The sequence below is a fragment of the Drosophila obscura genome, unplaced genomic scaffold, assembly GCF_018151105.1.
Source record: "Drosophila obscura isolate BZ-5 IFL unplaced genomic scaffold, ASM1815110v1 contig_1, whole genome shotgun sequence".
Taxonomy (NCBI): domain Eukaryota; kingdom Metazoa; phylum Arthropoda; class Insecta; order Diptera; family Drosophilidae; genus Drosophila; species Drosophila obscura.
This window is the reverse complement of record NW_024542679.1, coordinates 561,339-849,696: the sequence shown is the minus strand read 5'-3', so window position 1 is coordinate 849,696 and position 288,358 is coordinate 561,339. Positions and strand designations below refer to the sequence as shown.

Genomic DNA, 288,358 nt, shown 5'->3' with positions numbered 1-288,358 from the left:
TGCACTGCGCTCCTGTCGACCAAAAGTCCTGTCTGCCCGCTGCATCGCGTTAAGATATAAACTAAAGTTGTCACGTAAGCAAAGTTTATGACCAAAAGGAAAAACGACGCAGACTGAGCACAAAAAGAAGTTGCAGCAGGAGAGAGAGAGGGGGGAAAAGCAAGTCAGTTGCCGACGATTTTCCAGCTGCTTTTGGCAAATGACAGCATTTCGTTGGACACGCGCCATGCCACCAAATCATCTGCAGACTGCTGCCCGATCCACTCCCAGTTCCCACTTCCCAGTTCCCCCAGTCCCTGTGCCCAGTCCTATTTCCGATCCCGCCAAGACGTTTTGAGCAATTGCGTTTAACATTTAGCTGCCTCGCTGAACTGCAGTTGCATGGCAGAGGGGGGAGGGGGTTAGAGGGAGGCGTGGCCATGCCACTGATTGACCAAATGATAGACAGACGACACAAGACATGGACTTGCCTTGCCTTGCCCTGCCCGGGCTCCCTCGCCCTAGTCAGGCCATTACTTACATCTTGCAGTTTTGCCTTTGATTGCAAGTTTCTTTTTGCCCATCTAGCACGTCCTGGCATTCCGTCGATTCTTGTTCGCACTCGCTCTCCGCTCCCCACTCCCCGCTCGTCCTACTTCAGGCTGTTAAATATTTCAACGACGCCTGGCAATTGCGCAATTTGTATCTTTTCTAGCAGTTGGCACTTTTGCCTTTGCTTTTTCCAATGCGGAAAAACACCAAGGAAAACTAGGTCGCTTGGTCGCTGGTTCGGTCTGTTCTGCTCTGTCCCAGGCTGGCTCTGGCGCTCTGTTAATAATTCTGTAATTGTTCATTAATATTAAATGGTGGAAGCGGCCAGCGGAAATCTTTTCTCAGAATTGTTTGGCCAAAGATTTTCACTTGAAGCTGCTGCTGCTGCTGCTGTAGATTCCATCGATTGGCAAGATCTTCGCTCCATCAGCATCTGTGTAGAGCTATTCAAGTCGTTAGGATGCCCGCAACTATGCCAGGAGCAATGCCTAATTGGATTTTTGACAAGTGGTGCGGCATTTGCGACAGCTTCGACATCAAGTGGGCGCGCGCGCCCCCCCCAATCGGCATTTTGGCATTTCTGCATTTCGGCATTTATGCCACACACCGCATTCCGCGTGCCGCTTGCCGCGTGCCGCCTGCTGGGCGGTTTCTGCATTTTGAATTTATGAATGCGAATGTGCAATTTGGCAAATTAATTGCGAAATTAGCGCAAAATTTGTGCCGAAACATGAAATTAGGCAAAGTAAGTTTTACTAATTAAACGGCATTTCAATTAAGACTGATTGGCAGAGCCCTCATCCGTGCCTCGTGCTCTGTGCTCTGTGCCCCCCAGGGGCGGCAAAGGGCCTCCAAGCAAGGGTCCAAATGTCTTTTGGCAGTTCATTAAAGTGACGGGGCAAAGTGTCCCAAAAGGTTTCCCCCCTAATTGAAGGCCACCGCAAAATGTTTGAAATTCGAAGGGACACCAACGCTTTGTCCGAATCAATTATTAAGAACGCAATTGATGGGAGAATACCGCCCATGCCCGCCCACACCCCCTTCGGCGTAGGCAAGTGCAGCGCACAGATTGGGAAAATATTTGCCCATAAACACGTGGCCGTGGAAAAACAAAAACCTCCAGAGCCAGGCCAGTGCCAGAGCCAATGCCAGTGTCAGTGCTGAGCCTGATTATATTTGCTCAGGCCAGACCAGGAGTATGAGGCACGTGTGTGCGGATCTCAAGTCCCCCCAGCAAAGGGTGCAGCTGTTTGGGTATCAGTTCTCCCTTTCATGGCCAGAAAACTTAAGCGCCCGCCCCCTGCCAGGTAAGCGAAACAACTTGTTACGCAATCAAACAGACATTTCTGACTGACACGAGGACCATGCGGAAAGATCTGCAGGATCTGAAGGCTAGGGCTACATTTTTTATGATTAAAATCCAATTTGTGCTAATTTAACGCGTTTGTCTCGCATTACGCCACCAGCCACGCCCACTCCTAGGCCACCCAACACCTTGACAATTATTGCTGCTGAAAGTGAATTCATTTGTAGAAAATAAACACCGAAGCTGGGAAACCCTTTCAAGTTTGTGAGCTACTTACCAAGGCCAAAAATCTCCTTTGCCGATCGTCATAAAAAGATCATGTTTTTGGCCAGATCGAAACTAGTTGTAGTTCTGATCAGGAATAAATTAAATATATACTTAATACGATTGTAGATGCGTCCGTCAGTGTGACAAGTACCTTGAAAGGGTATACAAGAGCTGGAGAAAGAGACGACGCCTTATAACTGTAACTAATTACGGGCCTAAAGAAAGAACATTCGAATCGCAGATGAAAATAAAGACAGGCAGACAGAGAGAGAGAGAGAGAGAGAGAGATGGAGAAAGTGGGAGGTAGCGAGTGCTGGAGAAAGTTGCGACTATGAAAATTAATTGAAACGCTTAGACAAAAGTTAGGTGCGACAAGCACTTAATGCATTTAATACAACTCTGAAAGGGGGCAGAGGATAGACAGAGATGGCAGCATGTGAAGGTGGCAAAAGAAAGAGAAAGAACGAGAGTGAGAGAGAGAGACAGCTTGGGGAAGTAGCGAGAAGCAATTTAAATCTTACTAATTACTTGGGCGACAAATTACGCAGGGCGACAGGATACGACACACGACTGGAGACGGGTGGGCGACGCAACACGAGGATTGAGAGCCTGCCCAGGAGACAGGCAGAGCCCAGATCCCCAGACTCCCAGACCTCCAGACTCCCAGACTCCCCACAGCCCAAGGATTCTGTCTGGCATCCAAGGAACAGGTGTTGGGCCTCTGTCGTCGACGACGACTATTTTGAAAAATTAAGTGTCATTTGGTTGTCTCATGGGTTCATTGTTTTCAACGTGTCTCCCGTCTAGGCAGACGCTCCTTGGGCTGCTTTTCCTCTCTCCCTCTCCCACTCCCACTCCCACTCCCTTACCTACTTACTTACTGTTCTTTTCTGTACTGTTCTGTTCTGTTCTGTTCAGTTCTTTTCATTTATTTTCCTTTCCTATGGGGCTTGGCTTGGGGTTGGGCTACATTTCCTTATCCTTGGGTGCCGCATGTTTAATTCAGAGTCCTTGATTCGGCTGCAGCTCAGCTCCAGCTTCAGCTCTGTCTCCGGCTCTGGCTTCTGCTACTGACAATGACGATAGTTAAGCGTAATTACCAAGGCGGCAAAATGAACGAATGAGCGAAGTGGAGGAGCGAGTGGAGGAGCGAGTGGTTGAGTGAGTGGATGAACGAGTGCCTCTATACCGCCATCCCGGGCATTAAATATTAATTTTCCTCCCTTTTCATTACCAGCCCACATTGGCGGACAAATTGAGTTGCGACCTTCGCCTTTTGTGAATCGAAATGGGATTATGAATCCATCAGAAGAGGCGCGGCGCTCCTTGGAGCAGGGCAGGGAGTTCTATGCCCGTGGGATTTGCTCTAGCTGAAGTCTCTGGATCCCGTGATCTCGTGCCACTTGTATGGGTCATGTTCGGTCTATAAATTCTTTGCCCAACTATGTCAGTGTGGGGTCTGTTTTCTGGGCAGTTTGGCAATAAATTTCTAGTTTGTCGCAACAAAAGTTCATTATTTCTGCAGTTTTCGGGGCAAGTTTTCGTTTTGGCTCTAGAAAATAAACAGCAGCCGTTGCCCAGACCGTCTCCGTCTGCGTCTCCCCGGAGAACAATTGAAAATCTTTTTAAGTAATTTCCACACGTAATCCAACATTATTGCAGTTTTTCCCAGTCGTTTCTGAGCCATGGGCCAGGGCTATGGCCAGGGGAAGGCGCAACTGAACCCGAAAAAATATGGCAAGCGGCGGCAAGAATGGCGAATGCAATGTCCTTACTCCTTACTCCTTGCTCTTTCTTTCTTCACTTCTCCTGCGCCTTTCTGTGTGCCTTTCTGTGGTCCTGCCTGCCTGCCCGCGCTCCCATTCCCGTTCTCATCCTTGTCTTTGGTTGTCGTAACAAATTGCAGATGGCGCATGTTTTTAATTCATTTCAACAGTTACTCGAGAGGATTCCATTCCATTCCATTTTGTTGTTGTTTGTTATTCATTCTTCTGCCTCTCTCTCTCTCTCTCTCTCGCTTGATTTTTCTTCTCGATTTTCTTCATTTTTCCAGTAAAACAATAAATGCTGTGGGTGGACTGGGCTGGCCTGGGCTGGGCCGGGATAAGCCGGTTATTCATATTGAGTAATGTGTGTGCTTATATGAATGAATGCCGAGAATTGCATAATTGGAATCGCTTGAAATGCTGGGTGTGGGGGGCGGGTGGATCGATCGAAGGAGGAATGGAATGAAATCCCTGCCAGGCAATGCCTGTCTTTCCACGGAATCAGATTGGGAGTCGCCTGTCCGGCGACGACTGAAATCAATTGGAAACATTTAGTTGCCTTTGAATAAATGATTGGGCAAATAAGCCTCGTCGCCGATTGGCAACAATTTCCACAAACAATTACGTGTGCAAAGTGAGCGGCAAAATATTCGCAAAAGGGTCCTCCGGTCCGTTCGCGACGTCTTCGTCAATAATTGATGAAAAAATAATTTTGATATTTTGCCCGTATTTCCCCCCACCCCGTTGAGTGCTGCTGCTGCAAATTAAATTCATTCGGGGCCAGAACATTTTGGCAGCATTCATTCCGCTGGAATTATTGGGTTGGAAAACCGAATTTAGCCGCCTCATTATGAGCTGCTTATTGCATCCCATAAATATCCAAAAGCCTGGCAATAACTCGGCCCCACTCCACCACCTGTCTGCCCTGGAGCAACAGTTTTTCTTCCATCGTTTTCTTTTTTTATATATTTTTTTTTAATTATGCGCTAAAATCCGCGAAAATTAAAACATAAATCCCGTGCGCTCACAGAGCAAAAAACTCCTGAGCACCAAATGGCGATGAAAATTATGCCAAACGCATGCCAGAGCGGGAATAGTGGTGCTGGGTGGGGGGGGAGAAAAACTGCAAACAACAGCAAAATGTGTTGGATGCTGGGGCTGGTGCGGTGAGGCTAAGAGGGTGCGCCCAGCCAGCTCATTTTAGCCAAGTTAAGCTGCATTCATTAAATTCTAAACTATGGTTTATTTGCTCAACTTTTTGCCAGATGCAGAGCTCTGCTCCTGCATCATCTCTGGTCCTCCTCCCGCAGCACTCATCCTGCAGTTCGAGGTTGTACAACATTTATTGATGCTTGGCTTGGCATTATAGTCGGAACAGAACAGAACAGAACAGAAGAGTACAGCGGGCTGCAATGGTGGGGGATTTGCACTCGGGATTAATAAGCGACGATGCAGCATTTCCAGAGAATAAAGTCAAGTCGAGCGTAGAGTCGAGCCCCAGAACGATCCGAATCCGGATCACCAGAACCAGTACCATAGCCATAACCAGAGCCGGAGCCGCTGAGCCAGAGCCAGAGCCAGACGATGACGACCACTTGCAACTTTATTAACTGCGCTTTATACCTTTTATAATGCTGCAGGGGGGCAGAAGCTGGATGGGGGGGGGGAGCAGACCACTCCATGGGCTTATTAGTTTTGTCCTCTGTATTGCCTCCGAAGTTGCTGCTCTGCTTTAAAATGCAGTCAGCGCTCGTTCGACTGCATTGCCAAGTGGCTCAAGAACAGCTCAAGGACCCCGCTCCACGCAGAGCCTCCTCTATCCCCCTCCCCCACACTACCCCTTTGCCAGTGCAAAGCACCGAAAAAGTGAAGTGGAAAAAAAGGGAAAACTTTTGCCGCTTGTTTGTTTGCCCGCTCGCTGTTTGTCGTTTATTATTATTATTTCGGTTTTCTTTCCCTAGTTTTCCCCGTGGCCGAGCGGCAGCGGTGGCGGTGGCGGTGGCGGCTGCGGCAGCGGCGCTTTATTTAACTTTGGGCAGTTTGATGGCAGGAAATAGAATTTTAATGGATTTTGTAATATCCTCCGCGACGACAGGGAAAACTTTACTTTTGCGTCTTCTTCCCCTTCATAGTTTTTCGCATATTTTCTGGCATTTGCCTCGTCGCAAGTCGCGAGTTTTGTGCTATTGACATTTTCACAGAAGAAAAACCGGAAGAAAAGCGAAGAAAAGTGGGCGGATTAATTAAGTTGTGGGGCAAAATGTTATGCATTTGGTGTTTGTCTGCATTTGGCAGAGTTAGCTAAGTAGTTGTCGAGTTGCTCAGGCAACGGAGAGAGACAGACAGAGAGAGAGAGAGAGAGAGACAGACAGAGAGAGAGAGAGAGAGAGAGACACACAAAAAAAGAGATTGTCCATTGCCATATTGGGCCAGAAAGTCGATTATCCCCGTCACTTATCGGAGCCACACACATCCTTTAGCACAGTCTCTCTCTCTCCCCCACTCGTTTTGGGACTTGGTCGGCAATTTAACGTTTCATTAAATTGTTGTCCGAGCAGATTCGTTTCCACTTGTCGCTGTCCATCCATCGAGTGTGAAAGGGGGGAATCCTCCACCCACATTGATTGTGTCGGTAAGAAAAAGGAAGACAGGACTTAAATTTTATTAGCGCAATTTCTCAACTTTTTACGAAGCAAAGTGCAGGAACCGGAAGACGAAACTGTTCTATTGACAGGCCCTGAGCGAGCGACGAAGGACGAAGCGGAGGAAGGTGGAGTCAGCCAACTGTCAATGAACAGTTAATATTTTTGTGATGACGCGCAATATGTCAATGACAGACGGAGTCATGCCCCTCCTATGGAAGGACGCCTCCTTGGGGGAAGACGCAATTTAGTTTATAAATTACACGGACGCACTCATGTCAAAGGTCGCCGTCGCCGTCGCCGTCGTCGCCGCCTGACACGGCACTTTCCGTGAAAGTCCGCCCACTAATCGTCTCAATTAGGCATGGATCTCTCTCACTCTCCCTCCTCTCTCTCTCTCTCTCTCTCTGGATGTCTTAAAAAATTATCAATAAATGTGAAGCGGGCAAATCAAAGCTGGAGCTGGAACTGGAGCTATAGCTGTAGCTGGGGGGAACTGCGAATGTGGGGAGTAGATAAAATTGGCAAAAGACCCGCAGCAATTTTCCGGTTTCAATGTCGGCATTGACATTGTCATCGTCTCTCATCGTCCCATCGTAGCGTTTCGTTTATGTCCCCCGTCCGTCCGTCCGTCATTCGTCAAGGTGGGGAATGGGTGTGGCAGCACCCTGCCCCCTACCCATACAACATGGTGGAGTTGCCCGCAGCTTGTGGGCTGCCTTTGATCGTTCAGTTCAGTGTTTTTTTTTTTTTTGTAGCTCATATTTTGTTCTCCGCCCATTGTCAGCGCGGCTCCACCTCCTCAGCATTCTGCAGCTCCCCTAAAAAACATTTTTTGCTACTGTTTTTTTTTCTATACAAATGCCACTGTGGGGAAACAGAAAAGCGAGGGTGTGTGTGTGTGTGGGGCTGACGTTGATGATTTTTCATTGCTTGAGTTTTAATTTTACACTTGAGTTGCGTCCGACGCCAGACCTACACCGCCTTCGCCTCCGCCTCCTTCTCCACATCCTTGATGGAGAGCAAAAGTTAAATGCATGAAAGTCCTCCCCAGATACAGGAATCAGTAAATTAAAGTGTAATCGAATCGATATGCAGAGGAATCCTTTTGAAGGTTGCTTTAAAGTCCCTTCCAGGGCTGGCAGTTTCGGGTTCGGTGAACCTTAAAGTGGAACCTTTAAAGCTTCCTCGCTCCTGCCATGGCCGCCGGACTGGCAGCTGGTGATTTATGGCCTCGTCGCGAGCTGCTCTGACACCGTCCGACATTTGACAAAAGCTCTGCGAGGACCAGGCCCAGTACCAGGCACAGTCCCAGGCCCAGTCCCAGACCCAGAACGAGGCCCAGACCCACTCGGATCCACTCGGCGGCCGACGCGACGCTCGAGCAAAGTTATGTAAATGGCTCAAAGGCTGTGCTGTGTGCTGTCCTGTCCCGTTTTTGCCTCGCTTGTTTAGCAGGTTGCAGATAATTCATCGCTGACATTGCGTACCAATTTAAGGGTTGAATGATTCGCCCAGCAGAGAGCCACAGCCACAGCCAGAGCCAGAGCCAGAGCCAGTCAAGGGGTGGAGCAGTCTGGGGCTGGGGCTGGGTCTGGGGCTGGGGCTGGGGCTGGGCGCTGTCTAACTAGGAGCGGCGTCTGTGTCTGCTGGCCCTTCCAGCCAAGGGCACGGACAGTGGCCCTGAGAGCCCGAGAGCCCTGGCTTTGTGGCTAGTGATTTAGAAAAAAAAGGTCATCCGGCAAAAGTTGTCCTGCGAGCTTCACATGTGACATGTGCCACCTTTTGACCCTTCCCTGGGCTGCTTAATTAGACACGTGAATGGGGTGGTGGAGGTGTCGCTGTCTCTCTCTCGCTCTCTCTCTGTCTCGCAGTTAAACTTTTTAAAGCATATTTATGGGCGCCATCCACTCATGTGGGTTGTTCTTAATTGCAGCAATTGAAATTAAGTGTTTGTCCTTTTTGGCCAGCAGTGGAAAGGGTTGGAGGGGCCGACTCGGGCTTTAGGGCTTTATTAGTTGGGAGACAATCGCCGGAAACGTTTATTACCTCGTTTCGAGCTGTCAGAGGTTGCACAGAAGGAGCACAGCACTCGTCAGTGCTGAACGGCGGACGGATTACAAGAGTTTTGGCAAGTCAACTGCTTTGAATGCTAATGAGGCCCTCTTGCCAGATTCTAGCAGTTAAATATTCAATGGATTATGGGGGGGATTAGAGCACGGCAACGGGACATTCATTCTGCAGAGATGGCATCAACTTTCCTCCACTTCCAACATTACTTTCAATTCTCAACTTTCTGTGGGCACTTTCTTGGGCCTCCTTCAAAACTTTTCGCAGCATACCAGCTGCATCCATTTCCGGGCACTGTAAACCAGGCCAGGTGTAATCACCCGCCCTCCTCGGCGAGACCCAAGGGCAGTCGGGAGGAGCCGAGCATTATGTTAGTTTATTCAACTGCCGGCCATTGTGTGCAGGAAGCTCGCTGAGAGCCAAGTCAAATGCGCTCCGACAGGCCAACCAGCCAAGCAGCAGCCACCCCCCGACATTCCTAGGAAGCCAAAGCCTAACAAGGGGGCTGACGGGGAGGGCCCATTAAAGATTGACACGTGACCGTGCAATGATTTCCAGTTTAACGTTGTCACATGCGCCGCCCCGAGAAGTTGCTCTGCTCTGTTCTGTTCTGCTGTGTGTGTGTGTGTGTGTGTGACATAACCGAAGCTCTCAGCCGAGAATGGTCAGTCCTGCCTTGTCCTCTTCTCTCCCTCACCCCTAGCCTGACAGCGCGTGTGCGTGTGTATTTGGTTTCAGCAGACGTGCAAAGCTGCCGTTGATCCTTTTTTGCTCCTTAACATTTTCTTTATTTTTCCTTGGGGTTGCCCCATTCCCACCCCATACCCGTCTCTGACTCCACCATCTCCATATCCATCCGCATCCTCGGCTGCTGTGGCATTTGTTGTGTGGCTCGGATTACGCGCTTCACTTAAGTGTGCTCAGTGCTTCCGTTTCCTTTTGTCTCCGGCTATAGATGAGGGCTCTGAGTCGTGAGTCCTACCGTGTGTACCATCCCGCACCCTCCCCCCCTGCCGTTTTGTTGTGCATTCTTGGGTTTCGTCGCCATCCTGAATGCGTATGGATTTCCAGGCAAAAAGAGAGAGCATCGGGAATGTCTTCATTAATGAGGGGTTCGCTTCGCTGCCTCGCTGCGTCGCTGCGTCTCGTATATGACAATTTAAATTGCTGCTCCACCTTGATTGAAGCTGACGCACAATTCAAGATCGTTCCGGGATTGATTCCCGTTTCCCCCTCGTGCATGTTTGTCTGCAAATCCCCCGACGTATGCCTCTAATCACTGGCATCACGATGCCACACGCCTTGTTAATGCGTCTTCTTACCCAACATCTGCTCCACCCCACCATGGCAGCTAACGAAGCTCTTCAAATGTTTAACAAGGCCAGCGGCCACTGGACGTCGTTTCTCTCTCTCTCTTTCCCTCCCTCTCTCTCTTTGCTCTGCCATGGTCTAGGTCTGGTTTGCTGCTCGTCCATCCGTTTGGACATGTGCGACTCATTAAAATGGCGCTGGCAAGCACAACAACAACAACAACAAAAAATAGAAAATGTTGTGCGAAACTGGCAATTGCAGAGCTGGCCATGCCACCGGAGTGGTGCAGCAGCAGCAGCAACAAATTCCGGGGTTGCAGCGTAATTTTGTGTCGAGAGAAAGAAAACTAATTTCAGCGCAAATTAGTTTCGCACCTCATAGAACGACGACGACACGACAAAGCAATTGAATGGCCGGCCCCCCACACCCCAACCCGCCAAAAACGGATTGATGGCTGGAATGGGTATGGGTATGGTTTAGGGATGTGCTCTGGATATATTCTGGATGTGTGCCTGGTGCCACGGAGGCGCTGGCCACGCTGTATGCGTGTGTGCACTTAATAACCTGATCGAATCGCCAACACACAAAAACCCATTGAAATGCCAAAATCAACAAGGCACTGTACTCCACTACACGCCACGCCATGCCATGCCACGCCACGCCACTCGACTCTTCTCTGCTCTGCTCTGCTCTCTACTCGAGAGTAGAGTCCAGTCCAGTCGAGTCCACTCCAGTGCAGTCGACTCCGTCGGATTTGGGTGCGAGGCGAGCGGCAGCGGCAGCGGCAACGACTGGGGAAAGCGCAAAATCAGTGAATCACAATAATGCCTCAATTTCCGTTGGTCCGAAGCGACGAGTGCGATAGGCGATGGCGATGCCGAGGCAGGGTTGTCGAGTTCGTTCAATGATGGAGGCGGTTTTGCGCGGCGATTGCCAATGCTGTGGGTGGCGCTGAGCGTTGGGCATCGGCGTAATGAAATCGCATTCAATTAAACATAACACAAGGGGCACAGGAGAGGAGACGTAGAGAACTGGCTAGAGGCAGCGCGACTTGGGACCTGACTTGGAAGACCTTTTAGCCATGTACCAGCATCTTCTCCCCTTCTCACTCGAATCATGTACCTCTATGCATCTCTCTCTTTCGTGTTGCATTTGTGGAACGTGAAGCGGCCTTTTGCCCAGTGCCTTTTGGGGGCATGTAGGACTGTGGGGCAGGAGAATGAGCTTTTATTTTCGTACGTTTACTTTCAATCTGTTTTTATCAATGGGCAGCGACTTGATGGCTGCCAGTCCACAAAGAAAACCAGCCGAAAAGGAAGAGAAAAGATGAAAAAAAAAAACGATAGGCCACATAGGCTGGGCGGCAGGCAGATAGGTTTGGTTTGGTTTGGTTTTTTTTTTTGCACTTAAACTTTCTCGGCTTCAGGTGGCTGATGGCAGAGGGGAGCGGGTTGAGATTGTCTTATATTGCTCTGCGGGGGTAGGGTACGGTTGAATTGAAGGCAGCGATTGACAGTCTTAAATGGTTGTGGGTCAGAAAGGGACAGACAGCGGCACAGCCGGATGATTGATCCGTTGTAGGAGCTTCTAAAATCGAAAATTCTCCAGCAACTGCTTTTAAATTGTCTCCTCTCCGCTTCTTCTTGGGTGAGAATTTTAGTTAAAGTCCGCCTTCTTTAGGGGGGTGTAGAAAATCCGTCTTGGGGCGGAAAATTCTGGTGATTTCATTCGCGAGCGCGAAAAACTCATAAATATTAAAATGGGAAATTTTACGTTTTATTAATTTAACGGTGGCAACGGTGTAACCGGCAGCCAGGCCAGTCACCCAAAAAGCTAACTGTGCAAGGTGTAACGGTAGTTTGGCCGTCAGCCATCTTATGCTGCCTCAGCCTGAGGTGCCGCATCCGCAGCCGTTTGCGAGTCTGCCGTTCCGTCATTCTGTTAGGTGCAAATTATGCATAAAAACAATGACACAAAATGGCGTCGCCTGCCACCACTTCCACTTCCCCATGCAGCGCGCTCAAGGCCGAAGGCAACTGTACCCTCCACTGGTTGGGAGTGGCAGGAGGCGGGGCAGTAGCCGTCGCAGTCGCAGTCATCTCGTCGTGTCCATGTTCTATGCGGATGTTGCTTAGTTTTTGGCCAAGGATTTGCATAAATTTGCATTTGTGCCGCCTTAATTGAAAAACAGTTGCGCCGTTCCCTCGACTTGTGACACTTTAAAGAGAATCGCATAAATTATGCAGACATGTTGCAGGAGGGGCTGTGGCAGGGGGCTGGGATCGGCTCGGATCGGATCGCTCTGCCTGGCTTATGATTTACTCGACGCCTGACTGCAACTAAATCATTGGCAAATCTGTTGCATGGACGACAAGCGACCCTAAGCGACAATCGAAGGGGGGAATGCTCCGCCTGCCACGGCCGCCTGCTGGGCATGCCACACCAAGATGTCGTTGCTGTTGCACTTGCACAAGCAGTTGCAGTTCCCTCCCCTCGGAATGTAATTTTAGTTTGGCAGCAGGAGCAGAAGCAGGAGCAGCGACGTCCCATCCCGCCCTCTGATGTCTGAGAAATTGCAGTTTTCACACGTGCTTCCCATTAAATGAAACGATTACAGCGGCGATCCCCAGTCATAAGTGAAATTTATTTGCAACGCACTTGCAACGCGCCACATGCCCCTTGCCCCCTGCCCCTTGCCAGTCGACATTGCCTCATACGTTTTATGTGGCAAGTTTCGCCCCGGCCTCAGTGCTACGCGTAGCTATTTGTGGCAATGGCAGCGACTCCAATCTGTGGCACTTCACATAAAGAAGTTTGACATAAATTATGGATACTAATGAGCTCTGTGTGCAGTCATAAAGCATCTTCTGCTCTCTGTGATTTCTATAAGCTCAGCTAGCCGCCGTTTCCCGTGGCATGCGGCAAGATATGACGCTGGAAAAGTACTGCGGCAGCTAAGGGAACAATTTTAATTGGCTGTGGCGGCTGTCGTTGCAATTGGAGTGGATATTTATGGCCGGGAAATCAAACTGTTCCAAACTGCTATTCAGATCGGTTCTGGCCTGCCTTTGACACGGGGCGCCTCCACTCGTGTTCGGCTGGCCTTGTGCCAACGAGCACTTGGCTTTGTTTCGGTTGGCCATAGTTGGGGATCCAGTTGCTGGCTAATTAACAGTTAACAGCTATCGAGAGTGGCAGGCCAACCCCCCTCGCTTTCTCTCTCTCTCTCTCTGGCTGGGGTTCAAATAGTTCAAAGTGAGAATCGGGCTGCAGTCGGGGGGGCCAAAGACAAACACTGGACGGAGCCCCGAAAACAGAGAGAAAGCCAAATTAATTATGCATTTATGTCGTTGCAATATGTTCCCCACACACGCACACACACATGCGTCACACACATACGTCCCACACATACAGAAATTACAACAATGAGGCCCTTCGTCCTGGCCGCAGGACCAAAAGACAATGGACAGCCTGGACAGTCCTGCCTCGGCACATTTGACAACAAAACAATAAATGCTTGCAACTAAATGCACTTTGGGGGTTCGCTCTGTGTGTGCACGACGAACACACACACACTCACACACAGACAGAATTAACCCCACTGCCCCATGCCCCATGCCCCATGCCCCATGCTCAGTGCTGCACCACCTCCCTTGGCTACTCGACTCGAGACATCAGCCCAACCAAAACGTGTCATGAGTGATGTTGTTTCAATTGCTGATTTAATGCGGCGCCCCCAACGAAGGGGGGTTGTGTGGGGGGAGGGGAATTGATAATGTGGGCATGAGAAGGAGTAGTGGACAGGTTGGGGCTGAGACTGAAGCTGGAGGCCTGCACTTTTGGCAAGACAAGCAACATGCATCTTCTTGACAATGCGACAAACGATGACGACGACGACAGGGACAAGTAACATGGAATACTCCTCGTACGTACCACCAGGGGGCAGAGAGTGAGAGGAAGCGGGAGAGGGAGAGGGAGACAAACAAACAAGCAAGCCCAGCGACATATATCAACGGGAAGCCCCTGCCCTCCTTGCCACCAGCAGCAGCAGCAGCATCGATGCATCCCACAGCCAAGGCAAAGTCAAGCAGCAGCCCATCGTACATCAGACCATTTGCTCGTCTGTCATTCTTGACTGCACTTGTTGTGGCCCCACGGGCAGGGCGCTGGTGGTGGCAGGCAGCGCCGACCAGTGGTACAGTGGGCTCCAAAGTTGAATATTGTGTTTAATTTCCTCGATCTTTGGATGAAGCCAGTTCTTGAACCAGTTCTTGGACGCTCAGTGCATTGGCAATCTCAACCACTGTACTTGGGGCTTTGTTTTAAGTTAACGATAATGCAGCGACGTCGGAAAGGGTTAACCTGATGTTTATGTTTTAGTTGTAGTTGTAGTTGTTGCTGCTGTTGCTTGGCTGCTGACTGTAGAGGATGTTGGGATGCCCTGTCTTTTGTTTAAAGATGATTAATAGCCAATGTCGCTGTCTGCAGAGCTCGATGCATTTCCATTATCATCATCATCGTCATCAGTGGGAGGGGAGCAGCACCACTCTACCACTCTACCATCATCATTATCTTGGTCTTCAGTTTTCGGGTAAATTACTCAACACTCCACTAAAAACTCTCTCGCAAGGGGAGCAACTAGCAGTAGGAGGCATGGCAGGGCAGGCAGGGCAGACAGCCTGCAGTTGGTAGCCAAGTCAAAGTCGTTTGCTATTCATTAATACCCTTAGTTTTTGCCAGCCCTTCTGCTGGCTGGGGTATGAGGGTATGGGGGGCATGGACTGTTTGCTCTGGCCAGAGAGTTCGTCGAGTTCTTCTTGTTGCCTGATAATTAGCTGCACTGTCTGTTGTTTCTCTCTCTTGTTTGGACCCATCTTTTTCAGGGGTTCGTTCTGGCAGCCAGCGTTCTTTTGCTTCAACTTTTACTTCTACTTTTCAGCCACTGCTTCTGGGTCTTGTTGCAGCTTGTTTTATGTATTTTGTGGCTGCATTACTTCCGTTGATGTTTATTCTTAGAGCTGTTTGCATTTGACAAATGACATTTTTGGCATTGTGCAACGGCAACGCCGACTTGCCACAATCTTTTTTTCCACCCCAACCCCCTCGCCATGCTCTCTGGGAACTTGTATGGGGAAATCTAAATTATTTTTTGAGTTATTGCAGTTTGCTGGGGAAACTTTTTTGCCGGCCCTAGCCCTAGCCCTAGCCCTCCCCCCTGCAACCCCAACCAACCAACCAATGACAGATCTTGATGTCTGTCTCTGGAGCTGTAGCTGGCAATTTGTTGTATCCTGACAGAGGACACGTGTAATAATTAATTTCACAATTTCCAAAGCGAACTCAGATCTGCCTGCTACTGCGGAATATATATGCGGAAATGTTCCAGAGATTGCCTAACGAACATCCACAGAGTATCTGTAATTATTTCGAGTGTATCTTTGGTCGGAAAAGTACCGGAGCGGAGAGCGGGGAGCGGTGAGCGGTGAGGCATCCGCAATAATTATTTATAAAGCCATCCAAGTAGAGTCGAAAAGTTTTCGCCTTGTGCGTCTACTTGGAAAACTTAACTCATAATTTGCTGTTATTTAAAACCATTCATTTCCGCTCATTTTACTATGACTTCCGCCAGAGTCGCAGGGACGCCCTCCCCCCTTGCCACAGCCTCTCTGCTCACCCTCACAAATTGGTGTCTATTTTTTGACGCGTTTTGCAGCACTCGCAGTATCGAACGGGTGGGGTGGTTCCGTCTGCCCGCTGCCACTGCCACTGCCACCGCCACTGCCGGGTCCTGCTGAATTCCATTAAAAGTTTTACACGAAAAATAGTTGCACACTAAAAAGCTATAACTGTAAAATTACAGTGCCCCAGCAAAGTTCGCTCTTCCCCTCTCTCTCGAGCTGCAGCAGCAGCAGCAGCAGCAAATAGCAACTGCAATAAACTATCAAATGGGCGACGGAGTCCTTGGTGCTCTTGCGCTGCTGCTGGTCGCTGGACGCTTGTCGCTGGCTTATTAATAATTTTTAATTTCCTTGATGACTTCCAAGTTATTAACAACTGCAGGACGAACCGGAATGGAAACGGAGAGTTCCAAGTTTCAGCTACTAACTTGCACTGGGCTACAGTTGTGCCCGCTGACAGAGCAAGTTCGTCACTGGATGATGACTTTTGTGCGCATTTTTGCTTATTTCTATAATTATTGCATCGACACAAACGGGAAGCAGCAATCGGAGCTGCCCTCTGGCCTTGTTTTAATTGTCCTTTCGATCTTCCGCTCTTTCGTTTCTCGTTTGTTTGTTTGTTTGTTTTGGCTTCGTCCTGTCTCTGTTGTGTCCACACCCACCAGCCACTGTTGCTGTTGTGTTTTAATGACAGCTGTCAGCATTTTGCGCTGAAGTTGCCGTGCAATAATTGCGCGTAATTTGATTGATTGGCACGGGCTCCAGTTCCAGCCCCATCCCCTGCTCCTATATTTGAAACCGACGACAGGCTAATATGCATAAATGCCCCGCCAGTTGCGGGTGCTGCCAGCTGCCAGCGGGAGGTTCCTCGAGGACAGCCCACAGTTGCATAGGTGGGAGTAACAAGCTTGGATAGCTGCCTGCCTGCCTGAAGTTTGATTCGCACTGATAGCGAATGATTGATACTCCGCCCGATGGCCGGGGCGAAACCACCCTCGTGGCACCCCACCTGGCCAGCAAACCCAACTGGAGAACAGGCGAAACCAACCCACAGCCCGCGGCCGAAGTGAAGAGATGAATAAAATGCAGTTAATAAATAAACAAATAAATTTAAAATACATAAACGGCCGCATGGTCCCCCCCTCAGTCAGGCAGGGTTTGCCAAATGACCCGGCTGTTGCCCAAAAAAAAAAAAAAAAGGAGAGCAAAAAAAAACTGTAGCAGAACGGGGCGGGCACAGGCAAAGGGACAGGGACAGAAATCTGCAGGGAGAGAGAGAGGTAGAGCTGTTTATACACACAGTCGGTCCATAGCTTGAGGCAATGTTTATTTTTGCAAAATATGTTGGGCACATATTTACACAGAATACATATGTAAGGTCCCCCCACCCACCGCCCATCCGTATACGAGTATAGAGCCATCATATGTTGCCTGCCTCTTTCCCTGTGTCTTCTGGTACCGCCCTGTCTCCCACTGTTGCCCTGCCTCCTTTCTCTGTGTGGAGTAAATTCGTTTTGGCATTTTGGCCTCGGCTTTAAATTGCTTTGGCACTTAAGTGGTTTGTGCTCTGTCGCATCCCTTGGCTTGGCATGGCTTGGCATGGCTTGGCCCTGCCCAGCCCTGCCCTGGCCGGTCCTGTGTGTGGATCACCCTGTGGACCACGTGTCGTCGTTTTGCCGTTAAACGAAAATTACAAAATGTTTGTTTAATTAGAACTTGTGCGTGTGTGCTACATCCATCCATCCATCCATCCCCTGACCTGACCTGCGCACAGCTCCAGCTCCAGTGATTATTTTAAGCTATTGAAAATATGAGCAAGCTATCCGACCCGTGCACTCGTTATACACACACCTCAGTCCTCAATCCGCAATCACAGATACACACAGAGAGCAGTGTGGGGCTGCAGTGGTAGCTGCTGAAGAGCTCGTACCGGCAAACCCCATTAAATACGGTCAACTTAACCGAAGAGTGGCCTCTTGTGCGGTTTTTCCACGTGCATATTTCACCCAGAGCAGAGCTCTCTCGTTGCTCGGATTTCGTTGCTATACACGTATATATTTGTTTAATTCAATTCGTGTTTTAATTTAGTCCGATCGAAATATGCTGGGAGGGGGCCTCTGCTTCTGCCTGTATGGAGTGTGGTCCAGCGGTCGTGGCTTGGCTTGGCCAGAAGTGTTGTGTGGCTTTTTGAGTGCTGTGAATAAAGCTGAGAACGTAGCGGAAAGGGTCGCTCCGCAGGGGCTTTAGGTGAGGCTCGATGGCACTCGAGAACATTGAAGTACGAGTATTTCGCTTGCTACCAGAAAACTCCACCTGCAAAAATTTGCATTGATTAATTAATCGTTTTAAAGTGCCTGGGCCTGAATTAGATGCGGTCTGTTTTAGCTTCTCCTCGTCGGTTTGCCACCACTTCAATCGCCCATCCACCGCTGGTCTCCTTCACGTCTTTAGTGTTGCTAATGTGGCGTTAAAAAACTGACTTTCCGATTAAAGTCGGCCAGTGTCAACAGTAGGGGGGAGTCGTTCCAGATCCCCTGATCCTACTCTGCCCTGCCCCGTCCGTCCATCCGCGCGTTGCAGGAAACTTTTCGAACAGAGTGCACAAACATTGAACAAGTTTTGATATACTTCCCAGAACCCAGAACAGCAGCAGGTTCCGCACTGTATTTTTTTGTTGGCTCCTAGCACTAAAAAAAAGTTGAGCGACTTTTCTGGTTTCTGGTTTCACGGGGTTTTCAGTCCGCACTCCGAACGCAGTTTGTTTGCTTGCTTTGTTAATTTGTCTGCAGAGCTCTGAATAATTGTGGATTATCTTACTAATGATTATCTGTATTATCTCTCGTTGCAGGTGAGTTCAACCAATAAAAATACGTTCGATTGGGTGTATCCATAAGGGTAATGTATGAGGATGCCAACTACCACAGAAATTAGTGCACACTTTGCATGTCCCTTTCTTGTAGGATACCCTAAACTATTTTTTGCACATTTCTTTTTTATTCACTGCTTTGATTTACCCGCAATAATAAGCCCCCCCTAATGCTGTGCCTATAAGTGTACAAATACAAAGTGCCTCCACGAACCACGAATACCGATCCCTACAAAAAAAAAACCCTACAGAGTATATACTGTCCACAATGGCCCTTAGTTTTCGACGTGTTTTGGTGTGCTGGGGAGTTCTATTCCGATTGAAACCGTCCAAAACTGAGGCCAACTGTGAGGCGTGAGCATCTAACAAAAAAAAAACAGCAAGAAAAAATAAATATGAATAAAAACGAAACGCGTTCGCTCTCATTTGATTAATTTATAATTAAATATTGTTTTGATTTTGCAAGCGTGGATTTGGATGAGAAGTGGAGAGGAGAGCGGTATCCAAGTGCTTATTTTCCATTTGATATTTGTTTGATTCATTCACGCAGTCCAAAGTTTTTTTTATACAACAATATTTCCACCACAAGCACAACAAGTATACAAATGAAACATGGCACAAAACAAAACAAAACGAATATTAATACGAATACGAAAACAATCAACAATTATACCACAGAGATTCAAAAGAAAACAGAAAACAGAAAACTGCGAACAGCAACAGCAACAGCACAAGCAAAAAGAAATGCTAATTTAATTTCGAAAATAGAAAACAACACTGCAAGCAAATACCCGATATTTGTTTCCTTCTTTTTCTTTTATTATCGGAACTACTATATTCTCGTTTTTGTTTTATGATTTATTAACGGCTCCATTCCAGCGCCGAACCATTTACTTTGTTTGCCAGCGCTTAAATTAGCGTGTCAACAGTGCCCGGATCCGTACTCCCCACCCTTACCCTTGCCCTTACCTTACCCGTAAAAAAGACCCCACGTAAAACTGACAGCAAAAAGTGTTTCGAGTGTTACGAGTGTTTTGTGCAAAGTGATGATAAATTGGTAGTTGCAAAAGTGTAGAGTGTGTACAGTGAGGTGTAGTATGTACAGTACAGTGGGTTCACGCATGAACCGATGCGGCCAAACGAGTAATAAAAGACAAACCCATTAACGCTCTGATTTATGCATTTTACAAGCTATTTACTTTAATTTATATGCATTCGATTTATCAAAATGTTTCGGTTTTCCTTTTCATATTGTATTGCCGTGCATTCTTTTATGGGTTTTTTCTTGCATGATTTCTGTGTGTTTTGTCCCCCGCCCACCCCCGTTATGGTTTTGCAGTGTGTTCGTCGAAATCCTTTGCATCTCCTGCAGCGGCATCGGCATCGGCATCAGCATCGATGATTGAAACTGCGGCAAACAAGGCTTCGGGATAAACAGAACCAACAAAAAAAAAAACTATGATTTTTGTCTTTAGTGCTGTGCTTTCATTTGTCTACTGGTTTGATCTGTGTCTGTTTTCCTGCTACCATAAGTATTTCCATCTATCACTTCTTATATATGTATCCATCCTTCCTTTTTTTTTATATTTTTAGAAGCTTTCTATTCGTTTCTTAACCATTTCGGCATGCACAAAAACTCGTTCCATCGAGCCATAATATCCATAGTAATAATCATAATAACTATGATGATCGTAAATAAAAAAGTGCATTCATCGGTAATTGCGTGGAAATAGCAATTGTAAATTTACGATTTTCTTTCAATAGTTTTTGCCCAACCAATGAGTCATGGCATTTTTTCTTCAATTGAATGTGATTTTAATAGACAGTTATTTCGGCATGGAATTGGTGGAATGGGTGGAGGAGCTATTCGAGTTTTGCCACTGCAATCGATTCGAATTGGTCAACTCCTTGTAAGCCCGTAAACTCTGACCGCTGGCTGAAAAGAGTTTGAAATTATGGCACAAAGGAAAATGTAAATGCATTTTTCTTTTGCAAAATTTATTACCCAAATAAATTATCGTAATAATATCAAATAAAAAATGTGGAAAGTGAGGCAGGAAGCGAAACAGGGAGAGAAATGTACAGACAGAGAGAGATGGCACGCACAGGAGCCAAAGCTAACGGTTATTAACATATGCACGAGCCAAAAGACAGCCCCAACCGAAGAAGCAGTGAAAAAGTAAGAGGGTGGATGAGCAAGTGAGGAATTTGCAGGCGGCTAAGTGGCATAGAAGGAGTGGGGAGCAAAGGATGAGAGGCGGAACTTGGGAGTTGCCGTTCTGGAACAAAAATCCTCTGCATGCACAATTTAAGCAGGATTTATGGCTGGCAATATTGCGAAAAGGAAGATTTTTCCCCAAGCGTTACTCTCGCTCTCTCTCTCTCTGTGTATGTGTGTGCGTGGGGTAAGTGGGTGTGGGACGCACTGGAGCGAGCCGTTCGTCGATTGTGCGTGCGAGAAATTAAATTGCCAAATGGCCATTACCTTGGCTCACAAGGGTTAAGGCTGCTTTTGAGGTTATGAAAATGGCTAAATTATGTTAATCCCCCCAGCATCCTTTATTTGTGGGTGTGAATATTGAAAAATTGTTTTGGGCCTTTCAATTCCGCAACTTGAATGCATATTTTACCACCAACACCACCACCACCTGACACCATCCCATCCACACCTCCCACCCGGCCATTATCATTATGTCGGTTGTCCTCAAAGTTGATTGAAGAATTGCCATACGGGTCAGAGTGTGTGCTCGTGTCGGTAGTGTGTGTGTGTGAGTGGCAGTGAGAGTGTCGCCAGCCTAAAAGCCAAGAAAGAATAAAGCCCGAATTTTTCTTCTCTATTTTATTTTTGTTTTGTGGAGGCAAACCAACCTGTCCCGCCCCATTGCTCTTTGTTCGGTGACCCCTTTCTGTCGGGGCTCCACAGAAAAGTTATTGCATTAGACACAACAATGGCAACCCTGGCAGAGACAACGCCATATGAGTGCTGCGAGTATTGTGTGCTGTGCTGTGCTGTGTGTCCTGTCTCTAAATATTTAATATATATCGTTGCCATTGGCACTTGCCCGGTTCTGGGACGGGGAGACGGGGGACTGGCACTCCAGGCCAGGTTGTGCCTGATTCAATTTTCTTTTGCCCTGCTTTGGCATAGATTTATCGCTTATTAGAAAGCATGCTCGTACACAGAGACACAGAGAGAAGAGAGGGAAGAGAAAGAGAATGGCGCAGGGAAGAGAAAGAATCGAGGATAGAGCAGCTTATGGCATGGAGCATGAGATGATTATGGATGGGGGCATACTGATCCCCTGTTGATATGCTAAATTAAACCTCTTTAACAATCAAAGTGGGTAATAATGATGGCAACTTTCCTGCCGCCATTCGCTGTCATTTCAAAGTCAAAGCCAAGAGCTCTATTAGTAATACAATCATAAACTTCTGAGCCGGCAGACAGCAGCAACTTCCTCTTACAATATCCTTTGAGGCGGGGCCATACAAACCTGACAGCAGTCCATCCTCATGGCTCTTGGTCCAAGCCATGTCTGGCTATTATTATCATAAACATAAAGGAGGGAGTCTGAACTTGCTTGGCCCTCTTCCCATTCCCATTCCCATTCCCAGCCCCATTTTACCATTTTCCATTGCCCAAGTTCTGTTCGCCGCCTGTCGTTTAGGCTATTGAAAAGTTAAGTCGCGTAATCGATTGATTTGCCTGGGCGGTGATTCCATTTTCCATTTTCAAGGTGCGTTCGAGGGCTATAAACTTTTTGCCCTTCCTTTGCCGTTCACCTCTTTCCACCCCCTTTCCGCCCACGCCCAAGCCTCGTCCTGCTCTTGGCCTTTGTGTTTGAAATTGAGATTTATTGCAGAATTTGAATTATAATGCAATTTATAATATAAAATGGCAGCCGCCTCTGAGATATTGAGCATGATAATGATGATGAAGCTGTGCAAGAAGGGTTTGAGCTTGGATTGGAGGATTTCTCTTTTCTCTGTTCTCTGTTCTCTGTTCTGTTCTGTTGAGTTCGGTTCGGTTCTCCTCGGATGAGTTGAGGTGGTCTTTTGTTGCTAATATTGTTGATTCAATTTGACTTTTGCTGCAAGGATGAATCTCCGTTGCTGCTTTTGCTTTTGCTTATGCCTTTGCCCAGCATCATCATCATCATCTAGCACACAAAAGCCGTTGGAAAATCGCTGGGATTTTGAGGACGTATTAAAATGACAAGCACTTGGAATTAATTTTGCATTGTCGAGCGTAGACGGAGACGCCTCCGATTTAGAACTTTGACTCCGGCTTATTTTTGAGGCTATTTGCATGATTATTTGCAGCCCAGGGTGGGAGGGAGTTGAGTGAGCTTATGAATCGGCTTTTGGGGATAACACACAGCATTACAAGTTTGAAGAGACCGCTTAAAGAGGCATTAAACTCGAAAATGTGAGCATAGTTTCGCATTGGCCCGGCCACTGGCAACTACTCTGGCAACCCCAGCCTTCGCTGGCGACACAAAACGACCAACAAATTTAACTGTAAACACTAATTTCCTGTAGTTAATTGCAAATTTTCTAAACATTTTCCAACCCCTCCCCCGCCCAATCGAAAAACAAAACTTTTCCAACAGCAACAATAACAGTGTGGAAGGGGGAAGCTAGCGTGAATATCCTTGAATACACCTTTGAATACTCTCGCCCATATGAGTGTACTTTCCTTTCACGATGTGGCAAACATCTGATACGAAATGGCATACCCCATAGAGGAGAGGGTAGAAACAACAGGAGTGGCTCTTGAGGCTGAAAGTTTGCTGTTCAGTGCGGTGCTGTGCTGTGTGCGCTCTCGTTTTGAGTTTTTCGGTTAGCTGCTGAGAATTCAATATGTAATTTTGATTGAAATATGCCTGTTTACGGAGCACACACTCAGGAAAACACAAACAGGGAGGACGATGCCAATGCCGAACCAGGGAAAGGGCTTGGCTTGGCTTGGGTTAGGCTGGGTTGGGACACAGGCAAGACAAGTGCTTGTGTTTAGAGAATGAATAACTTTTTAGTTGTTCCCCCCCAAACTGCACTGCGAGAATGCTGTGTGGAGTGTGGCCACATCTGGCGCCTGCAGTCTGGCGTTTCGTTTCTCTCAGTGCATGGCTGGCTGTGTAATGAAGTGTATGCGTATGGCAGACAGGCTCTGCTCTTCCACCATCCCCCCCCCCCTGCAGAGCCAGCCTATGTTGCGTATTTGCCAAGTCCTGCTGCTGCTCAGCCCAGAACCTCCTTCTTCATTCTGGCTCTGAGCTGGTGTCTGTGTGGCTCTGCCTTTGCCTCTGTAGCTGTAGCTGTAGCTGTGTCTGTGTTTGTGTCTTTTTGCTTGTAAAGCAATATTTCAATCAAAACAAGAAATAAATTACAGGCTTCACTAGCAGTAGAGACAGAGACAGTAAGAGAGAGAGAGAGAGAGGAGTGTAGAAACTACCGTAAAGTAAAATCCGTAGAGACAGCCCACTAAGAGGGGCATGTGGCATGGCACTGGTGGCATGGGCATGGGGCATCGGGCAGGACATGGCAGCAGGCAAAGCGTTTCGTTGCAGTCAAAAACAATGCAGGCAAAAAAGTTGCGGCAACATTTTTGTGCCCCTCTGGCTGCAAAACGACGAAAAAAAAAAAGGGGGAAGAAGTTGGAGAAAAAGTAGAAGAAAGCCAACTGAAAAGTTCAAGTAGAAGTAAGTACAAAACTATTTTGTAAGCACGCACACAAACACACACACATACCACGTGTAGGAGGGGGTGCATGCAACACTCGAAAGTTGCAAAATGAAGTGCAGCATAGGTAAGGCACAGGGACGAGCCGCAACGAGACGAGACACGACAGAGAGAGAGAGAGAGTCCTGTTGTAACTGGAACCCTTGAGCCTGCCTGACAGCAGGCGGCACTCGCAGGCAATTCAAAACGTCAGCCTGTCGGTTGGCCCAGCAATGAAGTAGATGAGGAGAGGAGGAGGAGTACTGAAGGGTACTACTTACACTTAAAAGTAGGGGGGAAATGGGATAAAAAGTTGTTGGGATAACAGCAGGCTTCAGCAGGCTTCAACGAATACTAAATACTCTATATGGTCGAGCTGAGACTCTGCTTTCAGTTCCAGAGACAGATTCCATCTGGAGACAGATTTGTCACGACTCCCCGGAAATACACTTCGGAAAAGACTGTTATACAGTATAATGACCACTCCCAGGACTCGACGACAGCAGCAGGAGAGGGAGCAGGAGAATGAGCAGTAGCAGTAGCTAGAGCCATTGCGTGGCCTGCTCCAAGCACGCACCGTAGGAAGAGCTCCCAGGACACACACGAACACACACTCGGCGTGTCCCTGCTGCTTGCACGCACACCGAAGGCTGTATAGAAAGGGAAGGATTGGCTTGGGTTGGTTTGGGCTGGGTGCAAGCACCTGCAACAAGGCAGCAAATAATTTAAATAAGCTAAGCAGGCTAACTGCCTGCCCAAGAATGCCCAAGAAGTTGTGTGTGCCTCAAGGCGCTTTGTCTGTTAATGACTCGAGAAAACACCCGCCAACCAGGCCACAATTTCAGATACGAAATCTTAAAAATCTGACTGGTAGTAGTCCCTGCCTGGCCTGGCCCTTAAATGGATCGGAGGCAATTTCTTAAAAGCTTTAAAGCCATCTGCAGGACTCAAGCGATGACTTTCGCTCGGTGCGCGTCCGCAGCCGGCGAAATAAATATCAATTTGTACCTGCAGCCCCCCAAAATCGAATAAAAGGCAAACACACGAGTTACATAAATGTCTGCACTCGAGGGTGGGCGAGATGAATGGCTGGATGGGCGTGGCAAGGGGATTTTCTGTATGCCCTCGCTACAAAGGGCACATAAAATGCCATAAATCGGTAAAGTAAAAAAAATAAATCCATTTTAAATATTATTATGCGTTTCAGACAGACGATTCGTGTGTTTTTTTTATACGATTTCTACTCTATCAAAGGGCATAGGAGATATGAGATGCAGCATACACCAAGCGAATGACTATTCTGTGAGCTGTCGTAGCTGGCCTAGGGATACAATTTCTGTTCATATATTTTCAGCTTAAAGTTCACCTCTTTGAATGGGTCACACCTTTATAGCTGTTCTTCCTTCCTGTATAAACCCCTGATAGGGTATTACTATACTTCGACTGAGGGTAGCTAGACACATCCGTTTCTTGTTTTACATGCAACTGAGATTTTCCTTTTATTCGCTTTATGCCGCTTTTTTTTTGGTTTTTTTTCTTGTGGCTGGTAAATGTAAATGGATAGGAGTAGTTAAGGAAGGGCCGGTAAGCACATCTGGATAATTTAATATTTGCGCAGTCAGAGAGGAGTCTAGAGCCGGCAGTGAATCCTTAAGTTCAGATTCGACCACTAGCATGGCTTCGATATCCACTTTGAGTAGGCCTCGCCGGGATCGACTCCGGAGTCGAGTCGGGAAATTTTATTATAATTCATAAAGCGTGTAGATGAGACACAAAAGAGCGTCTGACAACTGACAGAGCCAAAGGATGCATGCCCGGACGGGCAGGGACAGGGACAGGGACAGTGGCAGTGGCAGGCGAAAACCCTGAAAGCTGAAAAGGGAACAAAAAAAAAAAAAATGGGGAGAAAATAGTAAACTTTTTATCAAGTCAATTTTGTACGTTGACTGGAAACCACAACGGCAAAGATTTACAGACAGGCCAATGACACGGCTAAGGAAACTGCACGAAACTTTTGCTGCCATGTTTTCTTGTCCCCCAGTCCCCTGTCTCCTGTCCATGTCCCTCCCTGTCCATGTCCCTGTCCGTGCCATCCCGAGCAGACCAGACGGCGACTCTAACCTTTACTGGCCATATTTTTGCTTCTTTGACTCGCCTCGCCTCGCCTTGCCTCACAATTTTTATTCAATTTCTGCTGTCGCTGTTCGATTGTGGCTCAATAAGCCGGAGTCAAGCCGAACGGATTAGAGCCCTGGGAGTACGCCTGGGCCTGGTCCTGGTCCTGGCCCTGGGAATTGGGAAGCCCTTGCATCAAATTATTATTCATTGCAGTGAGAGTTTACATAAATTATGCAACGTTCCGTTCCCGGCCCCAAAAGTGTTGGCTAAAGTGATTTTCCCTTTAAACTATTTTGCCATAAACTCTGAAACGACTCGAGCTGTGTGCATCTGACATCTCAGTTAGCAGTTCTCCATTGCCCGAATGCCTGTCAGTTATTCAGTTAGCAGGAAGCTACCAGTAGCCAGTTACCAGCTACCAGCTACCAGTGAGCAGTTAGCAGTCAACAGTCTACAATCCACAGTCGGCATTTGGCTACAGCGCTCAGCAGGTGCCGAGGTGCTGTCAACTCTGGTCAACAGCTTGCTACACCTTTTAGCTGGCAGCAGACGGAAAGTGTTGTGTCTGACAATGGCCGCCAGGTGACTTTTTCACTTTGCCGAGAAGCTACAAATATTTCACATTATGCCAAGCTGAAAGTGGTCAAGGGATCCATCCACGATATATGTACAGATACATAGCACAGCTCTCAACGATCCCCCAGGATCTGCACAGCATTAATTTGCTGAAAAGTGGTTTAAATAAAATCCGCAAAGTGTGTCAACGAGAGGGGTATCAGCGCCAACCCCTCCAGCCCACTCACTTTCTCTCCATCCGTTTGGGGGTTGTCTCTCTGCGGGTCGGTTGACAACTTGTTTGACATAATTCAACACGCAGTTGGCGGTGCGATGCGAACCTTTCTGACCGCAATTAAAAACGCATTTCCATCGCAATGCGATACCCGAAAGGAGTCTGTTCAGCTCCGGTCTGTCTGCCTGTCTGCCTGTCTGTCTGGGCTGCTCATTTGAGCTGCTCAGCGCTGCTCCCTAAAGGGCTTAAAGTATATAATTTACTCTAGAGCAGAGGCATTCGATTCGCACTGCACTCCTTTTGTTAATGCTTAAAACAAATAATTGCAAATAAATGCTGTTCATTGGAGAGAACAATGAGATATATTGACACTGAGTGCGCCCTGTCAGAGTCATACATACACCCCGTATATATATATACATATATATATATATATACGTATGTACGTATCGTCGCATCATCGTTCTGGATCTGCTCTTAAATATGAAAATTAAAATTACAAAATGCACAAATTGCATCGAAGCGAAAGCGAAGTGAAGTGAAATGAAACGAAGTGAAGTGCAGCGAAAATCATATTAATAAAAATAATGAGTTTGCTGCTTCCGCCAGCATCCTGGCTCTGGCTGGAAAAAAAAAAAAATGAAAAGGGAAAGCGGCTCGAAAAACCCGATTAAAAATTGAGCAGCGAGCAAGGATATTAAGTAGAAATGTCAATATGACAGCTGACAGATGGACGAGGGAGCAAACGAACTGTTGATGACTTCAACTCAATGTCAGCGATGCACATTTGATTTTCTGATGATGATGATGATGATTTCCATTTCCAATCGAGGACTCGAACTTTGTTTGCTAATACTGCAATATCCCTGTGAGAAAGAAGGGTCCACGACTGCCAAATGAATTATGGGCTAGGGGGAAAAGGCATTAGCGAGTTTTCAATTTGGGATGAGCTCTGCTTAAGCCATAGCCCTGACCTAACCCTTCTGACTGTCTCTCTCCCTCAATTGCTTGCACTCATTAGTAGTGCTTTCCCTTTGTCCAAGCTGATTGGCATTTGATGGTTTTCCCTGCACCAGCCACAGCCACAGCCACAGGCACAGCCACAGCTGCTCATCCACATATGCTGCTGCTGTCTCTCACTCTCTCCTCTGTGTGTGATAGATGCGGTTGGATTATTATTGTGGGAATTGTGAACCACCAGCCACCAGCTAGCCAAGTTAGCCATTGTTTAGATTCCCATTTCACTTTGACTTATTGAGCGGAAAATTTGCAATTACAACAGTTTTGCCGCCTTAATAGAAGTTAAAATGGATCCGGCAGCAGGAGGCAGGAGGCAGGGGGCAGGGTTAATGGAAAGCATTAATGGACAGATAACTTGTGGAAATCGTAAAACTCTTAACGTTTTCTGTTGCTGCGCGCCGCGGACACTCCCCTCGGGCACGCCCACCGTGGCCAATTTATGGAAGCCAATAAATTACCAGCGACAAAAGCAAATTATTTTCTAATTTCTGCTTACCACGCGTTCGTTACCCGCGCGAGTCGTGGCCCGTGGCCCGGGGGCCGGGTGCCAAGGCGTTGCTCTAAATCGCCTCCGTTCGAGGCGGCTTCTGGACTGGCTTCTGTATCTTATCTATCTATGAGCACAATCAAAAGGACATTTGACATTGATTAGTTTTCGTGGAATTTTTAATACATATTTTTTGTCGAGGTGGCAATCAGACGAGGGCCCTGCACGTCAGTCCATTAGGCGGGCGGGGCCATCTCTCTGGAGTTGCCTCACTTGCCGCTTGCCGGTTGCCGGTTGCCACGCTTCATTTACTCATTTCGTGCAATTTCCCAATATCAATTTTCTTTTGATTTTCGGTCGCCGACTTGGCAGACACGCAATCCGCTGCTGTCCTGCGGAATCCCTCACTCGCACACTCGCACACACGCACACACACACGACTCCCCGGCCGGCGAAGCGAGTGTCCTGACAGGGAATAATTTGCCGTCGTTTATATCGGTGGGTCGGTCCCTCACTTCGTCTGGCTGCCGGCTTGGCTTTTCCTTCATTGTTGCGGCAGTGACAGTGTGGCACGTGGAAGCGTCGAAGGTGCGCCTGGCTTCGTGACGTCTCATTGGAAGGACAAACTAAAACTAAATTATAAGCAGATTTCACGGTGGATGCAATATATCATTATGAGTCTCTTTGGGTGTCTCCCCTTGAAGGAGTTTCCAACATGTCTCATAGTTGGACAACTCCAACTCCAATGGAGGCGAAATATGTTCATCCAGAATATACATGACTCCCAGCTAGCATTCTCCTTGTTCTTTATTAATTTAAATGCTGGTTTGCTCTGCCAAAGCAATCTTTATGCCACCGACCACTGGAGACATGCCCTTGGGTAGTTATTATTGCTTAGTTGCAGGATTTTATAGAGCATTACTCGTATCTGGTATCAAGAGTCTGCACTGCTGGCTACCAGTTTCAATGTTTCCTTTACTTTGATTGAAGATGGACTCAGAGTTGGAACAGATTAAGTTACAAGTTAATTATGAACCTTGGAGCACACCTAACCAGAATCAAACTCTCTCCCCCGAGAGAGAGTCCATTTTGACCCATTATTTATGCGGAAAAGCCCGCATTCAGCTTTGCCTGAACTACGAGTATTTGCATTGAACAACATCTGAAAGCGGCACTCAAACTGCGAGCAATATCAAATAAGGCAATATCAAATATTTGGAGGCCTCCGCATCCGCACGCACTTAAGTGCCACAGAAACGACACTCACACAGACAGCCAGGGCTCTGCTGTGCATCGAGTAGTTGCGGCCCGTAGATGGCCGTAGATCCCCGGACTGAGGCATCTTAATACAATTAAAAATCCACCAATTTTGCCCCAAACTATAGTCCTCGTTGACGTTGCTTGAGTGCTGCCTGAGGTTACGTGGGCGTCGGGTCGGGTCGGGCCGGGTCGGTCTCGAGGCTCTTGTTGATGTTGTGGCTGCTGCTGGCAGGAGTCCAGAGGAGGAACACCACCACCACCACCACCACCTGATGCCCTGATGCCATTAGGCGTAAGTGGCATTTTCCTTTTGATTTTGGTGGCATTTGACTTTATTAACCGAAACTACTCTGATGTTGATGCTGATGCTGAGGTCTAGGCTTCTCTGGACACCTGTCCGCCATCTCCAGTGCGACGGTAGTGGGTAGTGGGAGTGCGAGTACGATGGGTATTGTCTGTCTGGTGGCATCGAAATGGGTCAATATGTGTGCGCGGGTGGTCGGGTGGTGGGCTCATGTAATATGTATTCGTCCAGACCGTGCGCCCTTGGGCCCTCCAGCCGCAGTCGAGTGACATCTTCGGAGACCTCAGAGCTTGTGTATATGTTTGCATTTGGTTTATGCACGCGACGCCTTCATCTGGAGCCCCCGCTAACCTTTGTACGGGCTTCAACGGCTCCACTGCTGGCCCTGACACAGGAGGACACAGGCCGTAGCTGGGAGCACTTGAAGTCTCCATTTAATTCTCCCGGCGCTGCTCAATCATTCATTTCGCCTTTGTTTATTTATTTTGCTAATGGAATTATTTCCTACAGCACTTGTCTTCTTCCATCCTCGGTTCTTGGGGGCTTGGCTTTGGATTGTCTGGAGTGCAGAGTCCAGAGTCCAGAGTCCGGAGTCCTGATTCGCTCCACTTCACCAGTCGCTCGTCATCTGCAGCAGGTCTCTGTTCTGTTCTGTTCTGTTCCGTGCTGTGTTGTTTGTGTCATCTTTTCATATTTGTTCAACGTGTGCTCCCTGTCTCTGCCCCTGTCCCTGTCCCAGTCGCTGTCCCTGTCCCTGTACCTGGACACATTTCTTTCGCTTATTGGACGTGTCCTTTGTTCTCCATAAGTTTTATTTGTCGATTCTCACGAATACAGTTCCAATTTGTAGCGTTCGTTGCTTTTTGTCTAATTGATTCTGCTGGTAATTGGCGTTTTTTTTTGTTTGGTTCCTGCTTGTATTAGCAAACACTTCTTGATTGGCTTGATTGTTGGGTAAGGAAGGGGAAGGATAGCGAGAGAGAGAGAGACACCTCAATACACGTATGATGGCGCAGCTGCTGCTGCCCGCCAGCTTTGACAATGCTCCATCAGCGGGCACATCATTTGCAAGCTGCGATTGTCGCCTTTTCAATGTGTCAGGATCAGGCAGGCAGTAGGGAAAGCCAAAACCATCATCACCTGCCTTCACTGCCAGAGCACTGCCGTGCCCGTGGCATTGTCAGCTGTAAATCATGTGACACATATTAAAATTACAATGAAGCCAGCACAAAGGCCCCCTTCGATCGTGTGTGTTTGTGTGCGTGTGGAGGCGTTGCCAGCGGCAAGTATTGAGCATGCTGGCAGCTTGGGGAACTATTGACAGAAGAGAGGTGTGGGTAGACCCAGGACCCAGAGAACCTTGGGAGATGGAATTGTAATTTTGGCTTTGAATGTGCGCCAGAAGGGGTTTCATTCACCGCCTGGTTTGGCATTCCTTCGACTTAATTCGGTTCCTTTCTTTTCCCTTGGCTTTCATTCATACACGAGTATACCAGTCAACTACACCTGCGTCCTGCGTGCTGTGTCCTGTATCCTGGCACGCCTTATGCCATGTACTGGCACTGCCTCTCGGACCGCTTCACTGCGCAAATACACTTAATACAATTTATTATTGTAACATAATAAAAGCACAGAGAAAGCTGAAGGACCAAGGGCCAGGGCCCCAGTCAGCATCGGCATCAGAGCGAGAGCCAGGGACCTGTCCCGGGCCTTGGAAATCTCATAAAAAGGAGTTAAATCAGAGGAATTGTCATTGAAGCGAAATTGAAAGTAAATTCGTTCGCATACGTCCTTCATCTTTTATTTTATTTGTCCGCCTCCTTGTGCTTTATTGCTGCACTGCGATGTGCCGGTGCCGATGCCGTTGCCGTTGTCGGGCTCCTTGCCTGCCCCTCCATCCACAAGTATGTAAATCAATTTAACGTGGAATTTTCTTTTCAACTTTCGCCCGACTTCGTTCTCGATTGGAGGGCTCACTCGTGGCACGTACTTGCTGCAGTTGCTGAGGCCTGTGCTGAGATGGACTTGATATTGATTAACATGTAACGGGTTACCCTGTGGATTAGGTCTCCCATGAGCGAGCAGTCATTCAGATAAATTCATTGACACTATTGAAGAATTACAAAAAAAATTTGAATAATTTTAGATGCTTTTAAAAATTCTGCTGCTGCTACTCCTCGTTGGGGCAAATCATGGTCTTTGGACGCCGAACTACAACGATGGCGACTGCACGACAATTGAAAAAATCCGTCTGATGCGCACCTGCAAGGCGACCGTCTCGAAGAGAATTGCCAATCTTTATGGGGACGTGAGAGCGCCATCGGGCACTCCATATAGCCTGTGGATCGTGCCAAATTCGACTGACATGATCCTTGCCTCCTTCCACAATTCGCCAATGCACACACGCAAATACATCGAGATCGTTAAATATCAAATCGATGTCGATTTGAAACACTCGGATATGCACTGCTTGGCCAATCCAAACTCCTACAACAGCCACCTATTGGCCCATTGCAAGCGACAGAAGTTCTACGTGGAGGATATTTGCCTCAAGCCAGTACTCCACTACACCAGGCAGGGCCCGGACAGGGAAGATGCAGATTCAGCATTCCGTTTCCGTGGAGATTTGCTGACGCCGCTGCTGCTAACGCTTCTGCTTCTCATCCGAGTGTGGCATTAACAATTGATGCGTCAGATATGTGGCAGGGAGTCTGTCTCCATCAATGGTTGAGCAGTTTATTGGATTATCAAAATTACTACGATGTTTGTGCAAAATTCTCTGTTCTTTTCCCAAGATTTCTCTTCGAGGGAGGCTTCGGACAGCCCGTGTATCCCCCACAGTTACAGTGTTGACAAATGGGAGAGGGGACTGCCGCTGATCAGTCCCAGTCGAGTGTCGAGTGGATGGGGCTCCATCTAAAAGTATTTGCTGTAAACGATTCAGATTGATTAAAAATTTCAAATTGATGAGTAATGAACGAAACGAAACGAAACGAGTGAAACGGAAACTTTTGCGGTCTATCGGTTTTATTCATTAGCCGAGCTGGCTTATTCCATTTGTCTTTGCACGTCCAATTGGGACGTGAAAGTAATCAAAGTCGGGGAGGTCCAGCTGCGGTCTGGAGCATCCCCTCGCTGGCATCGCTTAACACGGCGTATACGTAACATTACATTTGAAAGAGATTAAATGCTTGAAATGCTCTCCCCCCTCCCCGTCCCCTTCACCCCCCTACCCACGCCCTCGGCTTTTCTTTGTGCGTATGTGCTTGGAAAATGGAATTCATTGGAAAACCTTGCAAGAATTTTTAATTACTTTGATTAATTTGAAACAAGTTTTCCCGTCGTCGTAGTCCTCGCTAGCTGGCAAAAGTTTCACCGAAAACTTGCGCCAAAAGTTTCCTCTGGTCGGGTCGGGTCGGGCCGGGCGGAGTCAAAAAGGGACAAAACTCATTCACCCGTTTGGTTTATTTGTTGAATATTGATTTGTATGAATGCTGATGAAAACGAAAACTTTGCCCTGGGGCAATCGCCCGCCCCCTCAGATGTTTTTCCATCATTTGTGATCCGCCTCTGATCGATGGGACTGGCCTTGAAGATGCTGTCAGGCAGAGTTGTTGTTGTTGTTGTGTGTTAATTCCGTATCCTACTTCCCATTCAGTGTCTGTGGCTATGCTGCTCCAGTCGTTGGTGCCGCTGGGACTGCTATATGTGATGTTAAGTTTGTCCCCTGCTCATGGAGCGGCTCCGGCCAAGCCGAACGCACGCAACACTGGCAACTGCCACTACGCCAATCACGCCGAGCTGGAGCTCCGTTGCACTGGCGTTGTGCGGTTCGATACATTTTTGCGGTGGCGGGACTTTCCGAGCGCCCGACGGTACGCCCTTTGGCATTTGGACGGATCATAAAGTTTACCTCGTATCGTTTTACAAATCGGACTTGTTTAAATATAACAAAATCAAGATGTCGGGCATGGGCACATTTTTGGCCACGAATAAGGAGGGCAAGACCATTGCACTGATCTTCCCCTATGGCACTGTGCACTGCTTCAAGTTCGGACTCCGCTACTTGAGCGACTTGCGGAGCACTTGCGACGGAGGGCGCTATAATCCGAATGATATAACCGACTTTCCGGTCATCCACTACGCCTACGACGCATACAAAAAGCAGTCGCTATTGTCAACAGCACGGATTCGTCCCGCAGAGCTGATGATTGTGCTGCTGGCGATGCTTCAGCTATTGGGTATACTCTAAAATTGAATTGGCTGCCGGCCTCCGCCGTATTACCCCCTACTACACACACGCACGATTAAAGGCATACAGCGACAGCGTGTGTGCAGCGATTTTTCACTCAATTTGTTTGGCGTTTTTTTTTTTTTGTTTTGTATCGCTCGACCGAATTGGTGTCAGTGTCAGATAGTCAGTGTCCAACAGATATGTCATGGGACATCTTCTGGTGTGTCTGCTCCTCGTGCTTGCTGGCATTCATGTGTGCTGTCCGGCAGTCGAGCGCGGGCTTTGCCCAGTGCGAGTCCCTGCTCGAGTACGGGCATATTCCCTTCAAGCTGTCGTGCGAGGCGAGGTACAGCAAGAGGCTGAAGCTTTACTATCGCGACAAGAGGATCAAAGCGGACACGCCCTTTCGCGTGTGGATCAGACGCGATGCCCGAGAACGTGTCGACCTACTGATCACACTCCACAAGTCGCCGCTGTGGAATTGCGGCAGCGTTAGCTGCACCCTCAACTGGCTGCACTGCCAGCACGCGCACGCCTCTGGCATTTTCATCGAGCCCGACAATCTCTTCTGCTACAAATTCAACTTCTCGTATGTGGCAGAGCTGCAGAAGGAGTGTGGCATGGAGCCGCTTAGGCTTGATTTTGTGGCCATTCACTATGGGGTGAGTTATCGGGACGAGAGGCGGATCTCGTCATGCGCGTCTGGTCGTCTCAAATGGGCCTTGTGGAGTGCCTGGAGCTGGTGCTGGAGCTAGAGCTTGGAGCCTGGGTGCTGGATTCGGATTCGGATTCACTTACTTTGCTTTTCGTGTTTCTAGTGTCAGAAAAAATTCTCCGAAAATGATCATCGCATCATTTTGCCAATAGGCAATGCCAGTGCGCTCACAATGCGCACAAAGATTGTATTTAAAGTGGATAGATTGCTCGAGGTTGCACCTTCTGCTGGTGCTGCTGCTGGTGCTGCTTGTCGGCAGGCCGATAATACCACCCGTCCGAGCCGCCAACGAGAACTGCACCTTCATCGACGGCTACATACTGCAATATCTGTGCCAGGGCACATACAATCGAGACATGCGTCTGATGTACAAGGACCGCATCCCCGCCATGGACACGCTCTACACCATCTGGCAGCGTTCCGACACCATTGATCCCGTCTATTTGCTGATCGCCTTCTACGACTCGCCCATCTCCAGCTGCTTCACCCTCGTCATGGAGAAGGGCAAGTTCTACTGCGATGGACAGAATTACGTTTTGAACCTAATGGGCTCAGCGGAGGTGCACTGCCTCGACTTTCCCTTCGATTACGCCGAGATGCTCTACGAGAGTTGCATGAAGGCGGAGTATCCGCCAAATACGAACTCCATTTCCGTGGCCATAATCTATATGAAGAACAACATTGTCAAGACCATCGATTCGGTGCCAGATCTGCGGGCCTCTGCATTCCTTGTGCTTTTTTCGGTGTTGTATTGTTGCTGGACCACTACATTTTGGTACTTTTAGATGAATTAAATGGAATAGACACGCCAGCCCTAGCAGGTCCTCTCTTTTTGTGCGTGTCCCCAACCCCAACCTCTCCAGCTGCCTATTGATTGCAGGGCATTATTGTCTATCCCTGACGCTGCTTATTATGTTTGGATAAACAAAATGTTGGCTCGCAGTTTGCCAGCAGAGTTCATTGTAGTTTCGGCCTGAAACTTTAGACATGCCAACACAATGGCAGACAAATGCAGTTCTGGACAGCAACACACATCTAAATCTACTGCCAGACACACACACACACACACACCACGCAGAGTGGGGGGAGAAGGCGTCGCATTTCATTGTCATCATTGTCATTGTCATTGGCGTTGGCGTTGGCGTTGGCGTAATTTATGTTCTCATATGGACTGGTGGCTCAGCCGCCTTATTGGCCTGTGGTCAACCCCACAACATTCAACCTCGAACATTGACTGCTGTCAAGTGTGTGCTGCCATCGGCCCAGCAGTGGACAGGGGCAAGGCTTTAAGTGGGCAATATTAAAGAGAGTTTCCCAGAAGTGATCTACATGTATTCTTAGTTATACACAGCCAGCTACAGATACAGATGCGAATTGGGTCAAGTGGTCTTCACTTGGGCAACAGTTTGATAAGGTGACGGCACAGCTCTTGGTTTTGTCTGCCATACGAGAGGGGCAGGGAGGGGCCACAGGATGTTGCCATCGGCATCGTTCCGCCCGGGAGCAGGTCTCCGTCTTGTTCCCTGTCCAATTGCCTCACTATATGCACAAGCAAGAACATGGAACAGAAAGGCATTTTTAGGCAACTTAAATTTCGAACTTTATGTGTAGGGATGACAAGCAAATCAATTCAGGAGTCGATCCAGTGTCAGGCAGAGCAGCAACGCCAGGAGGCAGCCAGTTGCACGATGGGCAGCCGCACCCGAATGCAGGCCCAGGCCGAACTCCAGCTCGTTCTGATTACTCCAGTGCGATATGGCAGCATAGTGCACGGCTGTCCAGCCGTCTGTAGTGGGAAAGTTGTTGATTCTCGGGCTGGTGCATTCGTGCAGCAGATCGTCTATGTAGCTCATCTGGTATATTTGGCAGTAGATCAGCGAGCCGGGCAGCTGCAGAGGGCTGCGGCTGCCTCCGCAGTAGATGTCCAGTCTTTCGTCCATCAAAATTGAGCTGTTGCACCACTGCAGCGGCGAGTCGTTGAAGGTTACCAGCAGGAAGTAGCCATCTCCCTGGTTGTGGTAAAATATCTTGTATTGGCCATTTATGGCGGCCAATCTGTCCTGGTAGCGCAGAAACAGATCGGTGGTGTAGGTGCCCTTGCAGAGCAGCTTCATGGGTGTGTTCTGGAACGGCAGGCAGCTGGTGTCGTGGGGAATCACCTCAAGGCCATCCGATGTTCGCGAGCACAGGCCCAGGATCACGAGAAATATTCCAAAAAATCCCGTTAGCAGCATTCTTAAACTTTTAACTATACTTTCTCGTGAATTTGAAAATATTTACAAAGCATCTATTCCACGTTCGAATGGGTGGGGGGGGGGGGGGTGCTGTGTAAAGTGTGAATCGGAATTGACAGCCAAATTCTGAATGCTTATCGAAACATTCACACTCAAATGCCGATGAACATTGGGGCATACTCCTCTGTGGGATACCTGGCCAACTGCTCCTACACGGCTCTGGATTATCATCATTAGTTGGGGCAGGCTGAGCGCGAACAAAGCCCCCCTTCTCTTACGCTCATGTCCTGATTTTTACGCATGGCTGATAATGCAGGGAGGGGGCAAACAGGGACCCAGAAAGGACACACACACAAAGCAAAGTGCGCATTTGCGTGCGACTTTTTGTGGCATCGTTTATTGGGGCCCCCCCAAAAAAAAAAAAAAAAATTTTAAAGAGAAAAAAAAAAAGGGGGGGGGAAGAGCGGGGGGGGGGGGGGGGGGGGGGGGGTTGGGTGGTTTGTGTGTTTTTCGAGAAGGGCCCCCAAATCAAAAAATTTAAAGAGCTAGGGCAACCAAAGCCGGGGGGGCTTTTTTATTTTTATTATTTGGCTGAAGCAGCCAGCAGCAGCCTTTCACTTTTCAGAGCGCACACATAAATGCGCTGCTGAGCTGAAATAAAATATATACTCGTGGAAATGGGCACAAGTGTGCGCTAAATGTGCCCAGCAAGGACGCGCTCTGTATGGGCCACACACAGCAAGAAGGGCCCCGCATTGGGGCATAGAAAGCCAAACTAGGAAATGACATTTAGGCAGCTTGAAAGAGCCATCAGCTCAACAGCTCAACAGCCCAACAGAATGGATACACGGAATACTGTGTAGCCCGGCAATATCTAAGCGTCACATTTGCATGTTCTGGTCTTTTATTTCCCAACGAGAATCCCATATCCCCCCATAGATGGAGTCTATCTTTGATGTTTAACTTGAAAAAAGCAAATCTGTCAAAGCAAAAAACAGATGCATTTGATTCGTTTCCACAGCGAAATGGAAGAACTCAATGAGGTTTTTTTTTTTGCTTTAATTTGATTAAACTTTGATTGAATTAAAATTCATAAAATGGGAACGCTCCTCCCCATAACGGACGTAAATTTAGTTTTGCCCTGCACTGCTCTCTCTCTCTCTCTTTCAGTGCTGTCGCGTGTCCCTTGTCGACGCTTTTGGAGCAATTAAAATTTCTCTGTGCTCTTCTGTGTGCCATTTTTGTTATTGCTGTGTGGCTCTGAATGCATTTTTCAGCACTGAATGTTTTTCTCTTCTTCGCCTTTTGCTGCTTTTATTTTCGCTGTAGTTTTTCCTTCTTTTTTTTTTACGTTTTTTGTTCGCTTTTGCTTGTAAAATAAAAATTACGTATACGCCAACAACTTCAAATGGCGCAACATGGCGTATGCGTGATGTCGTTTTTGCTGTTGCTGTTGCTGCTGTTGCTGCCATATTTCGCTGCACACCGGCTGCCATTTCCGCACCAAACAAAAGCAAACAGACCGAATGGCAGATACAACAAATGCCTTCCCCCCCTCCACCAACACCCTTGCCACTTGCCACTGACCGACGCCACCCCCCGCGCTCCTGCTGCCCTTACTCTTGAAAGGGCCGCCGCACATACGAGTATCTATAAAATACGCAATTACAACATGTTGCCGCAGTCGCCGTTGCCGTTGCCGTTGCCATTGCCGTTGCCGTTGCCCTTTCTGCTCTCGCTTGCTGTGGCTCGCTTTATGAATTTATACATAACCCGCCGCAGCTGCAACCAGCCCCCAGCCACCCACCACCCACCACTCACCATATTCCCCGTTGAGCGCACACGCTTTGTTGCATCCACTCAGCAGTTGCCATTAGCGGAATGGAGAGTGCTGCGACTGCGACTGCCGCCCAGAGTGTGCCACGGAAGCAGATATCTTTGATATGGTAATGTCTAGATGCTCTAAAAAGCGATGCGGAATAGATCAGCGCTCGCTATCCATTCCCCACCCCCGAATCGAAACCAATTCAAGCCGAGATCTGCTCCCTAGAGAGATCTGCTCGCTGCTCTCGTTTCTCTCCCCATTTGAATGCCATATGCCTGGCACAGAGAAAGAGTAGAAGCAATTCCTGGCACAGCACCTGCAGAGCTACCTGCCTGCCTGCTCGTTAGGCATTGGTTTGTGCTGCCGCCGCTGCTGCTGTTGTGCAGCACCTCTAGGGCTCCTCTTTTTATTGTCACTCGTTTTGTTTTTGTGCAGTCAGCTCCAACGCATGGCAAGTGCCGCATGGGGCATGTGGTAGGTGAAGGTGGGGCACACGGCACACCAAGGCACTGCACTCATGAGTTATGCCCTGCGATATGCGCCAACTAAGTTAGTTTTGTATATTTTATGTGCAGTTAAGCGTTTTGCATTCCGCATTCCGCATTCCGCGTCCTGGAAACAGGTGTCGAGAGGGGGGGCTCTGCATAAAATATCTCTGCGTGGCGGCAAGGGCTCGAGCTTCTGCTTGGCAGCATGTGATTGTGAGTGCTTAATTGGTATCAAGTTGTTTGGCCCAGGGGCTGGGCGCGGTAGCCGCCCTCCAGTTGTTGGCAATAGTTGCATGCATGGCGGGGCGCTCAAGGATGGCGGCCAGGATATGTGAGGCCAGTGAATGGGCGGGTTCCGCGAATGCAAAACAAAAAATATGAAGCCTTCACCTCTTGATCAGGCCAATACTCGTATTTCGCGGCAAGAAATCAGCGAAAAGTCTGCGAACCAAATACGATTAATGAAAACAGTCGAGGGAATGAGAGCGGCAAACCGGGCAAGAGAAATATTAAATCTACTCGAGTGCCACATGCAGTGGCACCACCCCTGTGTCTGTGGCAGCGAGCGAAGCCGAGTAGTACATGAAGTAATTGGAGCAATAAAACCAGAAAACCGTGTGAATAAAAATAAAGAAAAGCTTCGACGATGCCGACGTGGAGGAGGAGCGTGGAGTGGCTGCTGGAGGATTCTGGGGCCAGGTACCTGCATCCTGCTGCATCCTGGCAGGTAGTAAAGTAACAGGAATCAAAATAATAAATCAAAATTGTATGTGTGTGTGTGTGGGGGGCTGGCTGTATGTTGCAACAGCAGCCAACAGTTGGCAGGCAGCATCGACTTCCTCCCGTGCCAAGTGTTGCAGCTACACGGCGTAGCACAGAGATGCGAGCGTGACTCACGATGTTGCCACACAACCTACGGGCAGCGTTAGCTTCGTGATCGAATCTCTGGTCCACGCGTCCATCTCCAGGTTGCTCCCATGCCTCGCTGGCTGCCTGCCTGACGCTTCCCCGCACAACTTTCAAGTTGTTAAAAATTGCAAATAAAATAAGCGGGCGGGTGGGGTGTCAGAAGAGGAGTGTGGTGCAGGCGGAGGAGTGCGCCACTGCCACAGCAGAATGTGGCATTTGATTTACGTTTGCAATTGCTCGAAGCTGTTAAATAGCGCCGCTCCACCTCCACTGGCAGCCCGGCATCGTAGGAGGATGCCTTGCTCTAGCTGCCACTCCCTCCGTCGCTGCTCGCGGTTCGCTCTGTTAATGATCAAGTGGCGTCCTGACTTGCTTGTGCCACGGCGTGGCAATGGGCGGCGACAGCGGCAGCTGCGGTGGCTGGCTGGCTGGCTGGCTGGCTGGCTGGCAGTTTAAAGTTGTCGGTTAGTTGCCACAGACCTTCCCCAAATGTACGAGCAGCTAATGGCGTGTGGAAATCAATGAGAGTCGACGCGGAATTTTATAATTTATGATGGCTGCAAAATTATGGGTTATTTTTTCAATGGAAATTAAGGGATTTTCATGTTCTGAAATTACACAAGAAAAAAAACGAACCATCTGATCCGAGAGCTTTGCACGTTTCACTTTCAATCTCTACCACTCTCTGTCTCTCTCTCTCTCTCTCTCTCTCTCTGTGTCTCTGTGTCCCTCTCGAAATATTTGTTAATAATTCCACAGGCATATCATTTTGATTAACCATGCGACGAGTGCATCGCAGCGAAGTCCCCTTGGGGCTTGGGTTTCAATGGCAGTCCTCGATGCCTCTCATGTTGCACGTACGACAGGTTCGGCCTTTGGCTTGTTGTCGGTTGTTGCATGTTTAATTACTCGCTCGCTGGCCCGCTCGGCTGCCAAAGTGGGTCAGGAGCAGGAGCAGAGCAGGGTGGCGGTGGTATGCCTGCACCTGCCGCAATCGTAATGCAGAGTGTTGCATAGTTGCATAGCGTGGCGTAGCGTGGCATTATGCCTGACAGGCCATAGCATTCGCAGCACTTAAAACGCCATAAAGTATGCAACAGAATGCTGACAAAGAGCGAACATCGCAACTGTCGCGCTCTTTTCCATAATAATTCAAATGAGATTTAAAGTCTTGCTCCTCCCCGCTCTGCATCACACACTCTGCCCCACACTCTCACACTCTATGGGCTGAGGGGCACACGGTGGCGGCGCCGCAATGTATGCAACGATTTATTTAAATAACAACCAACGTCTTTCTGTTGCTGCTGCTGCTGCAGCTGCAGTGCCTGTGCCGCAAAGTACTTCTCTGCTTCTGCTTCTGCTCCTCCTCCTGCATCGAGCACAAAGATAAGCAACACAATGCGCCATTTGGAGGATTTTCTTCGCCTGGCACCCAGAGATGCAGATGCAGAGGTAGAGAGGCAGCAAACAAATACCTGGCACAACAGCGCGACACTTGGAGGCGGTGGCAAAGGTGCTGCTCGAAGAATTCCCTTAATGATGTTGCCAAAACCGACACCGAAACCGAAACGATCCTCGTCGGGTTGCAGTTGAAGTGTGCTCAAGCGGGATTATGAAATGGTTAACAAAAAGGGAAAGGGGAAGCCAATGGGCAGAATCTCTGGTGCTATTCCATGTGAATAAATCCCAACTTTGTACCGAAACTATTTATATAAAGTCCACAACGAAATTGAAATCACATTCCCATTTGATGGCCACGTCATTATCCATTGGACCGCACCCATAAAGCGGGGCGGGGCGGGGAGGGGCGCGCAACAGAGCCATAAAACAACATTTCAAACTTAACTTAATTAACAATTTTTATAACCAGCAAGCGAGCCAAATTTTTACTGCCGAATAGCAGAAAATGAAAACGAAAACAGAACCAGAAACAGAACAAGAAAAGGCAACCAGAAAAAGGGCAACCAATTTAAGCGGCTTACCGCTTACGGTCAATGCGGGGAGTGAGAATGCCAGCCCATCGCCATTCGAATCCAGGTCCAAGCTTGCCACGATTTGGTGCAGGACGGGGCACGGCATGAAATGCGGGAATAAAAATCGCGCCAGCGGCGTATACCGCAATAAATACCGCACAATAAAAGCAAATCTATATAAAATAAAATCAAAGTGACAGGCTGGACAGCCAGCATAGCCTGCAAGCAACCCTGCACTGCCTGTACTTTCTGTCACATGCTCCCGATCGAAGCGAACAAACTCCTCTCGGGGGCAGGGTGATCAGAAGCGAGGAGTTCCCACACGCAAAGCAAATCCTGATTTGGCCCAAAAGTTTTTCAATCGATTTTCGCTCTGCTTTTTTTCTTCCTCCTTTTTTGCATACTTCACACCATTGACGAGCCTGCGGGCCCTGCCCAGCCCTACCCCAACCCCTGACCCCTCGATGTTGCCCGCAATCAGAGGCAAACCAAATGGAAAGCGAGCGGAAATCCCCGACACTTTATTTTATTACATTTTAGTGGCATGGAGCATGTAGCATGCAGCATGGGCCTGCCCCCGAAATACAACGCTCATAAGGGGGCGCGACAGTGCCGAGATCCTTGTTGGCCTGAAATTGGGTATTCATTAGTTTGTTTGTTTGGTGATGCCACGAATGGAGCTGAGAGGGATCCGATACACCAGACTTCCCCATGGCAGTGGCAGTGGCAGTGGCAGGTCTGCACGTTGCTAGTCATCGATTTAAAACTAATTAGCAATAAGTTGCATTCTTATGGCCAAAAGGCAGACATAGACACAGACCCAGACACAGACGCAGACACAGACACAGACTGGCACAGTGGTTCGGATTCTGGTGGAAGTTTGTGTTGCTTGAGTGCCATTGCAACGTCTGGCACTCAATGGTCCCACTGTGGCACTCAACTAGTTTCCGTTATAATTGCAGCAGACACATAAATAGTAAACTGCAATAAAATGCGAGCGCAGGGCAGTAAGGGGGCCCATAAAAAGCGCGAGGAGTACACATGGCCAGGGGGCACGGGGCACGGTGTGTGGTCAGAGGGTCTGAGAGGTGGCTATCAAAAAAGTTGCAGCGCTTTTGGCATAAAATAAAAGCAAAATGTTGTAAAACGATTGCAAAGTGAGATTGGAAATTACCGACACATAAACACAGGTACACACACATACTAGTAGAGTGCCTCCTGCTACACACACACACACACACACACACCACTCGTAGATGAACGTGCAAAAATTACATCAGCCTGACATGCAAACAACGTGGCAGGCCGAAGGGGGACTTAGATGAGGCTGCTGCTGCTGCTGCTGTTGCTGCTACTGTTGCTGCTGCTGCTGCTGCTGCTGCCTCTTTGGGTGGCAGACACTTTGCACATTACAATGCAATTATTTCGGGCTGCTTGAACTGGAAGCAACCACCAGTCCATGACGTGCACTGATTGCCAGAGCTGTGGAGTAGCAAACGTTCACCCCCCAAAGGCCAGGCCAGGCCAGAGTCAGAGCCGGAGCCAGTGTCAGAGACCCAGAACCAGAACCAGACCCATACCCATACCCAGTCCTCGTCAAAGACACCCTCACACGAAGGGTTAACGATCGACGGGAAATAAAAGCGAAACTGAACGAAGCGAAAATGTAGTGGGCGGTGCAGGGGTGCCAGTGCCGTGCCCCACCCTGCGCTCCTGTCGCGTTCAAAAACTACCAACGGGCCACTGTGCTGCACTTTGAACTTGACTGACGTGCCGTGAAGAGCGGCCAGACTCGATTTGACTCGAGAAGAAGCGAGAGACGACGACGACGACGACTAGCTGGTTGGTTGGCCGTATCGCGTGCTCGAAATAATTTTCGCAAAAATGCCTCGTTAATGTTTCTATTAACGGATTAGAGAGCGCAGCGAACGTTGGCCACGTCAATCAGGCACGAGTAGCAGGGCAGGGCAGGGCAGGCCAGGCCAGAGCAGAGTAACAGTGCCACACACAGCGATCCAGGGGCACCCTTGTTGACTTGCCACGTACGTCAGTCAGTCAGTCAGTCAGTCAGTCAGTCCGTCACCGCGTGTTGAGGATTTGGATTATTTTGTGCTTGCTGGTGTTTTTCTTTTTTTTGTTTTTTTTTGTTGTTGTGATTCTGAAGTTTTAGTTTTAGTCACACGTTAGTCCGTGGCTCGTTTGTTTTTGTTGTTAGCACATTGACACGTTTTGCATAAATTTGCATTCAAATATGTCATGCCGCATAAATTGTGGCAAGAGGTTTCATTCTTCGTGTCTGATTGAAGGCCGTTCCGTTGCGAGTGAAAAAGCTGAAATAATAATCATTTTCAAGTTTTTGGCATGTTGCATGTGTGGGCGGGGCGGCATTAGTGGAAACAACCGATAGAAAACGTTGCCTTGGGCCTGATCTGATGAATGCTGAGATCTGAGATCTCCGCTGTAATCCATTTCCATAATCTCTGGGGAAAACTCAGGCGAAACCTCGCTAATTAGCACAAAATACTTAAAACAGGGCAACACAAATGTAAAAACATTAAAAGGAGAACCCATTTAATGACATTTTTACTGCATACTTTGGGGCTTTCGGGCCAGGTGGCCTGGCGTTGGCTCCGGGCAAGGGTCAACTGCCAGGGGCAAGAGGGTTTTCTTTTTTTTTTTTTTGGGTTGGGGGGGCAGAGAGCGAAACGAGAAAACATTTGCATACTTTTTGGCAGTTTTAAATTATTCAAAGAGTGCACACAAAAGCCGAGCGGAATGTGGGCGTCAAGTGGGATGGGTTTGAGGCAGAGGCGGTCGCAGCGGCAGCGGCGGAAAGGCTTCAAAAAGCCGGCAGTGGCAGTGGCACGCTCGAGCCGCCCACCGTACCGGTTGGCAGTGACAATTAAGCTGCACTCAAGGGCCGGCTGCTCCTCTCGGTGTTTTCTTGAGCACTTTTCGCGCGTCCTTTGTCCCGGGCACCACTCTTGGAGCCCATTGTCCCATCTTGGTCCTCGTCATTGTCGCTCGCGTGTGTCGTCTCCTTCGTCGTTTCCTTCGTCGTCGTTTGCTCCTTGCGCTGCTCGTGAAGTGGCACTCATCCGCACTCTTAAGCCCTACTGAATTCCTTTTATCCCTAAAATAAATATCTTCATCCACAGCACGCTGCTCAGCCGCCGTGCATCTTTGTTGCTGCTCCTCCTGGGGGGTTTTTCCCCCAGCCCCAGCGGGGGTAGCCCGAAACGCTGCCATTGTCTGTCTTGTGTCTTGTGTCTTCTGTGCTCTGTGTTCTGTTGCCTGCCTTGCAGTCTCCACTTCATCATCTGCTTTATACTTGAGCGCTCTAAAAGATTTTTAATAGAGTTCTAAGGCGACACTTTCGATTGTCTTTGTGTGCAGCTTGTGTGGAAATTAAGCCTGACGAGAGAGCTGACTTAAAGACGAGCAGGAACTGATTTATCTGGACCCTGGGGGGGACACACACAGTCGTTCCTCGTACTCGTACTCGTATTAGCATCTTCTGTCAGTTTGTCTGTTGCATTCCAAACCGCTTCATTTGTGTTGGACAGAGAAAGGATACTGCTGCTGGTGCTGGTGCTGCTGCTGCTGCTACCCAATCCTCACCAATTGATGTAATGCTTAACCCTCTCTTTCTCTTTATGTTCCTCTTCCACTCTTTCACATACCAATGACATTATAATGATGACAATTGGAAAGGAAGGGTTCGTTCGGACTGGACCCAGAAGGGATTCGATTCTGTCTGTTTGGGAAATCAGAAAAGCACAAAATGCCAATGAAGAGACAAAGCGAGTGGGAAGCAAATCAAATGTACCGCAAAACTGAATGGAGTCAACAGAGGATGCCGATGCCGTTGCCAGCTCTGGCATCGGACTAATGGACTGAGAGGGAAGAGGGAGAGCACACACACACACACAGGAGGACATGAGACAGGCGATATAGCCAGCGTCTGCCCCGAGGGTCGAGTGAGAGTGACAAATAAATTGGCGATTCCCATGGGTACAGCTACAGGGAACGGGGATTGTGATTGAGAATGGGAATGGGAATGGGAATGGGAATGGGGGGTACTGCAGCACTTTTCATTGTTCTTGTATTTGGGTGTCGCCGGGTACGAGAGATTGTTAAGCACATAAGTTGAAATATTCCAATTGAGTAACTTTCATTATTGCAACAGCAACAACAACGACAACAAAGTGCACATTTTGTATAAATAAAACAATGACAACGATTTCAACTCATTTAAATTCTGTGCTGTAATAAATTTGCCTGCATAATTTCTATAGATACGAAAAGTTCTATTCTCTCACTCTCCCACTCTTGCTCACTCTCTCTATCTCTCTCTCTCTCTCTCTTTGTCGGCCAGGACATTGTTTAGTTTTTTTTTTTTAGATGTAGACTCTAAAGTGCCGGACTGAATTTTCAATATATTTTCTGCATTTTAAATGATTTTCATGTCACAAATTCATTCGCATTTATTCATTCATGCCGGACAAGAAAGTGCTAGGGGAAAGGTAAAACAATTTAAATTAAAGAGACAGTTTTGGGCTGAGCTCTTTAAGTGCCCAGACACAGGACACAGGACACGGGACACGGGACATGGGACACGGGACACAGACTCTTCCTGGACCATAAGTCAACGATTACAAATTACTAGCTGCCCGCCTGGGCTACTCCATTTTCCATTTTGCAAGAAGGAGTCAGAGTCGGGCGTAGGGAGTCGGACTCGGAAGCGGGCATCATCGGTATCGGTCTGGGTGCCAACTAATTAAAAGGCTGCAAACGCGCTTGGCATTGGGCACTGAGCGAAGCGGAAGACAAGGACAACTAAACAGGGAGGAGCACCAGGCTGTGATTTAATTAATTTCAATGCATAACGTCAACTGTGAAACCGGAACCCAAACTCAGAACCCAAAACCCGTAGAGCCCCGTACCCGTGCCCAGGCCAGAGCCATAGCCATAGTCATAGTCATAGCCACATAGCAGAAGCCGGAGCCAGTCAAACTTGACACCAAAAACCGAACCCGAGCAAGAGATAGAAGAGCCGGCACAGCAGAGCACAACAGCCTCGATTGCACGGACGAACGGATGGACGGTGGGAAGGACAATTCCGAAGGCAGCGACCAGACAACAACTGAACTGGAAAATTAAATCGAGTATAATTTTTTCGGGTGACATTTTGCTTTAAATTTGAATGCCACTAACAAAAACAACACACCAACTCTTATGGCAATAAAATCTTTAAAGTTTTTCTTGTATTCCTCCATGACCCTAACCCTGCATCAGAGCCCTGCTTCTGCCCCTAACCCTGTCCATGGCTTTTCCCCAGGGCTGTAAACATTTTTCCGCAACATTGCGTTCTGACTTTAATTAGCATTTTTGCATGACCAGAAACAGAGAAACATGGGAAGGGCTGCTGCTGGTTGCGTTCCCGACTACTGAGCAGGAGGGCTCTTCAAGTTTCCCTTCCACGAGCAGCAGTGAGATATCGTGCCGAGCAGAAATTTACATTTTCCATTATGCCAGAACTTGTGTTGGTCTTTATTTAAAGGAAAACACGCCGGACTAGGGTCCTGGGCCTAGCACAAGGCATTTCAAAGTGACAAAGGATGTAGAAACGAGTAGGGGAATTAGCTGAGAACACGTGGAGCACTGCTTGTGCAGTTAAAGAAGGACCAATGTGAAGAAAGTGTATAAGTAAATGGAAATAAAAATCAAGAAATTCGAGCACATACTTTTTATACAAATTAAAAGACGATAATCCAAGCCAGTCATTTCCCTACGTTTCTATATCACTTAAATATATATTAATATATATTTATATATTCTATATTATATATTATAATATATATATTATTATATATTCTATAAACTATTCTATTCTTCTGTTAGCCATTTATTCAACTGTTTTTTTTATCTTCCAAACAAAAATAAATCATAATTTTATTTACTTTTCAGGTAAGTGACGATCTCCATTCCAAACTGTTTTCGTAGTAAGTAATTAATTCAATTGAATATTATTAAATACTGACACTGTTTTTTTCCACTGGTTGCCTGCAAATTCAGCATTTAAAATTATAGAACAAATTATAAAATCTGGCAATTTTCAGGCAAACATTTTTGGCCAAGTCAGCGTAACTAAATGCCTCAAGTGGGCGGTTGATTTTTGAGTGGGTATGGGGGGACGTGTCCCGTGACTGTTGACACCAAGTGCGTGGGGAGGAAATCCAACACTAATAATACCTAATGGGACTTTCCCTACCCGCCCCGTTCATCCCACCACTTGCCATGTAATTTATTTTAGGCAATGCAAAAAAAAAAAAAAAAAACAAAAACAAATTTCATGTAAATTAATTTTTTCTCGTCTTTTCCTCTTAGTGTAATTTTTGTTTTTTATTATCTTTTGCGGCGAATTTGAGCTGCGGCCTTGGTTTTATGGGCCTCCATCTATAGCCCGCATCCAATCTTTGTCCTTCTCTCTCTCTCTCTCTCCCTCCCTGCCTCCCTTTGAGTATTTTAAAGTACATTTTGTTGAGGATTTTTGACTTTGGTGTCATTTATGTGCGAAATTTATCACCTAAGTATTTCTTTTATCATCTCGGGATGTGGTCTGGATGTCGGCCCTGTTCTGGGCCACTGATTGCATTACTGGAGGAGGCTGCTGGAGAGGCCTCAGACAGGGTCCAAACGATTAAAGGAAAATTGCTGGACTTTTGGGTCATTAGCAGAGGCTCGAATCCCGTTTTCCCTTTGCCCGCTTTGCTTATCTTCAATTTTGCTTTGAGTTGCCGCCTCGCAGGGAAAGCGAGTGAAAGTGTTTTCGACGCCTCGAGGCCATTCTGGCACTTGAGAGTGTGAATAAAAAAAAATGAGAGCGGGTAAGGATAATCCCTGCTAACAAGCCGCCAACTCCTTTGGCCTCGCTCTATCCCCGTTTCCAATTAAAACTACAGGGCATACACACACACACATCCATAAGATACAAATTAAGAAAACCTGTCGCAATAATTCTCTGCGCGAGCAAACGCGAGTGTAAGGATCTCCAACCCCCGCCAGGACACGCGACTGCCGGGATGTCTTTCGAAATTCGACAAAAGCCAAAACCGTAACAAATCGCATTTAAATTTACCTGCCAGGGGGGGGCTGGGGCGGGTTCGGTTCTGCTGACACAGCTAGAGAAGCGGTACGGAAAGACCAACCACCAAAAAGGATGCGATAATTTATAGCGTTTCATTTGCTTGTTCGCTCGCTTCCCCGACTCCCGATTTTGCTGTAAATTCTAATTTAAATTTTTCGCAGCGTGCCAGCAGCAAGCAGAACGGGATCCGAGAATGGGAACGAGAATCGCAGCGACAGCCTGCAAAACAATAAAAAAAAAAAAAAAAAAAATACTTTTATTTATGTGGCTTAATTTGTAGAGCGTGCAGAACAACAACAGCAGCAGCAGCAGTCCATAGTTGAGCTCTGCCATGGCGCTGCTCATTTCACATTCATTTCCATATCCTTGCACTCCTGGCCGAAGGCGAGAACAACTAAAAAGCGCCACAGCGGAGATTCGAACTATCAGATACCCGCTAGCAGGGTACTAGCTCTGTACAGCAGGGACACCTGGCATACACCTTCGGCTCTGCACGAGTGCAGGGTATCAAAAGAACAAAGGTGCAATTGCCATTGCCCCTTGCAAGGATTTCTCAAATGTTTTACACACAAAAATGTTCATTCCCTGCTCTTTGTTGCGTACAATTAGTTTGACAACAACAACAACAGCAGCAATAGGGATCGCAGTGGGTTAGGGGGGTGGGGGGAGGGGAAGGGTATTCGTAGTCCCCACTGCAGTCGCATAAAACAAAAGCGAATGACAATTGGAAAAGGACAACGGAAGGGACGGAAAGGACGCAAAACGAGAAAACGAGTCCCTCCGCCAAAGGTGACTTTTAATGCCTTTTGTGTGGCTGTTGTTGCCGTTGCTGTTGCTGTTGCTGTTGTGATTGCTGCTGGTTTGTCACACACACACACACACACACAACAAACACGTGTAAGGGTTAAGGGGGTGACAAGTTGGGTGCTTCAACCAACCCAACCACCCAATCACCCTGCAGCTGTGCTGCAGTGGCACTGCTTTGTCATGGCCTCGATTCCGCTTTTGTTTTCGTTTTTCATTTTAATTGTTAAAATTATTGCATGCAACAAGGCAGAAGAGTGCAAAACTGTAACAAGCTTTGGTAGATTGCACATCAAGTGCCTGCCCCTTCAGGTGGCATGTGGCACGTGACGACTGTAATAAAAGTTTTTCCCACAGCCTTGCACAGGAATTGTGGATCGCAAAAAGGCAACCATTTCACTCTTCGATATGTTTTAAAATGCGCAAAGTTCACGCAAATGCAACACCAGAATTTCTCATTCCCGAAATAGAAGCGGCCACCCTGATGGTCACCCAGAGCGACGCCTTCTCCTCTGGACAGTACCTGTGACATACTGAAACAATAGAAAAACTGCTGTAATAACAGAACTTTTCTAATCAACCTGCTGAACCTGCTTTGGTGTGCTTTGCTCTCCGGCTGATGCCATGTAAGTTTATTAAAATGATGTCCTGCAGCTACATATATGCAGACACTCGTTGGGCGAAACGGACGGCACGGGACAGAAGGAACCGAATGAATTGGATGGGTATCAAATGAAACGAACGTTGTGTCGACTAATATCGGAGCTGACAATCGAAGCGGAGAGCATTAAAAGACTAAGCCGTGCCCAAGCAAAACTGTCAAGGCAAACAAAATGGAAATTTGAATAGGAATTGGTATAGAAATAGGAATAGGAATATGGGGTTAGGTGAGAGTTCGATTCTATTCGATTCGATTCGATTCGATTCGATTGGAGCTGAGTGGAGACCGGAGACCGGAGACCAGAGACGAGGGCGTCAAGCTGACAAATCAAGCAAAGTGAAGAGCCAGCCCAGCCAGTGTTCCTCCCCGTGTAACTTTCTGTTCCCTGGCTCTCTGTTTTTATACCCGTACTCAAAAAAGAGTTAAGGGGTATATTAGATTTGTGGTAAAAGTGGATGTGTGTAACGCAGAGAAGGAAACGTTTCCGACCCCATAAAGTATATATATTCTTGATCAGCATCAATAGCCGAGTCGATATAGCCATGTCTGTCTGTCCGTCTGTCCGTCTGTCTGTCTGTCTGTCTGTCTGTCTTGTTGAGCGCCTAGATCTCAGAGACTATAAGAGCTAGGGCAACCAAATTTGGTTTCCAGACTCATGTGATATCACACTGCTACAAGTGTATTTCAAAATTTCGCCCCGCCTCCTTCCGCCCCCACAAAAGACGAAAATCTGTGGCAGGCACAATTTTAAAGAAACGATAAAACTAAAAACGAATCAGATCGGATCATAATTATAGCCAGAATGAAGAAATTAATTTTCTGTTGCTTCCCCGTGCCCCTCCCGTCCACGACAACACAACTCATTTTCCTTCTCGCTCGCACACTCTGCCGCGTTCAGTGCGCGAGCAACCCCTAGCGGAGGAGATGTAGAATATGAATGGAACATGTACAATCTACATGTTAGATGTATAATAGACATTTTATATGTAGATGTAGATAGCATATGTAGCAAAAAAATGTAAAATGTAAAATTTTTTTTTTTTTTCTAAAATTCTAAAAAATCGTAAGCTCAAAAGTGTATGTATATACTGACTGAGTACGGGTATAAGTAGAGTCGTGTCCCCAGAAACGACTCACACGTTCCTTCTCGTTTTTTTTCCACTTTCCCTACTCAAATGAAAATGCATTTATTTATAAAGCAAACGACAAAAGTGCCAAGTGGAAGGGACAGGGACAGGGCTAGGGCAGGAGCAACAGGATGTACGGGTGTACGAGTATCTGTGTCTGTATCTGTATCGGTAAATGTATCTCGTGTCTCGTATCCGTATCTCGTACATGGCACAAATGCAAAACTGCATTTGCTAGTTACCTATGGGCAGGACACACCCATCGAGTGGTCCTCCGGCGCCCCTCCGCTTGTGGGGCTGTTGGCAATTTTATTGACAACCCTAACATTTGTGGGTGGAGTTGGTAACCCTTTAGTTTTCACTGCTACTCCAGCTGATGCTGCTCCTCTGGTCGCTGTAAATGTGGCAGGGTGGGGCGGTTGCATTTTGTGACAATGTTTATTTAGATTTTGCTGCTGCCAATTGCTGACATTGCAATTTCTATTCCACACACACAAACACACACACACACACACAGAAAATCAAACGCACACAGATGCGATATGCTGCGTGTGCAATGTGCAGCGTTGCATTTCATTATACACTGCCAGAAAACATTGCTAGAGAGACATGATTAGCGATGGAGAAATATTCCTTATCCTTATTCCTTGTCCTCAATATTCAACTTAAACGAGTAGCATTGAAAGCAGTTCATTTTATGCGAGTTTATTCAAGTATCTTTACATCTGCAAGTGCATCCGTATCCGTATCTGCATCTGCATTCGTATCTGTGTATCTGTGTCTGACGTCCTTTGGCTCGTTTCGTTGCTGCGGTTGTGTGCGTGTGGTGTACTTTTTGGCATTTTAATTTCAAATTGTCAATTGGATTTAAGTACACTCGACAGCAACAACAACACCAGCAGCAGTAGCTGTAGCAGCAGCAGCAAGGGGCATACATATGTATGTATGTAAGTACATATGTATACTCTGATTGTCTTCATCGCTCCCTCAACGCAAATTTTGTGAAATTGTTTGCCTATTATCAGACCAGAGAAACCAAAGTCAGCTACAGTCTCGGCCGCTGCTCGAGTTGGCCATAAAATTTGATTTTAAAATGTGTCAAAAGTGCTTTAAATGTGACAAAATTTGATTATGGCCTTTTGTTGTTCTGAGTTCTGGCATCTGGCATATGGCATTTTGATTGTTATGTGCCACTGAGAGACATTCGGAGACTTGGCTCTGCCACTGAATGGGAATTATTTGGGCATTAAGAGCAACACCCAGTCACAGGTACACACACACACACACACAAAGGTATCTCCAATTAAGCTAATATTATTTTCCACGTTGATCCATTGAAGCAGCACTATGGATATTTTGTGATGGCCTGCCAACGGAATTTCCAATCAGCGAATTCCAAAATGGAATCATAATCCAAACAAGGTTAGCAGCCAGACCCCAAATGAAATTGATCGACCAATCCGAATGGGGCGTTTACAATTTACAATTCATCTGGCAGTCTCCACAGCTGGAGCTGGAGCTGCATCTGGAAACTGGAAACTGGCCACTGGCCACTGACGATTCTGTTGCAATTACTCGCACCAAATGTTGCCGCCAGCTCTTCGCTGGGGTGTCCATTCATTTTGTTGTTCATGGCGGCCCGGCACCCGATGATAATCAGGCAGCCCCAAAGCCAGCAGCTTTGTGCCCCACAGCCTCCGCAGTGTTGTTGCCAGGGAAGTAGTTGCAATTAGTGTCAATTAGCCGGAGGTTTTTAGTTATGGCGCAAAACGTTTTTGTGCAGTTGGTAAACACACAATGGATGGATGGATGAATGAATAAATGCATTCACAGTCTCTCTGGGCTGGGCTGGCCTGGCCTGAAGTGGAGTGGGTGTACGGCTCCACTTTCTATTCCCATCACATGCGAGCGGTGTGCCCATGTGTGGGCTTACAGAGTTATTTGTGCTATTTTATGATCTATTCGGCAAAAAATTAATATACCAAGCCCATAGACAGCAGGGATTAGTCCCCTTTCCCCCAAGTGCACTCATTATATATGCCAGGAGCATGCTGAACAGCTGACGCATTGCTGTCGAGAGGGAGATCAGACCGAAAATCGCATTATAAAGGTATTCTTCTTTCAGCGTTTGCCGAACCCTTCGAAACAGAACTGAACAGAACAGAACTGTGCAAAATATGCGCTGCAGGACGAGTCCCATGCCCTAACGTAGCCTACCCCATGCCACATTTGCCATTTGCCACGCAATTTGAAAACTTGCCAAAAGGCAGACGAGCGAACCCAGAGCAACCTAAGACCAGGCCAAGGATCAGGACAACAGCGAAGGATATTTTGCAAACAAATAATAAAAATCCAATTTTACATTTAATCACGCGCTTAGTCAAACAAAAAAAAAAAACAAAAAAAACAAAAAAAGGGAAATGAAAAAGGGCAGAAATAAACTTTCGACAACGGCTGCCGTGTTGTCGCCCAAAGGACATGCTGCTCAAGCATCAAGCACCCCTCCACCCAACCCACCTAGTCGTACCATTCCATCCCCTTCCAACCATCCATTCATTCATTCATTCTGCCCCTTTGCTCGAGGGCTCAAGGATCAGGCGCTCAAGGCTCAAGGTGACTCAAGTATTTTGCTTAATTTATTGCATTTTCTACGCTAAAATGCGCAAAAACTTTTGCCCGGGCCCGATCCCGAGCCCCTTGGAAATTAGGCTGCTCAACGGCTCCGAAATGCCCGACTCCTGTGTGCTTCCTGTGTGTGTTGCCTCCTGTGCATCCTGTGCGTCATTATAAATTTAAAAAGCGTGTTAAAAGGGGTGCAAAATGCCAGCCTCCGCCTACCGCTGCCGCTGCCGCTGCCACGACCCTGACCCCAACCCTGACACACAATAAATTTCATTTTTCATCATTGCAATTTTTGCGCGTAATTTTTCGTACATGTCGCACATAATTCATTCCCCAGGCAGTGCGGTGCGGTGGGGTGTCGCCTGCGACATATGGATTAAGTGCCGTGAATGGCTCTCCTTTTGCTTCTCCGTTGAAAAATTAACACTCGCCCTTGGAGGGCTTCCCAGCATTCATCTGCGTTTCAATGGGAACGTGGCACTTGTTTTGCATTAGCTGCAGATATCCGATTGGTTTTCCCGTTCCGTGTATCATTGTCGCCAGCTTAGCCTTCATTTGGGAGTAACTTTATGTTCTTCCCCTGGAAAATCTATTCAAATTCAGATGGGTTTTCCCCCAGCCAAAACACCGAATCGGATGCCTCGATTCCACCATGATGCAAATGTCATCACAGTCTGTTGAGTGAATGAGGGACTGAATGGCTGACAGACTGCTTTGTCTGACGTCACCGAACGAAATCATGACGCATATGATAATGACAATGATTGCACTCTCCTGCCGCCCCTCTCCTAGATGGCTCCCTGCTTCGGTGGGGCAGTCAGGCGAGAGCTGGAGAGCTAGAGAGGGGGCGTCATGTGTGATGACTATGAATGGAGATGGACAGACTGAGCAGCGAACTATGCGAAGGAGGAGTCGGGCGGTGGCGTGGTGGGGTGGGCAAGTCAAAGCCAAACGAGACATGGATGTTACTTTTTACTGTCAGCCCCAGCAGCAGCAGACCCAGCAGCAGCAGACCCAGCAGCAGCAACAGCAGCAGTCGCAGTGGATCCCAGGGAAGGACTTCCCTGTGACAGTTGTACAAGAAATACAAATTTGCAAAATAAGCAAGGACCAGGGCCCAGGACCATTGTGAGATAAATGACGACATGCTAAGGGAAGTGTCAACTGATTGCGCTGAGCTAGGCAGGCGTAAAAAACACAACTACAAGGGGGCGGTGAGGGAAACAAAGAGGACGAGGATGAGCACGAGGACGACGACTCCTGCACGTGACGTATACGCCTCGTTGTGCGTGTGATGAACGCACAGAAGCCGCTAAAAAGGGAGCCGGGAGAACAGCAGCAGCAGCAGCACTCCGACACAATAAAACACAATAAAAAGAAATTATGAATAAATAATACGCAAAGTAGCAATAGCTACAACACAACAACCGAAAAAAACAGCGTCGGGAATTCAATGCAAAGCGGGCGGCGTCATCTGTTTATGATTTATATATTTTTTAATATTTGACTGAGCGACAGGCAGGCCAGAAAGACAGACAGACGGACGGACGGACGGAAGGAAAGACGAACGAATAGACAGCCTGGCGACGCTGTTTCCTTTTTGGTTTGGTTCAGAGGGAAGCCCCCCCGACATCTGTTATTCATGGGGACGAAAAATCAACGCCAAACAAAATCAGCCACCATTAGACAAGCATTTGTTTGGCAATTTCAGATTTAGCTTATCTGGCTGCTGTCCTCCTGGTCTGCAGCCTCCATTCATTCACCTTCTCGACTTCCTTTCCAAGTATTTTCAGTTTCTTTTGCTAAATTTAATTAATTTTCACGCCATTTCCGCTGTCCGAGTCTGAGTCTGAGACGGGGCACTGCCTTGAAAGGATTCTTTCTCGCGCAAGGCCAGAAATTTCTCATTAGCAGAAGAAAAAGCGCACGAAATTTTCACTAATGAAATGTTTGCTCGCCACTCGTGTCACTCGCGCATCCGTTTGGGTCCAAGCTGCTGCTGCTGCTGCTGCAGGCGGTTCGGGTTCGGGTTGGGGTTGGGGGTAGTGCTGCCGGAAGTGCCGCTGAATGGAACGCAGCGGCGCCACTTCCGGCCAAACTCTGCGCCTTGATTAGTCTTAATTAGATTCCACCTGAACGGCAAGCAAAAGAGTTTTTTGCCCCACTCCCCCCAAAAATCCGCCAGAAAAAGGCTGCTTCCAGCTCACGTCTAATGATCCTTTAATTCGAGTCTTGTGTCTCACACATCGTCCCGAATGAGGGATCGTATCCATGGGATGTATTCTGTGAGTCGCGTGTAGACCAGCAGCCGATTTTGCCGGCAGTCCAGCTGGCTGGCAAAGGAGGCCACGCCAACGATCACCTGTAGGTCGCGCAGCACCAGCGGACTGCCGGAGTCCAGCAGACAGCTGTTGTCCGCCTCAGCCAAGCTGGTGCACATCATCGAGTCCATTATGATCTGGCCGAAACCAGTCTTCCGGCAATAGTGATTTGACTTCGCCTCCACCTGAATGAGGCGCAGCTGGTTGGTGCTCATCAGGGCGACGTGGTGCCGGCCCCAGCCCGCCGAGTAGGTCCACTCGTCGATGTAGGGCAGCCGGATCTTCTGGGAGGGCAGTGATATGGCGCGCACTCGGTCCGTGAAATTCACATAGCTGGTGCGGATGAGGGACAAGTCGTGCTTGAACTCCTTGTTCATGGGATTGTTGTGGATGGCCTTGCCGGTGACGTGCCGCGTAAAGAGGGACTTGTCGCGCTGGTAGGCGCCGTAGCTGATGGCCACATGGGCCGCGTGCTTGGTGCAAGACGCCACAGTGACGATCCAGCAATGGCCCAGTATGGCACCCGCGCAGAACCAACTGCCCTTGCGTCCCCTAAAGTCCAAAGCCACGACGAAGGGCAAATCGGTGTCGATTACCTCGAAGCCCGCCTCGAACTCCTTCTCCTTAATATCGAGCAGCGGTATAAATCGTATGGGCACGGGCTTCAGCATTTTTGACTCCTCCTCACCAGCCACCGGAGTGAACCAGAGATTCATCACGGCAAAGAGCAGCAGCACGGCGGTCTTTTCCATGATTGATCGATCGACGAGCTGGGCCAGCCAAAGACCGCCACTTGGTTTTTATAGCCAGCCAGCCAGACTACTCCCACCTCAAAAGCAGGCCAGCCAACTGTCGATAGTCAGTTTTCAGAAGTCGTTCGGAAATTTTATGCCGCTGCTTGCAACCAGCTCCGATTTCGCATTTGTTCAGTTCTGCAGCTAGACGGATATTCATTTGCACTTGAGGTTTCTGGGAACTATTTGCTGACATCAACTGCGGCGACAAACAAACACAGCGATTGGGTTGAGGAGTACAGAGGGGCGCACTCGTATGCGGAGAGCGGAGAGCATGAACGTTCACTGAATCTAACACTGTGGATCAACAAAGAATATCGCATTCGAGCCAGCACCTCTGGGGTATTTTTTGTTGTAAATTATAGCAGACCCCCTCCTGCATTCCTAGCAGCAAACCCATGGCATGATGGGTGGCCCCAAAGCGTTTCTCACGCGTCACCAGAAGTCACTTTGGGGTCGATGGAGCGATTGAAACTCGCGACTCTCAGCTCGCGACTTCCTGCCGTCTTTGTCTTGGTACAAAAAAAAAATGTAATAAACAGATCCCTGTGAATCTGCTGCAGCTGTTCCCTGACAGCGTTAACCCAAAAATTATGGGCTTCAAATTAAATTTTCCATCTCCCATTGCTTGCCTGTCTGGAGTCTGGTGTCTGCTGCTGGCGCTGCTGCTGCTGGTCTCGTGTTGTTTTTATGGTTTATGAAGTGTTGCGAAAGTATCTACAGATATAACTGAAATAAAACAGAGTCAAGATACACACACACACACACACACACACACACGCACACAGAGGGAGCACATCGCACTCGCTGCATCAGCAGAATGGACGGAATACGGAATCGTACGGATTTGGGGCTGAATGGAAATCAGGGTGTGTGAGGGGACAGGGGATGGTTTGGCCACTTGTGAAACAACATGCAAAAGGATTTTCGTCGATTTTCAAGTGCTGTTACTCTCTCGTATCTGTCCGCTTGCCACATGTGCTACGCGAACTGTTTTCCCGCCTCACCGCCTCACCAGCTACCCCTCCTCTTGTCTGTTGTTTTTCCTGGCTACTTGCGACTTTTTCCGCATTTTCATCTGCTTTCTCCGCTGCTGCGCCGCTGGCGCCGCTGACTGGCCATTTGGCACTTCTGTTATTTTGTATTTTCCTTAGCACATTTCCCTGCAATCCCCAGCACTCCACACTCCACCCTCCTCCGCTCCGCTCCACTCCACTCTCTTCTGTTCTGTTGTAGTGCTCAGCGGCATTTATTGTTTTTGGCGTCAGTTGTTGCACTTTTTTTTGCACTGCCACTTCGTTTTCCTCCTTTGGCTGGGGCACATCGCGCGTTCTCAGCATTTTTAGCAGTTTATTTGGCCAAGGCATGAAACGAACCAGCAGCAGCAGCAGCCCCAGCCCCAGCCCACTGGTTCTACTCCTAGTCCTGTGGCAACAGAGAAGGATAGCTCCAGGAATACTGTTGGTGGAAAGGCTAACAGAAAGAGAGAGAGTTCTCAAAACTCTTTCGATGCAGAGTCATAAATTAAACAACTGACAAATCAAACTGCCATCAAATGCTTCGTTTCAAGGGCTAAAACAACACAGCGAACACACAGCCGGAGAGCAACAATAAATCCGTACGGAATGCTCAAACAATTACACGGCCACGAAGGGAATACTCGTATGTGTGGGAAGGATCAGGACTCGGCGGCAGGAGATTCGACAGAGCCGAACTGCAAGCGCAGCAATGCAAACAGCAAGGAATCGCCTAGCACGGAATCGTTGCACAATTAACAAAATGAAAGCAAGTGAACGGGGCGGATAAGGGGGGGGAACATTTTATGAGATTTTGATATGCCGCTTAGCAGGGTAGCGAGCCAGCAGCCACAGCCAAAGCCACAGGCAGGCCAAAGGTATGCTCACATGCTGCAGAAGGGGGCTGAAAACCGCTTAAAGTATGCAACAATAATTTGCGGCTCTCACGCGGCTCTCCTGTATCTGTGCTGCCCAGCAGGCAGGCAACTGACCAGCCCTTCAGGGCTTGGCAATTTTTCCACTCCTTCACACACACACACACACACACACACACACACACTAGGCATAATTTTCGGCCCTTTTGGCAACTATCTCTGAACGGTCCACTGGCCCATCCTCTTCAGGCTTTCAGCCTTTTCGCCCTTTTTTTCTTTTCTTTTTTTTTTTTCTTTTTTGACTGCTGCGGCAAATATTTTATATGCGTTGCATTGCTCAGTGAATCCTTGGGGCTGCCTTTGGCCAGTTTTATTGCCATTGCAGATGATGGACATTTGGCGTTGGCGATTGGGTTCTCTCCCTTTCACGGACTCCCCTCTCCACTGCCCTCCGCTCGACCACAGCAGCCGCAGCTCTTTGCTGTCTGGGGCCCGTTTTATGTGCTGCCTGACGAACTTGATTGGAAGTCAGCGAATTCCTCTCTGTTTCCCGTTCCCCTCTTTCTTTGCTTTTCACTCGGTTTTTTCCGTGTCCAGTCAACGGGCACTTCACTAACAGCTTTGAGTGTCCACACAAGCCGCACACACACACAGAGAGAGAGTGAGAAGTGGTGTGCTCTGCGCAGGAAGAGCGTGTTTGGCATCTTCAACTGGATGTTGCCACTGCTGATGCAGCACTTGGCGGAGGAGCATACCCATCGAAGTTGTTTTTAAACCTGAATATCTTTGTGCCGCAATAAAACAATTTGACCGAATTATTTTGCGGTCATCGTTAGCCAAGATCCCTGCAAATGTGCAACATAAATTATTGAAAATATGTGTGCAGCATGTCCGCGATACGCGACAAACTTGCAGCAACCGGCGGCAACCGAAAATGACATTTCAAAGGCAAACCGAAAACATATTTCGACTACAACATTTTCGCGTATTTTAATGAGCATTTTCGTTGCCGCCACCACTGTGGGGGCATCTGGCTGGGTAGGTTGGGTATTGTTGGGTAGGCTGAGGGAGGTGATGCAAATTATGCATGCGGCCGCGACGACACACGGGTCGTATGTGTGATAAAAACCCCCAGAGCATTTCGAGTGCGGTTATGCCTGCCAACTGCCTCTCACCAGGCTGGCCGGCGCAAGACCGAGCCGAACTCGGGGTCGCTCTCTGTGTGCCCCACATCAACATCATCTCATTAACAATCAGGCGAAGCGAGAAGAGAACGAGAACGAGCAGCAGATGAATTGGGCACAGGACATTCCGTTCGCCGTGTCCCCGTACGTGTCGGGCTCAAATTTCAAATCAGTTTTCGGTGCATCGTTTGGCCTGGCCCTCTTTTTGGAGGGTTTCCCCCTTTCAAAGCGACCATTATTTAAATTCAAAAAAGCGATAACGACCGGGTAATGATGAAGTGCAGTAGCAGCAGCAGCAGCATCCAGCCACTGCAGAAAGCCAGCTATCGACTGCAACACAGGACACACAACACCGCACTGAACGTTGCAGGCGCTGGCCAAAATTGGTTACGCGTTTGGGTCAACAGATGCCCAAGTCCTGGGGCCATAAAGTGTGCAGCAGGGGGAGAGAGCGCGAGAGAGAGAGAGAGAGGCTGCTGCTGCAATGGTTTGGTTTTGTGACAGGGTCAACATATTGGCAGTAGTCCATGATGAACGAGGGGCCGCGTTTCCGGCCTTTGCCCGGGACAGAAGCGTGTGAAAATGAGTGACAAAATGGAGTCGTTGAGGCGGCCGCTTAGTGGGTGGATGGGGGTGTGTTTCTAGGGTTACCAGACCATGGCGAAAAGCTCTTTAATATTTCTTAACCTGCGGCACACTCTCGCCCATCAGCTGCTGTAAATCTACCTTGTCTGGTGGTCGCATTTAAATATCTAAAATATGCTCGACAAACGCATCGTTTGTACACCACCACCACCAGACCAGCCAATGGCCCGCTGATGTCATATAAATAACAGATTTAGTGGCCTCAGCCCTGGGTCTCGTTCGTATTTTGTTTGTTTTTAGTCCTGAGCCTTTCGACCAACAGCCAAGCAGCCAGCAGCCAGCAGCCAAGAGCCAGACGGCTGATAACGGAGTTGGCTTTGTGGCCCTAGACTAGGCGTAGTCATGGTCCTGCTGCTGCTGCTGCTCCTGAACCAGTTGCTTTTTATGTGTCATAACCCTGGCGACCATGGACCATGGGCCATGGACGTGAATGCGAGCCTAGACACAAACAGACGCGTGGATATGGACGAGAATGTGGCTGTGGACATGGGCTGAGGACGTGGCTGTGGCCTGTGGACAGTCGACAACGTTGGCGGCTTTTAATGGCTGACCAAACTGGCGCAAAAAGCAAAACAGGAGGGCAAACAATGGCCGCGCCATCATTGACTGCGTTAATTGCTGTCATTCATTTGAAAAGTCATACGCGCGATTTTTGGACCCCACAGACCGAGACCAAACCAGACCAACCCGACCAACCCGACCATGGGCGACCTTCCGTACGTCCTTCCTGCCGTTAAAAGTGATGATTATGCGTTCACTCTTTCCTCTTACCTCTCTCCTCATTCGCTTTCGCTGCGGCGATTGCAGCTTTGGGTTCGCGTCTCTCAGGTCTTCCATAACATTTAACGGGGGTTTTGGCTCGGATCGGCTCGGTTTGGTTTTATGCTCTCCCTTTTGGGCATCCTGCCACCCGCTCCATCATTGCTGTCATCATCGATGGGCGCTGCTTTGGTACGCTGCAGATCTTAATCCCCCACTGGGAACGGGGGCCAAAAACAATCTGCGCTTTACTCTTACTTTTATGAAAGCCCTCCCCTCCCCACCCCCCTACAAACAATACCCCATTCCCTTTCAGCCATGTCATATTATCTGCTTACTTAGACCCGAACCCATAGCCAAACCCGTACCCATTGGTACTTCGTATCGACCCGTGACTATTCCTTTTCCCCCGATCCCCAAGCCGAACCTATCCCTGGGCAAATCCAATTTGGCTTCTAAGCCCCCCCGACATTTTTGTTCACGTTTATTGATTTTGGCCCCTGCCGAATGGGCAAACACCGATGAAAGGGTTAAGGACAGTGCCCACGTACTGTGGCTGTGACTGTGGCTCTGTGGTTGTCATTATCCGCAGAGAACGTTCTATGGCCGTTTAATAAGCATTTTAAAAACGTTTTTCATTTTTTGTTTGAGTGCTTTCTAGATTTGCAGATACGAGTGAAACACACGCCCCCTGGAGTCCGTGGCGTGTGCCGCTCCTGGAGCAGAATCAAGTGGAGCGGAGTGCTGGCTTTAACCCGGGTACGCATATTGAAATTTTAATGCAACCGCCTGACTCGGCCGGAACAGAGTACGGGATGCTGCTCTGGTTACTCGTACATAAATTCCGCTCGTGTGGTTTCCAAAATGCATTACGGCCAACAGCTTCCTCCTGCTGCGCTGCTGCGCTGCTGCCCTTCTGCTCTTTGGCCCCGGCTAAGCTAATCAAGGGCTGAGCCAACAATTTACTTAGCCCGGCACTCACGACCCTTCCACCCACATCAGGGGGTCTGTTGCCATTTCCCGCCGGTGTTTCCATCATATCAGCCGCCTCGGTCTCGCTGGTGTGAGGGGGGTTGTTGCTCCGTTTTAGAGTGAAGCGCCTTCACATCCTTTCCTTTCCTTTCGTTTCGTTTCGTTTGGTTTTTGGTTGCGTCTGTCCGACGCCTCATGCATAAACCAATTTGCTTTGCATAAGCCCAAGCCCAGAAAGAGAGGGAGCACAGGGGTGGAGGTGCTGCACGCCCCAAGTGAGACCTCTGCTGCAATTGCTGCAATTTTCCCGACTTCACTTTATGCATTTATGCGCCTTTGTCTGCGGCTTCTCTTCTCGTTTTTATGTGCGCGTATGTTGTGTGTGTGCCGCTGCTGCTGCTGCTGCTCATCGTCTGTGGCGCTGGGTCATTAATTTGGAAGCAGCGAACACCTCTTGAACCCAGGGCGCCCCCCCTCAGACCTGGCCAATCAGTCGGACTGCAGGGCCTGGACCTGGACCTGGGCATTGGTCGAGTGGTTGGTCAGTCAGCGCCAGACCGCCCCCCCGTCTAGGTTCTTAACGGCATTTCCCCAGTGAGAAATTAGGAAATTGCATTTTCTGGCAAAACGAATGGACGGCAACGTCGTAACGGAATTTACGCGATGCACTCCAACAGCGGCACGAACACACGGACACAGACACAGCACGGATACGGATACGAATTCGGAGTCCGTTGAAGATTTGCTATCGGCGACTGCAGCCAGAACTAATGGGTGGGCAGGCAGTGGCGGCAGCGCAGAGCTTCGACAGCTGGAAATTGCCAAAATGTAAATTTTCATATGCCCAAAGCAATGGCGGAATGGCTGGATGGCGGGCGGGGGACGGGGGTTGGTTCTATGAGGCATATAAATTTATTGCCCGCGTACGCGAGACCCAATCCAGCATCGTGATGATGATGATCATTGCTGTGGCAGTGGCAGTGGCAATGTCTGCTCTTAAAATATTCATAATCAACGCGGCATTAGCAATGGCTGCGTTTTCATTTCGTTTTTCCTGCAAGCGAGAGAGAGAGAGGGAGTGGGAGTGGGAGTGCCTCATCAATGAATCAGCATCGGAGCTTGTGGCATAATTGGGGCTATGTTTTAGTTATGAGCTGTGCCTCCTTTTGTAGGTGGCACGCATTCACGATGATTGAAATAGTTGCTAATTTATGGTAGCGCATTGCCAAGGAAAAAACACACACAATTCCATAAGCGTCTGCTGTGCTCTGTGTGTGATTTTAAATCAATACGGACCTATACAATACGTTCTGTCTTGTCTTGTCTTGTCCTGTCTTGTCTTGTCCTGTCTTGTCCTGCCTGGTGTCCTGCGCTGTCAGATGCCAACGGTCGGTGGACCGGGGAGCACAATAACAGCCATTAAGTGTGGCCAACACGTAACCGGGCAATAAACAAGCGTGACAAATGATGCTGCTAAATGAAAGTTGATTGCCAGTTGACGGCCACACCTGTTTCGACTGCCATCCTGGACCCACTGCAGTGGCAGGAGCAGCAGCAGCAGCAGCAGCAGCAGACCAGGACATCCTCCATTCAGCCGGGGCCAACAATCAAAATTGTCAGAGCCATCGAAAAAAGAAAGCCGGCCATGGCAGAGTCGCGAAAAAATCACAGCACGAATGCCACGCAACGGAAGTTAGCATCGCTCGTCCTGGTCGTGGTCGTGGTCCTGTTTCTGGTCCTGATGCTGGTCCTGGTCCTGGTTCTGGCCCTGGTCCTGTGCCAGCCATATTAATAATGATGGCGGCGACAAAACGCAAAATGGCCGCCGCACAGTCGTCCCCGTCCCCGTCCCAGTGCTGGTGCCCCTGTCCCTGTCCCTGTCCCAGTCCCAGTCCCATCCCTTAGCTGTCACGTGTCGAGGCTGCGTGTGATTTCTACGACAGGACATCGAAAACGGAAGCGAATTCCGCACCAAAGGCGAACGCCGAAGGTGCCAAGGAAATGGGCGGAGGAAAATGGGTTTGTTTTCCACGATTGTTGCTGCAAGATCTCTTGCTGTCTGGCTGTCCGGCTGCCCGGCTGCCCGGCTGCCTGGCTGCTGTCCTGCTGCTTTTCATTCAAATGGCATCGTTGCAGGCGCCCTTTTTGGGAGCTCCATCCGTCACATTGTCACTTGGACTTTTGCCTGTCTGGCCTGTCGATGAACGGTGCACGTTGCACGTTGCACGCTGCTTGCTGCACGCGGCACACTGCACACTGCACAATGAACGACGAACGAGGAACGAGGAAATAAATAAGTTCACAGCAGGCGAATGGAAAACATTAACGATGCATTGTAAAGTGTCACATTAATTTAAACAAACTGGAAAAAGAATGCCCCGAATGAGCTAGAGCATCCAAGGGGCACAAGGAAGGAGAACTGTGATTCCGCAGCGTAAACTGCCACAACTTTCAGATTAAAGCAATGCCAATTGGCCAGCCATTAAACGAACTTGAGCCAGTCCTGGCTCTGGTTGTGGTGGCTCTGGCACTGGCTATGGCCATGGCTCCACCTTGGACAATTTAAAACTCCCTCAGGTTGTCAGGGACTGGTGCGGTCTGGTGTGGTCTGGTCTGGTCTGGACTGGTAAACCGTTCCCTAGCCATGGCCAGCAAGCAAATTACTAATTGGCAAGCAAAACGCTCTGCTTGTTGTCCAACAAACAACGACAACGGCAACGGCAACAGCAACGAGAAGGAGTCTCTGGACTGCTGACTGGGAATGCTCCGCCACGGAGCAGCAGCACGGAGGGTGACTCTACGAAGGTGGCACACATGGCACACAAGGCACACAAGCTTCATTAACTCAAACTATGCTGCATTTTGCGATTATCAAATTGTCTTTACACACACATGAAGCCAACGATTGGAGCAGTGTGAACAGGACCAGGGCAGGGCAGGAGTTAAGAGACAGAGAGAGTGGGAGAGAGAGAGAGCGGTGGAAGCAGAGACACTGATGACTGCTGATGGCAAATAGCAAGTGGAAAAGCTGGCCAGCAGTGGAAGAAGGACAGCAACCGCAGAAATATGAAGCGCATGTTGCAACAACGCCAACAGCAGCAGCAGCAGCAGCAGGATGAGCAGGTGGAGCAGGAGGAGCAGTAGGTGCAGTAAAAGGAGTGGAAAATCCCCGAAATGCTTTGGGATATTTTGTTGAGCAAACAGCCATGCAAAAATGCAGCTGACGATGTGAGAACGATGTAGTCTGCACTCCTGTGCGATGGATGCCTGATGCCTGATGGCTGATGCCTGATGGGAGTTGGATGAGTCGGTTCTTCGGTTTGCATGAAGGGTGATTTAATGTGGAGTGACAAACTGCCCGGACTGGACCCCGGATTGAACCCCCAACCCCAACCCCAACCAGCAACCGACACCGACGGGCCGCATTATCACACCTGACGGTGATTAGAGAGATACACACAGACCATCCACCATCCTGTTCGTGGTAACTGCTTTTAAGTTTGCTCAGAGATGCAGCTTCAACTGATTGAAATTGCCCTTTAAATGGTAGCTCTGATTGATGGCCGTAAAGGCAGAGCCCAGCACCGAAAGATATTCCCGGACTCTGCATAATTCTTGTCGCGTCTCCACTGTCTTAATGAACTGCGCTCGGGCCGCAAATAACTTCAATTCCCAGTTGCTCGGAAAAGTCTATGCCCGGACAAAGCAGAGCGAACCAAAAGTTTCGCTAATGCCGGATTTGGGTCACTGTGTTGGATTGCAGCTAAAAACTTTTGCCAACCCTATCCCTGGCCCCCGGGTCGGCCCCATTCGGTGGATGCGATGCAAATATTTTCCCATTTAATTAACGCATGGAAACTGCGTTGTAGAATGGGGAAGAGTGAGAGAGAGGGGGCGGAGCGAGGGGCGCTAGTGTGGCAGGGACTGTCGCAGCAGATTAAAATAAATTGCATAGAAATTTATCATTCGAATCTCGCAGCCAGACAACAGCGAAAACAACAACAACAACAAACAACAAAAGTTGGCAAGAAAGTGGAGCTTTGGGTCAGTTTCCTCGTCCCTGACTGTGTGTGTGTGTGTGTGTTAGCCACAATTAATCATAATAAAACCAGGGGGAAAATCTGGGATAAGGAGAGCGAATTAAGTGGAGAAGGAAGCAAAGAAAAAAAAAAAGGAACCACAATTTTCTAACATTTTCTTTGCCATCAAAATAAATGAGCCAATTAAGCGGCGGCCGATGCTACTCGCACCTCTGTACCCATCCACTATCCTCACCTGATGAGGGTGCCAAGTACCGCACAAATCCCCAGGCCCATGCCCATGCCCAGTACCAGTATCAGAACCGGGTCCAGGTGTTGCGCATCATCATCAGCCAGAGAGTTGGAAATGGTTCGGTCCTTTTCGCCAATTTATGCCAAGACTGTGGAAATTTATTTATATCTTCTTTTTTTTTCCTGTGGGCTTTTGGGCAGAGGGGGAGGGGATTCAGAGTCTGCGGCCGCCTTGTTGACTGAGGTTAAGTCGTTTGAAAATTTGCTGCTAATGAAACTAAAAGAGCCGCTAATTGTTGGCCCGTTGTCAGCGACGACGACGACACCATCACCGCCGCTCTACTGTCTCTGCTTCTGTTTCGGGGGTCTTACGGTTCGTTTCGCGAAATTATCTGCCCCTGCCAATGGAAATCAATGCGGGGCAAAGCATCCAGACGAGACTGAAACTATAGAAATATTTGTAAATGATAACCGTGGCTACGGGGAGGGCACATTGCCCTGCTAGAAAACAGTTCGTCACTAGCTACTTTTGCACTCAGAGAAAGTTACATATTTTAATTGAATATTCGGTTTTTAAATACAATAGAATTGAATAAATTACATTGAAAATAAATATAAAACATTTAAAAATTAATTTTTAAAATAAATAAATCATATTAACTTGAATTTGTAACTTAATATATTGGATATTTATAGATTATATTGTTATGACTTCATTTTAAAATATTTATTTATTATATATATTTACTTTGAAATTATGATATATATATATTAAAATTAAATTAAAATTTCATATTTAAAAATTACTTTTTGAAGCAATTAAAAATTTTAAAATAGAAATTTCGGTGATTTTTTCTCTGGGTGCACCTGTTGTTTTCATTTGAAATTTATTTCTGTGCTAAGGCAACAACAGCAAAGACAACAAAAAAGTTCCCAGCGCAAAAGACCGAAAACAGCTTTATAAATGCTAATTACCAGATTTGTCTTCATGGCGGCATGGCCCAGTGTTTTGGCAACTGCGTTGACAAACGCCACTCCTTCCAGTTAAATATTTGCACAGAATTTTCTATATTATGAGCAGCCGTGAAGAGAGTTAAAGTCTGTGGTTTGGGGAGAGCAGTGGAAATTGGTTTGCTATTGAAGACTCAACCGCAAGATCCAATGCAAAAATTCGAATGGTTGTGCAACGTTGAACCTCATTTGATCTGAAGGCTGGGGGCCGCTCTAATCAACAGTTTTCCACTCGATCAAGCGTTTGATCGATCTCGATGTTTCCAGTTTCCACCGACTTGGGTTACAGATTTGATGCATTGAGAGTGGTGCCTAATGAGCTGCTGCTGCTGCTGCTACGGCATTCCCAACTTATGTAAGGGGCAAAACGAAAACCTTTTTTCTTTTAAATAAATTTTAGCTTTACTGCCAACTGTCGACATTTGACTTAACAACTAGAAATCGCATAGCTTAAACCCCAAACCACAACTAATTAGAGCTCTGACACGTAACCAGGCACAAATCATGCGCCAGCTGCGGGCTCCTTCCTGCTTCATCTGCCACTGCCACTGCCAGTCCCAGTCCCAGTCCCAGGCCCTCCTTCTCATTTCCATTCGCATTTGTTGCCGCCACTTTGGTGATGCTGTGGCTGTGGCTGTGTGCCGCCTCCTCGAACTTGGCCGCCTGGACGACCACAAAGGCAGCGACGGCACCCAGCAGCGAACCGGCCACAACATCCGACCAATGGTGTTTGTAGTCCATGACACGGCTGATGGCCACGAACCAGGCCACACAGAGGCAACCCAGCTGGAGAATGGGCCCCAGAAGACTGCCCCTCAAGGGCCAGCGGCGGTGACGCAAGTGTAGGGCTAGGAACACCAGGCCGTAGAAGGCCATGGCCGAATGGCCGCTGGGGAAGGACACATGCAAGCTCGTCAGCATCTCCTCGGTGGCAGCCGATAGCTCCGGCCGGCAGCTGTACGTCTCGTGATAGACCAGGCCACCGCGATGCGCCACATCCGAGCAGCTGCCTCCATCCGGCAGCACGGGTTGGCAGACGGCGAAAAAATGCGGCCTCAGTCTGCCGATGGTCTCCTTTCCGATGCTCTTGAGGAGACTGTTGAAGACATGTCCGTAGAGGAACCAGCGAACGGTGTTCCACAGTGGCCAGAGGTGACGCCAAGTGGAGACTCCGCCACGGCGCCAGGCCAGGAAGCCCTCCAGCAGGACCAGGAACAGCAGTGGCAAGTGCACGCCCAGCCAGTGCAGCAGCTGGGGGCTGACGGTGCTCTCGCGATACGGATACATCAGGGACTCATCGTTGCAGAAGAAGCCGCGCTGTGTGGTGGGCCACCAGAAGCGCTTGAAGTGCCACGAAAGGATCAGGAGCAGCACCAGCAGGGCCAGGTCCACCAGCAGACGGACCGGAGATCGAAGTCGCAAACTGAAGCTCATTGCGTCCGGCCGGTTCGAAGTTCTACGCCTCACTGAGCTGCGGCCTGGATCGGATCGTAACATTTGAGTGATAGAATAGCCCGCCCAAGCAAGCGCCCCCAGCAATCAGAGCCCCCGATTCGGAGGCGCTTGATTCGTATTATTAATAAACAATTCGCCTTGTTATTGCCGCCCCGTTGTTGTATTTATAGACTGCCCGAAAGCCTAAGCCGTCGGGCGCTAGGTGACTTGGTGAATAATTTCCGCGCGTCTGCATCAGTGTAAACGCACTGATCTGAACTCTCCGGAACGGAGCTCTGTCGCTGTCGTTGCAGATAAGCAGCAGCTGCCTGTGATGCCTGTGATGCCAGTGCTGCCTGTTCTGTTGCCAAGGCACGTGCTGGCGCACCGTCTGGCCCTGGGAATTGCCATCAAAATAACACGCGAGTCAATTCCGACTGTGCGCTGACGTATGCCGGATCGATCGATAGAAGCTCAGCCAGCGCAGCCAGCCCCCAAAAAAAGCTCACAAAAAGCTCTCGCATCATTCTCTTAGACTCTGCGACTCTCTTTGAAAATTATTCATTGCTGGGTCAGAGGTCCATTCAAATCAGATTAGCATCGTCTGATTCACACACTCTTTTGGCTGTACACTGTAGTGTACAGTGTAGCGCCAGTGTACGGGAAAAAATCTCAACGGCTGCGCTCTCACGATCATCCAAAAAGGCATTGGAGCCTCTTGCGGCTGCGTGCCTCTGACGCAGCACAATACCTTTGCCTCAACACTCTATCTACCACAGTCGAAACGAAATGTTGATGCGTCATGGGGCCAACACACATTCCCCTACCACACATGCAGCCAAGTGTGAACCCAACCGAAAAAAAAAAAACAACACTGTGCGAAAAATGGTGTCAATCGAACACTTTCGATATGTGTAAAGGAATGTGGGTGAAGCTGACATTGAAATGTGAAATTTCATGTAGAACAAAGCTTGAAACAAAAACAACACATACATAAATGTAGATAAGCGACCAATTAAACAATGGAACGGTTACTGAGCAGTCGGGTGGCAAGAGGGGTAACAGGTGAACACACAACAAAACAACACAACAAAACAGCGACAGCGACAGCGACAATGAAAACATGTCTCGAAATTCTTTGGATTACTTATTTATTTATCGAATTAATACACAAAAATAATACGAGAACTTAGACAGACGGATGGGCTTTAATTTGTCAAAGGGGATGGGAACTATACAGATGCAGGGGTGAAGATCTAACAATATGATTCTACATATAATGAAGGTGTAGATACTACAGATTCAACTCTACTCGTAGCTCAACTCAGCTCATCTCATTGATACTTTATTTTATGACGGCCTGTTCTTGGCTTTGGAATGTGTTCTATACATGGATGGATCGCTGCTCCTCAGACCTTCGAGCAGTACTGATCCTCGTTGTAGCTATTATTCGCCGAGTAGGGTGGCGGCGTGGTGGGACACACCTCCTCTTGGAGCGTGGCCGAGGTGTTCTGTCTGCGCAGACCACTGCTGAGGATGCCCGAGACACTCTCGTAGGGCGAGTCGAAGAACCTCGCTATGTAGCGGGCCGTGATCAGGGCGCCGGCCACGCCGATCAGAGAGCCGGTGAGTACGTCAGACCAGTGGTGCCAGTAGTCCATGACACGGCTGAGGGCCGTGTACCAGGCCAGCATTACGAACAGGAACTGCAGGAAGTGGCGGGTCAGCTTGGAGCTGCGCCAGGTGAGCTTCCGCTGCAGGTAGAGCGCCACGTAGACCATCGAGTAGAATACAATGCTGGAATGGCCGCTGGGGAAGCTGAGCCGCGACTGGCGCACATCCAAGACGCTGTAGCCCTCGCCGACGCACTCGTAGTTCTCCACGTAGCGGTGCAGATTGGCCGGATCAGAGCAGAGGGTGCCGTCCGTCAGCTGGGGCTGGCACACGGCCAGAAAGTGCGGCCGCAGGCGCCCGATGGTGTACTTTCCCACCTCGGTGGCGTCGAAGATGAGCAGCAGGCCGAAGCCGAAGTAGGTGGCCTGCCGGAACAGCTCCACGTACCAGGTGGACATTCGCCAGCCCAGCAGGTGGACAGTGGTGGCAAGCTCGCCGCTGCGCATGTGCCGCACATACTCCACGAGCAGCAGTACCAGCAGCGGCAGCAGGCCGCTGATCACACCCAGCATCACCGGCGTGATCGTGTTGTCCTTGAAGGGATAGCTGATGCTCTCATCGTCGCAGAAGAAGCCTCGCCGCACCGGATCCACCGCGAACTCGTAGACACAAATGGGTATGACCAGCACCACCATTACCAGCAGCTCCATGAGCAGTCGCCGGATCAATTGTCGGTCCTCTGCCTGCCTCTGGCTCTGGCATGGTGTGCTTGGCGCGGCAGATGCAGTTGCAGTTGCAGACGCAGTCGCAGAGACGGAGACGGATACAGATTGATCCTCATTCGCGTTGCCGTTGCGCATTTTGTGGTTGGCTTTAATTAGTTAATATTCCGAATTGTTTTTTTTTTATGCTGCTTTGTAATTATCTTTTGGGATCGTTTTTTGTTTTGTTGTTTTGTTGTTGTATACCCGTCGCGTATGTCTCGGTTGATGGTTCGTTCGTTTCGGGTTCGTTGTCAGTGGCTGACTGATCCGGCGTCGTTTGGGCAACGTTCTTTTAATTTAACTCTCATTTGATGTGGGCCCCCCTCTGTCACTGCCTCGCTCTCTCTCTGCCGATATTGTTTTAGCTCTCTCTCGCGCGCTCTTTTTCTGTGTATATCTTTTGCGGCAAAGCAATTTGTTTATTGCCTATTTTATTGTTATTAGCCGAAGTCGCCGTAAGCTCAGTGTTGTTGCGGCTCCCTCCAGATTAGACAAGCGTTCGTATGCACTGGACACTGCAACAAAAATCAGAATAGAAACGGTCAAAAGATTCTCCAGTTACAAAAATAATAATAAATTCTCATTAACAGAAATAAGCAAAGGTGAAACCTGAACCAAAGATATGATCATTGAACCGCATTACCCAGAAATGCTTCACCCCCTTTTTCGTTCAGTGCAGCGCTGTCTAACTTGCTCAAACACGCTCAAGATCATTTTGATAAGATAAATTAAAGTGTTCTAGATAGCCGCCGCAGCAAAAGCTTTTGCCGGGCCGTGCCGGTCCTTCTTTAGTGCCAAATCACTGTAATTCAGCAATTTTTGTTGCCCCGAAAGATCTGCGGAGAATCTGCGCATATATGTTTATGCCAGAAGGAATATATATAGCTCTTGCGATAAGGAAGCAGTACGTACTCGCAGGCGCTCCCTGGGTCAACAAGCCGGCCAGTGACTCACTAGTTGGCTCACTCACAGAGTGGTTACCTATTGTTCTAGGGCAATGATGCATCAAATAGGCGCGTCAGTGCACGCACTTCCAGATGCCGACTGACTGCAGCAGCGCCACTAATCTCTGGGCCCAAGAATGCCCTCCATTGTATCTGTCCCCATAGTTGTCTCTGCTTCCTTGCGTCTGATCTGTGTGACACTAAGCAGCGGAGTGGGAGTTTCGCTGCTGCTGAACATGTGCACAAAGTTTAACTGTCAATTATATTAAAAAATGGAAAACATTCAAAGCGGGCTGCTCGCATTCGTATTCACAGACGCATTCATAGTGGGACGTCAAATGGCGCGACCTTTAATTGAATGAATAAGCGACATTTGATTGAATTAAGGCGGCCCAGCCCGGCCCGGCCCGACTCTGTGAGTGCTTCACTCTGTACTGTACTGTGCTCTCGTAGCTGTGAACTTTATGCTGGAAAATGTGATGCCACTCGCCCATGGAAACTGGACTCTCCCTGGCGCTTACTGTGCCCCCTGTTTATTTTAGCATTTGTATTTTATTCTGCTGTCTGCTGTCTGCTGTCTGCTATCTGCTGGCATTTTCCAACTGCACTTTGAACCTAGCACGAAATCGAGTTTAAATGCAAATTATTCCAACCCATGCCAGTGGGTGGGCCAACTGGCTAACCCAATTAATCGTACAGCTCCCTCCCTCACTCACTTTGTTTATTGAACCTTTTTGCGATCGCCTTATGGGCTTGTGTTTATATCTTCACGTTTATTTATGCATTCCATGTGAGTGTCACGTACATCCAAACGTAAACAAAAGTTGTACAACTTATACGATCGTTTGTTAACTTGGCGACTACCGTGCCGGACGGACTGCACTGCCCGAATCCGATCTGTAAACTTTTAAGCGCCGCTTCCCGATCGCGACTGAGCAGCACGAAAACAAATGCCACGGCTCGCTGATCGGTCGCTGTTGACTTTGTAAACAAATCCATGGAGTTTTTCTTCTGCTGCCGATCATTAACGAACGAAAGAGATGAATGGCCAGACAGCGCGAGAGACAGAGGGCAATAGTAATAAACAGTCGGACGGTTTGAGTTAAGGCACACGTGACTCGACACAAACGTACCCCGGTATTCAGGTGGATTTTTGTAACTCTATGTAAAAAGCTCTCCAAAAATAAAACTGTAATTAGTCTTGTCGTATCTGATCGATACCCCTTTTCTTATAATTAGTTGATAAATATGATAGTTTCTTTCAACTTATCAACACGGTTAAAGCAAAGACAATATAATCCTGGAGCCAGCTCTAGAGCCAGCATGCAAAATTCGTGTGCAAAAATTTCGTATGGCGTTATGTATCTTATACTTATATTGTCTTTGGTTAAAGTAAATTAATATAAACAAAAAATTAAATTTGATCAGCACAATTAGGATTCTTTCTGAAGAGAAGAGCGGAAGGGGTCGGTCCCTCTATCAAGGGACTATGTCCGACGACTATATCGGCTGTGCAGGCTGGATCCAGAATTGGCATACATTATTAGGGATGGGGAAACACTTCCGTCTCTGGCCTTTACATGCTCTTGCACGAGTTCAGTATACCCCTGTACTCTCCGAGTACCCTGTGTAGGGGCAGCTGCGCCATCGAAAGAGTGAGAGAGCGAGCGTGTGTGTGTGTGTGTGTGTGGACTGTGGTCAGCTGCCGCTTATCAGTGGACGGCGATCGCAACCACTTGTTGTGTGGATCGCAAGCTGTGGTTCGGAACTTGACTGACGGCACCTCTGCGAAAAGCTTTACTCTATGCAGCAGTTAAAAAATCCAAAAAAAATTATGCCAATAAATTAATTTGGTTTTATTCCCATATATTTATATTGTTCCATCAATATCCATAAGTGGCTCGATTGTAGTAGCCCGCATAGCCGTAGATCTGCTCGTTCCTGGGCCACTGTCGTCGCTTCACGCGCACCTCCTCGAACAGGTGGGCCACAAACACAGTCACGTAGAAGGCCAGCAGGCCACCGAAGGCGGCACCCGCCGCCACATCCGACAGATGATTCTGAAACGTGGAGATGCGCTCCCAGCACACGACGAGAGCCGCCGATGCACAGGCCAGCTGGAGCGTGGAGCGGAGCAGTCTCAGCCAGGAAGCGAAGAGCCTGGCCTGGGCATAGAAGACCAGGAATGCCATGGCATAGCAGGTGGAGGTCACAAAGCCACTGGGAAAGGAGTGGCGCACCAGCGCGAGCAGATCCTGCGAAGCGGCAAACTCTGTGCAGCCAAAGTCCTCGATGTAGCGTGAAGTGTAGTTTTCGGGCAAAGAGGACGGGTCGGCGCAGCTCTGCGAACCCTCCTCGCCCCAGGTGGGCTGGCACACGTCGAAGAAATACGGACGCAGACGTCCGGTCGAGTACTTGGTCAGCCGTATGACGAGCAGCGTCAGCCCCAGGCCGAACAGATACACCCCGATGATCTTGTAGCACTCGCTGATGAAGCTCGGTATCCGTGCGCCCACGAAGACGAATCGCTGCTTCAGCTCGGCCGCATTGGGCACGAAGGCGGCTCGCAGCATCTCCACGACGAGCACGAAGGCAGCGGGCAATGCCACTACGGCGATCGTCAGATGGACCTTGGTCAGCCAGGGCTGGCGATACGGGTAGCGGAGGCTGGGGTCGCTGCAGTGGAAGCCCCGCTGTGCTGTGGCCAGCTGCTGGGGCAGGACCACCAGTGCCGCACCATAGACACCCAGCAGGATGAGGAAATCGATGATGAGCCGCGAGAGCAGACGCGTATTCGGATTGCCGCACATTTTCACACTGAAGAACGGATGAATGGATCGGTTGGATGCTTGGATGCTTGGACCGTGCTGGGATGGGTTCAAGCTGCGAGTTCTTTCAGCGCTGACCACCGCTCATTTGCATTTTCATCGGTCCAATCGGTCCGATCGGTCCGACGATGTTGGCGGTTAGTTCGAGGCACCACAAAAAACTTGTTTCAAAAACCTTTTGTTTCGCTTTTCCCACTGATGTAGCTCTGACTCTGGCTGCTGGCTGCTGGCTGCTGTTTATCGATTGCTCAAATATGCTAAGGTCTCCCAATAATTTATTCCTAATTTCTAAAGTCGCCGCAGCTGGAACCCATTTGTCTGGTTCGCCTGCGTCTTGGCCTAGTCTCTGGGTAGGTGTCTTTTTTTTTTTTTGCGTGCTCTGAACTCGTTCTCTTCAGTCTGGACAAAAGCAAAAGTAACTGTAAATGTTTGCAAACCCATTTTAATATTGAATATTCTCCCCCTGCAATAATAACTCTGTTGTAACAGCTTTGGAATGTTTATCACCCCAAGCCCCACCACCACAAAATATCTTCTAACACAAAGTCTGTTCTGTTTTCTCTCTTTGCAGGTAAGCCGAAAATCCAACTCAAACGATTTCTAGTCAAGCCAATCATCTGCCATTGGGGAGTTTAAAGGTTTGTCAACTTTCAAATATTAATTGCCAAATTCTTGGATCAATCGATTTTCGACACTTTCTACTCCCCCCTCCCCCACCCGCTGAAGCAGAAGAAATCTTCGTGATGCGATCGATACTTAAATTTATAATATTTATTTCGCTAGAGTAAAGACAACAACAAAACAGGAATATCGTGTGCAAGTCTTTGTGTGATGTATGTGTGTATTTAATTGTATGTGTGTGTGTGTGTGTGTGTGTGAGGTTCTCTAAGTTGAAGCCAGCGCCCATCTGCCTCCCGTTCCTATTCGATCTATTCGCTCCATTCGATCTCTCCGATCAGCGGCCTTGGCTCAGGGCACATATCCGTAGTTGTGATAGGTTTGGGCGTATTGCGCCTGGGCCGCCGGATGCGCTGCCAGGTAGGGCAGCGTGCCGAAGGTGTAGGCTGGCAGAGCAGGCGGCTGTCCACCATTGGCGGCGGCTGTGGCCGGGGCAGCGGCTGCCTGCGACTTGGTGGAGCTCTTGGGCGAGACCTGTGGCTTGCGCAGAGTGTTCGCCGAGTAGCCGTTTTTGGGCCAGCGCTTGAAGGCGAACAGATCGGCCACATAGACGGCCGTGAGGCAGGCGATCAGGACGCCCATAAAGGCGCCCGCCAGCACGTCACTCCAGTGGTGGTGATAGTCGGTGATGCGCGTCAGCGAGACGTACCACCCGAACATGACGAACAGGAACTGGAGCAGGTGCTTCAGCAGCTTGGAGACGCGCGTGCTCAGCGCCGCCTGCAGGTAGATAGCCAGGTAGAGCATCGCGTACATGATGAGGCTGGCGTGGCCGCTGGGGAAGGACTGGTTCAGCTGCCGGAAGTTAAAGTCCGTCATGTTGGCGTTGCTGCAGGTGTAGCTGTCGATGTAGCGTCCCTGGTTCTGTGTGTCCTGGCAGGTGCTACCGTCCGACAGCATCGGCTGGCACACGGCGTAGAAGTGCGGCCGCAGACGGCCAATGCACACCTTGGAGAGCATCGTGGTGAACGCGACCATGGCCAGGCCGAACAGATAGAAGATGACCTGCTTGTAGAGCTGCCCGAGGCGATGCCCAAGGCGGCAGCCATCCCGCTTGCCCGTGGTCTCGCGCAGGCCGCCACCCGGAAGCTGCTTGAACAGCTCCACCACCACAATGACGGAGGTGGGCACGCCGAAGGCAATGGCCAGCACCAGCTGATGGTCGACGCTGCTGGCGCGGTAGGGATAGGCCAGTGACTCATCGCCGCAGAAGAAGCCGCGCTTGAAAGGCTTTCCCCACTTGTGCAGCAGCAGGCTGCCCACACTGAGCGCGGCCCAGATCAGCAGATCGCAGATCCCGCGGCCCAGTTTCGTGTACTTGGACATGACTGTGGGTACAACCGACGACAGGCAGCAGCAACAATAACGATGACGGTGACGGTATCGACTCGACTCGACTCGACTCTACTGACTGACAAACCGCGCTTAACTAACCGAGCGACGACGAGGCATGGAATATCTTGCCTGCTTCTGCCTCTGCTGCTGCGAGTCGCGATTCGAGTTCTCCAACTTGGCCGTGATTTCGGTGGCTCTCACTCACGCGGTGGTTTCTGCCTGCGCGTCTGCCTCTCAGCAGCTGTTCTCAGCAGCTGGCAGTGCTTCGGTTCGGTTCTCTGCGGTCCGTCAGTCACAAGTGGGTGCGTGCCACCGCCCGCCGGTTCCCCAATCCCCAATCTCCATCGGTTATTGTTGGTATTGTTTTGTGGGTTGCTTTGGCAACGCCAAAGCCTCCCATCCATTCCACCGCCATGCCATAAACATTTGTTGTTTATTTGCTTTTTTTCATTAATTACAAACGAAATTTGTTTTTATGCCCACAGCCATTTTCATTTGCAGTCGAGAAAAACCTTTTGACTACGAGTATTTCGCGGCTAATTGAAAGACGAAATCCATTGAAGCTGTTCTGAGTTGTTCTAATGTTTCTCTCAGTGGAATGCCTGGCTCATATTTCTTCTATTATCTGCGCCAAATTACTCTCGAATTCCCGAAAACTATCAAAATAAGCACCTTCTCCCCCCCCCATACCCATCCCGACTGCTCATCAATGAAGCGCAGACCCCATTGTACTTGCATGAGAAACTGGTTTCACTTATTGCTCACAAACCAAGAGAAAATATTTAGCAAAGATAAGCAGCACCCATTTAGTGAGAGAGAGAGAGAGAAAGGAGTTGCAAACTGGTTTACTTGCAAGCGGCGTAGAGAGCGAGGGAGCGAGCGAGCGAGCGAGTCTTTGGTTCTCGCCTTTCGCTGCTGCATCTGCTGCGCTGCAATTTTTGGGATGCGTGTGCATAATTTCCTAGTGGGGGCAACCAGTGGAACCGAGCCAAGAAAACAAAAACAAACGAAAACTAAACCGAACCGAACCGAACCGTACCGTACCGCACTGGACCCAACGTAGTTGATTACTCAAGTGTGTTAATTCGGTTTGCCGCTGGCTAATTGTGGCCGCGCTGATACATCGATATCCAGCGTCGGGGGGTTTTCTCTTTCGCTGCTCGAACCGGGCATTTTCGTTGGTGTCAATGGATGATTCACGCAAAGCCATCGATTGAACCGAACAGATCGGAATGCAGGCGATTCCCTCACCTGTTGTGCAGGGCACACAGCTGCAGCTCTGTGACGTCGCCTGTCAGTTGTACATTCTTCGGTCTCCACGGCTCGTGACGCCTGCGCGAGCTTTAAGCTCTGTACGTGGGGATCGATCTTGATCGTTGGACGGCTCAGAAAAAAAAACTGGTTTTGCCTGGAGATTCTTGCCGCTGTTTAATTTGATGACTTTGCTAATTGAAACGGCCAACAGAGGAGGCTGGAGCGGGCTGTAATTGGCTTTTAAAATTAACGTCCCATTTTGGCAATAATTATGTGTTTATTTCTACGATTTTTTGGTAAGTACTATTTACGCGATCATTTAGTCATTATTATGGAAATTCAATGGAGATTTGTATGGGGTTGCTCATAGTTTCAGATTAGCCTTTAGAAAGAAAACTCCCCTATCTGAGCTTTGGTTTTGCTAGCTCTATAAATACGAAATAAATCAGAAATCAGTTACGTCAGTGCAACTGCAATCTGTCAACCTCAATAGATACCCTGCTTAATTGACTAATTTCTGTGGACTATTGACTTGCTGAACATTCTTTCAATTCCGAGGAACAGTTAATTAATTGGGGTTCCCGCACTTTGGGTGCATTGCACGTGCATATAATTAAAATCAATTCAGATCGATCTTTGTTTAATTTACCGATCGGCGATGGATTTACAGGTTGGGATAGGTTCGCAGACCTTGAGATATTCCGTAAGTTATTGCTACCACACATTTGTTTTGCCCTCAGCGAATCGATAACTGTCAGTTATGGTTATTAGCATTCCCTTGTTTATGCTTCCTGACCAAAGTGTTGATTCCATGCGATCCATACACCTGACTGTCATCCAACATCTCCAGCCGCCACTGTCTTGCAATTGCAGATTGCGCTAACAGATTTCCCCTGCGATGGTAATCGCGGAATGCCAATGCCAAGTGTCACAATGCAGGGCTCGGGGCGACAGACGACAGACGACACTTGCAAAACTTCACTCCAGCACTGGGTGGGGGGGGGGATCGTTATCAGTAGTTCCGTTGCTCATTCGCGCACTGCGTCACAGCTCGGGAGCGTGATTGCACACTCGCTCACACCTCGCCTAATAAATTCGTACACCTTCCGCTTATCAGTCAGCGACAGTAGCAGTAGCCCCGCCAGTAAAAAAAAAGTGCCAAGAACAAGCCAGCAGCAGTTTCTGCACCACTTGTTGCACCGATTTCGTTTCGACTGCACAGGAAGTTCTCCTCAGTTTCATGTCACTCGAACTGCGTTCAAAACTGCCGACTCAGATCTGGTTGTTTACCGCGCCAGACACACAGACAGGGAGGGGCCGCAAACAGGGACTGCGACTGACTGACAGAGTGTGTGCATAGTGGGGCTTGTGCAACACGTGAATGATATTCACTGCATCTGCGTATTTAACAAATTATGTCAATAATAAATTTTGATTTAGTGTCTGTTCAAGCGAAGGTGTCACTAAAGAAGCTCCCCCCACTGCCATATAAAACCAGAAACCCCTCGATCTCTCGGGGCCTCCTTAGCGTTGTGGTTTTTGTTGTTCGTTCATGATGATCATGAATACTCGTTTTTTTGGCGCGTGCTGCGGTTGTTCATTGATACGGCTACGGCGTAGATACAGATACAAGGGGTGGGGGGCGTATCCACCAGTACCGTTGCTGTGCGCGGATCGGCTTACAGTGTTTCTGGGTTAGCGGTTTTGGATCCGAACTACTATTTCACAATTAGGCCAAGGCAAGGTATTCGTTCTAGTTTCGGAATCAAATCAGTGTAGTTTCGGATATACCTTAAATATCTTGCACATTTTTCGGAATAGTTTTTTATCCGAAATTCCAATAAAACTAGGCTGATTCCTTAAACGGGCTTAAAAGCACTTTCGGAGTAACTCCAAAAATTCCATAGAACAAATCAAGAAATTGAATTAAACACACTTTCGGAGTAATTTCGGAGTAATTCCGAAAATCCCTTAGAACGCACTAATAGACTTAAATACACTTTCGGAGTAATTCGGAGTTACTCCGAAAATCCCTTAAAACAAACTGTAAACACGACGGCTCTGTGTTCTCTTGTTCCGCTTGCACATTTGTCAGTATGCCCGCGGGGCACCATTGTCCCTCCGATTTCGAGTAATTTCCTTTCATGGCGACTCCGAAATTAGCATAAATTAACAGAAATAGTCGCAAGCAATGCAATTCCCCTGTAAATTGAGCAGTTGAAAATTGCCATAAAGAAGCTCGATTCGTAGTGTAAATACAAAGTGGCCATAAACTGGCTACAGTTTATGCACTTCACCATTCGGGCTTGTGTTTGCCGTCGTCTCCATTACCGCACAGCCTCCGAGTCGTAGTTGGAGTTGCAGTCGCAGTCGGATTCAGTGTGGGAGCCGAGCCTTACACATTGGGGGCCTGGGCCTGGGCCCGAGCAACGACCTACATCAACAAAATGCCACAAAGGCACGCAGCGTACCGAACGGAGAGCAGGGCCCAGCAAGTGGCAACCGACTTAAGTCACGTTGCAATGACCCACTCGAATGGTCGAAGGAGACGGACCAGGCACAGCCCCAGCCACAGTCCCAGCCACAGCCACTCCTCCACTCTTACACTCCCATTGGCATCCCATCCGCATTTCGAGCGAATGCAACTGCAACTCTTTCATTATGCGCAAATGCCAAGTCCCAGACAAACAAACCTAAACAAACTGAGCAGAGTAAACCTTGAAACAATTCAATAGTTTCCTCATTAGTAAACTTTGTTGCCTGCCCCGCCAGCAGCAGCAACAGCAGCAGCAACAGCAACAGCAGCATCAGAAAGTGGTCGGAGGGGGTGTCGCAGCTAGTGTGGTCGGAGCGAAGAAATACGAGAGCACTCACTCGAAAGACAGTCTCCCCGACGTTGCTGAATTGATAAGGAATACAAGTCCCATTGAAATTCAATATCAATGCGAAATGTAGCCAGAGCAGCGGCGGGAACCTTCGACGGCGTGGTGGGTTCTTCAGCTCGAAGACCGTATACCATTTGACCGTAGACCGTAGACCGTGTGTACCGTGACAGAGACAAGAGCTTGCTTGTTCAAAAAAATCGACGGTACGACCGGCAGTCGCTACCGGCAGCTCGGCGGCAGCGCAGCGTCACAGTCCCCAGTCTCAGCGAGCGGAGTCACATTCGTCGCCGATCCAAACAAAACGACAGCGTCGCTCCAGAGCGCTTCATAGACTTCGAGCAGCGTGCGGCCAAAGCGGTTCGTTCGTTGGTTGGATCGCTGCCTGGTTCATGGGTTGCCAGCGAGGAGGAGACTAGGAGAACGACTGGGAGAGACTACAACGCGAGTGACTGACAGCCAAACGCTCGTGTCTAAACTGACGGACAGCTGGTCTGGGCCATAACGTTAATTTATTTAATTCCGCTACTCCGAAAATTTCGCGCGCGCGAAATCAGAAGAGCGAGGCTGTCGGAGAAGAAAATTGTCTATGAACTCGACTCTGGGAAAATCGTGCGCAGGTTTTTCGAAAGTAACATTCGCCTTGATAAATGTTCGGGAATAAATAAATGCGCCATTTGTGTGACAGCCGAAAATAAATCCAAAAGTGAATGAACGAGTGCAAAAAATTGATTAATCTACTCCGAAACAGAAACAAATTGGCTGCCCCAAATAATAAATACTAGATCAGCTTGAGCTCAGGCGATAAGAACGCTTCTAAGCTGAAAATAAAAATTAAAAATAAACCAACCAAAATAAATGAATTCAAGTGAAGTTAAGCTTTTCCGAATTTACTCCGAAAGTGCATTATTGACAATGCGAACGTTTAAGCGAGGCTTCTTCTGCTCGGATCTGAGCATTCGGTATCCCTACCACGAGTGCACCATCACAGTGCCGATGCTGCTGCTGATGAAGCTGCTCCTGCCGATGCTCCTCATCAGCGTGGTGGAGATAATGCGCATCTGCAAGCGCTTCCGCATGCGCCTGTACCTGCGCAACCTGTGGCGGTCGCAGGCCACATTCAGCTTTGGCTTCATTGCCACCTTCCTGACCACGGAGCTGGCCAAGCATGTGGTGGGACGTCTAAGGCCACACTTTTACCAGGCCTGCCAGCCGCGCCTAAACGACGGCACCAGCTGCTCGGACCCCCAGAACGCCGACCTGTACGTGGAGCAGTTCTACTGCTCCAATCTCAATATCTCGGGCCGCCAGATCCGCGAGCTGCACGTGAGCTTCCCCAGCGCCCACAGCAGTCTCAGCTTCTACTCCATGTGTCTGCTGGCCTTCTACGTGCACAGTGTGTGGCAGGGACGGGGCAGCATTCGGGTGCTGCGACACATTGTCCAGTTCCTACTGCTAATGGCCGCCCTGTGTGTCTCGCTCAGCCGCGTGGCCGACTATTGGCACCACTGGTCCGACGTTCTAGCCGGCGCCGTGCTGGGCGTTGTCTATGCCGCGATCACCGCCATCTATGTGGGCGATATGCTGCGGCCCCAGCGGCCCCGCACCGGAGTGCCCTGTCCGACCGCCCTCGGCTACAGCAGCGGCTGTCACCACCATCACCTCCATCAGCTGATGGCCGAGAATAATAATCCAAACACATCCACCAAGGTGCACTTTCTGGCAGCGGCTGCCTCTGCCACGATGACAACCACCACACCGCTGGACGATATACACAATTCAAATTCCAATTCCAATTCCGATACCGATGACGATGATGATGTCTATAAGCCGCACACATCGCGGACATCAACAACACCGTCACCTTCTGCACTCGACTTGTCAAATGTCGTCTAAGCCGACGTACCGAAGCCTGACAATCCACAGAGAGAGAGATAGAGAGAGCTAGAGAGCTAGAAATCTGGCGAGCCGATGTGATTAGGCTTATCGTCTCGCATTGGGTACTGCCGGCTGCTATTTCGACTATTTTTCCATTTAGAAATCGAAGTAAACAGAAAATATGTGATAAGCGCGCGGCGCACTCTTTACCTGATATGGCCACCTGCCCCCGCACCCAGCACACCGCACCCGTCTGGGCGATTTACGAAATCCGAGGCGACAAATTGTGCAACGAGCAATGCATCAATTTGGTCCGGCAGCGGCCGCACAGTGGAACACGCAGACATAGAGAACTAAGGTAGTGATGCACCCGTAACTTTGATCTATTGATCGTCTATTCCTGTTCCTTGTTCCGCGCTCTGGGCGGCAGCTATGAGTGGGTTTGGCAACCCACCAGCTGCACAGTGGCAAATCGTTTGATCGATCGATCGTGTGTACCTGAACTCCAAGTGTCAAATCGCTTAAAAATATCTAAACACCTGCCTGCCTTTATTTACTGTTCAATGGGATATACTGGGTACTGATGGGACGCGACTGCACAGTGGGACAATCCCAGATTCGTTGGGCACTGTATGCCAGAGAGAAAACCCGAATATCGAATCGCTTTTAAAGTTATCTGAGCATTTCGGAAGCACTTTCGTTTATCTACGCTCTGTCCCATGGTCGCCGGCTCGACTCGGCCGTTAAGAGTAAGATCAAGCCGCTTTATATCTTGGCGGTGGCTACTGGAAGTCCGACACCACCACCAACACCACCCGCTCCCGTACCCGGACCCGTACCCCTTCTTCAACTTGTTTTTTTTTTTTTTTGTAAACAATGCTGCAGTCACGTCGCAGTCGCTGCTGCTGCCGCAGCTACCGCAATTGCTGCTGCTGCTGCCTCTGTCGCTGACCGTTGCCGCTTTTGAAGTGGGCAGACCGCCAACGTGGAGCTTGCCCCAATCAGCTGCGACAATCTCTTGGCAGCGACGTCGACCGCACTGCCAGCGGTGACTGGCTGCTGGCTGCTGGCTGCACTGCTGCATAGTTTCCAGTACGATAATGCATTACAAGAAAATAAATAAAAACTCACCACTACAAAAACAACAAAAAAATGAAGAGAGGCGCAAGATTTATGAGCAAATCGATTTAATCAAGTTTACTATTATAATTATTATTTGTTTTGTGTTAATGAGTTAGCCCTTGACAGATTTTGTTTAATCTAAGTTATTGTGCTCTCGAAGCTGAATAAATATTTATTACTTAAGTGATTTACGAAGGTTTCTCGTGGCTGGCTCGTGGCTGGTGGCTCTCGACTGGCGTGGAATATTTTCGTATTTTCTCTTGACCCAAACATTCCACATCGATTAAATTTCTACAAGTATTGGCAACTCTCCCGCCACATTTCCAGGAAGCCCCCACTGTTATCGAAGCACCGTCTTATGGCACCTGCTGGCGCAAGTTGTCCATAAACAAAGGCCAGAGATAAGGCAGAGACCGCCGCAACCACCGCGATACAAAACGGATAGATAATAAAGATAGATAGCATGATAAATACTAAATAAATGTGTAATTGTGGTCATAATGCCCCTTGTCGACATTCCAGCCAAGGGGAGTCCAAACAAAAACCGTCTTGGGCCCCCACTAATTGTATATGTCTCGTATCTAATCGATGCTATATATTTCATAATCGCAAAGGCTTCACTCCTCTCCTCCCAACCACCCCCAGGAGAAAATATTCACACTGATAGGAATTTGCTTTGGCTGAATTTGAATTTGGTTTCCTGGTACGCATTCGCTGAATATTTTGAAAGATATCTGGCGCCAGCTTAGGCAGGTGGCAAGTGCAGCAATCAATCATGATACGCTCTATTCAATTATTGAGAATTTTCCCTATAAAACTTTATTGATTTGCCTTTTTCAATTAAAACGAATTTTTGTCTATTTATAATTCGCTATTTTGGCCCTCCCCCCTTTCAATCTGTCGCTCAATGCACAGCTTCCTGCTGCCGCTGACGGTGACCTCCACTGGATGTCAGTTACGCGGAGACACCTCTTACCCGTCAGCGGCCGTCCAATCAAGCGGCTTCCTCGTTTATATTGATTTCCCCCTCTCACACTCACCCACATATTGATATGCAAATGCGGAGCTCCTCGATTGATGTCTTAAATTTGGGGCGCAATTGAGACCCATTACACAGTCACCTAGATATCGGATTGGATGTACTTAGCTGCAGATACTCGCACAGAGAAACCGCTCAGCTATCTGTCTTGGGCCGCTTTGAACTACCTACAACAAAGGAAAAAGGCGGAAAATTCTGCTCTGCGGCTGAAGCAGCAGAAGCAGCAGATACCAATGGCACACCGCAAACTACTACAAAAGAAAAGCCATAGAAATAAAACGCAAAACTAAAGCCAAGCAATTTATTTTTAAGCACACATATCGAAGGTACAACCAAACCGAAACCAACTGAATAAAATCCAAGGAAACCAAGCCAAAGGCAAGCCATACCGATACCGAGGCGGATCCAAATCACTTTGCTAATACAAAACAATTGTGTGCAATCTTGCGAATACATTTCGGTGGGTTAGTTGGGCTGATATCGAATGGCAAATGGGCATGGGGAATGGGTATGAATGCAGCAGCTGCATCTTATATTTTTCCAATTACAATATCGATATTTTTTTGGCTTTTTACCTTTTCCTTTCAGGCATACTCTGGTGCTCGTACTCGCACGATATTTATAAATGCCAAAGATGCCATGCTGTGGTACAGTGGAGTACGTAGGGGTAGGAATTGTCTCTCTCTTTCTCTCTCTCTCTGTTGGCACAGCATAGATGGATGGCTCAGCCTTGCAGACTGCTTGACATTGTTTGGAGTACAGTAGGTTCCGGAGAGTATTGGCATTGCTAGCAGTACAGTGTAGTACAGTGTAGAGAGTGCCTTTTTCCACTCCATAAGCATCACTTTCGTGCCACTGTGCTTGTCAGACTGCCTCGCACATCGGAGCATAGTTTGTCTCCGCTTCTCTATTGACATTTCCTCAAAAACTTTTCTCATCAATTCATGTCAGTGTGTGCGTAAGTGTGTGTGTGTGTGTGTGCCTCTGTGTGTGTGCGGGTACTTGTAAATACGACAACGTTTATTGTCACTGGAATTATTACTGCCATATGCGAGTGGCAGGCAATCCCCAAGCTCAGACCCAGACCCAGACCCATGCCCAGACTCAGACTCAGAGTCAGACCCGAAGGCAGGCCTCCCAATCTCCGAATCTCCTCGACTTGGGTCTGTCTTCACAATGGTTGCCAGGGGAAAACCTGTTCTTTGGTATGGCTTTTCTTTGGTGGGTGGGTGGCATGGAGAGGAGTATTTTTTTGCTTTTTTGGCGTATGCGAAAATTTAACGAATCATGAAATACGATAATTGAACCATGCACAAGAGTTCGTCGTTGCCGTTGTCGGTGGCATCTTCAGCGGCAGCTCCATCTTCGTCTGCCCCATTGTTTGCACATGTGTGTGTGTGTGTGTGTGGGTGTGCGTAGCTGCCTCTGGGTGCCCCACTGCTGGCTGCTGCTGCTGCTGGCTGCTGCTGGCTGCTGCGTATGTGTGTGGCATAATAAAATTTTATTGTAGCCAAAAGTTGGCTACCACTTTTTCCTCCATGGCATTCGTCGTGTGGCACCGAGCTGAGGCCGTAGTTTTTCGTCTCGTGTAATTGTTTGTGCTAGTCCCCCCCCTTGGAGCAGGGTGGGGGTACTCTGGGACAGCGAAGAAAGGAGGCTAAACGCCCACATAGTTAGAAATTAGCGTGATGTGTGTGGGGGGCACAGAGACTCCCCTGGATTCTGCCGCACGCGCAACAATGTCGCATCATCACCAACAAAGGGGATGGGGAGGCCTTGATTTCGCTTCGGCAGTTACTTTTGTGGCGTTTGCAGTTTTATGGCATACTTTCGGGCTGTGGATTAAATTTTATTGGAACCTTTTTGGGACTTTTTGGAGATCTCGCCGCGCTAAGAGCACCAAAAATAATAGATATCAGCTTGAAGTATGCCCCAATTCGTTTATTATTCAAATTCACTGGGAATTTCCCACTGGCAGGTGCCTACTGTAGTGGGGAGTAGTGTGACCAGCTTAACCTACGTTCCAGCATACTCTCGGGCACCCGGTTGGAAGCCCACTACCGCTCACAGCCAGCGCCCGAAGCTATGCAACCTCGCAGCCCGCCTCAGCGTATTCGATTGCGCGAGCCTTGGATGTTCTTCAGCTGCTTCTCCACCTCCTTCAAGTACTTCTCGGGCAGGCAGTTCTCCCGCATGGCCGCAATCTTGCAGCTGATCACCTGCTTTATGTTGGCGTCGCGCTGCTGCTCCTGCTGCAGCCATTTTTGGACGCGATCCGCCTCGATTTTGGCCAGGCGACGGCGCTCCTCCGCCTTGTCGGTCATCTGCTGCCTGAGATCCTTGCGGTAGACCAGACGCTGCGAGTCGCGCTGACGATCGAGCGCCTTCTGTTTGTCCTCCTCGTCGCGCATGCGCTCCATCACCTTGTTGAACTCCTCCTCGGCGTGGGCGATCTCCAGCGCCAGGCGGTGCTTCATCTTCTGCGCCTGCTGAGCGCGCGACTCGAGCAGGTCGCGCTCCTTCTCCCGCTTGGCCATGGCCGCGTCCTTCTCCCGCTGCCGGTACTCACGCTCCACACGGTCGCGCTCCTTCAAATACTTTAGCTCCTCGTTGGTGTGGCGCGTCTCCATGGCCTCGGCGGCCACCGTGAAGATGCGCTGCTGTCGGCGCTCGAAATCCTTCTTGGCCAGCCGCTTCAGCTCCTTCAGCTGGCGCTCCTTCTCCTGCTTCTCGCGCATGTAGGCCATCACCCGCAGCTCGGCCAGGCGCTCCTGCTCCGTCAGCAGGGTCTTGAACACATTGGACATGTCGCGGATCCGTTGCAGCTCCTCGCGAAAGCGCTGCTTGCGCACGTGCACAAAGTTGCGCTGGCGCTCCTCCTCCTCGCGCAACAGTTCCGTCGCCTTGCGGATGTCCTTGGCCTCCTCGGCCACCCGCTTGGCCTCCAGGTAGCGGCGATTCTCGCGCTCGCTCAGCTGCTGGCGGATCTCCTGGGCGTACTTGGCCCGCTTCTCGATCTCCAGCCGCTCCCGTTCGTCTTCGGCGCTGAGCGCCTTGCGCGCCTCCTCGTTGACCATGCGGGCCAGACGCTCGTCGTCCTCGCGCAGCGCCTTGGCCAGCAGATACTTCTCCTGGATCTGGGCCTCCCGCACCGCCTTGCACTTGGCATCGAGGATCATGCGGTTGATCTGCTTCACCTCCTCCTCCTGCTCCTGCTTGGCCAGAAAGGCGCGACTCAGCACCGAGCCCCGCTCCTCTAGTATCTCGCTCTCCACGCCGCTGATCTTGTCCTCCCCAGCCATTGCCTGGCGCGCCTTATCGATGGCCTTGTAGCGCTTTCTCGTCTCCTCAACCAGCTGCAGCTGCTGGCGGTGATCCTCCTCCTGCTGGTCGATCTCCAGCAGCTTCTCCTGCACGGTCACCACCCTGCCCTGCTCCTTCAGTCGCCTCAGATCGTTGGGTCGCAGCACGATGTGTTTGGATCCCTGGTTGCGCTTCCTGTCGCGCTCATTTCGCTTCAGCTGCTTTTGGTCGTAGGCCACCGTCTGATCGAAGGGCCGCCGGAAGGTTGCACCACCCCCCATCTGGGTGGTGGGTCGAAATCCGCCCGCCGGCGGACGATAGGCGGCCGTCTGCGCCCTGGCCCGCGCACGCAGCTCCTCACATTTCTCCCTCAGCTGCGACTCGGCGCTGACAAAACGCACATTGGAGGCGGAGAAGCAAGGCATCCTCGGCCCAATCGCTGGTCAATGATTAGGCCAACAAAAAAAAACTGTGTAAAAATGTTTGCAACGCGCCCAGGGAGCTGGGTGTACAAGAATGAGGCCTGGAGCTGCAGAGGAACCCACCCGCGTGTGTGGCACGGGTTGTTGTGGCAACTCTCCATTGGGGCAGGCAGCGAATTTGTTTGCATAACAAGCGATGGTCACCCTGGCAGCGCATCGCGCGTAGCGATGGCAACTCCCAGTGGCTCAGCGCTGAAAGGTGCGAAAATACCGTTGGGGTAACGCGAGGAACGAGGAAACGGACCAAGGGGTAGGGGGCAAGGGAAGAGGCAGATAAACACATCCGACATCTTTGAATTTGAAATACGATTTCCGTCCAGTTGTTACTCTTGATTTGCTTCCCACCGAAAACGAACCGCACCGCACCCCACCGGACCCGCTGCCTCCACTGTGTTATCTCAGCTGCCCACTGGGCCAAGCCTCTCGTGCCCCGGCGTGGGTGGGGCAGCAAAAATGCAGCCAAGCATAAATTTCGGTTGGCTCTGCAGCAGCTCTATGATTTATGCGCCCTGCTCAAGGACAAAACGTCGCCAAGCACATCCTTACACACACACACACACATAGCCCTGTTGTAGACCCCAAACTTCCAAATCCTCTGACCAGTGCAATGATGTGTGTGAATGTGTGAAAGAAGTCAGCAATTATGCGGCATAGAAAAGCAATAAGCCAACAAAATTCACACATTGTGAACGGCATCCAGAACTGGACATTTGAGATATGAAGAGGGGAAAGCACCAGCTCCTGCTGCTTCCCAACCATTCACTCATTCATTCATTCAGGCAATCCATCTGTCCATCTCCGCCCCCAACTACCCACTGGCCAATGGGGCGTGTTGGAAAGTCTAAGCTGGCAAAAGTTTACGGCCACACATACAAATTAACTTGACCAAAGCAACAGACTAGAGAGAGTCCAAGTGCCACGCCCACATTGTCAAACACACACACACACAGAGAGAGAGAGAGAAATGGAGAGCAGGGCCAGGGACGAGAATCAGAGCAGAGGGATCAGGGCTAACTCTAGTGTTGGAGAATGGAAATCCGAAACCCAAACGAGTTTCAACAATTTTTGCTGACTTTAATAAAAAGTTTTACTTTTTCCTGATGCTGCCCACAAAAAAAAAAGAAAAGAAAAAAAAGGGACTTTCTCCTGCTCATCCATCGGACGCTTCTAGTTGGATGCATTGAGGCGTTAAAGTCAACTTAAGCTGGAGCTGGGACCTGGGACTTGGGACCTGAGACTGGGACTGCGTATGGTGTGGGTCTCAGTTTTCCCCATTAGGGTGGCGGCACCAGGGAAGAAGTGCGTTGGCTGCCAGTCCGCAAATGTAAATTGACATTTTCGAGTGCACGATTGAGCAAATGAACGCTTTTTTCCTCACTCCCCTTTCTCCATACATCGCTATGGATCTATGTCTCCGTCTGCTCCGATTCCAGGGGTAATGGCAGTCAAGTTGTTGGATTAGCACTGAGACTGAGACGGAGATGGAGAAGGGTCATGCATGGGCATGGGCTGCTTGATTATATGCAAAGCATTATTAGCCAGGCGCTGAAAGCTGAAACGGAACATGGAGCAGGGAGGGAGGGAGGTAGGTAGCTTTCTCGATGGCTCGAGGACATCATTAGCATTCTTAAGTCCGAGCTCAGGCCTTTATTTATGCGCCCAAGTTGTGTTCCGGCCAAGTTTAGTCCGGTCCCCGCCTACATCGTTAATTAAACCCGACGTAAGTCCGCCTGTGGTCAGGGATTAGTCAGAGTTGGGCGGGACGGGGCTAGATTAAGTTATCGCATGTGTGGCCCACGACGATTCTAACATCTTTTTTTTGTATCTATCTCCTTGCAGGTGAGTGTCCCCAAAGTTGTATATCTCATTTGCGATACGAGCAAGGTAAGGGTAAGATGCTGCTTTGATCACAGTCCACGCACCACCACGTCCCCGACCCCGTCCCCGTCACCGCCCTGCAGACGAGACAAATGTTTCTACTTGGGAAAATCTGGGGAAAATCATCTGCCAAGTCACAGAGATCCAAGTCCGGACACAGTCGGAGACGGCAACTGAAATTGACAGCCCTCAGACACGAGCAGAAAACTTTCTCCTCAGCCATGGCCATGGCCATAGCCCCATGCATTTTCGAGTGTCTAATGCTGTGTTACGCATACGCCATGTTGCCATGTCGAGGCAGACAGGCAGGAGGTACAGTAGGTGGACCCAAAGGACCCATTACAAAAGCCGGAGGCCTTCAAATGCCTTTTGGCATATGATTCATTTTGGGGGTCCACTAGGAGGAGTCTTCCTGCACGTCTGCTGACTTATTTGCATAATTTGCAGAGGACTGAGCAGGCCACTATCCAACGCTATTTCACAACCCACACTCTCCCGATTTTCCCACCGAAAGCAGAGTTCATAGAAATGTTCTTGCCCCTGACAGACATTCGATTTCCGGGTTGCATTTTCATAAACATGCTCTGGAGAGAGATTTTTATTTTTTGAAAAACTTTTACATGAAATATTGATCGGATGGCAGGGCAGCCGCTCTCTCAAGTTCAACCCGTGGGTGGGGTGGGCCGGTGGCCTGAAGCAATTTCATACAGTTTCCTGTCATCGTCTGAGGCATGGCCCAGGACAAACAACATCACATTTATATCACATGGAGGAGGAGCTCCACCGCCTACCGTAACCCACATGCTACCACATGTTTCATTCTGCTTCTTCTTCTATTTTTTTCGGTTTTGTGTGTGTTTTATTTATTTGCCCACATATTTCGTAGTCGCACCGTTAAACTTATGCTTTGGTCAATTTTGTATTACAAATCCCAGCACTTTGCATCTTTTCGCACATTTTCATTGCGAATTAATTCTGTTCTTTTTTTTCTTCTTCCTATATTTTATGTGCAACCTTTCCCACTTGATTTATCTGCGGAATATTTCTGGGCCCAGCAATGCTTATGCTAACCCAAATCCCTTGATTGATTGAACCAAATGACACACAGAACTCTGCGCTGAGAGGCTGCTGCTGCTGCTGCTGCTGCTCGACTGCTGGTTTATTTACTTGAGCAATCAAATCCAATCCAAAGTCACCGATTGGAGGCAATTATATTGCCCTCTTGTGGAGGGGCGGGAGCAGAAAGAGAAGACTAATTAAAATACTCAAGTACATTTGACTCGATTCCATTTTTACATGCTATACGTATGGGGAACGTACATTCTCATATTTATTATCAATCAGGGGCACTCTGACCCAGATACACTCATACGCTGGCCCATGGAAATCTATCGGTACGTGGGTGGAGGGGCCCGTGTGTGGGTGTGTGCAAATAGCTTCCATTTCCCATGATGGATGGAGTCTTAAATCTTCCACTCTTTCGCCATAACTCACCAGAGAGTTTCTCATCGGCAATTGCAGCGACAAACCAAAAAAAATTTCTTCGGAATGAAATTTTAATCATTCCGCAGAGCAAACGGGTTCCGTTCCTCTGTCCTCTGTCCTCTCTCCAGGGACGATTCACTTCTCGCATGGATGGCAGAAATATAATTTATATTTAATCCAGCACACAAACAAGTCATTAAGCATATTTGGCCAGACCAGTGGGGAGGGGACTGTTGCCCAGCCAAGGGCACTGACATGGGGCCGCATGTAAAAATGAAATTTATGAAGACTGCAACAAAGAATTACGGTGTCCCTGTCTGCGGTGTTCGACCAGGTTGCGACAGGCAGGGCTGGGCAGGGCACCACGGAATTGCCAGATTTTTGGGAACTGTTGTGGATGTGTCCCTTTCCCTTATTTATGGCCATGTTGATAAGATGTCAGGTTCTGCTACTCTGGTTTGTGAGTCACTGTGGCTGGTCCACATATCCACATCATCGATGCGCAATTTGTCATTAATGTTTGCGGTTCTTAATAGACTCGATTCCCATATTTGTATGTAAGTAGTATGAGCCAATAATTGGCTCGATTTGAATTCACTGCACTGGCCCGCCGCTGCTCGCTCCTCGCTGAATCAACTACGAATTCGCAGAAATTCAATTGAAATGATTTGAATTCATATTCATAAGGCATAGGCCAGAGAACGACACAGAGAGACACATATATGGAGAGAGATAGAGAGAGAGGGAGAGAGAGAGAGTGCCAGCCTGGGTCCGGGTAACCACATGCGTACGTGCACTGTGCCATGGAGAGATCGCCCGTCATGTCCATGCCATGTCAGGGCTGGCGCCGCCCGAACATCGAGCTCGAGCTGTGGCCAAGTGCCTCCGAGAGCCACAGCCAGCCCCAAGTCCGATGACGATGACTGCGATTGCGATTACGTGATGTTTTAATCAATTTTTGTTTGCCGCATTTGCAAATTGGCTGCAGGAAGGGACAGGGACCGATACGAGCAGGAGAAGCAGGAGGAGGAGGCGGGGTTCCGAGGGACGACAGAATTCACCATGTAAACAAAGTGAAGCTGCCAAGTGCAAAAATTATGGCAGCAGCGCCGGCGAAAATGTTTATGCAAATTTTGCAAATGTTTTAATTGATTAACGACCAGCGAAGTGTGCCGGCGAAACATCTCTTTCTCGCTCTCACTCGCTTTTTCTCTCTCTCTCTCTTCTTTCAATTTTTTTGCCGCTGTCATTGCATATTCAACGGAAATATTAAAAATTCTTTGCCTGTAAATTTGCTTAAAGAAATATTAATTGATTGCCGAGCAGACAGCAACGAAGCGATTACTGAATTTTAAGTTTTACTCTCATCAATTTACACTGCAGCTGATTGGACTTAATTAAAGTCAGATGAAACTCCGAAAATATGTATTTTTAAGGCACATTTTTCAGACATTTTTCGCCCAAAATTTGTGTATATTCTAGGCCTTGAATGAAGCCCAATATTGCCATTGGAAATCATTTTTGAGTGATTTATAAAAATGTATAACCCTGGCACGAGTTTGATTGGAGATTATTAAATTATAAACGACAAAAGGGAAAGAGTTTCTGGCTTTCCAAGCACTTTAAATCTTCGATTTAAAAATTACTTCGCTTAAAATAAATATCTGCATTTTTATCCACTTTTTAGGAGATTTTTGCCAGTGGAAAAAAAAAACATTCTGCAGCTTCCACAATTTAGCATTTGACTCTCTTTAGCTTGGATACCATCTTGTAAGAGAAAAATTGGGCTAAATGGAAATCGGGTAGCTGTTTTCATCTACTTTGGGTAACCTCATTGCCAATGGAGTCCTCGGCCGTAATCCCTCTTTGCCACAGCTGACGCGCCCTTCTGACGCACGGCTGTGGTCACTTCACTTCACTCCACTCCACTCCACTCCAATTCACTGTCCGAGGCCCCGACGTCTCTGGCCATTAAAACCAAAACTCAAACTTGACCGCCAGAGCCAGCCACGTCAAGCGCTTTGCAGACACACAGCAGCAGCAGCAGCAGCAGCACAGCACAGCACACACTCTCCAGGAGGCACTGTACTTTCGATGGCAAGTGGAGAATGGTGATTGGAGAGTGGTATGCAGAGGAGGGGCGGGAGGGGCAGGACAGGACAGGACTCAAAGGAAGGAGCATAAAGGCCCCAAGTTGAAAAACCAATAAACAAAAACCGAAGCCTGGGGGGAAGAGAGGTCAGGAAACGCACTCTGAGGACTTGGCCGGGTCCGCCGAGAAATAAATTACATACAAAATAACTGCAATACATGTAAATAAAAGTGGGCAGCCCCACACCTCCCGTCTCCCAGCAACCGGACCTACCTCAGTGGCTGCCACTGCCACCCTTGGAGCGGTGGAGCCTTGGGTGCTCTGCTGTTCTGGTGCTCTGCTCGGGTCTGCTCTCCTGGCCGTGTGTCTGGTCGACGTCAGCGTCTCATCAACTGGCAGCCGAGTAAAAAGTCAGCTCAGGGAGCAGCCAGCAGGCGGCAGGCGGCAGCAGGCGGTATTCAGCCATTGTTCTGGGGGCATCCTGTGTGCGTGTGTGTGACTGCGAGTGTGTGTGTGTGGTGGAACCAAAGGACTTTCAAGCTTGCCACATGGCTGCTGTCCGGGGTAGCGACATTTTGACGGCACCCCACACCTCCCCACAAGCATGGGGTAAGGCCTGAGGCCCGAGGCCAGAAGTATCACTTGTCAGATTAATTTACGTGTTTGTCCTGCCGCCACAGCGGAAGGAGCCACCCAGGACTACAGCTCTGTCGCACTCTCTTCCTCTCTCTGCCCCGCTCTCTCTCTCTCTCTCTCTCTCCGCTCTGTTTGGTGTGTCCTGACAAAGAAATCAGCTGCTGCCTCCGCTCTGGAGCTGCCACTGCCACAGCCACTGCTTCTGTGGTGTTGCACATGCAAAAAACCGGAGCTGAGGCATGTCGCCGTCGCATTTACTTGGAGTAGCTGCCACCACCGCAGCAGACCGCACCCCTGCCGGCCCTTTAGCCGCTGGTCTATGCAAATGTTGTGTCCTTTAATATGCTCAAAATTTAAATGGACAACGCAGGCCCCGGTCCCGGCCCCAGCCCTGGCCCTGGCCCTCTCTCTCTCTGCTACTCTGAGTGGAGTGGATTGGAGTGTTTGTCCAGGCCGTACATGAATGCAACATGCTTTAATGTTACCGAGGAAGCTTCTGGCTGGACGAGGACGAGGACAACGCCAACGCCCACTCGGAGTCGCCTTTCCCTGCCTTGTTGTTTGGCATTTTTCAATTTGTAGCCCAGAAAGCAGGGGGCGTGCAAAGGAGTGGGGCAGTGTTGCAGCCCACATTGGGCGCCACACAATGGGCTCAAGACGATTACCCCTCGATAAATGATAATGGCTGCCATTCGATAGTCGTTAATTGGACCAATTAGCAGCTTAAATCAGACATTTTATCATATCTGAAGTATCCATGGCAATGGAACTCGATCTGAGAGTGGAAATAATATTCTCAAAGCCAAATTCAGTCGATAAATGATAGATATTAATTGCAGCAACGATTCTGGCTGGGTTTTAGTCAACCAATATCCGTTTCCCATTCGATTTATCTACTGCACATACCCACTGTATCTCGTATCTCCAAGCTCGTATCTCGTAGCTCGTTCCCTATCGCTGTTGCTTGATTTTAAGTTTTAATTTATGCAAATTGTTGCTATTTGTTGTCCTTGTTGCTGTTATTTTTACACACATGTGTGTGTGTGTGTGTGTGTGTGTAGCCCGCTCCTGTTGTTTGTGTATTAATGTTTGCTTTTAGACGAATTTAAATTCTGTCTCCCATCTTCAGTTGCGCTCTCCCATTCCTGCTGCTGCGGGTACTGCTGCCATGGCACACACACACACACACAAAGAATCAATTGCAGCCTCCACTCCACTCCAACCCCTCTCCTTCACTCTGCTCTGCTCTGCTCTGTTCGGTTTGCTGCCATCGATAAGGATAATGGAAAATTTATTAGTTTAATTGAATTTCTAAGGCGGAAGTTTTACGTTTACGTAATGATATCGCCATACCCCAGCATCCCCCAGCCAGCCCAGCCACCTCAGCCAGAACCCGGACTCCACTCCTTGTTGTCGTTGGTGGCTGCGGCGGTTTTGTGTACATTGTCTCCATCTCTCCACTGCTCGTCCTCTTTTCTCTGGTATTTTCTGCTCTGTTTTAGTTTGAGGTTTTGTATGGTCCGATAATTTATTAATGAATGCATTTGCCTACCACTTCTATTGCCTCTTTGGCCCCTGCTGCTGCTCCTGGCCCCTACACTGTCTGGCGGCGGCGATAGAGAGAAAAAGCTGAGATTGCCTGGGACTCGAGATTTCCGCTTCGGTTTGGTCTGTGGCGAGAGAGTGTAGTTGTGTGTGTGTGTGTGTGTGTGTGTATGTCTGACGTTTAATTCCCCGATCGGCTTGATATATCGCAGTTCTTATCGGGGAGCCAGAGTTGCCTTGGCCTGTGCACTTCCGCTAGAGTTTTCATTTCCGCTGGCCCTAAAAGCGGGCTAGACAAATTTGTGCTTCCTCCAAAGGATATCTATGTATAAGCCATAAGCCAGCTTGTTTATATCGAATTTTTAGGGGCATCGAGTTAATCAGGGGCAACATCAAGTGGAACGAACAATTGGCAGTGGAGCCAGGAGCCAAAAGCTACAGAACCAAAAGCTAGCGAGCCAAAACAAGGGGTTAACGTGGCTTAATAGACGGCTGGCAGCCCAAACAAAACACTTTGCTGGAGCGCCTGACTGAGTGACCTGAAGCGCGGCTCCAACTCCAGCACAGCGGGTGTGGCAGAGCCAGTGGCACTGCCAGTGGCAGCTGGGGGGCCAACTGCATGGCATGGCATGGCAAACGGTAGCCGGCCAAGTGGCAACCTCCTTTTGCTGCCCTCAAGTGGTCAAAAGTGGCGCCCTAGCGCAAATGGCAAAAGCCAAAATGATGAAAGTGCTGCGTGCTCCCATCCGCACCCTTTAGCCCAGTCTCAACCCAGCCATCGTTCTCGAGGTTGTCGTCGATGTGGAGCGCACATCAAAGGTGCAAACGTCGCTGCAGGGATTGGCACTCGCTGGGGAGTCGGGGCTGTGTGGGGGAGTGGGGGCACGGGCAGTGGCTCCTGGTGCGCCACTTTGCATAAATGACGGGGGACGAACGGCGAACAGCGTCTGAAAATAATAAACTAGAAATACGCAGGACCAGGATCGATGCACGATGGGCGGCTGGGGCGGGTGGCCGTCGTCGTCGTTCCTTTCCGTGACCTTTTAATGTGGTTTGCCAGGCAGACACCCCTGCAATTTGCAATTAATCAGCAAACAGGCAAACACGACTCCAGCTCCTGTTCCAGCTCCAGCTCCTGTTTCTGTTTCTGTTCCTGCTGCATTAACTCTGGCCAGGTCCAAGGTAGTCCATCCCCAGACAGATATGCATACAAACATATATGTGTATGTACCCGTTATGTTGCAAGTTGCACAGTTTCGGGGCACGCTGCATCGATGGAATCGTAGTTGCAGCCACATAAATTAACACCCGCTGCACTCCTCGTGGACTTTCTCTCTGTCTGGTGACCAAGGGTTAATTTTGTAAAATATTTTAATAGCCCTCGCTATGCGGCGCAACCCTTTCGGAGTTGCCTCTGCAGTGGTCCGCTTTAATTTATTTCGCATTTGGCAGCGCTAAATTTCATTTGCACATTAGAGTCAATACGACCAGGAAACTGCATTATCTGCATAATCCACTGAATAAAGGGGACGCCCCCCATGCTCAGTGGCGTCTCCAGTCAGAGTCGTAAAATGAATTTTAAATGAAACACAAATATCTGCCTGTACCACTCGGGCGGGGTGAGCTAGAAGATAATTCAAAAAAATAATAAATGACAATTTTATGTGGTGGGCTGCCGACTGGAGGGCGGGTCGGCTCTCCCTAGTAGGTGTTGTCTTCTTATAAGACAGTGGAGGACACCACCCAAAAATCCACAGCAAGCTGAGCAGCTGAACAGCGTCTGAGCTTCTACTGAAGTGCCTTCTTCCTGCGGCACAAGCGGCACATGTGTGTGGAATTTTGTTGCCAAAAGGCAAGCCGAGAAAATAAGTCATTAAAATGCGGATTACCAAAAGCGTAGAAGTGGATTTCTGCATGTTATTTGCGCGATGCTTGGTGCGCAGTGCAGACTTTAGAGTTTGTTAGGTTACATTCCCCTGGCTGGAAACTCTGTGGGTCCCGTCACTGGAGCTCAGCCGTCTGACTGACAGAGGCTGAGGGACCCCGGCAGGCACAAGAACAACGAGAGAATCAGCTAAGCCCTCTGTCTCCACCACCTCTCTCTCTCTCTGACAGCTAGGCGGGTACCAAGACAGCGACTGGCATGGGGGGATGTGAGGCAGGAGTGGAGTGGATTGGATTGGAGTTGCAGTGGAGTTGCGTTGAGTCTCTTCAGCAGGCAGGCTGGCTGAATATTTATTAATGATCCTTTTTAAGATTTTGCGTGGCAAGACAACATAATTCATTTCACCCATAAAGCGCCAGAAATAGTTGCCTCATAGCTAGGGGAAAGTGATCCATGAGATGAGAATTATTTATGGGGCCCCGAGCAACTATTATACCCACTCAACACACAGCTCACATTCTTCGCCACTCGGCTCGAGTCGTTATCTAAGCATCTGAGAATCTAATAATTCCCCCAGATAAATCTCCCACATAACCGACATCGAACCCTCGTTACACAAAACTCGAACAGCAATCCGGAGAACGCCTTTTAAATGCCAATTAATTTTTGGCCCCGCCGCAAAACTGTCAAAGTTTAAGTTGTTTCGGACTCCGCGGCTGCTGCTGCTGCTGTGGGACTCGCGTGAGGAATTCCGGGAATATCGAAACATACACTTCTCAGGCAGGCCAGGCCAGGCCAGGCCCGGCAGTATTTGTATTTTTATGTGGATTATTTTTGCATCTTTTTTGGTGTCTTTGGCTTTGTATTCTTTAATTTTAATTTTTAATATCAGAAACGTAAAAAAACATAAAAAAGGGAAGCCGCCCACAAACCCACGCAGCGCTCCGTGAAGCCGCAGCTCTGTGCCCAGCTTTTGTTTACGATCTTTTAAGCCTGGTTTATGACACCGCCAGCCGCATCGATCGATGCGATTCATCCGCAAAATTTTGTTATTTTATTCGCCTCGAAATTAGCAATTAATTTCATGGCGAAGAAAAGAGACAAAAGGAAGGGGCGTGTCGCTGGCCAGCGCTGACTCATCGCGAGTGGGCACCGAGTGCCCCATCAATGGGAATGTTGGACGGATGGATGGCTGAGAATTAAGGTGTGGCAGAGCAAAGAGGAAATTAAATTGTGAGCCGTGAGCCGCACATCAGGTGCATTCCGCTGCCAAATGTGGAGTAAGGTCAAGCTGCTCGAGTGGAATTCTGCACCAAAAGCCATTCGCATTCTCTTGTAAATCCGCTGAGCAGCGGCACTGCATAAATATCCGCGAATCTCTTGGGTTAATCAGAATATGACAGCTAATTTTTATGGCCAGACCGGGGCTATGGGGGGGAGGGGATGTTGCCCTGCCTTTCAGCACGGCACCTAATCCCCATTTAACATGCATACGCGAATGTGTCGCGCCTTAAAGACGCCATAAATTTTCATTTTCAATAAAAATAACGAGGAAATGTATAATTTTTCTTCTGGCAGGAACGGGGCTGCAAGTGCGTAGAACAAAGACCCCGGACCAGACTGGAGCGAGGGGGCCGTGAAATGCGTTCAATAAATTTCGCAGTCAAATCCCGCCACAGATTCAGAGTCAACCATTCAGGAGGGGGCCAGCAACGGCAACAGTTATACGCGCATTATTTTTTTTTTCTCCAGAGTTTTTTTTTGTTTTTTTTGTTGTTGCGATTTTAATGCGAAAACATTTCCACATAAGCGATTTTTCACGTAAATCAAAAGCCGGCTCGATGACGCGGCGTGGGCTGGAGGGAGGAATTGGGGTCGACTGGGTCTCGGATTGGGGGTTGTGACTGGGGGGGAGGTGGGGAGGGAGGACGACTGCTGTGGGTTGTACCAGCGACATGTGTCGCATGTGGAGGCCTTTGCCAGATCTGGCCCTGCTATAAGATTAATTCATTTGCTTTTTGCTCGAGTGCAAATTACAAAATTACTTCATTTCCTTTTGACATTTCTCAATTTCTGTTGAATTCCACGCTGTCGCTGCATTCTGTCGTCTATCACTGTCTCTCTCTCTCACTGTCTCTCTCTCTGGCATAGATAGACGCTTTTGTTTTTCACGTGAATTTAAATGTATAAATATTTAAGTATTATGATAGACGAGAATGGGACAGCTGCTTGTCGCGTCGCGTCGCGTCTCGTTTCGTCTCCCCTTTTTGCCACATTCTGTCTGCAGGTTGTTTGGCAAACAGAAACGAGTACGAGAACCAGAACCAGACCCTAGACCCACAGCCACAGACAGAACCAGAACCAGCGGCAGAGCCAGAGCCAGAGCCCTATCTATACCCATGGCCACACTGATGCCCATAGCCATAGCCATAGCCATAGCCCAGACAGTCGAGTCTCTGCCTGTGGCTCAGCCTCAACCATGATAAAAATGAATCTTTGATGTCATTTGGGTTTTTGTATGGGAAATTTGTTTTAATGAAAAAAGGTTCCAGCTACACAACTGTGTAGTGCTGCTTTTGTTAATGAAATTTGTTGCAAGGGATTGGGTACAAGAGGAGGGGAGAGCTGAGGAGCAGACCTGCCTTTATTTGCCAAAAATATTAAATGCTTAAATAAATCATGAGCGCCACTGTCCTATCCGTGTGCTGCCTAGGGACCAAAGTTGTTTGTGGTTTTTGCACTTGTACGCTGACTCGTACTCTACCCCCCCTTTGATTTGGATTTTTTTTCGGGTTTAAAATTAATCATTAAACGATTTTTCAATCATATAGCCAACACCTTACCTGTTGCCTCCCATCCAATTAACGTCAAAATAATGCCAGAAGATACCATGCCGCAGAGGAGGCGCAAGGTTGGGGGGGGGAAACGTTTAATAGGCGCATCAATCAGCTAGGCGTACTCATAAAACACCAGAGAGAGAGCCCAGCCCGAGTGGAAATAAAACATATACGAGTACATGTGGCATGTGTGGTACGGAGACGCTGCTAGATGGGGCAGCATCCATGTTGCACATGCACATTTTCATCTTTCGTTTCGTTTCGTTTCGTTTCTTTTGAAGTGGCAGCCGCCAGCCACAGCCACACAGCCACACACCACACCACACATGTATCTACAAGATACAGATAAAAAGCGAACAGCGAACAGGCTCCCTCCCCACTTGCCACTCCTCACTCTGCTCCCCCGGACTGGCAGTCTAGGCCCGCGCTTAATTGTTAAGACAAATCATACGCTAATGGCCATAAAGCGAAGTGAGCAACGCGCATCCATGAGATACGTGTCTCTCTCTCTGCAGCTTCAGCTGCATCTCCAGCTACATTGCCTGGCACATTAAAAATTAAATAAACAATTTGCTGCAGTTTCATTGGAAAATGTGTGATTAAATGCGGTTCGTTGCGAGGAGTTTTCCAGCCGTGCCCAACCCCCCCACCGGTTTTATGGCCTCCTCCTGTAAAAGTTGTACTTTGACTTGGTTCTTCCTTTTTTTGTTTTTTTGTTTTTGTGTTGCTTTTGAAAATGAAAAGCACTTGTATTTGAAATGCATTTTTGGTTCGGTTTTGGGCCATCAATTTTATGGCAAACGGATGTGTTATGGGTTCCAAGTATGCAACAGCCACTGACGGATGGCAGAATGGCAGAATGGATGGATGGTTGGATGGATTGGATGGGATGTAGCTGCCCCCACTTATCTGCCGCATGACTTTCCCAAGCAATTTTCCCCACTCACCACACTCCCCCGCATCAAATTAATACTTGGCCACAATTTAGGCAAATCATCTTGTTAATCCATTCCACTAATTGGCTCGACGACCGCTCGCCGATTTGGGGGGGAGAAATTGTGGCCGCAGGACACCGATTTCCATGGGCATCTCCATGCCCAGGAATCTAGCCAAATCAAAGTAAATGCAAGTGCCAATTGCCATGCTCCATGCTCGATGCTCCATGGATCGATGCATGGGATGCTTGGGATGCTGTCAATCAGCCGGTCGACTGTAACCCGTTTTCATATACACGTAGATGGGTGAATATCTGTTCTTCTTTCTCGCAATTCGTAACTCTCTGAAATTTGTTTCCGCTTTTGGTCCTGAAAGTGGCAGGCACTCCCAAATCCCTCATTCCAATCCAATCCACTCCACGCCACTCCACGCCACTCCACTCACTCCAAGCCATCGAATGGTTGTCCCCTGGTGCGTTACCAATTTTAAAGTTGGCATTCCTCCTGGCCCAGGCGCCGCCCTTTGCAGCAATTACCAAACCACACAACAATCGTTCAATGGCAGAATAAAAACGACTTAAAAATAGACAAGGGAACAAGACACAGAACCCTCAGTGGATGAGGTTGGAGGCGGCAAAGGCGCTGCACTACGAAGCACAGACAGGGGAAAACCCCAGAAAATTGTCGAATGCTCTAGCAGCTGCCTTCCTCTTCCTTTATTCCTGCTGGCTGGTTGGCTGGCTGGCTGGCTGGCTGGCTGGCTGGCTTCAATTTCGAGACAATCGCAAATTGACAATCAAAGTCTTCAAAGACAGTGAAAACTGCTGCGGCAAGGCAACAACAGCCGAAACAAAAAAACATCTGAAAAGAGCCAGCACGGCATCTTTCTCTTAGATTTTCACTCATGTGTATGTGTGTGTGTGTATTTGTGTGTGGTGTGTGTGTGGTGTGTGTGTGGTGTGTGTGTGTGTGTGTGTGTGTGCCTGTCTGCGACGCAAAAGCATTTGATTTAAATTGAGTTTGCGAAAATTTTCGTTGATTTGATTGAAGCAACTAAACTTGCACCAACCGAAACCAACTATGGGCCCCCGCAAACCAAACAAGGGAACAAGGGAAACAGGGAGTGGGGCTACATATAGGGGCTGTATATGGCGAGGGTGGACCCGCTCATAGGTGACTTGTGGGTTTACTTGTGGAGCACTTGCAAGTTGCAACTTTCGCTGTGCTGAAGTTTTCCACGGAGCAGCATAGCAGCCAGCTTCTGTTTGGTTAGTAGGTGGTTCCATTCCACTGTTTCAATTGCTCAATTAAATAACCTAACCTCACTTCTCTAGCCACTATGTTCCACTTGAAGTGTTTGTGGAAGGAAGTGACAGGTTTCCACCGCGTTGGAATATTCCAATCAGTAGCTCGGTAAACCACCCACAAGTCAGTGTACTTTAACTTGTGGGTGGACTATGCTACTGCCAGCAAGTTGGTTATTTTCTTTGCCACCAGTCACAGGCAAACGCCTAACCATCCTTCATTCACAATAGAGTATTGGGTATTAGGAGTATTTATTTCGGTATTGCTTAGGTGTCCATGATACTCAAATGTATATTTTTTTGTTGCTTTTAGGATATCTCATTCCCATTGCTTCCCAGCCATTTTCCTTTCTTTTCCATTTATAATTGCCCCGGCATTAGGGGACACTTTCCTCTAATCTCGAATGTTCCCGGCCACTCATAAACATTTTTATTCCACTGCGCTGCCGATGCTTATCCGCGGCTTTCACCAGCCTCCAGCCGCAGCCGCAGGCTCAGGCTCAAGCTGGCTGTTGGACAGACACAGAACAAGGAGGAGGTGAAGCATCTTAATGCAAACCGGAGGAGTTGGTCGAGTTGGCGGTACAGCAATTTTGTCACCTCCATGAGCGTCGCCGCCGCCGCATCATCATCATTATTATTATTTTATTGTCATCCAGTTTCGGAGCAGAGCGGAGCGGAGCGGAGCCCAAGGAGCTGCTGGAGATTGTTCGTGGGCAATCTGGCACCCACATGCTCCGCTCCGGCACTCCGCCGAAGAGACTAAACGACCCGGCGAGTGGCTCATTAAGTCGTAAAAACGTTTTAATCGCCACCATTGCCATCGTCGGTCGTCGGTTTCCAGTCTACAGTCTACAGTCACCATCTCGCAGCTTTGTGGTCCAAGACTCGCTTGCGAATCCATAAAGAGTTAATAAAAACACACACAAAATCACAGCGTTGCCTGTGACACTGGTTATAAAAATAAAGAAATTTATATTCCTAACTTCTACTTCCAACACAAATCGTCCCTGTCGCTGCTCTGGTTTTTGTTTTTATTTATTTTTAAAGCCCATGGAGACGTTTCCATTGCTCATCGAGAACGAATGGAGGGCGAAAGACATCATCCGCAACTTGAACGTCCGTCTGTCTGTCTGTTTGTAATATGAAATGTCTCATTATCATTTGTCGGTTTGTTTATTTTGGGATTGCGACGCGGCACCAGGGCCAGCTATCGAAGGGCCACACAAGAGCGAGAGGTTAAGCTGAGCGGATCTATGTAGAACATATATCTGCCCATTTAATAGCCATCGATTGTCGTTGTTAACATAAACTTGAACTTGTAGACAACCCAAAACAAAAAACTTATACAACAGAAATCCATTTAAAATCCGAATGAGCGAGAGCAGCGTCTTGGGGACACTGTGTGTGGTGGAGGGGGGGAATGCTGTGGAGAGGGGAAGCCTGTTCCCTGTTGCCTGTTGCTCCAACCTCAAGACAAAACCTTTCAGTTTCGATTTCTGTCGACGCGCGTCGCCTTGTGGCCCTTTCATATAAATTATTGCGACACGAGTTCATTGCGAACACGGCGCGGTGCGGCGTAGCGTGGCACGCCCCCAGGAGGAAGGCGATCCTGAACTTTGGGCATCGCTTAATTCTCGTTTGAATCGTGTCGCGGAATTTTTCGATTCCCCGTACTGCGCTTTGCATGGCCAACGGACGACGTGTCCCCAAAGGTGCGTCCCGAGGGCTCCCTGCCCTGCCACCGTTGCTGTTCCTGTTTGCTGTGCCTTGGGTAACTTATCCTTTGTCTACGCTCCTCCCCTCCACTCGCCACTCTCCACTCTCTTTGGCAGTTGGCATTGTCTGCGCTCGACGTCTAGACTTTTGGCATCCATGTCAAGGATTTTGCCAAAAAATGTAATTTTTTATTGTTTTCTGCGCATTTCTGGGAGTCATTGAAAGTTTTTACTTTTGAGAATGGGATGCCAGTATGGAAGGCCATTGCCATTGACAGGCCTGCCATTTGTTCGGGGGCAGATCGATAAGGAATTTCGTGCTGGAAAGGTGGAAAATCTCAGGCCTGTACTCAGGCTCAGACTCAGACTTAGGCTGCGAGAGATCAGCGTTCGAGAGTTCATTACATTCCATTAACCATTTGAGACGAGTCAGACGGCGGTCGACGGACAGGGTGGGGGACCTTCACCCATGCATCATTTCCTGCTGGTGCTCCCCAGCTCGCCCATCTAATCGCTACCTAGGCAGACACACACACATGTTCGGGCAGAGCAACAGGCAGCCAAGCAATCAACTGGCGACCCCAGAACACACTCGAGGCTCTCTGCCCACACTCTCTGACCAGTTTGCTGCGACTCCACTCGGGGATCTGGGCAAGTGCAGGCCCCAGAAGACAGCGCCGATTCGAGACTTGTGGTTTATGTTTTCCGCATGCAGCGCAGAAGGAATGGGAGAGAGAGAGAGAGCGCGGCGAAGAGAAGTGCATGCGGCGTTGTAGATCTTGCCGCAGAATAAAGATCTCATCAAGTGCAACATGCATCGTGCGTTTTGGAGCGTTCTTTCGCTTGGTGGCTGACTGGCTGGCTGGTTGGCTGGCCTGCTGCCTGCCTGCGCCTCTTTCTTGGGTTATTTGTGTTGTCCTTTTTGGCTTTATCTGCGGCCTTTAATTTATTAATATTCTCATGCACTTCCCACTCGGTTTCGCATGCTGCTCTCTCGATCTTCCGCCACTCCACTCCCCCTGTTGTGGCTCTCTTCTGTATAAGTTTTTCAATTTGCGATCTTTGAACTGTAGACAATGAATTCTTTATAGCTTAACCTTGTCTGCCGCTTGTACAACCTAGCAGGCAGCTAGCCTCAGTCCTCAGTCCCACTTCCCTTCCCTCGCGCTCCCCTCTGTTGCACTTTGCACCGCCGAAGGTGAATGGAGGTGCCGCAGAAATAAACAAACATTCGAATGAATGTCTCTGGGATGTGGATGCCCGGCAAAGTTCCTCATTCATTGCTCATGTGCGATTTCCTGTGCCCTGCCCCCCGCCCGTCACAATGCTAACGGTAACCCCCCCCCCAACCAGCTCTTTGGCGGAGTCAGAGTCGGCTTTGGGGCACCTTCCTGTGCTGTCTGTGCGCAGTGTGTCATTGACGACCCACTTTAATGTTTTATTGAAATTAAATCTGATAGCTGACGGAATAACAATTGGCCAACACGAATTGGCCATGAACTTCTTGCCAGCCAACAAACAAAAACAAATTGAAAAGCTGCAAAATGATAATGAACTTTTTTTTGTGGGTCGAGGAGGGGTGGTTTCTTTTGAATGAAAAACTAATGTCGCCCCAACACGAACTGCCGAGGAACTGCCAAAAACTAAACAGAGAATCAAAAATCTTCCCATAACATTGAAGAGCGACGGTCAAAGCGATCACGATCCCAAGCTGCCTGGAGGAGAGCTCTGAATTTATTGATCATGATTATTGGAACGCCGCACAAGTCGTGGAAAGCAAAGCCACAGCCAGTGCTAGTGCCACAGCCAGAGGGCATCCCAGAAGGAGCTGCGCAACCTGTTTGGCCCCTTCTTTTGAGGCTGCGACCCCGGCAATTGCGCAATGATCGCTGGAGACACCCTATACAGCTCCCCCAATAAGGAGACGACGGAGAATGTCCAAGGAGGATCACTCTCTACCGCTTTCGCAGAACTTTCTGCATGTGCAGAAGGTATCCGATCAGTCGAGCAGCCACAGCCACAGAGTCCAAGTAATTTCAGACAATTTAAGGCACATGGGCACATGGGTGGCGGTGGTGGTGGTGGAGTGGAGTGCTTGGCCTGCTGCCTCTGTAGTCTGCAGTGGAATTGAAATCGGAAATTCATAAATAAACTTTGCCTTTTATTGATAAATCAAAGTGAAGTGCAGCCACAGCAGCAGCCAGCAGGCGGCCTGGCTGCCTGGCTGCCTGGCTCGTGTAGCATGCGGCACATGTGGGCAGGGCTGGGGCTGGGGATGGGGCAGTTGCAGTGGCTGGTAGTCGGCATTTGCATGAGCAGATGGAAAAGTAAAAACATTTTAAGTAAATTCAAGTTGACAATCGCTGCGAGTAGTTCGAACTTGGAACAGAGTTGCGGAAATGTTCGAACCCAATCCACTAGATTTTTTACGGCGACTCTTTCTCTCTGGTCGGCTGGCTGATTGGTTGGCCAGCTCTTTCTTGGTTGACTCACTCACTGCTGACCACATCGCAGCCCGTCGCGAAGTCGTCAACTGCTTTACGACTTCTCCTCTGGGCCAATCTCTCTGGGACAATCGGCGACTAACCAGCGAGCAGTCCAAATATTTACCCGTACCCGTACAAATGTTCGAAAATCTTTTACAATAGCTATGGCCATTTAATGGCTTATTAGATGTCAATTTCGATGCCTGGCCCGGACAAAAGCCGCTTTTGTTGCATTTTCGAAACGATTTTTTAATTCCAAACCATAAAGCGGCAGGGGGTTAGTTGGTTGGGGGGGGGAGGAGACTCCGCTCTTTATGAGTAATCTCGCCGAACAGCCCAATAATGAACTTCTTTACATCATCGGCGACCGTTTATTCCACAATAAACACACTTGGGAGACCTTAACACTTGGGGCGCGTCAATCGAGGGATTTGCCGGCGAGTGACAAAGCCTACGTGCAACATCTGCGGACTGACACTTTTCCCGAGACGAGATGCAGACAGAGGGAAACCCTTTTGGAGCGTATGCTAATCTGGCTAGCGGTTCGGGCTAAAATCAATCAATGCCCCATGAAAGGCATCAAAAGGTTGTCCCCACAGAGGCGAGAAGTTGTGTAATCTGAAAAGGTCTTATGGAGTGCCAGCCAGCCAGCCAGCCAGTCCATTGCGTAACGCAATGCACTGGGAAATGGGAGAGTGTCCGAATGAGTGAGGGAATGGGAACTTAATTTCCAGCTACTTAGACATCCTTAAAGACACCTCTGGAGTCTGAACTTTTGGCATAATCTCATCATCAGCAGCGGCAGCCCACACCTGGCCGTGGATGGGGTGGGTGGGTGTGGTGTGGTCATGTCAGGCCATATTGTCAACGTAGCCGTATCCATAACGTTTCATTTCGCACTGCACTGCTAATGAATACCGCAGACAGGACAGTTTTACGTTCAACTCAAACTGCGACAGTTGCACGACTCCAAATCCATACGAATCCCACTCCGGCTGGCCATTTGGCAATTGGATTGCGGTCCAGGCTGCCAACTCAACTTTACGGTCTGAACTTTTTGGTAACTGCGACAACTGCGCAATGCGAAATGCGAAAAATCCCCAACAACCGACACCTACAAACCAGAGACAGAAATGTGTGTGTGTGTGTGTGTGTGTGTGTGTGGAGCGAGCCACGTTCCGTCCAGAAAACAAAAGTCAGCGTATAATGAGATTAAAACTTGAACTTTTGGCAAGCCCAGAAAAGTTTCGACAGCCAAGAGCCGAACAGCGGCAATAGTAGAAAAGATGTCGAAGCAGCAGTGGGAGTAGGAGTGGGAATGGGAATGGGAGTGGGAGTGGGGAGGCAGAGCAGCAGGTAAATCATTTTACGCACCCGCAACCAAAAATGAACTTGGGGCAACTTTTGCAATATGGCAGCGCCCTCTGAGTTATGGATGGCTCGGAAAAGCGGAAGGGCGAGGGGCCTGCCAAACCAAACCAACCAACCAACCCCTGCGCAGCCCAGCACAGTCATTGCATTCATTTCTCATTATCGACATTCGATATAAAAAATGCAAGCAAAGTTTTTATTAAAATATATTTTTTTTTTTTTTTGCTTTTAGCTTTCAGAGGTATTCCCTTTTTTTTTTGTACTCTATCCAAAAAATATCCATGGGGCATGTGGATGTTCGCTGCTTAAAGGAAGCTTAATCCCAGTCAACTTTTCAGCTGTAGAATAAGTCGGCAAAGAAAGCTCACCATTCTCTTGTGTGAATAATATTTCCCCAGAATTAAAATAAACGCAAGGCAAAAAGTGTATTTGAACTTCGTTTGTGCTGCAACAAACTTGACTTGTTTTGAATACTTTTTGGCATTTTGCCATTAAGCAATTTGAAATGTGTGTGTGTGTGTTGGCTTTTTGGCTGCAAAGTTGCAGCAGACGCCATAAATATCGGGAGCACACACCCACGCAGAGCCCGTCTCGCCTAGTCATCGTCCTGGCCTCAACTGGACACTGTATTGGCTCTGGATTCAGATTGAGTTCGTGATCTGCTGGAGTGGAAGGAGTATATAAATTGGCGGCGGGGGGGAGTAGGAAAGGTGAGGGGAAATTGACGTCTAACCAAGCGTGTCCAATAAAACGTCGCCTTTGCATTTGTTTTGATTGTTTATTACTGCGGTAAAGCGACGACTCTCCTCTGGGCAGAATTGAGAGACCAGGAAAAACAAAAGAAAATGGGAAAACAATGACGCGTTGAGATACAGACACAAAAATATCCCACACAGCTTGTCTGTGTGTGTGTGTGTGTGTGTGTTTGTGTGGAATCAAATTTGTTGGCTCACGCTTTTGTGTGGGCAACGGATGACCAGCGACCAGCGACCAGCGACCAGCGACTGTCTCTGTCCATTCGATTCCCCACGACTCACTTTCTTTTGGCTTTGGTTTTAGTTTGATTTGTGCTCTCCTGGCTGCCCGCTGGACAGGATTTAGGAGCGAGAGTGCATCGTAAAGCAGGAGCCAGCAATGCGGGGGCTTCCCTCAATTAGCTGGGCTACCACCACCTTGGATCGCATGAGATCATCGCATAGCAATTCTGGGAACCCAAGTCGGAATTCCGAACGAGTTTCAGCTGCTCCCAAAAAAAAAAACTTACTCATTCCCCGCCCCGGCGCCCCATGGCGAGCGTTTCACTTGTCAAGCTGCCTGTCATTTGACGCGTCAAAAGTGCCAGCCATAAAGCATATTCATACATACACATATGTATATATGTACATATGTATTTGCTCTAGCTCTAGTCCCATATTCTTTGTGGTTTTGTGCCACGCAAATTGATTCACAACAAAAGCTACGCTTTCCATTCGCGAGCCTCGACAAAAGGCCACAGAACAAAACACACACAGAAAAGAACAGGAAAAAAGTAGTATGTATGTATCTGTACATGCGAGCATTATGCTAAATTAATGCAACGGTGTGAGTGTGCATGACTATTGCCGATTTTCCTGGAAAAGCTGGCAGCTCCACGCATTATGTATGCCATGCTTCTGCATCGATAAATCAGTCAAAACTGTCAAATGCATATAAATTATATGCAAAAGCGCAGGAACACCCCGCCAGGACTACACTACAGACTGGGGCTAGGTGGACAGTGGACAGTGGACAGGCGGACAGTGGACAGTGACGACAGTGGACAGTGGGTGTGTTTTACACACTGAAAGAAATCCCACAGCATTCAGGCCACTGCAAGCAGCAGTTCCACAATGCCGCTTTGCTTCCCTTTCTTTGAGTGCATTTTGGGACTCGTTTCGCGGTTCCCTGTTAGCGTCAGAACAATAACAAGCCACGTATTGCATAAATGCAATATATGCACAAGGAGCGACAGGGAGGGACAGACAGGAGAGCGAGAGAGAGAGAGAGAGCGAGAGAGATGGGGAAATGTGCGTGGGTTCTTGTTGAGGTAGAAAATCTCCCCACGTAGGCGGCCAAGAGATGAGCGAAACCTATTAGAACTTGTTGAGTGCCATTCGAGTGGTGGGGATGGGGGAATGGGAGCTGGGATCAGGGAGCTTGCAGCCCCGGAGATGGGTCATAGGAGATGAGCGGACGTGGGCCATGGCGGAGTTATGTTAATGGGCAATGACTGTTGGGATTTCGTATTAGATAGGGTAATGTGAATGTGAATGTGAATACAGTCCCCCAGCCATAACAGTTAATGCTTGAGATTACCGCGCAGGCCCAGACGCGAACGCATCCACAGCAAGGCAGCAAGGAGGAGGCGTGAAAACGTTTACGATAATGTGTTTAGTTCAAACTATGTGTGTGTGTGTGTTGACGATGATGGCTTAGACCAGGCCATATTCATATTAAATTATGCATTCTGCCATCAGCACGATCAGCATATCCGTCAAGGAATATAGCCCTGGATAGCCCATAGCCCCCATCGCTTCAGCCAGAGCTCTCGTATCAATCCATTGACATCTCGAGTGCGACTCTCCCGGTTCAGCATCCATGCCCATGCCCATTGCCATTCGCAACCCTCCTCTTGGACTAATTTACATACGTAACTCGCTGCACCGCTGTCTCTGTGGGCCGGCTGACCTTTTCGAGTTGATTTTAATGATGCTGTTCGAGAACGGTAGAGATCATCAAGCCTTCCCCTCTCACTCTCTGTCTCTTTCTCTTGCTGTCTGGCTCTCGCCTTCTTAGATGCATTCTCAACTGATTCCAGGCGATGATATGCCAAACGGGCAGCGCTGAACGCATAGCAGCTGGAAATACACTCACCGAAAGGCATATACAACGCAGCCGTATGCCTTCATGAATAATTTTTTTTAACTTTTATGCCATCGCTTATATCATAGGAGAGCAGTCCATGAATTGTTCTCCAATGTTACTAAATGCAGAAATTATTCTAAAGCTATTTAAACCAATAGCAAAAATAATAATAATAAATAGCAAACAAATATCAAATATATTCATTTTATTTAGCATCATAATTTAGTTAAAGATTCCCATTAATGGGCATGGATATTATGCTCACAATTAATCTGCAGAAATAATCACCCTTGCTAGGGTATTCCCCAAGTGCGCATACCCCAAACAAACCAACAAACAAACAAAAAACGAGAAGGAACGTGTGAGTCGTTTCTGGGGACACGACTCTACTTATACCCGTACTCAGTCAGTATATACATACACTTTTGAGCTTATGATTTTTTAGAATTTTAGAAAAAAAAAAAAAAATTTTACATTTTACATTTTTTTGCTACATATGCTATCTACATCTACATATAAAATGTCTATTATACATCTAATATGTAGATTGTACATGTTCCATTCATATTCTACATCTCCTCCGCTAGGGGTTGCTCGCGCACTGAACGCGGCAGAGTGTGCGAGCGAGAAGGAAAATGACTTGCTTGAATGCGTCAGGAGGGGGAAGGGGAAGCAACTGAAAATTAATTTCTTCATTCTGGCTTTAATTATGATCCGATCTGATTCAGATTCGGCAGTCTGGTAGATATGGGCATTCTCTACGACACTGCGTTTTTAGTTTTATCGTATCTTTAAAAATGTGCCTGCCACAGATTTTCGTCCTTTGTGGAGGCGGAAGGGGGCGGGGCGAAATTTTGAAATACACTTGTAGCAGTGTGATATCACATGAGTCTGGAAACAAAATTTGGTTCCCCTAGCTTTTATAGTCTCTGAGATCTAGGCGCTCAACAAGACAGACAGACGGACAGACGGACAGACAGACATGGCTATATCGACTCGGCTATTGATGCTGATCAAGAATATATATACTTTATGGGGTCGGAAACGTTTCCTTCTCTGCGTTACACACATCCACTTTTACCACAAATCTAATATACCCCTTAACTCTTTTTTGAGTACGGGTATAATAAATAGGGTACCCAAGGAAACCACCGATAAAAAAACCAGCAAACAAAAAGTTTCTTTTGACGATGATTCGAAATAATGCTGCAGCATGATGCGGCACAAACTTGTGAATAATAAATCAATAACTCCGTGCCAGGGTAGGGGGGTGGTGTGGAAAAAAGGTATATTTTTTGTGCGTGATTTGTAAGAAACATTATTATGTAAATTATTGTTTTACAGCGAGAGAGCGACCTGCCTGCAAGATGGATATTTTTGTTGGAGCAATTATAGCTGACCAAATATTTACGCAACAATTATGATTTCTATCTCGCAACGGAGAGCGAGAGAGAGAGAGGGGGGGTCAGCTCTGCACTGAGAAAGCCATCTCTATAAGCCAGCGATAAATGCCGGAGAAGAAACCTCGCTGCCTCTTTGTGTGCTGCTAGTGAGAAATGGGGAACGAGGAACGAGTTAAATCCGTTAAACAGTAGCGACAAGCGACTGTCAATTGACAGCTGCAACAGCTTATGACAAGCTGCAAGAGAAACGGCAAGAGAAACAAGCAGCAGCAGCAGCAAGCAGCCAGCAGCCAGCAGCAAGGAAATATCTACTGCATGACGCCAGACAAAATGCAAATGAGGCATGCGACAGGCGTAGGAGGCGACAAGTCACCACAAGGAGGGTTGGGAGGATCACATCACAGATCTGTCGTTGCAAAAAGAAAGTTCAAAGTCTGTTTGGTAATTTGTGCCAACTGTCAAAATAATGTAGTCAAAGCCTGATCCTGTGTCGTATCCCTCAGTATGCCTCGATTGTGCCCTCACCCTCTCGTTGGCTCTGTGCCGCGAATCACGCGCAATGAGCAATTAAATATGCGCAGTCGTGTGTGCCACAAACAAAGAAGAAGATGATGAGGAGGATGCTGATGAAGAAGAAGACCCCAGTGACTGTGCCTCGTCACCGCCATTCAACATTCAACATTCACATCCACATTCACATTCACATTCACATCCACATCATCATCATCTTCTGCTCCATTGTGATCGGCGCACGAGGCTAGCTGGCTGGCTGTCTGGCTGTCTGGCTGGCTGTGGCTTTCTTCAATTCGTTCTGCTGAAGAAGCTGAAGCCGGGCCAGGGTACCAACCAACTGCCACATGACCCGAATAACAATACCAAAGAGCGCAGTGCATCGGGTAAAAGTCGTTTGTGGCATGAGGAATGTGTTTTGCCTGCATTTTGGCGATTGTCTTTGCCACGAGAAAGAGACTCAGACTCAGACTCTTCTGCTTTTAGGTTTTCTTTTTTTTTTCGGGGTTATGGAAAGGCAGATGTGCAGATGCAGATACTTCTCCCTGCCCTTGAAGATGCATCTAAACTAACTTTAACTTTAACTTGAACTTCTTTTCTTTGCTCTTCTCTTTGCAGGTAAGCAAACACAGCCAAGTACCAACCGATGCTGATCGTGTAAGTCATAGCCACTAAGTTAGTTCCGTTTCCCTCTCCGCTCCAAATCTTCTGAGAACCCCACTGCTGCGTGTGTGATCCAGAGATTGACACGCTTGTTAGCGCCGAACCGAACCCCAGAGCGCACTCTCGCCACTTACAATTGCGATCTATAGAAATGCCACAAATGATGCGTGGCAGGAGGCAGCCCGAAGGAACTCGACCATAATTTTCAAGTGTTTATGTGGCCCTTTCACAGACCTCTAATAAGCACCACCGTATGCCGTCTCAGACGACATCTAACAGAGCTCAAATGGCTTTGTTCTCTAGCCACCTCCTACTCCAACTTCTACTCGCAGGGAAACTTTGTGGCCCCTGTCTATGAATAGGAAATGCAGCAGAGGGAAAACTCCTACGGAGCGGGCGATAAAACTTTTCGCACATGCATCTGACGGCGACAAACTTCTTTTTGCAATCTTCCCGGCAATGCACAAAATCAAAACATTAATTTATTGCACATTTCGGGGGCAAAAACAACTACAGAGAGCCATAGAGAGAAAAAAAAGAGAACTGGTAGCTGGTAGCTGGCTGCCTAAGTAGCCAAAGCGGAGTCGTCGCCTGATGGAGAGACAAACTCTCTTCGCCCCTCGTAAATCACTTTCCCTGCCCAAAGAGACAGAGAGAGAAAGAGAGAGAGAGAAAAGTTGGCAGCTCATAGAAAATATTTCAATAGTAGGGAGTCGGCAATCAAAAAAGAGAGAAAGAGAGTGAGAGAGAGACGGGGAAATGCCACGGAGAAAAGTGAATCTCCGTCTGGGAAAACTGCAAGAAGCTGGCGACAAAAATATTATTGCAGTTGTGTAAATAGTTGTCAAGACGGAGCCAGAAGTTCTCCCTCTGTTCGGGCTCGGCTCAGCTCGGCTCGGCTCCCAAATGTGTACTTAAAATTGCTTGTATGCCACATAAACATAACCTCAAACTGTCTACAGTGAAAAACACAGAGCCAGACGCGCGGCAGAGTACAACAAAACCAAAAAAATAAAAAAAATCGGAGAATTTCAAGTGCACTTATGCATATCCTGGATCCTGGCCGCAATTGAAACGCCGGCCAGACCAAGACATCCCTCTCCCCTGTGCGTCGCCGCCTGCGTCTTGCACACATGTTGTGCGAGAAATTATAATAAAAAAAAAAGAATCCTTCCTGCTTTATCCTTACAGCAAACAAGCGACAGTCGGAGGTCCTTACTTCCCTCCCTGTACGCCAGTCCCCTGCCACTCATCGTCTGCCTCCTTCTGCGGCGGCGACGGCACATTCCTTCTGCCTCGCATGCTACTTTTTTTTTGGCAGGGTTAAAGGTTGCACAGTGGGCTGGCTGGCATAGGCCGTGAGTTAGTGGATTCAAGATCAGATATTGAATATCAGCAGCAGCATTTATGCAGATTGTTTTATTTTAGCCAGCAATCTAATAAGTAAACATGCGACTTGCAATTTATTTTTACCTGTTATATCTACATAAATAAAATATATATAAAAATATTAAGTAAATTTCGGAACAATAGAAGTGTAAAATATTTAAAGTAATTCAGCATGTCCCACTTGTGAGAGTAGAACAGGGGTATGCACTTTTGTATCTCTTTATTACGCCGCACACGTCTTACTTTTCTTAATGCCTCTTTTCGAATGACCGAGCGTCTTTTCTGGAGGCCGTATATTCCGTCTTTTTCTCTAGTGTGACCTTATATTTAGGGGTTATTCATATGCGATAGTGCTGCCGTATTGGCAGTGGGTTAATCTTATAGAGAGGGGCTGATAGGGGTTATCCTACCACAACTCGGCCATCCTGACTGTTGGATCACCTGATTCACTTAGATATACGGGAGTTTTACGATAGTTTACAGTTTTTTCTTGTACTTCGTATATTACAGTTTTACTTATATATTAACATTTATTTTTGTTGCCTATCCAGTGTTTTATGTTTTGAATACTCCAAACACCTTGATACGGGTTACGGGATACTTGAAAACCTTCTACGTCTTTTAACAAAAACCTGTCATTTCTTAATACTTTTTCGATTACGTAAGGCCCTTTGTTTTTGGGAATTAATTTTTTAGATGCTCCTACTGTGCAATCAAAATTTTTTACCATCACATAGTCTCCTTCTTTATATTCTTTCGGTTTCTTTAGGCCCTTGTCATGTTGCTTTTTGTTGTATGCTTGGGCTATTTCTATATTTTTCGCCGCTTCCTCTCTTAGTTCTGTTAAATCTTTGCTTTCTTGTACATCATTCAACTGTTCTAGTTTTTCTTTTAATTCGTCTACTATTTTTCCTCTCTGTTCTATGCCGAATAATAGTTTACACGGAACTTGTTTTGTGCTTCGATGCTGCGTGTTATTTAATGCATATTCTACTTTGTCTATCACTACATCCCAATGTATACCCTTTTCTGGCTCCACTAATTTCGCTATCATTGGTCCAATGCTTCTGTTGACTCTTTCCACCTGACCATTCGCTTGTGGCGATCCTGTTGCGATTTTAGTGTGTTTAATATCAGTCTCTGTCAAGAACTCATCGAACTCGTTTGATGTGAAACAACTTCCTCTATCTGAAATTATGCATTTGGGTTTGCTGTATGCTCTAAAATAGTCTTTTAACGAAGCGATGACCTCCCGTGTATTCGTTGTTTTTGTTGCATATAAACGCACAAACTTTGTGAAAGCATCAATTACTACTAAGATGTGCTTTTTTGATCTTCCTGAATCAACCGGACCGTAGTGATCGATGTGTATTAGTTCAAATGGCTTATTTCCTTTTGGAATGGAGTGTAAAAATCCTTCTTTTCCTGTTTTAGGCGAAAACGCTACGCATTTCAAACAATTTTCAATATGACCGGAGCATTTTTCTTTTACGTTTGGAAACCAATAGCTTTTGCCTATTATATTCATCATTTTGTCTCTGCCTATATGTCCTAATTCGTTATGATATTTGTATAACACGTGATCTTCCATTTCGGTTGGAACATAGAATAACAATCTTCCGTCATTGCTTTTCCTGTAAACTACCCCATTTCTCATTTCAAAAAACTTGTGTTCATTTTCTTCTAACTGTTGTTTGATATTTCTAACTATTTGGTCCTTGGCTTGGCAAATAACTAAGTTGTCTTCAAACGTGTTTGTTTCTACAATGAGAATGTTTGTGCATCTACTTAGCGCATCTACGTGCTGCATCCTGCTGCCTTCTCTATGGCTCAGCTCATAATCATAACTTTGCAGCTCTAAAGCCCATCTAGCAATACGCGGGTTGAGCTCAATTTTGTTGAGCGTTAGCGTTAGTGAATTACAGTCAGTAACGATCTTGAAACGTTTTCCATATAAATATATGCGAAACCTGCGTAGTGCGTAAATAATTGCCATTGTCTCCAGCTCAAAGCTGTGATATTTTGATTCCGCTGCAGTTGTACGCTTAGAAAAATAAAAGATTGGATGCAGTTTTCCGTCGTCTTTCTTCTGAAGTAGCACTGCCCCGAAACCAAGAGCGCTTGCATCACAATGCAATTCTATCTCGTCTTTATGATTATAAAGTGCTAAAATGGGTGCTTGCATTAGCATTTCCTTAAGCGATGAAAAGCAATTTAATTCGTCTTCACCAAATTTAAACTCTGTATCTTTTCTCAGAAGATCGTAAAGAGGTTTGGCAACAGTTGAGAAATCTTTTATAAATCTCCTGAAATAGGAGCATAAGCCAAGAAAACTTTGTACCACCTGTATCTTATTCGGGATTGGAAAGTTTTTGATTGCTTCTAATCCTTTTTCATCTGCCCTTATACCTTGTCCGTTGATTGTGAACCCCAGATATTTGATATTAGATTGTAAAAACTCACATTTGTCTATACGCAATTCTAATTTGTTTTGAGCCAACCTAATAAAGACTTCTTTTAGCGTTTCTAAGTGTTCCTGCGTATCTTTGCTGGCTACCATGATGTCGTCCATATATACAATAACTTTGTCATCCCTAATTAAATCATCGAATATTTTATTAACAAACCTCTGAAACACGGCTGATGCCGTTTTCAGTCCCTGTGGCATTCTAAGGAACTCGAATTGTCCTAAAGGTGTCACGAACGATGTATATCTAATCGATTCCTCATTAACGAATACATGGAAATAACCATTTTTGAGATCAAGTTTCGTAAAGACTCTTTTGTTGGCTAATTTGTCCAGCAGATCATCGATGAGGGGTATGGGATAGTTGTCCTTAATCAAGGTCTTGTTGAGTTTTCTAAAGTCTATACACAACCTTAAATCCCCCGTTTTCTTTTTGACTAGTACGATGGGTGACGCGTATTCAGACTCGCTGGGTCGTATTATCCCTTTTCTTAAATATTCATCTAACAATGTTTGCAGTTTATCTTTCTCGGTATATGATAGGCGCCTTGGAGCACAACTAAAAGGTTTTGATTTCTCTAAGTTAAGTTTTATCTCGCATTTGACTAAAGGTTCTTTTGGTTTTACCGTCTTTACGTAATAGTCTTCGATTATTTGCCTTAGTTGACACTTAAGCCTATGACTTATGTTCTCCCCGCAGATGTAATCAACTTTTTCATCTTCCATATAATTGATATTAAAGATGTCTGGAACAATAATATCATTGTATGTGTCATCAGCTTTGCTGTTAAGGATTTCATTCATAACCATCGCATCGTTATTTATCGAATTGACTGTTTTCTTTTTAGAATTTTTTGGTCTGGAAGAATCGCTAAACTCTTCAGCAAACATTTCATTAGTTACTCCTGTTTCTCTAACAACGTTACTAACGGTTTTACTAACAATTTCGTTTACCTCTTTACTAATAGTATCACTTACAATTTCACTAACTCCTTCTCTAACGGTTTCACTAACAATTGCACTAACTTCCTCACTAACGGTATCACTAACAATTGCACTAACTTCCTCACTAACGGTATCACTAACAATTTCACTAACTTCCTCACTAACGGTATCACTAACAATTTCACTAACGGTATCACTAACAATTTCATTACCATTATCTATTTTGATTACCTCATCTATAACTATTTTATCTGAATTTTCTCTACTCTTTGTACTACTTATTATACTAGTATGTTTTCCAACCGTTTTGATTTGCATTTTATCATTTTCAATCGGAATTGCTGGATTTTCACTTAAATGATCATTGGCTTCCGAATTCAAAGCGTCTAACGTAACCATTTTTAAAGTACTTAAGTCCAAGTTTAAGTCGCATGCATTCATAAAATTTCTGCCAAGAACCACACCATGACTCATAGACTCGTTCGACACTACGTTCAAATAAAAATAGCATTTTATTCTTCCTTTCAAAACATAACATAAAATTTTTCCAAGTGTTTTCAATTGGCTTTTATTAAGCCCAAAATATAATTCCAAAACTGGTTCCAAACGAATTTCTCTAGAGATTAAGCTTTTCTTGATGAACGATATGGGACTGCCAGAGTCTATGAGGCACGCTGAAATTAATGGTGTTACGATATTGTTGCAAAAGAAAATCTTACAGTATCTTACATAATTATTGTATGTTACGCTCTTCCTCTCCGGGCATTGTCCGACCAGATGTCCAAATACCCCACAGGCGTAGCAGGATCCAGGCTCCCTTTTTGGTTTGAGACAGTCCTTGGCGAAATGACCTCGCGAGTTGCAGTTGGCGCAACGTAGGTCCTTGGTCGCCGAAGAATTTGCCGGGCCTTGTGATGATGTGGCATGCTGCATACGCTCCGGAAGGCGAATCTCCGAAAAAGCACGCAAAATCTGCTTCGGATCGGAGAAGCACTGAATGCGAGCCTGATCTCGCAAGCCCGGGGACGGAATCCCCTCGATTATCTTCTCTTTCAATTCTTCTATGTCTATGTTGATGTTCCTGGCCAGCATCATTTTTTCTTCGTAGTATGTGGCAAAATTTTCTCCATAAAGCCATTGGCGCTTATGGAACCTGTCTCTGAGTTCTCCTTTGGTGACGGTTGCCCCGAATGCCACGATCAATTGCTCGCACAGGTGATCAGCTGATTCCAAGATGCGCGAGGAATCTGCATGGAGCCAGCGCTGAGCGTTTCCTTTGAGCTTGGCAATCAGCAGCATTCGTTTAGTAATATTGTCCAGTTTGTAGATTTGGGCAATGTTCTTCACCTGTATGACCCAGTTTTTGGCGCACTGTGTCCCGTCGTATTCCATAGTCACTTCCTTTGCTAACGTAAGCGATGCTGTCGGAGATTCGCATATGTTGTTTACATTTGTGTCTTGACGTTTTGCAACACCGTCTGAATTGTCGTCTTTTACATTACTGCTGTCAGGGCCGCTATTAACATTGGTGCTGTTAGCGCAAACGGTGTTGTTAACTTCGGGGCTGTTAACTGTAGCACTGTTATCGTTGTCGCTGTTAACTGAGTCGTTGTCTTCATCGATGACGTCATTGGATTGGCCGACGTGAACGATCTTGTTTATTTCGTCATGGATTTGCCGCAGCATGTTTTTTCCTTCTTCAATGTCTGCGCGCAATTTCATCAGAGCGGCGTACTCTGCTTCCACCGTGCTCCACTGTCCCATGCTTGGAATATTTTTCTCCTGCATGCCTCGAGTTGATGGTGTTGCCTCTTCCTCGACCGACGACGCTAAAACTGGTGCTTTGCCTGCCGCCTGTTGATGTTCCACTTGGTCGATCGAACCTTCTGGTGGGTCGCCGCGTGCGTTTGGTGAAATTGCGCTTACGCGTGCGATCAGTTCGGCTTTGGAGCCTTGAGTTGGTAGCCCAAGTCCAGCCAGCCACCTTTTTAGTTGCGCTGACGAGAATTGATTTGGTTCGAAGTCGCACATTGTGAGTAAGGCCCACTTCTGAGATTGTGAGAGTAAAACAGGGGTATGCACTTTTGTATCTCTTTATTACGCCGCACACGTCTTACTTTTCTTAATGCCTCTTTTCGAATGACCGAGCGTCTTTTCTGGAGGCCGTATATTCCGTCTTTTTCTCTAGTGTGACCTTATATTTAGGGGTTATTCATATGCGATAGTGCTGCCGTATTGGCAGTGGGTTAATCTTATAGAGAGGGGCTGATAGGGGTTATCCTACCACACACTCATATTCCAAGAGTATTATTTTGACTGTGTTTCCGAGTGACTAAATATTAAAATAAATTAAAATACTTAAAAGATCTATTCATATTATTTTTTTCTCTAAATACTCCTATTTCATGGTTGAATCCCACTGTGCCTTGAAGTACAAGTACAATACAAGATCTATTCATATTAATTTTTTCTCTAAATACTCCTATTTCATTGGTTTAATCCCACTGTGCCTTGAAGTACAAGCGAAATTCCCTAACAAGCCTGCAATTGTCTTTCTGGGTTCTTGCTCCTTTTTTTCCCCGTTTCGCTGTGCTGCTGCTCCCTTTCCCCTGTGTGGCCGGCGTGGCTCTTTTCAGTCCTGAATTATTCCAGTGTAAAATTACACCAAAATGCGGGTCACACACACACACATAAACAAACACGGGTCCCACAGTGCCTCAAAGGCGTTCCCATTTTCCCGCTACAGTTTCTGGGTTCCTTTTCGCCAGGCTGTTTTCCATCAAAACTAATTTGTTTGCTCTCGTTGCCCCTGCGAACCCTGCACTAAAATCAAAACTAATTTACATATAGGGAAACTCAATAGGCACAGCCACGCCCCCTCCAATTCTACTATGTACTTCCTTTCGTTCTCACTCTCTCCCTCCTGCAGACGGCTGCAATTAACGTTTCAAGTGGCGTCGATCGAAGTGAAATGAACTCAATTCCAAGGGAGCTGCCCCGGATTTTCATCTACCACCCACCGATTGGCGTATCGAATGCATTACGGGATATTTTGGAAATTGAAAAAATTCAGCTGGCAGCTGTACCCCCACGAAAATGCAGCTGAAAGTCTCTTCAGCGTCTTCCTTCCCTTCCCTTCCCTTCCCTTCCCGCTCATCAGTAATCGTCTGTCCCATTTCTTGTGTTTATTTTTCCAACTGCATTTCCATGCGCCTATCGGATCGGATAACCCTTTTTGGCTACTCAATTATGATTAACGATGCTGGGAGAAGGCGCTTCCAAAATTAGCCAGCGACTGTCCCCAGATCTTTCATCTCCTGCTCAACAGTTTTGTACATTAACATTCAACATTTATCCAGAATCTTTTGTGTTGGTTTTCTTGTCTGTCTAATGCTTGAGTACTTGAAAGGGTATGGAGGTAGAGAGGCCAACAGACCGTGGAAGATGCTCCCCCACACATTTCTCGTGTCAATTGTTGATTGATTTCCCTCGGCTGACATTTAAAAAGTAACAACAATTAGCTGGAAGCTGGAAATGGAATTGAAATTAAACATTCTTGGGGTTTTAGGATTGTACATTTTATTTTTAACGATTTTTGGGTTGTAATAATATTTTGAAGCCAGTCCACAGTGCCCATAAATTTAGTTTTTAATCGTCAGAGCAATTCATATTCGAAAGACAGAGATAGAGAGTCCAACCAAGCGAAGAGATAATTCCTGCATCGAGTGGAAAATCAATGGGCAGGCAGAACATTCCACATAATGAGCCATGACACTCGAACTTTGTATAACCGAACCCAGCGAGACTCTCTCTCCGAGAGATAAGACACAAAGAGTAATTAAACCATTAACCGTTGTGCGATGGGGGGGCACTGGGGATAGTTCTCTTGTCTCTCTGTACATGTGTGTAGGGGAGGTTTTTGAACCGAACTTTACAGTTTTTGTGGTTAATGCATTTCACTTACTGCAGATGATAAAAACTTGGCGATAAAGTGGCTGGCATGGAAAGGGGAAAAGAGTGCAAAGGGAGGAGGAAGGAGAGGAACACGCGTTGTGTCGGGGCGTGTCTAATTGCATTTCATGCTGTCCCCCCGTTTCCATACGAGTATTCCACACCCGCCTGTCAATCGTGCGTTTCTTTTCTTCCATTCTCCCTCCGGCCTTAGCACACAGCTGAGAGCTAAACAAAAATTTGAATTCGTTCTTTGTCAACTCTTTTTGACAATTTATTAGAAACGCATTAGGATTTTCAATGGGTTTTTATTTTTCTTTCATTATTGCCCCCAAAAATTGAATACTTTTTATGGCTTCGTCACGCGTTCTCTGCACACACACAGAAAATTTTCCATTTGTTCTCTGCCGCATCGCATCGCATCGTACCGTACAAATAGATGTTCGAAACTCGATAAAAATGTCACTCAACCTAATAATGAATCATAATCCGCAAGATTTATGCACTCACCTGAGGGCCGGTACGCACCAGACCGTACCGGACAGATAAATCTTATTACAAAAGCTTTTTGCACATTGTAAATTGGACCCCCCACACCCCCAACTATGTATGGTGAGTGCATGGAAATTAATTTTTTAATGCACTTTTTCAATCCTTTTAAAACACATAACCCACAGGGACATGGGTCCACTGTAATAAATTTAATTTAATTTACAGAATTGGATTGACTTTGTGTCCGACAGCAGGCAGGCAGCAGGCAGGCAGCAGCAGCAGCAGAAACAAACAGGACAGCAAATAGTTGTGCCCAGCCAGCCACTAACAAAGAACATACTCGCACAGGCACTCGTACAATTTATTGCATATTTTATTTGATATTTCATTTTTTTTTTGTTGTGATTTTAACAAGTTTATTTCATGTACTCAACAAGGGAGAAAGTAATGGGAGATATATTGTAGGACTTGATGTAGGTCGCTGGGCAATTACTCAATCGTATTTATAAGTAAATATAATTCGAATCGGCAACCCCGAAGGGAAAAATTCAATTAAACCACAGAAAAGTCCCGCATTTCACTGGGTTCGATGGGGTCGCAATGAAATTAGCATAAATTGACATAAATTCCCTCCAAATTGATTCACCACAAAAAAAAGACCCGAAAATGCAATTTCCAGACAAACATGTAGTAAGTTTTTCCAAAGAAACACACAATTTATAAATTAGCCAAACAGAAGGCCAGAACGAAGGAAGGCTAGGCTTTTCCTTCCGGCCTTCTTCTGGGCACAAATATCGAGAGCAAATCATAAATATTGCAGGACAGGGAAAATCGAGAAAAAGCGAAAGGATTTCCAAACAAATTTTCACGCTCCAATGAAAACTAAAGCCCAGCGGTGAAGCGGAGGGTCAAGCAGAGAACGAGAAAAATATTATAGAAAACAAAACGAAGTCGAGGAAAAACAGGCTCGCCAAAGGACTAGGCATAAGCCTGCATAATCAAGTGGTTTTCGATAAATAGAAACAAAAAAAAAAAAGGGTAAAGAAACCCCACAACCCCTCGAACCCACCGCCCTTAGTACCCAGGCAAGTTAATCGAATATGTTTGTTAAAAAAGTTTTGAGGCGTAAAAAGGCAAAAGGAAAAAGGAATCCTGCCTGCCCCCACATCTACTTATCCCTGGGCCTGGTGAAAATTTAATTTCGTCCTCAGAGGCGGCCTGTGTGATGCTACCCTTTTCTTATAGCGATGGCAGCGTGAGCGCAAAAGTTTGCTATGACTATTCGGAGTATCCATAGAGAATAATCGTTAATCCCGTTGGTGAGTGGAACCCGCTCTCCCAGGTACAGCCGCGCACGCACTCACCTCTAGACGTTGCCTCTTTGACCCACATTTGTCGAGTAGCTCTCGTCCTGAAGTTGCTCTCTCCCTTCTTGTCGGCTTTTTTTAATTTCCTCACCTCGGCCACTTCCTTCTTCCCGCTGCCACCATCCAGTTGCCATTCACTTTAATGCTTTTTGGCTCTAAATTGCATCCTTTCGGCCAGGATCTGCCCGCTTCACCTGCTTCAGAGCCTCCTGTTGCCGTTGCTGTTGCTGTTGTTGATGCTGATGTTTCTTCCATGTGCCATATACAATTGTTGCCACATTTCCGGGCATCTTTTGGAGCAGGCCGGGCTCCGGATCTGAGGACGGGCCCGGAGCCGGCGTCCTTCAGACATTTTAATGATTTTCCGAGTGAGAATTGCTGCTTCAATTTTCCTGCTTTAAATTGCTTTTTCCTAGTATTATGCGAGTATTTACTTTTTATTTAGTTGTTCACGAGAGTTTTCTTTTCCTCGGATAGTTTGCTCTGCCTCAGACTTTGGGAGAGTGGGGGAGGGGGGTGGAACGGAGTCCGATCCAGGGAAATATTAAGCGATTTATCAATTAAGGCTCAAAGACGGGAAACCCCAACCCTTTCCCCGCGCTAATTTAACCCTTAAGCTGCACGTGCCAGACCGTAAGAAAAAAAGGAGGAAAAAAAAATAAAAGAAAATTATATAAATTCCTGGCAACAAAAGAGCTCTCAGCCTGAGCCTCAACCAGGCCAAAAACCCCAACAAAATCAACCACTTGACAATACAAAAGATAATTAAATAAACAATGAGCAAGGGCCAAGGACCAAGGACCAAGTGAAAATGCGCTAGAAAGAAAAATAAAAAGAAATGCAAATGGAAAAAAATTATACAGACCTCCCCAAAAAGAAAATGAAAATGAGAGTGTGAAGCCTTTGAAATTCATTGAAGGACCTCAAAGCAAAAGCAGACCCAAAGGGTTGCTTGCCTAGAGGGGGGAAGGGGGGAAAAAAACGGCTCCAGACTGGGGCTAGAAATAGTTCAGGTGAAGCTAGAGCAGGCCCAACGGGAATATCCTCCACTGTGAAGCTTACTTTAAAAAGTGAATCGTATGATGAGTGCAGGGGCTGTGGCACTCCCACTCCACCCATTTGCATGCCCATTTCCGCTTATCGCTCCGCCTGTCACAACTTTACCGCCGCCGCCGCCGCCGCCATGAACATCATCATACTCACTCGCTCTTAATCATCAGAACGGGCCACAGACACAGACCCTGTGCCTGCAATGCGTCGCGCCTGGGGCGATAGGTTCGGTTCCACTGTACCAGTAGACGGTGTGGCCCATACCCCAAGCATAGCATAACACAGGAAAAAAAAAGTTGCACCGCTTCCATGACAATGATGACGGCGTCTGTTTCCGCTTCTGACGACGATTCCACGGCCGTAGCCATTTTTGCCAACTGTTACTGCTGGGCGGCGTGGCGCCCGGCCTGCAGCGTTTGTCCCGGGCCGCCTACACTCTTGGATACTATGTTAAATTTTAGTGTTTGTCGTTGCAACAACAGCCAGCAGCAGCAGCAGGAGGTGCAGCAGCAGCAGCAGCCACACGAACAAGGACAAGTTTGTTAGAGACAAACGTCGCCATCGTCGCCGTTGCCGTTGCCGTCGCACGTTGTGCAAACTTTTCCACTTCATTGCATGATTGCAATTTTTACGCAAAACAATTTTATTTGTTTAGTTTTTTCCTCCTTTCTTTCGCTTTTGTATCTGCCACTGTTTGCCGACGAATGAGGCCATTGTAGGGCGGCAGTTGGAGCTGCGATGATTGCTGGAAGAGCTGGAAGAGCCATGCGAGCGAAAACTTTAAGACTTGTTGAGGTGCAAAATGGGTTGGAGTGCAAGAGGCTAGTGCTCGGATGTGACGATAATGGGTTTGGGTGTTTCCATCAACATATATGAGACTATTAATTTCTTAGCTATTTTCGCAGTGGCATGGCATCACTTTAAGCCACATCCTTAAGCCGCTGATCAGTGGTCGAAAGTTGAACTAGTTTCCGTAGTTGCTGCCTGCCAATAAACTAGTTCTCTCTCTGCTTTCACTGGCTTTAATCCGCTTAAATACAAAAAGTACTCAACATTCGTTGCCCTTTTCTGTTGCATCTCATCTCGCCATTTATTTAGTTGCTTCAATAACCATGCCCCATGCCCCTCTATACCCGCCCCGTTGCTGCCTGCTACTTGTCTCCGCTATCCTCCAATCAGTTTCATTTTCACACACAATTTTCTTGGCCATTTTTTTGTTCGCTTTGGCCGTTTATCTATTCGAAGCTCTTTCTCTTCCAATCCATCTCTCTCTCTCTCTCGGTTTCTCTGTCTGCCCCTCTCTATCGCTGGCTGGCTCTTTGGGCAAAGTGCAAAATGTTGTAAGTTAAATGGACACAATAATGGGCTCGGTCCGGGCTTTGGCTTTGGCTTCGGCTTTGGCTTTGGGTTGGGGGCTTTGGGCTTGGTCTGAGGCTTTAGCTGCGCTCCTTTTATCCTTGGAAACTCTTGAGAGAGACTGAGCCCCGGCGAGCCCAGGAACCGCACTGACGTCGCCTCTTGATTTCGATTATTGCCCTGCACTTTTCACTCTTCATTCGGTGGGGGGGTGGTGGTGGTGCGGGGCGAGCTTTGTTCCTGCCAATCCGAGTGCTTAGTGCTACTCCTCGACTCGACTTGGCTGCTGTCTCGGCTCGGCTTGGCTCGTTTGACAGATGAATTACTTGCCTCGCTGACAGTCTGTAATCGCACTCACCTGGGCCTCCCTTGCACCCTTGCACCTAGTGGTAGCCGCTCTCTGGGCCGTCCACACGGGGCATATTTTAATTAAATCCATTCCGAATGGGCCCCGTGCCAAAGTGCTCTGCAGCAATGCAAAAGTTTTACGCAGCAACGCTAAAAAGTAGGCTCTGCAAATGCAATAGCAATCCAGAAGCCAGACTAGACCAACCATAAGACTAAGACATGAGCCACTAGAACCGTCCCATGGCAAAGCCAACCACAGCAGAAGAAGAGCAGAAGAATGGCAGAGAACAGCAGTGGATGCTGAAGCCAAGCAAAGGAATAGTTTGGTCTGAAACTATTTGCCAGGCCACTATTTTCATATGCAGCACAAGCAGTAGAGGCAGCAGCGGCAGCATCGTGGCAAGTTGTGCCATAATTTTATGCCACAGCAGAGAAAACTTGTGCGGTCTGTATGGCGCAGCATCTCCCTGCCACGCCCTCCCCCCAGCTGCCAGCCACGCCTAATAATAAGAAATTAGAACTTACGACAGCCACTAAGACTGTCCACAACAGCAGAAGCAGAAGCAGCAGTAGGAGCAGCAGAAGTAGCAGCAGCAGCAGCAGCAGCAGCAGTGGCAGCATCTAGAGGAGCCAGAGAAGCAAAGGAGGCAGCCAGGCAAGGACTATAATCGTCTTGTACTTGCCCGGGTAAGGAACTTTAAGCTAACCACAAAATGTCCTGCCAAGTGGGGATACCACCGGGATGGCAACGAGCAGGAGACGGAGCAGGACTCTGGCAAGTGCAAATGGAATCGTGAGTTGAGTTTCCACGGTCTTAGCACCTGAACGCGAAATGGGGACGGGCAACGGAAGTGGCGACACTGCCGCTGCCACTGCAACCATGTCCAAAGCCAGACCGAAGCAGCGCGATGACAATGAAAGCAACGCACGGAAGAGAATCGCATTATGTGGTCTGGTCTGTTCTGTTCTGTTCTGTGCGCGCCAGCCGATCTTTGAGGCATACAGAGTATGAGATGGGAGATCCATTCAGGGCAGCTGCTGAACAAATTCGTTTTCATTATTCATCATTTAATTAAATTAAACAGAGATATTCCATTCAGTATTCCTTTTGAAATGATTCGATTCATTGCTGCTGTTTAATTTTATTTTTATTTTTGTTTTCATTGTTTTATGAGTCATTTTTTCTAGGGCCGTTTTCATTGTTTTATTATATTAATTTCATCAATTTTCTAAGCTCTCCCTCTCGCTCGCTGCTTTCCTTTGTTCCATTCCACTGATTCCATAGATTTCCAAAGCCTCCTCTAGTCTCCTGATGCTCTGTTAGGGCATCAACTCTTTGGCATTTCCCTTTTGCCTTGAGGCCAGCTTCATTTCATCTTCTTGCTGGTTTTCCTATGCTCTCCCCCCACACTGCCACCGCCACCTAGTGCCGCACATTTCTCTACCCCCCTCCACCCAACCAGGGGCTATTCCCACAGCGACATCGTCCTCGCTTCTCAGATGCTGTGAAGTGAGCGCAGCGCATTATTTAGGATTTACCTTTATGTTGTTGTCATCGTGGCTGTTGCTGCTGTCGGTGTCTCCTCTGCTGTCGCCTGCCTCAGCTTCTGCTTCTGCTGGTGGCTCCTTTTGCCGCTGAGGTTCTGCCTCCGTGCTCTCTGTAGTGGGTCGTTTATAAAGGTGGAACTCGGGCTCTCACTGTCCTCGCCTCCTGCTTGTGGCTGCCGTGGCTGCTGTGGATGTTGTCGTCGTGCTGCTCATGATGCTGGGTGATGAGAAAATGCGAGGCTCGTGTGACATTTTCATTATCGTTGTGGGATATGCGCTTTTCTGTGGCCAGCCTTCGACCTCGGCTCACCCACGCCCAAGTCCTACCCCCTACCCCCTACCCCCTACCCTACCCCCTTTCGCTCTCTTTATGCCTGTGGACTTGTGGCAGCAACAGGAGCAGATAAGGTTACAAAATTATTAGTTGGGATTTACAATGCTCCAGTTTTAGTGGCCAACTGTGTGTGGGTGTGGGGCTGATGCTGATGCTCATGCTGTGTGGCATAACAGGCAATCAGCTGACTTTGTGGCACCAGCAGAGAAGCAGAACTTGGCTTAGACTTACTGTTGCACGGTGTTCCGGCAATGCTTTATTTTACTCTGGCTACAAGCTGCCATGGAATAGATGGAATATCTTTTATACCCAACAATGCACCAATGGAATAGGAAAAAACCTTTCACAGGAGCACCTCAGCAAACTTAAAGCTGCATGCCACCCCAAGTAGCAGATCCTTTGAGGCCATCGATTACCCATTTCCGCTCGGGCCCTGCACATGCATTTCTGGCCAATTCAATAATCGAAAGCAGCTCCTCCAGTTCTCAATTTCTGCACTCCAAATTGCCAGCAATTTATCAGCTCTCTGCCTCTCAGCTCTGCGCTCTCCTCTTCACTCTCTTACTTGTTTTTTTTTTTTCTTTCTTTTCCTTCCCTTGTGTGTGCAATATTTTCCAGCAGAGAAACTTATAAGTTCAAAGATTAACACAATTTCGACAAATAATGAAAGCATAATGAAAAGGGGCCGCGGGGAGCGGGTGCAGCAGCTTCCGCTAAGGAAGTGAATCGCTCCAAATAGATGGGAAAAAAACAAAAAAGAAACGCCAAAGCGAAGTGGAAGTGGGCTGATGGAGGTGGCAGCGATATTTTCCTTTATCATCATATAAATTCCATTTCTGCCTGATAAAGAGCGATGGCTTGAGGGGATGGACTGGGGGGTACAGCGGGTACAGCGGGTACAGCGGGTAGAGGGTGGCAAGTAGAGAAAAATGCAAGCAGGAATTTGAAAATTTTCAATTACGCGTGCAATGAAAATTACGAAAACCCACAAAAGTCATTTTTCTTCGATCGATTTTTTTTTTCTTCTCTCTTTGCTTTTTGCTTTTTCTTGTGTGCTGCCCCTGCCGCTGCCGCAGCGATTGTCCTCAAAAGAATCGGAGGCCAACAATGCCAGGACAGAGCAGGGCAGGGCAGAGTCCTTGCCACATCCCCCCCTCCCACAAAGGTGAAATGGCGCTAAAGTTGAGGTCCTGCGCGGGGGAATTGGCGATAGCAATGGCGGTGGCGCGCTGGCGTACGTTCGGATTGGGTTGCCTCCTCCAAGGGAGGGGGGGGGAGGGCTGCGAAAAGTAGAAAAAGCAATTTCGAAATCCCAAAGAAATTGCAAAATTCCATGCGGCAGCGTCAACGGCGGCGGTTCAGTAGGGCTTTTTGGTCTGGTTCGGGCGACAAAGGATGCGCGCAGGACATATCCACAGCCTTGTGGGCGACAGCTGATAGCGGTCGCCACGGGCCTCGCCCCCCCCACCCAGCCCTGCACCTTTGCACCTGCCGCTGCAATTGTTCGCTGCTCTTCTTGCTCGTTCCTGCTCGGTCGCTGTTCATTCAGCCCCGCCTCAATCTGCTGATGGTCACATAAGTAAGGTTAACTAAGCAGCGAGCACAAGGGTTAACATGCTCCAATGTTGTCCTGTGCCACACCACACTCACACACTGCCACAACGCTGACAGCAAGCCCCAGGGAGAGCGCACAGTGGGGCAAGTTACATCTGCAGATCATCGCCACTCCGCTTGAACGCATTTAGATCCATTTTGCAGCAGGGCACAACCACTGTGCGACTTGCTCCATTGTTTGTGTTGACATTTGCCAGCTTGGCTGTGGCAGTGGCAGTGCCTGTGGCTTTGGGGGATCCGCGCTGCATCCTTCGCCGCTGCACTCCACTAGCTGCTGCTGTTGTTGTTGCTGCCAGCAAGGCGGAGCCTCAGCTTCATCCTGCGTGTTCGAGGCTTATGTCACCTGGCCTGCGACGGGCCTGGGACCCCCCCACAAAGAAAGAACTTCATCTTGTGGTTCTCTCGCCCCTGCTGCTGCTGCTGCTGCCGCTGCTGCTCCCCGTCCGACTTCTTTTATTCCGCTAGCTGACATAATATTTTCATTTTCCTTGGCGCTGGCGATGGCTGGAAAACACTTTTCATTATTTGGCTTTTTCTTCCTTTATATTTCACATTTTTGTTTGAGCACAGGGTGGGGTGGGGTGGGTGGGGGAGGCGGTGTAAGGGGACGTGGCTTTCGAGAGCTTTCGCTGATGAGATTGTTGGTGTTGTCTTAAGGTGACTTTCTTTCTTTACCTGGGTATGCACTTGAGACTCCTGCAGCACATGCAGCACAGTCAACTCTCACCTCAAAGATTATCAAAGTTTATGATAGCGTAACGGATACTTACCGGATGAGTAGAGGGAGCAGCAGCAGGCGCTGACTCACTTGGATTCAATGTACTTTTCGACTTGTTCAAGGTGTGCTATAAATAGACCATTGATTCAGCGAAATAAACAATCGAACCGCAAAAGTATCCAAAAAAGTATTTGCCAATTTCCTGTGAATAAACACAAGAGGCTGCTGCTGCTGCTGTCAGGTGAAATTTGCGTCAATCGAGTGTTTACTGGGCGCCGCCAATAATCTATCTATACAAAGTTTCCACTTCTACTTTTTGTGAAAAATTAATTAAAGAAAAAAAAATAAAAATAGGTTCCATAAGGGGGGCGATAACCCAATGCCGGCGAGGCGACTGGGAGAGGCCACACAACAGTCGTCGGAGGTGGAATGGATAATGCCTGGAATGCCACAGAAAAACTGGACTTACAGCGGGGTTCCCCCGCTCCACCCCCTCCATGTCTAACCACAACAAGGGGCACGGCCTGTTGTTCGCTCCGTCTCTGTTGCTCTGCCTGTTGCAGTCTCTCAAAACTGGCTACGATTAAATCTTTCAACGCCTTGGAACTGAGTCATTGGACTCACCGCAGCAGCAGCAGCAGCAACAGCAACAGCAGCAGCAGCAGCTGCTGTGGCAGCCACAGCCGGAACAACAACAACAAAAGGTTCATATTCAAATTTGTAGAACGTGCAACGAATTCGAAAATGAAAATGAGTAAACACGCAAAAAAAAAAAAAAAACAAACGCCAAAGTCGAGTGGCTCGACAATGAGATACCTATACCTTTGGTAAGCAGTGTAGGAAATGTATCTGTAACTGTATCTGCAGCTGTCGCATACGCTTCATTTGGAATGCAATGTACAGGGTATAATACAAAAAGAGAATAGTCCCAAAACAAAACAAAAAAAACAAAACAAAACTCCCCAATGCAGGCGGGCAATTGTTTTTACTGTCTTCGTTGGGGTCAAGCGGAGTGTGTTGTCGGCTTAGTCATAATTCCATTGGAACAATGGAAATGTCTCTTATACGTAGCGGCACTGTGTACACTGCACAGACAAAGTCTCCAAATGACCTGCCAACCAAATTGATAACCTTCTCCAAGGCAGAGGCAAAGACAGACAACTGAGGCTGGCGACAACTTCTCTCAGTTGGGAGATAACCTTTTGAGTTTGCCCCGCCCCGCCCCACCCCACTATATTCGCTGATTGTGGGCGCTGCTGCTGGGCCAAGTGGATTGCTCACAGTAAACCCAAAACCTGATAACTGATAATTCGGTTAGAGGACTCATCGAGCTTAAGCTTTCATTCCTTTTAGTTTTCGTTTTAATTTTTACGATTTTTCTAGCTGTGCTTTTTAGTGATCGTTAAATGAGAAATTTCCCCGTCCCCCACAACGATGACGAGAACAAAGTGCATTCGATTCGATTTTACGACGGGGGCAGCATTCTACGTGGGGCATGGCCATTCCACACAAATATTATTCCATTCCATAACGAGCTGTTTAGCGATGATTAAGCCCTGGACTTTTCCTGTGGGTTTTCTTTTTTTTTTTTATATAGTAGTATATAATTTTATAGGTATCCCCGCACTCCCCTACCACTGGGCTTCGAATTGTTATTGGCGTCATTTATGGATCGCTGCTGCTTTGTTTCGCCAGCCGAGTCGTTTTGTAATCATTCAATTTGAATGCAGCCAAACGAGGGATTCCAGATCAAACATTTCCATATACTGGAGCCACACAACCAGGGCAGTGGCCATTGAAGGCGTCTTTTCCATTGACCATTTATTTGCATTGCAAATTGCATGCTGCATGCCGCATGCCGCATGCCGCACGCTGCACGTTGTGCGCCGCTGCCACCGCATATAAGGTAAATTTCCAAATGGACCAACTCGTAAATTTCGCCATACGTACGGAGTACGATTGCCGGACAATGCAGTCGAACACAATTGATATACCAATTACACCCAAAAGGCAGCAGCAGCCAAACCAGACTCAGACCCCCAGTCTCCCCAGTGTCCGCCTCAGTCTCAGTCTCAGGAAAACGCCAACACACGCAGCTGCCCACATTACGGCCTCTCCCTCTCAACTCTCCTCTCCCACTGCTCTCCACTCTCCTCAGTCTGATGCGAGTGACCAAATCGCACGGATCAAATCTCTGTTGGGAAATTAGCAACATTAGAAGGTGGCTCAAGCCAACCGCAAGCCTTGGCAGATCTGGTGAGCGGAACCACGCAAGGGTCAAGTCGAGTGTGAAGCATTTACCCAACAGCACTCGAGCTGGAAACCAACACTGTATCTGGCATTGGTTACCCTCTAGGGAGAACCTCAATAATGTTGACTAGTGTTGTGTGGCAGGGGGGGGGGGGAGAGCCCAAAATAAATAAATATTATTGCCAAGTTAGAGGCTCAGGCTTTTGGCCAAATGCCAGCGAACCCGCGTGGTCGTGGTCATATCGCTGGCCGATCTGCGCTGCAGTTGCCGTTGCAGTTGGCAGTCGCCTCTCCCCCGCTGCGCATGCGCGCGTTTAATAAGTCTGCGAAGGAGTGGCAGGGGGAAGGGGAAGAGCCGATTTCATTGCCGCGATATGGGCAGTCGGGCAGTCCACCCGGATCCGCTGTTCGCTCTCATCAACGGTCCGCGTAATGAGCCATTATTGCTTCGATGCGGCCTTTATTGCCATCGTCATCAGCGCGCAGACATCGCCAGTCTTGCCCAGAGCCCCAGAGCCGCACACAGCTGCAAAATGTTGCAGCCAGAGTTGGCCAGCCAGAGTCTTGGTCTTAGTCTTGGCATTTTGGCCATATTTGTCGCCTGTGTGTGGCATTCGCTCGTCGCTCCTCGCTCCTCGCTTGCTGTGGCTGCATTTTGTGTGTGTCTGCAGTTGCCAAACTTAGGCTCAAGTTTCCTGCCCCTTTGGTGCGTGAGGCAGGCATTAATTGGCATATGGCTAACATGACAGTCGTAATAACTGTTTATGGCTCTCCATCGCAATGGCAACTATCCAGAGTCGCCAGAGTCTCTAGAGTCTCTCCGTTTCGACTAGACATCCATTTGATGAACAAAGAATTGGGTTGCTGGCACCCATATGGCTTGCATATTCCCCAGTTACTAATGATAATTCTTTCCCCCCCATCTGCTTCTACTTTCAGGTGAGTTTATTAACGGTGGAGAGTGCCCAAAAGAGTGCGACTGAAATGTGATATTCTATGTGCCACATTTTCTGCCATTTTCTGGGCCAAGCAAATGTCAATTTTCACTTCATTAGAGGCCAAGCGCAAGATTATTTACGACTCGGCAATCCCCAAAAGGCCAAGCAACAACCAAAATCAACCAAATTTTTAATAGTTCTTGATGGATTTTTATTCTTGATTACTCTTCTGTTTATTATCGCGCAATGGGGCAATGCTCGTACTGGTGTAAGTTGTAAAATAAATCGTAAAGAAACAATCACAAAGAGCTGGGGAGATACAGCTACAGACAGATTGGGGTATCCCCTCCCCGCTGCCGAGTGGTATTCCTCCATGGACTTCTCTCTCCCTCGATCTTATCTGCTCAAAATTCTGTTGTTGTGTTCCCCGGCCCCCGAAGCTCACACAAGAATTATGTATATTGAATGAGCGGCGGCGATAATATCTACGAGAGTATTAGAGGAGTAGCTTGTGGCAATTAAAGCCCAGGCCCGAGCATTTGTCAATAGATTGCGGTACCCCATGAAACCCAACAAAAAAAAAAAAAAACTATCCGTGTCTCGACCCAAAAAGCTGACCCAACCAAGCTGTTGTTGGCCTGGTCGTGGCCTGGTACGGGGGTACTGGGTCCCAGGTAAAAAGCAAATGATATTTATCGATATCGCTTGGCATGCCATTGTCTTTGCTGCTCCTGCTATCCCTCTCTCTCTCTCTCTCTCTCTCTCTCTCTCTCTCTCTCTCTTCTACGCTCTGTGTGTCTTTTTTTTCTCTCTGTTTCTCAAGGGTTCGCCTTTGAGGCCTTTGAGGCTTGTTAACCGAAATGCGTCAAATGACAAATGATTTAAAATTTATTATCGCTGGGTCTTTGTTTTTCGTTGTTTCGTTTTTGGGGCCGGACTCTGGTTTTTGTATGGTGCTCCTCTCTCCCCGCCCCATTCTCACAGTCCCTCAGCGAAAGTGAAAATCTGTCAAGAGGCAGGCTTAGGCTTTTATTTGCCGCTCAATGGTTTCGTTTAATGATTAATCATTGGTGGCAGGGGGGACTGATGCTGGCCTAAGGACTATATGCAATTTTGAATTCAAACAATTTCCAATGGTAATCCCCAGCTATTTCCATATGAGTTAACCCTACCGCTACCCTACCCACCCCTCCTCAACCGAATATAATTAATCGACATATGTATGTATGTATGTATGTATTTTTGATCAATTTGCTCATTTGGGCGATGGGGCTTACATTTGCGCGTATTTTACTATAAACAAAAAGAAATTATAATCATTTACAATTCGTTGACTTTGGCAATGCGCAAATTTGCCATTTTGGTCAACAATAACAACAACAACAACAACAACAACAACAAACAAACAGCCAACTAGGCCGAAAAGCAAATAAACAGTTACGCACTCGCGCACACATTAAACTATCAAAATAAACAGTAATGGTGGGTGGCCACCCACGGGGGGCGGTGGGGAGGGGGCGTGGCATAGCACATGGCACATTCGCATATTAATCAGGCGCATAATTTTAGCTGCTGCAACTCCCTGCAACCACACACCACACTCTCCACTGGACTCTCTTTTGGGGGGGGTGGGGTGCGGGCCAAACAACGTGAATAACGAGCGATAAAAACTTGGCAAATATAAAATGCAAACAGCATTCAAACAGTTAGCAGAGTGAAGCATCGGGTTGGGGTAGTGCCACACTGTAATGGCTGGTAGTCATCGACAATTCGACAGTTGTTGCCTTGTTGCCGGTTAACCGATGAAGAGCCATTTCGGCGAGAGCGAACGGCGCCAAAAATTGCTGCGGCTTAAAGGCCACAGAACGGCGTAGAGATGGGACATTGCAGTTGACGATAGAATACGATAGAAAGAAGCATTGAATAGTCGCAAAATATTCCATTCAAATCAACGCTGCAATGAGGGACTCTTCATGGTAAAGGGAAAGAGGTAAAGGAAAGGAAAGAGAGGTAGAAAGAGTGCAAAGAACTTGCCCGAATAAAACTCTTTTTCCTCAACAACAGGAAATCCTTCAAAAGTTACACGGATTGCCACTAAAAATGCCATTGCAGATGGTTTGGATATCCATGGAGATCCATCCGTTAACTGGAGAGTAGAAGCAATAACCGAAATTCCGTAAATTGTGCCCACATTTCCCATCGTGTCGCGTTGCCATCTCTAATCCACACACACACTGGCACACACACATATATCCTCTCTAACGCACCCACACACAGAGTTGTATTTGCATTTTGGCGGCTGGTGTTTATTTTCGAGTTGATTTTGAAGTGAACAGTTTGCTTAATTCACGTTGCACGTTGCACGATGCTGGGGCCGCCCCGAATGCAAAAGTAAATGCAGAATTACGCATACGCAACGCTGCCAAAGTTTGTGGCTGGCCACAGAGCCCTATTCGTGCCACTCCCTCCTCCTAGTCCATGTCCAATAATTTCAATAAATACCACACACATACACACACACACACACAGAAGCAGTGGGGAAAAGCCTGCCACTGCCCCCCTTGAGGGAGAGGCTCGTCGGAGCGCTGGCACTGGGACTGGGACTGAAGCTCTTCAGCGTTAAATTGGAAGCACTTTAGATTCACATTCAATTAATTAATTTAAGCAAATTGTTTGCTTCAAATTAATTGAATTTGCATTTAATTTGCGCCCACGAGAGACGCCCCCGACTGGTGGCAGCAACAGCAACAGCAGCAGCAGCAGGAACAACAATGCCAAACGGGGCAAGACTCTCAAGCTTCCATCTGTCAGTTTGTCAGTTGCTCAGCTTTAACCGAGTTTCCTCAGTTTCTCCAGTTAAGGCCTACCCTTTGAGCCTCGCCCGCCCCCAGCCACCGATTGATGGCCAATTTGCATGCCGCACTCCCTCTTAGGCCGCTCTATCTTTGGCTCATCAACGTTAAATTTATTAACCAACTTCACTTGTGTGCGTGTGTGTGTGTGTGTGTGTGTTTGGAAAGCGACAACATTAACAGCAAACAATGCCAGACATTCTCCAGAGAATTGTCCTAGGATTTTCCGCTCTAAATGGCCAAGTTTTAGTTGTAATTTCCATTGGGTAGGGGAGTCTATGGACTGCGCCCCCAAAAGAGCATATCAGAGTGGGAGGGGGAGGGCTTCTAATGAATTAACAATATAATGGAAATCTCACTTTAAATATTTATCAACGTGTGTGTATGTGTGTGGCTGTGTGTGTGTGTGTGTGTGTGTGTGTATTTGGGCCATGAATAATGCAGAAATTCGTTTGAATTCCAATGAAAACTTTTGTACATTTCTGTTAAATATCTCTGATTAAAACACATTGAGGCTGGGCACTCACCCAACTGATGCTAAATTCTGGTAACTGGCAACACTTGGATCTTGGATCCTTGATCCTTCAGTGGCAGCTAAGCCAAGAGAAGCGTCTGGCTGGGCAGCGTTGAAAAGACTGAAATTGAAACCGGATTTTTTTTGTGGCGAAAAAGCTTGAAAGGAAAGTGTAAATATTGCAGCGAATTGCATCAGGAAAACGAGAGGTGAGGTGAGGTGAGAGCGAGAGCGAGAAAAGTCAATCGACACGACCCAAACGCGACCGGCGACCGGCGACCCGCGACCCGCGACCAACAGGTTATAATAATTATAATTATAATGCCGGCATACAATAATTATTATACGCTTTAAGCCAATTACGGACTTGGTAGCTGTCGCTGGAAAAAACTGCTGTGGGGTGATGTGGTGTGGTGTGGGGGCGGGGCCAAGTGGAGAATAATTTGCGCTTTTCACACTAATTAAATGCGAATGAGACATAGGGACACAGCGACAGAGGGAGACAGGGGGACAGAGAAAGAGGCGACAGGCTGCATGACAAATGAATTGCAGAGCATTTCAAGCAGCGAAAAAGAGAGAGGGAGAGAGAGAGGGCGGGAGAGAAAGAGACAACAGATAGATGAATTAAAGTCGCGCTGCAGAAAAATGATTAAAAATGTAAATTTTAATTCAATTTCGTTTGTGAAAAATACGAAAAGAAGCGCCAGCAAATAAAACTAGTAGCTGTAAAGTGGTTTATTGTGAGCCAGGACACAGCACGCAGGATGCAGGGTGCAGGGTGCGGGGTGCAGGATGCGGCAAACGAAGGACGCGACAAACTTTGCCGCGAGGCAAGGCGTCAAGACAAAGATACAGAGAAGACACAGCAGCCAAACCGACACAGAAAAGAATGGCAGCAAAAAACAAGGGCAGGGCAGGAGAAGGAGAAGCAGAAGCAGAACACGCTGATAAAGTAGCTTGCCAGAGGGCCAACAAAAGAGAGACAGAGAGAGACAGAGAGAGAGAGGGAGTAGCAGATGAGTTGAGAAAAAATCACGAGAAGAGACAAATCGAATTTCCCATGGGTAGAAAAGCGAAAACAACAAGAAGAACTGAGAGAAGAACTTCAATTGGGGGTGTGGCTACCACGAAGCAGGAAACGCCCTAATATGGTAATTATCATTGACTTTTAGATGCACCTACTTAATGGTACCTTCAGAAGCCCCAAAGACCACAACGTGTACTGGTCCTGGTACCCTGATAAAATGCTAAACTATTAGTTTCTTCTCCACTCATTTTATTGAAAATAAATCTACATTTTAAGGTGTAAGAATATAGCAGCAGAAATAATTTAAAATTAATTTTAAATGCTTAAATCATTCATGCTAGATAAATAGATATTCCCAATTAAAGTCGGTTGAGTCGCTAAAGCCATGGGAAAGTGCATAAAATGTTCCAAAGGAATGAAAACGAATGGGGAATTTGCATATAAAATCTGTTGCTTAATACTTAACTGACACAGTAGAGATATTCGAGTGGCAAAGCCACTTCCAGACTCTTGAGAATACTTTTATCAATTTTTAATGTTTAATTGAGATTATGTAGTTCGGAGATGAATTTTTATATTTGCGACAAAATATTTTCTGATACTTTAAAATCAGCTTGGAAATGTTTGAACATCTATGCCTATTCCATCTACTCTCCCACTCCCAGTTCTCTGCAGGAAGAGCATTCACAGTTCGGTAAGAGCCCACACAGCTACGAAACGATGGGAAACGATGGGCGAGTGGGCGGTCGAGGAGCAGGCAAGAGTGTGTGCAAATAATGCAATTTGATGATGCAGTCAGCTCTGCAGCAATTTTAATAAATATTTAATTAGGCCGCATCTTGTTGCCTGCCCCACTGCCACTGCCACTGCCCCTGCCACACCGTGCCTTGGCACTCCCCCGCATAAAGTCAATTTTCGCGGAAATCAAATGTTAATTGATTTAAGCGGATTGCAGGGCAAAGTTCCACCCGACAACAATTATTATGTCCTCCTCTAAGGGAGTCTCGGACGGCGGAGGGTGTCAGGCAGATCCCACCTTTAGTTTGAGGTTCTATTTATGAGGATTTGCTGGATAATAAGCTCCCGCTCAGATGATTTCCGAATGGGTTTTCTCTCTCTCTTTTGGGTTGGCATTTCATACTGCGGTTTCCTAGGGAATTGGCTGGGCAACTGATTTGGCCTTTGACCTTTTTTTTTCTTTGGCCAAGGCAAACATAAAGCAGCTAAAAGGTTATAGCCCACCCACCACACCCCCAGCACTCCCCTTTGAGTGAAATGAATCTGCAATTCTATTCCATTTTGTGAGCAGAGCAAGAGCTCCATTTTTATCCCCTTCGTTTTTTTCCCTTGCCCTTGCCTTTCCTGGGTAGAGCTGGGAAGGATGGAAGATGATGATGGCAGGTGTGGACTTAATGCGAGTTAGCTATGGAATGGAGCCCAGTGGAGGGGCTGCTGCTCCTTTTGCCATCAGCGACGGCTGCCAAACACTTTCATCTTTTGCCAGCAAACGCAGAAGAAGCAGCAGGCAGCAGCAGGAGCAGGCAGCAGCAGGCAGCAGGAGCAGGCAGCAGCAGGAGCAGGCAGCAGGAGCAGGCAGCAGCAGTAGAAGAAAACGGAAGTCGCAGGATGAACCAGTCGAAAGGAGATGAAGATGGAAATGGCGTTGCCCTTGCAGTGTAACAGATCCCACAGCGAATGCAAATAACTTGCAAGCTCCTGGCGGGAGGAAAAAAGTGTGTGGCCAGGCGGCTGCGGGTAATCAACAAACGTTTATGGTTGCCACTGCCACAGCCACTGCTGCCGCTGCCGCTGCCGTTGCGTTGCACTGATGAACTTGTTGATGATCGCGCGGTTGGTCATTTGTCTCCCCCCCAGGAAGAGTACGAAGTATACTTTTGATGCATGTGGCAACAGGAGAGCTGGTCCCTGGGTCCTTGGATTTGCATAAATATTTGCTACCATTTCGCTCACTTTTACTCACTGCTTTTCTTCTTTGCTGCTTTCTTTGCTTGCCCCGCTTGCATCTTATGCTAATGGAAAAGTCGAATGACAAACAACAAGGCGGGAAAAGTGAAAATTGAGTTTGGCAAAGCGCGGAATAAACAAATTAAATTATAATTAGTGAACGAAAGCAAAGAAGGAGAACACAACACAAAAACACTGATGGAAAAACAAAAGCAGATGGAAAAGAATGCTTGAAAGGAAAATGGAAATTGCAGTGAAGAGCCAAGCCAAGCCAAGCTAAGCCACTCTGCGAGAGGTCTTTCAACTGCTTGTGCCCAAAGAGACGCCCCTCGATTAGTCAGAGACGCCCCCAACAATTATCAGGAGTCAAGTGCAGTTGGCAATCCCTTCACGGAGATCTCTCAATACACCGCTCCAATTGCTTATCACCTTTGTGGCCTCTGACAGACAGACAGGCAGGCAGGCAGCATCTCCAGGCAGACAGACAGACAGACAGACGGACAGACAGACAGACGGACGGACAGATTCGTTAGGAATGTCCTTCGTAAAACCCCTTTTATAGCTGACAAAATATGCAGCTGTGTGTCGTTAGCACTTTCCACACATCCAACCGATTCTCGAAATATTTGCCATGATTCGATTGTATAGACGCAACCCCCAAACCCACAGCCACAGCCAGCGACAGAGTGGGGAGACGGGAGAAGGGAGCTGGAGCCAAACCCCAGGCACTCAATTGAGTTTAGGTTTGGCGCTCGACGCTCTCTGCATTGCTGGTTATTATTATTTCTGATATATGCGGTCTTACTCTGCGGTTGTCACTCACCGACACCACACCACACCACACCACACCAGAGGACGAGGACCAGGAGTACAGATACTGCTCCCCGTTCTGCTGCTCCTTGCGTGGTCTCTGTGCGGCTTCTCTCCTCCAGCTGCTGCTCCGCCTCATGATGTGTCGTCGTCGTCGTCGTGTCATGGTTACATGCAAATGAAGCGTGAGGTACCCGAAAGGTGTTGAAAACGACTGTTGGCTGGTATTTGGGTATTCTGTGGCATTGAACTGAAACGCCTCCCCCTCCCCCATCCGACTGCCGCCTGCCGCCTTGGCATCTGCATAATTCCACGCCCAAAATATTTTCAGGCTTTCTTTTTTTTTCTTCTTTTGATGCCATCTTTTGCTGACAGCAAGCCAGGCTCTGGCTCTGGCTCTGGCTGTGGCACTGCTCTATTTTCAGAGCTGCAATTGGTGCAACATGCTGTCGAAATTGTTTCGTAATTGCAATGTTGACAGCAGCAGCCACGTGGAAGGTCCTTGGCAGTCAGACACAGCTGCAGAGGTGCCAGGTTGATGCACAGGAAGCGGATCTGCAGCAGGAGCTGGGTCTCAGGTTTTGGTTAGACATTTTGGGATGCATTAAGCTTGAAGAAAGTCTAGATTTGGTTTGGAAAATACTCTATTGAAATGAATCCACTCTAACTCATCGCAAGCCCCAGCGAAAGAGGCCTGGCTGGGCGTGACTCATTCCCTCCATGCCAACCCCTGCTGCCAGCCTTCTCTGCCCCGTCACTCTGGGCAATCTTCTGCCCAAACAGAACGCGCCACAAAATTGCTCAAATGCAGCCAGACATTAACGTGTTTTCAAATTTTACGCAGGCAGCCAAACGGAGCGACAGTTTCCATTGCCCCGAACCCCGAACCCCCAGGAAAAGCCACACATGTGTGTAATTTTCTTTACGATTTGGGGACACAGAGGGGCGCTGTAGATGGCAGTGGGAGGAGACCAAAGTGTTGCCTGATAAACGATGTCTGCTCTTCAGAATGTACCTTCCCCACACCACACCACACCACAGTCCGACTGCGACTGCGACTCCAAAGAAGATGAGAGGACGACAACGACGACGACGACTCTGTCGGAATGGAATGGAAAATTCAAATTTGAAAATATGGAAATGCCAGCAGCGACAGGGACAGCGACAGCGACAGGGACAGCTACAGCTACAGAGACAGTGAGGCAGCTGATGTGATGTGTGACGTCGCCCCCACCATCCGTTGCGTTCCGTTCATGCACCATTGAGAGTGCAGCGTTGCAAGTTGAACCCCAAGCCGTAACCGAACTTGAATTCGAGGCTGAGGTCGTAATTCGATTAACACCTTTCGGAGGCGGAGGCGGAGGTGGAGGCTTCAGCAATGGCAACTATTGCCCTTTAATTGGAGAGTGGCGTCAATGACGGTTCCTGCAACAGCCCCATCCCCATCCCCACCGCCGCCACCACCAACAGATGCTCCCTCTGCCCCGTAGGGGCAGCACTGCGCCGCTTGTCTGCGGCTTATTAGGTGCGGAAATCTTTATTGATTGATGCATTGTTTGTTTTGGCTTGTGGATGACTCTCTGACTTCGATTCAGATGCCGCTGCTGCTGCCTCTTCCCATTCTCACTTCGACCGCCCGCATGTGGAAGGGGAGCCAAGTGGAGTGCCAAGTGGTAAAGTACTTAGCCCACAGATCGTAACTCTTTCAATCAGACATCTCGTTGTCCTTGCGCCCATGTGACACGTGTTTCCTCTGGGCTGTGGATTTTCTTATGGGCATTGAATAGGGGCGGACCTAGGGCAAGAAAGAGATGTGTATACAGGGCAGATATAGATGGATAGATAATGGAAAATGTCTCAGACATTTGGGCATACATTTTCATAGACATAGCAGAGCTAGAGCAACATGTTCCAGGGTAGGAAAGCAATAGACTTTTTCTGAATTAACACAAAATATATCTGCGCCAAAGAGAGCTGAGATATACATATATTCGAATTACTGGTAGATTTGGGCATAACGAGTCATCTAGGGAAAGTACTAGCCAGGCAAAAGGACTCTATATTCGTTTCTGTACTCGTTTCTATACTTGTTTCTGTACTTGTTTCTGTACTCGTTTCTGTACTCGTTTCTGTACTCGTTTCTGTTTTCGCTTCTGTACTCGTTTCTATAATCGTTTCTGTACTCGTTTCTATACTCGTTTCTATACTCGTTTCTATACTCGTTTCTGTACTCGTTTCTATACTCGTTTCTATACTCGTTTCTGTATTCGTTTCTGTACTCGTTTCTGTACTCGTTTCTGTATTCGTTTCTATACTCGTTTCTATACTAGTTTCTGTACTCGTTTCTGTATTCGTTTCTATACTCGTTTCTGTACTCGTTTCTATACTCGTTTCTATACTCGTTTCTATACTCGTTTTTGTACTCGTTTCTGTACTCGTTTCTATACTCGTTTCTGTATTCGTTTCTGTACTCGCTTCTGTACTCATTTATGTAAGTTAAAGAATATTAATTCTTGTTAGAAGGTTATTAAGGAATATGTATAGTACAAAAGTTATCATATCGATGTTTCAAAGCCTTAAATTTCAGATTTTAAATGTCCAGAAAATAACCGTCTTCTTTCTCTCTCCCGCTCTCACACGCAGTCTGCTCTCTCCCGCTCTCACACGCAGTCTGTCTCCGCTGTCTTTACTAGCCAACTTCATTTTCCCCAATGCAAATTGCATTTCCAATGCATAAAGAAAAGAAAAAAGAGAATGAGAGAGATGCAGGCAGAGAGGGAGAGCGAGAGTGGGAGAGAGAGAGAGAGAAAAGAAATCGCCTTTAATTAGTTCGCCTTTCGTTTAATGCAATCGCGAAAAAATATTTTTAATTTAAAACGCGTAATTCAATATCTGAAGTAATTTTATTTACCGCCCCCTCCCTTACAATGGGCGTGGTATGGGCTTGTGGCAGTGGGCAGTGGGCGGTGGAAGGTCTCTGTGGCATAAAGTGCTGCCAGTCATTGTCGGGGAACTTGACGCGTTGTCCGCGTGTCCCGTTCGATTTTTATGCCCCGCACAAAGTTGAGTTGAGTTCAGAATTTTTGCGTGCAGCATCGATCGATGCTGTATATACTATATATAAGTATATAGCCTATATATATTGTGGCTTATATATGTATATATTCTCATTCGATATGTGGAGCATGGCTGCCCACTGTTCGCTCGCTCAATGGTTGCGGGCTCTGTGTAAATTGAGGCAGGAAATGCCGTTCGAGGGTTCAAAGTTGATGATTTTCAGGTCAAGTGTTGCAGTGCAGCAACAACAACTTGCCACTTGCCACTTGTTGTTGCCACTGCCACTGCTGCCGGTCAGTCGCTGCTGCCCTGCTGCCCTGCTGTTGCTGCTCCTCTTTTTTTGCTGGCATTTTTTATATACATATTTGGCGCTGCTTGCCTTTAAGTGGCGATCAAATTTCTTGATTGAAGCTTCGAGTGCAAGACAATGTGCAGCTGTTTGTCCTTAAACAGGATACGCAAAAAGAGCGACACAGCGTGGGACAGAGAGAGAGAGAGAGAGAGAGAGAGAGCGAGAGAGGATTGCAAAAGTAATTGCTAAAATTGAAGCTAAAAATGCAACAAATGGAGGAAGTTCCCGTGGCCGGAATAGAAATTTGAGACTGCATCCGGGATGGCATGGTATGGCAGAAGTCCTTCAAAGGAGCTTGCAATGACCCAAAAGTTCAAGCAGCCAAGGATGCACACTGCCACACATACCCATATCCTTTGAAGGATATCCCATCAGAGTTATTGTTCCAGAAAAAAAATAAGAGAAAAATGTCTAAAATAAAAAAAATGCGATTCAGAATTACATCTCAAATAATTCAATACAATTCTGGCAATTTAAATACATATCGTGAAATAAATTCTATATCTTAATTATCGATTTCTATGTTTGATCTGTTGCATAGACTGTTTTTATTTCAAATATTTGAGCACATAGCACTCATTCCAACTATTCGAAAAATGAGTACCCTGTTTCAGTTTTGGCATTCAAGCTATGAAACACACTGTACCTCGTACATTCCCATGCAGCAACAAGCCAAGTCAGATTTCGTTTGACCTCTCCCGCTCTCTCTCCATAATATGCAATATGTCAAATGCAAGCCAGAGATTCTCTTCTCCCTCTCGCTGGAAATGATTCTCAAACATTTTTGCGTACAACAGGAAATTGACTTTTCATCGACAGTCGGGGGAAAATCAAGAAAACGAAGAAGATGAAGGAAAATCGACGTCGAAGAGTGGGTACACCATCTGATGGAGCGGGGAGGGTCGGGTGTTATACAGACCATGTCCTATGCAAATACTTTCAGACTTCAAAAAATTTGCGTCATGCGGCGTTGCCACATTGCGGTAGTCGGTAGAAATGACAATTTCTTCGGCTTCTTCTTTTGGTGAAAGCTGTCAAAAAAGCTTCAGCAACAACTTCCGTTACATGGCAGAGGTGTAGGGCGTAGGGCATTCGGTGATACAGGATAGGGATGGGGTAGGGGGGAATACGAGCAAGCGACCTGCGCTCAAAAGTTAAGCCATTAGCGAAATGTCCTTCACTTTGCTTCTAACGCAATTTTCTGCTTCTTTTGCTCGGCCCAGGAGCCACCACCCTTTACCACCCATCACCGCCCACCGCCCACTGTCCATCCCCCTGTCCATTGTCTGTTGCTTCGTTAGCCATGAAGAAGCAGCGGGGCGGACTGGTTTCGGGCCAGGTTGGACCTCTCCTGATTCTGAATGACAACTTCACAGTGTCAGCATTTTCGGGCAAAACTTTTGCGTCTCCCCTCGCATGGTTTTTTCGGGTGCCAGGGCAACTTTTCTCCAGCGCTAATGAAGTTGAAGGATATTTTTTGTTGGCCCTGGGAACTTTCCATTGTGCTTATCCGATGTAATTAGCAAATGAGAAACTATTTTCCACTTCCATTATTTTCATTTCTGAAGGGATTCCAGTGGAATTACAGTGCACAATTCAGAAACTGTACAAAATATTACGATTAGTTTTGGGTTCCATATGCTCCATTATGTCCGATTTTTTTTAATAAAGTTACTTCATTTATATTTTGGACGCATCTATTTTGACTTTTTCGATTCGTATATTTTTTCAAAAATGTTTCCCTTATTTCCATTTCTGATGAAATTCTAGACGCACAAAAGTGCTCTGTTAAGCGTCTGTTTTTGGGTTGGTATCTGTTATAATCTTCTAATCCTAATAATCATTGGGTAGCAATGGTAGAGATTGCATAATATTTTGATCATTGGATAATCTACAGAACAATTTTTCCCTTTTTCTGATAAAACAGTCCAATGTTAAGTCCAGCAGCAGTTCATCCACTAACAGTGTCAATGTTAATGGCCTCTGGCATTGCTGTAATCCGCGACATTGGCACTGTTATTACAGCGCTGTTGGTCGTAGATAAATTTGAACGAAACTCGTTTGCAGAGCGCGTAACACGGGTGGCAGAAACTTCCTCCCCGCCGCTAACATTAATTTCCCCTGCTGTTGCTGGTGCAGCAGGTTTTAGCCAAAATATTGAACGCACTTTTTAACCTTCAAAACGCAGCAGCGCTGTCGACAGACCTTCGTTCAGTTGGCTCTGTGTTCGGCGCTCTCTCTGCTCCAGAACAGCGCTGCCAGCGCCGACAGCGACGACATGCGCACAAATGACGTTGGCCAGCAGCAGCAGCGCAGCCGAAGCAGTCAAACGAAAGCACAGCCACAGCATCGCATCCCATCCTCAGCCACCCACGCGACCAACGACTCTTGCGCTCTTTTCTCTCTTTGGCTGCTCTCAACTGAACGAAACTGAACGAGAGCCGAGCTCTCTCTCTCGCTCTCCCGTCTGAAATGTAATCGCAGGGAGTGTTGGAACAGGTAGCAAAAATTGCCTGTTGTTCGCTGCGTGTTGCTACTACCTCGTTGCGCTAACACACCCTGCAACCGTTTTAATTCAAATGCTTTGCCTTGTGCTCTCTCTCGGCTCGGTTCGTTTCTCTCTTTTGCTCTCGGCTTGCTTCGTTGCTCTCTTGCTCTCGTTCAAACGAATGTAACCGTATGTCAACGAAAAGAACCGTTTGAAACTTCGCCGAGGCAGGTTCGTTGCGCGCGTTCCATCCGTCGTCGTCCGTTTACATCGCATTTTTCGCAGCGGCCAACAAAACAAACGAATTACACAGATTTACTTCTGTTTTTACATCGTCTTGCGTGTCGTCCCGTCCGCATTCCGTGTCTTTGGTGTTTCGTGTTTCTGTGTGCCGCGTTTCGTCCCGTCTCGTCTCGACCCGTGTGTGTTTCTAAAAAAGAATTGGCCAAAAATCGGGGAATTATTTCCGAGTGATAAATTGTTGAAAGTCGTGGCAGGCCCTGGACCAGGGGCCCCCGCGCAAACCCAAAGAATATCCAAAAACGAAATGGAAAACCAAATGTTGTGCAGTGCAGTGCAAAGAAAGTGATTGAAGAATAACAGATAGAATAAAATAGAAGAAAGGAGGAAAAGAAAAAAAAGGAGGAATAAGCAAAAGCAAAAGCGACTCTAGGGATTCGAGAATCTTTCTTCTCTTGTCCGCAGCCCCACTCTCCTCCGACTGCGAAGCGCCTTTGCTTCAGGAGTCCTCTGTCCTCTCTGCTTCTCTTCTACTCCGCCCCGCTGTCCGGCTATCCGGCCGTCCGGGCCCGCAAAAGCCGCCAAGATTAAGTTCTCCAAGCAGCATCCACACCACGCATACCGGCACACGGACAACCTCTACGACGGTGGCACCGACACCGACGACGACGAATGTCCCTTGGAGTCGACCACCATGAATCCCTACGAGTATGAGTCGACGCTCGACTGCCGCGACGCGGGCGGCGGCCGGGGACCAGGCACGCTGCCCATGACGGGTCGCCACACGGCCGGAGGCACTGCATCCGCCTCATCGGTGGCCGGCAGCAGCCAGACGCTCCAGCACCAGAACCAACAGAATCTGCAAGCCGCCGCCGCCGCAGCCGCTGCAGCAGCCGCACAGTCGTCCCACTACGACTACGAGTATCAGCACTTGCCGCACCGTCCCCCGGACGCAACAGCGACCTTGACGGCGCAACGAACACACGGAAGACAAGGTGAGTGGAAGGTTGAGACTCTGGACCCAGCATATCGCCAGGATAACTCAGTGGAATTCAGTGTGGTTCAGAAAGAAAAGTGAATAGGAAACAGCTCAAGCAGTTTTTGGGCTCCAGTCAGTGTGTGATTTTGTGTGAAGGAAATTTAAGTGGGATTTGTGAGTGTGGATCACAAATTTAGTGTCTTTAATCGAAATTCTTGCGAGTAAAGTTTGTGACTGAAAAATTACTTTCAGTTCCCATTTGTCCCCTGAGCCCATTGGCCGATAAGGGAAATTAAACGGAGAGAGTTGTAAAACAAATGCCCAAAAGTAAAGTAAATTCCCTAATTATCAGTCGCCGTTAATCTGCGGCTCGGCGGCTCTGCTCTCCCAGCGAGAAACAGGGAGCTGGATGGAAAGAGAACAAGTTGCGACAAGTTTGAGCAAATTATGGCGCTTATCGCTGAATGCGGCCGCGGCCAAACATTTTGCATAAATTAAACAAATTAAGGCGGTGTCCCAGCAGAGGGGAGTGGAAAGTGGAAACTGGGAAATGGGAAACTGGGAGTGGTGTGAGTGGGAACGGGAACGGGTCTGACATTGAGCCCCGACTGTTTCATATTTCATAATTTCCCTTTTTCCGACTGAGCGCGTTCTTTCTTGATTTGTCTGATTAATAAAGCCAGCGCACAAAAGCGGGGACACAAAGCGCATTTGAAAAGGATACTCGCAGTGCCGCTCTGCCCCCCTCTCTAGCCTGATGCTGCCTGCGGCGGAAGGAGTTCGGTTACAATCTCCCTCTCTCTTTGAATTTTTTACTCTGCCTGCCTGCATTTGTTGCTATTCCGCTCGCACTTGCCCTAATCTCTTGGGATCCATACGGTTTTTGTACCCTCGAAGAGGGTATTGCTAGTTTCGTATATTTCATTGCCATAAGACAAAAGACATGGAAGAATTATGCCAACAGCAGTAACAAACCAAAATTTTCTACTGAATATTTCTTCCCCTTGGGCATATATTTTTCGCTTGTTCCATATTGTGAGGGCATCTTCTGGTCGTCTTTAGTGTTCCTATAGGCTCTTTTCCTAGCTCCCTTTTTCTCTGTGATTAGCACCTGCAAGGCAGAATAAAGTTTAAACACGACAGACCTATCCCACATGAACTCTTTCAATTTGGTCAATAATCCCACTGCTGCTTCATGCTCCTCTCCTCTCCGCACTTCTCTGCGTTTATTTTCCCTTCTATAACCACAAATAAAGACACGCTTCGACATGTCTCAGTTTTATTATTTCCGACTCTTCCTCTGCCTTTTGCTTTTTGCTTTTTCTTGGCATTTGAACTTACGAACAGGAACAGACGCGCTTACACACTCACACACACACACACATGCCCCGTAAAACGGAATTTACATAACTTTATTTCTGGCATTTCCTCTTTTATGCTGCTGGGGCTCTTCTTTTTCTTCTTCTTCTTCATCCTCATCATCCTGCATTCCTCCCCAGCTCCTCCGTGTCCGCGTCCCGTCCTCTTCTTTCTCTTTCCATCTTTTCATCGTTTCTGTGGTGTTATAAAAACAATTGCCAAAACAATTGAAAAAGCTTTGAAAGGAAATAAAAAATTCGAAGGGAAATCGAACGAGAAAAGAACAAGAATATGAGAGGAAAATGTTTGTGTGCTACCTGGGAAAAGCACAAAGACAGAGAAACAACGAGAGGGAGTGGGATGGGGGGTTTTGTAAATTTACAACAACAAATAAATTTCGTAACTGGCAAACAATAAATTCCTGAGACCCGAAAAGACTTGAGAAAATTTCTTGTGTGTTTTTTCTCTCTCGATTTTTGGCGCAAGAAATAAAATTCAATCAAGGGGCTGGAGAGTGGTGTTGCTAGGGTTGTGGCGGGGGCTGGGAGACACAGAGAGGGAGAAGCTCGTAAATTTTCAACACTTCACCAGGCATTCAGCTTTTCCTCCTGCTCCAGGGCCAAACACTTCCCCCCCGCCTGTGTCATAAAATTGCCAAAAAGCCAGAACCAGAAAAGATAAAAAAAAATGAAAGGAATTTTCCTACTCCCTCTCTGTGCCATTGTCTCTCTCTCTCACCCTCGCTCTGACAGTGTGTTGATGTGTGAAAATTTGTTTGGCTAAAAGTCAGAGAGAAATGCGAGGAAAATGAAATTTCAATGTCTCAATTTTTGATTTGTCAGCCAAACCGCCTGCACGACTGCTCGTCCGCCCGCCCGCCAATTAGCCAAATTAGCCCCCCAAGAAACACCCAGTCCTCCCCCCACTGATGCCGTAGCGGGCTCTGGGCCACTTTGCATTATTAGACGGAAAGCCATACCCATATAGCCAGGCTATATGCGGCGGCAGTAGCTACTCCTCCAGATGGCCTCCAAATCGAACCAAACCGAAAACCCAATCACAATCAAACCCAAAAGGCCAACAAAAAATAAGCGCAAAAAGAGCGCGCAACACGCAACTAATTTCGAAAATGGAAGGAAGCCCGCGACAAGGTCAGGCCCCGGATTTTGGATTTGAATCGGGTGCTGTGCTGTGTGCTGCTGTGCTGCTGGGTGTATCGAATTATCGCCAGGAATCATTGGTATTCGATTTTCTCACACTGCGTTTTCCAGCACACACAGAACGGGAAAATTATTTGTATAGTTTATGGGTGTTATGGCCCCACTACCCAACCCTACCCTACCCCTCTCACACTCTCACACTCTGACAGCTAATGAGGCCACTTTGTTTATTTTTGTCTTGGCCACAATTTTGCGAAAAAAAAAAAGAAAAAACGAAATCCGCCCCATTCCATCCAATTATTTTATGCATCTTAACAGTTGCTTCTGTGTGGAGTGGCTATTGTTGCTGCTGCCACTGGCTGTTTCCCATAAACAAATCCATTCGATTCCGAATTGTTTGGTTTTGCGGGCGATATAATTATGGCCAGCGGGTGCGGCCGATTCCATCGGCGATCCAAGGCGATCCCCAAACGCCTCTTGGCATGGGCATGTTTCAACAAGTTTATGCTTGCGGTGTGTGCTCCCACTTGTTCTCTATGTTCCATAGAGATCTCCAAAGCGAGAGAGAGAGAAAGAGAGAGCTACTCTATGGCTATTTTTGGCCATGGGGAATTGGTTCTCGTTTTAGCAGGGGGCAATACTTATTATTGTACAAGTGGATGGAATGGAATGGGATGGTGATGGGTTGGGGATGTGAGTGTGTGGTTAGGGCTTCCTGTGCGTCATGAAGAAACACATTTGTTGAGTCAGATATTGGGCACCTTGGAATACTCACGGTCTGATTTCTACACAAATAACTATCGTAATTTTGGGAGGGATAAACATCTGAAACTAGCATTCCACACACATGACAATCCCTTTATTGGCACAGAACTTAGAACTGATCCTGAACTGCCGTAAGACACTGCCAGATAACAACTACCCACTACCCAGAGTATCCCCCCTGCTTAAGCATCCCATCAATATCGATGATCCTATTGTCGGCCTGCCGGCTTCCCACCCCTACCCCCTGGCTAAGCCGCTCATCGACTAATCCCCGAAAATCAACCTGAGAAAGGACCATTCTCGGGACCGGCGCTAGGTCCTTCCATAATGACACCACAAAGCCCAGCTGTCATAGTCGTATCAGCAGGTCCTGCTGCTCCTGCTCCTGCTGCTGCTCCTGCTGCTGCTGTTGTGTGCCAATCGAATCGGGGGAACTTTACAATTCCAATTTCGATGGCAGGACATGTGGCGGGGGCGAGGGCGGGTTGCAGGGACATTCGTTAAGTGTCTGCAGGGATTTCGGAAAACTGTCAATGCCAGGGGAGCGGAGGACTAGGCGCCGAGCGGGAATGCCAACTTATTACTTCCTGACAGCTGTCAAAAAATATGCAAACACCCCCTGCGAAACAAGAACGGGAAAGGGAAAACAGGGCGAAAAACTGGGGGAAAACTATGCGTGGAAATGTGCGCAGAATTATGCAAATCAAAGCGATTTGTAGCCCAACAACAACAAGCCGCAGAGTCGCAGGGGAAAAAGGCAAACACAAAAAAAAGGAGTAGGAAAAAGGTGGAAAAATAAAAATTGACAGCCACGGGAAATCCAAAATGTCGAGAGCAGAAAGAGAATACCAGAGAATAGTGGTGGGAAAGATGGACAGGGAGAGGCCAGAGGAATGCTGGGAAAATTACACGTAAACAGCAGGAGGCCGATAACCAGCTCCTACACTCTCTCTCTCTCTCTGTGTCTCTCTGTTCTTCTTTATTTTTGCGAAAGAACACACAAAAGGAGGCAATGAAAAGGGAAGAGAGGCAGGACACAAAAGAGATACTCCAGAGAACGCTGGGCAGAGGAGTGGGTGATGATGGGAACGGGGCAGAGCGGCGATAATGATGCCGCAGCGCACCGCAAATGAGCAAATGTGCGAAAGAGATGGCTGCCCAGATACCATAGAGAGTAAGAGAGAGAGAGGGAGAGGGAAGATAGGTTAAGACTTGAAAATTTGTTAGGTGCCGCCGCTGACCTGACCTTTTTTTCTCGTTTGGAGGAGAGTACCTGCTGCGAGAAGGAGGCACCTTCAACAGGCTGTGCTGTGCGTCTCCCTCTCTCTCTCTCTCACTATCTCTCTCTTTCACTTTATACGTGCCACAGCCACAGCGTTGCATCAGCTGCTGCCTGCCTGCCTGGCTGCCTGCCTGCCTGTCGTTTTGTCATTTTTGGGATTAGAGAAGAACAGAGTACGGGGTACGTACTCGTGTGTTTCGTTTTGTGTGGCATGCCTCATTTAGCTGCCTGTCCATGGCACAAGGGGGAACTCTCGTTCATATTATAATTCGATTTTCAATCCGCTTACAGAAAAAAGAGTAGAGTATTCCCTCTTGATATCTGGGTATACCTTTTTTCGTGCTGCTCAGATACGGAGTCTCTGACTCATGAGTCCTTTTGCCTTTTGTATTTAGATACATTGTAGCTGGAAAGTCGCCGGTTATTTTTGCCCCCCTGTTTTATGACTGTTTTTGGGAGCATAAAAATGTTGTTGTTAAAATCCCCACATTGTCTCGACGGACTGGTGGCGGCGGCTCATATGGCACCACGTCCCCTCCGGACCGACTTGATGATTGTTGTTTACTGTAATTGCTGCACAATTGCTGATGTGGAAAGGAGCCACAAAAAAAATAAAATAGAGAGAGAGAGAGTGCGAGAGAGGGAGGGGAAGTCCTGCAAGAAATATTCACGCAAAAGTCATAAAAAATATGCGAATGTTGCGCTCCTTTCTGTGCTCTGCTGTACTGTACTCTACTGTACTTATTTTGCTCTCTCTCTCTCCCTGCCATTTTTATTGTCGAACATTAAATTTATTATTTTTTATAAAATGTTTCACAACTGAATGCAAATTTCAGTCCGCACCCACACCCCACCCCCTGATATTTACGAGCACTTTACATATTTTTTTCTGTTGCTGTTTTCTACTGCTTAATTGCATCGACAGAGAGAGAGGGGAAAAGGGTTAAAAGAGAAGGGTAAAGGCTTCCATGGACCATAAAAATTATGCTTCTGGGTTCACCAGAAGCCGTAAAAACTAAGCGTAATGACAAATTTCGTGGATATCCCCCACCAGTTTAAGAGGAAGCTTTCAATGAACTCCAGACTCGAGAATCTAGAGTCGAGAATGAGGCAATGATAACTGCAGCAAGAGAGAGACACCGAGAGAGAGAGAGTGTTGCACTTGCCCCTTCATTTCTGTCAACGCCTGGGCCACTCCCACTTCTCGCCACTCCAGTCGAATGGCTGCCCAATCCCAATCCCCGGCAGCTGTCGCTATCGCTAATAAAATATCATCTCAGAACGCTATAAATAATATCAACAGAACGAACAAACGAACGAACGAGCGTGCGATGGAACCACATAGTGTAATGTATGCCACTTTGAATGGAACTCGACTCAGGGCGCAGCTCTGAAAGATTCCCATTTATCAGCAAAACGGAAATGCTCAATGGCATACCGCAGAGTAGGAAACTTTTGACCGATATATAGCACAGATATAGTACATGCTATGAGCAGATCATTTTAAGCAGCATTCATTCGAATTCCATTCATATTTTTGTGGATTAAATGGAACCTCTGAGACCAGCTGGGGGATACCACTACATTCGGCATTTTCCTCATAATATTTCTCATCAAATAAAAGCAAAAAAAAAAAAAATAAAATATAAAAATATTCTTATGCCGATTTATATTTCAAATAATACATATTAGAATAATTTACGATCTATATTCGTCCAAAATCCAATAATTTGAGTAATTTCAAGCAAATTTTAAACATATTTCATCATAAAAATGCCCTGTAAATCCTCGTTCGCGTCACTCATAACGGGAGTATCCGTTTGCTTATGAGTAATTTGTGCTGCATATTCTTCAAGGAAACAGGGACACAGTATACAGTTAAGAGCGGACATTTGTCCCTGCCATAAACCCAAAAAAAAAAAACAAAAACAAATGACAGACAGACCAACTTTTAATGCCTTAGAATCTGGCACCTTAATGCGGCTTACGAGCCAGAAATTAGGCGGCCAGCAGCATAGATAAAAGATAGGCAGATACACAGATACATTGGAGGACTGGGGCAGGACTGGAGACATCTGTCGGACCACTAAAAAGGCAAAAACACTAATAAAATATTTGGCAAAGGACGACAAGGCAAAGTAAAGTCTTTGCCTTTTCATCATTAGGAGAAAACCAAGGCGATAAAAATAGCAAAACAACTCTGGGGCTTATCAGAGAAGTCGAAGGAGATACACAGAGAGAGAGAGACGGAAAGAAAGAGAAGAAAATCTCGGAAAATGATTTTCATTTTATGCCGCAACGCGACGCGAAGATGCTGAGAAAAGCGGATAGAGGCAGAGGCAGAGGCAAAAGGAAAACAATAAAATAAAATTTAAGATACATTGGAGACCAAAACAAATAGGCAGCGAATGAGATACGAAAGATACATATTGCAGCGTATGAGGGAGCGAGGGAGATGGAGAGGGAGGAGGAGATCCTATCCCTAGATCTCGCTCCCTGCTTTTATGGCTCGACGACACTTGAAGTAGTTTCGATGCGAAAAATAATGCTGCAGGGGAAGGAAATGGATGTGGGAAATGGAAATGGAAATGGATCCTAGATCTAGTACTGGATAAGACAATGAGCCCTCACTACCTCCCTCCCTCCCTCCCTCCATCACTACTTCTTACTCGTGTGTTTATTTGCTGGGAAATGAGTATATAATCGCTGTACCGCTGTACCGCTGTCCTGCTGTGCATCTATCAGATACTTTTGGAAGTACTCTGCCGCCCGGCCTAATGGAAATTTTACGATAGTTGTGTGTTGTGTGTGTGTGTGTGTGTGGTGACAATTTTCATTGCAAGGAAAACATGAAAATCAGCTAAACAAACACTAAAAGTATCTTTTGGGGTCGTGTGATACGCAGATACGCAGCCACACAGCTGCATGGGAGAGGCGGCAGGACAACGACCGCAGCAGCAGGCACATTTTTAGCACATTTCAACAGGATATCAGCTTACAATGGTCGCAGGACGCGTCAGGTTACAGGACAAGACACCAGGACACCGCGTCGGCGTCGCCGTCCACTGGTCCTTCCTTCTTTTTTTTTTTTGGCATTTTTCTACTCGCATATCGAATGACCTACGACGCGTCGCCCACCCTCGATGCGTTGCAAGGTCTCTAATGAAAGGCCACAGGCCCAGGCCCTGTCTTCGTTGCTGCCGACGAATGCCCATGCGGGTGCCTGCCTCTGGGAGGAGAGCGGAGAGCGAGCAGAGAAAGAGAGGGAATCGTAAAATAATAATAGTTGCCCCGAAATGTGGCAAACAGGTTTCATCTCATCTTTCTCTCTCCGTCTCTCTGTCTCTCTGGCCGCTATCAATGTGTAAATGTTGAATGTTTTTATTTGATTAGCGTTTGCTACGTGCCGCATTTTCACTGCCACACAGCGCTTGTCTACCTCTCCCCCTCTCTCGCTCTCACGCTCTTTGAGCATCTCTTGTGCATTTTCCTAGAAATTCTTTTGTCCCATGGAGGAGGGTTTTCCTCCCCTTCATGCAACATCTTCCAAGATTAATTGTGTAAGCGTAAATTTTTCTTTAATTTCGTGGAAAACACAGAAAACATTTTGGAATTTCTAATTTGATTTTTCCAACAGAGGGTGGGGGCAAAAGCCATTGTAGCGTGACATGCTAATAAATTTTCTTCTCTTTTGCTTGCTCTCTTTTCAGGTGAGTAACTTGTTCGATTCGCACGCTTTTATTTTGGGTGGTAAGTGTGTCATTAGGGGATGACTGAATGCGGGGATAATGAAAGGGAAAGTGTCCTTCCCCCACATCACACACCCCACACCACACGTACCATACGTGTGTTACTTATTTAATTGTGGCAGTAGCGGAGAGGCAGCCTTCAGGCAGTTGTTTGCCCCAAGAATCGAGGCTGAGAATCAGAGACAATGGCAGCCTTTTAGACAGGTGCAAAAAGCAGAACAAAGCCTGACAAAAGATTTGCTCTCCCAGCTGGAAAGGATTTAGCACCCCGGCCCGCCCTTTGGAATGATTTACTTTAACTCTTTTCTTTTGCTTCCGCTTTTCTTTTGCTGAAAAGTTTTCCCAAAACTATTTTCATGCACTTGGGGATAAAAGTTTATCCCGGCAGCTGGAAGATGCTTTTCTTTTCGTTGCTGTTGCTGTTGGTGTTGTTGTGGCTGTTGCTTTTCTTTCGACCGACTGGCAGTTGTCATTTGATTGTTTTCATTTCATTTTCCGTTTGGGCCATCAATAAGTTTCCTTTTTGGCCGGAAAAGGACGCAAAGGATCACACACATATGGGGCACACAGGACACACAGGACACACAGGACTTGCGTCATGTTCTGCGGGAATGTCTGTGGCTGCAGGAACTTCACTGAGAGAATCTCTCTGTCTCTCTCTCTCCTTTTTTTCTTTCTGGGCGAAGTTTTTTGCTGCCTCCTCGCCTCTTAATAAATTCAACAAAGCAGAGGCGCCTCCACTCCCCCCTACCTCTTCGAGGCTCACAGTTGAAGAGCAAAAAACGTAATAAAATATTAATGAAATTCCAGACACTTGGTCCTGGACTGGTCCTTGTCCTTGTCCCTGTCCCTGTGCCTGTCCTCGCTCCTCCCTTCAGGTGGAGCAGCAACAGGAGACGGAGGCTGTGGCACCTGGAGAGCCGTCTGTTTTTTGTGCTAACAAAGCACGCACTTGCTCCATGGCGAGAACAGGGGGGGGGTGGGGACAGGAAACGACAGCTAGACCATCGCACGCTTGGCGGACACTTCCGTTGAGAGCGGAGGGGGGCAACGGCGCAGATGTGGCAGGACTTTGGTCATGTTCTCGCACCTCAAAAAGTGCTGAAGAGTGGAGGGGCAGCAGCCCCGCTTTACACATATGCAAAAAGCCAATGGGGAAAATTTTAATAGAATTTTCCACTAAAATGCAACAAAAAATCGGGAAAAAAAACTGAAATAAAATTGCAATTGAAAGATGCGAAAAACTCTTACGTAAAGCCACTCCCTTTCATGCCACAAATTGAATTTGCCCCAAAAACTAAAGAACAATCACGAGGAAACCAAAAAAAAAAAAACCGAGAAGGAAATCAAAAAGGATTCAGGCAGCAGAAAGGCGGTAGGAAGGAAGGAGGAACGAGAGCATACCAAAAGTAGATGAAATTGATTTTAAAAAGTAAGAAGAGCCAGAGGAGTTTCGAAGGGGGGTGCTGTGGGGCTGTGGGGCAATGCCACAACTGCTGCGGCGGCACGAAAAACAAATTAAAGTAAATTCCCCAATTTCATTTTGTGGCAACAAAGTAGGAAGGAAAAAACCCCCGAAAAACAGAAGGAAACGCAACGAGGAAAACAATTGCATTTTCCTCGAATCCGTAGAGGGTGTAGGGTGGTGGGTGGAGGGTGGTGTGGCAATAGAATAGAAATTGCCAGAGAAACAGAAGTTTCTATGGAGGGGAAACGGGAATTTACGAAACGTCCTTGGAGGAACTTTTAACGAGTATCCTACTGCTCCTCCTCCTCCTACTGCCTCCTACTCCCTCCCATATAGATCATCATAAGATAAACCAAATTCCAGATCTAATGGGGGTAGTTCTACTCCGCCCATTCATAGTCATTATGGGGCATGTGGCATGAACCTGAGAATCTAAATCTGGATCGGAGTGCCGCTCGCCGCTCTCCTTCGCTTCTACGCTCCTTTTGTAAACTTTGCGACTCCTTTTAGGGGACTTTCGACTTTAATAAAGTGTGAAAATGCCCCCAGATGAAGTTTCTGTTAGTTTTTGGCCATGAAAATCGATGTGACTGCTGCAAGGGTGTGGGGTGGTGTGCGCTGGTGGGGGGCGTGGGGGTTTCATAAATTTTTCAACGTTGGAAAATGTTATTTATATTTCATGGCAAACGGAAAATATAGAAGAAGGAGAGCCCACAGAGAACAGAAGAGAAGAGAAAAACTTTTGGCGCAGCACGAACGACTACAAATCGTGCGTACTACCAGGATAAAGAGAGCAGGGGCGAAAAGAGAGGTGTGGAGAGAGGCATAAAAATCGAGGAGGAAACTTTGATACTTTTTCGGCCCTGGGCAGGAGAAGGAGAAACGGCGGAGGCCGAAGGAGAAGACCAAGTCATCGTCCAACAACGCTTTACGGCTTCGTTTATTACGTGTGAAAAGTGTGAAAAGCGGCCGGAGGGGGGCAACAGTACAGGGCAGGGCGGGGCGGATAGTATATCCTGCGACAATTTATACAGCATCAAAGGGAGAGCGAGAGAGAGGGTGTGGGTGAGGGTGAGGGTGAGGGTGTGAGGTAGGACCTGCTCGGACACGTGCTGTGATGCGATTTTCCCTCTATAGAATGCCCTGGCGATTGTCGATTTTTATGCCTCGTTTTTTTTTTGTGTCGCAGCAGTTTTTGCCACTTTCCCACTTGAGTGGAAAAGAGGACACAAAAGCCAAAGGGAAATGTCAACACACTTCTGAAAGGATATGTACAATGTGCCACCCACCCACCCGTTTCGTCCTTTTCGTGCCTTCCTTTCCTCTCCTCTCCATTGCCTTGCCTTTCTTTGTATGTAACTAAATTGATAATTATTATTTCCATTGAAGAATAAATACGAATGCCACGCGACACACGTGTCCCCATTCCCGTACTGGTTTCAGTCAGTGGGTGGTGGACCTAGGTCAACCACTGTCCCTGTCCCTGTCCCACTGTTCCCGTCCCCGTTCCTGTCCCTGCTGACATGCAACTTTTGTCTCGAAACGAACAGAATGGGAACAGAGCGGGAACGGGGGTGGGGAGCTGCCTGATACATTTGTTCAACAACTTTAACTTAATTATACGAATGAAACGAAACATTTAATTTGTCCCCTACCTGCCTCCACACCTCCCTCTGCTGGCATGCCCTGTGTGATGAGTGTGTGCGAAGGGGTGGGGGTGGGGGGGGTCTATAATTAGCGTCTGGTTAGAAACGGAACAGAACGGATCGAAACAAAGTGGCAGCACTTTTTCAAGTGTTAATTGAATGAAAGCGCAAAATGATGTTACAAAGAAAAGAACAAAAAAATACAGAGTGGTTTTTGGTGGGGGGAGGGGAGGGAAGGGATCGGTGCCTGTCCAGTGGTCATCCATCCAGTGCGACACAATATTTGACTTTTGTCTCTCTCGCTCTCTCTGCTTTTATTGATTTATGCAAATATGCCTTATGCATTAATTAATAAGTCACAAAAATAGCAGCAGACCAGCGCAGTCCTGCCCTCTCCCTCACTCCGTCGATAACCCTCCTCCGGCCACCTAATGCTAATTGAAATTTGCGGTTTAGTCGGATGTGTACTATATAGAGTACTATATAAAGTGACCGCCTGATTGGGTTTCTGTTTCGTGGCTGCTGCCGCCTGCCTGCCTGCCTGCCTGGTCATCATGCGGTTAACCTCCAAAGTACTTGCGTGAGAAAATAAAGAGCCCCCCACCACAGGCACCACCACCACCGCCACCACACATCACCTTCTCACATCTTAAAGACGGAAATAACTGAATTATTTTGATTGGGATTGAACTGCTGTCCGCATCGGAGCAACTTACATATGTACATACATATATTGAGAAGGATACGGTTGGGCTTATATTTTTATTTGTCTGGTTTTGATTTGATTTTAAGAAAGGAGCGCAATGCTCAGATTACTGCTTTCTCCCCTATCCCCGCCCCACAAAAATCTCGTAATAAATTACTGCACAGCAAAATGAGTTCAAAATACACTGAGAATTAATCATACGTGTCCCATTGAGATGTTGCGAAATATCACAATTTCTTTCCTTGAAGGGAACCTTTTCCTTGCTGTACGTTATCCCCTTATCCCCTTTCTTCCGTTGGGCCATAAACAAGTGTTTTCATTGTCAAAACAACAGTCGGGGCAGCAGGCCGTTCCACACACAAACACAATGGAAATGTCAACATAAAAACCAATGGAAAATCTTCGCGCAAAATATGAAAATATCTGTTGGGATCCGCCGTCGCACATATCTGTATCTACAATATGTGGAGAAGGCAATACATAAATAAGATAAATAAAAATTAACATAGGCAATACACACACACACACACACATCTGTTTGAGAACAAGAGGCAGAGTGGTGCGGCAGTGGGGAAGGTGTGTGTGTGTGTGTGAAAATCAGCGCCATATAAATATCCAAAACGAAATGAGACACAAACAAAGGCACAGGCAGGCGACAGATAGACAGCGAAAGATATTGTCCAAATTTGCTGCGATTTTTATTTGCTTTTTTTTTTTGTTTTGTTTGTGTTGAGTGGCACAAGGCGAAGGAGCTGTGGAGCAGAATAAGGAGCTGAGGAGCTGTAGATGGATGGTGGATCTGTGTGCTTCCTTTGAGTTGTAAAAATACAAGACACATGCAAATTATGAAAAGCCTCCGCGCCTCCCCATCTCTTTTGGCTACTGCTCTTGGGACAGATGGAAGATGAAAATAAAAATAAAATAGATTTATTTATTTTTGTTGACTGTACAGAAACTTTATTGACTTTTGGGGCCCTCTTGGGCGACAGATTGTGAAACCGATACACGAAACGGTGGCACGACAGGTGGGGATGGCTGATGGCTGATGGCAGAATATGTTAGCTCTGAGGGATTCTCTGAGGTGCTCTCTCTCTCTGGCAGAGATTTTAATTACTTGTGAGATATTTCAGAGAAATGAGTTTTATGAGTCATTTGGGAGGGGGGCACAGGGATGTCAACATCTTGTGAATTTATTAATAAATAATATAGAATTCTATATGCCAGGCAGCTCACCTGCCAATCAATGAAGATTAGTTTCACTTTAAGAACTGCAGGGTATGCAGGGGCATTCTCTTTGACTAGATCTCCCTTGTGTTATATCCTGCTACCCTCTGCCTGCCCCATGGGTAACAAGTTCTCTGTTAATCTGTGCCATCTAAGTAGGACATTCTTGGGACTGTTTAACGACTCCTATGGCTGCCCTTGTAATCAACGAAAGTTCTTGGGAAACGTTTTAAGAACCCCAAAGGCACAACATTTCTATTTATTTTTACAGTAAATAATATTGCAGCTACAGTAGCAGAGTGGGGGGTGGCATTTGCCAGACTAATTGACTTGTCGACCTGGCCATAACCAGGCCTATCCGTTCATGCAACCAGTGTGTGTGTGTGTGTGTGTGTGTGTGTGTGCACCTGAGGCCATGCACGTGTAGCCAGCAGCAAAGCACAGAAATATGCAAATTGTGACTGGAAAAAGGGGGCCAGGAATTATTTGTAGAACACGAAGGGACTTTGAGAGTCAGACTCGTGGGCGGGGGCGGGGGCGGGCACTCAGGAATGTGTGGATAAAATGTGTTGGAAAAAAGTACAAGTTTTTCTTCGTTTTTCTTTTATTTTTCACATGAAAATTGAAAATCTGTCTGAGACGCTGCTCCGCCCTCCGTCCTCCGTCGACCTCCCACCTATCTGTGGGTCCTGCGTGTGGCAATTTAATAAACATAATGATCAGGGACAGATAGAGATACACAGAGAGAGAGAGAGAGAGATAGAGAGAGATGCAAATACTGAGACAGTAAGAGAGAAAGAGAAAGGGCATGTGGCCCGCTTCGTGACAAAATGACATTTTGCTACCAGGCGGCAGAAGAGACAAAAAGTACAAAAACACGAAGAATAAGTCAGGCGGCGCCCAGGCGCCCAGACGCGCAGACCCACCCACTGGTCGCTGGTCGACAGTTGACTTGTGTGCCTTGCCACCATGCCTCTCTCTTGTGCCCCATTCGGAGGTACAGGTACAGGTAATGAAGCAACTGACGAAAGGAACCCCAAAAGGAGAAGCAGAAGAAGACGACTCTGACGCGCTGCTGGAAGGTTGTTATTTTAAAATTTAAATTTCTGTATAAATATACACACACGTGTGTGTGTGTGTTTGTGTGTGTGTGTGTGTGTGTCTCTGTAGCTGTGTTGGTGCGTCTCTGAAATGTGCATAAGCATGCCCCAGAGTCAACGCCAAGTCGTCGTCTTCGACGTCATTAAAAGCCAAAAGGCGGCAACGTCGCCAAAGAAAAACTCACTTAAAATTTCAGCGCACGTGAAGCGCAGAAGAAGGTGGAGCAGCCGGTGGAGCCGAAGGGAGTTTCCAAACGGTGGAAGGGAAGTAGCTGGGGGAGGGGGAGGAGGAAGGCAGGGAACGCGTGTGTTCTTATTATTTTCCTGCTTTTCGGGGGAGGGTATTAGGGGACTCTTTGTTGCTAACGGTAAATGTAAGCGGGTTTCTGAAATGAAATTTAAATATGATTCCATGCCATGTACAATGTACATATATATTTTTTGAGGCATTTTTTCACTGTTCTTTCCTGTTGATTATTGAGTAAAGTTTGTCCAACGGCAAATCTCGCGTTGAAATCGCCAAAGCTTAAGTTCCACAAAGAGAGAAAGAGAGAGAGCGTGGAGTGGAGTGGAGTGGAGAGAAAGTGGAAGCCAAGTTGGTGAGAGGATCGCAACGAGCAGGAGTCTCCAGTCCAGTGCAGTCGAGTCACACGCGCGACATCTCTCGACCGCAGCAGATCATCGGAATTTGTGCAGATAATGTTTTGTGATTATTCCTGTCCGATCTGTGGAGTGTTTATATTTACTCGTTCGCAAGTTCCTCACTCATACATACATGTGTGGAGGGTTCTTCTCTCTGGATAATTTATAGGGTAAGTTCTTGTGCCAAAGAAAGAACAAAACAAGAAGGAACTAAATTCGGATACCCTCGGGCTTACTGCTGAGAATATTGTTGAAATTATTAGCAGTGGAATCTTTCGGATGCTTACCCTGTCACTCCTTTCCGTGTCCCCCAAATCCACCGATCTATGAACAGAAGAATAAATGCAATACAAATATTCCCATACCCTTTTCTCTCAGTGTCTATAATGCTCTTGTTGTTCTCCTCCGTTTAATGGTTTGTTTTGGTCATCATCAATACAATTCGATCCCATGTGATGTGATCTTGACCTTCAGCACAGATCGGAAGAGTCGACTCAAATTCCTTCAGCCTTGGGATTCGGTTTTGGAATTCTTTTTTGTTTTTTGGTTTTGTTTTTGGTTTTTGGTTTTTTTTTTGGGAGCAAATTCCAAATGGATTTTGTTTGCATGTCACGTCAGGGCGTCTGTCTGTTTTTAGCATTTAAATTGTTTAAGCTGGAAATGAAATCCTTGCCCCTGCTGCTCCTGCTGCTGGCTGCCCTACGCTTAAGAGCCTTTTAGCAGAGCTTCTGCACCCCTCCCTCACCGCCTTGCGCGCTCTGTAAACAATAAATCCATTGTGGCCAAAGTGAAATCAGGCTCAGTCTCTCTTGAAAGCCACTTCATCGCCCCTGCTGCTGCTGCTGCTGCTGCCACTCCGTGTGCCAGTGGGGGGAGGTGTGCGGAATAAGAACAAACACTTGAGACGTCGCTGGGGCTAATGCAGGGTAAATGCCAAGGCTGTACAGTGAAATGTTAATCAAGCTGATTGAGTTGTCGACGAGGCCCGAGCACACACAGGATCCATTCACCCACCCACCCACACCACCACTGCTCCTGCCTCACTCTCTCTGTCTTTGTCTCTCTTTCACTTTCAATCTCAAATAAAAGTCTAATTTTAGGCGCTAAAGGCTTTGGCTCCACTTCCCTCTTGCCCTTGCTGCAGCCAGGCAGCACATAGACAGCGAGAGAGACAGACAGACAGACAGACAGGACAAACGTTTATTAAGATTTTCCATTGAGGCATGAAAGGGAGGGAGCAAAAAGAATAACATAGCGAAAGAAAGGTGCACAAAAAAGAAAAGCCAACAGTAAATATGCGTTAACTTCTAATAGAGATGGGGAATCGAAGAAGGGTGAAGCAGGAGGCGAAGAGCTGCGATGCTGTGGGGGCAGGGAGCGTGTGTAAAAACATGCAAATCCCCAAACAAACAATTTTAGCCAAGAGAATCCCTAGCCAGGGGAAGGAGGCATGCCAGCAGCAGCAGCAGGAGCAGCAGCAGGGGGGTGGCTTGCTTGCAAGTTGTCTTAAGTGGCAGGCAGCAGCAGGCAGCAGCTCCAGTGATAAGGGAAGGCGGCCTCCCTCCCCTTCACTTCCCCTGCCAACTCATCCATTCCAGGAAGAAGCTGAGGAAAATCGATGCGTTGACACAAAGATGAAAGCACCAAGAAATACCACAGACAAAGGAGGCACATGGCGCATGGGTCGCAACAACAAAAAAAAAAGGACCCAAGGGGCGTGTTTGGTTGGGCGTGTGTGCCAGAGTGGCAGCAGTCGTTATTGTTTTTATTTTTAATAAAAAAAAAAAAACGTCACGGATAGATCCATGATGATCATTATGACACCCACTCAAGAGGCAAGCCAGCCAACCACCCCCCCCCAGTCCGCTGTATCTCTCAGGGTTGAGTGTTGCACAAACTGTTTTTGCTTTTGGAATAACTTTTCCTGCGGGAAACATTTCTAGCACTCGCACAGGCCCCCGCCACTTAACGTGAGCTTTACCCTTATTCAATATTGAATGGATGGACCCAGGACGTAGAGGATCCATGATCTGTTAGCTCTCTCTCTCTGTCAGAAATGTTCCACAAACTTCAGTAGTCTCTGTCTGATTTGCTTACTGTTTTCTCACCCTCTCTCTCCGTTTGCTGCTGGAAAGTCCATTTAGGTTCCACTCTTAATACCCTCCATAAGTTCCACTAGCCAAAAGCAGGAGCAGCAGCAGCAGCAGGGACATATTGCTTTTCCATTCGCAAAAAGAAACCTCCGCCATTTGTAACGGAACATTTGTTGTTCTATGCATAATCTTTGACGCTTAATAATGCTCGAGGACCAAGTAGCGTGGGGCTCCAGGACATCACACGCAAACTTGCGGTTACGTTATGTCGATTTCCAACCATCCCCTCACCTGTACCCCCGCCACGTACGGTTGTGCGTCGTTGCTGCCCTTCTTGGGCTGGGCTTTCCCTCAAGTTGTGATTTTTTTTTGCTCCTGGTCCTTGAACCGGGGGTGGGTTGATGCTAAACGCACCATTAGTCTTTGGAAATAGCTTAGAGGCGAAATTTACATTATTAAGCTTTCGGGTAGAGCCGAAGCAAAAACCAAAACCGAAACCAAAACCAAAACCGTGTCCTGCTACCGTTTTTGGCCGTGTTTCTGCGTTTGGTTGGGTCCTTTGCCTTTTCATTTCCGTCGTTGGTCGCCATTTTGGGTTTTGTCTTCGTCCACTGTTGCCACTGCCTGCCACTGCCTGCCACACTGCTGCCCCAATGCCTGCCTCCCTCTGTTAATGCTGCGTTATTACAACGCAATGCCAATATTTATTTTACTTCTTCTTTTTTTTTTACTTTACTTTACTTTACTTTCCTTTTGCTGCTACTGCTGCTGCTGCCTGACAATTTACGTGCAAAATGTTTGACGACGGTCGTCGTGGCTGTTCGGGCGGGCTGTGCTGTTTCTCGAGTGGAAATTAAATAAAATTGGCAACCCTAAATAAGCTGTGAGGCCTTAATTGGGGCACGTTAAATGGGGGGCAGAATGATCGATATTTTCACATTTTTACTAACATTTCCCCATCTTTTCTTTTCGTTTTTCTTGCAGGTATGTACTCGCATCGCATTCCCCAACAGTCCACACTCCCCCGTCACTAAAGAGTATAGCGTAAGTCCCACACCCACTTAGCGGTGGCTTTCACTTTCCACACAAAAATAGTCAAGTAACGAGAGAGTCTGGCTAAAGGTAATCACAGCACTCGTCGCACAATGGACAAGCCACAGATTAGTCCGAAAATAAAGAAGGAAATATCTCAGTTTAATTGTAGAAAGTAAAGACGGATAGAGAGAGAGATGGAGAGAGATGTTTTGTGGAGATGTGGGGGAGATTCTCAGACAAAAAGCTCAACAAAAGACAAACAATTAGCGATTTTTTTTTTGTCTCCCCCTCTTGGGATTCCATCTGGTCTTTCATCTGTACCAAAATATGATTTGAACCCCGCCGTACCCAACAGACAGCCCCTCCTTTTTTTGTGGGTCATCAACGAGGGGCTCAAACTCTTTGCACAATAGACAATTTTTGTCTTATTATTAAACCATCAGATGGATCGCAGAAACCATCCACAACCACACACACATACACAAGTACAAGAGGGGCATGGGCCAGAGATGTGGCGGAGATGCGAGATGGACTAATTAATCATTTGGTTGGGGGCAGTAAACAGCAAAACTACTCATGGAGCATTGAGGCATGGTGGAATGGTGGCAGCATCTCCTTTTAAATGGAAATTAAATTGCTGTGGCAACTGCTGGTGCTCCACGAACGTTGGGTGGTGTGGTGGGGAGCCCCAAGTCGAGTCATTAATCCTCATAAATGCGACCCAGACACTCTCTAATCGAATCTAATGAAAATGAGCCAACGAATAGATAACTTGATTAACGTTGAAACCTATAGAGAGAGAGAGAGAGAGAGAGAAATGAGCATGTTCTCTGGAAGGGTAATTCCATTTCGGGGAATAATCGAAATCGGAGTTAGTAATCGAAATGCGAAATCTTTAATTAAATCAAACGGAAATAATACAGTGAAAAGATCCTTTTTATTAGGAAGAAACGGGAAAAGATAATTAACAATCTCTGTGGATGGGCATCAGGTGAATAAAAGTATCGAAATTGCAATCGAAATCGATGTCAATAATCTGTTATCAAATCTGAGTGAAATAAATCAGCGAATAATATATATATATCCATCCTCTATGGATCGGTATTGCCCGGCATGGAATCACAGAAATTGCAATTGTAATCCAGTAATCGCAGCCTGTAATCGGAACATCCACTCTATTTGGAGAGCCTGGCAAATAACTCAATCAATCAGAACCGCTTTCGGGGTATGGCCAGCACTTAAACAAGCCATAAAACTCACCCGACAACAAAATAAACACCAAAAGATCTTAGAACCATCTATGGGAAAATGTGCTAAATTCTGTTTATGTTTTTGCCATACCCTTCCAGAGAGTGTATGTGCTTTTGCAGCAGTTGTTTGCCACGGATGACTGTATATAGTCATATAGCCACCATTCCACCGATCGATCTGCAGTGTATCTATCGCCTCCACTAACCCAAAAAATAGAACCACATTTTCTTGTTTATTTGTGGAACAAATCGCGCAGCGCCCAAGTTGAGAAATAATTCATCAAAGAGCCAAAAAATTTGTGAGATATTAATCAGCAGCAGCAGCAGCAGCATAAGAGGGGGCAGGCGGGAGGAATCTCTAGCATGGAGCATGGAGCATGGAGCATGGGGCACACACATGTGGCACACTGTATGTCGATATGCCAAGAGCAATAATTTGATGGCGGCGCATTTCAAAGGCTTAGAGTCCGACCCTCTGCCGCTCTCCCGCCGATCTGTGGCCTTTTTGTTTATAATTTAAATAAATCAGCGTAGGCCCACGCTGACGCAAGGGGGGGCACACGGCACGGGAACGGGGGGTGGGGCACGAAAGGTGTGGGAGTGGAATCTCCATCTGAGTGGTGGAAATGGGGGGAGGGAAACCACTTGGAAACAATTAAAAGACATTTGACATTATTTCTGTTAATGGCTTTCGATATGTTGACACGAATTTCAGCTCTTCGAAGCTCCATGGCTCTGTGCTGTCTCTCTTTTGCGGTCATTAACCATATTTAGTGGCAATAAAGTTGTCACTCGCGAGACTCTCTGAGGCAGGTAGAAGAGATTTGAGACATGATTTTGATGGGTTTTGCCTCGGATTCGACAAGTGGATTGGCCCATGAAATGTGAGCAGGGAAAGGCAGTCATAGGGCTTGTGGCTACGAAATAAAGTTGTCATTTGGTTTATCAGAGTCCAGGCATCATCATCACCATCATCAGCAGCAGCATTGCAGGTTGAAGAACCTCTAAGCAGAGCGTGTGAATGAATGGAAATGCAACCGACTGGGGCAGGGCAGGGCAGGCATGTGGGAGTACACTAAATATACCCTTTCGCCCCTCGAGGGCTGAAAGCGATTCCATTTTCAATTGCAATTTCCAATCTACACCCACAATTCCATACCCACCGATGCCTGATGCCTGATCCCAATTCCAAACCCACAAAACAAAATCAATTTGCATCTGACAAACCACCAACAAAAAATACCAAAAAATACGAATGAAAATGAAAAGAAAAACCATGCTCTGGGAGAATAAAAAACACTGCACTACACTTTATATTGAAAATTTTATAAATAAATTTTTTGCTATAAATATAAACTAAATAATAATAAATAAATTAACAGATAAATGCTAAAAAAAAAATAGAAAATATTTTCTAGATTAAAAACTATATCCTATTCAAATTTTAATATTTAAATTGAATATTAAATATATTACATTTAAATGTTTAAATCAAGGCGAATTCTATTTATATTTTTTTCTTATTTTGCAAGCTGAATATTTTATTTAAATATGTATGTGAGTGTTTTTCGGTTTACTATGCAGTTTTTCTCCGAGTGTAGCAACAATTGCCAGTGGGGCTTGTAGGTGCGGGTGCTCCTCCCCCGCGGTTTGATTGCATAAAAATCGGAGCGGGCAGACCGCGTGAAAGTGAAATAATAGTCTCGAAAAAAATATCAAAACCAAAACTAAAACCAAAACAAAAACCGAAAGTGCTGCTGCTGTCCATTTAAGGTGGAATCGAAATCGCTCGTTGCAGGGGGAAGCAATTAAAAGCCAAACCATTACTACAGTAAACACTGGTGTGGCATGGCATCGGCACTCCTATCTTCTCCTCTCCTCTCTTCTCTTCTCTTCTCTTCTCTTCTCTTCACTTGCTGCGCGGTGACAGTGAGGCGACAGTTCAAGGTCTTGCCAGAGACAGAGAGCAATCGTTGTAGTTGGCTAAAAATAAGCAAGAAAGAAAGACAAAAACAGAGTCAAATCAAAGGCAATCAAATTGACAAAACGTCAGTGTAATAAAGCGTTGATAAACCGCAGAAGGAGAAGCAGAGACACAGAGAGGACGTACAGCAATGAAAAGGAAGAATTGATTAGCCTGTGGCAGGGGGCAGGGGGCAGTGGGCAGGGGGCAGTTGGCAGTGTGCAGTGGGTAGAAGAGGGGGCACACACAGAGAGACAATCAGCGAAAAACCACAGCAAAAACCACAGCGAACCACGCGCATGCGCAGCCTCAAAAAGTGGTCGAACTGGAGTCGAAGTCTGGAGTCGGGTTGGGCCAACAAATTACACACGATTCACGATCAAAGTGGGGTAGGGGTAGGGGGCAGGGGGCAGGGGGCAGGGGGCAGGGGCTGAGGATGCGGTTCAATACGATGTGGCATTCAGACACGTTTGCCGCAGCAGCAGCAGCAGCGGCAGCGGCAGGCAGCGCTGCCCAACCAATTTACAATTTAATAGCGCGCCACAAAATCGAACGATCGATGGATCGTAGGAGAAGGAGACGGAGAAGAACAAGAAGAAGATACCAAGAAGCAGGCAAAGATGCACGAAGATGCAACAACAGCCGCTGAAGGTGCAAGAACCCAGCAGATCTACAGATCTTTAGCCAGATAGCAGAGAGCTATAGGAATACAAACTATATATCTGTATATATATACACGATCTATATAGGGGGAATTCAGTTAGACAGATAGCTGGTTCCTACCGATTTCGCACTCGATTACTTTCATTTATCTTTAGCCGAAGTCGAACTTTTCCACAGCCAGCCCATCCCCCATCCCCTGCCCATTCCAGAGTTCCCTCAAATTAAGGCCTGTGGGTTGAAGTTTTTCCTAATCTTTTAGTTGAAGTAATTTTCGTTTCAACTACCGCTCGATGGGGCCCCCAATTGGGGGGCCTCAAAGCCAAAGGCCCCGCTGCTGCGGTCACCCCGAGACTTTGGCTTTGGCTTTAGCTTTAGCTTCGATTGGTTCTGGCTGTAGACAGAGCTCATCCCCATGCCCCAACTGGGTAGGGTACTCCTCCTCCTCCTCCATCTGGAGCGTCTGTATTGTGTGCCCTATGTTGACTTTTCATTTCCTTTTCTCATCAGTTGATTGTTGAAATTGTTGGATGGTACTCGATGCCACAAGTTGCCATTGCCCATTGCTGGAGCTGCTGATGCTGCTGCTGTTGCTGCTGCTGCTGCAGATGCCGCATGCCGATGCCGATGCCCAAGACTTGGACTCCAACTTGGATACAACAGAGACTCTGGCAATACATTTTGCTGCGCTTATTTATGTGCGCAACCTTATAAGGCGAAATAGCCAAGAAGGAATCGCCTTCTCCAGCTCCTCCTTTACTCCTTTCCTTGTTGGCTATTTGTGTGCCGCTTTTGGCCATATTCAATTTTAGCTGCAGCAGCAAAACTCTCTCAAAAGACCGGGGCACACAGGTACCACACGACTCTCGAACGCCGCCTCCTTATTGCTGCTTTGCTTTGCGTTGCTTTGCTTTGCTTTGGGGCAAACGTTTTTGGTTACAACAAAGCGATTGCTTTTTATTGCTCCACGTTCCTCTGTTCGTTCCTCCAGCCTGCTCATAATTTTTGGTGTGCCCGTCGCCTGCTCCATGCGTAATTTTCGGCTCTGTTCTCCACACAGCCAGACACAAGTGAGCACCAGAGAGGAGAGGAGCGCGCCCCCCCCTTACTGCATTCTACACTAGAGAAATTCTCTAGCCATTAGCAAGCAAGCAAGCGAGGGAGATGGAGATGGAGATGGAGAGGGAGAGCAAACGGCAGCCGTAGATTTTGACAGGCTCTGCTAATGATTTAAACTTGCTTTTAGCGGGAGACTAATGTTCTAATTAACCATATGGCTACATCATTAACTGCAAGACGACTCCACAGACTCCAGAGTACAGACTACAGACTACAGACTCAAGCCAGAACCCCAAACCCTTGGCTGTGAAAATTGCGAATCATTCTTCAAGCTGTCAAAATGTCTGACAGCTAATCAGCAATAACTGTCATTTAGCAAATAGTTGCTCATATTTGCACTTAAGCAAATAACCAAGGAAACAGACCAGAGAGAGAGAGAGAGACTCCACTCTATCCACTCCACTCCGCTCCACTCCACTCCACTCCTCTCTGTGCCCCCCAGCGACTGACTGACTGACACTCTGACAGCAGGGAACCCAATGGATGGTAATGGGTTACTGGACATTCATCCCAGCAGAACTCTATAACAGACACAGACCTAGGCGGTGTCTATACCTCTCCCTCTTCCTCTCCTCTGCAACATCTTCTGTGTCATCCCCCCCGCCTCTCTGGTTATGTCTCATTGTAACACTTCCGTTAAAATCCGCATCGTTCATCGTCGTCTAACTGTGACTCATGTCCATAACAGTCAATAAACATAAACATGGCTCTGGCTCTATCTCTCTCTCTCTCTCTCGCTCTCTCTCTCGCTCTCTATATATCTCTCTTGTACATTGCCAAAGCCAAATGAATGATGGACATCGAGTGGTGCAACGTTGCCGCCTGCCGCCTGCCTGACTGCTCGATGCCTGCCTGCCTGATGCCTGATGCCTTGGCCAAAGAGCATCATTAGCCCAAAAATAGCCATACCATACCCCAGTCTCACTGCCAGTCCCCACTGCCAGTCGCAGTTGCCGTGTGGACATGGGAGACATCGTCTGAGGCTGAGCCGGCCGGCCGCCGCCGCCGCCGCCTCGCCCGAAGCCTGTATCTGTCCCCCATTTTGTTGGTTGATTTCCTAGGAAATGAGCAGCTTAAATGTTTAGCCCAAACGGTAAAGCGGTGTACATTTCGTAGCCTGAACAGAACTCTGCCGCCCCCTCCCCTTGCCCACTTGCCCCTTTGGGTACTCTCTTTGTAGCCATTAACCTTGATGTAAAAACTGCATATGTGTGGTGGGGATCAGGGGCATCATCATCATCATCATCATCATCATGGTCGTCGTCGTCGTCTCTGCAGAGGCAGTGGCAGTGGCAGCTTCCCTAATCCCCAATCCCCAAACAGCATACGAAAACCGCAAGCTCTGGACACGGGGAGAGGAGTGGAGAGGAGAGAGTGGTTGCCGGTTGCAAGTTGTGATATATGCGACGCATGCCTCAGAGAAGCTTCAGCACAAGACAGTAGGAAAAATGAACACGGGAGAAAAGAAAAAAAGAAAAAGAAAAGTTACAAATAGTTTTTGGGGTGGTGGTGGGGTGGGAGTAGAGCACACACACACACACACACATATGCTGCATGCTGCATGCTGTGGCATCTTGCGGTGCCCTACAGTGTGACCCTTCAGCAGGCGGCGGGCGGGAGACTCTCTCTTAATTGCTCATTGGCCCACGCTGAATAGAATTTAATTTGCAGCATCCTCCTGCCGGTTATTCCTCTAACCCATTTGCATGGCCATATCCCGCGGAAGATCTCTCCCATTCACTGGTGGAGTGTAGGGTGTAGGGTGCACAGAGCAGGCATCCGCATCTGCCGCGTAAGATGAGACTTGCAAAAGGAGAGGCAGAAGAAGGCAGGAGCCAGAAGGCAGAAGGTGGGGTGGATTGGAATGGCCTTATCTCGTGTCATACATCAGGCTTTTGGTGGCTCCATGGCAAGCGCTTCAGCGGAGGAGTCCATTGATGGCACACGACGGACCTGGGAGTTTCAGTTAGAAGCGGAGCAGAAGGCAGGAGGTTGCCCGTGGCAACGCTTTAGTTGCGCCACACGCGATTACCCCGGCAGTTAGTCTCTCTGGGCGGCAGTGCATCAGCATGCAGCATGCCTCAAACTGTTGGCTTCATCCTCATCCTCATCCTCCGCTTATCCGCTCCTTGATTCTCCTTGCAAATTGCTGCTGTGCGCCAAATAGAATTTTAAACGTGGCTTTTTCTCTGTCTCTCTTTCTCTCTCTCTCTCGCCCTCTCTTCTCTCTGTTTCTGTCTCTGTCCCTGTCTTGGCCGCTGTTGATTGACCTCAAAGCTTGCGCCGTGTGGCAGTGGCAGTCAGAGTTAACTGTACCCTGAACCCCATTGTACCTGCCACAACGCTCAGTTCGGTCTGTGGGTAACGCAGGCTTTCTCCTTCCCTCTCCTCGTGCCGCGCTTTAATTCACTTATAATTTCACTTCCCCCCCCTGCCCAAACCATTTCTGTGGCAATATACGCGCCGCCTCATATTTCACTTGATTGCTGAGGCATGAGACCGCAATTGCAGCCTGCACTGGCTGCACAATGTGCCACAGAAAAGAGAGGAGGCAGCAGCAGCAGCAGCAGGACAGGATTTGCGTCTATGATGTGGGAAAAGCAATATTTTCATTGATGACTTCGCTGCGTTCTGTGCGTGTGAACGAAGTTTGTGCAACGAGAATGCCACACAGAGGGAGAAAGTGACCACACCAGTCGGTGGCGGCGGGGTGGGGCGGAGACATGCACAAGTGCGTGTTTGGTGCCACAATTGACATAGTTTCAAGCCACAAAGTAGAAAAGTAGAAGCAGCCATAAACGAAGATCATGCGGAACCCCCATACATATGTCTAACTAGAACTCTTTTAATTATCCATATTTAGATTATAATTAATCGTTAAGCTTGGATTATAAAAATGGCATCAACATTTCCTGCTTGTTGCTGATTTATGTGAACCCAGAAGGGGCGGCCCCCCCCCCTCCGCCACTATACACACGAATTCATTATTAATTTTGAAATATTCACTCTTTATTATTCGCCATCAGCATTTAAAATGTCAAGAGAACAACCGAATGTGCTGCATCCAGCAGATACTCTCCTCGCACACACACACACCCCCCACAACAACAACAACGGCAAACAAATGAAAAATGAAATGCTTTTTTTTATGATTGATCGTTGCCTAAAGAGTTGCCCCATCTGAGGGTTAAACTGTAACACATGTGTGTGTCTGTCTGTCTGTGTCTGTGTATGGGTGGCACAAAAAAAGGGTAAGGGTATCCCTCACTGGGCATTATAATTGCTGTAAAAATGTGACAGCCCAAGAAGCAGCACAGCCAGGCAGAGAGCCAACAGCACATGTGGTGCGCTGCTCCCTGGAATCTGTTGCTGCTGCTGCTGCTGCTGCTGCTCTCCCATGATCGATGATGACTCCAAAGTGAGGTTGCACTTTTTTGTTATGTCTGTGCTGTGGATGAGCTGCACTTTTGCGCTTGACTTGAGATAAAGGGTTGCCAGCCAAATACCAGCCCAAAAATATAATGCAAAAAAAAGAGCAGCAACGGCATCAGCAGCAGAAGAGGCTGAGGGAGGAGGAGTAGTAGAAATTATGAAAGAAGCGTCGCATAATTTTTGATTTATGCTTTAAGGGAGAGTTAATTAACACCCCAACCACCGATGCGATCCATTGCGATCTCTGTGCCGCCTCCTTCCATTACGACTGTGTGTCGAACACATTGTAAGCTGTCAAAATTTGACAGATCGTTTTGCGGCACTCTTTTTGTTTGTGCGATGCTGCCCTGCCGCCTTGGCGCTGTAACCCGATGAAGTGTTCAGAAATCGCTGACAGCTCCCTCAAGATTGGGGTTTCGGCAAAAGTTTTTCGGGTTACCAGTGTCCCCCACCCACCCCCCACTGTTTCACTGTCATTCTGGCCTGGCCACGAGATGAGTCGAGAGGGACAGACGACAGAGAGAGAGGGAGAGAGAGAGAGTGCGTTTGAGTGTGAAATTTAATTAAAAAATTCTTTGCTATGCATAAATTTTCCTTTTGTTTTATGCCATGAAGAATGGTTGGTCGGTGGGGGGAAAGAGAAAGGCTAGCAATAAAAATGTCATCATGGCAAGAGTTCTGTGTCCCGAGTCCTTCGTCCTTCCAGCAGCAGCAGCAACAGCAGCACACACTATTTGGAACGCATTATTATGCGAGGTATGCCCAGAGACTGCACGGGTATATTATTTTACTGCAACACACACAAGAAAATTCTTGATGCATTTTACCCTTCGGATTTACGTAGAATTCAAAGAATTTTTCGCATAGTTGGGATTATTCTAAGATGGTATTGCTAGATTATTTGCGGTGTATTTTGATCTCATTTGGCTGTGCACCAACTGACCATGAGATTATTCTCAGTGTATGATTTTCTGTTCTGCTTTGGTCACCGCTACTTTGCGTGCATTTATTCTTGTCATTGCTGAGCTCGCCACGTGTTGTTTTTGTTGCTGGCAATGTGCGTATTGAGAGGGACTCGCTCAGAGAGCGGTGATCATAGGTTGATGCGAGAGGTGAAGGTGATTCTACGCGTTGCTTAGTGCGAGTGAGAGGGAGTCAGCAGCAGAGAGACTCTCTCAAAACTCATTCTTAAACGCCAATGTGAGCACTGCGCTGCTCTTTGGAACTGCAGATTCCTAGGCAATTCAGGAAAATAAATGAATTTATTATTCTATTGTGTTAATTTATATCCGAAATAAACAGCTATAATTGAGTTAGAAATAATTAACTATTGACCAAAATACAGGATATAGCTTTAGTCGAGGCAGCACTCTCTTCACTAATATTAATAGTAATAACGGACTGAAACGAAACGGAACGGAACATAAGAGAACAGAAACTGTGGAACGATTCAAGACAGGACACACGCACAAAGGATGAGGAAATTAAGTGTTGGAGAGAGGGGTAAAGCGGGACACACTCGCGCACACACACACACACATATATACAAATATAAATTAAATTTAAAATGCTTTTCTTTGCCGCGTTTTCCTGCTTTCTCCATGGCCCCATACTCTATGGCCCATTCTTTCATTCTCATTCTCATTTCCATTCTCATTGCTTTCGCCTTATGCCTTGTCATGCTTAATTGCTTTGTTAATTAAATGTGTTAAGGCCGAAGAGGAGGACGGGACACAAAATAAAGGATATTAAGGCCGTGCGTACAAAAGTCTGAAAGGGACATTAAGTTGACAACAACAACAACAACAACAGCAGCAGCAACAATAAGGATGTACTAATATGAAATACATTTCACTCGCTCTCTCTCTCCATCGGTGGATGTGTGTGTGTGTGTCCCGTAAATTATCGTATAATGGGTGATGGAAAAGGGGAAGGGAAGGACGCTCAAGTAGTTCTCATAGTAAAAAAAAAGGAAGAGATATAAAACCCTGAAATTGGGTGTTAAGTCCCCCCATGCAAATGAGCAAATGATGTGGCAGATGAATGTAGCAATTGAACAGCTGTTGTCCACGCAGCGAGGCAGCAGAGCCACCACAGACCAGCGCCAATTAGCAATTAGGAACTCTCCTCTAACGAACCCTTTCTTCCCCCACCAGATCTGCTGGAGTCTCCACCGCTTAACAGATCGTTGCACAATCGCTTTGCACAATCCCATGTACAGAGACAAACAGGCACAGTGTACATATATCGCTGGCACGCAGTGGTTTTGCCATGTTTTTGTTAACGTTTTTCTGTTGCTTGTCGTCGTTTGGTTTTGGCCAAATCAAGTAAACTTTCGAGCCACAACAAAAGCTGCTGCTGCTGTTGCTGTTGCTACTGCAAAAATATGCCAAACTGTCAACGCGAAAACACATGTGGCAGCAGCAGCAGCAGCAGCCTCTGTTTCCCCCCTCTCTTGTAGCAAAAACAGTAGCCAAAGTGGGGGAGGAGCGGCAGACAGAGAGACAGACAGAAAGACCAGACCCCTCTGACTGATGTGGCAAGCAAAAGGTGCATGATAAAAGTCAAATATTTTGCTAGGCGGACTAATGCGACGGCGCAACAGCAGCCACCAACCCCACCAACCAGAGGAAACACACCTCAACAAGCGGCAACTTAATTAGGCATTCAGTTGGGGGCACGCTGCCATGGGCGCAGGCGCCACACTTGCAGACGCAAGTCTCTTGTTGGCGTGGAGGGGGGGAAATGTTAATTTGAAGAATTGTGCAAAATGTTTATCCAACTGATGGACAGGCGGACAAGCGGACAGGCGGACAAGAGGGACAGACAGACGGATAGTCACAAGTGAGTGACGGTTGCTGATGAGTGGCGGAAAAAACACATGCCTGGAATTAGGAACAGCAGCGACTGGGGCAGGGGCAGCGGTAGAGGCAGCAAAAAAACACTGTACATAAAAGATAGATCAGCAATCTGCGCGGAGAACGAACGAACAAACGAACGAACGAACACTTTTCGGATAACAGCAGAAAGATTGTTGTGCACTTGTGAAGGATGGAAAAGGGAGAAGGGAAAAGGGAGTGGGACAAGTGAACAGGGAATCAGCGAAGCAGCAAAGAACATGCAAAGTCAAGGCAGATGATGAATCGCCAAAAGAACAGGCAGGGGAAAGGGATGGGGGAAACAGTGCGTACATGTACAGTGTGCACACGATAAAAGGGACAGCATGTAAAGCAAAAGCAAAGAATAACAATGGTAATTATATTTAGTAATTTATGTTTGACATACATATTCATATGTTTCTTTCACTCACAGATGTCCATCTGCTCTCCTTCAACTTAGTTACACTCAAGTCTAGTGCTTCCATCTATGTGAGTCTCTACTGTACGTTAACGATATGTTAATAAAGTGAGAGAGAGGGCGAGAGAGAGAGAGAGAGAGTGGAGGGAGCAGAGGATAGAGCGACTGCGATGACTAATTCGCATCCGAAAAACTAAGAAAAACAGCAGCAGATACTACAGCTGCCCCCCCGCCCATGGGCATGAGGGCAAGAGACTGATGGTGGGGGGTGTATGTAGGGGGATGGAGTGGGTGGTAGGTAGGGGGACGCAGGATAGAGTGGGTGGGTGTAGAGGGGTGTGGCCAATTCGTAACATGTTGCAAATTCTCAAACGTCAGCGGCATAACTCATTATTTAATGTCAAATCTGATCGATACTCGGTAGCAGAGTGAGGCAGAGCGGATGGGGGGAGGGCACCCTATTGGGGTGTGGCATGCAGAAGAGGACAGAGGACAGAGGACAGAAGACAGACTCCGTTGGAAATGTCAACAGTTTTGCAGTTTGAAAGTCAAAGACAGCAAATCGATGCAAAGACAAAGCTGCCTGCTCCTCTCCTCTGCTCTCCTCTCCGTTTGGCCAACTACATGCTACTTGTGTGGTGGCCTGCCTGCCTGCCCCATTCTGTGGCAGACTGAGAGAGACTCAACCCTCACCCTCTTAATGACATTTACACGCATGCGGCACACACATAAATCATTTGCGTTTGTCAGTTCTGACAGCCACGAAAAAAAAACATTCCAAAAGAAAGAAAAGACGGGAACAGACGGAGCCCCGCTCAGACAGGAATATTCTTTATTATTTTTGAGGAATTTACGTTACAAAAGAGCTGCAGATGGGTGGGGTACAGGGTACACTCTGCGTGGGAGGGGGTAGGACAAGGATAATACCAATCCATGGACCAGAGGGCAGAGGCAACACACAAGAGGCCTTGTCGCAATCGTAGATTGAGTGCAGACAATCGATTCGCATTGGTTAATCATTCAAATCTCTCTCTCTCTGTCTCTCTCGCTCTCGCTCATATTCATCATGCCACTCATACGAGTATTCATTCTCTGTTCTTCCTCTGTTTCTGACTCCGGCGGAGGCACAACCGCGACAGAGATCTGTGGCTGAGAAGGGTTCCAAATCCATTGGCCACGGATTTGGCTATTCCTGGAATTTCTTGCGGCTGCTTCTGATTGTCTTTCGATTTGATTTCGGCTTCGCTTCAGAGACTCATAATCATAATAACGATAAACCAGCAACAGACACAGCCACCCCCAACCCTCTGCCCACCAAGGGGGGGCATGCGCCAAAACGGAAGACACTTTTTCGGTGTGGGTGGGGCGACAGTGCCCCAATTCGTGGCATGCTTTAATTTATGGCTTGTCTTGGTTTAATTCACATTCAACAAGAAGGTTAAGAGAACACACACACACACACAGACACAACCTGTCCGCTTGGAATAGTTTTCCTTTGGGTTCGGATTGTGGGCACAAAAACCGCAGCCACCCCCCCCGTCTGTGGTGGAGTGGCGGAAAAAGGGGTTGAAAAATGGGCAATGCCATTCGAAATGCCTCGGCCGCAAATGCCGCGGATTATATATTGGGCTTCCTTCCGTCTGGGCTGCTGTTGGACTGATCTCCGGCCAGGATCTAATGTCATTAGCCACAACTGTCGACGCGGGCCAGTCGATGCTGCCACATGTCTTCATAATTAAACACAAATGCAGTTGCCAAGGACGATAATACCTAACAAATTTCGGTGATTATTGCTGCTACCCTGTACCGTGTACAGTGTACACTACCCTTGCTTCAGAGTAAGAGTGAGAGAGTGAGACTTCATGAAGCGCGAACACTCAATATAAAATAATTAATTGCACTTTTTGGCACCCGAAAAAAAAAAGAAGAGATTGCCTGCCATATGGTTGCAAGGCTCACACCCCGATGCAGCAAGCAGCATGCAGCATGCGGCATGTGGAATGTGGAATGTGCCTGCTGCTGCTATCAACCCTAGAAGAGGTGGCAGGAGGAACGTTTCTCTCTTTTGGCGTTGACAAATAATGTTATTTTTATGATAGAGGGACGGAGACGGGACTGCAGATGGGTGGATGGGTGGTTGGATGTTGCAAGTAGTTCATGTCCCGTTATTGGCGTTGATAATGCAATTTAGATGTGTCCGCTGGCTCAGTGGGTCTAATGACCTGTGGCAAGCCAGCCAGCAGCTGAATCCGGGAGCTCTCTCTCTCGGATGACAATTTAATATTGTTGTCGTCATCGTTTGGCTTAATGACTTTTCCCTTGTATAAAATACCCCTCCCCTCCGCCACTCTTTGCCAGTTTTCACCGCCCCGCTCTGCCGCGTATCACATTTTATTTTATACATTTTCTTTCTTTCATTCTTTTCCTTCTTATTCTGTTTTTTTTTTTTTGGCAACATTTGCTTTGTTGTTGACCATTTAATGCCTCATAAACTTTTAATTTAACAAAAACGTCGTTACTCTGCTGTAGTACTCTGCCCCCTCCCCTTCCCACCATGCTCCGCCCTTTTATTTCCGGGGGGTTATTGTTGCATTTTGTTATTGGCTTTATGGCGCAGCTTCCTCGTGTTATTCTCGCTGTGGGTTTGCCCCATTCCATGCCATTCGCCTTCGCCCTCGCCCTCGCACTCGCCTGGCAATCGGCTGAGCGACAACAGCTGAGCGAGCTGTCAAAATGACAGTTGTTGAGGTAATTTCGAAGCGTCTTTCGCTTCAATAGCGTGGTTCGGTTCGCTTCGCTTCGGTTCGGTTCTCATCTTTCAAATGAATTATGTTTCCGTATATATGTATAATATCATCTCCCTGTATCTTTATGCTAATAAAAATCTATATTTTATTCTACTTTCAGGTATGTAAAAGGAAACCGAAACCCCAAAGATTCCCCCCAAAGATTGTGCTTGTATATTTTCGTGAGTTAAGATCTGATTTAAGCCATAATCAAAACAAATGCCAATAAATTGTCAAAATATGTTCGGAAATAGAGATGAAAAATATCCACAGTGATAACTCCTCCACTGACTGACGCCAGACGCCAAAATAATTGAGAGGGAATGAATTGACAAAACGACAGACAAAAGTGACGGCCACTAAAAATAGACAAAAGATGATAGAGTCAGAGGGTAAAAGGCAGGAGAGGAGAGGAGAGGAGAGCACACAATAGAAATAATGAATTAGACATTTATAGCACGTATTCACTATGTCGGTGGGTAGGGGAGTGCCTGCCAGACACTGTCTGTATGGCATGTGTGGGGTCCTCGCCAGACTGTCGCTGCACTTCAATATTAATAAAAGATAGAGACAGATAGCTAAACAGAGATTGGTAGAGAGAGAGGGAGATAGTGAGAGGGGTGTGTAGAGGGAATGGGGGTGGCGCGGATAAGTATTGCAATTAATAATCATTTACAAATGCAGACAGAGGCCGCATAGAGCAGACTTTTGTCAGTCGTATGGGAATACCCAGGAATACAAATATCTTAATCCCCCAATGAGGTTGAGCGTACCACCCCCACCCCCCCCCAAGGCAGGCAGCTCTATTTCCAAACCAAAAGGATTAACACACACACACATACACATGCAGAAGATACAAATGTATCTGGGGGCAAAACAAATTGCCAACGAAAATAATGTTCGAGAACGGAAGTCGCTGGCGGAAGATAAACTATCGGCGATTAGCTGGGCAAAAGTAGTGGCATTAATATTGTGACTGGCACTGTACATGCACACAGGGGAAGAGGGGGGGCAGCTAGCTGCCTTCTCCCCAATATTCTCTCGAGATATATGTATCTCTCTCTCTTTCTCTCTCTTGCTGTCTCTTTGCCTGTGAAAGATAATCAGTGGCATTATTGCATATGTTTTAGTGTTTGTGTGTGTGTGTGTGTGGAACGGTGGCTGGGCTGCTGCTTCCTCATTTCACAAAAGCAACACAAATTATGGGGTTAGGCATACACTCCTACCCCCACCCCGCCCCGCCCCGCACCGCTCTAGGCCATGTCCAGGCAGAGACACGGACAAAATCTTGAAGGCAGCGAGAGAGAGAGAGAGACTCCGAAACCAAAACCGAAACAAAACAAAAACCCAAACAACTTCATGAATGAAACAATAGCCCAAAAGACGGCGATGCTCGGAGTTCTGCTGCCCCTGCTGCTCCCCCTTTTCCGCCGCTTTCTTTGCCTTCTTTTAACTTCTTTTTCCCTTCTTTTCGTTGCCTCTCCCTTTTGGTTCATTCGCATTTCAAGTGTCCGCTTGGCTTTTGGGTTCTTCTTTTTTTTTCTTTTTTTTTTTGGTATCTTTGGGCTAGGGCTCTGCTCTGGACCGGCCACTTAGAAGTTGTTTCTGCCTCTCTCTGTGGATACATTTTTCGGTAGCCGCAGGAAAAAAGTGCATAACATGCAGCCCCCCTCCCATCCAAACACCCTGCCGCGTCCACTAAGGGAGGAGCTACTTTGCTTATGCACTTAAATTTTTTACTGCCTGCGGAAGAGGCAGCCAGCCCAGCCAAGAGAGGCAACCCGGCATCCAGCAGATACAAACTACTTTCAATTTGTAATTTGTGGCTGAGGCTGCGGCTGTGTGGCAGTGGCAAGAAGATGCAGAAAGATGGGCAAGAAGATGGCGCGGAGCAGGCAACTGAAGGTGTGAAGGGGAGCGCTCCATTTTCGGTTGTGCGGTGGGGAAAATTGAAAAATGGAAAATACTAATGAGTTTTAGTGTCGTTAAGTGCATGGGGGGTGGGTGGGCGCAAGTGGCAGAGCAGGCTATGCCCGCTAGATGGCGCTGGCACCAACATGACGTTAAAATATTGAGAGTTGCATCGGTCGCCAGAGAGAGAGAGAGAGAGAGGCAAAGTATTTGTGCATTGTTTTTTGGGGGATTGCTTAGAAGTTGGAAAATAGGAAATTTGTTGAGGAAGTGTTTGGCCCACCTTCCTGAAGAAGGGTGGGGGGGAGCGCGGGCTAGACATTTGGAATGAAATAAAATTACTTAAAAAACCATTAGCCAGGGCCCAGACATTGCTTAGACTACGTGGGGGATACAGCCCCGTAACGAATCGAATCAAATAGAATCGATAAAGCCCAAGCAAGAAACCACGAAAATTCAAATGTTCATTTGCTGCCTAATGAAATATGCATGCCCCCAAGAGTGGCACGCCCCCTTCAGTCTCGATAAATCAAAATACAATGCATATTAAGTGCGAGACGGCAGAGGGAATCAAAACGGAACCGAACGAGGCCTTGACCTATGACCAGGAGAGACACAGAGAGAGAGAGAGCAAGAGAGAGAGAGCAAGAGAGAGCAAGAGACAGAGACAGAGCCAGAGACATGGATAGATTTTAATTAATTTGCAAAAGGCGCTGTCCAGTGCTTCCTTCGAGGCTGTTGTGGATGTGTACCCCGTGCCAGAGCCTGGCCAGTAATAAGAAATTCAATTTCCGCCCTACCTCGTAATTATTTTTTTCTTTCAATTTCGAAAACAGAGTCGGCACAAAAACAACACTGCCACGCTGCATGAATTATGGGGCACTCAAAATGCTCCACACCCACGCCCCACAGACAAGAGAAGGGTATTCAGGATTGGGTATCCCTCCCTCTCTCTCTGTCTCTCTGTCTCTGGCTACCTCTGTGGATTATACGACTGCATAATTAGTGCGAAAAAAGGGAAAAAAACTATGGCCGTTGGAATAGTTTTTTTTGGGAGCCCACAAAAAGACAAAGGCAAAAAGCAAAAAAAAATAATAAAAAAAAAAACAAAGTATAAACCGAAGGAGTAGCAGCAGGCACTGGCCTGTAAGGAACATCCAGCAGCAGCAGCAGCAGAAGATCTAAACTAAACGGCGGCGACTCGACTGTTGCGTGCATTGAATTTAAAATTAGCCAAGAACGAAGGCTGGCCAAGAGGCAGGCAGTAAGGCAGGCAGAAAGGCAGGCAGGAAAGAGGCAGGGGGGCACTCAGAATGGGAGACCCACGCAGTCAACGTCTCAGGTGATGCCTCCCTCCGCGCGGATGATGCCTGTCGCTCCGCGTCCCTCTTTGCCTCTTTGTCTCTGTGTTTTTTTTTTTTTTAGCTGTAGAAGAAATCTCAGCCTAGTCTCTGGCTGTGGAAAGCGTTTCAAATCCAAGCAGCGCCTAAGAAAAAAAAATGCTCTGCCTTGCATGTCGGATTTAAGCCAAGAGATGAGCAAACGGAGGGCTTGGGGATTGGATCAGTGGTGGCTCGGTGGATAGATTGGTGGATAGGTGGTTGCCTATGACACGGTGATAATTTGTTAATTTTATGCGAATTTAAAGGCAAGGCACAGCCACAAGGGGTGAGGACAGAAATCTGCACTTGACACACTGCCCCCATCTGGTGGGGCATACAGCAAGAGAAGAAACCTCCTCCTACTCCTCCGCTACCTCTCGCTTAATTGATGGACATTAATTATTTATTTAAATTGCATTCGACGAGGTCTTGGCTGGGTCTTTGGTCTTGTAATTTGTGGTTGCCTTTTTGTAGCAGCATTTGATAACATGTTGTAGGTCTGCCCCTGTCCCTGCCCCTGCCACACACACACTCTTCTTGCCTGCCACACTCTTTCCTTGCGCGTCGTGTCCGCACGCACAGGCTGAGATTTGAATGCGCTGCGAGATTTTTTGCGTGTACTGCGGGCATTTCCCATTCCCAGGAGGCCACAAGACCATGCCGCGAGGCACGCAAAGATCTCGGTGGAGTCACATGAAGATGGAGGCAGGGATTCCAGTGTGTGTGTGTGTGTGTGTGTGTGGAATCTCTCCTCTGCTGTGTGCTGTGTGCCTCCTTGGCTAATGTCGCATGTCAACGTTGTCATGTTGACCACTTTTTCTGCAGTCGTCGTCGGCATCACCTTGCCCCCCTCCTTGTTGCAACAGCACTCTCTCTCTCTCTCTCTCTGTTCGCCTGGAGAGTGTGTTGTATGGGGAGACCACTCTCTGGCGTGGGCGTTGTCGCTGATGAGCGAAAATTGCTTGTTGCCCCACCCCACCCCGCTCTGTGGCATGCCACAGCTTGTTTGTCTTTAATTGCAACATCCAAACGGACTGAGTGAGAGAGAGAGAGCGAGGGAGAGCGAGAGAGAGAGAGAGAGAACACCCGAGAGATTGTTTGTAATTTACTTTCAGTTTGCGTAGGTGTCTCCGAATCGGTTTCGGAGTCGCTTTCGGAGTCGCAGGAGGATCAACATTTGCGCTTGCGTGTGCCGCTGCCGCTGCCGCAGCCGCTGCTGCACCCAACATCGAGGGGCAGCCACATCCTCCTGCCTCTTCTACTTCGTCGTCGTCTTCGTCTGCTGCAATTTTCATCTTTCGAGGTGCGGTGTTTGCATTGAATTGAGCAATTTATAAGAGAGGTGCAGCGAAGAGGGGCGGGGCAGGGGCACCACAAAGTAAAATAAAAAACGAAATGAAATAACACTTCATTAACGGGCGGAGCAGAGAGGGGCATCTTGCCACTTACGTGGGGTGTTTATCCGCAGAGCAACACCAAAAACGAAAGGAAAAACAAAACGATCCAAACAGACGCTTAATGAGACGACGCTTCTGCCACAGAGACACAGAGAGGCAGAAAGAGACAGAGAGAGAGAGAGAGAGAGAGAGAGAGAGAGAGAGCGAGATATGTATATGCTCCATGCGAAAGAGATGGCGTGAGAGGGACAGAGCTGAAGGCGAGGCAATCATAAAGGCCTTTAAGAGATCGCTTTGGACTGATGCAACCTCCAGTGTTTTTCGAGGCATTACTCCTCCTCCCCCTCCCCCTCCTCCTCCTGCTCGTACTTCGATGCCCCAAAAGTCATTTGGCCAACACACAAAAGAGGGGAGGGGGGGTTTAGGCTGCGGAAAAGCGTAATCAGGGAAGCTGGGTACGAGTAGAACGCAATTTCCCCCCAGTCACCAGCCCAAAAAAAAAAAAAAGAAAAGAAAATGGCCAGAGATACGAGAGGAGAGTACAAAGCCCCCCCCCCCCCACCACCCCCTAGAAAAACGAAGCTAAAGAAAATTCAGTCGAAACGTCGAATGGCTCTCTGGGCTGGCTGGCTGGCTGGCTTATTGGCCGGGGTCCATAGATGGCCTGGGAGGCCTCTGCCACATGCCCCATTCGAGCAGCAAAATGGCAAAAATGGTAAAATTCCGCACTGCTTCCCGCTCTTTCTTTCTCTCTAGAGACAGAGAGAGGGAGAGAGATAGAGAGAGGGGGAAAAACGGGTTAGTTGCTTGGGTTTTTGTCTTGTAATTTAACAAGCAAACAGATTGTAATCGATTGTTGCAGCAAGGATGCTTGGATGGTGGACAAACCGTTGGCCCACGGGCCACGGGCCACGGCCCACGCTCCCCCCACATACATATTAGCCACAGAAATTGTAATAGATTTCACTTAATTTATTAGAAAAACAACAACAGCCACATTCCTCCCCCCACCCATTCCGCACGCCCAATCCCCCCAACGGTTTGCACAATTTTGCAAATATTTTCCACTCGTTTTCCTCACTCTCTTGTGGGCAATTTTCCCATTAGCCTGTCGTCCCATAATTCTCGGTCATAACTTTTTCCTTTCTTCCCGTCCACCCACCCACACACGCCTGACGCTGCTGCCCCATGCCACATGCCCCACGCCTGAGATGCGCCTTCGAGGAGGAGACGTTAATAGTTTCCCGCGAGCACAAATCATTTCATTTCCCAGCTCTGGCTGGAGGATGGAGGAGGATGCTCTTTAAAGTTTTTGCCTCCTCGAGTGTGATATATTTATTTTAATTTTGTTGTTTGTCTCTGAAGGAAAAACGGGCTGGAACGGGGGCGAAGCAAAAGCAAAAAAAAAGACGAAATTAAATTTGATGTCGTTCAACTTTGGTTTTGTCTTTTCTTTGAGTGGTACGTGGTACGTGCCCCCAAAGATTGTGGAAAGCGTCGCCGTCTGCGACTGTGCGTCTGTGGGTCTGTTGGTCTCTAAGCGTGTGTTTATCTATGCATTGACTATGTCTCTCTCCCGTCTCTCTCTTGTCTCTCCGCCTCTGGGCCCAGACATTCATTGTTTTTATGGCCCCGAAAAAACACGGCCGCGTACATTGGCCATAAAAATGACCCGAGGTTCCAATTTTAATGACAACTCCATTACACGGTATGTGCGTTGCCTCTAGATGGGGCACATTACGGGGCTCTAATTGGTTTGCTGCCTGTGAACGATGGGAAACAATTGCATTTTAGTTGTTTAAATATTAATTTTTGTTAATTATACTTATTTAAATGATTTATAATTATTCAAATTTAAATCAATAAAAAAAAAACATTAAAAATTAAATTACTAACAATTATTTATATTATAAATAAATACATAACAAAATCGCCAATTTATGCCCATAGTACATTAGCGTCTAGAAAGAGAGAGAGAGAGAGAACGAGAGAGCGATCCAAAAGCAGTGCTCTCTGGGTATCTGTGATGATTGGTTCTCGAAGGTTTTATCTGGCTTTCTTTTTGCTGAATTTATCGACCAGCCCACTCGTTCCACTCCCTACTCCGTTCCGTTCCGCTCGCTCCCTCCACACATGTGGCATGTGGCTGATATGCGTGTCTCCCCATTATGGGGCAGAGTGTGGGTGGGTGTTGCTAGGAACCCGTAACCCGTAACCCGGAACGGGATTGCGATTGCGATTGAGTGTGGGAGTGGGACTAGCGAGCGATGTGCGTGCCAAAGGATTTCTTGCGGTCCTCCGTCGATAGCCAAAACAGCAGCAGAACAGGTAGCAGCAGCAGCAGCAGCAGCAGCAGCGGCAGAATGAGGCACAAGAAATAAGACCAACACACATATGAGGAGGATACGAGGCATTCGCATTGTGCTGTTTGTCTCCCAGTACTGCGATGAGGAGGGGGCAAAACAAAAGCTGATGTTTGGTAAAGTTGAAAGAAAATGCAGAGGGGAAAAACAAACTATGAAAATGAAAACCCATATAATGGCAATGGGGCCGTGGCAGAAGCAGGGAGCTTCGATGTTGGCCCTGGCGACAGTGGGTACCAGGCACTGCCTCCCCGTCCCGCCCTGCCTTACCTCTCTCTGAGTACGCCTCCGCCTTTGTCTCATTAAGGAGTTTTGGCGCAAAATTGCGTGTCTGCCTCTATAGGAATCGACTCGGGGGCAAGGGGCATGTGGCCATGGGCTGTGTGTGAACTACTTTTATTATCATTGTATCCGCCTGGATTGGTGGATGGGTGGACGGGTGAATGGTGGTGCTACGGCTGCGGCTGCGGTCTACAAAACCGTGTTGGAGGCGGCGTGGGCGCTGTGTAATGAAGTCGAAACTCCACTCGACTCCCGGGATCTGCTGCACTTCTAAATGGAGTTTTAATGTGTATGTGTGTGTGTGTGTATTTGCAATTTGAGGCACACACACAGTGAAAGAGAGAGGGAGGGGGTAGTGAGAGGTGGAAAAGTAAATTGCCACAAAAGCTGTTTGTTGTGCAAAATAATTGGCAGACACACACCAAATTGGTCAAACGAAAAGTGGGTGTGCGTAATGGTGGATGGGTTGCAACTTGTTAAGGGCTAAAACTTATGCCCACATGCCACATGCCACATGCAACTGTTACTAACTGTTACTACTCTCTTTCGTTGCAGGTATGTACAAGCTATCCACTCTACCCCCCCACCACACCTACATCTGCAAGAGGAAATATGATTTCGAATTACGTGAGTAATTGGCGAGGGGGCACGACGGGCACTGTCAATTCCCAAATGAATCGAAATACCCAACTAAGTAATGCAGTCATATAAAGAAAAAAAAAAACTAAAAACTGAAGGAAGGATCTCTCAGATTCAGCTGCAGAGAGAGAGAGAGATACTCTGGGAGGGGGGGGGGAGCTGCCTCTAGTGCCTGTCTGGGGCATGTAATCAATGTAACTACAACTTGTTTGACAGCTCTTAGCATAAATACTTGACAAGAGGAGCAGCAGCCAAGCAGCCAACGGGCTGCGACCAATGGTCCATGCTACCATCTGTGGCATGGCCTGTTCTGGTGCCGCCGCCGCCGCTGCGTTGACAGTCGCAAGGTGTACGGCGGGACAGGCGAGCGACATAAAACACAAAAGGCGGCAGGCAGAGGCAGAGGACGAGGCAGAGGCCGAGGTGCCTCTTGGCTCTGAAATCAATACTGAGGCAGAAGGAAGAGGAATCACATTTCTTACTTTGGCACATTTAACGAGTGTTTTGCGCACACTTGAAAGATGCACAGATACAATTGTATCTATCTAGCTATACATATATCTATCTATCTGCTGGTGCCTGGTACCATAAACATCATCATTATCATCATCCCATCCCATCCCATCCATCCATCCATCCAGCTATCCATCCAGCTATCCGCATTATGATTATCATTATCATGGCCATTATTCGTCGCAGCCTCTCGACTTTAGCCAGTCTCTGGGAATACAGACAAGTGTCTGTCTGTCTGTCTGTCTCTCTGTTTGTCTGCAACAAGCGACAGAGACAGCGACAGAGATTGGAGGATTGAAGCTTAGACTGGGGACTGTTGACTACGAACTGGGAATAGGAGTTGCCCATATATCCCTTTGATCTTTTGTCTTTTGCAATTACAATTATGTTTTATTTGCTCGAATTGACACGCAGACGCGATGCGGCGGCTACTGCATCCCTCCACCTGCATCCCCTACGTTCTGTTTGGTTCAGTTCGGTTCTGTTCTGCTCTGTAAATCAATTACCAATGGTGGTCATAACCGAGGAAACTTCTCTCTCCCCTCCTTTAATATTATGTCAATATTTGCCACTCCCTTGCACTCCACACTCCACTCCACTCCCCGTATCTGGCATTCCACTCTGTTTGAGAGTGCGTTGCACGTACTGTGGCTGGACACATGTTCTAGCAGGAATTCTACATTGGTAATGACATCGATTCCCCCGGCGACGACCGAGCGACTCCTGCTGCTGCTCCTGCTGCTGCTGCTGCTCCTGCGAGTAGAGTTCTTGAAATGCATTTTGCAGATGCTTAGGCGCAATTTGTTCAACGATCGAGCGAAAGACTGCCTGCGCTGCGCCGCCTGCTCCCTAAAGAGTTGGGAGCAGAGGACAGAGATTTGTAATTATTTGATGGGGCAGTCGTCTCAGGTATGTGTGTGTGGTGTGTCCCTATGAAAGTTGGAGTGCACCCAACGTCAAAATATTCATGAAATTACTCGCAGGAGATCCATCGTAAACAAAGCAAATTGGCGAACAAACGGCACACAACCCGAAAATTTCCTTGTCGGTTCGTGCATGTTTGATCCTGCTCAAAAGTCTTCATTTCGTGCGAGCGCAACCCGAGCGAACCTGTCGCTCGAGCAGGTTTGATCCACAGCCAATGCAAGTTCACTCTCTTATCTTTTATTTTGCTGTTTGCTTTGGCGCAGGTAGCCGGCTAAGCTCTGACCCTAAGCTCTGTCCGTCGCGTCGCTTTTGTCGTCTCTTTGCTTTGCTATCTCTTCTGCTCTGCTCAGCGGCAGAGTGAAGCCTCGATTGCGCTCAACTACAGTAGGCTCTTGCTATAGTGTAGGACTTACCAAATTTGGAAGTTTGGAATTTCATTAAAGAATTCGCGATAGGCAAATACAAGACATGCAAATAGTTTCGAGGACAGCCTGCCCCTCCCCAGTCCCATTAATTCCCTCGAAATGAGTGCAAAATATATGGCCAGACATAAATATAAACTCTCCTGGCATATATCTCGTAGCAATACCATTTCTCAAAGGGGTGGCTAGCTTTGGGGAGGGCCAAGTGTTGCGTTAACCAGGCAAAGAAATTCCTCAAGTACCTTTGCAGCTGGGGCGAGGGGAATGGCAATGGAAATGGAAATGGACTGCAGAATGCATGACCTGCGCCGCCTCATGTGTGCCGCTGTGCCATTTCTCTTGTTGCGTACACTTTTCTTTTGCCCTTTTTTTTCGCTACCGTTGCATACTTTGCCGCAACAATTGTGTGCCACTTTGTTGCAACAAAATCGTTTGCCATTTGTGCAGCAGCAAACACACACAAAACACACATCTTACATCTATATACAAAATATATACTATATCCTTGTTTTTCTGTGGGTCCTGGCAAGACGGTGGTGGGCAGGCCATTCGAGAAATATTACGCCTGAAAGTGGAATAATAATAGCCACAATACATTTTCAGCTCTCGGTTTGGCATTGCCTCTGCCACTGCCACTGCCTCTGCCTTTGGCGCCTTTTACCATGAAATATATATTTAATTAAACACAGAATATTGTGTCATAAATAAATTTTAAATTGCTTTGGTCATTTGACCTCTTGACCAGAAAGAGAGAACATCACATCCCCCCATCCCCCCGTCTCTCACTCTGTCTCAGTTTGTCCGCAGTTTTCCATAAGAAAAATGTATTTTCTTGGCTTAAAACGAAACAGTACCAGAAAAAAGAAAACCAGTGAAAGAATACAACAAAAACAACAGCAACAACAACTAAATCCGGTTTGCTGTCTACCACAACGTATCTGTTGGTGCCCCCCTCCCAACCCCTACCCCATGCCGCATCTCCGTCTGACTGTCGGCTGTCTATAAGCTTCAATATCCATAAATGTCGAATGTGTTGCCGTTGTTCGTTCTGCCTGGAACTTGGACTTGGACTGGAGCTGGGCCTGGGCCTGGGACTGCCTGGCTGCCTGGCTGCCTGCCTGCCTGGTCATGACTTTGCCTCCTCTCTTTGGGCCGTCTTTGTGCGGCTGCTGCTGCTGCTTGTTGCCTGTTTCTTGTTGCCTCTGCCGCTGCCTCTTCTTGGTCTCGGTCTTCGCTTGTGTTGTTCACTGCTTGAAGATTTTTATCGGTTTCTACTTAAGTGATTGTCAGTCAGTCATTGGCCATCCTATCCTCCGGTTACCATTCGATGGACGATGGACCGATGGACCGCTCGACCGATGGACGACAGACGATTGCCGATTGTCGGCTGCCATGGCTTCTTCTTGTATAAATACACTACTCGTAGCAGGGTATTTCTGTATTCCAGTATATATATAAGGATCATTTTGAAAAGGATCCCTGCCAGTTCTCTTGAGGCAATATCCAGGGAATGAGTGGGACTTTAATTAGGTTCACTAACTGGAAGAGAAGAGCCCTCTGCACCCACTGCCTCTGCGCCCACTTTAAGGGCTCGGCTCCCCCATTTGAAATAATGTTGCTCACAAAACTGTAAGAATTTGTCAAGTGGCAGGCAACACAACCTAACCAAACCACACAAGCATCCCTTGCATCAAAATATACATACATACATATACTCGTATTTATAATGTGTAATACAAACATCATAGTGGGACCCAGACCCACTTGGAGCTCACTGGTGTTCCCTTCTCTATGGAGCCAACGTCTGTGTGGCACTATTTATGCGCATTTTTCATGTGGAACCTTTCGCTAGGGAGCTTTTCACTGTGTTGCCTCGTGTGTTTTTGCACACCCTTTCAAGAGGGTATGCTTATTATTGTGCTCGCCAGGCAGCAACAGAAAAATAGGTGGAAAAACCCATGAATACCTTGTAAATTGGAGTTAAAGTCATGCACCTGCATGGCTTTTACGAGATTTGCCAGATTTTAGGCTCATATTAATTGTTATTTAAGTTCCACGTTTTGTTCTTGTCTGAGTCCATCTGTGAGGATTTTAGTGTAGCAATAATCAGTGCCGTTGAAATGAGAGCACGAGCACTGCCCATCTCTTGCTATCTTGTTCTAACCTTTCAGACCTCACGCACGAACTCACGTCACTTTCGAGAGAGCGCTCTCTTCCTCTTGGAGATGCGTTGATGCTTTGCCCGCGATCAGAGAGAGAGAGAAAGAGAGAGTAGGATCTACAGGTGCAGGGTATCTGGAATTTCAAAGCCCCTAAACTATAATTTCCTACACTTTAGTTTGTTTTTTCCCCTGCTATAATTTTATTGAATTTTCTTTCGACAGAAGAGTGCGGCAAGTGCTCCGCTCTTCTGATTCTGCTCCTGCTCCTGCTTCTGCTCCTGCTCTCCTTTCAAGCATCCGTATACATATGTATAGTATGGGTCTGTGTGTTTTGTTGTGTGTGTGTTAATTCTATTGAAATGCTGTCAAGCTCGCAAAAACCAAAACCAACGCATGAAACACCCGCTGAAGTGCCGTTATGTCCGTGTCCGTGTATGGGGTCTCCTGTATGTGTGTATGTGTGTGTGTATGGGTGTGGGTGCACCTCTCGTCTGCTTACAAGCCTGTAAATAAAAAATGGCACAAAAAGGTTCCAGCGCTAAAAATGAGCAAACGCACACACAGACACACACACACAGATACAGGGAAAAACAAACACATGCGTAGAGAGAGAGAGAGATTTTTGCAAATTAGTTTTAGTTTTTGTGTGTTGCGGCAAAATGAGGTTGGCACAGGGGACGGGCAGGGAATAATAATAAGTGGGGAATACATATGCATCATATAAAGAGGAAAAAGCAGCAGTCCCTGCCACTGCCACTGCCACTGCCCCGCCCTGCAACCATTCCTCACCAAGTGGAAATTCTTTTCCACATTTGGTAAATTAGAATTTTCCCAGCCATCAGAAAGAGAGCAAGAAGTTCTGCGGCCAGCTGCTTGTAAAATATGCAAATATATTTTTTGATTAATTTAATTTAATTTTCGGTTTTGGGGGTGGTCCACCCGACCCAACACCACAAAGACCACCAATTTGTGAGCAATTCTTTGGAATTCTCGAAACGGCACCGGATGGATGGATGGATGGATCCTGTAGCCACAGAAAGTGCATCCCCCCTACCACCACCACTATTTATAAAACTTTCTTTGTACGTAAAGAGCTTTTATCATCCCATCCTTCCACACCGCTTCTTTTTCTGTGTGTGTGTGTGTGTGTGTGTGTGTGGGTTTTTCTTGGCAAAAACATTTCTGTGGTGGCTGCAACTTTTCGAGAAAAAAGAAACTAAATTAGTAAATTATAAGCCGCTCAAAATTAATTGCAAAAAAATATTTACACACAGTGCTGCTTTCCACTACCCCACTTCCCCCCAAACCCCTTGCATTTACACAGAGAACTCGAAACTTTGGAGCCCAAAATGAAGTTTTAAAATTCTTCCATCCACACACACACACACACACAGACACACACACACATGTACTACATGCACAGTGGCAGTGGCAAAGTGGCGAGAGTGTGTGTGGCATGCAACCAACTTTTAGGGGGAGACAAAGTAGAGGCTGCATAAAAAGATGGGTGGGGTACGGGTGGCGAGAATAGTTTGTTGTATTTACAGCGCAAACCACTTGAAAAAATATTTTTAATTAAATTACGAAATTGCTAAAGAGTTGCACGATTCGGGTTGCAGCCAACCCCCTGCCCACTGGCCCACTGGCCCCTGCCCCACCCACTCCCACCCACCAACCATTTCCTCAGTTTATTTGGAGGGTAAGGATATTACGAGTACAGTAAATACTCCTGCTAGCTGAAAAAAAAAACATGGCAAATGCAAAAGGGCAAAGTGAAAGCCGCAAAGCGCAGACAGGCGAGCCCCAAGGCAAAAGTTGTGCAACCGAATGGGGTACGGGGTGGGGGGTTGGGGGTAAGAAAGTTTAAATTAAATGAAAAATGAATTCAAAGCATAAGGATCCCTTTAGCCACCCATTCTCTACGCTCCCCGCCACCCATCCTGCCCAGGCGGCATATCGATATTCATTTCTTTTTTTCTTCTTCTCCCTCTCAAAAGGAGTGTAAATATTTTGCGTGCTAAGTAACTGTAAACAGCTAGTGATCCAGCGACCGCCAGATGGCGCCACCTTGCAGCTCTTTAAATAACCCACTGCCCAGCGAGGTGGGGGGGGGGTCTCTTTTTCTGGAGTGTTTTAGTCGTTGACTTTTGTTGTCTTTTGCTCTCTTTTGCGCCCCCTAGTCCCCACCCCATGCCGTCGTTTTTCATAGTCTCTCCTTCCCTTTTGTTGTGTCGCAGCCATTTTGTTTTGTGTTGCACAGCCCGGATGGGGGGTTGCAACAGGAAACGGGGCGACGAATGGCGTGCGAAATGTAGGTGAATGCACCGCGCCGCACCGCACCGCCGCCGGTGGGCTGTGCTGTCCGCTGGCATCGCCTTGCGCGCCATTATTCGCGGTTGGCTTTCAACACTCGGCACACGGCACTCGGCAGTCGGTCGTTGACTCGGCCAAAAGGAACTGCTGCTGCTCCCGTGAAATAGTGTCCACTATCTGTGGCGCAACCCCCCCCACCCGCCTTTGGTGTTGCGTTACGTTCAGGCGATAACTGGCCAATTAATGAAACTCTCCAGCAATCGTTTTGGCGGCAATTTTCCTTATTATTTATGGAGGGACAATTTGCATTTGAAATTCCAACGAAAATTTCATAACTTGCCCAATTAAAGACGCATAATTCTTGAGGCTTACGAATGGGATGGGAGACTGCCACACGCATAAACCATCCAACAGAAATGGCAACAGAAAGTTACCACCGAGTGCTACCCTTTTGTTTGCCATATCTTTCAGTGTTTTACCCCTCCCTTCGTCCCTGTGTGTGTGTGTGTCTGTGAATAACTTAAAATGTGTGCCACATGCATTTTGCTTTTGCTTTTGTTTCGCTTTGTGTGTGTGTTTTTTTGTTGTTTATAAAAATATATCCACAAACAATGCAAAAAACAAAAAAAAACTTCCGCATTCCCTCTGTCCATGAAGATGTGTTCATACATGTATTTCCGCATGCTGTGAGTCGCTCGAGTCGCCTGCACTTGTGCCCCAGTCGCCTACTCCCCCACAGACCTCGCATCTTCTGCCATCCTCCATCCTCCATCTCCAGCGAGAGAGCATCTACATCTATTTATTCATTGCGGTTGACATCAAGTGGAGAGACACAAATACTACAGCTGGTTGGTGGTGGGGGTGGGGGATGGGGATGGGGATGCTTGTAGCACTTTAAAAAACTTGAAAAAAAAATATACAAGATTTTGTAATTTTCCATCTGCTGACATATGTAGTTCATTAGTGCAAGCAGCTTTTGCATGACTGAGGGGGGTGGGGAGATGGGCAAGGGGGACAGATCTACTGCTACACAAGATTCGAATTAGAGCTGTCAAATCTCTGTCATACAGGAAGCACGGGGCAGAGAGAGAGATGGAGAGAGGGGTCATGCCACTCAATCAAAGCAGAGCTAGGAATAACTTTTCCAAACACAATTGCACATGCCACAATCCCTTAGTTAGTTGGTCTACATGCCACACAGCACACATACAGAACTAGAACTAGAACTGGAACTGAAACTGAAACTGAAACTGTCCAACCGAATTGTCGAGCGTCGAAAAAAAAAATTGATTGATTAGCAGACGAGTTGGCAGGGCCACATGGAATATTCATAAGGGTTGCGCCAGGTCTCTCGGTTTCGGTTGGGCTGCCTCATTAATATTTACTTGCTCTCCCTCGCCATCTCTTTCTCTCACTGACATAATTAAAAGTGACTTTTTCTCTCTGTGGCAATATCATCTCTAGCACTTAGGACAAAGGGGGGTAAACAGGGGAGGAGGTACGTGCCTTGGAGTTGGGTAATGCGTTAAGTTTTTCGTCAAATGTCTAATGTCTGACAGTTGCTCGAAATGATGATGACAGTTTAGATGAATTAGTTTTGCCCAAGTAATGCGCTTAATTAATCCCTCTTTCAGTGCCCCTTCTTCCTCCTCTGTCCCCTGCCCCTTTTTGGGTCAATCTCAGTTAGAGAATTTGTCCCACTTTTGGTGCAGCACTTTTATTGACACTTTGAAGCAGCTAAGACATAAAAATTATATTAGTTTCATGTCATAAAAAAAAAATGGCATACTCTTGCTCTTGTTGGGAAATTGATGGCAGCACAGCACAGAGCGACAGAGAGAGAGAGACAGAGAGAGAACATTAATAAGTTCTCTCTTGAATGCTGCATGATAGTCTCTCCCTCCCTCTTTTCCTTCCCCCCTGTCATATGGATGGACATAAAATGTGAGAAATATTTTAGAATAACAAGAGCAGCAGGCATCAAGCATCAGAGAGATCAGCAGGGGGACATATCTACATTTATGATGTTTCGAGGGATGTATGGGGATGTAGCACTGTCACAGTCATGCCTTCCCCCTCTCCTTTCTCTCTCTCTCTCTCTCTCTCTAGAACAGGTGACTAAACGCATTTTGATGTATGTATATTTATGTAAAAGTTCCCGCAGAAAATTGAAAGCATTCCTTCCACCTAATATTACATCAAATATCAATTAGTCACTTCCTTATGGGCACTTTATACTTTGACCCAAATGCGCCTACCCCTCACTGCACACCCCCTCCCCAACACCATGCCATCTGCAGCTGCCATGCTGCATTTTCTATGGGGGCACATAAAAATGTATATTAATTTCAATATTAGACACTCATTAAAATGGCTCCACGAGTGGCACTCGTTAAAAGCCAACCCCCCCCCGCTCAGTGAGTGAGAGAGGGGGTGGGGTTGGAATAGTCTATAAATAACATGGGTGGGGTTGGGTGGGGCGGTCCAGGCCGATGGTCCATCGAGAACTATTAGCCTGCTGCGCGAATAATTTCCCTAGAAGCGAATCAGAAATGCAAAAATAATCTCAAGCAATCGCAGACAGACCCCCAAAAAGAAGAAGAAGCAGAAAAGGAAAAAGAAGGCCAGAAATTCTGCGTAATCTACATCTGAGCAGGGACGGAGGGAGGGGCGCGAGCTGTGCTCAAGGAGTTTGACAATTTTTTGTTTGTTGCCTGGCTGTGCTCAGCCAGCCAGCCAGCCAGCCAGCACTTGGGTCGAACGTTTTTGGCATAAATTGAAATTGAAATTGACAACAACAACAAAAAAAAGAGAGCGAACCAATTTGGAGGCGCAGAATTTGCATAGCGAATAATATGGCGAAGCAGTGCGGTGTAGGGGCAGGGAGCAACTAAATTTGAATACAAATTAAAGTAAAAAGTAAGACGTGTGGGACGGGCGGGCGGGGGCAAAGTCAAGAGTTTCTATCAAAACGGAAACCGACAAAATAAAATAATTCCAGAGTGCGAGATAATGCCGCAGATGATGATGAATGGGCAGGGGAATGGGGTTTTTCTATGGGGCAAGCGGCCTGTGCTTGCTGCTTGCTGCCTGCCCCCAATGAAAAATATTTAATTACAAAACACACACACACACACAGAGAGACACGCCCAAATGATGCGGGGGCGGTGGGGGGCATGGGATGCAGTAGATACAGTATCTGAGGCGACAAGTGCAACTGTCGACTTCCTGTGTGGAGGAGGAGGCAACAATGTGTTGTCGTAGTTTGTGTGTACTTCCCACCTACTTAGCGAGAGAAAGATAGAAAGTATCTGGCAGATACTCTTGTAAAAGTATCGATTACATGAACAACAACAACAACAACAAGGGGTATCTATCTGTTGGGTGCAGTGGGTGTATCTGAAAGTTACTCAAGTGACAATTGTAGCAAAAGTATCTTTGTATCTTTTGTAGGGAAATGAAGCACTCGCTAATGTAATTTTCTTTACGTCTCGTCTACGTGTGTCTCCGCATGGAGGGGGTTAGGGGGGACTGTATCCCAAAGATACTTTTCACATAAAAAGCTCAACTTTAAAATGCATTGAAAACAAACAGGCGCCAAAGACAAACACACAGCCACAAGCAGAGGGAAAAACTAGAGAGAGAGAGAGATAAAAATATATCCGAAGGTTGAAGGTCACCTCAAGGATGACAGAGCGAGTGCTCCCAGGTGGTGGGGCACAAATAAACGTAACGTACTCCAACTCGTGTATTTGTGGCAACAAAATTTATTTAGAGCAAACACTGGCGTTGTAAATTTTCACGTGCCACATACACAAAATATACGAATATGTACGTGGCAAGCGGGGCAGAGTGGTGGCAGAGTGGGGCAGAACACCCACTCTGGGAGTGGAAGGAGCAGAACGTGCGCGTATTCAATAAAATTGATTTTACGCAATGAAACACGGAATACATCCAGCCCACTTTCCTTGCCACTCCCATCCATACAGCTGTTTGCAGTATTTGTTGGGTGGGTGCGGGTGGTGGTAAAAACGAGCTTTACCAAATTGCTTGGCCAACATATTTGAATTGCGGTTTAATTAGTTAGTTGGCCAACAAACAAACGAACGAACGAACGAACGAACGAACAGACCAACAGGCGCCCAACAGGCAATTGGGAAAGTGGGCAAGGAGCAGGAACAGTGACCCACCGAAATATACCAAATTATTTCTATAGTTTTTGTTTCGAATTGTTTTCGTCGCTTTTGCGATGATGCTGCTGCTGCTGCTGCTGCTGTTGATTGACTCACATCCGTTTATTCTTTGTGCGATACACTCCGCCCACAGTTCACGCCCACAGTGTCGCAGAGCGGCACCGATTTCGTGGGGGGTTCCGTTTGGTGGCAGAGATTAGTGGCTGTGGGACGAGCACCCTTTCTTATCAGCCCCCAAAAGCCTGACTCAAGTATTACGCGTCTTACTGGTCGGGGGATCATCAGCTGACTGGCTGACTGACTGACTGACTGACTGATTGGGGGGATCAATGCCGACATAATAAATTGGGACAGCGAGAGCACGTAATCAGCGGAGGCCAAGAAAACTCAAACTAGTTGTAGCTGTGAAATCCTCCCCCCAAATCCGTAATTAAAACTTCCGTTAAGCAGAGCACGGGCTGGGACAGGGGCTGGGGCAGGGGCAGGGGCCAGGGTGTTTTCGCTTTCATAATCAAACATTTGCTCAGATTATTTGTGCGTTCAATTAATAATAAATGTGGGGCAAAGCTTAGCGCGAAACATAAACAAAAATGCCCGTCTAATGACGCGACGCTGCTCCCCTCGAAAAGCCAGCGATGACAGGGGGGACTGTGTGGACAGGGTACTTAATAATGTGGCAGGCAACTAAAACTGAAAAACGAGCAACTAAAACATGCAATTTCCCATCCCCATCCCCTACCCCCTCCTGTCATGAGTTCCCGCTTTTAAAGACAGAACGCGAAATTCTCTTAAAAGCCATGACCAGGCAGAAAGATCTCGGCAGAGGAGTGGAGGAGTGGAGGAGTGGGAGTAGGAGCTGGCCACAAACCACATGTTGTAGGTGTGTGTGTGGGTGTGTGTGTGTGTGTGTTGAAAGCCAGAGATTTACAAGATTTACACACGCACTCACACACAGTATGTACGAGCAGTACTCGCACCAGTCCCCGTCCCCGTCCCCGTTCCCCCCTAATGTTAATAATAAATAGCTCTAAAAAAAAGCAACAACAAAAGAGAGAAGAAACACATCGTATATTTGTATGAAAAATGACGGCGGCATGCCACAACGTGACAAGGCATAAAATTCATGGCTGGAAGACAGTAGTTTTGGACTCTGGACTGAGCCTAATAATTGGTTATGCCAGACCCACAATTAAATCCTCTAAAATGTGGGCGCTAGGAGAGAAGCTCTAACGAGAGGTCTCCCAATTGTGGGTTAAGTGCGGGGCTCTAAACTCTGTCTCTAAATCCCAGTGAAAACTCTTAAACATTGAGAATAGAAAAGTAGAACAGAGGGTAGCAAGAGTGCAGGGGCAGGCGGCAGAGGCAGGTCAAAAGGTGGACAAAATCCAATGGCGATCGATTCGTGGAATGTCCCAGAGACAGAGAAAATATTCCAATTTCATGGTTGAGCGGGTTAAAGGGCGCAGGCGCCCAATCGCTGGACAAGCCATAAAAACGAATTGAAGGAGACGCTGCTGCCACTTGAACAGGTAGACAGACACAGACAGACAGATAGACAGAGCGACTGTCAGTCAGGTCAACGGAAGCCGAAGAAGGAACGTAAAACGTTTTTCCGGTTACTTATGAAAATTATAGGTTGCATAAGAAACAAGCCAACAGAACAGCAGAGAGGAGACGCCTTCGAGACAATAACAGCGACGACATTCAAAGGAGGATGAACAGGGGATGTGCCCCACTATGGGACAGTTCGTCAACCATCCCAGTGCCCCTACCCCTCCCTCCAGCCATGTTGTTTGTTCAGTGTTTCAGTATGGAGTGGGATGGGGGGTTCCTTTGTTTCGTTCCCATTGTTGGCTTTTGCTTATTTTATTAGCCGTAAAGTAGTAAAAACGGTTAAGGTGAGAGAGGAGGAGGTGGCGCTCCTCCGTTGTTGTCGTTGTCGTTGCTGTCGTTGCTGTCGTTGACGTTGCGTGGGGTCAAGAGTTAAGTGAAACCCAACGGAGCGTGCCACAAGACACACACTCGTGTGTGTGTGTGTGTGGGGTGCTTAGCTTAGCCCAGTTATAGCCACAGAGACACTGCTGCTCCAGTTTTTATCACATGCAACCATCAGACTGGAGGGGCAAGCAAACACGGGGCAATCGAAGGGGGCAGGCTGGCTGGCTGGCTGGCTGGCTGTCCCTTTCCGTTTAGTCAGTTAATGAAAGGCGACATGCAAGCAAATGATTCGATCTGATTAAAACCGATTGACAGAGAGAGAGAGAGAGAGAGGAGGCTCCAGATGAGAGAGAGATGAACCGCTGGATGGAAGGGAAGAGCCAAAAGAATATACAACTACGGGATACTCTCTCTTTCTCTCTCCCACTCTGAGAAATCCCTGACGACCGTTGATACAAACACAAAAAGACTCAAACAATACCTAGAAACAGTCGTTGGACGGGGGGGGGAGGAGTACGGAAACCGCAACCGGATCCCCAGAGTGGACAAATGCCGCCAGGCGTTTGCCGCTCACTCCCTGCCTCTGCTGCCTCTGCTGTCACTGCCTGTCAACACAATTACAAAACGCATATGGAATCCGCATATATCCTACGATTACAGTGCTACACAGCGCGGCGGACCCACAGAATACATAATGGGATACTAATAAACCGGGTAATACGATAGGGCCAACCGACGATGTCTATCGGGGCTCTACACGTCGTCGACTCTGAGACGAAATTATTAATGCCCAACTAAGCCCCAGACCCAGAGGGCGTGGGTGCATGTGGGGGCTATGGTGGGGTATGCTATGCGTGTAATTAGTCGTCAGTAGTTATGGCAGCCGTCCGTCCGTCCGTCCGTCCAGCAAATATATAACTGGCCAGCAGATCCACGTGTGTGTGTGCGTGTGTTTGTCCCGTGGATTGTAATTGAATACCTCGCTTGCCTCGCTCAGACTCGACCCAGGCGTCGTCACACATCAATGCGCTCCTTCGCCGCAGGAGCAGCCGGGAAATCGGTCAAGCTGTCAATCAGATATTGTCGTATCCCACATACGAGTATGCCCTGCGGTTTCCCCCCCGCCCACACCAGACAAGGGTCGGCTGGAGTGCTCGTGGGCTGTGGGTGGGTGGGCTGCATTTGGTTGTTTGAGTTTTGAATTTCCTTGCTGTGCATTTTTCATGCGATTCGAAAGGGGGAAGCATTGTGCACTAAGCCATAGCAGTGGGCACAGCACATCCTTGCTACCAGCTGCTCCGAGATTTATTCTTCGACAACCAAAGCTAGGAGAACAGGCAAAAAATTCAACAGAGAATGATCGAGAATTCCGAGCTGCGAGCGGGCACCGAGAAAGCAAACAAAAAATGCTTTCCGTGAGCGACTGCAGGCTGAGCGAGACTTGGGCTCGAGTCTAGAGCAAGCAAAAACAGAATTCGTTTCGTGTATGCAGGTAGCGGCGATCGACTCGAGGTTGGGTTGGGCTGGGCTGCGCGAAAGCAAAAACAAATGCAACTGGGTGCTCGGTGCTCGGCTCAAGACTGAGAGCAAAGCTCGGGAGCCACGAATGCAAAAACAACATTCGTACACACACGACGAGTAGTCGCTGGCTCGTCTTGAGTTTTGCTGATACCAGTTGTTTTTGTTGTTGTTGTTGTTACTGTTGTTGTTATTGCTCCTAAATTCAATATTCACTGGTCGTGTCGACTACCCTACCTGCGTCTCCTGCGTGGAAGGAGGCAGGGTTGGAACACCGCGGCAAAGGCTTTACTGTTAACAAATTGTTGCGTGTGTCTGTTTAATTTAATTTAATTGTTAATGACAACAACGGGCAGGAGGGGGGGACTGGCTGACAACGCGCACTATAATCATAGCGGGAAGGGGTGGAGAAAGGGTTCATTCCAATCGTCGACTTTCAAATGACTTTTTTTCTGGCAATGGAAATGGAAATGGTTGTAGCTTGCACGGATATGGATATGTTTCTTGGGCGGAGGTGGGGAGTTCATTGAAATGTTCCATAGTAATGCACTTTTAATCGCCTCCATTCTCTCACATTCTTCGTGGGGGCTTTCTTAGCTTTCTCCTAACTTTTGGGGGGAATTTTTCGGAGACAATTTATTTGCATTAATGTTTTTGTGTGTGTCTCTGCAGCATCTTTGGCTGTTGTTTCTGTTGTTTCTCCACCGACAATGACATAAATTAGAATAGAGAGACAAAAGACATAAAGGCGAAATGGAAAAACAATTGTTCAGACAAGAGGAAAAACATAAAGAACGAAGGAAAACAGAACTGAACAGAAAAACATGTCATTAACACGCACAGAATGTGCAGAGTGGAATGGGAACGGGAATGGGAACGGGAATGGGAATGGGTGTATGGGATTCTGGAACGGAAGATCAACAGATGGAATGACACAGAAAATGTTGATCTCCATGTTCCCATTGTCCCATTCCCTGGGGATCGATCTTCGCTTCCCAAACAAAAGTTTCTCCTTCGTCAAATGTTGTTTTAACAGCTTTTTCGTTTCGTTTCGGAGTGGATGGATTTTCGATTGTTTTCACAGTTGCATTCGACATTCATTTGGTGACTTTATCACGTATGAACGTTGAGCGTAGGAGGGAACTTTTGTTTTAATGCCCTTAATTTGTTCTGCATGGCTTAAAAAGTTGCCCCCCACTCCATTGCTGCCGTGTTCTTTTTTCAATTTACTGTCTGCAACAGCAATTTCCACGTACCCGCAAAAGCTTAAAATCAGACAAAACTTTTCACGATTAGGTGGCCATTAGCAGAGGGCTCCCCCACATCCCCACATCCCCATCCGCTCCTTTGGGCAAAAAGTTGAGACATTAATCATGCTGCAATTTTCCCTTGTTTTTTTTGTGTGGTAGGGATCGGATTGGAACTGTTATTGGAATTTCGGTTCCGAACGGACTTTGACTCTCGATAGCCCCCGAAAGTTGTCTGTGTGTGTGTGTGTGTGTGTGTGTTGGGGGTGGTAGCTTCATTTGCATATCGGAGTCTGGAAGTTTCGCCCTCAGATTGTTTCAGAGAGCTGCAAGTCCCATTCCCATGCGCCTTGTCCGATTCCCTGGCAGAGCCGAAAGTCACATTGGATTAAAAAACTAAATTGTCTGACTAGTTTTTCATTGCTCGCTCTCTTCCCTTTGCGTCTCTCAGTTTTCTCTCTCTTGTTCCATCTTTTTCTTTCTACAAAACAAAAAAAAAACCTCGGGAAAATCAATTTAAAGTTTTGTTGCATAAATTTGCAGCGCAGTTTTTGTAGCATCCACAAGGAAGCCTCAGATTGGGATTGGGATTGCGATTGTTGGACCCTCGCTGGCAGATAAAGTTCTTGGTTAAAGTTTTACCCTTCCCCCTCCCCCAAGCCCACACAGGCTGCTGAGAAGGGCCTGGTCTGCAAATGGTGTTCGCTCGAACAACCTTGTTCTGGTACATTTTTTATAGAAATAAATTGAACAAATCTTAATTATTTAGCTGAGAAAATCTGCAGGAATAATATCAAATTATAAAACATTCGTTAAGTTTCGGATATTGGGGATATATTTCGCTTCTATGCTTTCCAGTGTCACAATTTCCATTTCTATATATCGAAATTGAATCCTTTGTGTGTCCATCCTTAAAGTATGCAATCAAAAGCGCGTTGCTAAAGCCAGGTGTTCGGAGAGCCAAACTGACACTAATTTGTTAATTCTATTTCTATAGTAATGATCCGATTGGTACCAGTTTTTGCAATCAACCAGATGTGATCATTCTTTATGGGGAATGCAACTAAAAAAGTAAATAATCAATATGTTAAATGCAATTTTGACTTAGTTTTGCAACGCCAGTACGAAGGAATTTTGCGTTTAAGCTGGCAAAAGTGTGGAAAACCATAGCAATTTTCGTTTAGAACTTTCCCCATTGGCAATTGGCAATTGGCAATCTCTGACCAATGTTTTAAGCGCACCCCCAAGCACCAGAGTAAAAACAAATTGTATTAAATTGTTGCAACAACTTTTGTTGGCCAAAGGGGGTACATGGAAAAGTTTTTGCCATTGTTTTAGTCAATGTATTTGAATTAATTGATTAGCCAGGCGAGTGGCAGATGAATTTGTTCAATTTATTCTCACTCCCACTCCCACTCTCTCTCTCACTGTTTCTGTCTCTTTCGCTGCATGCCACACTTTCCATTCCACTCTCTTTCTCACTCACCAACTCTCCATCTCTCTCTCTCTCTCACTCTGTTCAAACTTTTTGGAATGGCTACAAACAGAGACAAACATTTTTTAATTAAACCTCAAGCAATTACAAACGAGGCACAAGAGTCACAAATGGGGGGTGGGCACACACAAAGGGATGCAAGGCACACAGAGGCTGTGCCTGTGTGGCAAGTGGAGCCCTGTGCAGAGGTGAGGCACGTTTCCCGGGTTGGGGAGGGGTCAGACAGAGCAAGATGACACCTCGCACAGTTTACACTCGAAATGACAGGCAAAGAGGACGATTTTTGGGTATGTTGTATGCCACATGGCCCCATCTCTCTCTCCCTCTCTCTCTGTGGCTTTGTGTGGCACTAATTGATGTGCCAGTCGAGCTCTCTATCTGTCCCAGTGCAGTGCCCCCCGTGCGACCCTGGGGTGCAGCAGAAGACAAGGAGGCGGCTGCAACAGCTGCCTATGAAGTGGAACAAGGAGCCAGAGGAGCCGGCCACAAATTTCTAATTATACGCAAAATTGTATGCCAACAAAAGCTGCACACACACACACACACACACAGATACAGATGCAGATGTTGCACCACAAAATAGTGGGTGTGCGGAGGGGGCGCCAAGTTTTATGCAACATTTCTCTGGGTTGCCCAGCAGCAGCAGCAGCAGCAGCTGTTGCCGTGGGGCAACAATAACGAAGAAAATTTGAAAAAGTTATGCAGCTGTGCCCCTTTTGCCTGCCTGCCCCTGTGGCACACATTAGTTCGATTTTCATTTAATTTTCTGATGCTATTTTGGCAAAAAACAAAAAACAAAACCGCCTCCATGGAGACCTTCCTCGTCGGCAGATCAATTTTACATAATCTTTCCGAAATGTCAAGATTCATTCATAAATATTCACACTAAATCGCCCGAGAGCCATTTCATAGAAATCTGAATGCCTGTCAGCCAACACTGACAAATGACAATTAATTGCCGGCCTAATGAAGGCCGCACCGCAAACGCAACGCAACGCCACGAATAGATGGCCGGTCAGGGAGCGGGAGCTGGAGCGGAGGGGGGAACGGAGCAAACAAACAAACGGGTTATAAAACGCGATGGAGCATCACACGGAAAGAAGGTAGACACAGACACAGATGGATAGAAGAAAAGAAAAAAAAAAGGCAAAGAACTGGGCGTGCCAAGACAATAGAGACGAGTGGAGAGACCCACAAAAATCTACAGCAGAAAAACCGAAACGCAAATTGAATTTGGAATCGGTGAGAAAAAACAAAGAGAGTAAAAAAGGTCACAGAAGGAGAAAAATGATGGTGACGGTTCATTAGGTTTTTCAAACAGTCGAAACAGTTTGCGCTTGAGCTGGCACCGCGCAGATACAGATACAGATACAGATACTCGCAGGGAATCTCAGAACCGCAACGAATTCGGACGCATGAGAGCGCCAACGATTGAATATCTTGAAGATACAGATTCAGAGCAAGAGGAGGAGCTCAAGTTAATTATCAGTTAGCATCTGCGCATCGGCGCTTCGTGCTGCAAATACTCATACTCCTCAGCTGATGGTGCAACATTGCTGATGTTTTAATTGAGTTTCCACCAACGGCAGCTGAGCACCAGTCGGCTGCTGTTGCTGCGCTGTGCTGTGGTTTGCTGTGGCAATCTTCAAGGAAAAGTTGCCACAAGTTAAATAATTGCATTACACTAAATGCCTGTAAGTTGGTCAGGGAAGGGGTGGAGCCGGGGCAGCGAGGGATACTCCGATTATACGCATAAGCCCCCACAATGGTGTGGAATTGGAGTGCAGAAACCCCATCTCCTGCATGCTCCTGCAAATCCTTGCAGTAGCCATAACAATGGGGCGAAGTGTGGAGGAAATTCCGCTGTTATTTGTGCATTGAACAATAAAAATTAACTGGAGCATCAATAACAATGCAAAAGCCATAAAATTGGTGCTAACAATGTGGAGCATCTCCATGGGGGCCCTCATGCCCCAGCAGTGCACTCCTCCCACTCAACCCTCACAGTTTGTTCTATTCCGTAGAATATATTGCAATTTTTGTAAACGATTACGTGGGGGTATGTAGGGGGGGTTGTGCATTCAAAAAATCGAATATTGGATGTTGGTTTTGTGATTTCCGATTCGCAATTCCGATTCCGAGTTTTTATTTTCGCTTGGGTGTCATAAAAATTGATGGATGCTCCTACGGATACACACACACACACACACACAGACAATGGAAATTGATGAGTGCAAAAATTTGAGATAATAAAATTTATATATTTTAGTAGCTGCAATTTGTTCTTGTTTGTTGGCTGCTACCTAAATAACTCAGGCAAAAATATGGAACAGCAATTTATACAGAAAAACAATACAAAACAGATCTACATACACTGAGAGAACTAAATGAAAAATATATACGCTAGGAAATCGATGCTAGATTTATTATTATTTCGTTTTTATTTGTCCCACATGTAATTATGTGACACAGAAAAAAATTGAATACTTGCGAATGAGAATTGTTCATTGTAATCAAAAAGATAAAGGTAAATCAATTTGTTGCGCTCATCGCTCATCGTAGTCTCTTTACACAGCGCCACGCAGATAATTCTTCCCACTTCCCATTCTTTCTATACTTCACTTCACGGTCAGACATTCGCCTCTCCCTTTACCTGGCACTCAGCCACACCAGCAACCATCTTCGGCGACTGCGCTTATCGCTTATCGCCTCTCGCATCTATGATCCGCTCTCTGAGCGAGTCTCTCGCAATGCGTGCCAACAACAGCAATGGACTGGCAGATAACAAGAACAGCGCAGCAGCAGTTTAGCAGAGGCGAAGGCACATACGAAAAGAGTGCACACAGTCAGAGCCAGCCAGCAGAAGATCATACACTGAACACAATTTCGTACCCACTTGTACCATGCGACATGTACAATAAATTCGGAAAGTCCAAGCGCAGGACAAGTATTTATAGAGCAATCGAAATCAGTTTTTTTTTTTTTGGATTAATAATCGGAACAATTGTTACAGCCAGACAGGCAGGCAGACAGCCGGACATTGAGAGGGGGAAACTTATGACATTTGTTCGGGAGGGGCGGCCTTTGTGTTTCGTTCCGGCTTGAAAATTAGAGAAAAGAAATGCTCTCGAGCAAAGGACATCGAGTAGGATATCCATCCAGCATTGCCGGAGCAGCAGCAATTGAACCGTAAGGAGCGTAAGGCATTGCCAACAAAATGACGATTGCAGCTTCTTTGGTCCTCATCTCATCTCATCTCATTTTTTTTTTTTTGTGCTCTCATTCTCATTCCTGTGTGTCATTTCTCTTGGCATTTCTACTGGCATTTTTTTTCGGTCACTTCACTTGTCATAACGACAGAGACAGGGATAGAGTCAAGTGTTTGCCCCTTCACAGAGAGAGATAGAGAGACAGAGACAGAGACTGAGAATAGTTTTCTCTCCAATCAATTGCAGTGGGGATATCGAAATCCTTGACAGAAGGAAGGTTCGCTGAACTTCTAAGAACTTCTTCTGTGTGCGACTTCCTTTTCACTCAATATTTACATAATTTCCCAATGATTCTATGTGCCACGTGCCGGGCCCGTGCCTGCCCCAGCCCCTGCCACCCCTCTTTGGCGTGTGATTTTTATGGCCTGTTATTACTTGCACAGCAAATGCAGTGGAAAAACCCCAAAGCGAACGGACGCCGTCCCCCTTTTGCTCCCAGTGATAATTTATGCAATTTTCAGTTTGTTTTGGCTTTTGGGCAGAACTTGGCACAGGACTCTCGGTGCTGCGCCTAAAATGCGGCAGCCTCTGCAGGACCAGCAGCAGCAGCAGCCGCCGAGTCGTAAACATGATTTCTAAAAATTGCTTTTGTCGCATTTGCTCGACACATTTGGCAGCAGTTCAAGCAGCACAAACGATCCAAGGATCTGGGGGGGTGGGAAGGACATTTACCTATAAATATGTAGACTCTTAACCCACTACTATGTATTAACCCACCACTGCCCATTTGAATCTAACCGAATCTTCTCTCATTTGCTTACTCTAATTGCAGGTACGTTCCAGAGTCCTGGCCAGCATCCAGCCATCCGTGAAGGCTCTCTCGCAGAATACGTACAGGCTTATCGCTAAGTGACCTCTTGACTGCACACAAACACACACATACACACATTGTTTAAGCGGCTGGGGAGCGGGGCGAGGGAATTCCCGGACAAAGCAAGCGATTGTTGTTGGGTCAATAATTTCCATTGTCTTAAGCTGCTTGTGGCAATTAGTCGTAGCAGGAGAGTGTCCTGGCAATCGACCGATTCAGCTTCACTGACTGCCACTGCCACCACACACACACTGAGGGAGGGGGGTTAAGCGAGCGAGTCCACTAACTAACTAACGAACTTATAAACTAAACAAAGCCGCGGGTCATCCAGACACACAGCCATCCAGCTAGGCAGCCAGCCAGCCAGGCAGCCAGACTGTCAGCCAGATACCAAGTGATAATTTAACACGTACGAGAAGTCCGATTGCGGTGGCGAGTCCGAGTCTGATTCCAGGCTGCAGCTCCAAGTCTGTGGCACGTCGCATGTCTCATCATAATCAAGTGATGCCAGAACCAGGGCCCAGCGGCATAAATGTCAACGATTTGATAATGGAAACGACTGCCAGGACATCTCCACCGGGCAGCGTGGGGAAGCGTGACAAATTTCTAGCTGGTCCGCCATCCATCCCCCAATCCCAGCTCCCCCATTTAGAGCATTCAGAGCATTAGTTGCCATTTGTTTTGGTCGGTCCCGAGACCGAGAGAACCCACAAGAAAACCAGTGAGAACGAGACGAAAAAAAAACTGAAAGACAAATATTTGAGAAATTGCACAAGAAAATAAAAGCTGTTAATGTCGGGCAGGGTAGGGTAGGGTGGGGCTTCCTTAGATGGCTCGTACCATCATCATCCACCACTTTCGGCTATCGATTTTCCAGCCACAAAGAAGCTCGCGCTGCTGGAGGGGTGAAGCTGCCTCTGAATAGCGGTTTATTTAGCAACTTTTTGTTGCCCTCATATTTACTTAATACATTTTGTTGAAATTATACCAGCACCCCCCAATCCTTCTTGGATCGCGCCCTTTCATAACTAACACATTTTCTTTGGGAATTTCCTTCTTTCAATCAATTCGCATGTGTGTGTGGAGTGTGTTTGCATTTATTACTCGCTTTCATTGGCATTTATTTGAGAGTGGCAGTGGGCAGGGGCAGGGAAGGGAAGGCTAAGTGCTGGGGGCGTTTCCATGGGCGTAGCAACGGGGAGCCCATTGGGATTGGGTTGCCAGAAGTATAAGTACTGCTAGGAGTAGGAGGAGGAGCAGAAGAAGAGCAATACGAAATCTATCTTAAAACGGGGTAAAAATATGCTAAAATATATACATTTTTTTTTCTTGGGGATCTGTTAGGTAAGTTTGATCCGATATTTTCGGCTTTTAATGAAGCAAAAAGAAAAGCAGAGATAAATGCTTACTTCTTTCTTCTTTTCCGACATCATCTGGTCATAAATATAAGGCCGTCTTTAAGCGGCTTCCTTGGGAGGAGAAACTGCTGCTGCTCCCCTGCTGCTGCTGTGGCATCAGTTCAGCAATCGCATTGTGCCACCCCCACTGCCCCACTCCCCCCGCTCCCCATCTTCCACTCACTCCACCTCACTGATTACGACTTTCTTCTTGGCTTTCCTTTTCCTTTCTGCCGTTTCCTTTTGGCCTTCAATTTTTCCTTTTTCTGGCCAACTAAAACGACTTTGCCTTTGTGCCCCTCTCAGCACACACACACACACACACACACACACAATATGGAATTTCTATCAGCTACAGATAAGTACATGTACACATATACATATGTACAATGTATGTACAGTACGGTACAGTGCAGAACATGTGTGTATGCCACACATACACGCTTACGTTTTCAATTTGTTCGCTTTAATAATTCACAATTCAATAAATGCTAACAAATTGACATTGTCCGACAGTGGAACCCCCAAAAGAAAATGGAACAACACGAGCCAAAGAACTGGAAAACTTTTCTATGGATTGTACATATGTACATATGTATATGTATACATACATGTGTATGTTACGTTTATGGCAGGCGAACAATCCAACAACCCCTGTAATCATATGAAATTGGGTGGGTGGGGGGCTGTCTGTTGTGTGTGTGTGGGGCGGCGGAGGAGGCAAAAGGAGAATCCAGGAGAAAAACCTACCAATTACATGGCCATGGAATTAACTTGAGCGACTTTTATGTCAATTCAATACATTTCATTTACTCCCAAAGATGTCTCTTACGAGTTGGTGGCTGGAGGCAGGCAGGCAGGAGAGAGAGAGGGTAGCCATACAGCAGGATTTGCCTCATCGTAATCGCATCTCTCGCACACACACACAGGCACACACGAGTGTATTTTCCCATGTAGTTTTTGCACAAATTCTCAGCTAAAATTAATTTCTAATTTTAGTGGCTTCGAATCCTGTACGAAGGACGCGAGCCCCAGCCCCATCCCAAGCCCAAGCCAGAGTCCTCGCCTTGGTCTTGGTCTTGAGCCTGGGCCCTGTGCTGGCTGTTTCTCGCATCTTTTGCGCATATCCTGCGGCTGTGCAGTGCTGACAAATTATGTGCAAATAAATTGCTTTTTGTTAAGTGGCTTTGCATAAGAAGTTAGAACTTGTGGTGGTTGGGTGGTTCCAGGCATCCCTTATGGATAAGCGTGTGGTGGGTGGGTGGTGGGGGCAGTGGCCGTTGTTTGTGTCTTGTCGATGATTTTGGCATCGTATTTGATCGCACATGAATATTTAAGCCACCCACTTGAGGCACACTCAATTTATGTCTACTAATAGTCCGGATATCTGCATTTTGTATGATTTTTATTCAGAATTTTCCCCTCAAATTTTACACATGCGGCAGGGGAATGGGAGAAGGGGGAAGGAAAAAGCAATTGAAGCGGACAAATGTATTGGAAATATCAATGACGGGTTATGGGAGGGGAGGGAACTGTGGCTTACCCACCTGTGCCTATCCATCAAAGTCGCATGTAAATTGCCATGAAATCCACACTCGTTACCATAACAAACGGCCAAAGAAACTAAAGCTAAATCAGCTTAAATGGCGCTCTATCTCTCAGTATATATCTCTGAATATCTATATATCCATATTTTAATTAATAAAACTCGTTACAAGCAAATTCTTTACGCTTCACACCGAATCGTAGCTCATTAGAGGCCAACTGGCAGACGATAGAGGGAGAGAGAGATGGAGAAACTTACAACCAAAAAAAATGTGTTTAAACAATGGACCGTACCGTACCCCGAGAAGTTTCTTTCTACGAATTTAGCTTAGAACTCTCGAAGCGGCATGAAGTTCTATATAATTAATTATTATGGGAGACACAGAGTAAGAGAGAGAGAGAGAGAGAGAGAGAGCAAGAGAGCATTGAACGGGTTTCCAAGGCAGCGCTGGCCGCTGCTACCTCCAGGGACCGCCCGTCAGCAGTGGATGGGCTGCCGCTGCCGGTGCTGCCTCCAGTCATTTATATTAATTTTAATAACATTGTTAAGCCCGAACACGCTTAGGACCGACCTGGCTGGCTGGCTGACTGGCCCAAGACTCCACTCCAGTCCAGTCCACAGTTGAGTCGAGTGTTAACGACAAAACACTTTTCGGTCTATGAATTTCTGAGCAGATAATCAACTGAGCAGCCCAATCCACCAATCCCACCGATCCACCGATCCATGTACCATGCCTGTTGTCCTCTTGTCCCCTTGTCCATGCCGCATATTAAAAACAAATTAGCGTTTTGTACACTTTTAACCAAACATTTGTTCGGCAGCACCAAGCATAGAGAACAGAGAGTCGGAGCGGTGCGGTGGGGAGCGGAGACAGCCAGCCCATAATCGTATCCGTTGTAAATTCCATTTGCAATGCAACTTTTTCGGTTGCGTGTTAAAATGTGCGCATTATGGGCTGGGGGCTGAGCGCTGTGGATACACGAGATTTGATCAATTTTGTACATTTTGCATTGCAATTAGCATGAAAATGGTTTTTAATTGACACATAATGCGGTCTCTGTTGGGTCAGCCCCAGCCCCAGAGAGCTGGTTAGTTAGGCGAGTGCGTCCGCGGGCAGGCACTTGATTGGCCGAGACAATTATGGATGGATTTGTGACACTGATTTGCATTTGCATTTGCCCATGAATGGCACAAAAAAAAAACATCAAACAACAGTGCTTAAAATTGAGTGAAATTGAATGACAAAATAAATAAATATTTATCTCATGTAAGACTCGATCGCACAACATTTAACCCTAGGAAACATAAAGTTTAAGCTTAAAGCTAAAGTTATAGTTTTGTTTGTATTAATTAGTTTTACTGCGATGAAGAACTTTTCTTAGGCAGAGAGTTTAACATTGACTTAACCTTCAGTTAGCTGACAAAAGCAGTAGCAGCAGCAGCGGCAATCGAATGTTGGGCATACCAGTATTAATTACTTTGTTGTGCCTCAAGAAGACGAACGTTAATGACTGGGTGGGCGCCAGCGGGAGTGAAAGGCGGCAGCGGTGCGGCCCCCTGGCCAGAGATGTGCCACAGCCCCCCTCCAGAACAATATGCCACGTACTTAGCACTTTGCCTACTCCAGCCCCGCCCACCCTAACTCAGCCCACAGACAAAGGGAAACCTCAACCCAACCGAACCCAACCCAACCCGCAGCATGCCACTGAAGAAGGCCGGAGCGGAGTCTGTGTGTCTGTGGCGGTAATTAATCATCATTAGATTTTCGTAAACGGAGCGGATTTTAAGTGGGATTTGCAGCTCAGACAGACAAGGACTCTATCTATCTATCGAGGGAGAGAGGGCGAGCGAGAGAGTATCCCCCATGAACATGCTCATTTAGTAATGATTTCTCCACTGCTCTGCTCTCCGGCGCCCAAAGGTTTTGTCCTTGCGGGTGAGCACCATTTATCCTTGGCTGCTTCTGCATTGACAGCTTGGGTCTGCTTATCTGTCCTGCATTTGACATTTAGCATTAAAAACGCTTTAATAATAACGCAATAATAATAAGGATGCCTCTATCTATCCTGTCCGACTGTCTGTCTGTCCGTCTGTCCAGAGAGCAGGGCTCTCAGCTAGATATTTATCATTTCATCAATCAAATGGCGGACAGATGTGGGGACCAGGGCCAGGGCCAGGAAAGCAACGAAAACTTTTCATCATTTAATTCTGATGCTGCTCTGCCACAATTATCCGAAAAAGCTTCAAGTTCAGCTCAAGACATAGGGAGAGGGAGGAAGGGAGAGAGAGAGAGAGAGAGAGGGAGAGAGAGATGAGATTCCAGAGAGTCCTTCAAAGCATCATCAATCTCCTTTGGTCCTTGAGCAAGCAAAAATGGCGGACAGGAAGCAAAACTTATCAATTACAATGGACTCCACCGCATACACACACACAAACACACACGCATACACGCATAAATCTCATAAATGCATGTCATACTTGTATTTAAGGCAAAGCCAATGGTCAGAAAAGCCAGAAAAGCTTTTCGGGACACAACAAAAGTTTGCTGTGTGGCAACTACGGCCGCTGCCCTTGGCTTTCTTGACGAGACTCTGCCTCTAGTTGCCCGCTTCTCCCGCTTCTCCGCTTCTCCGCTTCTCCCGCTATGTGGCCTGCATTTGAGTTATGACTTAAGCTGACATTTCATTAGTGAGCATTAAGTGTTCTGCGAATGAGTTCAACAACAGCCGCTGTCAACGCTGGAGACAACCAACACCAGCAGCCAGAGAGAGGGAGAGAGAGCAATAGAATAAAGCTGAGAGCTGAGAGCTGTGAGCTGTGAGCTGGGAGCAGATGATGGCCTTGGTTTAATTAGTCGCGAGTCCAGCGTTGGGCCCCATAATGCGGCATTCACACGAAGCACACACACAGTTGACCCAGTTCTCTTGCAATTTGCCATCCTGCAGCACTCAGATGGCCTGTGGCCCCTCCACTCCACTCCAGTACTCCACTACTATTAATTAAACACGTTAAAATGAGCCCGAGATGAACTCAGCTGTTTAGCAGCATTTATTGATTTTTACCCCCCAAATTCCCTCACAGTACTCAGCTAGGGGAAGTCCCTTATCAATATAAATATATCTCGGCTCATTTCCTACGAATACGAATACGAATAGACGGTTAGACGGGATAAGCATAAAAATGAAATTCAAAATACAAATTCAAAAGAAAAATGCAACCCAGGGCAGGGCCCTGCCTCGGTCGTTCCTTGGTTCTGGCTCTCAAGTGGGCCAGTGCCTCGAGTGGTTGGCACAGCCACTTGGAACTTGGATGAACTGAATGGAACTGACCACGACTGAGGGAATGACTGACTGCCAGTCGGAATGACTGCCTGCCTGCCTGCCTGAATGAATGAATGAACGATTTGCATGCACACAAAACATTTGCACACAACAACAAAATATAGTAGGGAAGGAAGGAAGGAAGGAAAGGAGTGGAAGGCAACAAAAAAATGTGCAAACTAAATAAAAGCGAAGCAGGAGGAGGAGTGCTGAGGCAGTGCTCGCGTGGAGATTGGTCTTCAGCTAGAGGGGACGGGGGGCAGCAGAGGTTGAAGGCAGGAAGGACTCTCCAACTTGACTGCAGGTCAATTAATTAAGGCTAAATTAAGTGCAGCTGTGTGTAGTGGTCGAGTGAAGGATCTCATGCTGCCACAGCCCCAGCTGCTGCTGCTACTGCTGCTGCTTAGCGATTCGAGTGGCAAGATTATAAACTCGAGTCTTGGGCATAGTCCCAGGCATAAGGCATAAATCCTTGCCCCCATGGTGGCGTCTCGGAAACGGTTTAGTTCGTTGACCGGAAGCCGGGGGCAACAAAAATGCATTTGAAACGATGGTAAACGGAGCCAAGTCCGGGTCCGGGACTCTCTCCTGCTCCCAACTGGAAAGGAGTCCGAGTTCGAGTCCGAGTCCGAGTCCAAGTCCGTCCTGGCATGTGGCAGATAAGCCAGAAATGCATTTGTATTTGTCCAGCTGCTAGAGAAAGGAGAGGAGAAGAGGTGTCGAGGGGCTAGAGGGACTGGAGCTGGCTGCCAGATATCGGAACTGCTGCTTTGGCATACAAATGAACTCTCAAATTGACAGAGAAACATGGACAGGAAATGCGAGGCGAGTGCCAGGCCAAAAAACTGGGCCACCAGTTGCCAGGCTGATAAGAATAAGGATACGTTCGAGAGCGGGGAATGGCTGGATCGGGGTTCACTTATATAGTAGGCCAGGCCCATTCAGCCAGCTAATGATCGGAGTTCTGAGCCTACTTGCACCTCATTAAGATCAATTTAGAGAGTCGCCCGAACCCACGCAGTTGCTCCGAAGAAGTGCCCGGGCACGAGTCTACGTCTCTCACGAATTGCGGACAATGGCATGGAGGATGGGGGAGATGGGCAGTAATAATAAACATACTATAATGATAACTTATAGTAACAGCAACCGAGAAGATAACGACAGCCACAATAAAACTCAATAAGCGAATAAAGTAGCCAGGAGACAGGGGGACAGGAGAACAGTGGAGAGTGCATCATATTTGCATTCAAAAGAAGAGCAAGGCAGGGCAGGACAGGGCAGGGCATTGAAGCAATTTATGAGCAGCAGCAGCAGGAGGAAGCGAAGGGAAGGGCAAAACCAAACTCGAAGCGGACAATTGACTTGCCCCGTGGCATTGTAGGTGTAGCAGCAGCAGCAGGAGCATCAGCTCCTCCTCCTCCATCCATGATGTCTGTAAAATGTTTGCAGCGATAAATTAAAGTGCACTAACTAACCCACACAGCAGCGGAGAGCAGAGGAGCAGTGGAGCAGTGGAGCAGGGGAGAGTTGCAACTGAAACAAGATAATGGCAAATGAAGCCGTAGGAGTCCCCAGCCGCATGTTGCGCATTCAAATGAGTATGAGAGAGGGAGAGGAAGAGAGAGAGAGAGAGAGATGGTCACGTGACACGGCCAATGGAGACTACAAAGAATGCGAACATGCCGCCGCCTTATCACGATCAGCTCACGCTCGCAACTCCATACCCCAGACTATAGACAGAAGAAGAAACCACACACACAGTACCCAACCCGACAGAGAGACGGACGGAGACGGAGATAGAGATGGAGAGTCCCAGGACAGAGGCACGTTCATTCAAATTGCTCCTCTTGGCCTGGTCATTGTTTGAAGCTACGTTTTGGCCGCCGCCGCCGCCGTCGCTTCTGCTGCTGCTGCTGCTGCTGCGCCTGCGCGCAGTAATTTATTTCATTTATATTTCGCATTCTCTTTGCAGTGCCCCTCTGCTGCTTCTGCAGCTCTCATGCTGCGTTTTTATTATCATTGCATAAGCAGAAGAAAAGCAGACGAAAAAAATATGGGAATACGCCTCGCATTGTAGCCAGAAAGCCATTAACTTTGGGGAGCCTACACAGCGACTCCAGTCGACCCCGACTGGTGTTCCGTGTTGCCTCTTTGCCGGTTCCTTGTTTGACATGTGCTTGCGGCTACTGTACACGAAAGCAAGGCATGGCATGGCATGGCATGGCATGGAGTGGCATGGCGTGGCATGGTCGTGGGGATGTGGGGATGTGGATGCAACCTACGCAAAGAGAAACATTTCTTTCCTGGGGGGGCTGTGGCAAAAATGTTCCCTCTCCTCTCTCTCTCTCTCTCACTCCCTCTCTCTGTGTTCTGGCTGATATGGGAGTCAGCGTTTGATTGGTTTTCTGGGCGGCAAACAGGTTGAGTCGTGCTTATGCAATAGCAATAGCAACAGCCAAAGACGGTGGCAGGGGCTGGGGCAGGGGCACCTGCTGTGCGACGAGGGGAAAACTGCATTTATTAGAGAAAATAATTCATTCAAATTTCTCCCCATTTCGATATGTCGGATATTTGCATATCAATTCGAAAATCATTTCACAGTTTCACGCTGAGAGAGCGACCCACAGATCTGCAGATACAGATACAATATACAATATAAAATATAAAATAAATGATAATTGGTCTGAGTCGCGCAGATACTCTCCCCCTCTCTCTCTCTCTGCTAGATAGAGATGGAAAAAGCGGCTCCGCAAGTGTCAGGCAACATGACAGCTGACATTTCTACGCATATGTATCTCTTTCGGGTCGGATCGAAGCTGCAGCTAATTTCTTCTCACTTCTCGGGGTTATGTAAACGCCCCGAACGAGTGATTCGGAAGGGTGGTGGGGGGGTCTGTCTGGTTTCGTTTCCCCATTTTCCATCGTTAGCATCACAATGGAGGGCGCGCGCAGAAGAGTTATGAAAGCTGTAAGCATTCATTAGGAAGACATTTAAATTAATTTTCTACAAAATAAAACGAAAGTTTTCAACGTGAATGTGAATTCATGTGGATTCATGGATAATTGCAACATTTTTCACTCAAATTCAGATTTTCCATTAAATTTGCAATGCCTGAACGGGCCCTGATGCTTTGTCAAACGTTTTGCTGCCAAAAACACGAATTTCCATCTGAATAAAATTCATCAAAAAATGTACATAAATATATGTACGTGTCTGTGTTTGTATATAATGTACAAATAAACAACAATATTGTTTGTAATGTATTAATATATGTAAAATAAAATCTGCAGCTGACATTGGGACAAAAACACACAAAACAAAACAAAACAAAAAGTAGAAAACAGATGCAAAAAGAGGAAAATATATAAACCAAAATGCGGTTAGCCGCAGCGTGTAACAAATTAAATTATTGCAGAAAAAGTACACAGAGTCGCTTTAGCTATAGTGAATTTCGATGCTTTAATATCACAAAAAAGGGAATCGGAACATGATGCAAGTTGGAAGATCTTTTAGTTATTCCACTCAAAAGGGTAAAAATAATAATTTACTTATTTTATGTGCAATTTGCAATGATATTAGCTTGAATTGGAAACCGAACAAGGCTTAATGTAATCGAATGGAATGGCATTGTTACGGAGATGTGCAAGCTTTAAGTCTTTGAACAATTTCTGCCATAAATATCTTAGAGCTATGAGAGCTGAGGCAAACACAGATCTTAAGTGTTCTACTGTTGTAATCCTGCAACAGGATTTTTAGTTTCGACTTAGAAGGTCGTAGCTGCTAAGTATATAGAATATACAGAGTATGCAGTTCTCTTGGCCATAAATAGATTATTTGCAGTGTATTTTGGTAATTTGTCTATAAATTTAATACAAATTTATTCTCAGTGTATGATCTGCTGGCGGTGCCTTTTCTTCTTCAATTTTGCTGCTCTGATATTCTTGTCATTTGCCTTTTCCATTGCTGTTGGGAGAGCTCTTGTGGAATCACACAGAAAAAATTAAAATTAATAATTTAAATTGAATATAAAAATTAAATTAAATAATTCTCAGCTAATGAAAATTTGTTGTCTCTTTTATTTGCTTTTGCAGGTATGTTTGATGATGATTTCCATCCAGTTGACCCTGCCGTCGCCCCATGTGAGTGTAAATTGTGGTTAGCTCTGTTTCCAGCATAAATATTCCAAATAAATTAATGAATAGAGCCACATAGCACTTCCTGCCCCACCACACTGCCGCACTCTCTCGCCCCGCCCTCGCTGCTCACTTTCGCCTCGCTTTAAGCCCAGGTGAAGCCAATAAGCCAAAGTAACTGCTCAAACACATGTACCGGCGTCCGTCCCCACAGCCCCCAAATGGCCAACAATTTTTAAACAAGATAGAAAACACCCGGGAACACATGTACACAAAAAGATACAGAGCCCCCCACCCCGTGCATCACCGTGCATCGCCGTGCACCCGCAACAGACTTAAACTCTGTGAAAATAGTTGCAATTGAGGCAGCAAACAAGCTTGCAACACGTGTTGGTGGCTGGCCACGCCCACAAAAACCCATACCAACACACACACACACACACACACACACACACACGCAGGGGAGCGCTTCAGCTTCTGTTGCTGTTGCTGTTGGTCCTACTCCTTCCTTCCGTTTCCCTGCCCCCACCCACAGCATGGCCCATTGTTATTATTTATGCGAGCCAAACAGCAGCTTCCGTTTGTGCCACATGCGGCAGGCAGCGGCATGCAACGGGCAGCAGAGGAGCGCAGAACATGAAAAGGAAGCAGAGAGCATTTAAAAAATGCACGCAGCGAAGGCCTTGACTGCAATATGTTGCCTAACAGCAGGCGCCAACCCAACCGTCCCACAGCTGTGGCTGTGGCAACTGCATTTTTATAGATTTTTTTAGCAGGTCAGCAGAGCAGACAAGTGGCAGAGTGGAGCAGGCGCAGGGAGCAGTGGCAGGGAGCAGGAGCTGGGAGCTGGAGCTGGCTGCTTGTTGCCTTAGTGGCGGGTAGTAAGGGGCATGTGTCGCCTCCGTCGTCGTTTGGCTTGTTTAACATTTTTCAACAATTTCCTTAATCATGGGTTAGCTAACTCCCCTCCCCTCCCCACCACAGTCCTCCCTCCTTGGGTGTAGGAAACACAGCTGCTGCTGCTGCTGCTGCTGTTGCATGCCACTAAAAGTCAACTGTTTGTTTGTGTGCGCCTCAAGTTATGCTACATTTGAGGCTGCAGTTGCTGCCTCTCACAGCCGCATTTTAATTGCTTTACATAATGCAACACAGCGCAAGGCTGCGGCACACTGCAGTTTGGTTTTTTTTGTTGTTGTTGTTGTTCATTATTTTCATTATTTTTAATTGTTTGTGCAGCCATGTGTGTGTGTGGCACAGTCCCAATGCTTTTAATTGCTAAATTACGGCTCGCAAAGGGGAAAAGGAAGTCTCTTCAATGGAGTGTTGCGATTCGATAAGCAAATTGGAGAAGTATTCCACGCATTGTCGTTGACAGCGTGTACCCACTGTACCCACTGCACCCTCTATCCCTGCGTCAACATCATTATTCGCATGCCACACAGCAGCTTCAGGGAAAAGTTTTCTGCTGCTGGTGCTGGTGCTGGTGCTGCTTCATGCAGCATAATTACCAGCTACAAAGTTTTATGCCTGCTTTTCCCTGCAAACGATCAGCCAGCCAGGGGGTTGAAGAAAAACTTCCTAAAGACGTTCAGGTCTCAGAAACAGAAGCACAAACATTAATAAAACCGCAAGGAACCAAACAAAAACAAAAAAAACATGCGAAGAAGAAACTGAAAGTTTGGCCGCTTTTCAATTTCGGGAGCACTTCACTTGTGTGGCTTGGGCTGGGGCAGGCGCATGGCACAGTGGCAGGGTCAGCCCTTGAAATGGTATCTGAAGTCGAGGCTAAGGAAAAAAACTCCGAAAAAAATTTAACGACTCTCCAAAGTCCACTAAAAGCTGAAGGAGTGGGGGACCCCTCGACCCTCGACCAAAGAAAAAAGAGCAGCGTTGAAAAATTTAAATTATATTAAGGCAGAGGCAGAGGCAGGGACCAGGACCAGGACCGTCACCATTCCGCCTTTTCCATCAGTGCGAGTAATAAATAAACAAAAATAAAACGACAAAAGCTGCAAAGCTGCAAAATCTACACAAAGAAAGGCACTTGACCAAAAAGGGAAATGCCAGACGAAGCAGCAGCAATAGAACCAGAATCAGAGCCACGAAAGTCGCTCCCTTTCAAGTCGCTCCAATTAAAGTTGCAAAAGAGAACACAGGGGGGAGATGATGGCCACATTCGTAACGCGAAACTTGTAACGTATACGTACTGTACCACGTGGCAGACGTGGTTCGGTTCGTTCCATCAAGCCAACAGCAAGCGAAAAAAATAACAGCCAAAAGTTGTCCCCTGCTGATGTACTCTCGCATTATTCGCCCCCAAACTTCGATAATGATTTGTTGTGCTCCTCTGCTCCTGTGCCCTCCCCCGCTCCCCACTCCCCACTCACTGTGCGCGGATATTCGCATTCGTTCATGCCGCATGCCCCACGCCACACGCGTTTGCATAGCAACTTTTGTCAAGAGATTTCTCAGCCAAATATGGAATCCAATTAGAATTTGAATCAAAAATAGAATCACAAAAGTTCCTTTGAAAGAGAGAAATCTTTCTAATTGCAGAAAACAGTTGAAAATTCCATGGAATGGTGAATGGATGGGGTGGGGGGTGACAACAAAAGCAAGAGCTGTGGCACTACTTACATACAACATACATATCTGTATATATGGCCGCAAACTATAGAAAGAGCCACTCGAGTGGTCACAGCAAACAGAAAGGCAGACAAACAGACAGACAGACAGAGAGACAGAGAGACAGAGACACAAAGGGGAAGGAAGGCACAAACAGGGCTAAGTAGCTGGGGGTTAGGGGTCATGTTGTCAGTGCTTGTTGCACTTGGCCCGGGGCTCATTAATAGAGCGATTATTTTTTTGTTTCCATTTTGCCTCTATTTGCCACACACACACACACATGTGTATGTGTGGGTGTGTCTCTGCCACACTCTTGACTTGTGTGTCGCGTCGCCAGCACCTCATGCTGCTGCCGCTGCTGCTGCTGCTGCTGCTCGAGGGTTGCCTTGTTGACACTCATTGAGACAAAAGTGCTTAACTGCCTGCACTTTTCCGACAGCTCCAGCAAGAGCAGCAGCACCAGCAGCAGCAGCAGAAACTACGACTGCTTTTCCTTCTCTTCTTTTGCTTTTACTTCTTTCGCTTTTAAGTTTTCCCACTCTGCCACACACACACACATACACACACAGGCAGTGGCGGAGGCAGGGACACGGACACGGACACGGACACGTACAGATAAAGCTTTTATTTTCTGCTTAATTTGTTTGTAGGCTTTTGTGGCAGAGTGGCAGAAGAGACAAGACAATGGCTGCTCGGCTTGTCCTCTCCTCTCTTTCGCTCTGCCTCTTTGGGGTGTTTGCATAACTGAAGGCGCTCGCGAAAAATGTCAAGCACCTCCACTGGCATTACGACACGTACAACGAAGAAGGTTAAGCATGGCTGACATGCCGTGAATTATGGCGAACCAAGAGAGACAGAGAGAGAGTAAGAGTAAGAGTAAGAGAGAGTGCTGTGTGTGCCCCTTGGCTGCCACTTTGAAATGTTAATGAGCCGCAAGCAAATGTCAGTTATCTATAGCCTACTTTTCGGGCGTTGCAAACTTTTCGCTGCATTTCCATTTGCTCGCGAAAAACAGACAGAACTGAACAGAACAAAACCGACGAGGCAGCAAAAAGAACAAAAGTGCTGCCTCTGCTGCTGCTGCTTTTGCCTCTGCTGCTGTCTGCCTGCCACACTTATAATTTTGGTATATAATTTCTCAGAGGGGACGGGCGGCTCGACCTACTTTTTGGCGGCAACTTCTTCGACTGGCAACTTGCATTGCGAAATGTGTCAAATAAAGCATTAAATTAGATTTCATTTTCCACTGCTTTTCCACTGCCATTCATTTGACCGAAAACTTTTGACTGCAGCATGGTGGAGGATGGGTGGGGGGGGGCAGAGGATGGGGTGCACGAGTCATGCCAAATAAATCTTCAAAAGTTGCAATTTTGCAAAAACTGTCACTTGACGTTTATTACGCTCTCTCTCTCGCGCTCTCTGCCGCCGCCCGCACACTGCAAATTTATGGAAAAGTAAGGCAGTCCGAAGGGCAACAATTGAGTTTTCCCTTTAAGCTGCAATCTTAAAGCATGCCACCAATGAAGCAGCCCAGCTCCGCTCCTCCGCATACCTACACACGACTGGCACAGGGCACACGGCACATGACGCGACAAAGTAAAAACCGCAAAGTATGCGACACACAGGGAGCCAGAGCCAGAGAACCAGCAAAGGGATGGCATAGATGGCTATGGGGTATGGGGTATGGTGTATGTGGCAGACAGCGTCTAATAGGATTAGAGGTGGAGGCAGGCAGGCCTCTGCACTTGCCACTAAGTAGAAGAGTTGCACAGAGCAGACTGGCAGAAGCAGCAGCAGCAAAAAAATGAGCTCAAATCGGCTGTAGGCTGGCGGGTGGCGGCGGGGGGGCTTGCGGTTTTGGGGCCGCCATCGTCGTCATCGTCTGCTGAACTTTGCATGCCACAAAATCAATTAACGCGACCTAGCGTCTCACTCTCAGTGGCAGGCTGGCAGGCAGGCAGGCAAAAACTATCAAAAGCTGTAAACCAGAGTTGCTTTTCCCCAGATGAGAATGGCGCGGATGTCGGAGGGGGGTGGATTGGGGGGACTTCTAAGCAAACTGGGTCAGTGCCTGGAAATTTGATTAACTGCGCCACAAAGTATGCAGCAAAAAGGATTTAATGGTGGAGTCCCCAACAGAAGCAGCCAAATCTACTCCACTCCTTCTCCTGCCGTGCCTTAGGCTGTACCCTGGGGGAGGGAGTGCAGAAAACATTCCCGAATCAAAGTTTGATCCTCGCCAGGAGCCAGGAGGCTGCTGCTTCTGCTGCTACGGCTAACTACCATACAAAATTGAAACTAAAGCAACTCCTTCTGCTGCTGCTGCTGCTGCTCCTCCTCCTTCTGCCATCTTTTGGTTTTCTTTTCTTTTCTTGCTGGGCTACGCTACCGTTAAAATATTCGCATCGCGTGCCTTTGGCTTTTTACCTTTATATCGTGTTTAGCATTAGCTTCTCTACATATATCCCGACTCCGCCCCGCACACCACCCCACCGAGGGGTACTGTACTAGATCCATCCGTCGACACATGAAACGTGACTAAGCTGACAATTGTGTCGAAGTAAATCCAAAGTTTTGTGTGGAGACCCGGACTAAATAAATCTCCTCTTCTCTCCCAGAGAGAGAGAGCGAGCGAGAGACGAGCGCAAAACTTTCACAAACAAAGATTGTGCGATGCGGAAGGGCTTTGCAAATGGGACGCACAAATGGGCGGGTGGCGGAGGGTGGTGGTGTACATGACAGGTACATAAATAGTCCGGGGGAGGAAGCAAGTTTTGGACTCTGGTCTCAAATTTAATAAACTGTACACACATTTCTACCTACCTGCCTATGCAAAGGAATTACTCGATGTCCGACCGACCGATAGACCGGCTGCTCCTTCCTAGCAACAAGCACTTCTCTCTTTGACAACTTTCCATGTACTTATGTATATGTGTGTGTGTGTCCTCTGCTCTATTTATATGTCAAGCGCAGGCACACACAGAGGATACAAAGCGGACGTCGCCGTCGCCGCTGCCGCCTGTCTCCTTGTATTAGTGCAAATATTAACAATGGCAGGGGGTGGTGGTGGAGAACGCGTATACGCATACAGATGGCCCGCATTATGATGCCCCACCAGGGGGCATATGGTGACAGGTCAAACGGTTGCCCAGGCCCAAACCCAAGCCCAAGCCCAAACCCAGGCCTCCTGCAAATGGGATGCACACACGCTCCAAAACAAAGCGCCCAATTGTCAGTTTAGGCGCCCTTTTGTTTGTTTCTCCCTCCCTCTCTCTCTCTCTGTCTCTCTCTCTATGCAACTCTATCTCACTCCCTCTCTTGTTCTATGCAACTCCATGCAGATCCCTCTGCCTGCCCTGCGACGGCTGCTTATCAACAAAATGGCAGCAGCAGCAGCAGGCCATTGCTGCTGTGGGAACAACAACAAAAAATGCCAGTAGAATTTGTCTCTCCTCTTTGCTGGAATATATTCCTATAGGAGCTGCTTACCCCATGACGTAATGAGCTTGAGGGAAACACACAGAATATACCCAACGGATGATTGTCATCAGCTGTGAGTCCGTCCACAAATGAAAGCATCTTTATCTCTCACTTAACCCTCTGACGCAATAAAAAAAAAACAACACAAAGAAGGCAAGGAAGAAAGAAGAGAAAGAAGAGAAAAGTGCAGTTAAGAAACAGACTCTTCAGCAGTTGTCAGTGTGCCACCAGAGGGATATACACAGGTCTCAGGTCTAGGTCCCATGTCCCAAGTCCCAGGTCCAGTACCAGGCGATTTACCTGGCTCAGGTTTCCTCAATTCTCATTACCACAGCCACCGCCCTCGTCGGCTGAGAAGCAGGCGAAGGAGAAGGAGCACCCTGCTTGCAGCAATTCATGCTTAACTGACATTTCAGCTGTCATACCAAAAGTGTTTTACATTTCTCTCTCTCTCTCTCGTCAGGCAGAAGGAGAAGCATAAACAGCAGCAGGAGCAGCAGGAGCAGCCTGACTCCTGTTGAAGGTGTTGTCATGCCCCCCCATTGCTCATTGTTGGCATGCCACAAGCAGCTGGTGTCGTTCCCTTTCCCTGCTCCCTTTTCAGCCTGTCTTCTCTTCTCTTCCCTTTAATTTAATTAACATATTTCCCATTGTGCGTTCTGCTGCTTAAATGTTTTTCATTCTCGGGGAAACTTATTCGAAGGCGGAATGCGTCTCCAGATCCTAACTGGAGTTGCCCCTTGCTCTCGCATGTGTCTCCTAAATGTCTTAAATTAGGGGGAATACTTTTTGGCATTTTTCCCTTTTTCTGTCATTCAGTTTTAAGTGCATTATAAAAGCATTAAAGTGCAATACGCAACAAAACAAAACAAAAGCAAAAGCAAAAATGGAATCATCCGCATCAGAAGGGAGAGGAAAATCCACCCAAAACAGCAGAAGGAAAACACCCTGAGAAAAATAGTTTAGTAAAAAGAAACCTAGCCCTATTTAAATTAAATATTCGGGTTTCAAGTGCAAAAATCGTAGAATTAAATATAACTTTGATGCATTAAAAATCATTTTTAATATAAATAAAATAATTAAAATTTTTAGTAAATATATTTTTTAATCAAATTATGAATTATATATTTAAGTAAAATATAAATAAATAGTTTATTAAAAAAATAAATTTTAATCGAAAATTTTGAATATTGGTGTCAAAATGTAAGTGAAAACTATTTCCTTTTACAATTTCTATTCGCGTCTCAGTGCTTCTTTCTCTGGGTGTACACACACACACACTAACACACTCACACACTCGAAGCCCTGCTGCTGCGTTTCCCTTGGTTATCCCTAAAGCCTCGCTTTGCCTCGCTTTTTCATGCTCTGTCTGACGAAATGCCATTACACATTTTGCGTACCACCCCCCCGTCCACACCCCCGTAACAACAGCAGCAGAACGAGCCAAAAGCAGCAGCAGCCAAAAAGCAGCAGCAGCAACAGCAGAAATAGCAGGAACAGGCAGCAGGAACAACTACAACGCATTCGCATTCAAAATGACAACGACAATGGCAGCAGAAACAACAACAAACAACAACACAAGCAAACACAACGAGAGAGTACAAGAGAGAGTGGGAGAGAGAGAGGGAGAGAGGGAGAGATAGAGATAGTGGGAGAGTGGGAAAAATAAACGCTGTGGGGTTGTAGAAATGAAGATAAGCTGCTTATCAGCGCCATTCCCAGTAGTTGCCATTCCCGTTGTTCATTCTTTTACTCCTCCTCCTCCTCCTGCTCCTCCTCTGCCTTCTCCCCTGGCTCTGGCTCTGACTCTGCCTCTGCTGATGCCACTCTGCTGCTGACTCTTCCTGCTCCATCTTCTTGTACTTCGACTGCGCTTTAAGTGGTCGTTGGCTCTCTCTCTCCGTCTCTCCCTCTCTCTCTATCTGCGTGTGTATGTGTATGCGGATGTGGCTGCGGATGTGGATGTGGAGGCCAACTGGCAGGCAGACAGGCGACAATTCCAACGAAGAAAGAATCCTCTGCGCCACTCTTTTGCCTCTCTGCCGCCTGTCTCTCTGTGGCCCCATTGTCTGCGTTGTCTCTTTTGCCATTTGGCTAAGCCCTTGACTTGGTCAAGCGGGAGGAAACGACCATCCAGATACCCTACCCAACCCAGCAGTGGTTAGGGGATAGTGTCTGCCAATGGGTATGGTATCCATGGAGTGGGGGGCACATGTTTTGTGCTTAATATTACACTAAGCCACCCACTAACCGCGCTTCTTATGTGTATTTAAATGATGTTATCGCTTGTGCATGCAAATGCGCCGGGCAGAGGGGGTTTCGTCGGCTACTTTGGCTTAACTTTTCCGCCCTGATGGCTGAATAATTTCCCAAGAATGCAGCTGCAGCGAGTCTCCTAACAGTCTGGCCACAAAGAAAACTCTCTCTCCTTCCCTACCTTTCTCTCTCTCTCTCTATCTCTCTATCTCTATCGCTCTCTCGCCCACTGGCTAATGAATGATGCACCAAAGTCGGACCCAAAATTGTCAGCTCGTAACACATACGCACAGTAGTCCAAGAGAAGGAGCATGAGCAGGAGGTGCAGCAGCTGGAGGCGGAGGCGAAGGCGGAGGAGCCATGAGCATGAGCATTTTCAATTTCAATTTGCTGCGCATCAGCCATAAGCGCCTTAAATCTCAAATCTAATTACACGCAAGCCAAAGACAAAAGTCCACAAAAATTGTTCTGCCCCGCTGCCTGCCCTGCCCGCTCACACAACTGCTGTTCCCAGTGTTAATCACAGATGACCGGCTGCCTGTGCCTGTGCCTCCCTCCACCCACCACTATGGCAGCCACCCGCAATGCCAATTTTGAATGAAAATTTTTGGGGACCAACTTTTGTTGGTGCTTTTGCTGCTGTGTTTAACCGCGTGAAATAATCTTTGCTGGCGGGCAGGCAGGCATCCAGGCAGCCAGGCAGAGCATCCTGCAGCATCCTGCTTGTTTTTTTTTTGTTGTTTTTACCCCCACACCCGCTGTCCATGCCGCTGCTGTGGCTTCTGCGGCGCAGCGAGGGGAGGGGGGGCGGCTTGGAGCGGCGCTTTTCATTATAACGATAATGCGCAGGCCCCGCGGCCATTCAGGCAGCATCCCGAGGAGCATCCGTGAAGGCAGGCAGACAAGTTGGTGTCATATTTTCCGCAGCTTAAATTTCCCACAGTCCTACGACCACTTCCAGCTTGTAGAAACGAAAAAAAGAAAAGAAAAAGCGGAAAGCGGAGAGCGGGAATCGGGAATAGTCTCTCGGCCTAGCGCAAGGCGATTACACCAAAAGGAGGCTCCCCACTAAGCCAGCAGCAGCAGCAGCAGCAGCAGCACACACTCGTCCTGCCACGAGTAGTCCTACTACTCCTTACAGAAGGAGGCTTAGAGTTGGTGTGGGGAGGGGGGAGGGGTAGCACGGGCAGGATATGATTTTCGCGCCCGGCAAATCTCAACAAATTTGAAATTTTCTTCCTTTTTGGCCGTTGGCATTTCCGTTTTGTTGTTGCTTTTTATTAGACATTTCTCTTGCTCTTGGCATTTGAATTTGTCGAGCATCCTGTTTGCCCCATCAACCCACCCCATCCCCTGCTCCATCCGCCTCTTCTCTTGTCCCCTCTGCTGCGTAGCAATGCCTTTTAAGCCTATAAATGAGCTTAAAATTTTCTATGCGAATGAATGCGAATGCTTTTGAAATTTATTACAGTGCCAGAGATGAAGAGGAAGCTTCATTTCGCACACAGAGCGGCAGTGTGTGTGTGTGTTTTAGTGTTGGTGTATCAAAGGCATTTACCAGCGAATAGAGCAAATTGAATTCCATTTCGATGTTTTTTTTTTGTGCTTATTTATGTTTTTTCTTCCTTTTTTTATTTTTTATTATTATTATTTGTAAATTTCAGGATTTTAGAGTTTTTTTTCTGCTGTGTTTCCTCTCCTCGCATTGCCATTGCCTCGATGGAAAAATGGCAGACAAATTGAATTTTCTATGCTGTTGAATAATTTCATTTCGATTTAGTTCCTTTTCTGGCAACTGATTGCAGCATTCAAATCCATTTGTTGATGTTGAAATATTCACGACAGAATACTTTTAGTGTCAAATGTGCAATGATTTGTGTCGTCATGCGAAAGGTGCGCGAGAGAGAGAGAGGAAAATGGAACGAAAGGACCCAGCTCAGAATTAAGCTATAAATATAACGTAGTACTAGTAGATTGGCTGTAAACGTAGTTTTTTGGGCATAGCCCCTGACTAATGAATGTTTGTTTTGTTTGTTTTTCCCTGCACTCTTTTCAGGCTTCCTCCTGGAAGGAGTCACGCCAACGGCCCCACCGGATGTACCGCCGCGTAATCCGACAATGAGTCGCATGCAGAATGGTCGTTTAACCGTTAACAATCCCAATGACGTTGACTTTGAGCCATCTTGTTTGGTGCGAACGCCATCGGGCAACGTTTACATTCCTAGTGGAAATCTAAGTAAGTAAAATCCATTCTCTCTCTCTCTCCCAGCCGCTCTCTGGCCTCAATGGACGCTCACTCGTATGCATATAAAAACCATGCGGAAAGTGGGCCCACGTCCCTGCATTTCGGAGCTCTAAGAGCCCACACCCCACCCAAAGTGCCCACCCAAACACACACCCGCACACAAAGAGAGCCAGAGAGTGTTTTTTTCCTAGTCATATGCAAATCCAGAGCCAGGCCACGGCGACCATCAAAAAGCCACTTGACTCATTTAAATGTTTAGCGCTCGGTTCGTGCACAAAAATTCCATTTGCCATATTGCTATAAAAATGCAAAAATACGGCCAGAAAAAAAGAGGGGCGAGTGTATAGAGGGGCAGAAAGGGGTGAGAAAAGGGGTGGAAAGGGGAAAAGGCCGCAGCATTTTGCAAATTTTCAGCTCTTTTGTTTCCGATGCGCCATGCGCCTAAAATGCCGCCATACATTTGCCATTTATTGTTTTTCCAACAATGTTCTTGGCCTTTTTTTTGTTGTTGTTGTTGTTGTTGTTGCTGCTGCTGCAGAGAGTTTGGGTTTGGGTTTTTTCTGTTTGTGTTGCCGCTCTATGCATATCCGCAAGCAGGCTTTAGGGATAAAAACATTCGAAAGTCGAGTGAAAATAGTTGGCAGCGGCACAACAGGCCAGGCCAGACCAGGCCAGGCCAGCAAAAAAAAAGAGCCAAACGACCGCAGGGGCCTAAACAGAAATGGCCAAAAAACTGACAAACAACTGCGGCTAGCTGACGGATGCAGCGGGACGGGACGGGACGGGACGGCGAAGTGAATGTAAAATGCTTGCCAAAGAGACAGGAAGGTTTGTATTTATGGATCTATTAATTGAATGAAGTTCCATCAACAATTATGGGCAAAAAAAGAGTATGGCTTTCATTACGAGGCAGGAAGCTCGTTCTCTGTGGCATTCCTTCTTGTGCTGTTGCATGCCACAGAATATCAACACAACAAAGCGAAAAAAAAACCCAAAGAAATAAACAAAGCTCAGATGGCTGGAAAGGCTTTGCCTTCACATATCCCACTATTTGCCTGGAAAAAGCAACCCACTCCGCACCCACTACTCCACTACTCCACGTGTGACTACCCTTGCCGAGGGTATTTTGGTTTTGAGGAGATATTTCTGAGTTCCTAAGATGTGCAAAGCTAGAACTTTGGACACGTGACACACATGGAATGAGTGATGATGAGTGTACGACTTAAATTTGAAAAAATGTACCCAACGCTGCCATAGTACAAACCACAAAGGGTATCAAAAGATTCGGCCACTGGGTGTCTGAGCTGCTTTTCGCGTTGTAGCATACTTTCGGGCTGTGTTGCTGTTGCCTCTGTATTTGCTTTGCTGCTGCTGCCTTTTGTTTGCTTTTTTGCATTGTACAAACACACGCACAGAGGGAGAGAGAGAGAAAGTACTGTTATTGTATATATGCCAAGCTTTGTCTTGATTTTCCTGCGTGTGCCATATAATTTTCTGCCCACTTCCCACTGCAGTCTTTATCTTTCTTTCCTTCTCTCTTTCTCATTTTTTTAAACAAGAAACAAGCAGCAGCAGCAGCTGGGCTTTCAACATTTTGTGGCCTAAATTTAAGGCAATGTTTTGGGTCAGAAGGTGGGCTGGGGGGCGGTGGATGGGCATGATGTCCGAAGCACTTTAATCTGGCAGTTGCACACTTTTCACGTCACATCATCATCATCAACAGCAGGTGGACTTTTCATGTGGCATGTGGCATGTAGAATGTGGGAATGTGGCATGGCCTAAGCCTCTCCTGTTCGTTCTCTCTGTCGGTTTGCCGCCTCTGTTGCAGAGGCCAATTTGCATTTTGCATATCGTTTATGGGCTTTTCTCTCTTTGTCCCTGCCCCAAAGTGCAATTAAATGACTATTTATGAAATTCCATTTGCATTTGTGCATAAATTGATAAACATTCTAAACCGTCAGCCGCCGCAAAGTATGCACCAGAGGCAACAGCCAGAGTGTGTGCGGCAGAGGGAGTTATAGCAGCGTTGCTGCCCAGAGGGGGGATCACGCATCGGGTTGTCATCGTAACACAAATATTGATTAAATTCTGTATCAAATTAAGATTCAGCATTGCCCCCGTCCGACACACACACACAAATAGCTATAGATTTGTATGTACATATGTATAAAATATATCGTATATCGTATGGACAAAATACATGACATTTGGCTTTAGTTCGGTACCTCTCTCCCTCTCTCTATCTCTCTCTCTCTTTCTCTTTTTATTTTTGAGAATATTTTCATTTCAATTTTTCCACCCAATGCCAATTTTTATGGAAAATATTATTTGTTGACTTCTGGCAACCAAAAAAAAAAAGAAAATATAGGAAAAAAAGAATCCCAAAACTTGCAAATGAATGAATGAATCAAGCAGGTGCCGTGTCAGAGAGGGGGGCAGTTGGACTGCCGTTCAGCCGGGCCTACGTTATTTTCCAGTGAAAACTTTGTCCGTATTATGCTGCTCTGTTCAATGCGCCATGCCACATGCCACCCCATGCTACATGCTGCATGCTCGTATGTAGTTTAAAATTTTCTGAGTGGTGTGGGCGCTTCTGTCGATGGGGTATGAAAAAATGCTTATGCACCATATGCAAATACATATAAAAATGGGCATTCTGCGCGATTGGATACCCAGCCAGAGCCACAGCCACACAGACACACACACAGACACATGGGAGTTATCTGGGGAACGAAACAAAAGTTTGGCCAAATACAAAAAAAAGAAGATATATGTATATAAGTATTTTACATACATACATATGTATATATGTATATGCCAGTAGGAAAACTGCATAAATTGCCAGAGTAAAAAAGGGTTTTCGGGCAGAGTGATGGCAAAGGGAACATCCAAAACAAAAGTCGACATATTGAACGGGTCGGGTCGGTTCGGTTCGGTTGCAGGGGGCGGCTGTGATTCAGCTTGTGTGCAGCTGGTGCTTAAAGCTTTAATGGAGCAGCAAAAGCAGCAGCCGCTGGATGAATATCTGACCAGATTCGGGGTCCTGCTGGGCCCATGCAACGCTCGTTAAACATTTCCGCACCTTAAATTGTTAATGACGAAGGGCACTCACCCCGCACCCACCCACTCTTCAGTCACAGTAACAATCGCAGTCACAGTCACAGTCACTGTGCACTTGAAAGGAGCCCCTGGACATGGACCCTAGCCATGCAAATGTAACTGGCTTCCGTTTCACTGGCCTCCTCCCTATTTTTGGCAACTTTTGATACCCATTACTCTTTGAAAGAAAGAAGAGTATATGTGCAGATTGTATGCCCTTTGAATTCCCACGAATGTTAACAAAACCCTGTGTGGAAACTTTCACAATTCGGAATATCTTAACCTCCACTTTGGATATGTTCAGCTCAACCCCTTGACATCTGAGAGATCGGTTGGTTGGTTGGGTGCTTGAGTGCTTGGTTCTTGTTTTATTGGTAAGCAGATCGCATGGGAAAAACGTGTTCAGGGTTATTTTGCAAGCTCTAATTAGCTATATACTGGGTATCCGCGTGCTGGGTATCTTCCAGTAGACAATCCCCCCACTTGTTCTTGTTCTGTATCTCCAATGCTGCTGATGATTCTACTTGTGCAACTCTGCCGCTACCACTGCTTCGTTTTCATTATAATAACAGGCCATTGCGGCATTCTGATGCGGCAAGTCTCCGGCTATCTGCTTTCTGGCATGGCCCTGGCTCCGGCTCTGGTTCTGGTTCTCCCTCCTCTCCTGTTGCTTTAATTTTTTATCGCTTTCGAGGTTAGTTTGCAGCAAAAACTTTGCGCTGTCATTGACCGCCGCCGTCCACTCTCGTCGAAAGGCCAGACGAAGAGGAGTTCCGTCGTTCCGCCTAGTTCAAGCGCCTAGACTAGCGGCCGACGACGCCCCCATCGTCTGCAGCCGTTTTTGCTGTCTGTCCGTCCGCTTGTGTGTCCTTCAACTAACTTTATACTGTCCGGCCGTACTGGTCGAGGGTCCAGCCGAGAGTCGGGAGTCGGGAGTCGAGAGTCGAGTTCAGGGTCTATTGGCTGGTCGTTATTGCTTTCGACCAGTCCGGTGTTTGGTGCTCGGTGCTGGATACTCGGGGTCTGGGGTCTGGGTTCTGGGTTCTGGTTTATCGTTGCTGCCAGCCATGGAAATACTCGTAAATTTGAGAGCATTTTTCAAAAACCTCAACCTCTCCGGCAGGGTGGGTGTCGGGAGGATACCCAGAAAGTGCCTTTAAATTTGTATAAATATAAGGACAGTGGAATGGCGCACGTTTTTGGTTTTTGCTGCTGCTGCTACTAAATTCATTCATAATGGGTTTCTGCCCCACTCCGGTGTTTCAGCAGCAGCAGCAGAAGCAGCAACCACCACTCCTTCCATTATATAGTGTATATAAATTTAACTGAAATTTATTACGGCGCAGGATAGTAATTTATATTTTATGCCTGCTAAGTACGATGCTCCTCCTTGCCTGCTGGCAGTCATCCTTTATGCAGTTTTCACGCACAATTTTAATTTTATCTGCTGCCAAAAGAGAGAAAAGAAATATAGAGTACCAGTATAGAGAGCAAGAGAGACAGAGAGAGAGAGAGCGAGATAGAGCAGTAGTCCCAATCCCCAATCCACAATTCCAATCCATTCGATCCACATTTTGGTTTCCATTTTTTTTTTTGTGACGCAACAAATTGCCTTCGTGTTCCGCTTGGCACTTAACTTGCCAGACATATATGTATGTATGTCCGCATATGTGGGGATATATGGCCACACTGCTAGGTAAGAGCTCTGGCCATTTCGAGTGGTCCTTCCTCCGTACGTGGCTTTAACTCTTGTTCCCTGCTCCTGCCAGTGCTCCTGCCAGTGCTGCATTTATGGAGCAGGCAATAACCATTTGGCAACTAGAAATTGGCATTTTATGCTCCTGTCTGGCCTGTCCTCCCTGCCCCTGCCTCCCTCTCTCTTTATGGTTCCTGTGTATCCTTTGATTTTTGAATGCAGATTGTTGCGGGATTTATTGGTATTGAGTGCGATTGAGCCCACCTCCCCGTAGAAGCTGCCGGGAAGCGTCCTCTTTATGCAGAGCAATACTTGGCATTCCCGCAACAGAATGTTTTGGGCCAAAATTTACTTTCTTTGCGACTTAATTACAAGGAGCGGAGTAGTCGGAGTGAAAGGTTAAGTTTGCTCCTTTGCCCAAAAGTTCTTAAAGCATACCTTTAGGTGCGCATACAAAATAACTTGGGCCCCGGTTCTACCTTTGATGAACCCTTTTTCTCGTCTTGGCTGTCGTCCTGCCTCCCTGCCTGCCTGCCTGCCTCCCTCCAAAAATATTCAGTGAACAAAACAATGTTTCTCCTCTCTGTTTCTCCTCTCCCCCGTGTGCTGCGCCTCTTGGCTGATGTCCTTGCTGCTGGTGGCATTTATATGCTGCATAATTACGAGGGGGCGAGCCCGCCCTGTGTTGCAATGCGGCGGCGGGTGCTACGAACGAGGGGGCTGAGGGCTCTGTGCATTATTTATATGTTTTTAATGATTTCGCCTTTCGCAAACAATTTTTAATGATTTTCATATGGCAACATGGCAATGCATTCTATAAGATTTGCCAACGTTGCTGCTGCTGCTGCTGCTGCAGCTGCTGTGGCATCTCTCTCTCTCTCACTTCTCTCTCCTCCCTCTGTGTGTAATTAAAATTGCAACACACACACACACAGACTGTAATATGGAAGGACTTGGCTTTTGTTGCTGCTTATCCCCCGTCACATATAAATATGTTAATTAAAATAATGTTGCCCCAGCGAGCGGGGAAGCAAACAAAAAATTGCCAAGCAAATGGCTTAGAATAGCTGTGCATGCAGCAGAAGGATATACCGCGTGCATATCCTTCTCCCTGCAGGCCCGCTTTGTCGCCATTTTGCATTTACATGCCACGCTCAACGCCTTTCAATAGGGAAGCCATGCCCCCCGCCCAACCAAACCCGTTGCCAGAGCCCAAACATTACACGACATTACGTATACGCAAAGATGGTGCAGGAGCAGCAGCAGCAGCAGCAGGGGCAGCAGCACAACGGAAGTTGTGGGAAATGCCGGCAGTGTCTGGGCAACGTCTTTTGTGCCTTTTCTGCTCATTCAAAATAAATTAAAAATGGAAAAGGAAGTGCAGGCGGCAGTGTACAAGGAGTGTGAGAGGGCGGCGAGGGGTGGTGGGTGTGGTGGGTGTGGAGCATCGCATAATTATGAACTTGAAAATTCCTGCATGCGGTGTGGACTCCGCACTCCAGGGACGAATATTGCATAATTATTTAAATAAAAAGACGCTGCACTTTCTCCTCCCCCCTGCTAAGCATCCCATCCTACCCTCCTCGCTCCCCCCACCAGCACTTACTTTCTCCGCTGTGTGGCATCTTGAGACATGTCGAGTGGTTCAATCCGTTTGGGGATTGGTGGTGTTTGCTTGGCTTCCATCCATCCATCCATCCATCCATCCATCGCAATCTCTGGCACATATGAATTTTGAATTGAAATATTTTTAGAACGTAAGTGAGAGTCCACCCACCCCCCACTCTTTAAGGGGTGGAAACTTTAATAAGTTATATCCCCCCGAGGACTGACTGTACCCAATTCATATTTCATTCGGTAGCTTTGCTTGAGACGTTCCGAAACTCTTAAAGTTTCCGTTTTTGCCGCAAACTCTTGAGGATGGATGGCTGATAAGTCATTCAACTGTGAGGCAGCCACCGGCGTGCCACCTATGCCCACATGCTGGCTGCTGCAACGCTCTGCTCTGCTCTGGCTGTTGCCCGAGGTCATTGAAATTTTGTGCTGCGACACGAAAATGTCTGCCACACTGATGTGCTGCTGCTCCTTCTGCTGCTGCTGCTGTTGCTGCATGAAAATTCATTTCAATTAGTGAAATGGTTTTGGGATTTGTATGGCAAACCACCAACGCGCGTTGAGGCAGGCAGGGATCTGTTGCAAGGGGCACACGTCACTTTGGTAGCATGCAACGAGCGAGCAGCAGCAGCAGCGGTAGCAGCGGTAGCTTGCTGCAACTTTATTTACCTTTACGTGGGGCATAAATTGTAAATAGAGATACGAATGGGTGAGGTTGTTGCATTTGCATGTGCCTGAGAGTGTGTCTGTGTGTGTGGTGGGACTTGTGGCAGGATTATGAGGCATGCAAGAAACTTGTGAAGAACTTAGCCTCACCCTGTGCGCGTGTCTTTACCAGGCCATTGAACTGCTCGTTGGTTCCCCTTTCTACCTACCGATTAAAGTCCTCTCAAAGGATCCATACAGGATGGATGGATGCAGGAGGAGCAGGCGGAGGAAGCATCAAAAGTATGCCAGGGCAAATATTCAAATATTTCTCATACGATATGGATAGAGTGAGAGAGAGAGAGAGAGAGGGCGTGGGGGAAATGTTTTCTCTTCGTAAATGTGTATTTAAAACTTTTTTCCCCGTTTGTTTTTCTGTTGTTCTGGCCCCTGCCCCCCGCAGCTTGTTTAGACTCGTTTTTTTTTCGTATCTGCCTCTCCCGCTGCCCTCCCCACATGCCCCTGTTGTGCGCTGCTGCTGCTGCTGCACAGTTTTACTCAAGTTGCTCCCCCGACGACACTTTTTTGACGCTGTTTTATCAGCGTACAGACCCGCAGCAGAACAACGCAAATTTATGCAACTAACAAAATGTTTTTGTTTCTGCATTTTTATCGCCCTAAACGTTGGCCCAAAATAAAGCACACACAAAGCAGGGGCATATGTATGTGTGTGTGTGTGTGTGTGTGTGCAGGGGAGTTCCAGTGAGAGACGACTTGGAGAACTTGGAGAATTAGGAGAGTTTTTTTTTAAGTGGCGAAAGTCGCTTGGAATACGAGTATGCGAGCTCCATGGCCAGGACTATTCCCTTATGGTAATAGCCTTGACTTTTGCCTGCCCTTTGACCCCCACACACACACACACACACACTACGTTGGGCATCGGTCTGTATCGGTCAGAGAAATCTTACTTTCTTGAGAGCAGAGTAAAGCGAGAGTGGAAAAGTTTTCTGTTCTGGCAGAGGCAGAGCCAGAGCCAGCACCAGCACCAGACAGAGGGCAACATATTGTCGCACTCTATAAATTATGCGCATAACCAGAGAATGAGAATGAGAAGCAGAGAGAGAGAGAGACCGAAAAACCACCAACAAGGAGCATGTAAAGCAGCCAAGCCAAGTGCGTGTGGATGTGGATGTGGCAGGAAACATTCGGTTTGTGGGGACTCGCTTTGGTCTCCGTCTCAAAAGAAAGAGAAAACCCAACCGAGCAGAACTATTACAATGGCAAAAAGTTTAACGAGTCATGTGAAAGTCTTTCCCCTGCTCTCTGTCCTCCCATTTCCTTGGGTGGGGGGTGTAAAATTTAGTATTATTGCCGTGCCTTGTACATGTGTAATGTGTGCCTAGGAACCGCAGAGACTTTGGCACACCCCAAGGTGGGCTCTGCAGCGAGGTGTTGTGGGGGGGGAGGAGCAGCTTTAGTTATGGGCCTTAAAACCTGTCACACTTGTCAGCCAAAAAGTTGCACAGACGCAGCCCGCACGGAGATGGGAGACCAGACCAAAGGGTTGGGCCCAAGTTTTTGTTGCCGTTTGAACCCCAGGGAGTAGACTCTGATATGTGCGGTTATTTGGTTATTAGTTAACCCAATCAGGGATGCGGAATGTGGAGTCAAAGACAGAGACAGAGCCAAAGCCAGAGCCTCGGATTATCAACGATGCCTTTGGCAAATTATCAAATAACGGTGGGTGGGGAGGGGGGCTCACGTGATTGATAAACGAGATTTAGCCTTAGATGCGACTAATTGTATGCAACGTGGCAGGGACACTGCAAAGGCACTCGGATAATCACAAACGACATAATCAGAGCAATTAGCTGAACTAGCAGGCCAGGCACAACAGAAGACAAAACGGGAGGAGGCAGTGCCCAATTGCATTTGCTGGATACGGTTACGTTGGAACGTTCCGTTAGTCAGTCAGTCAGCCAGTCAGTCAGCCACGCCCCAATTAGATGGAGATGCCTTCCACTATAGCCTTGCCTTTCTGTGTCTCTTAGATTTACCTACAATTGACAGCTGAGTGACACTGGGGGACTTTGGCCGGGGCTTATATTTTTCCCTGGCAGACACAAACATCGAGTTGACATTCATTATTCAAATGTCGCACCCGCATGGCCATCGAGCAATGGTCAGACAGTCAGACAGACAGACACATTCTGCCCGTAATCCCAGCTTAGTCTTTCATCGCACAAAACTGATTAGGCATCGGAGAAGCCGACAGCTGATGACCACAATTGCCGTTTAATTAAGGCCCAGACCCAGCACCAGCAGCAGTAACAATACCAGTCCTAGGATAACTACAGTGGAAACCCGATGCGATGCCAAGCAGCAGCAGCAACAACAGCAATAGAATCAGGAGATCTGTCATAATCACTGACAAACACACACTGGGGGCAAGGGTTTTGTGTTTGTGTTTGTGTGTGTTCCACCCTCATTAAAGGTGAAAATCAGTGCAGGGGCAGGGCCAGGGCCAGGGCCAGGGGCAGGAGCAGGAGCAGCGAGGATGAATACCAAAACAAGCTTGAAACTTTCTCGATTTGGCTCGATTTCAGTTGCAGAACTTCGATTGAAGTTCACTCGGATGTGAATGGGTCCGATAATGATCTAATATTTTGCCATAAATGATGGACCTATCAGGAAGGGAAATATGTGTGCGTGTGTGTGGGTGTGTGTGTGTGTGGGTGTGCATCCGACAACACATGTTAACCCATTTATTTTTTGAATAATTAAAATAGTTATCCACATCCACAGACTCCCCTGCTGTTCATTTCTCGACCATAATTTCACTAGCTTACGCGTTTAATGCGTTTGGCAGTTTTCGGTTTTGTTTTCGGTTTTCATTTTGCCCCAATTTTGCTTTTTAATTTTAATTTTTCAATAATTTATGGGGGAATTTATTAGTACTGCGGCTGTCGGGTGAGAGGGGGAGGGAGAGTGGCCAGGACTGGACTGCTGATTGGTTTGTAATTAGCTGGACCACTGAGGGGTGGCTCCACTCCTGGGCACTTCTGGAGTGTTATGCCATTTATTGTTGGCATTAAAGCGGTGCCAAAAGCTGCTTCTGACATTAATGCTGGTGGGGAAAACCACCCTTCCAACTAACACTTCCACACCCTCCCCTCCCCTCATCCGCCCCTTCCAACACTCCACACAAATGTTAGCCAATAAACTTTTGACCTCATTTTGTTAGGAAAAAAAAAACGAACACCAGAAAAATACATAAACTAAATGCAGGCGAGAGGTGGGCTGAAGTTTGGGTGCTAGAGTGGGCGGACAGGCGTATAGGTATTGGGGGGGCAAGAACCAACAAAATATTTGTGCCTGCAACGTGGATGGAGGACGACTGAACCGAAGAGAGGGAAAGATTCCGCCTGGGCAGATTTCGAACCAAAATAAAATATTTCATAAAAACAGCATACAAAACAACAAAACAAAAAACAGAAATAAAGTTTGTCTCCGAAGCATTTGATACCCTGATTGAACCAACGGTGAAGCACTTGTGCTTCAGCTGATTTTTCATATATCAGCTAATCTATGGCAAGACTTAGACGGATATATAGTTGGCTTAGAGACAGACAGACATGGAAAATGATTTACTAATGTTAATGAACTGTATTATTTAATTTGGCTAGCATATTTATAAATAATACAAAATCATGCACTCACGTCGCACAACTCACGAGGACGGCCAGCTCTAGCCTGGGATCATCCCCTTCTGGGCATGAGGCCCTATGTACAAGCCGCTCTCTCAAGACACCTCTTGCCGATTGCTTGCTTATAATTTTTGCGGAACCCTTTCCTATGCCATGTCTAGCATTTGGTGTTACAAATAAATCCGGGAAATCATCTTACCCCTATTTGCAAGGGTATAAAAACCCCCTACAGGTACACAGTGAGAGAGCGAGGAAAAGAGGAAAGCAAGTGAAAATATTTGCACTCTCCATGGTAGTGTAGTGTTGTTGCATTATTGCTGTTCCTGTTGCCTTTCGTTCTTCCTGCCGTTGTTTTTGTTGTTGTTGCTGCTGGTGCCATGCCCACAGCAAGGATTATAAATTATAACAGCCTCTCTCACACGGTTATTTATGTTGTGTCAATGGACGGACGGTGGGGTGGGGTGTCAAACGACTGGGGATACATCATCAATGCATGCGCTTAGTTGAGTGGAAAAAGCTGCAGAATAAAAACTATGGAACGTGGCCAACTTTAAAGTGGTTCCCGGGGAGGAGTAGTGGCAGAGTTGGAGCTTTAAATCTCGGCCCATCACCCACACCTCATCCACCCACAGACAGAGAGCTAAGCCAGAGATCTGCTTTGAAGCTTTTGATTTATTTGCTTGATGGCAAATCATTAATTTGTTTTCATACCGAGCCAAGAGAGCCGCAAAAAAGGAGCAGGAAAAGCTTAGCATACTTTTCAGCTGCTGTCAGCTTTTTCGGGGGCGACACAACAGACGCCACACCATCCCATCACCCCTCCCCCGCCGCACACGCAGACAGACAGCCAAAAAGCCAGAGATGGAGGCTAAAATTTAAATAAAACGCAAACCAACAAAATAATCCGACACATGCGCTGCCAAATGATTGCCCAAGTCCTTCCTACCCACCCCACCCCACTTCTGCTCTGCCCTGTCCCTTAGCTTCCTAATCCCATGTGCAGTGTCTTTCCTCTCTGCATGTGTGTGTGTGTGTGTGTGTGTATCTGTGGCGGTGTTTATGTGACACACAAAACTCTGGAAAATCACTTCATTTTATTGGGGGACACAGAGCGAGAAAATTCCCCGAACATTAAATGGAAATTGGAAGAGCTTAAACAAGAGATAGAAACTGCTCTCTTTTTGCATTGTCTGTGAGACCCAACTCTGATCTGAGATCCCTGACATCGCGACTGGTTCCTTCAACGCTCCTGCTTCTCCTTGCGTCGATCTGCTCGATAAGTTCCGTCAGATCATTTTCCGTTTTCGGTTTTTGCTTTAATTTTGTGGAGTCGGCATAGAAAGGCCGGAATTCGAACTGCGACGTGACTGTTCCTCTTCGCTGGTGATTCCATTTTCCTCTTCCGTGTCTTCTTCGGACTCGCAGTGTCCGTCCGGAATCCCGTAGCGGTCCCAGAATCCCTTCTGCCGCTTCGACGGAGCTTCGCTGGCCGGCGAGTGTTTCTGGAGGAACAAACAAAATGAAGATTATGGAATAGAATCTGCATCCACTTACCACCAAAAACTTGCGTCTGTAGGCCGCATAACACAGAAAGCCAAGGACCAAAGCAGTCCCCAATACCAGGGAGATTGCGGCAAAATTTGGTTGGGGATCATCCACCACGGGGATGACGTCCATTACACCGACGGCGTAGGGTGGATACAAGAAGCGCATGATCTTAAAGGTGGCATTGGCCAACTTCCCATTAGGAAAGGGTTTGAGCACATCTTTAAATTCCACGTTCCAATGTGCGTCGTACGGAGGCGCAGACACGAACATTTTGGCGAATGTGACTACAAAAAAATATTTATAAAATAAAACAATTTTTACAACAGTTTTGTGTGACACGCTCGGTTAGAGACAGTGGGGCAGACTGAATAGTGAACACTCGAGAAATGACTGATCAATCAAGGGGCACTCTCACACTTCAATTAGGCCCAGCAGTCTACCCTTTAGATGGACATAAATCATAGCCTACTTGGAGCACAGCCGCACCATTCTCATTGATTTATTAGCGGGACAGACTTGAGGCCGGGATGGAGCCAGATCTAGAGGCAGCGGCAGGGCAAACCATCATCAGTCACCAGGCAAACAAACACGGTCAGGCTCGGTCTTGGGTTCCACCACGACCCAAAGCGCAACGGCGTCATATACATATACAAAAAGTGCTTGCATACATTACGGATAGGTGGAAAGGATGATGGGACGAGGGGAGGGGTGGGGAGGGGAGGGCGCGTGCTCTCAGGCAGAAACACGTACAAGAAATCATGAAATGTTGCCGCCATCATACCGAAAATTGTACGGGTAACGTGCAAGCAATCAAAGTACATGAAGGAAGGCAAGACTTGTGAGTCTCGGAGTCCTCGAATCCTGGAGCCGCACCACACACGTCTGATTTTTACTACACACGTGTGTGGTGATGTGACGTCGACAGGATTCCGACTGCCTACTGACAACACCAGAAGGCTCCGCCGTCTGGAGCTCACTCTCTCTCTCTCTCTAGCTAGGGCTCTGGCTCTGGGTCTGGGTTCTATGCTCTGTGCTCTGAGCTGACGCAGACGTGCCCAGGCTCGACGGCTGTCGCTGAGGCTGCTTTCTGCTGTTTAAGTAAGCATGCAAATGTCACATGCAGTCGGGAGCACAAGACCGGCCCCGCCACCCCCTCCAACATGCCATGATAAGCAGTCTCCAGCTATCAACGTGTGGAGGGGGTAGGGGCCCTTGCATAGTTTTTTTGGTACTCCTCCTGCCTGCCGCCCCCCCTCGCACCACACATAAATGATGAGGTACACGTTGCCTTGGGCTGAATTTAGTGATTTCCCCAAGCATGTGGCATACTTTTTATATGATTCCTGCTCGTGAGCATACGGAATTTCAGTTTATGGTTATTGATTCTGCTGCCTAGGCAAAGGCGCTGGCACGGCGTTCGAGGGGGATACGGAGGATACGATGGATACGTGGCTACATATAGTATGTGTACATAGGTGGAGATAGTTTGAGTTATGGCCTGTGGCTGATTTGTGTCAGCAGGAAGTTTAAAAGAAATTGTTGCCTACTTTCGGGCGCCGGCCCAAAGTGTATTATCCTGTGTGGCTGCCGATTGAAATGCTAAGAGGGATGAGGCCTTGGCTCGGTATAGTTTGGTTTGGTTCGGTTCTGGGGGATTTCCAATCAAATGTCTAGTTTAGTGCGGTCTGCGGGCACCCATCCTCGTCTGGTAGGTTATTGGGCCCGAGACCCTTGGGCCGACTGCCTTGCTGCTAGATGCTAGATGCGATCAAAAATTCATAGCATACTCGTGCACCATGGAGAGGTGTCAATAACACCGGCCACTTTACGGACACTTGCCCCATCCGAGCTGCCGTATCCGTATCCGTGTCTCTGTCTGTGTCTGTGTCTGCTCTCTGTTCGTAATTTACAATTACCGCACGCACAGACAATTTATTTTCCAGCGCTAACAAATAAGCTAAACATTTTCGTGGCTTGGCCTGGCCGGGGACTGCCTCCCAGGTGTATTGCAAATCAAAAAATCAGCCATTGAAGGCAAGCAGCCAAGGCAGGGGAGGGTAGGGGAGGCAGGATACACTGGAACGCACGCCCAGGCAATCAGTTAAATGTTTGTTGAACTCGCCAGCGTCGAGGTGCTCGAGTTCTCGAGTACTCTCCCTGGAGTCCCTTGAGCCTTGCGATGCGTTTTCTTTCTTCTGCCGAAAATTGAGTTTGTTTGGCGCGCACAAACCACAAAACGGAACAGTAAAAAAAAGAAAAGAAAAAAAACCAACCCAATGCTGAAGCTCAAGCTCAAGCTGAAGCTGAGGCTGAGGCTGGAGCCACTACAGTAACGATGCGAACGATGAAGCGCCAGCTTGAAAAATCGTTTGTCGCAATCCTGGAGAGGCGTTCGCTGGGTGGGAGGATGGGTGACAGGAGCAGTCGCCAGAGCAGGGACGAGGGTAGACTCACGCGCAGACGTAGTGATTTGGCTTTAAAAAACAGAAAATGAACGGGGAAGTGGAAGTGGATGTGGAAGTGGAGGAAAATGCCGAAGCAGCCCGGGAAAAGCTGCCACGTAATGAAACTGACAATTTAACTCGGGAGTCACTCAGTTGTTTTGGGGTTCCCTTCGGGGTCTGGCACTGAGGCAACGGCAGGAACAGGGACTGGCGCTGGAGCTGGAGCTGTGTGCGTGATGAAAAATCGTGTTATCGATTTAATGCGTTACGATATATAAGTACGAGTACGAGTATGTGTGGAAAATGAAGGGACAACGGAAGGGTTGCGCTGTACAGGCGACGGGGGGTAGAGTGTTGCCTTTAGGGGACTTTGGGTTCATTCCGTTCCCGGGTTCCCGAGTTCCCGAGGTTTCTGGGTTCCTCTACTGATGATGCCTTGCCTTTGGCTTTTATCGTTCGCTTCTGTCTTTGTGACTGACTGACATTTTCGTGTTTTGTTTGCCAGACTTGCCTTTTGACCGTTCTTGTGCTCTTTCTCTCTCTCTGACTCTTTACTCGCCATCGCGCCATCTCGCCATCTCACTTACTCCCATCTCCAATCGAATGCTTTCTCTATCGACAATGGCATTTGATTAATTTGCAGCAGTTTTCAATTTGAAATTGCTTTAGTTTCCTGCAGTTTTTGTCGGCTTTGACAGCGCACATTCGACGGGAATACACTTCCCTTACCCTCGCCCTCTCTCACCATCTCTCCTGGTTATCCCTGTAAGCTCGTGCGTGTGTGTGTGTGTGTATGTTGCTCTTGTGAAAGCTTCTTAAGGAATGTTAAGTGATTTTTTATTGAATTTTTAAGCCCCACTTAGGCGTTGTCAATCGAGGTACAAGTCAGTCGATGGGTCCGTGTCCCAGTCCCAGTCCCAGTCGAATCCCTGAACCTTTTTACGCCCCCAAAAAGCATCTTAATTTCGCCCTCTGCCACTGCATCTCTCTAACTAATTTAACAACCTTTTCTTATTCTATTTTTAGGTACGTATATGCCATTTTATGAATCTACAGCACATGTGGTGTGTCCCTCTGCTGGTGAGTGTGTTGAGTGATTGAAAATCATGGAAAATATTGTCCTTTTTATGGGTGGAATTAGGTATTATGCCAGACGATAATGAGCAGAGAGTGAGAGAGGTGATTGGCATGGGAAACCTACCCTCTACCGTCTCTATCTCTGCAGGAGTAGGGGCCAGAGTGGAAATGCAAACAAAGCTCGCGGCAACAATGATCAAATTTAACGCGCTTTTTAAACCAAACAAAAGTAAATTGCAAATGCAACGCACAGCACAGACGCACACAGACACACTCATACATAGACGCAACTGCAGATACAGACAGATACTGATGCAGTGGCAACAACAGTCCTGACGCACACATGCATACTAATTATGAGGATGCGCCGCACATTTAAGCAAATATAAACAAAATGTTAATGACAGCAAACAGCAGCAGCAGCACCAGCACCAGCAGCAGGAGGGGGACACAATGGGGATTGGGGATTGGGGTGCGTGGTGCAAATGTAAATGTTGCACATACCGAAGAAGAAGGAACGTGACTCTGATGAGAACTGAAGTGAACTTGGATGAATGACTGGGCTCCGAGACGATGATGAACTGCAGCAGCCAGAGTCGTCCGATGGCTGGCATATGTATCAGCCGCAACGTGTGGCATTCAACGATTTGATGTGCTTATTATTATTATCGTTACTGCTGCGCTGCTGCTGCTGCTCCTCCAGCTATTGTTGCACATTATTGTGATTATTGTTATTAAAATGCAAATGAGTCAGAGAGAGTTTCCAGGCATTCATTCAGAGGCAGCAACAGAAACAGAGGCAGATGCAGAGGCAGACAAAGATGCTCGAACATGCAACATGCTTTAAGCGATGGATTGAGGCAGGAATCGAATCAATTCGAATGATGGTTGGTTTGTCATAATTTTGCCCCGGCCAGTGGCCAGTGGCCAGTGACCAGTCGACTCTCTCTCTCTCTCTCCCTCTCCACCAGGCAGACGTCATCATCAATTGCTGGTTCGCTGGCCATTAACATAATTTCAATTTGCATAAAATGGCGTTAAATATTACATTTTGGACAGCTGCCGCCAGCATTGACTGACTGACAGGACAGGACAGGACAGTTGCGCGCGCGGTGGCATGTCACAAAAAGGGGCTGTGTGCTGCAGCAGGTGTGTCGCTGTCGCTGTGTCGAGTGCACGGGCCCATCGAGCTAATTGCAGGTGCGAATGTGTCGCAATGAGCAATGCCAGCATGCCCCACCAGACACGCCACACACGCAACACAGGGCGTGCCGTGGCATGGCATGGCATGGCATGGCGTACGCCTTTCTGTTTGCATTTGTATTTGATGTTGATGTTTAATTTAGATTGAATTTTTGCATAATGTATGATGTGCCGCAGAAATTATTTCCCAAAAGTTATTACTGATTTAATTTGCGGCCAATTTTTGCTGCGTCTGGTTTTTTTTGTTTTACGCTGCTGCACCGTTTCGTCGATCCGCTCGATAAGTTCCGTCAGATCGATTTCCGTTTTTTCTTCAATTTCGAGGAATTGGCACGTGATGCTCTTCGTATACTTGCCACTCGGCACGACCCTTGGACTGGCAACTGGCTGCTGCTCCACCCAGACGTTTCCAACTCGCTCTTTCTTCTCTTCTGCCTGATGGCAGTGCAGGTCTAGAAGTGGCAGTATACTCGTGCTGTTTGTGTGGACAGCCATGCACGGGTCGAGCAAGGGATCATCGGTACCGTAGCGGTCCCAGAATCCCCTCTGCCGCTTCGACCGCACTTTGCTGGCCGGCGAGTGTTGCTGGAGGAACAAACAAAATGAAGATTATAATGGAATAGAATCTGCATCCATCCACTTACCACCAAAAACATGATTCTGTAGGCCGCATAGGACAGACGGCCAAGGATCAAAGCAATCCAAAAAATCAGGAAAATTAAAGCGAAATCTAGTTGGGGATCATCCACCACGGGGATGATATCCGTTCCACCGAGGGCGAAGGGTGGATACAAGAAGCGGATGACCTTAAAGGTGGCATTGGCCACCTTACTAGCTGGAAAGGGTTTGCGAAAATCTCTGAATTTTAGGGTCCAATGTGCGTCGGGCGAGGGCACACACACAGACATTTTGACGAATAAAAAATAAACTAAAATGATTAAAAAAATACTAAAACAAATTTTAAAACCGTTTTTTGACACTCTCCATTTGAGACAGTCGAGCAGTCTGAACAGTGAGCACTCGAGTAATGACTGATCAATCAAGGGGCACTCCCACACTTCAATTAGGCCCAGAAGCCTACCCTGTAGATGGACATAAATCATAGCCTACTTGGAGCACAGCCGCACCATTCTCATTGATTTATTAGCGGGACAAACTTGAGGCCAGGATGAAGGCAGATGGATGGGCGTGACGTGGCATGGCATACGCCTTTGTGTTTGTATTTGTATTTGCTGTTAATGTTTAATTTAGATTGAATATTTGCATAGTTTATGATGTGCCGCAGAAATTATTTCCCAAAAATGATTTCTGGTTTATTTTGCGGCCAATTTCATCTAACGCTATTGCATAATTTCGACGATTTTCGGCCAATTAAATCGAGAACAGGCCCGAAATCATTTGGAAACTGCATCATGCCACAGCAGAAATTTTCAAACTCCTTTCAGGCGATGGGCTGCCGTGCCCCACTGCTGCCACTCTAATGTGCATTTCGTTTCTGCTGCAGGCCGCCCCCTGCTCCTCCTTCTCATGTGTTTTCTTCTGTTCACTCTCTGCTGTGCCACAGCCAACTGGCACTTCACACGCTCAGCGATTTTTGATTTGGCAGCTCGTTTGGCAACTGCAACGAACTGCGGCGATTTGGGGCAGGCAGCATGCAGCAGGCGGCAGTGGGGATTGGGCTTGGATTTTATGCATATTTCATGGCATACTTTTGAGCGCGCCTCAGCCTGTGCACAGACCAGGCCAGGCCAGGCCAGGCCAGGGTTATTCCGTGTTTATTATGACGACTATTTTGGCTAAAAGCCTTTCAAGAGCGATAGAGAGAATATAGAGAGAAAGCTGCCACTTGAAGGGGCACACAAACACACACAGACACACACACAGAGCAAGGACATTATCGTCATTATGATTGAAACTTTGAAGTATTTCCAACTCGATTACCATAACCCAACACCCAACTAAGAATCATAATCGAATTTAACCATTTGACACTAAACTTTTGCCAGCAGAACACAAGCATCAGGGGGGGTGGGGGTTTCTGGTGTGTAAATGGAAAGCTAGCAGGGGTGGCATGTGGCATGGCTGTGCCTGTGGCTGTGGCCTGCGTACAGTTGAGCCCAAAATTGAGTTAGTCAATTAGAAATTGTGCGTCCTTGTGCATTCAATATCCCCCACGGCGGTGAGGGGAGTTTAAGCCATAAACTTTGGCTTCGTCTGGCAGACATGACATCTCTGACTGCCGCTGCAGATGGAGATGCAGCATAAACTGCTTTTGGCCACAGCCAGTCCGAAAAATACCCATGGCCATAACCAGCACCATGTTAAGACCGCAAAACCGTTCTCCCAGAACTCTCTGTTGGCTTTACTCTCATACTCTCAGCTTTTTATGAAATCTTTATGGAGCACGCACTCCCATGTACATATCGAGGGATATACATATAAAGAGAGATGTGGGGGAATTTTTAAGTACTTTAAGCAGTGGTGGGAGGGCAGCATATGTATTGGATTTGTGTGTGTGTGCAAAGCTCATTAAGCTGCAAGTGTGGCGAAGCCTTAATGTGGCTTTGCAGACCCCCTTTTGGGTATAGCCAAGAAAAATACTCGAATTGTTGCATTGTCTCTGGCCAAGAGAAGTGCACTTGACTCTGGTCCAAAAAGCCATGCAAATAGGCCATAAATTCATATTTTATTGCCTTGGCCCCAGCAACACAGCAATAGCACCAGTACTCACCATCTCCCTTTCCCTCTCTCTATCTCTCTGCTCCATTCTGTAGTGACAATTCTGATGGCCATGTTGCTGTCTCTCTCTCGTTCTCTCTCTAAACTCTTGCCCAAACACTCGAGAGCTGCGTGCACATATTTTGTGAGGGTGGCAGCTTGACTCTCGGCTTCGAGAATGTGTTTGCTGACAAAAGACTTTTGGCTGGCATTAGATGTGCATTATATGTGCTGCATTGCATGCTTCCAGGTGCCTGGCCAAAATGTCAGACACCGCCAGACACAGGGGGCGGCGGAGGCTCTGCACAAATCAATTTGCAGAGGGAAAGCTCTGCCAGAGATTGAGGGATTCATTCGGGTTAAAAAGAAAAGAAAACCTGCAACGCAGTGACCTCTGGCCATAAATAATCCATTCACACATTGATTAATAATATCTATTTTGGAAATGGCATTCAAACGAAAACGGGCCATCAATTAAAGTCACGTTTATGTACACTCACACATACATATACCCACATATATACATATATGCATATGCAGTGTGTATGGGTGAATGCAAGCTATCTACTCACCTAATTTCTATGCACATTTCATACATTTATCAGCTATGCATATTTATGTAGTCTGTTTGCATATATTCCCCATTTATATCTATCTTTTATGCTTCCCCGAGGCTCTTCCCGCCCAGTCACACAAAAGCTTTAAAATGGCTTTAACAAAACCGTGTGTTTTGGCCTGGAAAAGCGGGCCTGCCACACGACGGATAATAAAATTCGATTATTTTCTGGCACTATCAACTAATTAAAATTATGGAAAATATGATAATTATAGTTGGCCCCTACCCCTGCCCATGCAACCAACCCCCACCTGGGGGGGGGGGGCCTATAATCGGCTCAATAAATTAGCGTGATAAAAACAGTGCGGCGAAATGACGCGATAAATTGCAGAGCACATTTTTAGGCGCACTTTCCCGCAAAGAATGCAAATCACGCAACCGCATTTAATGCTTTTTTCCATGAATTTTTTCCTTTTTGTAGAAAAATTAATAATTTCAATGTTTATAATCAATTAAAAACTGACTTTTTACCGTGTTGCAGCTTTGAATTTGCCAGCAAATGATTTTACCTCCCCCAACAGCCCTCGCACACCATCGACCTCTGTCGGAGTGCTTTCCTACCCGTCTCCGGCAGAATCTGCCGCCCAGAGCACTTAATGCAATTTGCATTCCAGTGTTTCCTGCAACTTGTGAGAGGGTATTACGTGTATGGGATGCTGTTTGCCACGCTGTGAATAGTCCACAATGTTGCATAGCAAGGATGCACCTGAAAGTGTATCCAAAGCTTCGTCCATGCCGTTAGCTTCTCTCTGTCGCTCTGGCGCTCCTGTATAAATTTCCATTTTGCTTGAAAATATTGAATTTTCGAGCTGTCAAGAAATTATTGTCCATGTCGCAAGTTGTCGATGTGTTGTGTTGTTGCTTTAATTCAGCAGCAAACAAAATGGTATTTGGTATTTCTTCTCTGTCCGAATTCGAGTCCGAATTGGAATCAGAATTGTGGGTTTGTGTAAAATGTGCACGAGTATATGTATGCCTTCTCTTGCACTCGCTCACTCTGCTTCTGTCTCCGTTTCTCTCGTTAAAGTGTTAATTTTATTGACATGTGACAGCCGAACAAACAATTTGTTTGCCTCTCGGCCAAATTGTTTGACTGTTCGACTGTTGTTTGTGGTCGCAATGGACACATTTTCGAATGAATTTAATAAACGAACAAACAGAGTTTTCCTCCCCTCTCCGCTTCCTCACAAATTGGACAGGTAGGAGCACTGAAATTGAAGGCAGTGCGGTGGGGCGTGGAAAATGGTAAAGGAAAACTGTAAAAAAGAAAACATTAATCAGCGTTAAAAGTCGCATTAGCAGTAAACAAAATGAGGAGCGGCCCGGTCAGTGGCAGGGGTCAGTGGCAGGGGTCGGTGGAAGGGGCAGGAACGGGTGCGGGTGCGGGGGAGAGCTAGCATATTACCGAACCGAACCCCAAAAACCAATCCAATACGAGTGTAGAAAAGAAACTGTCGAAACAGACACACACACACACACACACACACACACACACACAAAACGCAAAAGTCAAAAGGAAAATTGGTGGAAACCCAGATTCAAACCCCAAGCGGAGTAGAGCTGAAAGGAAAAGGAAAGGAAAAGCGGACAGAAGCCCGGGCACGCGATGGTGCCAGAATGACTGACTGGCAGTGAAAATCATTAAAAAGTCGTAAAAATCAAGGAAAATGGTAAACAACCAGCACACACAAAAAAAAAACAGGAAAAATCAACCGAAAACTGTTCAGCAGTCGATGAGTGGGTCGGTGGGGCGCGCGGTACGGAGTGTGCTGAAGGGGAAAGGAAAGTAAAGGAAAAAAGCAAAAGGAAAGAGAGAAATACGCACGCTTTATAATTAGAATTTAATCAAGCGCAAATCGCAAACGTTCGCAATTTTCCAGAGTGGGCAAGCAGGAAGAAAGCAGAGCGCAAGGGTTGCCCCTGGTGGCAGGATGGGGCCCAGGGGGGCGGTGCTGCGTGCAGCTATTGTTTAAAGTGTAATTAAAAGCGTCGTGGAAACCTTTTAGTGTGCACTGCAGGACAAAAGGGAGGAGGGGGTCGCAGCAGGCAGCAAGCAGAACGCAGGACGATGATATTAAATTTCCTTCTAAAACGCAGAAAAACATTTTACAGCCTGCTTTTTGGCAGGGCTTGAAAAGAAAACTCCATTAGGAGGAGGAGTAGGCCTTTGGTATAACCTTTGCTGACCTTTGTCGATTGATGGCAGAGTATATAGGGACTGAGCGAGGGATAGAGGGGGGTCAACTTTTGCATGAGTCATCTAACAAATGATGCGTTGGGTCCGCTTTTGGGTCAGTCTTCAATCTATGCCAATTACAGGACAGCACAGGTCAGAGGCGGCACATTGAGAGAGTGAAAGCTGTGCAATCGATCAATGTTACCTTTTCTGTGGAATGTGCAACGCGATTCACCTTTTATAGATTGTGTGTTGTGTATGTGTGTGTATTCAGCCACAAAAAAAAAAGGAGAGGAGACCCCCAACCAACGCGCAACTTGGAATAACTAAGTGATCCAAAAATAGTAGCACTCCGACGGCTGGCAACTTTTCTGACATTCTAATTACACGCAGGACGCGACTCTACTCACGGCATCAACTTTGGCCATAAACAAATTTTAATGGAGCAATTATAAGCAGCGGCGTCTGGGAAATGCCACGCAACAAACAGCAGCAGAGCAGGAAAAACAGCGAAATTTTCATAACTAAAAGCAAAAGCAAAACTATTTTTTGCACACTCTGCTATGGAGGGGCAAGGAAAAAGCGGATGGATTTGGAAACACGACAAATGCAAATGTGTAACACTTGGAGCCACGCACGACAGATGGGTATGGCTGCAGCACGGAAAGGTTATCCCGGTGACGCATGCAAATCTAAAAAAAGAGAAAAAAAGCTGTTAAACGTCTTTAAAATGGCAGTGTAAGGTGCATGCCATGGCATTTGCTACACACACACACACACATCCCCAAGAAAAGAATCCACCTCATTGATATGCAGCGTTGCCGGGCAGGGGAGGGTTGGATTTTGAGCTCTTTTCATGCTTATCAGCGTACGAAATCGGCAAACAGCCAACAGACGGGGGGGCGGGGAGGAGAAATATCTTTATAAATACCCCCCAACCAGACACCCAACCATCGCCCCCTTAACAAGTCATTCATTCATTCATTCATTGAGTGACTCATAGAACAAGTTAACCCCTTGTTGGCCAACAAAAAAATCGAGCAAGAGACGAGGAATAAACAGAGAGAGAGAGAGAGAGAGAGCAAGAACCGAGCCAGACCTTTTGTCTCTGCCATGAGGTATGAGGTTTGTTTTTTTCAATGCGTTTCCCTCTGTTTGCTTTTCCTAGGCATTTTCTATGCCCCACCCTGCCGCCACCCTGCCACCAGACAGGCCTCCGCTTCGGCAATCTATTAAATGTTGTCATTGTGTGCACTCTTTAGGCGGCACCGACACTGTAAAAGGGGAGCAAACACAACAAAAAAATTGAAAACTGGTGAAGTGATTAAAAATAGTAGTTCCTACCCGCTGCACTCCTGTCTCCCCTGCTGCCACACTTGAGTGCGTTGTGTTGTTGCTTTTTGTTGTTGTTGTGTTGTGTGAGCGAAAATCTCTTGTGCTGGAAGCTGCGAATCGATCGGTTTCGTCCGGCTCTATGGAGTGTTAATGGATTTCTAGGCTAGACAAAAGTTTATTGAACTGAAGCAGATTAAATTTGTCTGCAGGGGGTGGTGGGCTGGGCTATGGGCTATGGGCTATCCTCATCCAAATGGTGTACCCATCAAAGTCAAATCTTGGATCAATCGGTTTCTGATTTCTTACCTAACCTCGGAAGAGAATTCACCCGGGGTGGGGGCGGGTTGTGCACAAATCCTTTCTACCTCCAACCTGATATCATCCGCTTTGCCGCTGAGTAATAAACGCCTATCTGGGGCGACAACAACCTTTGGGCCCCGGCACGCAGAGCCACGCGGCGACCCTTTTTCAGGCATTGGAACTTACCTTGAATAATGTCATTTTAATTACCGCAACACTCAAATCACAAGGAATCTCCCCCTGTAAATAAACATAGTAAATAACGCGCCACACTGCCTGCAACAAAAAAAAATCCACATTTAATTAAACTCTCTCTCGAAGGAAACGTGAAAGAAACGTGAAAAACTGTGCCTCCTAATTACGTTTGTTGTGTGGTGTGGTGGCGCGGTTCTGCCACTGAAATGAAGGCGAAATTGAAATTGAAATTAAACTTAAACGCTGAAGTGGAGGCTAAGATTTATTACCGCCGAATTCACGGAGGTTTTTGTTTAGCACTTGGCGCTAATTTGTCGAGCGTTTTGGGTTCTTTCTGTTCTCTCTGTGAGCGTGCGGGCTGCGATTGAAGATAAACCTTCGTCTCAGCTGTCGTCGATTTGATTTGGCTTTGGCGTTGGCTTTGGGTTGCCTTGGCTCCGTTTTAATTAGATGTACAAAAAAGAAGAATACCCCGCCTCCCATCCCCATCCCCATCCCCTTTCCCTTGTACAGTTGCCACAATCCAATCAGCCGCTAAGCCGACATCAGGGTGCGCTGATTAAAAGCCAATTTTTTGTTCTCTCTCTCCGTCGCTCCGAGCACCCACAAGAGTATGCCACATAAAACGCGTATCCCTCTAAGTCGGAGAGGGGGGCTAAAAGCTAATTGGCAGGGGAAAGGAGGAGGGTGGCAGGTGGAACGTTTTGTAATTGAATTGAATTGATTTAGTGGGATTTTTGGTGGCCCTTCGTAGCCCCAGCAAACTTCTTGTTCTTCTTCGTGTGGGAGTGCGTGTCGGACAGGTGCTAACAGAGCAGACGTGACGCTAATGAATTTCACTTTGCTTTTGGCCATCAACGGGAATGGAGCATGCACGAAGGAAACCATTTATAGGGGGGTGGGGGTGGATTTTAGAGCAGAGCATTAACACCCACATAGTGGAAGGACTAATTCAATCCCTGCCGCAGCTTCATGCAACAGTTCACAAGCAATTACATTTCCATATGTTATCATCATTTTCAATTAACTTCCGGCTGCCATTCGCCTCCGGGGATTCTATATCTCACTCGTGCGCCCGTATTTATCCATTCATTTGAAATTTCCTCTCCCATTTTGTACAGATTTTTCCCCTTCCCATCTCCAGTTTGGGTTTTTTTTCGTTGTTGTTTGCATTTAAAATGCACTGGGGCTGGGGCTGACGCCGTATAACAGAGTAGAACAGTTTTGTCAAAAGCCATCATTTTTATTGCATAATGAAAATTGTCAAAATTGTCAGACGCCCACCGCTTGGACCACCCGCCACACCCGGCTCTGCCACCCACCGATGCATTCATTGATGTATGCGGTTGAACCCATGCCCCATGCACAACCTCTCTCCTATCGTTGCAAAATTTCATTTCCGGCCGAGCCTGACAGGTAATGTGACGCCCCCCACACCCCCACTGCTGCCGCTTCTATCAGCCGCTTGCCGCTTGCCGCTAACGCTGCCGCAGTCGCAGTCGCTGCTGTCGCTGTTTTTGACAATTTTCATGTTTCAATTTTTCATTTTACTCAAACTCCTTCCGCGCATGCAGCACCTGCCGCGTATGCCGCCCCGCCCGCCTGCCTTTGTTGTTGCCCGCTCGCCTGTGTGCGCTGCCTCGAAATTATTTATGCATAATGCTGGTGCTCCTGCTCCTGCCCCTGCCCCTGCCTCTGCCCCATGCCCACCGCGCAACGACGACAACTGGCAATGGACCCGCAGAAACCGAGCCACAAAATGCAAAATTCCGATCGGTTTAGAATCGTTTCGCCTTTGATCGATTATGTGTGTGTGTGTGTGTGTGTGTGAGTGTGGCAGGACCTGTGCTCTCTCTCCTTGACCAACTTTATGCCCGTACCCGGTGCGAGTTTTCCGCAAATGAAGGAAGAGCGTGCCTGCCGCTAAGAACAACACAAATACTCGTACACCAATCGATGGGGCCAGTGGGCGAGGGTGTAGAGCCAGGGTGTAGAGCGAGGCAACTGTGCGTTAATGACAGAATAAAACGAAATCCAAACATAAATTACGCGCTTATCAATTTCATTTATCTTTCGGATTTCACTCGTCTCCCTCCCCTCTTTCTGTGTGGGTGGCTCCCAGAAGTTGCTTTCATTTCGTTTCGTTTTCATTTTGATGGTTTTGTAATTGAGTAATAAACTTTGGTATCGTTTCGTTAAAGTTCTTCTTCTGGGGTTTTGCTGTTGCTGCTGCTGCTGCTTCGACTTTGGCCAATTTCCCCAATAAATTTCGCGCAACTTTTTCCCTTTTTTCGGGTTTTCCTATTTGCTGTTGCTGTTGCTTTTGCTTTGGCCATTGCTTCTACTCCTGCTTCGATAAGCGTACGAAAAGTTTCGGTTCGTCGTTATATTCACTTACTTTCAAACAGAAACAGAAAACTGTTCTGCACTGACATTTATTGTGCTCGACGCCAGCGATAAGTGAACATAAAAAGTGCCATTATCGGGGAATATATGGCAGTGCTGGGCCATGCCCGTCGACTCCTTCCTTTCGATTTTTTAATGAGTATAGAAGTTCTGTAGATCGCTGGAAGAGAGCCCCCTTGGAGCACAGTGAACTCCATTTATCACCGACACAAGCTCTCTCTCTCTCTCTGCCTCTCTCTTTGCAAATCCGTTTGTATTTCTTTTTTCCATTGGAAACTTTAAGGCCATTTGAGCGCCATCCATCAAGGTGACATGGCACCAAACCCACCCCCGAAACGGAATGCGAAATACGGCATACGGCATACGGAATGTGGAATGCAACCCCCGCCAATGGGTTTATCCGCCGCTATGCCCCAAACACGAGTGCATATCTCCATAAGCACAACAATTTATTTCAATCAAATTTAAAATGTGCAAATAAATCTTGAAAAAACGGGCCGAGAGGAAAACCTCTTAAAGCTTAGCTCCAGGCTTCCAGGCTGCCACGCCCCACGCCGCCACCGAGAGCCGGAAATTGCCGCCTATCAAATGAGAAAATCAAAAAATTGTCGGGTCATTGTGGGGGGCGACAGCCAATTGGGAGGGGGGGGGAAGGGAGATGTGTGTCGTTTGGCAATGGCGCAGTGCGCCTAAAATGACACACAATAAATTTTTATTTGCCGCTTTATTAAATTTTATTTGCCCCGAACTATCCCCCGTATCATCTGTCTGTCTGTGCATCCTTCTGTCTGACATTCGTCTGGCAGTGGCCAAATACCAGTGGGCCATCCTTCCTCTGTGGATGTGGAGGAGGAGCAGCAGAGAGGCCTTGGCTCGTCGCGGAAAAAGGCAAATTCATCAATTACTTAATATAATTACTTTTGGCTTTCGGATTATGCATACACACACACACCACCGCACTCTCTGTACTCTCAGACCCACGCACAGACACAGACAAAGAGAGATGGAGAGGGAGGGACAGGGAGCCAGGATTGGAGAGGACCAACATTAATACTTAATATAATAAATTGTAGCCAGTCGGTCGGTCTGTGGGCATCGGCATCCACGAGTCACCCCTTGCGGCAGTCCACCGGCATTCTCTGCCTCTCTATGGCCTGGCTATGGCTATGGCTATGGCTCCCCATTTATTGCATATTTTTTGGACGCAACGCAAAAACAGAAACCAAAACAAGGAGCAGAGTCGCAGAGTTGCAGAGCCTGCTTCTGCTCCTCCTGCTCCTGCTCTGTCTGACACTGCTGGTGGCTGGTCCTGGTCCTGGTTCTGGTTCTGGTCCTGACTGGAGAACTGCAACTCGCAATACACGCAATTACCAGTAGCTCTGATGAAATTAACGGCGCTGGCTGCAGACCGGAGAGAGCACTTTGGAAGGGAAACATTTCATGCATTCCATGGACAACTCTGGACAGTAGCCTCTGTAGCCAGTTGGCCATTTTAATGGCTTTTAAAGTGCAGCAGAAGGAGTGTGCGTGTGTGTGCGTGTGTGTGTATGTAGCAGCAGCAGCAGGGCTGGAATGTGGGCTTAGTTCGTGGCAAACGTGCCATGATCTCGTAATAAATATGTTTACCAAACAAAAAAGTCAAAAGGAAAGCAGCCAACGGAGCTGTGAAGGAGGGTGGTAAAAGTTTCATGACAGAATGCAAATGAAATGAACTCATATTCGAGTGTCAGCTCAGACCAGAGAGAGAGAGAGAGAGAGCTCGCCCTTCTAATGCATTCAAAGAGCTAATAAATTCTGCCCTGCTAATGAAAACTTTCGATCCATTCGGATCTCAAAGGGCTTACGCCAGGCATTCGACAGGCAATTTAAAGTCCATTAAAGCGGGAATTGCTAATCCGAATTAGTGTCCCTCCCCTTTTGCGACCCCATTGCCGATATTAATATTAATATATGCCAACACTTTCTGTGTAGATTCCGCCCTCTCTGTTATCGCCCAATAAATTCCGCCATTTATGGGTCCTGCCCGTATAAATTGTCATAATTTTAACATTTGTCAGTTAATATTTTGCCATTAATTTACCCCACCCTGTGCCTGTGCGGTCGCCTTCAATAACTTGACTTTTGCGGATATTGCAAGGGGGTGCCGGGGTGCCAGAGGTGGCCCCGTGGAAAAATTCAAATTGTAATATAATTAATTCGCCTGACAATTAGAGGTGAGCGCGCGCATAGAAAAAGTATTAATATCATAAATTCCCAATATGCAATACTGTCAAAACCATTTGGCCGGCCTGGCTGCTCATGCGGCTGCCCGCTCTTGTTGTTGCTGCTGTTGCGCATATTTAATGGCCATTGTTGCACACAATTAAAACAATTAAATGCTGTAAAAATGTTAAAACTGGCTACAAAAACCGAGCCACAGCCACTCATAAATAATGGCCAGTTTTAGTATAAAACGTGGGAGAAAAAAAATTGAGAATTATGACAATTATTGGCAATAACATTAAAGCAATATTAATTGACATGCCAAAAGCCCAGGGAAATGTAAATGTTAATGACAATTTTAATCGCATTTAATCTATTTATTTACTCTGAAACAGGGCACAAACTGTGGTGGGCATGCCCACCCACCATGGACGTTCTTCCACAGATTATGACTAAATACGTGAACGAATACGAGTACTAGAGTACGAGTAATATCTCGCATATCTGCAATAGTTATTTTCTTTTGTTGCCTGGCTCAACCATTCGAAAATTGACCTCATCCCACCCGTCACTGGGCAGCGAATTGGCAATTACACAGACACCTGTGTCCTGTATGCTGTATGCTGTATCCTGTACCTGTTCCTGGTTCAGCAGAGATCTTTTCGTTTTTGTTCGCTCACTCACTCGATGTGGCTCGTTGTCGCCGTCAGTTTAACTTTATTAAATATAATGGCAAACCAATTTTTTTTCGCTATGATTTTTATTAGTGCGGCGTTTATGCCACACAGAGAAAGAAAGAGAGAGAGAGTTGTGTTATTTTTATGCAGGTATTTTCAGACACAAGCCAGAGAGCAAATAAAATATGCAGCGGAACAGGCCAGGTCCATGGTTCATTAAGTATGCGACATGTGGCCGTTGGTGGTGGTGTGGTGGTGGCAGCAAACGAGTCCAGTGCGCTCGAAAGTATGCAATTGAATTTAAATATTGCAAGTGCATGTCCTGGCGGAGGGACGGTGCAGGGGCACAGCAGAGATATGTATGTTGTATGTGTCCTCCACTCAATGTTGTTGTTCCTTTTTTATTTATTTTTTGCCGCTGTGTTAATTAACACAAACTTTATTACAAAATGTCTGCCGCGGCAAACTTTAATGGCTGCAAACCATGCCCATACCAATGCCCATGCCTCTCCATGTATCCTCCGTGCACTCGTATATATCAACATAATGAAATTATAAGCGGTTTGATTTTAATATAAATTACTTTTTATGAGACAATAATTGATGTCCGCCCTGGCGGCTGCCGTTTAATGATTAAATGCCAGCCCTGGATGTGACGAGCATCTCTGTAGTCCAGTACCCCCTTTTTTTTTTTTGGTGGGTTTTGTGAGACTTGACTCTGTTTTTTTTAACAGCAGAAGAGCGACCTGTCCCCTGTCCTTCTAGCTCTGTCCGTGACAGGCATGCGGCAACAGATACAGATACCGACAGCGACACAGGTATAGAACACGGGTACGGACATTGGCAGAAATTAATTTCAATTAAAGGCGATAAGGCTGACAATGTTTATTGACTATAAAATAGGCAACCCCAAATAAAGCGGGCGGTTGGGGGTAATCAGGGGCGGAAAAAAACACCAGAAATAATACAAATAATAACTGTGATAAAAACAACGTTTGCTGTAATTTCATTTAAATGCATTAAAATGATAAAGAACAAAACCCACAGCAAACCAACACAAAAAAAAATGAAAATTCGAATGTGCAAATAAACAATAAGGTAAAAAAACGAGAGGCAGAAGCAATAAATATGGCTGCGCTTTACAGTTCATTAAATCGAAAACAAAAGGCGACAGCAGCCCCAGCATTTATATTTTTGTTTTATTTTTATTATTTTTACCTTCTGCCGAACCAACAAACAAACACATTTAAATACGTAATTAAAATAATTTTTTTTCGCGCATTTATTGCATTTCATTTAATGCTGGCTTTATCGCAATTATTGTTATTAGTTTGCCAAAAGCGGGTTCTCCGCCCCCACCCCACACCACTGGGCTAATTAAATTCGAAACCGGAAATGCGGAGCTACAGAGCAGCGTCCGCCCTTGTAGAATTAAGCATGAATTTACACGCGTCGTAATTATAAGCAGCGCCCAGAAGTGTGCAACAAATTCCGACACACGAAAATCAAGCGAGAGAGCAAGACAGCACGTAGCAAGCAGTACGCTCTCTGGTTCTGACTCTGTCTGTGTGTCTATCTCTGCGCCCTGTCCAGCAGTTTAATTGGTCTAAAAATTGCACGTCAACGTAGATAAATTTTTATTTGAAAAAGTTTATTAAACATTTGCATTGCACAGGCACCTCACGTAGCCAAAGCCCCTGGGCTAGACCTAGACCCCCCGTCCCCCCACCACTGCCGTGTGCAGTTGTGTGACGTCGCTCCTGGCCATTGGCGTTTTTATTGCCAACTTTTTTACAGTTGCCTTTTGGCATTGCCGTTTGTGTCGTTCTCTCCAGTGCTCTTCATCTCTCGTTCGTTTTTCTTTCTCTCTCTCTCTCTGTCTCTCTCTTTTTTTGTTTGCGAATTTTTGTTATTGAAAAAGTTTTTGCGTTTTTGTAAAAATTATATGCGAAAGTTTTGCTTTGTAATTACATGCAGGCAGGCAGGCAGGCAGTCCAGTCCAGTCCGCAGGACACACCGCACTAAAAGTCCAGCGACACAAAAAGCGCCACTGCACTCCTCTCTGGCCTCGCCCGGAGTGCCAGAAGCGCTGCCATGAAATGTTATCCTTACGTGTCCAATTACATGTGAGAATGCTGATTGGCGACACAAAATGTTGATTGGGCAAGGTGCGAAAGGGGTGGGGGCGGTGCAAAAGAGTAACGAGTCGAGGACTCGAATCGTTGGCATAAAATTTAATCTAAAACAATATTTGAACGGGGCAAACAATCAAAATAGACAAACGGTAAAGCTACCCAACACTATTAAGCCCGGCATTAAGCGACTAACGGCAAACAAACCAAACCGAAAGGCACTGCCCCACCAAGCCCCACCCAACAACCATACCAACTAGCTGGTAGCTACCCCCCTTCGTGGGCAAACAAAGGGCAATGCTCGGGAAATCTTATTTATGCTGGGAGAACTGAAACTGTTATCAAATAATTTATTCGTCTCACCTGCAACAACAAATTAAGTTTTGTTTTCCATCCCCTCCCCACTGCACGCGGAAAACAAGAATGATGAGGGGGGGAGAGAGAGAGAGATGGAAGCTACTGGGGAGTCCAAGAGCTCGAACAAGGGAGCGTAATCCACGTGCCTCGCCACTTTCAACTCATTAACTGCCCGCCCGGGCCATTAAAAGACTTATTTTCACACTTGCATAAACTCATTTAGAGCCAGAACAAAACTGAACTGTAAAAGGTAGCAGCAGCAGCAACAGCAGGAGCATCCCCAAAGTTGTGGGTGGGAGGGGAAGAAGTGGCCGCCGCCGCCGCCACCTTATCACACGGCACGTTGCCTGCGAGCGCATCGTGACATAAAATTAATGCCCAACCGACAATTTTAATCGGCAACAGTTTTTGTCTTGAGTTATAGCAGCGAGACCAAGTCCGAGACCAGGGTGCAGCAGCAGCAGCAGCAGGACTCGGGACAACCGTCTCAAGTCTCGCCCCTATTCGGGTAAACTTTGCTGCAAAGATTTTAACAACTTTTTTGGGAGACACGAGAGACAGAAAGACAAAGAGAGAGAGAGAGAGAGAGAGAGCAAGGCAAGGCAAGGGAAGGCGAGTCAGCCGGATGCGTATATTTAAAACTTATTAAATTGCTATAATTTATACGACTTATCTGGCCCCGAGGGTTGCTTAAGCGGGTACAAAAAAATCTCGTAGCTCGTTGCTCGTTGCACGGGCTACAGGCGGGAGTGTAGAGGAGAGGAGAGCACACGGCAAGGGCAATTAATTTACATGCAAATCGTGCCGAAAGTTCCTGCCTCCTTCCCACCACCTTAAAGCGACTCAGGACACGGATACGAATATTCCGACTGCCACTGCGACTCTGACTGCCACTCCGAATCGAATTTAAAGCCGCGACTCGTCCTCCACACACACACACACACTTGATTAGTGCTCGAGGCGGTACTGGGTGCTCCGGTGCTCCGGTACTCAGGTCGCCTGCTGTGCGCCGCCTGCTCGAAACAATATGGCGACGAGGACTGCGACCCTTTTGGGGCACGAACGTCGACAGGTTGCCGCATCGTTAGAGCGACCCAAGTCCTTTATTGTCCTGTCTGTCTCTCTGTCTCGCTGTCTGTCTTGCTGCCTTTTGCGCGCCTAACAAATTGCAGAATTTTTTGTGTTGATTTATCGTGCAGCAGCAGCAACAGCAACAGCAACAACGACGGCAGCGAGAGCGAGAGCCTGAAACGAGCGCACATTAAACATTTAGTAATGAGTTTAAAGTTTTAAATGGAATTTTTGATTATAAGCAGGAGCGGAGAACAACAAAAGGATAGACAGCGGCAGCAAGAAGCAGCCATACGGCATGCGGCATGCGGCCATATCACAATTTGCCGGCCACTTACGTCTGTAATTACCGACGAAGCCGACAGTAGTCGTAGCAGGGCCTAGTAGCAGCACTCGGCCCAAGGCCTGGCCCGAGACCCCGAGTTGCCAACTGCCAGTTGCCATTTCTGCATTATGTCTAACATAATAACCCCCGCCATGAATGCGGGATTAGATGTGTAGTGGATATGACAGTTTACACTTTTTGTCTACCCGTTGATGGGGTTTCGCTTCGTTGTGGTAGTGGCAGTGGCAGTGGCCTTTATCGCATTTCCTTGCCCTACATTTGCAACCCCAACGCTCCTGGCATTATGCCCTCCCATTGTCAATCCATCATAAGCCCTTTTTCTGGCAGCCTTTATGGGCGGATGGGACCGTAGCACACAAGCCCCAGCAGCCCAAGAAACAACCCCATCAAATTCCAAAGCAAATCTTTTGAAATCCCAACACTTTGTTCAAACATATAAACTCAGATCTTCTTCCTGCTCCAGCTCCAGCTGCTGCTGCATCGGCTCCTTTTTTTGGGGGGTTTTCTTTTCAATTTTGCTGAGGAGAGACACTGAGACACTGAGACACGAGGCCATTAAACGCTTTAAAATCAACATCAACACCGATGATGACGACGACGACGACGACGACGACAGGGACAGGGGCAATAAAGTCGACCCAAAAATTGCTTCCTCTGCACATAAAACTCTGCCTAAAATACCTCCACATGGAGAGTAGAACAACTGGGAGGAGCAGAGCGGAGGTCCCTGCAAACAAACGCGGTAAAAGTAAACGAAACACTTTGCCACCCATCGTACCCCCCAGGACCGGGCACAGACCGAGGCCCTGGATGGGTCCCCTACCCACTTAATACTTAAATGCAAACGTGTAAATTATGTGATTTTTCCCCGGCGGCCATGTTTGTTTGCAAACTCCATTACCAACATGGCGGGAGCTGGTTCCTCCTTCCTTCCTGCCTGCCTTACCACTCCCACACTCCCACGCTCCTGCACTCCACCATTCACCTGTTTGTTTCAAGCAATCGTCGCGCTCTACCATTAAAATGCGAGCAGGAAGAAGAAACAAAAAAAAAGCCAAGTGAAAACCGACTGGGAAACCCCTTTATGTGCCTTTATGTGTTTTTCATGTACTTTTATTTGATTGTCGCACGCTTTGGCGCGCCCAGGCCAGCAGCGAAGAGGGATTGGATGGGTAGGATGGGCAGGAGAGGCCTCCTCTTTTTATGGCACTCTTTTTTAGTGCTCAAAATATTAGCAAATGTTCATTAACGGCCATGCAAATTGGTCGGTAGTCTCGGGCCCGAAGCGACCACCCACTGGACGGGACGGCGGGGGGCCGTTACTCAAAAAGTACTTAGCACACAATTGTTGCGTGGCCCAAAGGTCGGAGGGAGTTGGTGTGGAATAGAACTAAATATTGAATCCCAATTGGGGGATTCCTTAGACGCTTTGGCTCGAAGAAAAAGTTATTCCCAATGCTGTGCCGCCCACGCCTGTGCCTAATTCTTTGGTCTGATAACTTTGCGTCTTTGCATCCACACTTGAAGTGATTTTTAATTAAAAGAAGAGGAATTTGCAATGCCTAAATTTGGGTCCATTGTGGGCGTAGAGGGAAGATGAGAGCCAGCCGCCCGGAAAGCCAATTAAAATGAAATCAAGACACACTCGTCGTCTCGCCCCCTCTCTGGAAGGAACAGGGGGATTCCTTCTTAGTGTTTATTGGACTACAACACCTAAGAGACCCCACAACGAAAACACACACATGCGCACACACACACACAAATGCATAATGGAAATGTGTATAAATTTGTAATTTTAATATTATTAAAAATGTTAAAATTGCACGCAGCATAAATCATATTCGAGCGGGAGAGAGTGAGAGAGAGAGAGAGAGAGAGAGAGGAGTGCAGGGGGTTTAACTGAGCGTCAGCTTGTTGCTGCCTCCATTTGTGGCTCAGAGCGTGGGGTTGACACACGTGAATGTGTACGAGAGAGAGAGGGTGCCACAATATACAGTAACCATTAATGCCAGCTGCGTTGGCCACACTATTTATATTTTTATTGTTTTTACTGCCCTGCCACCCCCCATTCTTCCCTGCCACCCTGCCTTATGCTGGCTTATGCTGGCTGACTGGCTGACTGGCTGGCGGCTGTGTGTTATTTTAATTTAAGCGATTTACTTTCGGTGTTCATAAAACGGCCGCAGGCTTAATCCCAAAATTTTGCATAAAATGTCGAGTGTACATAATAAAATTAAATGAAATTAATAAACCGAGATTTTATGCCCAAAGGGGGAGGGCCCGTCCCCCTCCTGCCTGTCACTGATTTATGGTCAGGTTAATCCAACAGAAGAGTTCATTGGAATCCATTCGATTGCAATTAAGCAGCAAATTTAGCGAAGGGAATGCAACGAACCGAATAGAAATCTGTGGGGGTTGCCATGACGCCTGCATTTGGAAGCAGGAGGAGCACGAGATGGCCCAATCTGATACCAAGGCGATTGGGTCGTTAGCAGGGAAGATAAAAACATATTTGTGATCCATTTGAACGATAAATTGACCCGACCCTATCGCCACGCGCCCCACCCAGGCCATTTATCGGGGGGCATACTTTGTCGTGTGCGCCATTTCGTTTAATGACCCCGTAGTACGTATTACCCGTAGCACTTCCATCTCATCAGCCTCCTACAGAGCACTTCCGCCGCTCTGCCTCGCCCCTTTCTTTTTTTTTTAAAAGCATCTCCGCCGCCCATTAACTTGTGTGAATTTATATCAGTCATTGGCCCCCCGCCACCGACAGACTCTTCACTGCTCCGGCCACTGACTACTGACGGCTATTATGCGTTCGTTAATTATTCACACACAAATAGTAGTATAGCCAGGGCATAGCACCCTGCCTGCCACACGTTTCGGTCATAAAAAGCTTCAGGCCGAGCCGGGCAGAGCCGGGCCGAGCCCCCTACTGCCATAACATACACGCCCCCTTAACGAGGCAACTAACTTTTCAAGAGAAAGAGAGAGAGAGAGAGCCAGAACTCTCGGCTTAACCTTTGCAAATGTCTCCTCTGGATTGTGGATCCCTGGACATTTGCGGCACATATCCATATCCATATCCTTGGCCCACTCAGGCACCCACATATGGAAAGATCTCTTGACATTAAATAAATCTAACATTCCGTATACGCTTAGTGGGCATCTTTAATACTCATCCGCACATGCATACATACATATACATATATAAAAAAAATGACGCAGACATTATTCACGCTATCATTGCGCACACACACACAGAGTGCAGAGAGACAGCAGTTCAGTGGGTTCAGGGGAGGCCATATCCATTTTTGGTTAGCCCCGAAAAAGCGGCCAACAGCCGGGCCAAACTACGATATGCTCTTCCTCCCCGACTCTGCCGTTCTGTTCTGCCAGAAATTACAACAATTTTTCGTAAAAGCGAACGTTTGTCACAGAGAGCAAACGAATGATTTTCCTCACACACACGCATACACACACGCAGTTATGCCACATGCCACACATGTGAGTGTGTGTGTGTGGGAGGCTTTGGTGTGGGTCTGGATGTCTGTCTACCGCAAAATGTGTAACCGAGTCTGGCATTGATAGCAACATGCGTTCCCCCAGCTACATTCCGCAATCCCCTCCATCACACCACCCTTTCTCTACGTTCCACGTTGCCCGTTGCCCGTTGCCCGTTCTATATTGCGGATTAAACAAGCACGCATACTCGTAACCTCAAAAGTGACCACCGCCTCGAAACTTTATTGCGTGAAAGTGAACCCCGCCGAGTCGAGTCCAAAAGTTGGCCAAATCCTGGTCCGGGTCCTGCTTCTGGGCTGATTGCTGCGAGACTCACACAACGGACAGCCGGACCAATGCTTGCAGCTACATACATATATGTATGTATATGTATGCGGAAGGGCCAAAAACCATTTGATTTGTGTCCCTTTCTTCAGCCATTCTCTGCCTCGCATGGATTTCCATTTCCTAGACACTCTGGGTCCGGGGACCTGAGCTCCATTTAAAGCCGCTGCCCACCCCAGCCCCAGCGGGCCGCTCCATGTCACATAATCGAATTATCATCGTGGCATCAACAAATGATTTCAACTTATGCTGCCTCGGTCCGGTCTGGTCCGGTGCGGTGCGGCACAGTCCTCCTGCTGGGGTCGCTGTCACCGCTTCTGGCTGTCCCGCGGCGTTGCCTTTTTTCACTTCACTTCACCACATCCACATCCACAGCCATTCAAAGCAGTGTCCTCTCCTCTCCGCTCCGCTCCTTTCGTTTTTTTTTTTATTTTATATTTTTGCACCCAACCAATCCCAATCCGTTTCTGGCGCTTGGCTCCTGTTTTGCCAGCGTCATTGTCGCTGGTCATTTTCCCTGCTTACTTCATTCATTCATCCATTCGTTCGTCCGTTCGTTCGTTCTCCCGTTCCTCTGCCCCCTGCGTTTCGTTGGTTTCATTTCATTTCATTTCGTTTCGTTTCGTGTTATTTTTTTTAGCAGCTTTGTTCCTTGTCGTCCTTCTGTCGTCTCGTTTGTTTGAGGTTATGTTGAATGTCAGTTTGTTATCCTTGTGCAAATCCTTTTATACAAATGAAATTTGCGCCAAATGGCGATAAGCAAAATACAATAGTGTGCGGAAGGTTCTGTCTGCACAATCACAACCCCCCCAGCCCACCTCCTTGCGGTTACCAAGGGAACAGAGTTTAAGGATGACCATGCCAGAATTTGGTGCGGATTTTAATGGATTCCCTTGCCATGCCCCTGCCCCTGCCCATGGCCATGCTAACGAGTGGCTGCACTGACAAATGCTTAAATTGATAACTAACCTCTCTCCATCTCTCTCTGTGTATTTTCCAGACATCAACAAGGGCTCTCCCATCGATTTTAAGAGCGGCTCGGCCTGTTCCACACCCACAAAAGACACACTGAAGGGCGGCTACGAGCGGAGCACACAGGGCTGCAGAGGCCCGGTCCTGCCGCCGAGCGTCATGAACGGACTGCCCTCGCACCACTACTCGGCGCCGATGAACTTCCGCAAAGATCTGGCCGCCCGCTGCTCATCGCCCTACGTGAGCATCGGGGCGATCGTGGCGCTGTGCGTGTTCATCCTGATGGTGATCCTGCTGAGCACCACCGGCGTGCTGCACTTTTCCCAGTCGGCGCCCTGCACAGTTCTAGTCGGCAACGAGGCCTCCGAGGTCACGGCTGCCAAGAGCACGAACACGGACATCTCCAAACTGCACAACTCCTCGGTACGCGCCAAGAACGGACAAGGCACTGGAACCGCACAGGGACAAGGACTCGCCGGCGGTGGTGGCGGCGGTGGGTCATCGGCGGCCAGCGTCACGACGGCCACATCGAACAGCGGCACGGCCCAGGGACTGCAGTCGACGTCCGCCTCCTCCGCGGAGGCCACGTCCTCGGCGGCCACCTCTTCCTCGCAATCCTCGCTGACGCCATCGACGTCGCTCTCCTCATCCCTGTCGAATGCCAATAATGGAGGTAATTATGCACAACTTTTAATTATTTTTAAATGAGTTTTCGCAAGTTTCGTGAGACAGCAAAAGACGGGGAGAGAGAAAGAGAAAAGAGTGGGAGAGTGGGAGAGCGAGAGAGAGAGACTCAAGACGTCGGAGTATTTAGCGTTTAGCGCCCTCTGGCGGAGACAAAAAGTTTATTGTTTTTGTAGGTTTTATATTTTATTTTTTTGCGCTTGAAGTTTGCGCCTGACAGACAGTGGGGGGGGAGAGGGATCCTGTATACTGGAGCCTGGATCCTGGGATAGGGATTATTTGAATGCCGAATGCCAGTTTCATTATATCTCGGAACGGCGCCCCACTGCCCCCCACTCATTTCTTTCAATTAAAGTTCAAGTTGAGTGCGTTCTTGGGGATTTGCCGGGCTAAAATATTGCATTAATTACTTTTTACTTTTTGGAATTGACAGCAAGACAGAGGCAGACACAAAGAGTAAGAGAGAGATAGAGAGAGAGAGAGAGCAGCAGAGCAGAAGCTCAAGAAAAAGTATCGGGGAACAGAAGGCAAGACAGAGAGAGAGAGAAAGAGAGAGACAGTTGAAAGTTTTTATTGGCAGCGTAGCAAACGCTGTGGAGGCGGCAACTGTACCCAGACCCAGACAGGGAGCATCCATCCGTGAGCCCTTGCTCTCGGATAAAGAGCGACACACGATCCAACAAAAATAGGAACACAATTTGGAAGCGTTTCTATTATATTCCCAAAGAAAAGAAAGCCGAACAAGAGAACCCCAAAGAGAGCAGCATTAACCGGAAACCAAGCACAGATAACATAGATAACATTTACTCTTAAAATCGAAATATTTTCTATTTTCGTTTGCTATTATTATGTCCATGACTGTGTTTGAGGAGTCCAAGGCTAGAGCCAGTGGCAGTACCAATCCCAATGCCAATGCCAGTATATTTCTCGTCACACGTGTGGCACTCAGCAGTCAGCAGGCAGTCAGCAATGGAGCTGTCAGAAGTCGACATCAAACGTTAGAAGCTCTCCCCCTCCCCTCCCCAGTCAGCAGTCTCGGCTCGGGTATAGCTCTGGGGCCCTATATATAGTAGCCCCCACCTGTCTGCTGTCAGCCGTTCAACCAGCTGGAGGCTAGACAACTGGGATTGAATTAAAAATACATTTAACGCTTAATTTAAAGGGGGGGGCGTGGAACTGGGGTCCGTCCAACCACAAGGGGTACACCGTACTGCCTGCCCCTTACAGGGCAAAAAGTACAAAGTACAGTGTAAACCTCTGTCGCTATTCGTTTCGGTTCGATTCGATTCGTTCGTTCTCTTTGCCTTTAGCTTTACCTGTAGGAAGAGCAATGTCAACGCGTCTGTCAGTCAGTGGGGCAGGCGAGGAGGGACAAAAACAACGGCGACATCGACATCGACGAAGTTTAATCGAGGGGCATCAGAAGCAGCAGCAGGACTACGATGACAATGGCGATGGCGATGACTATGACGATGATGTTGTGGCGGCTACAGACGTTTCAGGAAGTTTCAGCAACTTAATTACTGGTGAAAGCCTGGACCAGGCTGAAAATATTCCACCCGAGATTGCGACAGAGTCGGCGAGTCGGACAGGGCAAAGTAATTACGATCAAACTTTCCCCAAAATCGATAGCGTATTAAGTGCCCAGCAGGACGAAGTGCTTGTGGACGACATCAGCGACTATGTCTATGAAGATGAGACTGAAGCTGAAGTTGAGGCTGCAACGGAGAAGGAGAGGGAGCAGGAGCAGGAGCTCCAGTGGAGGCCCAGAAGCAAGCAACAATTTGGCAAATCATTAAACAGCAATTTACGGAGCGCGGCCAAAACGTTGGTCAACAAGAAGACAAAATATGACTCAAAGATGGAGAGGGAGATGCAGCAGATGGTGGAGGTACATCTTGAAGGGACCAGCGATACCATTGAGCTGGCAACGGAGATGGTGATGGAGATGGTGATGGAGCCCAGCAGCACATTTGTTGCTGTTATTGATGACGATAATCAAACTGACAACAGCAGCTCAGGCCCGGCGCCGGATACGTCTTTGAGGAGTGACACCGATGACATTGTTGAAATCAACACCCAACCAGCATCAACCAGGAGCAAGGAGCATCAGCAGCAGCAGGAAACGACGCAAAGACAAAGCACCCTCCTCGCACCCACCGCAGCCATGCCTGCCATGGAAAATGATTTTCAAATCAGTGGGCAGAAGGCGGAGGAGCAGGAGCAGGAGCAGGAGTCTGGGGAGCAGCACGAGAAACCTGCCACTGATGATAACAATAATGAGCGTGATTTGGCTGACAACTATGAGGTAGACGGCGGGAAGGAGACACCGGCAGCCCCACCAGGTATAAATCAATCCAACTGCCAAGCCAGTGGAATGGAATTGCGCTCAGGAAGAGTCCTTACAGTGGTTTGATCTGGGCAAGGATGTGGATTGTAGTAGATCGTAAAGCGGAGAGAAGCAAGTGATATTTTTTAGTAAATTTAAATGTGTAAATATTATTGTATAGCCAAGAAGGAGCTGCCTTCCTTCTGCCGATTTTTCGGACAAACTTTGCCACATGGTCAACACACCGCAGGACCCTTCCTGAGTGCCAGAGTGTACCACTCTGCTGCATGTTATTGATGAATATTTCGATCCAAAAGGTAGGGAGCAGACAGCGCAGAACCAGCAGGAGCAACCATCCTTATCCCCATCCCCATCCCCATCTACACTGCCACTGCAGCTGCCACCGCAAATAAATCACAACATCTCCGACTTAATGCTGAACGATGCCTCCCCCATTGAGGATGAGGACATTGACATAGTAAAACTGGATGAAACTCTCAGCTCCCACGAAGAGGAGGTTTACAAGACGGCCAGCAAGGAAGAGCCACAGCCAGAGCTAGAGCCAGAGCCAGAGCCAAAGCCAGAGGCGGATCATCCTCAGACTGTCGTGGAGAACGAGGTGCTCAAAGAGCAGGAGCAGGACAGCGAGGACAACGAGATACCCGTCCATCTGAAGCCGCTTAAGCCGTACGTGAGTGAGCGCATTGATCAGCCCGGCAGACGCATCTTTGTGAACCTGACCATAGCCACCGATGACGGCAGCGACTCCGTGTACACCCTGCACGTGGAGGTGCCCACGGGCGGGGGCTCGCACACCATCAAGGAGGTGTTGAGCCGCGACCAGAGGCCCCAGCCTGAGCCCCAGCCGGCGGACAACAGTGCGGACAGCTGTGTTCCGGAGCCGCCGCCCCGCATGCCCGACTGCCCCTGCAGCTGCCTGCCGCCCACCATGCCAGTGTACATGGATGACAACGTTGACATTGACTCTGCTCCAACAACGACACCGGGGACCACATTGAGTGCCCCCCAGCCCCAAAAGACACCTATACAAGGGGACACTGACACTGGGGTACCAATGCCTGCCTCATCCGCTGCCTCAGCCAACGCTACTAACCCCCCCGCTAGCTATCAACCCACCGAGCTCGATAACAACATTGCCGCCTCCTATACTGAGCCAAGTGCTGGTGCAGGTGCTGGTGCTGGTGCTGGTGCATGCCCCGATGTAATGCCAATACTCATACTGGAAGGTGAATTGTGCTCTCAGCATTCGTTGCTAACACTGCCCCCCTCCCCAAGGGGGGGCATGCTTTCGACTAACCAGCAATCGACTAACCCCCAACTAAATGCTGTACAAACTATTAACTACTAGTCCTAGTTCTAGTTGTAGTGTTTTGTTACTAAACTCTGTGCCCCATTCATTGCTCATACTATTCCCCCCGCATTTCAATGTACAAACTCCAAGCATGAATATCTGGCATCGCATCAGCATCAGCATCTGGTCATCCATTAATAAAGCGGGGACAAACCCCATTCATTAGGGCAGGGCAAACAGAGAACCGATAGGATTAGGCTAAGAACTGTACAAAGACCCAGAACCCCCTACACCTCACCTACTATATATACTCCTATATGTATATCAGTCTTGAAACCCGCAGCGAAACGTTAACTAACCCGTGTATCTATTACTTTTTGTGTCCATCATCCCATTCGATCATTGCGTTTGCGTTTGCTTTTGCTGCAACATTGAAGGAGCCCGCACATTCCCGGCACGCAGCTTCCCACCGGACGGCACCACCTTTGGCCAGATAACGCTCGGCCAGAAGCTGACCAAGGAGATCCAGCCGTACAGCTACTGGAACATGCAGTTCTACCAGTCGGAGCCGGCCTACGTCAAGTTCGACTACACCATACCGCGCGGAGCCTCGATCGGGGTGTACGGACGCCGCAATGCCCTGCCCACCCACACCCAGTACCACTTCAAGGAGGTGCTCAGCGGTTTCAGCGCCAGCACACGCACGGCGCGGGCTGCCCACGTAAGTAGAGCGCCTCCCACTGGCCCTCCACACAGAGGGTTGGATCTAACCGCAATATACAGATACTAACGCTTGGGTTCTCTTTCATGCCATTCATATCATGCACGTCACGACATCAATGCCAAATCGCTGCGCTCGCCCGCTTGGCCCTGCAGCTGTCTATAACGCGCGAGGTTACACGCTACATGGAGCCGGGCCATTGGTTCGTCTCGCTCTACAACGACGACGGGGACGTGCAGGAGCTGACATTTTACGCGGCCATAGCCGAGGACATGACCCAGAACTGCCCGAACGGCTGCTCCGGCAACGGGCAGTGCCTGCTGGGGCACTGCCAGTGCAATCCCGGCTTCGGGGGCGACGACTGCAGCGAGAGCGTCTGCCCGGTGCTGTGCTCGCAGCATGGCGAGTACATCAACGGCGAGTGCATCTGCAATCCCGGCTGGAAGGGCAAGGAGTGCTCGCTGCGGCACGACGAGTGCGAGGTGGCCGACTGCAATGGGCATGGCCACTGCGTCAGCGGCAAGTGCCAGTGTATGCGCGGCTACAAGGGCAAATTCTGTGAAGAAGGTAGAGCCAGGATCCGACTGTCTAGCTATACATACTCGCACAAATATCCCTATGAATCTATACTAATCCTTGTGCCTCTCCTTCACAGTGGACTGCCCGCACCCGAACTGCTCGGGCCATGGATTCTGCGCCGACGGCACCTGCATCTGCAAGAAGGGCTGGAAGGGACCGGACTGCGCCACCATGGACCAGGACGCCCTCCAATGCCTGCCCGACTGCTCGGGCCACGGCAGCTTCGACCTGGACACCCAGACCTGCTCCTGCGAGGGCAAGTGGAGCGGTGACGACTGCTCCAAGGAACTGTGCGATCTCGACTGCGGCCAGCACGGACGCTGCGAGGGCGATGCCTGCGCCTGCGACCCCGAGTGGGGCGGCGAGTACTGCAACACGAAGCTGTGCGACGCCCGCTGCAACGAGCACGGCCAGTGCAAGAACGGAACCTGCCTCTGCGTAACCGGGTGGAATGGCAAGCACTGCACCATCGAGGGCTGCCCCAACAGCTGCGCCGGACACGGCCAGTGCCGGGTGAGCGGCGAGGGTCAGTGGGAGTGCCGCTGCTACGAGGGCTGGGACGGACCGGACTGTGGCATCGCACTGGAGCTGAACTGCGGCGACAGCAAGGACAATGACAAAGGTGAGACACAAAGCGAGCAAGGGAGAGAACGACTGGATTAATGAACGAGATATTTCACAGATGGACTGGTTGACTGCGAGGATCCCGAGTGCTGTGCCAGCCACGTGTGCAAGACCTCCCAGCTGTGTGTGTCGGCGCCCAAGCCCATCGATGTGCTGCTGCGCAAGCAGCCGCCGGCCATCACCGCCTCCTTCTTCGAGCGCATGAAGTTCCTCATCGACGAGAGCAGCCTGCAGAACTACGCCAAGCTGGAGACCTTCAACGAGAGGTGGGTGCTTCCTGGTAGCCAGTTTTTCCTGGTTTGGTCAGAGTTTTTTTTTTAGTTTTACAACCTTACAACCTAAAAACCACCGAAATCGAAGTCGCAATTGGCATTGGGGGCCCCTCGTGGGGGGCTTCCCGAATTCAAATTCTCCCCCCCACCCCCACCAAACTGTACATTACGAAAGTCTAGCTGGATATAGCCATATATCTATCATACTACATACATCTATATACATATATGTATAAAATACTATCAAAGAAAAACCAAATAATAATCAAAAATCAAAAATAGTTTGCATAATTAATGATTTTCTATGTTTAAATATTTACGTTTTTCGTTTTCGTGCCCTCGTCTAAAAACAAATCCCCAAAATGAAAACATATCCCACCACATACCAGAATCCCATTCAAATATCTTGTAAATATGACTCCCTATATGTCCTTTGTTTACAACGAACCAACCATCCCCCCCATCCCCCATAAAGAATATACAGAAACATCCTAAGTTAGCGCATAAGTACCGCATAAGCCAGTAAGCCAGTAAGACAGTAAGCCAGTAAGCCAGTAAGCCAGAGTCTAAGGAGTCGTAGCCGCGTTAAGTCTAAGTCCGCCTAAGGTAGAGTTAAACAAGTTAGAAGTATGGCCCTTCAGAAAGGGCCCCCATCGCACAACGCATCGGAACCCTGTGGAGGGATCTGGCGATTTCGGCGATGATCGAAACCAACTGCGCTAGGGCAGCATCCGATGAGGGGCAGCAATTAACACAACACTTAACCAGACCATAGACAACCATGCTAATTCAATTATTTTCTCTCTGCTCTCTTTTTCTTCTCAAACACGCGCTCCCTAAACCGTATTAATATAATACTAAATTACTCCTGATCTACTCGATACTACTACCTACTACTACACACCACCACTCGATACTACTACTACCCGCACACGCACCCATTTCTCACACTCCACTCCACTCCATTAACCTAACCCGAACTACGCGTCTACTACGAATTCCGAATGCTTTGCATTAACTAACGAATGCTAACCGCTCTCGTTACTCCATACTCGGTATACGGTAATCTGTACTCGCTACTCGTTACACATTCGAATCGATATCGAAATCAAAATCAATAATACTAACAGCATTTTTTGGAATTATTTCAATGCAAGGTAAGCAAGCGAAAAGCGGTACTAAAATAATACTAAACCAAACAAATACTCTACTGTACTAGCATCTACTCTACTACTACTAATTCTCAATGGTTGTTTGGTACACCTTTTACTTATACTTATACTTATACTTATACCTTTATCGTTACCTTCGTTTCCACTCGCTTTTACTTTCGAAAACTCGTTCATTTTCCATTAACATTCGTTCTTATCATTATCATTATGATTTCTTTGAAATATGGTAGTTTATTTTGGTTCCAATACTTAAGCGCTCGGTTGGTAGTTTATCTTTTAAGTTCTTTTTACGCTCCAGACAACCAGCAACCCGAAAATATCCAAAAAATCCTTTGGGTTTTTAGTTAAACATACATACTACCTACTCGTTCTATGTCTAAGCTATGGATTCAATCGAATTGAATCGTTCTCGTACTTAGGTCAATGCTAGGTCACATACCACATACCATACACACGTACTATACTATACCATACATAAACACATACTATATATATATATTGTTCAACTTGTAATACCTTTATGTGTTGAAACGAGTCTTATGTTCTGTGCGTGTGAATTCTTATCATTTGTACTACTTATTTGTTGTTTGTTCAAGTAGTTGCCAGTCCTCAGTTCGAACCGCTTGATAGCCAATAGCCATGAAATATCCATAGCTACAATAGATGATAACCCCCTCAAACGACACCCCATCCTTGCGAGACCCCACTAATCTTTGTTCTCTGTAATTTCCACAGCCGATCAGCGGTTATCCGCGGACGAGTCGTCACCTCGCTGGGCATGGGCCTGGTGGGTGTCCGAGTCTCGACTACCACCCTGCTGGAGGGCTTCACGCTGACCCGCGACGACGGATGGTTCGATCTGATGGTCAATGGCGGTGGAGCTGTCACCCTACAGTTCGGACGAGCGCCCTTCCGGCCGCAGTCACGCATCGTGCAGGTGCCGTGGAACGAGGTGGTCATCATCGATGTAGTGGTCATGAGCATGTCCGAGGAGAAGGGCGTGGCCACGACAACGACGCATACGTGTTTCTCCCACGACTATGACCTGATGAAGCCCGTGGTGCTGGCCTCCTGGAAGCACGGCTTCCAGGGAGCCTGTCCCGACCGCAGTGCCATACTCGCCGAGTCGCAGGTCATTCAGGAGTCGCTGCAGATTCCTGGGACAGGACTGAACCTGGTCTATCATTCGTCTCGCGCCGCCGGCTATCTGTCCACGATCAAGCTGCAACTGACACCCGACTCCATACCCGCCACGCTGCACCTCATCCACCTGCGCATCACCATTGAGGGCATCCTGTTCGAGCGCGTCTTCGAGGCCGATCCGGGCATCAAGTTCACCTACGCGTGGAACCGCCTCAACATCTACAGGCAGCGCGTCTACGGCGTGACCACGGCGGTGGTCAGGGTCGGCTACCAGTACACGGACTGCAAGGACACCGTCTGGGACATCCAGACGACCAAGCTGAGTGGCCACGACATGTCCATCTCGGAGGTGGGCGGCTGGAACCTGGACATCCACCACCGCTACAACTTCCACGAGGGCATCCTGCAGAAGGGCGACGGCTCGAACATCTATCTGCGGAACAAGCCCCGCATCATCCTCACCACCATGGGCGATGGCCACCAGCGACCGCTCGAGTGCCTCGACTGCGACGGCCTGGCCATGAAGCAGCGTCTGCTGGCGCCCGTCGCTCTGGCCGCCGCGCCCGATGGCAGTCTCTTTGTCGGCGACTTTAACTACATCCGCCGCATCATGACCGACGGCAGCATCCGCACCGTCGTCAAGTTGAATGCCACACGCGTCTCCTACCGCTACCACATGGCCCTCAGTCCGCTCGACGGCACTCTGTACGTCTCCGACCCGGAGTCGCATCAGATCATCCGCGTGCGCGACACCAACGACTACTCGCAGCCGGAGCTGAACTGGGAGGCGATCGTGGGCTCCGGCGAGCGTTGCCTGCCCGGAGACGAGGCCCACTGTGGGGACGGGGCCCTCGCCAAGGACGCCAAGCTGGCGTACCCCAAGGGCATTGCCATCTCCAGCGACAACATCCTGTACTTTGCGGACGGAACGAACATCCGGATGGTGGACCGGGACGGCATCGTGAGCACCCTCATCGGCAACCACATGCACAAGTCGCACTGGAAGCCCATTCCCTGCGAGGGCACCCTCAAGCTGGAGGAGATGCACCTGCGCTGGCCCACCGAACTGGCCGTCTCGCCCATGGACAACACCCTGCACATCATCGACGACCACATGATCCTGCGCATGACCCCAGACGGACGCGTTCGCGTCATCTCCGGTCGCCCGCTGCACTGCGCCACTGCCTCCACGGCCTACGACACGGATCTGGCCACGCACGCCACCCTGGTGATGCCCCAGTCCATTGCGTTCGGTCCCCTCGGGGAGCTGTTCGTGGCCGAGAGCGACTCGCAGAGGATCAACCGCGTGCGAGTGATCGGAACGGACGGACGCATTGCCCCGTTCGCGGGCGTCGAGTCCAAGTGCAACTGCCTGGAGCGGGGATGCGACTGCTTCGAGGCGGAGCACTATCTGGCGACGAGCGCCAAGTTCAACACGATTGCCGCCCTGGCCGTCACACCCGACGGCCACGTGCACATCGCTGATCAGGCCAACTACCGCATCCGGTCCGTAATGTCGAGCATTCCGGAGGCGAGTCCATCGCGGGAGTACGAGATCTACGCGCCGGACATGCAGGAGATCTACATCTTCAACCGGTTCGGGCAGCACGTCTCCACGCGCAACATCCTCACCGGAGAGACGACGTACGTGTTCACCTACAACGTGAACACCTCCAACGGCAAGCTGAGCACCGTCACGGATGCGGCCGGCAACAAGGTGTTCCTGCTGCGCGACTACACCTCGCAGGTGAACTCCATCGAGAACACCAAGGGCCAGAAGTGCCGCCTGCGCATGACCCGCATGAAGATGCTGCACGAGCTGAGCACGCCGGACAACTACAACGTCACCTACGAGTACCACGGCCCCACGGGACTGCTGAAGACCAAACTGGACTCCACCGGACGCTCCTACGTCTACAACTACGACGAGTTTGGCCGCCTCACCTCCGCCGTCACCCCCACCGGACGGGTCATCGAGCTGAGCTTCGACCTGAGCGTGAAGGGAGCCATGGTGAAGGTATCGGAGAACTCGCAGAAGGAGCAGTCGATGCTGATCCAGGGAGCGACGGTCATCGTGAAGAACGGCGCCGCCGAGTCACGCACCACAGTCGACATGGACGGCTCGACGACCAGCATCACGCCCTGGGGACACACCGTGCAAATGGAGGTGGCTCCCTACACCATTCTGACCGAGCAGAGTCCGCTGCTGGGCGAGAGCTACCCCGTGCCGGCCAAGCAGCGCACCGAGATTGCCGGGGATCTGGCCAACCGCTTCGAGTGGCGCTACTTTGTGCGTCGCCAACAGCCGCAGCTGCCGGGCAAGCAGAACAAGGGCACGCCACGCCCCATCACCGAGGTGGGACGCAAGCTGCGGGTGAACGGCGACAACGTGCTGACCCTGGAGTACGATCGCGAGACGCAGTCGGTGGTGGTGATGGTGGACGACAAACAGGAGCTGCTGAATGTCACCTACGACCGCACCTCCCGCCCCATCAGCTTCCGGCCGCAGTCGGGCGACTACGCGGACGTCGATCTGGAGTACGATCGCTTCGGGCGACTGGTTAGCTGGAAGTGGGGCGTGCTGCAGGAGGCCTACTCCTTCGACCGCAACGGCCGCCTCAACGAGATCAAGTATGGCGATGGCTCGACCATGGTCTATGCCTTCAAGGACATGTTTGGCTCGTTGCCATTGAAGGTGACGACGCCGCGTCGCTCGGACTATCTGCTGCAGTACGACGATGCCGGAGCGCTGCAGAGTCTGACCACGCCGCGAGGCCACATCCACTCGTTCTCGCTGCAGACGTCGCTGGGCTTCTTCAAGTACCAGTACTACTCGCCCATCAACCGCCATCCGTTCGAGATTCTGTACAACGACGAGGGCCAGATCCTGGCCAAGATCCATCCCCACCAGTCCGGCAAGGTGGCCTTTGTGCACGACGCCGCCGGACGCCTAGAGACGATTTTGGCGGGGCTTTCGAGCACACACTACACCTACCAGGACACCACCAGCCTGGTGAAGTCCGTGGAGGTTCAGGAGCCGGGCTTCGAGCTGCGCCGAGAGTTCAAGTACCACGCGGGCATCCTCAAGGACGAGAAGCTGCGTTTCGGCTCCAAGAACTCACTGGCCTCGGCCCACTTCAAGTACGCCTACGATGGCAACGCCAGACTGAGCGGCATCGAGATGGCCATCGACGACAAGGAGCTGCCAACGACCCGCTACAAGTACAGCCAGAACCTGGGACAGCTGGAGGTGGTTCAGGACCTGAAGATCACACGCAACGCGTTCAACCGCACGGTCATCCAGGACTCTGCCAAGCAGTTCTTCACCATTGTCGACTACGACCAGCACGGCCGCGTCAAGAGCGTCCTGATGAACGTCAAGAACATCGACGTGTTCCGCCTGGAGCTGGACTACGACCTGCGCAATCGCATCAAGTCACAGAAGACGACCTTTGGCCGATCCACGGCCTTCGACAAGATCAACTACAATGCCGACGGGCATGTGATCGAGGTGCTGGGCACCAACAACTGGAAGTACCTGTACGACGAGAACGGCAACACTGTGGGCGTTGTGGATCAGGGGGAGAAGTTCAACCTGGGCTACGACATTGGCGATCGTGTGATTAAGCTGGGCGACGTCGAGTTCAACAACTACGATGCCCGCGGCTTTGTGGTGCGGCGCGGAGAGCAGAAGTACAGGTACAACAACCGCGGACAGCTGATCCATGCGTTCGAGCGGGAGCGCTTCCAGAGCTGGTACTACTACGACGACCGCAGCCGCCTGGTGGCCTGGCACGACAACAAGGGCAACACCACCCAGTACTACTACGCCAATCCGCGGACCCCGCACCTGGTCACGCACGTGCACTTCCCCAAGCTGGCCAAGACCATGAAGTTCTACTACGACGATCGCGACATGCTGATTGCCCTGGAGAATGCCGATCAGCGGTATTATGTGGCCACCGATCAGAACGGCTCGCCGTTGGCCTTCTTCGACATGAACGGGGCCATTTTCAAGGAGCTCAAGCGCACTCCGTTCGGACGGATCATCAAGGACACCAAGCCGGACTTCTTTGTGCCCGTTGACTTCCATGGCGGCCTGATCGATCCACACACCAAACTGATCTACACGGAGCAGCGGCAGTACGATCCACACGTGGGTCAGTGGATGACGCCGCTCTGGGAGACCCTGGCCACCGAAATGTCCCACCCCACGGATGTGTTCATCTACCGGTACCACAACAATGACCCCATCAACCCCAACAAGCCGCAGAACTACATGATCGACCTGGACGCCTGGCTGCAGCTGTTCGGCTACGACCTGGACAACATGCAGAGCAGCCGCTACACCAAGCTGGCCCAGTACACGCCCCAGGCCTCCATCAAATCGAATACGCTGGCCCCCGACTTTGGCGTCATCTCTGGCCTCGAGTGCATTGTGGAGAAGACGAGCGAGAAGTTCAGCGACTTTGACTTTGTGCCCAAGCCGCTGCTCAAGATGGAGCCAAAGATGCGCAACCTACTGCCCCGCGTCAGCTACCGTCGCGGCGTCTTCGGCGAGGGCGTGCTGCTCTCGACGATCGGGGGACGGGCCCTGGTCAGCGTTGTGGATGGAGCCAACAGCGTGGTGCAGGACGTTGTGAGCAGTGTGTTCAACAACTCGTTCTTCCTGGACCTGCACTTCAGCATACACGACCAGGACGTCTTCTACTTTGTGAAGGACAATGTGCTGAAGCTGCGCGACGACAACGAGGAGCTGCGTCGCCTGGGCGGCATGTTCAACATATCAACGCACGAGATCAGCGATCACGGCGGCAGTGCAGCCAAAGAGCTGCGCCTCCACGGACCCGACGCGGTGGTCATCATCAAGTACGGCGTCGATCCTGAGCAGGAGCGTCATCGCATACTGAAGCATGCCCACAAGCGAGCCGTGGAGCGGGCCTGGGAGCTGGAGAAGCAGCTGGTGGCTGCCGGTTTCCAGGGTCGCGGTGACTGGACCGAGGAGGAGAAGGAGGAGCTCGTCCAGCACGGCGACGTCGATGGTTGGATCGGCATTGACATACACAGCATACACAAGTATCCCCAGCTGGCCGACGATCCCGGCAACGTGGCCTTCCAGCGCGATGCCAAGCGCAAGCGCCGCAAGACCGGAAGCAGCCACAGATCCGGCTCCAGCCGGCGCCAGCTCAGGGTCGGCGAGCCGAGTGCGTGAGTGGAGGAGGACAAAGAGGAGCAGCAGCCAAAGCCCAAACCCGAGCTTGAGCTCGAGCTGCAGCTGGAGCTGGAGAGTGAAGTGGCCGATGGGGGGGAGTATGGCGAGCAGGATGACTACTTAATAGCCGTGGGCAGGAAGGAGCAGAGGGAGAGCAGCGAGACAGCTGAGGAGCAGATTTTGTAATTAGGTGAAATACGCAACAGCGACAACCACAACCACAACCACAATGACAGCACAATGACACATGAAACACACACAAGCGAACATTCAAAGCAAAACACTTATTAATGTAAACTTTAATCAAGCTTAAAGTTTAGTATTAGTCACCAGGCAACCAGGCAACCAGGAAACCAGGCAACGGCCACCCAACCCTCGAATAACCGAAGAATCTCCTGCGAGTATGTACGATATTTATGTGCAACGGAGCAGAAATACGTACATATGTGTAGTATGTGTTGACGTTGAGTTTAGGCTAACAATAGGCGTATGTTTAGTCCATGTGTGTAATGTTTAATGTAATTTTCTAAAATTTAAATCAGTGTCCCTCCGGACAACAGCCTGCTTACATTTGCATTGGCAAGCGAGTACGCTACAGGAGCGTATTTATGAACGAATCTGATGCATCAGCAGAGGGACAGAACTCCGAATGGAGCGGAAAAGAACAGAAATAGTATAGAATAGAATGACTCTGTGTCTCGTCTACCCACGCGCCCATTAGCCAGTTGCATTTGGAAGTCTAACGATGAGTATTACACAGCAAAATATGCATACGAATAAGTAAAGATGTTAATCTAACAGTTGAATAAATGTAAAAAGATTAAAGGCCCCCCCCACCCACCCCCACTCCAAGTAGTAGCCCTAGCCCCAGCCCCAGCCCCAGCCCCTAGCCTAGCGCCCAGTCATGGCAACAGAGATGCTGCTTGAGAGCCGCTTCACTTTCGTAGTGCTTTGTGTATATAAGAACGACTACTTTACTATATGCTTTAACTATCGATCAGCGCGTATTTATCCTTTAACACGTACTTCTTTTAAGCGAAATACATAGATACTTTAACAGAATGCTCGAATTTAAATTACTCAGACGCGTCTTCTTTGTTTGGATAGCCGAGAATCAAAAGGAATCTTTAGACAGTACATACTACAGTCACCCCTCCCCCCCTTTCAAAGCAATGTAATGCAATACTCTATCGACTCTTTCCACTCATTTTTAAATGTTAAACTGTTGAATTAATTCAAAGGCAAAACGCATTAAAAACTTTTTACAAATTGTGATATATATTTCTAAACATTTCATTTGACAACTTGAAGTGTGACGAACAAAAATCGAAGTAAATCGAATCGAACAGAACCGAACCGAACCGAACATGAACATGAAAAGCAACACCCATGTACTTTACTCATTTTTTTTTAAAAGATAGTCCTTAACTTTTAGTTTTTAGACTGCAATATTTAGTTTGTACCGTTTGCCATGTTAATTTGTAAAAGCAACACAGTTTTTAATGCTAATCCCACCACGGGAGTGTCACATAGGGTTTAGTTTCTTTTAATCTGGTAATTATGTATTTGTCAACAATTATTGCAATTTTAATTGCCCCGATTTAAAGCCGTTCTATGGTCCCTTCTATGTTGTTGGTCTTTAGCCAACACTTTGTGTTTATAATTATTATTGAACTATTTATAACTGAAACTAAACTATTGACTATTGAGATATAAACTAGCATAAAAACTTAGTGCGCGTCTTTAGGTCTTGACGAGTACGTAAACACACCCCTTATAAACATATGGAACACACCTTGTATTATATACACCCACACACACAAACACAAATATAAAACTATACATAGTCATTAAGGATTAGGCTATTGAAGGGGAGGATCATAAAAACGAAAAGGATTAGCACCTAACTAATGTGAAAATAAGCGATGGATACTGTTCCAAGGCAGAACAGAACGGACTGGGGAGTACAGTGAACAGAGAGCAAAGCGTAGTAATTAGCTAAAGTGTTAGTAATTTTATTAAATAAAATTATAAATGAAACAAAATATAATTGATAATGGATAAACACTTATAGCCTACACTTAAGACTATACATCATAATCTGTATGCGTTCATTTTGAGCAGTGAAGCTGCTGCTGTGTAACTAATCGAAGATAACGATACCTTCTACTTCACCCAAAAATTGCACAGCAGAAGCCTTCACTCAAAGCGAAAATTGTAAAAATCAGCAAACGTATATAAATGTGTATGTACTAAGATTAAGCAGCATTACATATATTAACCAAAAAAAACATATAACGAACAAAACAAAATTATTGAAAGCAGCAGCAAACAATTGTGACTGAAACAAAACAAAAGATCTACAGAATACGGATGGATGCAGACGGTCCACGTCCAACTCGTTTGTGCTCCGATCTACATACCCAATCCCC

General features: G+C 47.6%; 13 protein-coding genes across 17 annotated transcripts; 4 read left to right on the top strand and 9 right to left on the bottom strand.

The window, feature by feature from the left end:
• Positions 1-34,569: 34,569 nt before the first annotated feature.
• LOC111072260 lies at positions 34,570-35,131 on the top strand. The gene has a single exon (XM_022363998.2). It carries the CDS (start codon positions 34,572-34,574, stop codon positions 35,124-35,126), a length of 555 nt encoding a protein of 184 aa, XP_022219690.2. The 5' UTR covers positions 34,570-34,571; the 3' UTR covers positions 35,127-35,131.
• Positions 35,132-35,167: 36 nt separating this feature from the next.
• Positions 35,168-35,894, top strand: LOC111072258. Its single transcript, XM_022363996.2, has one exon. The coding sequence runs from the start codon at positions 35,242-35,244 to the stop codon at positions 35,869-35,871; it is 630 nt and encodes a 209-aa protein (XP_022219688.2). The 5' UTR covers positions 35,168-35,241; the 3' UTR covers positions 35,872-35,894.
• A 751-nt stretch (positions 35,895-36,645) lies between these two features.
• On the bottom strand, positions 36,646-37,380 carry LOC111072259. Its single transcript, XM_022363997.2, has one exon. The coding sequence runs from the start codon at positions 37,318-37,320 to the stop codon at positions 36,712-36,714; it is 609 nt and encodes a 202-aa protein (XP_022219689.2). The 5' UTR covers positions 37,321-37,380; the 3' UTR covers positions 36,646-36,711.
• A 19,738-nt stretch (positions 37,381-57,118) lies between these two features.
• LOC121403859 (serine protease 1-like) lies at positions 57,119-57,952 on the bottom strand. The gene has a single exon (XM_041591830.1). It carries the CDS (start codon positions 57,950-57,952, stop codon positions 57,119-57,121), a length of 834 nt encoding a protein of 277 aa, XP_041447764.1.
• Positions 57,953-69,195: 11,243 nt separating this feature from the next.
• On the bottom strand, positions 69,196-70,293 carry LOC111072256 (putative phosphatidate phosphatase). Its single transcript, XM_022363994.2, has one exon. It carries the CDS (start codon positions 70,222-70,224, stop codon positions 69,196-69,198), a length of 1,029 nt encoding a protein of 342 aa, XP_022219686.2. The 5' UTR covers positions 70,225-70,293.
• Positions 70,294-71,302: 1,009 nt separating this feature from the next.
• LOC111072252 (putative phosphatidate phosphatase) lies at positions 71,303-140,163 on the bottom strand. 2 transcript variants are annotated; one of them, XM_022363989.2, is made up of 2 exons: positions 140,062-140,163; positions 71,303-73,054 (listed from the first exon to the last, which is right to left on the bottom strand). In XM_022363989.2, the coding sequence occupies exon 2, from the start codon at positions 72,633-72,635 to the stop codon at positions 71,571-71,573; it is 1,065 nt and encodes a 354-aa protein (XP_022219681.2). In that variant the 5' UTR covers positions 72,636-73,054; positions 140,062-140,163; the 3' UTR covers positions 71,303-71,570. The 2 variants fall into 2 exon arrangements, with proteins under 2 accessions (XP_022219681.2, XP_022219680.2); XM_022363988.2 differs by lacking the exon at positions 140,062-140,163 and adding an exon at positions 74,200-74,392.
• Positions 75,367-76,477, bottom strand: LOC111072257 (putative phosphatidate phosphatase). Its single transcript, XM_022363995.2, has one exon. The coding sequence runs from the start codon at positions 76,291-76,293 to the stop codon at positions 75,367-75,369; it is 927 nt and encodes a 308-aa protein (XP_022219687.2). The 5' UTR covers positions 76,294-76,477.
• Positions 77,178-78,427, bottom strand: LOC111072255 (putative phosphatidate phosphatase). Its single transcript, XM_022363991.2, has one exon. It carries the CDS (start codon positions 78,313-78,315, stop codon positions 77,281-77,283), a length of 1,035 nt encoding a protein of 344 aa, XP_022219683.2. The 5' UTR covers positions 78,316-78,427; the 3' UTR covers positions 77,178-77,280.
• LOC111072254 (putative phosphatidate phosphatase) lies at positions 82,606-84,496 on the top strand. The gene has a single exon (XM_022363990.2). The coding sequence runs from the start codon at positions 83,319-83,321 to the stop codon at positions 84,354-84,356; it is 1,038 nt and encodes a 345-aa protein (XP_022219682.2). The 5' UTR covers positions 82,606-83,318; the 3' UTR covers positions 84,357-84,496.
• LOC111072249 (cilia- and flagella-associated protein 45) lies at positions 88,510-90,227 on the bottom strand. Its single transcript, XM_022363985.2, has one exon. It carries the CDS (start codon positions 90,225-90,227, stop codon positions 88,605-88,607), a length of 1,623 nt encoding a protein of 540 aa, XP_022219677.2. The 3' UTR covers positions 88,510-88,604.
• A 9,799-nt stretch (positions 140,164-149,962) lies between the features above and the next one.
• Positions 149,963-286,802, top strand: LOC111072232 (teneurin-m). Of its 4 annotated transcripts, XM_041594388.1 has the most exons (9): positions 149,963-150,982; positions 233,299-233,478; positions 271,907-272,551; positions 276,641-276,924; positions 277,080-277,491; positions 277,580-278,125; positions 278,186-278,393; positions 279,530-279,556; positions 280,307-286,802. In XM_041594388.1, the coding sequence occupies exons 1-9, from the start codon at positions 150,682-150,684 to the stop codon at positions 285,924-285,926; spliced, it is 8,223 nt and encodes a 2,740-aa protein (XP_041450322.1). In that variant the 5' UTR covers positions 149,963-150,681; the 3' UTR covers positions 285,927-286,802. The 4 variants fall into 4 exon arrangements, with proteins under 4 accessions (XP_041450322.1, XP_022219656.2, XP_041450324.1 ...); XM_022363964.2 differs by lacking the exon at positions 279,530-279,556; XM_041594390.1 differs by lacking the exons at positions 233,299-233,478; positions 279,530-279,556.
• Positions 245,556-246,104, bottom strand: LOC111072236. Its single transcript, XM_022363967.2, has 2 exons — positions 245,803-246,104; positions 245,556-245,750 (listed from the first exon to the last, which is right to left on the bottom strand). Exons 1-2 carry the CDS (start codon positions 246,064-246,066, stop codon positions 245,565-245,567), a joined length of 450 nt encoding a protein of 149 aa, XP_022219659.2. The 5' UTR covers positions 246,067-246,104; the 3' UTR covers positions 245,556-245,564.
• Positions 250,671-251,546, bottom strand: LOC111072235. The gene is made up of 2 exons (XM_022363966.2): positions 251,165-251,546; positions 250,671-251,105 (listed from the first exon to the last, which is right to left on the bottom strand). The coding sequence occupies exons 1-2, from the start codon at positions 251,426-251,428 to the stop codon at positions 250,701-250,703; spliced, it is 669 nt and encodes a 222-aa protein (XP_022219658.2). The 5' UTR covers positions 251,429-251,546; the 3' UTR covers positions 250,671-250,700.
• Positions 286,803-288,358: the final 1,556 nt, after the last annotated feature.

Excerpts from the sequence above, each read along its gene's own strand:
- LOC111072254 (XM_022363990.2), top strand. The coding sequence starts at position 83,319 with ATGAATTCAAGTGAAGTTAAGCTTTTCCGAATTTACTCCGAAAGTGCA.
- LOC111072232 (XM_041594388.1), top strand. The coding sequence starts at position 150,682 with ATGAATCCCTACGAGTATGAGTCGACGCTCGACTGCCGCGACGCGGGC. Across the intron at positions 276,925-277,079 it reads GCACGGCGCGGGCTGCCCAC|CTGTCTATAACGCGCGAGGT; the intron begins GTAAGTAGAGCG and ends TTGGCCCTGCAG. Across the intron at positions 279,557-280,306 it reads TGGAATTATTTCAATGCAAG|CCGATCAGCGGTTATCCGCG; the intron begins GTAAGCAAGCGA and ends TAATTTCCACAG.
- LOC111072256 (XM_022363994.2), bottom strand. The coding sequence starts at position 70,224 with ATGTTACGATCCGATCCAGGCCGCAGCTCAGTGAGGCGTAGAACTTCG.
- LOC111072236 (XM_022363967.2), bottom strand. The coding sequence starts at position 246,066 with ATGTTCGTGTCTGCGCCTCCGTACGACGCACATTGGAACGTGGAATTT. Across the intron at positions 245,751-245,802 it reads ACAGACGCAAGTTTTTGGTG|AAACACTCGCCGGCCAGCGA; the intron begins GTAAGTGGATGC and ends TTGTTCCTCCAG.
- LOC111072260 (XM_022363998.2), top strand. The coding sequence starts at position 34,572 with ATGTCATGGGACATCTTCTGGTGTGTCTGCTCCTCGTGCTTGCTGGCA.
- LOC121403859 (XM_041591830.1), bottom strand. The coding sequence starts at position 57,952 with ATGGAAAAGACCGCCGTGCTGCTGCTCTTTGCCGTGATGAATCTCTGG.
- LOC111072259 (XM_022363997.2), bottom strand. The coding sequence starts at position 37,320 with ATGCTGCTAACGGGATTTTTTGGAATATTTCTCGTGATCCTGGGCCTG.
- LOC111072255 (XM_022363991.2), bottom strand. The coding sequence starts at position 78,315 with ATGTCCAAGTACACGAAACTGGGCCGCGGGATCTGCGATCTGCTGATC.
- LOC111072235 (XM_022363966.2), bottom strand. The coding sequence starts at position 251,428 with ATGTCTGTGTGTGTGCCCTCGCCCGACGCACATTGGACCCTAAAATTC. Across the intron at positions 251,106-251,164 it reads ACAGAATCATGTTTTTGGTG|CAACACTCGCCGGCCAGCAA; the intron begins GTAAGTGGATGG and ends TTGTTCCTCCAG.
- LOC111072249 (XM_022363985.2), bottom strand. The coding sequence starts at position 90,227 with ATGCCTTGCTTCTCCGCCTCCAATGTGCGTTTTGTCAGCGCCGAGTCG.
- LOC111072258 (XM_022363996.2), top strand. The coding sequence starts at position 35,242 with ATGCCAGTGCGCTCACAATGCGCACAAAGATTGTATTTAAAGTGGATA.
- LOC111072257 (XM_022363995.2), bottom strand. The coding sequence starts at position 76,293 with ATGTGCGGCAATCCGAATACGCGTCTGCTCTCGCGGCTCATCATCGAT.
- LOC111072252 (XM_022363989.2), bottom strand. The coding sequence starts at position 72,635 with ATGCGCAACGGCAACGCGAATGAGGATCAATCTGTATCCGTCTCCGTC.